This window comes from Microplitis mediator, chromosome 6 (genome assembly GCF_029852145.1).
Source record: "Microplitis mediator isolate UGA2020A chromosome 6, iyMicMedi2.1, whole genome shotgun sequence".
Lineage (NCBI taxonomy): Eukaryota > Metazoa > Arthropoda > Insecta > Hymenoptera > Braconidae > Microplitis > Microplitis mediator.
The window spans coordinates 527,529-782,612 of NC_079974.1; the positions used below are offsets into that span (position 1 = coordinate 527,529).

The 255,084-nt window shown below is 29.6% G+C and overlaps 12 protein-coding genes and 3 long non-coding RNA genes across 37 annotated transcripts; 9 read left to right on the forward strand and 6 right to left on the reverse strand.

The window, feature by feature from the left end:
- Window positions 1–1,813: 1,813 nt before the first annotated feature.
- Window positions 1,814–23,897, forward strand: LOC130670620 (uncharacterized). Its single transcript, XM_057474049.1, has 19 exons — window positions 1,814–2,145; window positions 6,666–6,827; window positions 6,932–7,242; window positions 9,294–9,501; window positions 9,588–9,947; window positions 10,036–10,182; window positions 10,263–10,415; window positions 12,362–12,508; window positions 12,604–12,722; window positions 12,825–13,032; window positions 15,133–15,197; window positions 15,285–15,495; window positions 15,570–15,688; window positions 17,773–17,989; window positions 18,064–18,372; window positions 20,630–20,950; window positions 21,021–21,562; window positions 23,104–23,366; window positions 23,437–23,897. The coding sequence occupies exons 1-19, from the start codon at window positions 1,911–1,913 to the stop codon at window positions 23,654–23,656; spliced, it is 4,317 nt and encodes a 1,438-aa protein (XP_057330032.1). The 5' UTR covers window positions 1,814–1,910; the 3' UTR covers window positions 23,657–23,897.
- Window positions 23,898–27,994: 4,097 nt separating this feature from the next.
- On the forward strand, window positions 27,995–32,677 carry LOC130670623 (uncharacterized). The gene is made up of 5 exons (XM_057474055.1): window positions 27,995–28,159; window positions 28,222–28,365; window positions 31,809–31,967; window positions 32,296–32,442; window positions 32,507–32,677. The coding sequence occupies exons 1-4, from the start codon at window positions 28,109–28,111 to the stop codon at window positions 32,437–32,439; spliced, it is 498 nt and encodes a 165-aa protein (XP_057330038.1). The 5' UTR covers window positions 27,995–28,108; the 3' UTR covers window positions 32,440–32,442; window positions 32,507–32,677.
- Window positions 32,678–35,262: 2,585 nt separating this feature from the next.
- On the forward strand, window positions 35,263–55,528 carry LOC130670621 (uncharacterized). The gene is made up of 5 exons (XM_057474050.1): window positions 35,263–35,400; window positions 37,993–38,136; window positions 49,146–49,289; window positions 50,947–51,105; window positions 55,291–55,528. The coding sequence occupies exons 1-5, from the start codon at window positions 35,350–35,352 to the stop codon at window positions 55,432–55,434; spliced, it is 642 nt and encodes a 213-aa protein (XP_057330033.1). The 5' UTR covers window positions 35,263–35,349; the 3' UTR covers window positions 55,435–55,528.
- Window positions 55,529–58,549: 3,021 nt separating this feature from the next.
- LOC130670622 (uncharacterized) lies at window positions 58,550–62,955 on the forward strand. 4 transcript variants are annotated; one of them, XM_057474054.1, is made up of 5 exons: window positions 58,551–58,728; window positions 58,791–58,934; window positions 61,059–61,217; window positions 61,548–61,657; window positions 61,722–62,955. In XM_057474054.1, exons 1-4 carry the CDS (start codon window positions 58,678–58,680, stop codon window positions 61,620–61,622), a joined length of 429 nt encoding a protein of 142 aa, XP_057330037.1. In that variant the 5' UTR covers window positions 58,551–58,677; the 3' UTR covers window positions 61,623–61,657; window positions 61,722–62,955. The 4 variants fall into 4 exon arrangements, with proteins under 4 accessions (XP_057330036.1, XP_057330037.1, XP_057330034.1 ...); XM_057474052.1 differs by having other exon boundaries at window positions 58,571–58,728; window positions 61,511–61,657; window positions 61,722–62,954; XM_057474053.1 differs by having other exon boundaries at window positions 58,550–58,728; window positions 61,548–62,955.
- Window positions 62,956–63,030: 75 nt separating this feature from the next.
- LOC130670624 (uncharacterized) lies at window positions 63,031–117,000 on the reverse strand. Of its 3 annotated transcripts, XR_008990368.1 has the most exons (5): window positions 116,578–117,000; window positions 64,136–64,240; window positions 63,815–64,049; window positions 63,594–63,702; window positions 63,031–63,234 (listed from the first exon to the last, which is right to left on the reverse strand). XR_008990368.1 is itself a non-coding variant. In XM_057474056.1 (3 exons), the coding sequence occupies exons 1-3, from the start codon at window positions 64,313–64,315 to the stop codon at window positions 63,692–63,694; spliced, it is 426 nt and encodes a 141-aa protein (XP_057330039.1). In that variant the 5' UTR covers window positions 64,316–64,642; the 3' UTR covers window positions 63,272–63,691. The 3 variants fall into 3 exon arrangements, 1 of the variants encoding a protein (XP_057330039.1); XR_008990367.1 differs by lacking the exon at window positions 63,031–63,234 and having other exon boundaries at window positions 63,272–63,702; XM_057474056.1 differs by lacking the exons at window positions 63,031–63,234; window positions 116,578–117,000 and having other exon boundaries at window positions 63,272–63,702; window positions 64,136–64,642.
- Window positions 65,633–83,214, forward strand: LOC130670619 (uncharacterized). 2 transcript variants are annotated; one of them, XM_057474047.1, is made up of 19 exons: window positions 65,633–65,975; window positions 66,041–66,208; window positions 67,558–67,868; window positions 69,095–69,302; window positions 69,507–69,872; window positions 69,933–70,115; window positions 71,508–71,663; window positions 71,729–71,875; window positions 71,948–72,066; window positions 73,750–73,957; window positions 75,550–75,614; window positions 76,355–76,568; window positions 76,628–76,746; window positions 76,820–77,033; window positions 78,678–78,989; window positions 79,805–80,125; window positions 81,983–82,524; window positions 82,600–82,874; window positions 82,932–83,214. In XM_057474047.1, exons 1-19 carry the CDS (start codon window positions 65,735–65,737, stop codon window positions 83,137–83,139), a joined length of 4,377 nt encoding a protein of 1,458 aa, XP_057330030.1. In that variant the 5' UTR covers window positions 65,633–65,734; the 3' UTR covers window positions 83,140–83,214. The 2 variants fall into 2 exon arrangements, with proteins under 2 accessions (XP_057330030.1, XP_057330031.1); XM_057474048.1 differs by having other exon boundaries at window positions 66,044–66,208.
- Window positions 86,762–116,135, forward strand: LOC130670618 (receptor-type tyrosine-protein phosphatase S-like). Of its 4 annotated transcripts, none has more exons than XM_057474043.1 (30): window positions 86,765–87,057; window positions 87,126–87,287; window positions 88,689–88,999; window positions 89,059–89,263; window positions 90,241–90,597; window positions 90,672–90,815; window positions 90,893–91,045; window positions 92,990–93,136; window positions 93,234–93,352; window positions 94,795–94,987; window positions 95,057–95,121; window positions 97,044–97,254; window positions 97,332–97,450; window positions 98,878–99,079; window positions 99,140–99,454; window positions 99,537–99,781; window positions 102,585–102,657; window positions 102,728–103,260; window positions 104,633–104,910; window positions 105,281–105,590; window positions 107,008–107,095; window positions 107,185–107,261; window positions 107,369–107,503; window positions 108,789–108,929; window positions 109,218–109,413; window positions 111,203–111,693; window positions 113,507–113,638; window positions 113,713–113,864; window positions 115,046–115,181; window positions 115,952–116,135. In XM_057474043.1, the coding sequence occupies exons 1-30, from the start codon at window positions 86,820–86,822 to the stop codon at window positions 116,024–116,026; spliced, it is 6,003 nt and encodes a 2,000-aa protein (XP_057330026.1). In that variant the 5' UTR covers window positions 86,765–86,819; the 3' UTR covers window positions 116,027–116,135. The 4 variants fall into 4 exon arrangements, with proteins under 4 accessions (XP_057330028.1, XP_057330029.1, XP_057330026.1 ...); XM_057474042.1 differs by having other exon boundaries at window positions 109,218–109,415; window positions 111,178–111,693; window positions 115,952–116,134; XM_057474045.1 differs by lacking the exons at window positions 113,507–113,638; window positions 113,713–113,864; window positions 115,046–115,181; window positions 115,952–116,135 and having other exon boundaries at window positions 86,762–87,057; window positions 111,178–111,371.
- Window positions 117,001–117,792: 792 nt separating the features above from the next.
- Window positions 117,793–134,998, forward strand: LOC130669370 (probable inactive tRNA-specific adenosine deaminase-like protein 3). 4 transcript variants are annotated; one of them, XR_008990165.1, is made up of 2 exons: window positions 117,793–118,315; window positions 133,818–134,998. XR_008990165.1 is itself a non-coding variant. In XM_057472220.1 (2 exons), the coding sequence occupies exon 2, from the start codon at window positions 124,672–124,674 to the stop codon at window positions 125,827–125,829; it is 1,158 nt and encodes a 385-aa protein (XP_057328203.1). In that variant the 5' UTR covers window positions 117,840–118,315; window positions 124,627–124,671; the 3' UTR covers window positions 125,830–126,430. The 4 variants fall into 4 exon arrangements, 3 of the variants coding, with proteins under 3 accessions (XP_057328203.1, XP_057328202.1, XP_057328204.1); XM_057472220.1 differs by lacking the exon at window positions 133,818–134,998 and adding an exon at window positions 124,627–126,430 and having other exon boundaries at window positions 117,840–118,315; XM_057472219.1 differs by lacking the exon at window positions 133,818–134,998 and adding an exon at window positions 124,638–126,427 and having other exon boundaries at window positions 117,843–118,315.
- A 182-nt stretch (window positions 134,999–135,180) lies between these two features.
- On the forward strand, window positions 135,181–179,204 carry LOC130669369 (transcription factor CP2). Of its 4 annotated transcripts, XM_057472217.1 has the most exons (12): window positions 135,181–135,953; window positions 136,082–136,301; window positions 139,333–139,480; window positions 143,039–143,119; window positions 148,099–148,268; window positions 148,386–148,464; window positions 148,541–148,685; window positions 150,551–150,763; window positions 153,643–153,891; window positions 158,529–158,605; window positions 174,547–175,133; window positions 177,476–179,204. In XM_057472217.1, exons 1-12 carry the CDS (start codon window positions 135,822–135,824, stop codon window positions 177,559–177,561), a joined length of 2,187 nt encoding a protein of 728 aa, XP_057328200.1. In that variant the 5' UTR covers window positions 135,181–135,821; the 3' UTR covers window positions 177,562–179,204. The 4 variants fall into 4 exon arrangements, with proteins under 4 accessions (XP_057328200.1, XP_057328198.1, XP_057328199.1 ...); XM_057472215.1 differs by having other exon boundaries at window positions 148,099–148,464; XM_057472216.1 differs by lacking the exon at window positions 143,039–143,119 and having other exon boundaries at window positions 148,099–148,464.
- A 3,446-nt stretch (window positions 179,205–182,650) lies between these two features.
- Window positions 182,651–201,109, reverse strand: LOC130669636 (pyruvate dehydrogenase (acetyl-transferring) kinase, mitochondrial). Of its 4 annotated transcripts, none has more exons than XM_057472631.1 (8): window positions 200,624–201,109; window positions 195,125–195,332; window positions 191,989–192,173; window positions 188,288–188,449; window positions 188,028–188,206; window positions 187,733–187,957; window positions 183,314–183,427; window positions 182,651–182,989 (listed from the first exon to the last, which is right to left on the reverse strand). In XM_057472631.1, exons 1-8 carry the CDS (start codon window positions 200,724–200,726, stop codon window positions 182,981–182,983), a joined length of 1,185 nt encoding a protein of 394 aa, XP_057328614.1. In that variant the 5' UTR covers window positions 200,727–201,109; the 3' UTR covers window positions 182,651–182,980. The 4 variants fall into 4 exon arrangements, with proteins under 4 accessions (XP_057328614.1, XP_057328613.1, XP_057328612.1 ...); XM_057472630.1 differs by having other exon boundaries at window positions 183,193–183,427; window positions 200,624–201,108; XM_057472629.1 differs by having other exon boundaries at window positions 182,651–183,427; window positions 200,624–201,108.
- A 2,290-nt stretch (window positions 201,110–203,399) lies between these two features.
- On the forward strand, window positions 203,400–228,238 carry LOC130669638 (uncharacterized). Of its 5 annotated transcripts, none has more exons than XM_057472633.1 (5): window positions 203,400–203,564; window positions 220,944–221,021; window positions 222,972–223,926; window positions 225,574–225,664; window positions 225,774–228,237. In XM_057472633.1, exons 2-5 carry the CDS (start codon window positions 220,970–220,972, stop codon window positions 225,882–225,884), a joined length of 1,209 nt encoding a protein of 402 aa, XP_057328616.1. In that variant the 5' UTR covers window positions 203,400–203,564; window positions 220,944–220,969; the 3' UTR covers window positions 225,885–228,237. The 5 variants fall into 5 exon arrangements, with proteins under 5 accessions (XP_057328616.1, XP_057328619.1, XP_057328618.1 ...); XM_057472636.1 differs by lacking the exon at window positions 203,400–203,564 and adding an exon at window positions 212,014–212,082; XM_057472635.1 differs by lacking the exon at window positions 203,400–203,564 and adding an exon at window positions 212,028–212,170.
- LOC130669640 (uncharacterized) lies at window positions 206,749–211,918 on the reverse strand. Its single transcript, XR_008990228.1, has 3 exons — window positions 211,568–211,918; window positions 211,399–211,489; window positions 206,749–206,813 (listed from the first exon to the last, which is right to left on the reverse strand). It is a non-coding gene; the product is annotated as an uncharacterized LOC130669640 (long non-coding RNA).
- On the reverse strand, window positions 213,143–215,244 carry LOC130669639 (uncharacterized). Its single transcript, XM_057472639.1, has 2 exons — window positions 214,408–215,244; window positions 213,143–214,340 (listed from the first exon to the last, which is right to left on the reverse strand). The coding sequence occupies exons 1-2, from the start codon at window positions 214,819–214,821 to the stop codon at window positions 213,603–213,605; spliced, it is 1,152 nt and encodes a 383-aa protein (XP_057328622.1). The 5' UTR covers window positions 214,822–215,244; the 3' UTR covers window positions 213,143–213,602.
- Window positions 228,239–234,867: 6,629 nt separating the features above from the next.
- On the reverse strand, window positions 234,868–235,758 carry LOC130670234 (uncharacterized). The gene is made up of 3 exons (XR_008990332.1): window positions 235,535–235,758; window positions 235,266–235,459; window positions 234,868–235,210 (listed from the first exon to the last, which is right to left on the reverse strand). It is a non-coding gene; the product is annotated as an uncharacterized LOC130670234 (long non-coding RNA).
- A 499-nt stretch (window positions 235,759–236,257) lies between these two features.
- Window positions 236,258–236,884, reverse strand: LOC130670254 (uncharacterized). The gene is made up of 3 exons (XR_008990339.1): window positions 236,719–236,884; window positions 236,450–236,574; window positions 236,258–236,336 (listed from the first exon to the last, which is right to left on the reverse strand). It is a non-coding gene; the product is annotated as an uncharacterized LOC130670254 (long non-coding RNA).
- Window positions 236,885–255,084: the final 18,200 nt, after the last annotated feature.

Consider the following 255,084-nt stretch of genomic DNA (forward strand, 5'->3'; position numbering starts at 1 on the left):
CCTATAATTATAGGAATGGTTCCTATAATTACAAGAATGGTTCCTATAATTATAGGAATGGTTCCTATAATTACAAGAATGGTTCCTATAATTATAGGAATAGTTTCTATAATTATAGGAATGGTTCCTATAATTACAGGAATGGTTCCTATAATTACAAGAATGGTTCCTATATTTACAGGAATGGTTCCTATAATTACAAGAATGGTTCCTATAATTATAGGAATAGTTTCTATAATTATAGGAATGGTTCCTATAATTACAGGAATGGTTCCTATAATTACAAGAATGGTTCCTATATTTACAGGAATGGTTCCTATAATTACAAGAATGGTTCCTATAATTATAGGAATGGTTCCTATAATTACAAGAATGGTTCCCATAATTATAGAAATAGTTTCTATAATTATAGGAATGGTTCCTATCATTACAGGAATGGTTCCTATAATTACAAGAATGGTTCCTATAATTACAGGAATGGTTCCTATAATTACAAGAATGGTTCCTATAATTACAGGAATGGTTCCTATAACTACAAGAATGGTTCCTATAATTACAAGAATGGTTCCTATAATTACAGGAATGGTTCCTATAATTTATAGGAATATTTCCTATAATATTATGGGAATTATTTCCATAATATATAGGAACTATTCCTATAAATTATAGGAACCGTACCCATAAATAATAGGAATGGTTCCTATAATAGTATGAGAACTATTCCCATTATATTATAGGAATGGTTCCCATAATGCTATTGGAATAGTTTCTATACCATTATGGGAACCATTCACATAATATTATGGGAATAGTTCCCATACTATTATAGGAACCGTTCCTATGATATTATGGGAATGGCTCCCATACTATCATGAAAAAATTAATGACAAGAAAAGTGTGATAATCACTTCTACAATACACAGAAATATTACTAAAAATAAAAACAAAAATTCAAACATTGAAAAAAAAATTTTTAATTGGTACAAACAATAAGAATTTTTACAATTTTTTTTTTTAACAAATTTAGCGCCGAAGAGGCTTTATTTGAATTTCTCCATATCATGAAGGAAATTTCTACACTATTTTGCAAAAAAAAAATTTTATGATATTATGGGAATGGTTCCCATAACATTATAGGAATAGTTCCTATACCATTATGGGAAAAATTCCTCTAATAGTATGGGAATGGTTCCCATAATGGTATGGGTACTATTCCCATATTATCATGGAAACTATTCCCATATATTATAGGAACTATCCTTATAATAATATGAGTACAATTTCTATATCATTATGGGAACTATTCCTATAATGCAGAGCAAAACTTCTCATAATTTTCTTACCGTGTATAAATTTAAAGTATGGAAAAATTTAAACATACAGCTTCGATTATTGAAGTAAATCGACTGAAGAAAATTTCATTCAAAAAAATTTTCAAATAAAAAAAAAAACAATTCAAAAATTTATAGAGTTAATTTCGCATTCGCTGGAAGTATATATTCATTTATAATATATCGGAAAAAGTAATCACTACATATTTAATTCAAATTAACTGATAATATATTTACTGATAATTAACACTTGAATACATAATTATACATTGAAGAACTTTGCACTACAGTGTCAAAGGTGTATGTATGAATATATTTTTAAATTTCATTCATAAAAGTTTACTTTTTATATAAAAATATTTATGAATTATTTACTAAACAAAGATGTTATGAAACAGTTTCCTTAGAGAATTTTGAAATATATGTAATATATGAACCATCTTCATTGCTGGTTATCGGTAATTTATTATTTATTATTTAAAAATAGTTCTTTATAAAACAACGTTATCACTGGACACAGAAAATTATTCCGTTAGTTGCAGAACGTTAGAGTACAGTTATATTATAATTATTTATCAAATGAAGTTTTTATTGTTATTTATTGTGGCGAGTTTTTGCATTGGATTTATTAAAACCGGTCATTTAAATATATTTCGTGAAGAGCAACAATTGTTACCACATTATTATGTGCATAGTCCAGGGCGACTGCTTGTCTGCATTAGTGACGATCCGAGAGATGCAGTTATCTGGAATAATGAAATAGAGTGGAATCCATCGACAATTGATGACGATTACATCGATGAAGAGATGGACGGTGCGTATAAAAACAATTTTGTTGAAAAGGTATCCCGGGTCGAAAAATTTGATCTGATTTTAGTCTAACTGGACTGTATTTGGACTACTTGGTCTGTTATCGAACTTGTATAAAAATTTTAATCTGTTTTCGATCTATCCGGACTGAAAAATTTGATCTGATTTTAGTCTAATTGGACTATTTGATCTGTTTTTGATTTTTTATGAAAATTTTAAGCTGTTTTCGACCTGCTGTTTTAAAAAACAATTGCGTTACGGGCAGACTAAATTAGATTAATTCGTGAACTTTGAAAAATTTGAGTTCTGAAAATTTACAAGGACAAAACTAGATTAAATCATGGACTTATAAAATTTTTATTTATGGGCAATATTTATGAAAAAATGTTAAGTTGCAGAATTGATTATGTTTTATTTACTATTTATTTACTATCTTTTGTTTAAAAATGTCGGCAGTTAATGAAAATTTGACAGCTTAATTTTTTAGTTGTCTTCATTGAATATTTATATCATTGAATAAAAGTAATAAAACAACTCTTAAAATCTCAAGAATTTTCTCTTATTTACTGGATAAAATTGAAAATATTTTGGCATAAGAAAACATCAAAATTTTTGTGCTACGGAGAAAAATGCTGGCTCGAAATCTACCAATTTTTATTATGCTGTCGACCAAACTTGAAACAGAAAGTAAAGTATCCAAAAAATTATTATGCTGCATCAAAATTATTATAATGTATGGAAGTAATTGATATTGAAGATCATCGATAAGTTTCTCGCGCGTAATAAGTAATGTGATACAGTATAATCATTTTTTGTAAGAGCACGATAATTTTTTGGATGCTTTACTCCCTGTTTCAAGTTTAGTTGACAGTATTGTAAAGATTGGTAGGTTTCGAGCTAACATTTTCTCTGTGTGACATCTTATTATGGAAGCGCATTAGCATGTTTTAAATACCAAGAAAATTAAAATAAATTAATAAATCTAGATTATTATTATTATTATTATTTATATTTATAAAAAGTCCTGTATTTGTCCTTAAAAACAATTGAACACAGAGCAATAATTATAATAAAAAAGTCTGTTTTTAGTCTAAACGCGATTTAAAACAGACTAAATATCATACAAAAATAAGTCTGATATTAGCCTGGATAAGAAATAGTACGAACAAAAACAGATTAAATTCTTATATAAAATAAATACGATTTATAAACTTGAATTAAAGGAAAAATATTTGAATTTATCATTTATTTTAAAACAGATCTAATTTTTTGACCCGGGTAGTCAAGAAATTTTTCATTCCCCTAAAATTCATATTTATTGTTTTTAGTAGATTTCATAGAAATCTAACTATTGTATTTGCTCTCTAACGCAACTTTACAAAATTTTACCATTTTCTGTCTCAGCTAGTCGAGTAGGTTTCAAAAATACCATTGGTTCAAAAGTTTATATATATATACGATATAACGTGTCGTTCTCCCATGATAGCGACCACAATGCTACTTCGATCTTAATGAAACATAGTATAGTCCTTTAGTTAAAAAGCTCGCTTCAGTTCGAAGATGTACTAACCCGAGTCAAAATTTAAAACGTATCTCAAGCGTCTCAGACGTTGTAAGCGTGATTAAAACGTTTCAGCTCAAAAAACGTAATAAATGCAATTTTGAGCGCTTACACTGTAAAAAAGTCGCGGAGTGAATGCGGGTTAAATCCGGAGTAAATGTGGAGTGAATGAATTTTTAATTATTCACTCCCCTCGGAGTGAAATTCACTTCGCAGGGGAGTTTTCGCGGAGTAGATAATTTTTTATTAAATTAATCCCTCCGGAGTGAAATTCACTCCGGAGCGGAGTTTTGTAAATATTATTAACAAAAAATAACTCCCCTCAATAAAATCGAAGTAAAAACTCGCGTATTACATAATTGATCAGCTAATACGCACACACATATTTAGACACACACGCGCACTCGCACACACACGTACGCACACATTTGCACACACACACACACGTTTGTACACACACGCCCACATTTGCACACCCACACACACACACACACACACACACACACACACACACACATTTGCTCACATGCACACACACACATTTGCACACATGTACACATTTTCACACATGCACACACACACACATTTACACACATGCACACATTTGCACACACGCGGACACACACGCAGATATTTGCTAACATCCGAACACACACAAGCACACATTCGCACACACGCACACAAACACACATATGCACGCAAACACACACTCGCACACACACACATTGTTTAGCAGTTTAATATAAATTAATATAAATTTATTTAAGTATTAAAACTCCGGACCGGAGTGAATTGGGAGTGAAATAAAATCCGCGTCACTCCGCAATCACTCCGCTAAAAAAAAACTCCCAATTCACTCCGCATGCGGAGTGATTTTTTTTAAAACTCCGGAACTCCGAGTGGCGGAGTGAATGGATTTAATTTCAATCCGAATTCACTCCGGATTCAGTCCGGATTTTTTACAGTGTAAGTATAGAATAAGCGGGAGGTTGCAGGGATGGCCTTTAGGGTCAACCGTTTTCCTAATTTTTTTTCAAGTGCTCCATTGTGCCCCATATATCACATATTGGCCCGAAATATCATAAAAACATCATAGAGGTCATAACTTGACGGAAAATGGAAAAAAAAATTTTTACCTATTACCCAGTACATGACCTTTTTAATTTTTATCGGAATTAAAAAATTATTGAAAAGTTTTAAACACGCTCTTAATGCCTGAGACGTCTTAAACGCGCTTTCAACGCCTGAGACGCTTAATTTACGCTTTCAACGCCTGAGACGTTTGAGATACGTTTTAAATTTCGACTCGGGAAATCGGCCAAAAATTTTACAAATTCTGATCTTTTAAAATTTTTTGACTTCGCAAAAATAGACTTGCTGATTAATCGTCAAATAACTTTTAAACTTGGAAGGATAATCTATTTCGGGTGATTGCATCAAGTTTCATTCAATTAGCTCTAATTTGTGCTATATTGTTTATTTTTTTGATTATTTTTTCTAATATTACGATGAATCTCAAAATTTTTTTAAAAATAGGGAAAAGTTTTTTTTTGCTTTAGCGCTTTAACAACTGTAAAGTATTACATAATAGTTAAATTTCGTTAATTGTATGTTGACACTTATCAAACTAGCTTTAATTTCTATTATACTTTTAAAATAGCCGTTTATTTAACAAAAATTACCTAATTATCCATTGAAATTCAGCTGTTACATTTTTTCTCCTAAGCTTCCCTGAATTTGTGGGACTGCTCCAATAAAATTTATTGCCACCTAATACTTTTTAAATTTTAACATCTTAATTCAAGAGGTTGAAAATAATTCCGTTGCGTTTTTTACATCCTTGAAAGTATTTGACCTCGAAATATTTAAAAATATCGAAAAAAAAATTTGTTTCTATTTAATCTTATCTTAAAACTTGAAAGTAAATGAATAAACAAAAAGCAATCTACTCTCTAAACATGAATTAGTGGAAATTTCATTAATTACGTTAGTGAAGCAGTATTCATTTCATAATCAGTGTATTTAAATAACAAATTAGTGAATTCTTACTAATAAATTCAGTACTATAATTTTCACTAGCAAATTGAGATTTTCACTACTAAACTAGCGATATTTTCATAATTTCTGCAAGTCAAACTGTTATTCACTTCTTAATTTATGAATTTCACAATTTCACTAGTAACTTTAACTAGCGAATAATTAAATATTTTACTAGATATAAATATAATTAATGATTATGGTGCTATTTTTAAAAATTTTAATAAAAAACTTTCAAAATAAAAAAAAATAGAAGTACAGAACAATAATATATTTATATGAAGAGTACTTCAATCATAACATCACGGATTTTTTATTTCTTCATCAGTTATTGTTTGGTATCATAATGAATATACTATTTACACTCACGCGATCACATGCGTAGGTCAGCGCAGTGGATAGCATCAAAGACTTTGAATCTGAAGGATGCAGGTTCGAGCCCAGCAGTCACCGGGATTTTTCCATCAATCAAAATCATGTATACTTCCTCTAAGTAATGATTCTAATACATTAATCACATTTCGGATCTAATTACAAGTGTCTTATATTTTTTTTCGCAATGTAATATTTTTTTTCACCAATGAAATCAGTGGATTCCTGGATTCACTTTTCAATTTAGTGGATTCTCATATTCACTTATCAAATCAGTGAATTCCAATATTCACATATTTATTTAGTGAATATTCACTTATTCTGCGTAGTACGATTGTAGCATTGACAATTATTGAATATTCATTTGAAATTAGCGAAAAATTACTAATTCATATTTAGAGAGTACTTTCATTGCGCATGCCAAATACTCGATTAAAAATTATATTATTTGCATGGTATCATATTTCATGATACATAAAATTTTTTTCGTTTCATTGTATGATAAACATTTAGGAAATTATAAGCTTACGTTTACTTCAATAAAAAATTTTTAGATTATGACTATTCAATGAATTCAAGTAGTGAAGAAAAACAATGCGATATTGACATTGATTCTTGGGAATGTTTCACTGAATGGAATCATCATAATTCTCAATGGAATAGAACATCGTCTCTAGATGTTCCTATGGGTCCTGTTTATGATAACCGATGGGAACGTAAGATTATTTTAATTAATATTTATCAATCACTACAATAATGTTGTAGATGAATTAAAAATGTAATAATTAATATAATGATCAAAATAAAATTTTTTTTATAGATTTCAAAGAACTTAGTAAGTTCGATGAAAACGATACAGAATTTTATCCGGTGACAGATAATAGACATAAGAATTCAACTCACTTCACATTTCACGAAAGTGGTGCTTTAGTAGTTTCAATTCGCGGATTAGCTAATGCACAGATTTTGTTATGCAGAGGTCAAAATTATACTCATGATTTTTGCTATTGGCTTATTATTGGTGGTTGGCATAATACTATAACGGCAATTCGAAAATGCGAGAACGGAATACCGTCAGGGATTCCAGCTCCTGGATCTAATTGTAGTATTCTACGGGCTTCTGTAACACAAGTAAATATCAAATTTACATAAAGTAATATTATTTAAAAATTATATATTTTCGTGCACGGGATGAAATGAGACGATTTCAGATAAGGGTGAGGTATAAGGAAGACGTTAATCGGAGGTAAGTTCAAAAGACTCGCCCCATTAATGCGTGGGGTCTAACCATGATCACCACGATTCCAAACTTTTTGGGCCTAACAATCCTTCCATCTCAGGCAATAAAGAGACTTTGAACGAACTGAGCTTGGGAAGGCCTGCCTGTGGTACTCGTTTCCGGTAATTATCAAAATATCGCTTCGAGACAAAATGATAAGAAGCAGCTTTGCCTTATTACCCTTAAAAGGGACCTCCATTTATAATCAGTTAAGTTGCGAACAAGCTATTATTCATTTGTTCCGTTTTTTGTGATGTTCTCTCGAAGAGCTCGATAATGAATTAATGTATCGGGACTTAAGTCCACTTCCGCCGACCGGAAGCCGATTCCTCGCCCTGTTGGGCATACTCGCGTTGCGTTAAACCCTATCTTCTACCATAATATTATAAAAGCGAAATGTGAGCATAAGCTCACATTAGCTTACCCTTTAGGCATGCAATGCATGTGGGTGCCTCGTCATCAGCCACCACAAGTCCAACCCTTGGGTCCATCACTCCTCCCATCTCGGGAAATAGAGAGACTCTGGTCGAAGTGGGGCTTGGAATGGGCCCCCCATGGTACCAATTCCCTGTATTGGTCTTCAGGTTGCAGACTAGTGGTGAGATGCAACTTCTTCTCAATACCCTAAAAAGGATTTCTTCTACTTATTCTCACTTGCATCTAAGACAGCAATTATAAAAGATTGCCCTCAGTCATCAACTCCAAGCGATTATCATTATATGCTAGTGATAGTATTATGTACGGGCTAGTATCCATTAGATTTTTTAGACAGTCTGAAGAGTTGGCAACATCCGCGCAGCGGTGCTTATTGGCTTTCTGCAACCACAGAATTGTCACATTTACAATAATGCTAAGCATTATAAAGTGGGTACTGCTAACGGTTGGAGTAATAGTCCCAAAACCCACGAAGAGGGTGGCATGTACTTGGTCTCGCGCCACCTAGAGGGCGCCAAATCCCCTTTTGGGCGAAGAGCTCGATAGCAGAGGGAAGTTTTAGGGCTGGCCCGCAGGTTCAACCGCATTTCAGATGCTTTTTCTGTTGACTCGGCACCGAATAACGAGATCGCCATTACCCGATAAATGCCTTAAGTGCTTTAACTCAAAATAAGGGTCTGAAATTGATATTTACATTGTTCTGTAAGTAACAGAAGATCAATGTCCGAGCTGAAGGTGAGGGCTACAGTTTTTTATCTGGTCGTATCTTTTATCCCGTGCTATACACTATATTTTCTTTGAACACCTGAATTAAAACTCAAAGCTCTAATATCTGGATTCATTCGAAATAAGACAATTTAAGACCGTTAACGTATTGTACGAATTTAACTATTGATTTGGATGAATTGAATGGCACATGATTATTTTAAGGGTTACAACAAACCGATGTGATTCTGACCACGGCTGAATAAAGTCAAACTGACTTTTACTATATCTGTGCAGAAAGTTCAAATTACTGTCCTATTTATGGTAAAACGAGTTACATTTTCTTTTGATCGGAAAAGAAGTGAAACAAAGATGTGCATCTGCCAAACTCCCTTCAAACAGTGACAGAGATTTGAACGTTACCGTTGCAGATGTAATGAAAAGTAGTCTGTATACATCACGGTAAAATATTATGTAGAATATTCTACTCCATGTGTTTTTTATTTCTCTTTAGTAGGGAATTAACCACGTGGATTTGAATGTCACTTTACTCCTTAGGTGTCTAAACTACTATAGAGGGTAAAAACTCATTCAGAAAAGTTTTCTGTCTTAAGGAAGAAAACGCCATTTTTCAATACAGTAAATCGTATCGGCCTTAAATTGGCTTATTCCGATGGAAATTTACGGACATTAGAACTTTTGGTTTCTATGCAAGTAATATAAAACAAAAATGTGATTTCCACAAAGAATTTTCTTTTTGAAGCACTTTCCATTAAACGAATTCGAGTGGAGAACATTTATAATTGAATGGGAAGCTGAAAATCAAACAATCAAATTATTTAATCCAAATGAATTAATTTTAACTTATTCCGATCCTGATTATACATCTTCTAATACTGTCGATAAAATTCATTACGTCTTTTATGGAAATCCCGATTCTAACATCAAAATGCTTTACCGTTTTCATGAATGTAAGTATAGGAAGTAAAAGTATGAGTATATAGTTTCCAATCTGTGTACATTAATTCAACACATTTTTTTTTTTTTTAAATAATAGATCACTATATTTTGACACATCAACCTAATGCCAAATTAACTAGCCCACCAGTTAATGCTGACTATTTTCACACAATTTGCGTTGACATGTTGGTCGGTTTATGTCCAGAATGTGAATTACTTATAAATTTAGTCGATGGAAACGGGACAAAGCAGATAACAGAAATAATTTCAAGACCACTCGCTTATCAATATATCAAACATGGCTTACCCATGTGGCAATATGTTCGAATAAATGCTTCCAATGTTGATAAGTATCAAAGTCCAATCACACTGGAATTAACAACAAAACTTTCAGCCACTGGAAACGATAAAAAGTACCATTGGGCTTTAGCTCGATTTGAAAAATGCTTACCAGATAGTAATTTAATCTCCTTACCAGATACTAATTTAACTATTATTTCATAACTTTTTCGATGCTTTAACAAGTGAATTTTTGTAAAATGTAGAAGCTGTCAAAACAATTTCAACAAATGTAGTTAGTCTCAATAGTTATCCATTTCCGTCATGGCCAAACGTGACTTGCCAAAGACTTTCTTACATCGAAGAAAACACAGAAATAGTTAGTTCGATTTCGAATTTCTATTATCCACCAGGTTTGAAATAATTATTAAACTAATTTCCCATTTATAAAAATGACTGTTTTTAATAATAACAATAATAATAATGTGTAAAGAGGATTTCCCTCTTTGTCCGAACTTTAGTTTTGGGCCACACTGCTCTACTCCTTGCAGTAAGTACTTCAGTTTTTATTGTAATCACATAACAATGTGTACGCAAAATGGTTGCTTTTGCACACAAGGATATTCTGGCTTCAGATGTCAAAAACGTAAGTGAAGTATTTAATTTTTCATCTCTTGACTTTGAAATCCCACTCTATGTTCACGGGGTTCGTAGTAAAATAGGAGTGAGCCCTTAACATCTACAGCAGGGGTGTGTTATAGAAAATAAGAATCTATTTTTTTCAATACGCAAGTTGGCCATGTAAGCAATCCCAATTACGGTACTGTTACTGTACACAAAGTAGGGTTAAAATGAGTGGAAATGAACACACGGTAACACACTACTTTTACAGTGCACGCACACGTATCCAAGACGATTTTTGATTCGCGCTCTCCCAAACGCTGAAGGGTTACAGTCTAAGCTCTTTAAAGTTGCCCCCCCTAAAGTTGCTATTATTGTCCTGATGAAAACTTGGGATTTTTTTCCCACCAGTTTCTTCCCCCACCACTACAATATTAGAATGGGCGCATGCGTCATTAAATGTGCGCATGTGCCAAACCGAAGGGTGGGGGAAGAAATCGTGGTGGGAAAAAATCCCAAGCTTTCATCGGGACGACTATAGCTCCCTAAAGTTGACAGGACATGCTCTCTAAAGTTGCTCGGATTTTCTCCCACTCTTCTTTTTACTAAACGAATTAGAATTTAAGATTCTGGCGCGCGATTTAAACTTCTATAATTGATTATATTCATATTCTGTTATGCGAGATAGTTAACCTAGAAATACAATTTTTTTTATCATTAATAAAACTATCCGAGCAACTTATAATTAATGAACAAAAGTATTTTCGAGATGTAATAAATTTTATTAGTTTATTTTTTCAAATTTCCGGTCGGCAAATAATAGTTCAGTCAATGTTTCAATTTAGTGATTATTTTATACTCTCTAAAACTAAATTAGTGAAAAACCACTAATTACTTGTGAATATTCACTAATCTAAATTGTCCAAAGTATACGACTATGAATTAGTGACTATTCACTTTTTGAATTAGTGAAAAAAACAACATATAGAATTAGTGAAAATTTCACTGATTGAATTAGTCAAAAATGTACTAATTCACTTGTTGACGAGGATTTATTTGGAAAAATATTGTATCGTTGCTAATAATATTGTATCAAAATATTATTATTATTATTATTATTATTATTATTTGTAATTGATTATAAAATTTTTTTAGCAACTTGATCGACTAAATTAACAATTAAAATTATTTTCGTATGGTAAATATTTATATCATAATTATACTCATAACCTGATTCTATTGTCAATGATGGTTTTGATTAAGGTTCGGTAAAAAAAGTTGGAGTAAAAATATAAAGCTATTAAAAAATAACAAGATGTATTATTTAGCAACTAAATTAGGTTTTATTTAATTAACTTACCTTAATTACTACTGTTCAGTTGTATTTAAAAATTATCGTAATTAATTTTGCCCTGAATTTGATAATTCTATGACAGAATAAAAAGTCCTTAAGCGAGGCGCCACTAGTAATCATTGTAGAATCCGGGGAATCACTAATGAATTAGTGAATCTAATTCAAAATCACTAATTTTGTAGTGAATTTTAAGATCACTATTTCAATTAGTGAAATTTTCACTTATTTAGTTTTAGAGAGTAAACTCTAAGTGTTTTTCATTTTATTTCTTTATTATTTATTTATTAATATTAAAATATTAAAAATAATTTAAAAATCACGATTTGAGGTTAGCCTCAACGCATATGTATCACACTGTTTGTTTTGATTTTGTGGCGCATCGAAACGCGCATAGGGGAATCAATTATCCTAGCGAGAATGCAGAGTGGGGAGAAGGGGAAAAAGCAATTTTAGAGAATGGTCCTGTACGAAGAGAGCAACTTTAGAGAGCTTCGACTGTAATCAGTTTCACAACGACTTGCCTGAACATGGAGTGGGAATTTAAGGCCGTGCTAAAAAATTAATATAATGATCAAAATTCGAAATGATTTGCTTTCAAAAATTATTTTATTGACTAGCATGTGAGCGTGGATCCTACGGCTTCGAGTGCCGGAAAACTTGTGATAATTGTCTCAATGAACGGTGCGACGGATATGATGGTAAATGTAACTCTGGATGTGTTCAATCCACAGATCGTTTTCATATCCCACCTTACTGTGATATTGGTAAAATATATTAATCATTAAATTCGAACTAAGAACAAAGAATTGATTTCTTACAACTTAACGATTCAAACATTAATTTTTTTTATTTTCTCAAGTCATCGAGTCTCCACCGGCTCCTAGTATCGATCATATTAATGAAACCACTGTGAGAATATTTTTACCGGAATTGAATGAATATAAACATGTTATAATCTTATTCATATTTGAAATTGAGGTAATTATTTTTTTATGATTCATTAATATGATTATGAAAACATATATATATTTAATATAAATTATTTTTTATTACAAAAAAAAAAAAAAAATTATTTAATAGTCAGATTCAGAAAAAAGTCAAAGTAAACTTGCAACAGATGAAGTAATTGACATCAATAATATTAAAAAAAAAATTTACTCCACAATTTTTACTAACTTGACTATTGGTACAAAGTATTCGGTAAGATCATTAGCAACTATTCATTATGATGAGAATCAATATAAACATATGGAAGGAGCATGGAAAACATTTTCGACTTTATGTGATTGTAAGTTTTTCAATTTCATTTCTTAATTTCGTTTAATAGTATCTTATACATCTTGTGGAATCAGTATTATACTTGAGTATGGGTTTGGTGGCATGTGAAGCGAGTGTTGTCATCCCAAGTAACACGTACTTACGTAAGTGCTCTTGTATACGAGTCTGGTGCAAGGCCTATCCCGCATGAAAAAAATGTATATTTTTATATTATAAACGAAAATATATAATTATATAAAACGGCAAAAATTTATGTATGTTTGAATATAATGTGCATATAACGTGAAAGTATATTTTTTTCCTATAACATAAACTATAAAAGAAAATATATATTTTATTATAGAGCATTGCAAATTTTCAAAATATAATTTGCCGGTTATAAATTCCAATATAACTAAATATAATCGAGACACATATTTTAATGTATAGTAACTGTTATAAAATGAAAAAATAATTTTCATTATATTTTTCCACTATATCGTATTATATATTGGATAATATACTTAAAAATATATAATATAAATATTTTTTTAATCGCCAAAATGAACATTCAATTTATCAGTTTAACTCAGGAAAGAAAATAAAGGTACAGATTAATGAAGAAAGAACAGATATCTCAGTACATATTAAGTAGATCTGACCATAGATGTTTATATGTAAGTGTGCGTTTCAATCAGGGGATGTCAACCTACGACTCTGACTATAAAAAACCGAATTAAACTTTTTTAGGTTTAAAACATGATATAGGCTTGGAATAAACCTTTTAGACTTAAAATTTTATAAGTCGATAATATATATTAGCTTATATATTCACATTATAAAATTACTTATGTGTTTATTATATAATTTTCAATATATGGAGTTCATATAGCTTGAATATATGCCAACATATAATATTATATATCATATTTGTATATTTTAAAAATATATAATTATATAATTAAAACGGCAAAAAAATAGTTATTTTAATATACATGACTTCTTATATTAATAATTATATTGTAATATAAACTGTGTTATATAATTCAGTATAATTTTAGGATATAAATTATTTTCATGCGGGATAGTTACTATAGTGTCTCCTTCTACGTATGTGTCTTTCGCAAGATTGTGTAGCAGGGCACTGACTAGAAAATTTGCATGATTTGCTCATGGTATTGTAGGCATCAATATTGAAGATATCTCCAACACGGTGCAGCTAATAGTTTCTGACGCATTTCTTGCCCTAAAAACTTGCAACAGATACTTGCGCATGGCTTGCTCAAGATCTGCTTAAGACGTGCGATACTCCCCATACTATTCCTTCCCCCACCAGTTTTCACTTGAGCAGATCTTGAGCAAGCCATGGCCAAAGTAGATTTAACATTCTTCCGGAGCCGATTTCCCCCTAAAATTGAATAGTATCTTCACCAAAATGCATGTGTAAGACTAGCATAAGACTTGCAATTTATATCTGCCCCAATTATCTAGAGCAAACCTCATAGGCAAATGGTGACGCTAGCAACTATCAAACATTCACTTATCAACAGTTGATTCAATAAAAAAAACCTTAACTTTGGTGTTATGCCGTATCAATTAATAGAGATATGTAAGGTTATAACATTCAGGTGACGTTGCATAAAGTCGTCCCGATAAAAGCTTGGGATTTTTTTCCCACCAGTTCTTTCCCCTACTACCATGATATTATAATGAGCGCATGCGCCATTTGAATGTGCGCATGTGCAAAGCCACCAAAACCAACATTTAAAAGGTGGGGGAAGAAACCGTGGTGGGAAAAAAATCCCAAGCTTTCGTTGGGATGACTATAGATCTACACATGTGTAGTCTGCGCAGACTACAGATTTTGGTCACGTTTATAAGGCAGCTAAATTCAAAGTGACGTCATGAAAGAGGGAGGTAATAGACTCGTTAGTGGTTTGAACCATTAAGAAGGAATGTACTCCATCTTTTTCACTAAAAATTCATGATTTAATGTATATTAAATAACACTTCTGACCAATCAGAAAGAATTGTACTTCAATATAAAATTTTATCAGCCTGACTTTAGCCAATCAGCGGCGTATTCTTCGGACATGAATTACAAAAATTATTTATTTATTTATTTTTTTAGGGGACTCAAAGTTTGAAATTAAATCTAGCGAAAGAAGTATATCACTCGAAAGAATGTCTCAGAAGGTAAACAATGAATCTAAAAAGTTGTTCAAATCAATTATATATGTGATATAAACTTTTAATATTAATTATCTTAATTATTTCTTAAAGCAAGCTTCTTCATGTTCTGATAGTTGGTACAATGTTGAACTGAAAATGATATCCAATTCTAACAAATCCTATCCCATAAATATAAATCATGTTCCTCACAAATTTCCCATGTTATTTACAAATTTAGCTCCATTTACACACTATAGAATTTGTGTAAATAATGCAGATGTAAAATTTAATTTCTGCCAGGAAATTCATACACTTGAAGCTGGTAACGTATAATTATGCATTTATGAAACACCTAATATCGAAATAATTAAAACTTTAAAATTTTGAATCATATAGAACCATCAGAAGTTGAGTTGATAAAACATGATTCAGTATATGCGACAGGAGCAGAAATTGGGTGGTTTCCTCCAATATTTCCCAATGGAAAAATCCTGGGTTATAATTTGACAATTCGAGTAATTAATTATTCATAATAATTATTGAAAGTAGGAGACTGGGTACGGTTATCTCACGGATTGATTGGCACAGCGGTCATTGATCGGTGTCGAAGAATCACGAGGGCATCACCTCCCTTTCGACGCCGATCAATGTTCGTATTTCATTCGTTAAGTTTTCTGTTATGCTCCGGGTCCTCCCCCCCCCTTGAGTTAAACTACACTTTGATTTGGCTTAAATAATCAAAGCGCCTAAAAGCTCATAAAGTAAGAAATTTATCAGGAAATAAACAAGTGGGTAATAGCTTGTTCGAAACTGAATAGTAACAAGTAGTCTACTTGCCCTACTACGAAACTTTGTGGCGAAAAATTGCCGTAGTCAAATAAAAAGTTGAATAAAATAGAGAAAAATCTCGTAAATCTCCCGGTACAAAAACCCGGAAAAAAAAGGTGTAATTTTTTTTGTTATTAACAAAAACGTTTTGCAAGTAAAGCCTCAGTCTACTTTGACGGAATACTGGATAAAGATTTTTCTCATGCAGTTAATGAAATGTACAAAATAAAATAATTCAATCTTTTATGAATCGTTTGGTCACAAAGTTTATACGAAAATGTTAATTATTAATTATGAAAATAATTATTTAATTTAATCAATACAAAAAAATACTAACCTAACAGCTGCTGTTTGTACCGACGTGGTCTGCGCATATTTATAGTGGGGAGAAGTTGCGCGCGTCGCTATGACTTATTTAAAATTCCAAGTGCGTGAATTATTTTATTTCAGGCAATTATTTATTTTAATATTATAAATTCAATTAATAAATGAAAAATTTTTATAACAATTGATAAAATTTTTAAAATTATTAATATATACTGTGCTTGGAATTTTAAATAAGTCTCTTTATTTCCTGAGATGGTAGTAGTGTTTGGCCCAAAAGAGGTATGGACTCGTGGTAGCTGTGGTTAGATACCAAGCGCAGTAATGAATTTTGATTATACCTCCGGTTAATGTCCATCTTAGCCCGCATGAAAAAACTTTATATGTGAAAACATATATGATAGAATATATGAATATTATAATGTGATATATTGTACAATATATAAAATAATATTTATATTTTTGCCGTATTAATATATGATAATATATTGAAAAATAATATATTGCTAGAATATATTATCAATATATTTATCAATATATGACTTTTTATGTATGTTTTACATATATATTTTAATATATCTTTTTTATATTGATATATTATATTGAAAGTAGTATATTAATTAATATACAGTATTTTTTATATTTTTTATATATGTTTTCCAATATATTGCAAAATATATGGTTTCCAATATATTGTATAATATATGGCACTTTTTTTACTTTTCTTAGGTTATTGCCAGTAAATATAAGGTCAATAAAAAGAAAGAGAAAAAATAATAAGTTTGACTTTTTTTTGTGGAATTGTGTAGAAATTGAAAAAGTATATTAAAAAATAAAATTTTCAATATATTGCGAAAAATATAAGTTTTGATATACTGGAAAAATATAATTCCAATATACCGCGAACCATATATTTAATCATATAAATTCTTTCATATATAATCAATTATATAGAGACCATATACCACTAATTATATGAGTCAAAATATATGGATATATATATCAAGTTTATTATATTACACTTATAAATTATATATATACTATCCATATACGATAAGAATATATTGAGCATTATATGAGATAATATATATAGAAAAATACCAAACATTATATACAAGTAAATATATTATGATAAATATATAATCCAATATATGTAAAAAACATACAATTTTCAATATAGATATTTTTGCCGCTATATATTTATCACATATTCACCATATATTTTGTTATATACTTTTAACAATATATAGCTTTTCCATGCGGGAGTCGTCAATTGATTATAATTTTTGACTAAGAGTGTAATCTGGGGCGGAGATAGGGATGGGCTTTGGTCCTGTTACATTAATTAATTGTGATAACCAACCCGCGAGACAATTATACCCGGTCTCCTATAACGTAAGATTTATTCTGTCTTCAACGAATATTTTTTTTTAAAATTAATTATTAGGTAATTCAACATGCAGGTTGTGAAGATAATTATTTAGAAACTCCTAAAAGTCTAATGACTCCCCGAACTGTACTATTGAATGATTCGGACAGTTTTAGAATGTCATACAAATTTACAGGTTTAATTCCATATGTTATTTATGAAGTTACGATTCTAGCTTATAATTCTAAGAGCCATGGAGTTGAAAGTAAAATACGGATTGATACGGATCAATTAGGTAAGAAGTTTAAAATAATCAGTTTACGTTACAATGAATAAAAACAGCCATGTAAGTAAATTATATTGACACAGAAATACCAACGGAAATATTTGAAGGCTTAAAATTTGAAAAAAATATAATAACGTGGAAAAAACCATCTAATTGTTCATTAATCACGGGGCCGATTGTCGACGCACGATTTGTATTAGTTGGACTGAGTGAATATGTCAGAAATTTCAGCTTTCAAAGTTTGAACGGAGAATTCAAAGTATATTTGACAGATATACAAGGAATTTATGGTAATGAACAATATCGAGCTCGAGTTTATGTACTGCATTATCCCAAACGAATACACAATGAAACAGCTTATGCTGAAATTACTTTCAAGACAGATCCAAGTCGTAAGTTTTATCATACTGATTAAAAAGTATTTTATCTCTTGACTCAAGAATTACCTTAAATAATTCCGATTATAAACGTAAAAAAATTTGAACACTTATGTTAATAATAAGAATGAAAAATTTTTGAATATCCAAAAGTGCACGTCTGATACGCGGTTGATCTCATTTTTACAATAGTTTATTTAATTAATTTACTATAGGTTTATTGATATTCTTTTTTTCCACATAAAAAGAATATTTTTGAGGGTGACCGGCCAAAATCACTCACACACAAACAACTCCGACAATAATAACTCAACAAAATTGACTCGTGACCACAATAACTCGAACAAAAATAACTAAAAACTTTAATAACTTAATCAAAAATAACTTGTGACCATAATCCCTAAAATTCATAAAATATTAAGATTTCCATTAAAATTTAATTTATGTACTGAGTATACACAAATTTCTACAGAGTATTATAAATACTGGTATTATTGAGAGGGTTTAATTTAAAAATAGTGGAAACCTAAACATGCAAACATGCAAATAACCTTCTCAATAAGACAATTTATAGATAAATTGAGAAAAATATAGATAGCCCGAACTGGGAATCGAACCCAGACCAATTCGGTATCGCGCCGAGTGCTCTACCAGTTGAGCTATCCGGCCCTATACTATATTCCATTCAATTTAAAAACATAAAATAATAAATTATAATTTGAATACCTTCCACATAATAGATTTATTTAATCATTAATCCATACCTTCTAGTCATTAATGTCTCGAGTTATCATTGTCAAAAGTTATAATTGTTTGAGTTATTAGTGTCAAAAGTTATTATTGTTCGAGTTATTATATTCCGAGTTATTTTTGTTCGAGTTATTATTACCGAGTTATTTTGACCTATAACCATTTTTGAGCTAAAAAAAAAAAAATAAAGCGCGCAATAACTACACAAAAAGACATTTTGAATTTCGCGCTCCCGGTGCGACCGCTAAAATGACTGCAGTGCACGTTGTACATTAAACGTACAGTAGATGATACCTTCACGTCAATTAGATAAAGATAGCTAGTGATAGTAAATCCCGTGAGAAGAAAGAGAACACAAACTGAACAGAGTTTTATGTTGTAAAATTGTAGGTTTTAAGTTTTTGTTAATTATAACCAATCAACAAAAGATTAGACAGTGAATTTCAATAAGGTTCTTCTTATTAAAAAAATCAAGATATTAAAAAAAGAAATGTTTTAATTAATGGTGTTTTTTAAAAATTATCGTGTTTACAAAGTTTTATACAAGATAACTGACCTCAAATATTTTTGGGACTGGAATATTTATTTTTAAAAAATTTTTTCGTTAAATTGAGTTGAAACTAAGACCGAATTGAAGATTAATGAATTGTCTACATGCCCTCTCGAGTCATAACACAAATTCTAGTTTGTCCTCAAAAGCCTCAATTCCTTTGATGTTTCATTTGCCACCCAGAAAGTAACTCTACTTTAGTACTCAAAATCCTCAATGAGAACTATCACGTCTAAATGCGAATAATTCATCGATTTTGAAGTATAACTAAGACCTCAAAATCCTCAACGAATGAAAAGTTATAGTTCGGACTTTTAAAAATTTTAGATAGAAAAAGGGAAGGGAGAGAAAACGTCGAATGAGACTTTTTAGGTTCAAATGCGGATAAAATTATTCCTGTACGTTTTGAGTATTTTGAGGCTCTAATCCAGATTATGTTATTCCAGTTTAGTCCTCAAAGTGGTCAAATTGGTCGTAACTACTACTTTGAGGACTAAACTAGAATAACTTTCTGTACTGTTGTCAATCTTTAAATTCTAAATTGATCCTCAAAAACTTAATTGAGAACTTTGAAACATAAATCCGAATTTTTTATTTGACTCGGGCTGATTAAAAAAAAAAAAAGATTCAAAATGATTCAATTTTAATATTATATAGATAACACTCATCATTGAGTAAACCGTTTTGTTCAATCAGAGTGATAGTATGTGATCTATCGCATTTCTATGTACTTGAGGGTGTAAGAGAGAGTTAAATTGAGTGAATTGGACGAAAATTTTTTAGCGGTTATAGCGCACACCTTACGTCGCGCGTTATGAAGCGTGCAATTAAAATAATCATCAATAAATTATATTCTTGAATTAAGGATTTTTTTTTTATTAAAAGTATTTTTTCGCTCAGTGCCTACTAAAATGAAAATATATATTTTTATTTTTTTTTTCGATAAATTATTGAAATTATATTATTCAATAGCACCACCGAAAGTTGAAAAATTAGAAATTGTGGAAGTCAATCAGCAAGAAGAAACGATGACATTGCGATGGGAAAAACCACTGCCACCGACAAATGGAGAAATTATTTATTATGCAATCAGATTTTCGGGAATAAATATTGAAACTACTGATGTTGCTCATGTATATCCCAATGAAACATGTAAATTGTGGAAAGATTTACTGTGTACGACTATCAAACAACCATTTGGAACTAGGGAATATATTGAAGTGAGAGCTTTCAATAAAGGTGTAAATAAAGGTGGAGATGTTAATACAGTTGAATATCAGCAACATGAAGGAGGTAAAATACAAACATAAGTAATTTTTAAATATCGATAATAATTGTTTGTTTATTGATACATTATATTTAGCTCCAAGCGCACCTGACATAACATCAGTTAAAGAAATAGATAAAGGAGTAATTGAGGTACAATGGAAACATCCTTCAATAACAGGAGGACCGTTGAAAAGTTTTATGATTAGTATCGAAATAATTTCATCACGATTAGAAAAGCTAAGAGAAGATTATAACAAAATTTTTAAAAAAATTGACTTCCCAATAGCCGAATATAATATAGATTACAGTACTCATATAAATCTGTTACCATCTACTCTATATAAACTATCAATAAAAGGCGTCACAAAATTGCAGCATGGTTTAGAATCAATTACAGAAGTTGAAACACGTAATACGTTGGCTTTTGAATTTGAACCACATCTTATTGCAAGTGGAGATGATTCAACAATGAAAGTTGTTATACCACCTATAGTTAATAACACGTTTAATAGTATTTTAAATATCGTAGTTAAAGGAGAATCATCGTGCGAGGAAGGTACAACTTTAGATTCTACTCTTGAAAACGACATTGGATTGGAATATCATGAATCAGCTTGGCTTGCCGCTTCTTTTATGGTATAGACCATCACACACTAAGAGGGGGAAGTAGGATATTCCAACCCGAGTGTGTAATTGCGTACCCGGGCCGAAGGTGAGAGTCGCAAGCACGAGGGTTGGGACGTCCTACCTTCCTCCTGGGTGTGGATCATATTCTTCACCAAATCTGTGTCTGAAAGCTGAACTTTTTGCCTGTTTGTGGGAAGACTAGCGTATCCTAATCAAGAAATTTTATGTGGGACTGTTTGGGAATCCAAAGAAATCCACGTAGGAAGGTATGGGTACCTGGATGCTTGCATTAGAAATTCATCTAGGAAACTATGGATACCTGGATTCCCATATTAGGATTTTACTTAGGAAACTGTGAGTACTTAGATTCTGGTTGGGCGCGTTTTCATTCCCAGACAAAACGTCCCCCGACAAAATATCCCCAAGAACTCCCACTCGGTTATTTTAGTCGTAATCTTATTCAGAGTAACAATTCTAAACAAGAATTGATGTTGTGAGTATATGTAAAGATGATGTCACATAAACCGCCATTTTGATGTTAAACTGACACGTGTACACTTAAATATCTACTTGAAAACTGGTCGATAATTTGTAGATATCGCGAATTAAAATGTGTAATTTGCCGCGTTAACTCGCCAAACTTATAATCTTTATCAAACTTAAAGTTTAATAGACACCGAACAATATTAGGTTTCATCCCAGATGTGTTGGTGGAATCGTCAGTGAGGCACCTCCAACACATCCTGCCTCATACCTAACACTGAAGTTACCAAAAAATTATAAATGAGTTGGACCTATTACGCCACCGTCCATCGTACGGTTTTAAATAAAATTAATTATTAAACATTTTAATTTTTATTTAATCTATTACAAGATGGTAAGTAACCGGCTACACGTATGTAATTAAACGCCATCTGTGTGTACACGGCTGACTTTTCTATTGTTTATGTGCCACATCACCATACAAACTCATTTCAAAACCGTTTCGAATAGAAGTCCCCAGGGTCAACCATCGGGGGATATTTTGTCCGGGGGATATTCTGTCCGGGGATCAAAACGCGCCGAACTCTAGATTCCCATGTAAGAGTCTGCGTAGAAAACTGTAGGTATCTGAATTCTCATGCAGGAAACCTACCAGAGAATCTAAACTGGGTTTCCAAATGAATTTTCACATGGTGTAGATTCATATGGTCATCATTGTAAACCCTATATAGTGATCCACAATAGATTCCGATATAGCTTAAGATGTCGTAGATTTCCATGGGATACGACATAAGAATCTATATATTGGATCCCTATAGGGAACCATATGGGAATTCATCTGAAAACGCCTTGTGGGATCCATCTGAAAATCTAAGCTGGATTTCCACTAAATTGTTTTGATAGGGATGCGCTAATTTTTATAATTTGTTCTCTCATAAAAAGTCGAATGACTTTCTCCTCTCTTAACAGGGCAATAATTTCAACTTTCAGCGCGGGTATGGTGAAAAACTTTTATCATGAAATTTCCATAATAGCTTCGCTTATTATTTATGGACGTTTAATTTTAGACCAGAAAAAAAATGAATCGTGTTTTCACTATTGGAGATGGTGATAGCTACAATGGAAATATAAATTGTCCGCTCCATGTAGACATATCCTATGCCGTTGTACTTGTAGTTCATGACAGTCAACCAGTAAGCTCAATAATCTGGAAGTCACCAACATTTACAGTTGGAACTACTGTCAAAGTTTCTTATGTTTACTGGCTAGTTCCGTTGTTGTTACTTCTAATTCTTGGTAGTGGATTTATATATTTTTACTTGAAAAAGAGGTATGACTTTTTATCAATTTTTTTTCGGTTACTGAAGGTGGGAATTTATTTATAATTTATTCTGTTATAGAAACAAAAAAAGTACTGGCTTAAAACCTGATCGTCTTTCAGTCCATCACACTACGAAAAAAGTCAATGAATATGTAAATCGAAAACAAACTGTTTCTCCTAGGAGATCAGCTGATCATCAAGAGTTGATATCATTAAATCCTGCGAGTTCTATTGAAGAGTTAAGTCCATTTTCACCTTTCTCTTCATCAAATAATAATTTGTACAATGTAAATTTATAAAAAACTATGAAATCCAAGTGTTACACAAATGTTAAGTTATTACAGTAATGTAAATGTAAATAATTGATACATAAATTATTAACAGAAAAATGAGAGTGAAAATTTATTCGTTCTCAAAAATTTGTAGAGTGACTGAAATAGTAAATGAACCCTTAACCAGTATATGAACGATCGTATTTTTTAATCTTTTAATCTACAACACGGAAAGAAAATTATGGGAAGTTTTGCTATGCATTATGGGAATGGTTCCCATAATGGTATAGGAATAGTACCTATACTATTATAGGGGTCGTTCCTATAATTTATGGGAATAGTTCCCATAATAGTATGAGAATAGTTCCCTTACCATTATGGGAACCATTCCCATAATGGTATGGGAATAGATCCTATACCAATATGGGAACCATTCCCATAATATTATGGGAACTATTCCCGTATCATTATGGGGACCATTCCCATAATGGTATGGGAATCGTTCCCATAAGATTATTGGAACTATTCCCATAATGGTGTGGGAACTATTCCTATAATATTATGGGAACTATTCCCATTATGTTATGGGAACCACTCCAATAATATCATAAAAATTTTTTTTTTCAAAACAGTGTAGAAATTTCCCGAATAATATGGAAAGAACCAAATGAAGCTTCTTCGACGCTAAATTTGTTGAAAAAATTTTTTTGTTAAAAATTTTAATATTTTTGCTAAATATGGATTTTTTTCTCAATGTTTGAATTTTTGTTTCTATACTTAATCAAATTTCTGTGTATTGTCAAAGTGATTGCCACACTTTTCTTTGAATTAATTTTTTCATGATAGTATTGGAACCATTCCCATAATATTATAGGAATGGTTTCTATAATGGTATGGGAACTATTCCCATAATATTATGGGAATGATTCCCATAATGGTATAGGAACTATTCCTATACCATTATGGAAACTATTCCTATAATATTATGGGAATAGTTCCCATAATGGTATAGGAATAGTTCCTATAATGTTATGGGAATGGTTCCTATAATTTATGGGAATGATTCCTATAATTTATAGGAATAGTTCCTATTATAGAAAGTATTCCTATAAATTATAGGAACCATTCCTATAATTAGAGGAACCGTTCCTATAACGTTATAAGTATCATTTCCATAATTATAGGAACTATTTCTATAATTATGGGAAACATTCCTATGATGATATAGGAAAAAATTTCACAAAATTATGGGAACAGATTCCATAATTTTCTTTCCGTGAAGAACTCAGCAAAATTAGAGTAGAAGTTATAAAAGTAGTCAATGGAACAGCTGTGAAATACTTTCCTCAGTTAATTGTGATTAAAATCTAAATGATATAAATAAAAATTAAATAATTTTCATTTACTGGTCATGTTTGTTCAATAGACCGGTCACCCTATATTAGAAAAGGCCAAGATGAAGAAGTATGTACATGGAAAAATAATATAATTTGAATCGATAATTTTTTTCCTTCAAAATTAAATTCTTGTTTCAAGTCATTCTTTTTTTTTGTCGAAAAAATGTTTGCTTGTATCAAAAATTTTAAGGAAATTATTTTATTCTGCGGCCAATAGCGCGATATTTTTGTCTCAAGTATTTTATTCTCTCGGGTTGAGACACTAGCGACTTGATTCAAGATTGCACTTTATCGTAAACTAACATGGACTTTCTATTTTCAATTAAAATTATGATTATTATTTTTTTTTGCACACCTCAAGTTTGAAAGCGACTTCCGATAAAGTGAGGTGATAGATAAGTTTTGAATTTCGTGACAATATTGGGCGGTAGTATATAATTATGGCTGCACAGAGATCTTAATAAAAGATTTATTTATTGGTTATCTATCTTATATCCTTTTTATATAATAATTTTACATTGTTGTTAATTGATTTCGTGATAATAGTCATATTTGATTGAGTATGATTTTGTATGAATTAGGCATGGTCATGTATGCTCATGGAAAGTCATACTCAGTCCTGCAATCCAATGTATGATCATTAATTTTGCGTTATACATAGTCATGCATGATTAGACATAACTTAACATGACTCATGCCTGATCAAGCATGACTTGACAGGCATCATGCATGATCATTCATGGTTAAGCTTGGTCATACATGAGCATGCATGAGTATTCTACGAATCATGTGTGACTATTATTTCCTCGCCATGCATGATCATGCATGCCTTTGCATGAATCATGCGAAGTCATTCTGGAACATGCACAACTGTGCCTGAATCATGCTTTACTGCTCTTGGATCATGCACGATAATGAATGAATTATGCACGATCAAGCATGATCGTGCATGACGATGTTTTCCTGGATTAAAAAAAATTTTTTTTCATTTTTAATATCTATTAGAAGTAAGTACAGAAAAATAACTTTTTTTAGTGTTTTAGTAAATCAATCACTACTATGGAAATAACGATGGAAAGAATAATGTTGCCAGGTGATTTTTTAACTTAATGTACTCCCAAAAACCTTTAAAATTTTTAAATCGATCTATCGAATCGTTTTTCGGGGTTCCATGCGTTTTGAACCCCGGACAAAATATCACCACGCAACAATCAACATTTTTTTCAATTCATATTCTGATAATAAAATATCAAATACTTAAATATTCTCATGTATTAAGAACTATATGTAGCATTTAGTGTTGAATGGAAGTTTGATTTATATCTGTCAATTGTCTAAGTATTGTAAAATACCTACGTAGCGACCTGTAACAGGTCAAATGACCTAATGATGATATTTAAATAAAATAAATAAGTAAATGATTTTTAATTTTCAATGCCAGATCGTCTTGACATGTAAAATTGGTCTATTACTTATCGTTTAAACTAAATATTATCGTTTATTTATAAATTATATTTTTAACAATACTTTGTTTTACCGCGTAACTCTGTTTAAAATAAATAAAATTGTATAATAAAGAAAGGCAGTTTGTAATTATAAATTTTTTGTTTACAAATCGTTATTTCCTTTTCAAACTATCCCCGCACTTTCCCTAAAAAATCCTTGGACTTCGGCGAGCTAATCCATCAGGAAAAAGTCCAATCTAATAACACCTTACACTTATTAAAGGAACTTAGAATACTTGCTATAACCATGATAAAAAAAATTCACCGCCATTGTCTTTACCATCTTTCTAACGGTCTAAAGTAGAATGTACCTGCATCAACTTTACTGATAAGCTCAGTAAGTATATTCGGGTTGAAACCATTTTTTAAAATTTTGCATCTTTAGGTCTCTAATTCTTTCCTAATAATGTATGGGATTACAGTGAGCATTATCGTAAGGATATCCATATGTAATCAAACATAGTTTATTTAAAATTTGGAAAATCCAAAAGTGCACCCCTCGAACGCTCATGTTATGTTTTTTTTTAAAAGCTAAATTTCGAATAAAATTGAATATCCCGATCTTTTCTCATAGAAATTACCATGGTAAATATACGGTAATAAAAGTAAAAAAAAAAAATAAATAAGGAGAACATTCCTAATGAAAAATGGCGGCAGTATGTGTTTGTTTACATGTAAGATTGCCGGTTTTAACCGTAATGATTTATTTTTAAAAAAACGAGAAGGCCTACAGTAGTGATTTTCGAAAGGAACCTTCTTTGCTTATTTCTGAAAATTTTGAAAAAAAAATTAAGTAGTTTCGTCAAGTCGTTCTCGAGATATTCGTACCACGCCGTTTTTTTGAACCACAGACTAATGGACGTCCACGATAAATTTTTTTTAATGAACTTTTTTTTATATTAATACATATTAGACAAATTAAAAAAAGTATCAGGATTATTCATTAGTGTTTCAGCTTTATATTGATGTGTTTTTCATAATGTGTAAGAGTAATAGAAAAAAAATATATGCACTTTAATGAGTGGAAATCGTGTGACCTTGACAGGTCGGTTATAAAGCACAACCTCTCCGCTTCGCTTCCGAGGCGTGCAAATGAAGTTTACAATTGAATAAAACCGTCAATCAAGCCGATCAGTAAAGCAGTATTTCTATTAATAACGAATTGTTATTATTATTTTTTAATTTTTTAATACTATTCTTATTACTTTTATACTTTTAATTGTATATTATTATTGTTTTATTTATTGTGTTGTATTATTTGCATTCTGATTAAGTGAGATATTAGATATGTTTTGGATTTCGTGACAATTTTTGGCCTTACTATATAATTATAGGTCCACACGGACTTCAAGGCAAAATTGATTCACTGATTATTTGCACTGCATTGTTTTTGTATCACAATTTTACATTGTTGTTGATTGATTTTGTGACGATAGCTTAGTGTATACTCACGTCACCGGTGGCCTGACATTTTTACTCTAATCAAATCTCTCATTCGATGTAATATAAAGCTGATTACGATTATATGGCTCATAGATGCCGTAATATTTCGAAGGTATAACAACTTACATGAAAATATGATATTACCAATCGCTATAGTTGTTATTACTCAATCGTTTGGCACACAGGTAATACATTTAATTATAATGTCAGTTATACAGAATATATTGTCTTTAATATAATTTTTTAGGGAACCCTGCATCTAGTTCTTGAGGATGCCATGTGTACGGCTTACGATGAGGAATATTTCTTAGAACCTGAAACTTATGTAAATGATGAGAATGCATGGGTCGTAAACATGACGCTAATTAAACCACTTTCGATAGAAACTCAAGTAATTATTGTTTCTCATTTTTACTGTTGTTATTACTCATATTTTGCACACCTCTAGTGCGAAAGCACCAAGGATGCTTCATGATCAATCTACGCCCGAGTAAAAATGAATTTATTATTTTTACGAAAAAATTATAAATTTTTATCGACCGCCGCACCACCGCTGCACCACCACCGTTTGGCGGAATATTCCGCCGCACGCTTAAAATATATTCTGCCAGCACCGCCGCACCACCGCTGCACGACCGCCGCACCAATGCTTAAGCATAACCCCGATTTCACAAAAAAATGGCATTTATATGCCAAAATATCTTATGATTAATTAATTAATTTACCCGGTTTATGGTGAGAGAAATTCAATTGTCCGGTAGGAGTAAATTATATATGGCCATATATTAAAATTTTCAATATATACATAGCCATGTATAGAAATTTCAACTAAATTAAAAAAAAAGACTTACTCAATTTTAGTAGTTTTGTACACCTCAAGCGCGAAAGCGCAGGTGTGCTTTATGGACGGTTTTTTTTATTCGACTATTTTACTCACATAAAAATCTTTCTACACTATTTTTATTCCACTAAGATAGGTAAAATTGTATTCTAGCATATAGAGAATTTATTCAGGAACAATTTGAACCCAATTTTAAGTCGATTCATTATTTTATTCGTTTAAAATAAATTAGTTTAACTCAAGAAATCAGTGCTGTCAATTGTTACGTATGAAACTTCGTAAACACGATAACTCTCGATGGATACCGTTAATCGGCCTTACTTTTTTTTTATTGTCTTTGTATTTTTTATCACAAGAACCCTTATGAAAATTACTATCTGAATCCTTTTAGTTTAATTGTAAGTAATTAACGACGTAAAACTGATTATTCGTGAAAAATCTAGCTGCTATTTTTACTGTTGTTATTATTTTTTCATTTTTCTCTCTATCAACTACTGGTGGCAGCATTAGCGTTTAATATGTTTGAAAAAAAGGCGACATCTAAGACAAAAGGCGGGATATTTAAAAAAAAATGTTAGTAAAAAAATATTAAACTGAAAATAAGAAATAAAAAAATCAAATTGATAATTTGTAAGTTGAATAAAAGTTCATAATAAAAAAAACACATTAATATTATATAATAAAAGTAGTGATTAAAAATAAAATGAGCGATTGAGGTGTGCACTTTTGGATTTTCCAACATTTTTTTTTTTCTTTGATGATGCGGAAATCAATCAGATTTGTGATAAAATTAATTTCTAACCGAGTAGAAATTTTTAATTTAAGGAAAAAACGCTATAAATATCAACCAAACGCACACGATTTAGTAGGATTCGAACCCGGGACCTTACGCACGAAAGACCGACGCTTTAACGACTAGGCTACGCTACCGACATTGACTACTAAGTTTACTTGTGCTATATGAGATTGAAAAGAATATACCACTTTTAAATCACTTATCAAAAATAATTTACAACAAAATATCACAGCTATGGTGCGGCGGTGGTGCAGCGGTGGTGCAGCGGTCAATAAAAATTTATAATTTTTTCGTAAAAATAATGATTTCATTTTTACTCGGGTTGTCACGGCGGTGGTGCGGCATTTATGAAATAATCGGAATTGTCACGGCTGTAGTGCAGCGGTGGTGCGGCGCTTAAAAAGCCGTGCAGCGGTATTGCGGCGGTGGTGCGGCGGAATTCTGTTTTTACTCGGGCGTTTTTTGACTCGTTCACTCACATTAAATCATTTCCACTCTTTTGAATACACTAAAATGAATAAAATAGTATACTCATACAAAGACAATTTATTAACGAATAATTTAAGCCCAACATTAAGTCGATTAAATATTCTATTAGTTAAATATAAAATATTTTGATCCCAGAGACACGAGTTATCAATTGTCGTGTATGAAAATTAGTAAACACGATAAGTCCCGATAAACATAATTAATCGGCCTAACTATTTTTATACTATCTTCGTTTTTTTTTAGTACGAGAACCTTTTTAAAAATCACTATCTAAATCCTTTTAGTTTAATTGCAATTGATTAAAAATGTAAAACTGGTTTTTCACGAAAAATCGAACTACCATTTTCATTTTTACTATTGTAATTATTACAAAAGTAAATAGACTTTGAGAAGGATGGGCTAAATCGTTCGAATAGTTTTGAATTGATGGCTGTTTGAAATTTCCATGATTTTTCGTAAAAATCAGTTTTTAATCACTGCTAAAGTTTATATAACTTGAAAACTAATATTCATAGACAATTTCCGTAAAAAGTATCTGAAAGTATGTCTAATAATCTTTAATTTATGACCCTAAGCTTTATGTTTTGTTTATTTCTTCCAATAATTTGATAGCCTTGAAATTTTTAATAAAACTAATGATGTTTCAATCGTACCTATACGTCCTATAATTATAAGTGGTCCTTCCATCGTAATAGCGATTACAATTATGATCTCATACTAATTAAATTTTCTTTACTTTGTTTACGTGAAGGTTCGTTTGGTACATTACCCTAGCGGATTCGAATTACGGTTAATACAGTGATTTACCGTAATTTACGGTGCCTAGCAGAATTACCGTAAATTACGGTAATCTACGGCAAATTACGGTGAATTGCCGTAACTTACCGTAATTTTTCGGCGCCTGGCATAATTACCGTAAATTACGGCAATTTACCGTAATTTGCCTAGATTACCGTAATTTACCGTAGATTACCGTACTTTACGGAAATTCTGCTAGGCACCGTAAATTACCGTAAATTACGGCAATTTACCGTAATTCGCCTAGATTACCATAATTTACGGTAATTCTGCTAGGCACCGTAAATTACGGCGATTTACCGCAATTTACCTGATTTACCGTAGATTACCGTAATTTACGGTAATTCTGCTAGGCACCGTAAATTACGGCAATTTACCGTAATTTACCGTAGATTACCGTAATTTACCGTAGATTACTGTAATTTACCGTAGATTACCGTAATTTATAGTAATTCTGCTAGGCACCGTAAATTACGGCAATGTACCGTAATTTGCCTAGATTACCGTAATTTACCTTAGATTACCGTAATTTACCGTAGATTACCGTAATTTACGGTAATTCTGCTAGGCGCCGTAAATTACCGTAAATTACGGCAATTTATCGTAATTTGCCTAGATTACCGTAATTTACCGTAGATTACCGTAATTTACGGTAATTCTGCTAGGTACCGTAAATTACGGTAAATTACGGTAAATCACTGTATTTACCGTAATTCGGATTCGCTAGGGTACCTACGTAATGTTTTGTCAAATCAACCATCTGAAGTTCTCTATCGAAAATAGTCGTTGTCTTTTTTTACCTAGATTAATTGGAAAATCTACCTTCCATTACAGCTGCCAAATGACCTTTTCTTTATATTTATATGGTTATAGCTCATAAACCAAAAAATAATCAACTCGTAATTTTTAGGGATATTTCTCATTAACAGGAGCATCAATGGGTGAATATGTGGTGAATACTGGAATTGATGTACAGATGAGCTTGTGTGATTTCATTGAGGAACCTATTATAATGGGTCGTGTTCTTCAAGCATTTGGAATGTCTGTAGACCATTGTCCACCTGACATTGTAAGTGATAATTGACTATGAGATATGAAGGAATTCAGAAGTACCATAAAGATTTAATATATTATGTTATCTTTTGAAATAACGGTTTAATGAACGATATTCCATGCCATAATGAGACTAATGGTTAAGTTTGTTTTGCCCTAATAGTTTAGTGTCATTAGTCCATTTAAAACCATCAGTGCTTAGAGTTATCTTAGTACGTTTAATTTCATTAGTACAACACTTAATTCAACACTAGTAACTTTTAATAGTGTTTCCTTGCAATATAATCATATCTATGGATCTCATTGTTACCTAATGTTTTAATCTTAATTCTAACACTTTTCAGGGTCTTTATGGAACTGAAGGTTATATAATTCCAACAGACACATTACCAGATGAATTCCCACCTAATAAACACATGGTGGAATTTGGTCTATTGTACGAGGAGAAGCCATTATTAATATACCAAGTATTCGTCATCTCCCAATAAAAGGTGAAGTGATTTTTTAGAGCGACACTATAATGATAATTACTCATTTTTCTTAATTTGTTTTCAGTTTCTGGCATCCCTGGAAAAATAATTTATAGCTAATTATGTAAATGGTTATAGAAAATAAGATATGAATTTTGGTTTCGTCTAATTTTATATAGTTACATATCATTTTATATAATTATATTTACTTTTATAGAGTTATATTTACAATAACTGTCATAAAAAAATTTTTCATTGTCAGAAAATATGGTTTTCATTCCTGATAACTAATGCTTTTCCCATAATAATCCAATTCTGTCAGTTATATTTTATCGTAATCTTCTAATTATAAAGGTTCATATAACTTTGAAACTTTGGTGATGAGAAAGACCCGTGAGGTTTCTGACGTGACGTGCAAGTCTAGACCCTGGTATAGGTCCGAGAAACTCGAGTGTATTTTTTTTTTTTATTAAAAATTAATCAAGTTCATATTGTACGACCATGCATCAAGTTACCTTACATTTGGAGCCTCGAGGACCAAGTAAAACAGTAGTTAAAACTATCATTTGGCTTTAAATCAATGCCAACACACGTCAGAAAGACCCACTGTACTTGGTCTGATAATAGAATCCTACTGGAGTATTTTTAACTTCCCACTAAGAAAATTGAAAATTTTCAAAAATTCGGCGTTATTGGTTTCGGTCCGGTTTTCCTAAATCGAATTTCTATCAGATTTTGACGTTTTGAAGTTCTAGGAAACTATTCTGATTAATTTCAAGATGATGTCCGAGTGTATGTATGTGTGTACGTAAATTCGTATGTAAATATCTGTAACTCTTAAACGGATGGACCGATTTTGATCGGTGAGGTGTCATTCGTCGCGGCTTGTTAATATCTAGCTGTAAAAATTTGCGCTTAATCACTCCGGCGCGTTCGGAGATATTTCAAAAATAAAATTTTTTCAAAAATGGTTTTTTTGGATAACTTTTAATTCGCTCGATGGATTGATTCCAAAATCTAATCAGCGCTCAAACTTTATAAGCCGCGTCGAATGCCACCTCAACCATCAAAATCGGTTCATTCGTTCAAGAGAAACCGTTGACGAAAGAATTAAAAAAAAATTTTAACTTCCCGCTAAGAAAATCGATGATTTTAAAAATTTCGGGAAGTATTGTTTTCACCCCGATTTGCGAAAATCGAAATTTCATCAGATGTCGACATTCTGAGGTCCTAGTAAGCTATTCTGACTATTTTTAGAATGATGTCCGAGTGTCTGTACGTGTGTGTATATGTGTGTGTTTGTGTGTGTGTATGTGTGTGACCGGTCTATAACTTATTGACTAATGAACCGATTGGGATGGTTACGGTAGCAATCGAAAGAGTTTATTGGCCATCAACTTTTCTGAAAATTTCAGATCATTCGATCAAGTAGACTCGAAAATATTGGCGAATTACGAAAAAAAAAATTATTTTTTTAGTTTTTTATTAGGTTCTTAGAAACGAGTTGAACGATCAACTCCAAAATCCAATCAGCCCTAGAATTTCATAAAACGCGCCGATTGCTACCTTAACCGTCTCAATCGGTCAATTCGATTGAGAGATATCGTTGGAGAAGAAATGGTTGACAATGTTTTGGATCTCCTTGAGCTCGATAACAGCGAGAAGTTTTGGGGCTGACTCGCAGGGTCAACCGATATACTGTTTTTTTTCTATATATAGAAACTCTCTTTACAACAGCCGAAAGAAAAAAAAATGTCGATTTTTTTAGAACACCCTAATGTATATGTATGTGTATTACCGCTAAGTACGCTCAAACCTGTTGATTCGTTCTAACGATTTCGTCAAACAAAAATTATTTTTTTTAGTAAAATTTATGCCTGTCGGTCTAACAGTTTTTTAAGCCTAAAGAGCTCAAAAATTCAGAATTATAACTGTTTTTGAGCTGAGAGAGCTTAAAAACAGTGGGACATTTTGGGATTGTCTCGTTGGGTCAACCGTTTTTCAGATTTTTTCATATGATGTACTGAAACATTGCGAGATTTGAGCAAGTGTTACATGATATTCAGACATGTAACCGTATATATGTGTAGAAATCTTTGCCATTGATATTTACACGACCATTATGAGGTATTTCATAGTTCAAAGTTAATAAACTAATGATTCTACTAACGTAAGTATTTAACATTTGCACCGTTGGCGGTGTGAACTTTCTAATTCACACAGCCAAAAATTTAACCCGTCACGTAACTTTCACACCGGTGGTGTGGAAAATTTTCACACACTTTCATTCACACCACACGGCGGACTCAAAATATTTTAGTGTAAGTAGAATATATATAATTAAGATTAGTATAAAATATATAACCTGTGTACCAAATGATTGTGTGATGACAACTATAGCGATAAGCAGTATCATATTTTCGTGTGTTATTATACCTACGAAATATTTCAGTAACTACGAACCATATGAGAGTAACCTGCTTTATATTGCATTGAGTAAGAGATCTTATATAATTAAATCGGAAATTTGCAACCACCGGTCACGTAAGAATACACTAAGCTATCATCACAAAATCAATCAACAACAATGTAAAATTATTATATAAAAAGAATACAAGATACGTAATCGATGAATCAAAGTTTTGAATTTCGTGACAATATTTGGCCGTAATATATAATTATGGCTGCACACAGATCTTAATGAAAGATTGATTCATTGATTATGTACCTTGTATTCTTTGTATATAATGATTTTACATTGTTATTGATTGATTTTGTGATGATAGCTTAGTGTATTCTCACGTGACCGGTGGTTGCAAATTTTCCATTTAATCAAGACCTCTTACTCAATGCAATATAAGGCAGGTTACTATTATATGGTTCGTAGTTATACTGTAATATTTCGTAGGTATAATAACAGACGAAAGGATGATACTGCTAATCGCTATAGTTGTCATCACTCAATCATTTGGCACACAGGTAATATATTTTATAATAATCTCATTTATATATATTCTACTTACACTAAAATATTTTGAGTCCGCCGTGTGGTGTGAATGGAAGTGTGTGAAAATTTTCCACACCACCGGTGTGAAAGTTACTTAACGTGTGAAATTTTTGGCTGTGTGAATAAGAAAATGCACACCGCCATCATTAGTTTATCAACTTTGAACTATGAAATACCCGATAACGGTCGTATACGGAAAAAACAGTTCTGTCAAAGTTGCAGAAAAAAATCTGTAAAATTTATTGATGACATTATTTGTAAAATTTACAGATAAAATATGTTATTTTGACAAAGTCATAAATGTTATTTTTATAAATAACATAATATAATATTAACAGATAATATTCTGCAAAAATTACATATTTTTTCTGTAGATTATACAATATTACTTTATGTAATATTTACTTATAGTTTATGTAAAATCTACATGAGTACACTGTAAAAAATCCGGAGTGAATCTGGAGTGAATTCGGATTGAAATTAAATCCGAATTCACTCCGCCATTCACTCCGCCACTCGGAGTTCCGGAGTTTTGTGTGCAAGTGTGTGTTTGCGTGCGTTTGTGCAAATGCGTGTCTGTGTGTGTGTGTGCACACGCGCACACATATGCACACATTTGCACACACGCACACATTTGCACACACTCACACATTTGCACACACTCACACATTTGCACACACACACACACACACACACACACACACACACACACACACACACACACACACACACACACACACACACACACACACATGCACACATTTGTACACACGCACACGCACACACACACACACACACACACACACACACACACACACACACACACGCGCGCGCGCGCGCGCGCGCAAACAAGCACCTGCACACACCTAAACACACACATGCACGCAAACACACACTCGCACACAAAACTCTGGATTTTTTACAGTGTATTTGCATAACTTGCTTTGTATTTTTTACATAAATACTTCTGTGAATTCCACAACTTCACTATGTAACTTTTACAGCCTCAAAATGTAAAAATTACAGATTTAGGTTCACAGAACTCACAATGTAAAAATTACATTTTTGGTTCTGTAAAAATTACATAATTCAATTGACAGATAAACATCTGTAAATTTTACAGACTTTTCTGTCATTTTTACAGAACTGTTTTTTCCGTGTATAAATATCAATGGCAAAGATTTCTAGACATATATATACGGTTACATGTCTAAATATCACAGTTATTATACAACACAACAAAACGTCACAGGCAAAATATCACATGCCAAAATATCATATACTAAATTATCGCATGTCTAACTATCACTTGCTCAAATCTCGCAATGTTTCAGTATATCGTATGAAAAAATCTGAAAATCGACCCAACAGGACAACCCCAAAATTTCTCACTGTTTTTGAGCTCTCTTAGCTCGAGTAGCAGTGCGGCAGTGGTTGTGCTTCATATTCGTAAGGTCGTGGTTTCGAATCCCGGCGGCAACAGATTATTTTTCAGCAGTTTTTTTCAAATTCTTCGGCAGTTTCCGTTTTCCAATACTTTGTTTGTATTTATTGTTCACATAAAATAATTAATTAATCATATACTAATAAGTCAAAGGCTTTAATTATTCAATTCGAATTTCGAATGACATAGTACTATTCTATTCGAACGCCTTCTCGTATAAGTTTAGCTATTATTCCCGTGTAAAAAAAATTATTAAGAATTGTCAAAAAAGTGTTGACTATTCTAAACTTCAAAACGTGACACAACGACGAACTTCTTTTGAACATTTTTTAAACTTTTGAAAATTCAAGAGTGAAATCAATAAATGTCTTAATATTATTCAAATATGCTAAAACGAAAAATGGCCAGAAATAGTTCGTAATCCGTTTTTTCTGAACGTATTTTGCATTAAAAAATGTTAATTTGTAGTATTAAGTCAATTGTTTTCTTCTGTGCATTTTTAGAAGTTTGAAAATCGTTTAAAAAAAGTTCGTCATTGTGTCAAGTTTTGAAGTTTAGAATAGTCAACACTTTTTTAACCTTTTTTCAACAATTTTTTTTTTACACGGGTTATTAATATTTTAAATTTTGTTATTTTTTAACTCACAACAAAACATTTATTACTAAGAAATTATTTTTGGAATTTTTAAATTTCAAATTTTTTTCGATCATGGCAGCCATTTCTAATTAGTGGCCCCCTTTTCCCTTCTGTTTCTTTACCAATTGTACGCGATCCGATGAGAGTCTTTCTCGATCTATAAATTTAGGCTCTGGAGGCTTATTTTACCTTTTTAAAAAGATGTTTTGAACCTAATCTTGGTAAAAGCGGACAAAGTTACAACGTTTAGGTTCAAATTACCGTTTTAATGCTTGGATCTTCATATTCTAAAAAGATGATTTGAACCTCCTTATCCTCATGTAGGATTTGGAGGCTCAAATCATCTTTTTAATTTTGACGGGAATGCATAAGGAGGACACCGTGTAATGCCCTCTAGGACCACTTTCACACCAAAAATTTTTTACAGTGTACTCTTGTTCTTTTTTTCCCAGTAAATATATTGTTGTTGTTATAATTTTTTAGGGAGTTATCGATATAGTTCAAGAGGATGTCATTTGTACTGTTTACAGTGAGGAGTATTTTACAGAACCCGATGCTTTTGTTGATGAACAGAATGGAATGTTTGTCAACTTCACGATGATTAAACAACTTCCGATAGAAGCTCAAGTAATTATCGTTTCGCATTATCATTATAGTTATTACTGATTTTATTGTTTTTTTTTTTTTTTTTTTTTTTTTTTTTCAATAGTAGTCAAGGTTCTCCACTTCTCTTTTTTGAGACATATTGATTGTGATGTTGAACATTTTGTTCCGTTTCACTACAGACATATTATTTTTAGAACATCAACTCTACAAGACACATTTTCGTATTGTATTGAAAAACTTTAATAAAATACAATCCTAAGTACTTAACACCTGTTTCAAAACTAAAACCAATTTTTCGTTTGTATGTCGTCTTTGGTACGTTCACCCGAGAAAATCCGTTCATATTTGATCATGTATAAAGGCACTATACAAATGGCTATACATTAGGGTGTTTTGAAGAAACAATAGTATATTACACACCGAGGGAACCCGCATGGAAAAGCTATATACTGTTAAAAGTATATAAAAGAATATATATGGTGAATATGTGATAAATACAGGGTGATTCAGAATTACCTTCACAGCGGGAAAATTTGAATAGAGGAGACGATTCTAAGCATAAAGTTCCTTAGCCATTTTTCAAAATTCTCAATAGTTTTTGAATTATTTAAAATCTAAATTGACCAATCAAAGACATGCTTTAAGATTTGAAAAAAATTAAAAAGAATAATAAATAAGTTTGGCAACGCCGCAACAGTAAACTTCAAGTTATACACTATTTATTTAATTTAAAAAGTTCGATTTGTCACAGAAGAGAAACAAAACACACAATTACAACATAGAATATATTCGTATATTTTGTTTTATCTTTTCTCTTTTTATAGAAAGAATTATTAATGCAAAATAATGCTTTTATAAAAAATAAAACTTTTGGAAATTCGACAAAACAAAAATTACAGATTTTCAATAATATGATGAGCAACCCAGATTAAAAAAAGAAATTTGAAAACTAATTGAATTATGTTTTACCCGAATAAAAGCAATTTCAAATAGACAAATATATAGATATACACATTATTTTAAAATCTTTTATTCCGCTTGCTCTGTCTCGCTCAAGACTTTGCTAAGCGCTGATTGTACGTCATACTAAACATATTTGTAAAAATCTCGCGGATTGTCTTGTTAAACATCTTCCAAGTGATCTTTCTCGGCGATTAGCTATCTGACTATCTCGCTAATGGTCTTGCTGGTGATCTTTCTTCAAATTTTGCTGGTGATCTTGCTGACCATCTGGCTGATGGTCTTGCTGGTGATCTTGCTGACGGTCTTGCTGATGGTCTCGCTGGTGATCTTGCTGGTGGTCTTGCTGGTGGTCTTGCTGGTGGTCTTGCTGATGGTCTTGCTGTTGACCTTTCTTGTGGTCTTGCTGTTGACCTGTGGACCACCAGCAAGACCTTCAGCAAGACCACCAGCAAGACCACCAGCAAGACCACCAGCAAGACCACCAGCAAGACCACCAGCAAGACCTTCAGCAAGACCACCAGCAAGACCACAAGAAAGATCAACAGCAAGACCACCAGCAAGACCACCAGCAAGACCACTAGCAAGACCACCAGCAAGACGACCAGCAAGACCACCAGCAAGACCACAAGAAAGATCACCAAAAAGATCACCGGCGAGACCACTAGCAAGACCACCAGCAAGACCACCAGCAAGACCACCAGCAAGACCACCAGCAAGACCACAAGAAAGGTCAACAGCAAGACCATCAGCAAGACCACCAGCAAGACCACCAGCAAGACCACCAGCAAGATCACCAGCGAGACCATCAGCAAGACCGTCAGCAAGATCACCAGCAAGACCATCAGCCAGATGGTCAGCAAGATCACCAGCAAAATTTGAAGAAAGATCACCAGCAAGACCATTAGCGAGATAGTCAGATAGCTAATCGCCGAGAAAGATCACTTGGAAGATGTTTAACAAGACAATCCGCGAGATTTTTACAAATATGTTTAGTATGACGTACAATCAGCGCTTAGCAAAGTCTTGAGCGAGACAGAGCAAGCGGAATAAAAGATTTTAAAATAATGTGTATATCTATATATTTGTCTATTTGAAATTGCTTTTATTCGGGTAAAACATAATTCAATTAGTTTTCAAATTTCTTTTTTTAATCTGGGTTGCTCATCATATTATTGAAAATCTGTAATTTTTGTTTTGTCGAATTTCCAAAAGTTTTATTTTTTATAAAAGCATTATTTTGCATTAATAATTCTTTCTATAAAAAGAGAAAAGATAAAACAAAATATACGAATATATTCTATGTTGTAATTGTGTGTTTTGTTTCTCTTCTGTGACAAATCGAACTTTTTAAATTAAATAAATAGTGTATAACTTGAAGTTTACTGTTGCGGCGTTGCCAAACTTATTTATTATTCTTTTTAATTTTTTTCAAATCTTAAAGCATGTCTTTGATTGGTCAATTTAGATTTTAAATAATTCAAAAACTATTGAGAATTTTGAAAAATGGCTAAGGAACTTTATGCTTAGAATCGTCTCCTCTATTCAAATTTTCCCGCTGTGAAGGTAATTCTGAATCACCCTGTATATAGCGGCAAAAATATCTATATTGAAAAGTATATGTTTTTTACATATATTGGATTATATATTTATCATAATATATTTACTTGTATATAATGTTTTGTATTTTTCTATATATATTATCTCATATAATGCTCAATATATTCTTATCATATATGGATAGTATATATATAATTTATAAGTATAATATAATAAACGATATATATATATCCATATATTTTGACTCATATAATTAGTGGTATATGGTCTCTATATAATTGATTATATATGAAAGAATTTATATGATTAAATATATGGTTCGCGGTATATTGGAATTATATTTTTCCAGTATATCAAAACTTATATTTTTCGCAATATATTGAAAATTTTATTTTTTAATATACTTTTTCAATTTCTACACAATCCCACAAAAAAAGTCAAATTTATTATTTTTTCTCCTTCTTTTCATTGACCTTATATTTACTGGCAATAACCTAAGAAAAGTAAAAAAAGTGCCATATATTTTACAATATATTGGAAACCATATATTTTGCAATATATTGGAAAACATATATAAAAAATATAAAAAATACTATATATTAATTGATATACTACTTTCAATATAATATATCAATATAAAAAAAATGTATTAAAATATATATGTAAAACATACATAAAAAGTCATATATTGATAAATATATTGATAATATATTCTAGCAATATATTTTTTTTCAATATATTATCATATATTAATATGGCAAATATATAAATATTATTTTATATATTTTACAATATATCACATTATAATATTCATATATTCTATCATATATATTTTCACATATAAAGTTTTTTCATGCGGGAAGTAAAGTAAGAAATGTCTCAGATCACATGTAATGTTGGCCGAGGCGAAGCCGAGCTGAGGCTTTCTTATTTACTTCCCTAGGTGTGTAATATACTAATTTCTTCATGCTCGGACGAAAGTCCGTTCTTTCGGCCTCGAGTTTACGGCAGAAAGTCTAATATTTCTGCCGTGCTGGAATTACTCTCGCGCCATCTATAACAGCGGGCGGAAAGGAAGTAACAGCGGGACGGAATAGTTTTTTTGTTCGCACTGTTCCCAGTTATACCTATACTACTGTCACTTTGACAAGATTTGGTGACACTCTCGCTCGTATTCATAACCTCAAAACTTGTTGACAATTAATTGGAAATATTATATGTCTGTATTTTTGATAAAAGTAAAATTTACTAAGATTAAGAAAAACTAAAAAATTATTTTTAATAAATTTAGTAATTTGAAAAAAATTAGTTATTATTTATGATACTGAAGTTAGCCGATGTCTAATAATTTTGTGATTTTTTTATTTTAAGCGATAAATTATAGATAAAGAAATCTGTCTATCGGTTGACCTTGCGGGCCAGACCTTAAACTTCCCGCTATTTTCGAGCTCCTTGAGCTCCTGAAGCTACTAGCACGTCGTTGATGTATGGGAAGACAAACTGCAGGTCTCGTGTGGTCTCATCGATGAAACTTTAGAAAGTTTGCGCGGCATTTCGAAGTCCAAACGTCATGCATAAGAATTCGAACAAGCCAAAGGTGTGGTGATGGCTGTCTTCTCGATGGCTTTTTCGGCGACGGGAATTTGGTCGAAGGCTCTAACCAAATCTAGCTCTAGAAATATATTTTTACCGTGCAGGGTTGCGATAAAATCATCGAGTCATCAGACCGGGTACAGTCGACTCTGTCTAAAGGTTCCACGTCGGGACAGGACCATTGCCTAAAGGTTCCCTCCCCACCATCAGCACTACCCCTACAATATATTCCCCTCGAGCGCCGAGGCGCACGCTGAAACGAACACATTGCGCAGTAAACATAACCTCAAAAAAACGTGCATTTAAAGTTAGCGCTCGAAAACTGAATTGTGATTCGTCACTCGACAAAGCGGGTGGGGGAATATCCGGGAACCTTTAAGCAATGTATCCTGGAACCTATAGACAGCGGGAACCTTTAGGCAGAGAACCTTTAGACAGAGTCGACTGTAGTTATTGTGTATCGTGCGTGCATTGAGTGGTCGATAGTCGCAACATGGTCGCCAATTTCCAGATTTCTCTGGTACAAGATGGAGTGGAGACGCCCAAAGACTGGTTGATGGACATGCGATTCCAAGTTGAACCATCTTGCGAAATTCTTCTTGCGCGATTTTTAATTTATTTGGCGCAAGACGTCGCGCTTTACATGATACTGGAGGTCCAGGTGTCGTCTTGATATGATGCAAGCTATCAACTCTAGATGTTAGACTGTAAAGCCTTCTTTTGAAGAGAACCAAATTCCCTACACTGATAAGTTTATACTTCACAAATCAAAAAATAATCTATTGAAATTTTCAGGGACATTTAGTAATACTAGGAGCATCAATGGGTGAATATATTGTGAACACTGGACTCGATTTTCAGCTTCCCTTGTGTGATTTACTTGAGGAACCTATTATATTGGGTCCTCTCTTTAAAGTATTTGGATTCTCTACAGACAATTGTCCACCTGGAGTTGTAAGTTATTATTGACATTGAAATATAGAGAAATTTAAAAGTGCTACAACGATTTAATGAATCTTCTTACTACTTTTGAAATAACGGTTTAACAAGCGATATACAATGTTATAATGAAACTAATGGTTTAGATTTTCGTGCACTAATCGTTTAGTGTCATTACCCGTATGAAAAAACCATATACTGTCGATAATATATAAAAAAATGTATGGTAAATAACTGAACATATATGGCGGCAAAATTATTAATATTGATTAATATATGATTCATCATATATAATAATTTATACGTTTAATATTATAATAATCCATATCATTTACAATATATGTGATTATATGCATGTGATATTGTATCAAAAATTATATGTCATGTATAATCAGGCCTGAAATTAGACCTGATCATGCCTGTTCATGTATGATTAGGCCTGAAATTAGACATGATCAGGCCTGATCATACCTGTCCATGCCTGTTCATGTTTGAAGCGTTAAATACAGTCAGGTCTGATCATGCCTGTTCAAACCTGTCCATGCCTGTTCATGCCTGGTCATGTCTGAAGCGTTAAATACGCTCATGCCTGATCATACCTGTCCATGCCTGGTCATGTCTGTTCATGCCTGTTCATGTCTGAAGCGTTAAATACGCTCAAGCCTGATCATACCTGTCCATGCCTGTTCATGCCTGGTCATATATGTTCATGTCTGTTCATGGCTGTTCATGTCTGCTCATAGATCTAAAATTTTGTTGACCAAGAATCTATCACGTATAAGATTTTTATTACTTGAAGTTCATACGAAACTTACTTTTCAATTGAATCTCTTAGGTCAGTGGGTAGCGAGTTACACTTTCGAGCGCAAGGTCCACGGTTCAAATCCTGCACACGCCCGAATTTTTTATTTTTTTTATTTTTATAGCAATAATTATATACATGTATAATTGAATATAGTTATACATAATTATATGTAATTATATAGGGCCATTTTTTATATATAATTTTTTTACCCGGATGGGCATGAACATACCTGATCAGACCTGAACATGCCTGATCAGGCCTGGTCAGACATGGCCATTTTTCATGTCTGATCAGGCCTGAAGACTCATGCCTGTTCATGTCTGATCAGGTCTGATCATTTTTTCCCGGGATGTGTCAGTTTGAGATTCTGCCACTTTGAATCAAGTTGCTAGTATCGCAAACCAAGAGAAGGAAATACTCGGGACAAGAATACCACGCTATTGGTGATAGAATACAATAGTTTTGTTCAAATCATTATAGTTTTCGATTAGATATTTAATTTTCTTAAACAGAGAACGAAATGGTTAAATGAAGAATTTTTCCAATTTTTGATACAGGCAAACATTTATCGAATGAAAAAACAAAATGACTTTAAACAAGAATTTATCTTTAAAGAAATAAAAATTATCGATTGAAATTAGATTTCTATCTGTGTAGAAACTGAATACATTTCCGAATAAATCGTTATTCTCCCGGGTCGAAAAATTTGATCTGATTTTAGTTTAACTGGACTGTATTTGGACTACTTGGTCTGTTATTGAACTTCGATAAAAATTTTAATCTGTTTTTGATCTACCCGGACTGAAAAATTTGACCTGATTTTAGTCTGATTGGACTATTTGATCTGATTTTGATCTTTCATGAAAATTTAAAGCTGTTTTCGACCTGCTACTTTAAAAAACAAACGCGTTACGAGCAGACTAAATTAGATTAATTCGTGAACTTTAAAAAATTTTAGTTCTGAAAATTTACAAGGACAAAACTAGATCAAATCATGGACTTATAAAATTTTTATTTATGGGCAATATTTATGAAAAAATAATAAGTTGCAGAATTGATTATGTTTTATTTACTATTTATTTAATATCTTTTGTTTAAAAATGTCGGCAGTTAATGAAAATTTGACAGCTTAATTTTTTAGTTGTCTTCATTGAATATTTATATCATTGAATAAAAGTGATAAAACAACTCTTAAAATGTCAAGAATTTTCTCTTATTTACTGGATAAAATTGAAAATATTTTGGCATAAGAAAACATCAAAATTCTTGTGCTACGGAAAAAAATGTTGGCTCGAAATCTACCACTTCTTATTATGCTGTCGACCAAACTTGAAACAGAAAGTAAAGTATCCAAAAAATTACTATATAGCATATGCTCTTATAAAAAATTATTATGCTGCATCAAAATTATTATAATGTATGGAAGTAATTGATATTGAAGCTTCAAGTTTAGTCGACAGCATTGTAAAAATTGGTAGGTTTCGAGCCAACATTTTCTCTGTGTGACATCTTATTATGGAAGCGCATGAGCATGTTTTAAATACCGAGAAAATTAAAATAAATTAATAAATCTAGATTATTATTATTATTATTATTATTTATATTTATAAAAAGTCCTGTATTTGTCCTTAAAAACAATTGAACACAGACTAAATATTATAGAAAATAAAGTCTGTTTTTGTCCTTAAAAACAATTGAACACAGAGCAATAATTATAATAAAAAAGTCTGTTTTTAGTCTAAACGCGATTTAAAACAGACTAAATATCATACGAAAATAAGTCTGATATTAGCCTGGATAAGGAATAGTACGGGCAAAAACAGATTAAATTCTTATATAAAATAAATACGATTTATAAACTTGAATTAAAGGAAAAATATTTGAATTTATCATTTATTTTAAAACAGATCTAATTTTTTGACCCGGGCTTAGTTCAGTATGGATTTTTCATACTAATATCTATGCATCTCATTGTTACCTAATGTTTTAACTTTAATCCCAACACTTTTCAGGGTGTTTATGGAAGTGAAGGTTATGTAATACGAACAGATACACTTCCAGATGATTTCCCAGCTAATAAATACGTGGCGGAGTTTAATATTTTATACGAAGAAAAGTCATTAATGGCATGGGAAATATATATCTCCGTTCACTAAAACGTTAAAATATTTTTTAGATCGATATTACTATTACTATATAACTTATTTTTCATTATGTAATCATGGATCCTAATAAAAGATAACCACTCTAATGGCACTCTTCAACTTTATTAATTCTGAAGCGAGATATTTCCATAAGATATTCTCAATAAATTGGATGTCATATTTCGCAAAGATACTTGCGTAAACTTTACCGATTAGGTCAAACTTTCTACAGGATTGCTTATTGGCTTAATGGGTGATGCGAGTTCTCAGCATGAGTATAGTCATTTTATTGGTGTTTTTTTCAAGTTGTTCAGAGGATAATATGACTTAATGACAGGTTTTTTCAAGTTGAAATGTGATCCTATTCTTTGTAATGGGTATACTGGTCCGCTTGGTCACTTTATTTTACCATCACATGTTATACTACAAAATACATTAACTTGATCACTACGAGTGAAGGAAGTATGTAAATGCAGCATGAGAATCTTAGCTCAGCTAAAAATGAAAAGCAAAGTATATAGTTTCCCAATAAGAAAAAAGTTAGTTACTACGCTGATTTTTCCTATTTTCGATTATTGAGCAGTGGTACACACTGACATTACAAGTCAGCAGCAGATAAGACTTCAGCGAAAACTAAATGCTTGCATGCGTTTTATTTATAAGACATCTAGATATGAGCATGTCACACCATATTATAAAGAACTAAATTGGCTGACTCTGAAAGTTAGACCTGAGTTTTTCCTATCATGTCTCGTTTATAAGGCACTACATTAAAATCAAAAGCCATTAATTAGTCAAAAATTGCGTATACTTGAGCCTCGCTTTCGTAGAGGTGAGGTTCGCAGAGATTATCTAGTATTACCAAGCTATCATAGAGTCAAGTACGAGAAATCGTTCTTAGTATCAGCGATAAAAACTTGGAATCATTTGCCCAATTATTGTATGTCTAAACCTACACTACATGAATTCCGTATGTCTTGTTATGAGTATTTTCTCAACTCAAATGCATCTTAGGATAAAGATAATGCTTATACATTGAGTACTGTTATGATGATCGCGCTATATACTATACTTTGTAATTATTGTATCTTTTTGGATAGCCACAAGTAGTTTCGACTACATGCCCGCATGGAAAAGCTATATATTGTTAAAAGTATATAAAAAAATATATGGTGAATATGTGATAAATATATAGCGGCAAAAATATCTATATTAAAAAATATATGTTTTTTACATATATTGGATTATATATTTATCATAATATATTTACTTGTATATAATGGTTTGTATTTTTCTATATATATTATCTCATATAATGCTCAATATATTCTTATCATATATGGATAGTATATATATAATTTATAAGTATAATATAATAAACTTGATATATATATCCATATATTTTGACTCATATAATTAGTGGTATATGGTCTCTATATAATTGATTATATATGAAAGAATTTATATGATTAAATATATGGTTCGCGGTATATTGGAATTATATTTTTCCAGTATATTAAAACTTATATTTTTCACAATATATTGAAAATTTTATTTTTTCAATATACTTTTTCAATTTCTACACAGTTCCACAAAAAAAAGTCAAATTTATTATTTTTTCTCCTTCTTTTTATTGACCTTATATTTACTGGCAATAACCTAAGAAAAGTAAAAAAAGTGCCATATATTTTACAATATATTGGAAACCATATATTTTGCAATATATTGGGAAACATATATAAAAAATATAAAAAATACTATATATTAATTAATATACTACTTTCAATATAATATATCAATATAAAAAAAATGTATTAAAATATATATGTAAAACATACATAAAAAGTCATATATTGATAAATATATTGATAATATATTCTAGCAATGTATTTTTTTTCAATATATTATCATATATTAATACGGCAAAAATATAAATATTATTTTATATATTGCACAATATATCACATTATAATATTCATATATTCTATCATATATGTTTTCACATATAAAGTTTTTTCATGCGGGTGGTCAATAAAATAAATAAATAATAATATTACAGTATATCTACGAGCCATATAATAGGAATCCTTATTAGGAGCAAAAATTCCAAGCCACCGTTGACGTAAGCATGCACTAAGTTAATGTCACAAAAACATGCAACAACAATGTAATATTGTGATATAAAAACAATACAAAGTCAATAATCAGTAAATCAACATTGCCACGAAGTCCTGTAGATTATTAATATTATTATAAACATTATTATTTGCATTCCGATTAAGTAAGGTATTAGATAAGCTTTGAATTTCCTGACAATGTTTTTCCTTAAAATATAATTATGGCTGCACAGGAACTTCGAGGAAAAATTGATTCACTGATTACTAACTTTGTATTGTTTTTATATCACAGTTTTACATTGTTGTCGATTGATTTTGTGACGATAGCTTAGTGTATACTTACATCACCTGTGGGCTGACATTTTTTTTGCTCTAAGTAAAGTCTCTCACTCATTTGTATATATAAGTGGCGGATTACGACTACATGGCTCATAGATACCGTAATCTTCGAAGGTATAACAGTTGACACGAAAATATGATATTACTAATTACTATAGTTGTCATCACTCAATCGTTTGGCGTACAGGTAATTTATTTAATTATAATGTCAACTTTATATTCTACACGGAAAGAAAATTTCATTTAAATTTATGATATTAACTTAATCTTCGACTACACGGAAAAAAATAAACATAACATGCCACTATGTCAGATAGTAGTCAGTGCCATCTGTAGAAAAAAAATTGAAAGAGCTTAATACTCTGTGTTATCAGTAGGTAGTATCATTTCTATTAAAGTTTACAATCTTACATCGTAAAAATTATGATTTTAAAGGTATAGTCCATTACTACAATGATCAATAGGAAAAATTACGATATTAGCATCATCAATTAACTGAAATTTTTTTCTGTGTACTCACATTTGTTCAGTTTTTTCGCAGTAAACATATTGTTCTTAATATAATTTTTTTAGGGAGGCTTAGATATCGTTGTCGAGGACGCCAATTGTCCCTTCTACGATAAGGAATATTTCACAGAACCTGAAACGTTCATAACTGATCAGAATTCATTGGTTGTAAACATCACGATAATTAAATCACTTCCGATAGAAGCTCAAGTAATTATAGTTTCTCATTGTTATTATTATTATTATTACTCATGTCATCGTTTTTTTATTCAATAACACTCAAGATTTTCCTGACGTCAGTAAATATTCAACAGATATTAGCCCATAGAACAATCTTTTTCAATTCTTGAGCAAATCTGCTCTCCCCTGATTAAAAAAGTGAATTGAAAAGTATTGAAAAAGATGAGAAATGAATCCTTTCGAATACTTTCTATACCCCAAGGTTTTCATTTTGACATAAAATGAATACTTTTCAATCCCAAAATAATAAAAGAATTTCTGAACTTCCGAGGAATTGAAAAAGATGCAAATGAATTGATATTTTTAATCTTTCTGAATCCTTCTCAATACCTAAATAATCCGATATTTCGGATCAAGTGTGGGATTGAAAAAGATTGAAATGAATTGAAATTTTTGAATCTTTCCGAATCCTTTTCAATACCTAAATAATCCGACATTTCGGATCAAGTGTGGGATTGAAAAAGATTGAAATGAATTGAAATTTTTGAATCTTTCCGAATCCTTCTCAATACCTAAATAATCCGACATTTCGGATCAAGTGTGGGATTGAAAAAGATTGAAATGAATTGAAATTTTTGAATCTTTCTGAATCCTTCTCAATACCTAAATGATCCGATATTTCGGATCAAGTGTGGGATTGAAAAAGATTAAAATGAATTGAAATTTTTGAATCTTTCCGAATCCTTCTCAATACCTAAATAATCCGATATTTCGGATCAAGTGTGGGATTGAAAAAGATTGAAATGAATTGAAATTTTTGAATCTTTCCGAATCCTTCTCAATACCTAAATAATCCGACATTTCGGATCAAGTGTGGGATTGAAAAAGATTGAAATGAATTGAAATTTTTGAATCTTTCCGAATCCTTCTCAATACCTAAATAATCCGATATTTCGGATCAAGTGTGGGATTGAAAAAGATTAAAATGAATTGAAATTTTTGAATCTTTCTGAATCCTTCTCAATTCCTAAATAATTTCACATTTCGGGTCATGTGTGGGATTGAAAAAGATTGAAATGAATTGAAATTTTTGAATCTTTCCATTTGATATTTCGGATCACTTTTGAATTCCACTTTGGAATTGGAAGGTATTGAAATGATGAAAGATTGAATTCTTTTCAATACTTTCGAATTCCACTTTGGAATTGGAAAGTATTCAAACGATCGAAATTTCAATTCCATTCAATACTTTCCAAAACCGCCGAGGGATTGAAAAGAATTGAAATAATTTTCAATACTTTTCAATTCACTTTTTTAATCAGGGTCAACATCGATAGGTGTTAGTGTCTTTTTCTACGTATGTGTCTTGCTGCAGATACTTGTGACCAGATTTAAATTACAAGCCTAGTGCAAGCCTTACACAAGAAATTCGTGCCCGATTATAACTCTGGAGAAAGACTATAGTTGAAAATAGTTGCGCATGGCTTGCTCAAGATCTGCTCAATGCTCGAAATTGACCTTGAGCCTTGAGCAGATCTTGAGCAAGCCATGCGTAAGTACCTACTGTAAGTTACTGGTGCAAGGAATGCGTCAGACACTATTTCAATATATCTTTGATACTCTTGCGTATGATCACATGAGTTTTATAGCTCATGAATCAAAAAAATAATCGATTCATAATTTTTAGGGACATCTCGCATTAATAGGAGCATCAATGGGCGAATATGTTGTGAGTACTGGAATTGATCAAGAGATGGACATGTGTGATATACTCCAGGAACCTATTATGACGGGTCCTCTTTTTAAAGTATTAGGATTTTCTGAAGACGATTGTCCACCTGAAGTTGTAAGTTATAATTGAGCATGAGAGATAATAGAGAAATTAGAAAAACGGTTTAGCGAGCGCTATGTAATACTATGACGGTATCTGACAACTTGTGTAGTCATTATCTTACTCCATCACATCGTGAAAAACGAATTGGGCAGGATACGGACAGAACCTCAATGAAAAATTTATAAATAAATTGAGAAAAAGATGGACAGCATTATATTCGGGCGTCCGAACAGGGAGTTGAACCGAGACTATGTCGGTTACGCGCCGAGTGCCTTTCCAGATGAACTATCCGAGCCTATGCTATATTCCATTCAATTTATCTGTATCCAAAACATTAAAATAATTGAGCGCGAAAAATCATAACCAAAGTTCAGTAGATTTCTTAGAGGGCCTATTTTGCGCCAACTTTAAAGATTTTTAATTTTCAATAGACACGGCATATTGAGATAAAATACATCGTAGGGGGGCTGAGAAGTAATAAAACCAATAAGAACACCTGAGAGATGAGCCCTTTTTTTAAGGAATCCATTTTACCCCTTCCTTCTCTATATCCGTACACTTCCGAAATTTTTTTTGATCGATTCGAAAAATCAAAATTTACTTGCACGAAGTAAGCAATTATCTTGAATCAAAATTTTTTTCTCACGTCAACATATTTATACGCTTGAATAAAAAAATTTTCTTTTGTTTCAAAAATTTATATTTTTTAAAGTAAGAGACATTTTTTATTAAGCAAGACGCATTATTTTTTTTGTAGCAATATTGCATTTTTTGGTTTGATTTGTATGAATACATTTTCAACCCGGGGAAAATGATTTAGATCTGACCAGATATAATAATATCTTATCCAATAAAATTATATCTTGGCAGATCTATTTATGTCTGATAAGATATAATATTTAGACATGATCAAATCTCATTACATCTGGCCAACCATCGTTTATATCCGGTCAGATCTAATCAGATATAATTAGGTCTAGGCTAAATACAATATCAGACATGATTATATCTAGTCAGATCGGCGTATATCTCGTAAGATCTGATCAGATAACTTTATCTGAACTAAATACAGCAATTAACATAGTCAGATCTTGTTATATCTGCTCAGATATAATCATTTATGCATTGTATTTTTTTTTTAAATTGTTCATTTCTGGTTATTTACACTCACGCGATCGCATACTGTTACGTCGAGATCGAGCGGGAAAATATTTAATATAAAATTTATTTTATACGGAATAAAAATTTTTATTTCTCGCGCGAAGCAACTTCGTTCGGTAGTCTTTTTTTTCTGTTGCTTCTTATCTTCGACAGCTGTACAGAAGGCTCACAAAGAAATTTCTTATCAGACCACCCAAATGCAGTTGTGTGAGCCGATCACTACGACATTAAAATCATAACAGAGGTACGACTTAAACGGTGACTAAGAGTCTAGCACAAAGAGTCTCCAACCGCGAGTCTTTACCTCCCGCAGAGTGCCACCAAATTTAACTAGCCTCTGTTCGATGAGACATCCGGTCTTTTGTTCAATTAAAAGTCGATCCATATTCTAGTATCTTTTTTATACACGACAGTACATTTATTCCTCTTTAATAAAAGAATTTAAAATCGCAGTAACGTCTTCGATATGAGTTTTTTGGACAGCTGTGTCAATATCAAGACGAATGACTTATTTTTTAGCGGGGATATATAAAAAACGCATCCGGTATAACTGCTAGACAATAGAATTTGAATTCATTAAATTGCCGATCAGCCAATAAAAATTAATTATCGAAGTCTTCGTTAAGCTGGTGGCCAACCAACAGTGACGTGATCTTGATAAGACCCTACCCTTCACGTTTCGCCTTAATTACCTTACCTGTCCACCAAATCTGCAGTTGCCGGGCTCAAATGTTCCCCTACTCTCATACCAAGTTCCGAGTCCCAAGACGGAATACTTCCCCTCAAAATGACACCACTCAGCCACTTCCCCTATGGTATTCTCCCTACGATCCGTCACTCGCCTTATCACCATATGGACGGCCATATTGGTTCGTTTTCCTCTAACGATCCCTCCCTGAGCACCCGGGTAGAAACAAAGACCGCGAAGATATATAAGGTACAAAAATCGTCTTCATCGTGGGTCTTGGAGTCTTCAAGTCTTTTCCACTGTATCGCTCACCTTTTATCAACCGTCTTGATACTTCTTATCCGAACATATCGTCTAACTATTCAGAAGCGATCAGATCTATTTGAATTTTACTTTTGGTTCAAGACCCCAGTCTAGCTTTTCGATACATCTCTACTGATATACGGTTCAATTTCCCATTGCTATTTGTTACAACTTTTCAATTATCAAATCCGAAGTATAATTATTGCCTATTTTCGGAAAACGGAGCGTAACTTAACATTATTATAAGATATTCATTTTTATTCACGATAAGTAGAAAATTATCTAGCCTTCTATGCGGGTATGAATTTGGGCTTTCAAATTCAGCGAAGTGATTGTGAATAAACCCGGCGCCACCTGAAATGGGCCAACCTCGACGTGATCGCCTCTATTCAACGCTACTCGAGAGGGTCCAACTTGCCACGGGGTGTCCCAGCAATTGTCCAGCCAACACCAAGCTACAGCAGCCAGCACTTGTTGTATTGTAACAACAACCATCTTGAAACTAAATAAAAACTGCGTGTATCTGTAAGTCCTGACATTTTCATTTTAACATTACGAAAAATATACATACCCGCATGGAAAAGCTATATATTGTTAAAAGTATATAAAAAAATATATGGTGAATATGTGATAAATATATAGCGGCAAAAATATCTATATTGAAAAATATATGTTTTTTACATATATTGGATTATATATTTATAATAATATATTTACTTGTATATAATGTTTTGTATTTTTCTATATATATTATCTCATATAATGCTCAATATATTCTTATCATATATGGATAGTATATATATAATTTATAAGTATAATATAATAAACTTGATATATATATCCATATATTTTGACTCATATAATTAGTGGTATATGGTCTCTATATAATTGATTATGTATGGAAGAATTTATATGATTAAATATATTGTTCGCGGTATATTGGAATTATGTTTTTCCAGTATATCAAAACTTGTATTTTTCGCAATATATTGAAAATTTTATTTTTTAATATTCTTTTTCAATTTCTACACAATTCCACAAAAAAAAGTCAAATTTATTATTTTTTCTTCTTCTTTTCATTGACCTTATATTTACAGGCAATAACCTAAGAAAAGTAAAAAAAGTGCCATATATTTTACAATATATTGGAAACCATATATTTTGCAATATATTGGAAAACATGTATAAAAAATATAAAAAATACTATATATTAATTAATATACTACTTTCAATATAATATATCAATATAAAAAAAATGTATTAAAATATATATGTAAAACATACATAAAAAGTCATAGATTGATAAATATATTGATAATATATTCTAGCAATATATTTTTTTTCAATATATTATCATATATTAATACGGCAAAAATATAAATATTATTTTATATATTGTACAATATATCACATTATAATATTCATATATTCTATCATATATGTTTTCACATATAAAGTTTTTTCATGCGGGTATTCCTGACCTATATCCATGCTCGGCACCGAATAACGTGGTCCCCGTTACCCGAGTAAAGGACTTAAGTGTCTTGACTCGAAATTAAGGGACTGTCATATGTTATGTCTGTCTCGACGTAACAATACGTGGGTCAGCGCAGTGGACATTATCAAAAACTTTGATTGGGAAGGATGCAGGTTCGAGCCCAACAGTCACTGAAGTATTTTTATTAATCATAATCATGTATAATTCCATTATGTCACGTTTCTAATACATTAGATTACATTTCGGATCGTATTAAGCTATCTTATTATTTTTTGCAATTTAACATTTTTTTCATGGGGATCCCCGGAAAAAAAGGTTTAGATCTGACCACATATAATTACATATGATCAGATCTGTCCAGAGCTCGTCAAATAGAGACAATTTGAAGATCTGGCCAGATCTGATCAGATATAATTATATGGTCAGATCTAAGCCTTTTTCCCTGGGAACTAAATCGTTTTTTTAAATTCAGTATTGATTTTCGTTACTGATATCTATGAATCTCATTGTTATATAATGTTTTAATCTTAATTCTAACACTTTCTAGGGTGTTTATGGAACTGAAGGTTATGTTATACCAACAGATACATTACCAGATGGTTTCCCACCTAATAAATACATGGTAAATACAACTTTATCATACGACGAGAAACCATTATTAGTATGCCAAATGTTTGCCAACGTTCAATAAAACGTGAAGTTATTTTTTGGACCGACACTATTATGATAATTACTTATTTTTTATTGTGTAATCATGGATCCTAATAAAAGTAATTACTCTAATAGCATTGTTAATCTTTATAAATTGTGGGGCGAGATACTTCCACAAGATTACCTGAATATATTTGATGTAATATTTCGCGAAGATACTTCCGTAAGGAGTATCAGGTCAAACTTTCTACAGAATGGCTCATTAGCAGACAGTTAGCCTTCTTTAGTGGTGCGTGTTATCAGCATCAGCATTAGTTATTTTACTGATGTTCTCTTCAAGTTGTTCAGAAGAAAATTTTACTTAATGACGTGTTTCGAAATTTGACATTTTATAATTCAAATAATAAATTGAGTCCTTTGAAAATTAAAAGGCAATCCTGTTCTTGATTTTTGAGAATAAAAAGCTAAGTGACAGTTTCTCGATAGATTTGACATTACATTACTCGCTGCAATCGCCCGTATAGCAACATCCTCGATTTGTTGAGAATGCGCCACAATGTCAGAGGCATGACGTCACTTCTAGCCTGTCGGAACCCCTACCTTTGCACATGAGTATCGAAAATAACTATTTATTTATTCGCTATAATAATATGAATAAATGTATTTACTTTATGAACTGTAGAGTGACAGCTGACCTGATTCTAATAGTTCCCTGGCGGTTTTGAATCACCCTGGAAATACGGTGAAATCAGGGTGGTTACACGGTGGGCTTTTTTTCATTTTATCACCGTGGAATCAGGGTGGGTACACCGTGTAACCACTTTGATTCCACGGTGGTAACACGATGTACCCACCCCAATTCCACGGTGGTTACACGGTGATAACATGGCACAAACCCACCGTGTAACCACCCTGGATCCACCGTGATTCCACTCCCAGAATGTTTCCAGGCTGTTTCTAGGGTGATTCAAAACCGCCAGGGTGATATTATTGTCCGTCAGACTGCGTTGCCCCATGAACCACTTACTAATGGTGGCAGGTCGATTCAAACCCGTGGATTACAACCCCGGTCAAATCACCCCGGAATCTCATCCTCGGTCATTTCCCTTCAAATAAATTCACCTTTTGCAATATCATCCTAAAAAATTAAACATTTGATATTTTTGTCGAAAATTTAAACTTTGTTCAATTCAACTCAGCGATAATGTCGTAATCTGAGTTATCGATATATGTTATTGATACGTAATGTACACAATGTAAGTTGCATGCTTATATAGTCGTTAGATGGTGTAGAAAAACTAGTACATATAGAAGCTATGGCTGATGCTACACCAAAAATTAACTTATTGTGATATATTACTAAATACTATTTGGAGTGTTTGCTATAAAAAATGGTGCTTAAAATTATAAAAACTCAACGTGGCAACCCGCAATTAACCACCAAAGGTTATATGGATTATTTTAAACAAACCAGTAATACGAAAGTGATATGGCGATGCGTGAATTATCAAAAACTTGGTTGCAAAAGAAATATGGTGAACTACCTCGAGTAAAAGTGATGGTAAGTGAAATAATGAAGGTTAGGTTTATTATTCGTTATCGTGTATTAATGTGTAATTTGTCTTTTGTATCGCAGGACATATTGTCAAAGAAACCGAGCATAGTCATTTACCTGATCCTGCACCATATCGCCGAATCACCACCATTTGGTGGAAAATTCCGCCGCACGCTTCGAAAAAAATCTCCCAGCACCGCCGCACCTCAGGGGCCTTTGAGGGCGTCTTTCTAGGAAAAATTTAGGCTTAAAAAAAATATGACTGATTACCTTGCTCCTATGAATATTTTCGACCTTTTTGTCTAGACACTTTTGTTGGTTACCATCCCTATTTTTTTCAGGCACAAATTTCTTCTAGAAAGACTCCTACAAAGGCCCCTAACACAGTTTTGGAACTTTTTTTGAAGGCACCCTCGCAAGTTACTACTCCTATACTTTTCAGGCCCAAATTTTTGTGACGAAGACTTTAATGATGGTCTTCCCGGTCATTTTGGAGTTTTCCTCTCAGAAACCTCGGCTGCTGACTTCGCTTATTTCTTTCAGGTTAAATTTCTCCTAAAAAAAAACTCCTACAAAAGCCCGTGTGACAAATTTTGACCGGTTTTTCTAGGCACTCCTGCAGGTTACCTCCCCTAACTTTTCAGGCCCAAATTTTCCAAAAAAAAACTCCATTATAGGTCTCCCTAGTCATTTTGGAATCATTTTTCTCGAAATATATTCTTTATACATTGCAATCATATGTTCGGCTTATATTTTGTATATATTTTCAATATACTTAGTTTACATATAATTCTTTACATTATATATATACGCCTACTATTATATAATCCAAATATAATTCTATTTATATTTTTTTTATATGTAGCATATATTCGTTTATATTTTCAGTATATTGGACGTATATTTTTGTTATATTACGTTTATATATGATTTATATGTAGAAATATATTTTTAATATATTCAACATATAAATTTTTTCCATGGAGGTGTGCACGTGTGTACGCATGTGTTTTCTTTTGTACGCGTGTATGTGTATCTGTGTACATGTGTGTGCGCTAGTGCGTGTGCTCGTGTGTGTGTGCGTAACTGATACCAAAAAAATCAGTAGTAGCTACCGAAACAACCGGTAATAGCCACCGAAATAATTGGTTACAGCAACCGTCTCTAATTCATTCCTTATAATGTATGGGATTACAGTGAGCATTATCGTGAGGACATCCATATGCAATCAAACATATGAAGTTTACAATAGAATAAACCCATCAATCAAGCCAATCAGTAAAGCAGTGATTCCTTTAATAATGAAATATTATTTTTATTATTTTTTTTCTATTTTGAAATATGATAATTATAACTATTATAATTTTAATTGTATATTATCATTATTTTTTTTATTCTATAGTATTATTTGCTATCTGATTAGGTGAGATATTAGATAAGTTTTGGATTTCGTGACGATTTTTAGCCTTGCTATATAATTATAGGTCCACACGGACATCAAGGCAAAATTGATTTACTGATTATTTGCACTGCATTGTTTTCATATCACAATTTTATATTGTTGTTAATTGATTTTGTGACGATAGCTTAGTGTATACTTACGTCACCGGTGGATTGAAATTTTTGCTCTTATTGAAATCTCTTATTCGATGTAATATAAGGCTGATTACGATTATATGGCTCATAGATGCCGTAATATTTCGAAGGTATAACAACTTACATGAAAATATGATATTACCAATTGCTATAGTTGTTATTACTCAATCGTTTGGCACACAGGTAATACATTTAATTATAATGTCAATTATACAGAATATATTGTCGTTAATATAATTTTTTAGGGAACCCTGCATCTAGTTCTTGAGGATGCCATGTGTACGGCTTACGATGAGGAATATTTCTTAGAGCCTGAAACTTATGTAAATGATGAGAATGCATGGGTCGTAAACATGACGCTAATTAAACCACTTTCGATAGAAACTCAAGTAATTATTGTTTCTCATTTTTACTGTTGTTATTACTCATATTTTGCACACCTCAAGTGCGAAAGCGCCAAGGATGCTTTATGGTCGATCTATGCCCGCATGGAAAAGCTATACATTGTTAATAGTATATTACTACCCTAGGCCAGAAAGTTGGATTTCCTGGCGCATGGAATATAGATGCCGAGGCGAAGCCGAGGCATCTATATTCCTTGCGTCAGAGCATCCAACTTTTTGGCCGTGGGTTGTATACTATTTTTCTTGATCTCCAACCGAAAGTACGGAAATTTGGACAAAGGTGGGGGGAGGGGGCGGCCCGCCCGACTTTTGCAAAGCCGAGGCGAAGCCGAGGTTTTGCTGGTCGGGGCGGGCTAAAAAAAAAAAACTGAAAAATAGTTGACCCTGCAGGCCATCCTGGAGCTCAGATAGTGTCCCCCAATTTTTACAAATTTTCAATTGTCATAACCGTATCAAAATTATATTAATTAATTAAAAAAAAAATTAGAACCTTAAGTAAAAAAGGGAATACGTAGTCGTAATTTCGCTAAGATATAGATTTAAAAAAATATTATTTACAGTTGATTTCAATTGGAAGCTGAACGAAATTTGTAAAATAAATTTCAGTATAATCTTCATGTCAATTTTATAATTCCAATTTTCAAATTTTATAGGCTAAAATTTATTCAACAAATTTTGTTTAACTTCTGATTGATAACAATTGCAAGTAATTTTTTTAAAATTATATACCTCGGTGAAATTACAACTACGTTCTCCTCTTTTCAATTGAAGTTTTAATTTTTTTTAATTAATTAATAAAATTTTCATACGGTTATAATCGTTGAAAGCCATTAACTCTTAAAAATTATAATAATTATCACGATTTAAAATGATCAGCGTTGGTTATGTTGTTGAGTATGTTGAGCTGTCAGTACGCCAGCACTGTATACTATACACTTTATAGTGTATAACTCATAGTGTGAGTATACTGACATAAGCGCGCTTATGAATATAGTTACAGGACTGAGCCAGAAAATAAACGTAGTCCACTAGAGCGCGCTGTAATTTGTGTAAGCCACAAAAGTCGTTCTTTCTGGAGCAAGAAGCAGCCAGAAAGTCCGTACTTTCGGGTCGGGGATCAAGAAAAAGTATATAACAAAATATATGGTGAATATGTGATAAATATATAGCGGCAAAAATATCTATATTGAAAAATGTATGTTTTTTACATATATTGGATTATATATTTATCATAATATATTTACTTGTATATAATGTTTTGTATTTTTCTATATATATTATCTCATATAATGCTCAATATATTCTTATCATATATGGATAGTATATATATAATTCATAAGTATAATATAATAAATTTGATATATATAGCCATATATTTTGACTCATATAATTAGTGGTATATGGTCTCTATATAATTGATTATATATGAAAGAATTTATATGATTAAATATATGGTTCGCGGTATATTGGGATTATATTTTTCCAGTATATCAAAACTTATATTTTTCGCAATATATTGAAAATTTTATTTTTTAATATACTTTTTCAATTTCTACACAATCCCACAAAAAAAAGTCAAATTTATTATTTTTTCTCCTTCTTTTCATTGACCTTATATTTACTGGCAATAACCTAAGAAAAGTAAAAAAAGTGCCATATATTTTACAATATATTGGAAACCATATATTTTGCAATATATTGGAAAACATATATAAAAAATATAAAAAATACTATATATTAATTAATATACTACTTTCAATATAATATATCAATATAAAAAAGATATATTAAAATATATATGTAAAACATACATAAAAAGTCATATATTGATAAATATATTGATAATATATTCTAGCAATATATTTTTTTTCAATATATTATCATATATTAATACGGCAAAAATATAAATATTATTTCATATATTGTACAATATATCACATTATAATATTCATATATTCTATCATATATGTTTTCACATATAAAGTTTTTTCATGCGGGTGTTCTTTGACTCTTGACCTACGCAAAGCGTTCTCTTGAAAAGAATCATACTTTTTATATATATAAGGTTATAGCTCGTAAGCTAAAAAATAATCAATTCGTGATTTTTAGGGATATTTCTCATTAACAGGAGCATCAATGGGTGAATATGTGGTGAATACTGGAATAGAAGTACAAATGAGCTTGTGTGATTTCATTGAGGAACCTATTATAATGGGTCGTGTTCTTCAAGCATTTGGATTGTCTGTAGACGATTGTCCACCTAAAATTGTAAGTGATAATTGACTATGAGATATAAAGGAATTCAGAAGTACCATAAAGATTTAATGAACGATATTCTATGCCATAATGAGACTAATGGTTTAGTTTTTTTTGCACTAATAGTTTAGTGTCATTAACCCATTTAAAACCATCAGTGCTTAGAGTTATCTTAGTGCATTTAGTTTTATTAGTACAACACTTAATTCAACACTAGTAACCTCCAATAGTGTTGCATGCAATATAATAATATCTATGGATCTCATTGTTACCTAATGTTTTTATCTTGATTCAACACTTTTTAGGGTCCTTATGGAACTGAAGGTTATATATTTCCAACAGATACATTACCAGATGAATTCCCACCTAATAAATACATGGTGGAATTTGGTTTATCGTACGAGGAGAAGCCATTAATAGTATACCAAGTATTCTACAACTCCCAATAGAAGGTGAATTTATTTTTTAGACCAACACTATAATGACAATTACTCATTTTTCTTAATTCGTTATTAGCTCCTGACATCCCGGGAAAAATAATTTGTATCTAATTCTATAAATGGTTACATAAACTTAGATATGAGTTTTGGTTTTATCTAATTTTATATATTATTTTATATAATTATATATTAGGGTGGCCCAAAAAAACCGACGATTTTTTTTTTTCGAGTCTCTAATGAAAATTTGTTAGTTCAAGATGTTTTAAGAAGCCTCTCCAAAAATCAGCTCGATAAAAAATTTTCAAGAGGTCGCTCACGAATTTTGAAAATATCAAAAATGATTGGAATTCGGATTTTTTGTTTCTGAATATTTTCTCCCTCGTGGCAGCAATATTTTATATCTGTAAAATTATAACTATGCTGAAAATTTCAGCCCAATATTTGAATATACAAAAGGCGCTCAAGAATTTTGAATATTAACTGATAATATGTAACTAATACTTTGAATTAGTTTTTGTATTTTTTTATAACTCAATTACTGTCATTTTACTTAAATATAACTTTTGCATAACCGAAAATATACAGGACAGTCTTAAACAATAAAATTGGGTGTTTTGAATACGCAAAAAAACCTAAAAATTGAATTAAAAAATGAAAAAGTATGTAAATACCATATTGTTTCTATTTCTCGGGTTGTATTTTCATTCATTATGATACAAATTGATGGTAAAAAAATTGATAAGGTTTATTATTAATATTCAAGGGTCGCTCGAAAATATCCAAGAGACAGTACTCGGAAACATTCAAAATTCTTGAGCAACGTTTAAATATTTTAATTTTGAGCTGAAATTTTCAGGGTAGTCATGATTTCATAAATATAAACTATAGCTGTCACGAGAAAGAAGAAATTTAGAACAAAAAAATCCTAATTTCGATCATTTTTAATATTTTCAAAATTCGTGAGCGACCTCTTAAAAATTTTTTATCGAGCTGATTTTTGGAGAGGCGTCTTGGAACATCTTAAACCAACAAATTTTCATTAAAGACTTGAAAAAAAAAATAGTCGGTTTTTTTGGGCCACCCTACTATATATACTTCAATAAAGTTATATTTACAATAATTGTCATAAAAAAAAATTTTTTCAAATCACGCCGACTTATGAGCTCGATCTCAAGTCCTACCGATTGAAAGTTTGTTAACCACGGTGCGGAATCACATACTTTGTAAGGGGACATTAATTGTATTTATTTGAATATAAATAAACTTAAGAGAATTGAAGACATCAATAAATGAATGAATCTGTTTTTTCTATTGTATTTAATTATATTATAGTTTATAGGGTAACAGAACCAATGGCAGTATACCCACTAATAGCGGGGCGACAATTACTTTTTTTAGTAAATTAAAATAAAACAGTAGTTTAAATTTTTTGAACTTAACTAAAATATTTTAAATTTAATATCTCAGTTTTTTATAACTTAATTCATTGTTGAAACTTCAAAATTCCCTTAGCTATTCCACTTATGATCTCGTTAGTCTATTTCTAAGGACTTGAAAAAAATTTGCATACTTCATAACATTCATGAATGCTGTAAATTAAAAAATTTTAGATGTAATCATTATGTGTATTCAAATCATAATTTTAAAATATGGTTTTCTTTCTTGATAAGTTATGCATTTCCTATTATAATCTAATTCCGTCAGTTATATTTTGATGTGAACAAAAAATTCTACAGGCGTCTTAATTTCTATCGACAAATCAATCTCATATTTAGATTGATCTTAGGACTAATTCATATTTGTGTCAAAATATGAATTTAAATCTAAACTTAAGATTAAAATTCATTATAAATTAGAATTTTTTTTTGCACGAATATTCGCGTGAAGTAGATGGTCTCGATGATATGGCACGTGCAATTTGCTTACCAATTCGTTTTTTATTACCTACCGACTCTTCCACGTGACCTTCAACAACGGAATTGGATTTCCATCTTCTGTGCCTTTTTATTGTAAGAAGATCAGCACCAGAATCCGCTAACAGAGTAGCTAATGGTTTTCTAAAAGTATGGCCTGTGTAAGACTCCAGTTTTGCTAATTTCAAATATTTAGCTACTAATTTTGGCATGCTACCGAACGTATTCATGCCAATATTTTGCCTCGTATACCTACCGTTTCGATAACCCACGAAGAATCTTTTGGTAGCTAAGTTTGTTTGGCGTGAAGAGGAGTATTTTTTAGAAATTTGATAAAATTCATCTGACACGACAAAAGATTTCGCTTTGCCAGTTTTTGTTTTCGGAATTTTTACCAACAACATGTCACCTTTGTCGATTATATTGTCCACCGTTAAATCACAAAGTTCTTGACGCCTGCACGCACCTTGAAACACAAAAATCAAAGCCACCTAAAAAATAAAATAAGTATAAAATATGTTTATGTATTTATTTATTCAATAATAAAGAGTATTCAGAAATATTAAAAATTACTAACCTTAATTGCCAAGACCTGATTATCAGGAGCTTGGTGCGAAAATTGATTGATTTGCTCAGCGTCTAACGTTTCAACTTTTTTCGATTTGAAACCTTTATTTTTTTGCTTTAAAAAAGCAATCAAACCCGAATAATTAAATATATTAATTTTGTGTTTGATGTCAATCATACTCCGCAACATTGAGTAAGTGGACCACTAAGTTGACGGTAATTTAATTTCGGCAAGTTGACTAAAGTATGTCAGAAGAATGGGTTTAGAAAAACTCTTGACATTTTTAATTCTTCGCCATTTCATAAACTTATTGTAAGCCGCTTTATATTTTAGTCTCGATAATTGAGGAACTAAATTATTTATTACTTCATTGGCTTTTTTCAGGATTTCAGGTGGTGTGGATTCGTCGCTAGAGCTTTCTTCAGTTTTCGGTATTATTTCCAGCTCCATATTATTTTTTAAACTTTTTTAACTTAAATTATAATTTTATTTATTAAATTAAACTGTCCGACGACTCAACCTCAATTCAGTTTTAATATTTCGATTGTGTTTTTAACTTCCCGGTAAGAAAATTGTAAATTTTCGAAAATTTGAGAAGTTATTGTTTTCACTCCGATTTTCAAAAATTGAGTTTTCATCAGATGTCGACGTTTTGAGGTCCTAGGAAGCTATTCTGACTATTTTCAGAATGATATCCGAGTGTATGTATGTATGTATATGTGTGTGTGTATGTGTGTATGTGTGTGTGTATGTGTGTGTGGATGTAAACTCTTATTATCTTTTTAATGAACTGACCGATTAAGATGTTTGAGGTGGCAATCAAAAGAGTTTGTTGGCCGTCAACTTTTCTGAAAATTTCGAATCGATCGATCAAATGGACTCTAAGATATAGAAGAAATACAAGAAAAAAAAAACTATTTTTTTTTTCAGTTTTTTTCAAATTTTTCAGAAATGGCTCGATCGATCAATTCCAAAATCTAATCAGCACTAGAATTCAATAAAACGCCTCGATTGCCGTCTCAATCATCTCAATCGGTTTATTCGTTCAAGAGAAATCAATCGAGAAAGAAATGGTGAAAAACGGTTTTCGTCGAAAACAATGACATACAAAAAATGACACTCAAATAACAGTTCAATTTACGAAAAAACTCACGCGTAATTTTAAAATGGGCAAACAGCTCTTTTTCAACCGCAACAGCGAATGCCAAGATACTACTTTTCCTGCATAAGTTATAAAAAATAAATATATTATTTTTGTATCTAGAATACATCAAGAATATGTCTTAATTACATTATTTTATATTCTGAATATATTCTATTTCCATGGGAAATATAGTATAAATGTTTAGTAATACAAACATATATTAATAAGTTATACAATGTAAAGTTAGTAAGTAATGTCATAGTTATCCAAACGAAGTTGATAATTGAATTATCTATGCATAATTAATAGTATCCTTATTTATCACAATATTATCATCGGCAACAGGAAGACAAGTTGTTCAATTGCAACAGTATCATTCAGTACAACCGAGAGATTTTACTCGTTGGAGAATGTCAGAGTACAGTTTAGATATTACTTTATAAAAATATAACTAAAATATCCAAATGAATAAAATACTGCTTTTAACAACTTTTCTTTCTTTATGTATTGAAATTATTTGGAGTGAGCATTTGACAGTTTTTCGCGAAGAGTTACGTTATACTTACTTTCGATATAATTTAAGAAAACCTCCTAGTCATCAAATTCTTTGTATTAGCGATAATCCTCGAGATGCAGTTATTTGGAATAATCATTTAGAATGGAGTTTTGAATCAGATACCAATAATTATAAAGAATCATCATCTGGTAATTATTGATAAATATTTTGATCTATATTTCTCGATAGTTTAATACAATTATTATATTTTAAGTAGCAGAGTTGTCAAATTACGCAGTAGCGAATGGTGACAATGAACAATGTGAATTCAATATTGATTCTCCGGAATGTTTATCTGCTTGGACTCAAAATGATTCTCATTGGAATTCAATTTCTTCATTTGATGTACCCATGGGACCAGTTTATGATACACGCTGGGAACGTAAGTCCCCTTTATTACTCGAATTTCTTTTTGTGCTACCCGGGTCGAAAAATTTGATCTGATTTTAGTCTAACTGGACTGTATTTGGACTACTTGGTCTGTTATTGAACTTCGATAAAAATTTTAATCTGTTTTTGATCTACCCGGACTGAAAAATTTGACCTGATTTTAGTCTGATTGGACTATTTGATCTGAGTTTGATCTTTTATGAAAATTTTAAGCTGTTTTCGACCTGCTACTTTAAAAAACAAACGCGTTACGAGCAGACTAAATTAGATTAATTCGTGAACTTTAAAAAATTTTAGTTCTGAAAATTTACAAGGACAAAACTAGATTAAATCATGGACTTATAAAATTTTTTTTTATTGGCAATATTTATGAAAAAACATTAAGTTGCAGAATTGATTATGTTTTATTTACTATTTATTTACTATTTTTTGTTTAAAAATGTCGGCAGTTAATGAAAATTTGACAGCTTAATTTTTTAGTTGCCTTCATTGAATATTTATATCATTGAATAAAAGTGATAAAACAACTCTTAAAATGTCAAGAATTTTCTCTTATTTACTGGATAAAATTGAAAATATTTTGGCATAAGAAAACATCGAAATTCTTGTGCTACGGAGAAAAATGTTGGCTCGAAATCTACCAATTTTTATTCTGCTGTCGACCAAACTTGAAACAGAAAGTAAAGTATCCAAAAAATTACTATGCTCTTATAAAAAATTATTATGCTGCATCAAAATTATTATAATGTATGGAAGTAATTGATATTGAAGCTCATCGATAAGTTTCTCGCGCGTAATAAGTAATGTGATATAGTATAATAATTTTTTGTAAGAGCACGATAATTTTTTGGATGCTTTACTCCCTGTTTCAAGTTTAGTCGACAGCATTGTAAAAATTGGTAGGTTTCGAGCCAACATTTTCTCTCTGTGACATCTTATTATGGAAGCGCATTAGCATGTTTTAAATACCAAAAAAATTAAAATAAATTAATAAATCTAGATTATTATTATTATTTATATTTATAAAAAGTCCTGTATTTGTCCTTAAAAACAATTGAACACAGACCAATAATTATAATAAAAAAGTCTGTTTTTAGTCTAAACCCGATTTAAAACAGACTAAATATCATACGAAAATAAGTCTGATATTAGCCTGGATAAGGAATAGTACGGGCAAAAACAGATTAAATTCTTATATAAAATAAATACGATTTATAAACTTGAATTAAAGGAAAAATATTTGAATTTATTATTTATTTGAAAACAGATCTAATTTTTTGACCCGGGTACAGTGCGTAGATTTTATTTGGCTACAAAAAAATGTATTTTATGGCTCTTCAGAATTTAAAGAATATTTCAAACTTGACCCAAGCCATACAGGATATTCTCCAATTAAATCAACTGGAGAGGATAATTCTTCGTACTTTGTATTTCATAAAAATGACGCTTTGGTAGTTTCGATTCGCGGATCAGCAAATGCACAATTTTTAATTTGCAAAAGTCGTGACATCTACAGAGATTTTTGCTATTGGCTCATTATTGGTGGTTGGCACAATACTATAACGGCAATAAGAAAATGCGAGAACGGAATACCACTAGGAGTTCCAAGTCCTGGATCTAATTGTAGTATATTGAGAGCATCTGTAGCTAAAGTGAATATATAATTTATACACCTTGTTTATATTTGATACACGGAAAGAAAATTATGGCAGCGGTTCCCATAATTTTGTGAAATTTTTTCCTATACCATCATAGGAATTACGACCATAAATTATGGGAGCGGTTCCTATAATTATAGGAATGTTTCCCATAATTATAGGGATAGTTCCTATATTTATGGGAATGATACCCATAACACTATAGGAATGGTTCCTATAATTATAGGAATGGTTCCTATAATTTATAGGAATACTTTCTATAATATTATGGGAATCATTCCTATAATTTATGGGAACTATTCCCATAATATTATGGGAATGATTCCCAGAATGCAATTGGAATGGTTCCTATACCATTATGGGAATCATTCCTATAATATTATGGGAATGATTCCCAGAATGCAATTGGAATGGTTCCTATACCATTATGGGAATCATTCCTATAATATTATGGGAATGGTTCCCATATTATCATGAAAAAATTAATTTAAAGAAAAGTGTGGTAATCACTTCTACAATATACCGAAATATTACTAAACATAAAAACAAAAATTTAAACATTGAAAAAAAAAATCGTATTTGGCAAAAAAACATTAAAATTTTTAACAAGAATTTTTTGTCAGCACAATACATTCAAGAAAATTCAAATTGTGGGAAATTTCTACACTATTGTGCAAAAAAAAATTTTATGATATTATAGGGATGGTTCCCATAACACTATGGGAATAGTTCCCATAATATTATAGGAATAGTTTCTATCTCAATATGGGAACCATTCCCATAATAGTATGGGAATGATTCCCATAACATTATGGGAATGGTTCCCATATTGGTATAGAAGTATTCCTATAATATTATGGTAACCATTCCCATAATGGTATGGGAACCATTCCCATAATGGTATGGGAACCATTCCCATAATGGTATGGGAACTATTCTCATACTATTATGGGAATGGTTCCCATAATATATGGGAACCATCCCTATAGTAGTATAGGTACTATTTCCATACCATTATGGGAACCATTCCCATAATGGTATGGGAACTATTCTCATACTATTATGGGAATGGTTCCCATATATTATGGGAACCATCCCTATAGTAGTATAGGTACTATTCCCATACTATTATGGGAACCATTCCCATAATGCATAGCAAAACTTCCCATAATTTTCTTTCCGTGTAATTAATTTTGATAATTGAATTTATGTTTTTTAAGCATTTTCCGCTCAGTGCCTTCGAATGGAAGACATTTATTATTACATGGGAAGCCGAATCACAAACTATCAAATTATTTGATCCAGATAAAATGATTTTATCATACACTGATTCGGATTATTCGTTATCGACTAGTAAGAATCCCATCTATCATGTTTTTTATGGTAATCCCGACAGAACAATTCCGATGTTATTTCGTTTTCATGAATGTAAGTACATTAAATTGGAGCTAAATTCCGTTCGGTCTATGGTATAGAGACACGGTAGGCTCGCGCCATGACACTTCACATATATACATGTGTTTGATTTGAACTTGTACTTGGCGCGAGACACTACCGTGTCTCCTGATCAAAAATAAAATACAATTTCCGAAGCATTAATCATAAAATTATTTTGTAATAACTTTTTTCAAGACAATTACATTTTGACGACTCAAATAGAGGCTAAATTAACAAGTCTTCCTCTGACTCCTGATCATTTTCATGAAATTTGTATTGATATGTTAGTTGGTCTGTGCACAGATTGTGAATTAATTATAAATTTGATCGATGGAAACGCTACAAAACAGGTTACTAAAACAATTTCAAGTTCGCCCAATTATCAACATTTTGAGCACGGTTTGCCAATGTGGAATTATGCTAGATTCAACGCCTCCAATGTTGATCGGTATTCGACTCCAATTACTTTAGAAATAATTACAAAATCAAATAAAAATGGAAATAATTCTATTCAAGTCGGTCATTGGGCTTTATCGCATTTTAAAAAATGTTTACCACAAGGTAATTTATCATATATTATTGGGTGTTACTTGTGGTTAATATACTTATTTATTACAATAGGCACGGTTAAAAGATTATCAATGACTAGCGTAAGCCGCAAACGTTATCGGGATTCAGTTTATAACAGAGATCCGTATTACTGGTGGCCAAATGTGACTTGCCAAAAATTTTCTTATAATCAACAAGAAGCAGGCGTTGTCAGCTCTATTTCAAGTGCATTGGATTCACGCAATAATTTTACTGGTTAATTATTCATTACTAATCGAAATTTGAAAGCCCCGGGTCGAAAAATTTGATCTGATTTTAGTCTAACTGGACTGTATTTGGACTACTTGGTCTGTTATTGAACTTCGATAAAAATTTTAATCTGTTTTTGATCCACCCGGACTGAAAAGTTTGCCCTGATTTTAGTCTGATTGGACTATTTGATCTGATTTTGATCTTTTATGAAAATTTTAAGCTGTTTTCGACCTGCTACTTTAAAAAACAAACGCGGTACGAGCAGACTAAATTAGATTAATTCGTGAACTTTAAAAAATTTTAGTTCTGAAAATTTACAAGGACAAAACTAGATTAAATCATGGACTTATAAAATTTTTATTTATGGGCAATATTTATGAAAAAATATTAAGTTGCAGAATTGATTATGTTTTATTTACTATTTATTTACTATCATTTGTTTAAAAATGTCGGCAGTTAATGAAAATTTGACAGCTTAATTTTTTAGTTGTCTTCATTGAATATTTATATCATTGAATAAAAGTGATAAAACGACTCTTAAAATGTCAAGAATTTTCTCTTATTTACTGGATAAAATTGAAAATATTTAGCATAAGAAAACATCAAAATTCTTGTGCTACGGAGAAAAGTGTTGGCTCGAAATCTACCAATTTTTATTATGCTGTCGACCAAACTTGAAACAGAAAGTAAAGTATCCAAAAAATTACTATGCTCTTATAAAAAATTATTATGCTGCATCAAAATTATTATAATGTATGGAAGTAATTGATATTGAAGCTCATCGATAAGTTTCTCGCGCGTAATAAGTAATGTGATACAGTATAATCATTTTTTGTAAAAGCACGATAATTTTTTGGATGCTTTACTCCCTGTTTCAAGTTTAGTCGACAGCATTGTAAAAATTGGTAGGTTTCGAGCCAACATTTTCTCTGTGTGACATCTTATTATGGAAGCGCATTAGCATGTTTTAAATACCAAGAAAATTAAAATAAATTAATAAATCTAGATTATTATTATTATTATTATTTATATTTATAAAAAGTCCTGTATTTATCCTTAAAAAAAATTGAACACAGACTAAATATTATAGAAAATAAAGTCTGTTTTTGTCCTTAAAAACAATTGAACACAGAGGAATAATTATAATAAAAAAGTCTGTTTTTAGTCTAAACGCGATTTAAAACAGACTAAATATTATACGAAAATAAGTCTGATATTAGCCTGGATAAGGAATAGTACGGGCAAAAACAGATTAAATTCTTATATAAAATAAATACGATTTATAAACTTGAATTAAAGGAAAAATATTTGAATTTATCATTTATTTTAAAACAGATCTAATTTTTTGACCCGGGAGCAATAGCTGTATAATTAATATTTTAAATAAATTATTAGATAGTGATTTTAATCTCTGCCCGGCATTGAAAATTGGGCCATATTGCGCTACTTTTTGCAATCAATATTTTAGTGACAGCTGTGAATTCGTATCGATGTGTAATCAACATGGTTGTTTTTGTACTCAAGGGCATACTGGTCCCAGATGTGGAAATCGTAAATATAACATAATCTATTTATATGAAGTAATACGTTAATAATTGTTTGTTACTTTTGGCCAGCATGTGAACGCGGGTGGTATGGTTTCGGATGCTTGAAAAGCTGCAGTAATTGTATATTTAATAGCTGTGACTCGTATGATGGCAAGTGTGAAGGTGAATGTATTCAAGTGCCAGATCGTTTCTATATTCCCCCCTACTGCAACATCGGTAAATATAGTGACAATTTTTTTTTAAATAATAAGTTTACTGTTTCAATTGATTTTAGTTTTTATTTTTCAGTTATTGAATCTCCGTTAGCTCCAATCATCAGCAGTTTAAATGAAACTAGTGTTGAATTATTTGTCCCAGAAACAAATAAATATGAAAATGTCTTCTTACTCTATATTTTTGAAATAAAGGTATATTGCTAACAAAAGATGTACTACCCATATAACAATATTGTAGCAATCTTGCCCAAGTCTGGTCACCAATACACTAGTTGTCTTCGTCTTTATATTACTATGGATCTTGCTGCAGAAACTGGTGCTCAAAATTCAATTGCAAGTCTTGTGCGAGACTTGAAAAAAAAATTTGAATTATATTGTATTTCAAAAATCGTGCAAAAATACTGAAGATATCTTTCTCACGGTGCATTGGCAGAGTACTTGAGCTACAGTAGAATCTCCGTAATGTGACTCTCCGTAGTTACTCTCTCTCTTTTTCTAAATCTAACAAGATTTTCTCCCTAATGTTAATAATCCTGTCTTCAACTATGGTTTTTTGCGCGAACAATAAAAATAAAGCTTAGTGGCGGGCAATTCAAATCTTCCCACGTGCACTTATATCATTATATATGAATGAATCCCAACCTAAAAATATGATCCATTTTTTTTGTTTTCGTCCATTACGCATTTTACCGCGCAGATCTGCGCACTAAGACGTGAGTATTGGTATGATGCTGAAGACTAGATTTGTTAACATTACGGAATGGTCCTGGACAAGAGTGTTAACATTACAAAGATTTTACTGTAATCTTGCACCAAAAATTACTAACGAACATTAACGCATATCTTGCGGCAAATCTACTTAAGAAGTATCATACCACACTATCTATCTCACTTTTGTATCTGCCACTTCAACCCCTCTATTGGCATACGATACAGGGTCTTGGCATAAAGTGACATAGAAGTGAGATACAAAAATAGTGTAATATGACACTTCTTGTGCAGATCTGGCGCAAGATTGCATTAGTGTCTGCAAGCAATTTCTGGTACAAGACTCATTCAAAATACGCGTAAGTAACCTTAACAAATCTTGAGCAAGATATCTTCAATGTTCTTCTGTAGAATATCACGTGCAAGTCCTACAACAATCTTGTCTTAGAATCTTGTGACAGATTGATAGCTATATAAAGACGTAGACACTAAGAAGTCTTTCACAAGATACTATTGTAAAAATAATACAAGACTATGACAAGATTGTCTTGTGTAGGTCGTCTTGCAAGAATAGGTTATATATCCCTGATTAAAAAAGTAAATTGAAAAGTATTGAAAAAGATGAGAAATGAATCCTTTCGAATACTTTCTATACCCCAAGGTTTTCATTTTGACATAAAATGAATACTTTTCAATCCCAAAATAATAAAAGAATTTCTGAACTTCCGAGGAATTGAAAAAGATTCAAATGAATTGATATTTTTAATCTTTCTGAATCCTTCTCAATACCTAAATAATCCGACATTTCGGATCAAGTGTGGGATTGAAAAAGATTGAAATGAATTGAAATTTTTAAATCTTTCTGAATCCTTCTCAATTTTCAATTCTTTTCAATACTTTCGAATTCCACTTTGGAATTGGAAAGTATTCAAACGATCGAAATTTCAATTCCATTCAATACTTTCCAAAACCGCCGAGGGATTGAAAAGAAATGAAATAATTTTCAATACTTTTCAATTCACTTTTTTAATCAGGGATATCAAAAGATTCTTGTGATCAGTGCCTTGATGCAACTTGTGATTGAAATTGTTACATGGGCATTTGATGATTGCCGACTAAATATTTAATTTAATAACACTTTTGGTTTAAATTAAAATATTATTGTAGTCATGGATGGGGAAAAGTCAAATTAAAATTTCGATAGAAAATGTTATGGATATCGATAACACAAAAACGAAAGTTTACAGTGAAGTTTTTTCAAATTTAACTGCAGGAACGGAATATTCTATGCAGACATTAGTAACTATACATTATTCCGAAACTAAATACAAACATATGGAAAGTGGATGGAAAAATTTCACAACTTTATGTAACTGTAGGTATTCAAATATATAATTTTATTCAACGCATGCCTGATTATCGCGACTTATCATATCTGCAAAGCAAACCCTAAATGACCGTTTACTGATCGGTGATTAATAATTCGCCAAAAAGCAAATGACGTCCCATGTTCCTCATTAGCGTGTGTTTATGGGATCATAAACAACTGCATTTGAATCCATAAACACATTCCTCAGAAAACATTATCGACCGTTCTCAAAAACAAACTCTACTATTATCATTAAAGCAAATAATCTCGACACTAAATATATTCAGAACGAGTAGTACAATCAATCTCACAACTTTGATGTCAGCGTCTACATACGAATACGTTGGTTATTTTTTATTAATTAAAATAAATAAGAAATGAATGGTGAGAGAAGTCAAGAACTAGTATCATATAGATACCCCACCAGATTTAGGGTCTACTTTGCTGACATAATAATTCGCAAAAATCAGACAATTGTTGAATAAAGTATAGTGCATAACACGTGGGTTCCCGCATGAAAAAACTTTATATGTGAAAACATATATGATAGAATATATGAATATTATAATGTAATATATTCTACAATATATAAAATAATATTTATATTTTTGCCGTATTAATATATGATAATGTATTGAAAAAAAATATATTGCTAGAATATATTATCAATATATTTATCAATATATGACTTTTTATGTATGTTTTACATATATATTTTAATATATCTTTTTTATATTGATATATTATATTGAAAGTAGTATATTAATTGATATATAGTATTTTTTATAATTTTTATACATGTTTTCCAATATATTGCAAAATATATGGTTTCCAATATATCGTAAAATATATGGCACTTTTTTTTACTTTTCTTAGGTTATTGCCAGTAAATATAAGGTCAATAAAAAGAAAGAGAAAAAATAATAAGTTTGACTTTTTTTTGTGGAACTGTGTAGAAATTGAAAAAGTATATTGAAAAAATAAAATTTTCAATATATTGCGAAAAATATAAGTTTTGATATACTGGAAAAATATAATTCAAATATACCGCGAACCATATATTTAATCATATAAATTCTTTCATATATAATCAATTATATAGAGACCATATACCACTAATTATATGAGTCAAAATATATGGATATATATATCAAGTTTATTATATTATACTCATAAATTATATATATACTATCCATATATGATAAGAATATATTGAGCATTATATGAGATAATATATATAGAAAAATACAAAACATTATATACAAGTAAATATATTATGATAAATATATAATCCAATATATGTAAAAAACATATATTTTTCAATATAGATATTTTTGCCGCTATATATTTATCACATATTCACCATATATTTTTCTATATACTTTTAACAATATATAGCTTTTCCATGCGGGTTAGTCTTTATCCATCAAACCCAATATTCTTAGCACTCGCTGGCGCTCGTGCGTGGGCACCTACGACCTACGACTCGTGTTAAAAACATTGTGCTTCCCGAATAAAGACTCACCTAACCCACTCGCTATGCAATGTACTATTATAATCGCTCACTATAATCATATAATTTGCTTTTAAAAATATAGGGGACAAAAATTTTGAAATCGAATTTTCAGAAAGAAGTATATTAGTTAATAGGATAGTGGAAGAGGTACATGAAAAAAAATGAATATTTGTGAAATTCTTACAATTTTGTTACAGCCGACTACTTGTCGTAAGCCTGGTCTAGGGAATGTAGGGCAAAGTTGTTTTCCCACTACCATGCGTTTAATGAGGGAAGCTGTTTAGAATCAGTAACTGTTAACCCTTTAGAGTCTGACCTTGAAACCCCACTCTTCGGTCTGGCGGAGCCCGATAGAATTAGAAAGAGCGCGAAGCAAATGTGACAGGGCCGTATTATAAGAGAAAAAATTTCACCTAAGCGGGAATTAAAAATTATTTTATTGTTTATTTTTAATTTATTAAATAATAAATATCAAAGGACTTAAATTCAAAGTAAGAACAACATTTGGTTTCATTATAAACATAGTTAAGTAATATTGCAATTACATAGCAATGTATAAAATTTTTTTAATTTTTCTAACCTTACTTTCGGAGACTATTTCCTCACGTCAACAATACTAACTACGGCACTGTCGATGAATGCAGCGCGAGATTCAAACGAGTGGAAGGGTACTCACAGACACACTACTACTCTCACATGTCACTCATACATGCTCACGGGACTCTACGATTCTCGCTCTCCCCACTAGTCTCACACGGAGACGTTTCGAGATCCTCTGACTCTAAAGGGTTAATTGAGTGAAACAGGCTCATTATGGGCAGGCTTATGATGAGTCGTCGACGATATAATGAAATAAATAATTCTAATTTTAATCATTTTTTAACTAGAAATTTTATCCATGTCCTGATCAATGGTATTTAGTGAATCTATCGATGATTTATCCTACGTCAAATAAGTCTTTTCCAGTAGACACGAAAAATGTTGCGCCGCAATTTCCAATGTTGTTTTCAAATTTAAAACCGTCTACAAATTATAGCATTAGTATATACAGTAAAGATAGACAGTTTTATTTTCATCAGAATATTTCGACGTACGAAGCAGGTATTTTATCAAAATACATAAATTATTATCTAGATAACAGCTTCAATTATTTATTATAGAACCATCAGAAGTTGGATTTCTACGGGCAGAGTCTGTAAGCTCAAGACAAGCAGTTATCAAATGGTATCCACCATACGATAAAAACGGAGTTTTACGCGGTTACAATTTGACAATACGAGTAAATATGATAATTATAAATAGTATAATTTGGAAGTTTATACTTAAATTAATTTTATATGACACATTAATAGGTTTTACGCTATAAAAATTGTTGGTACAGACATATCGATACTCCGTTAAATTTGATGACTTCCAGGAGTTTTTATGCAAATCATACTGAAGGTTACAAAATAGAGTTTGCAATGAGTAATTTAGTTCCTTATGTTATGTATGAAGTTACAGTACGAGCATATAATTCGAAACTAGGTCTTGAGAGTAAAATAAATTTCACAACTGATGAATTAGGTAAGCAATATATTTCTGATTAAAAGAAACGATTCGAAACGATTCAATTTCACTACTGTATAGATGTATAGTAAGGGGATTCCCCCGTGTGAAGCTCTGTTTTTTTGGGAATTTGTTTTTGACCAATGAAAAGATAAAACTTTGAGTTTTTCATCATTTATTTATTAATATTTCAAGAATATGTAAAACAAATTTCAAATAAAAATCTTCATTACAACGTAAGTTGTACCGCTCTGAAGACACCCACCTCGAAAAAAAGTACGCTCACGTCCTCCACGATTCCGGCTCATAGGCTTATCTGAAAAAAAAAATCGGTCTATTGGTTAACCCTACGGGCCAGCCCCAAAACTTCCCGCTGTTTTCGAGCTCGTTGAGCTCGATAATACTTTTGTATGCCATTGTTTTAAAAAAAAACATTTTTCAGCATTTCTTTCTCCCACGATATCTCGCGAACGAATTAACCGATTTTGACGGTTGAGGCGGCAATCGACGTGTTTTATCAAGTTCTAAAGCTGATCAAATTTTGAAATTGATTTATCGAGTCGTTTTTGAGAAATTTCAAAAAAACCAAAAAAAAAAAATTTTTTTTATTTCTTTCGTCAACGGTTTCTTTTGAACGAATAAACCGATTTCGATGGTTGAGGTGGCATTCGACGCGGCTTATAAAGTTTTAGAGCTGATTAGATTTTGGAATCAATCCATCGAGCAAATTGAAAGTTATCCAAATAAAACATTTTTGAAAAAATTTTATTTTTGAAATATCTCTGAACGCGCCCTACCGATTAAGTTCAAATTTTTACGGCTTCAAGATATTAATAAGCCGCGTTGAATGACATCTCAAAGATCAAAATCGGTTCATTCGTTCAAGAGTTATGAATATTTACATACATACGTACGTACGTACACACATACATACACTCGGACATCATCGTGAAATTAGTCAGGATAGCTTCCTAGAACCTCAAAACGTCAAAATCTGATAGAAATTCGGTTTTTGCAAATCGGACCGAAACCAATAACTTCCCGAATTTTTGAAAATTTTCAATTTTCTTAGCGGGAAGTTAAAAATAAAAAACGGTGTTTTAATCTGTACTCATAAATGCATCAAGTGAACTAGAATCATCCAAAAATTCTAAGGATTTCTATTTTTTTCGTAACGGAAAAATAAAAAAAAATCACGAAATTGGAAACTTTTTTCAGAAGTCTGCTAAAAATCCAATTTTTAATATTTACAAATGATTATAGTTCACTCGATGCATTTAGGCTTACAGATTGTAACGCTGTTTTTTTTTTTTTTTTTTTTTTTTTTTTTTTTTTTTTTTCAAATAAGCCGATGAGCCGGAATCGTGGAGGAAGTGAGTGTACTTTTTTTTCGAAGCTGGTGTCTTCAGAGCGGTACAACTTACGTTGTAATGAAGATTTTCATTTGAAATTTGTTTTACATACTCGTGAAATATTAATAAATAAATGATAAAAAGCTCAAAGTTCTATCTTTTCATTGGTCGTCAAAAAAAATTTCCAAAAAACGCTTATAAGACAGACCCTCACACGGAGGAACTCCCTTAATAATTGAGTGAATCGTTTTGTTTAATCCGGGATACAGATATATTTACTTGTGCATCGTATAATTTTAATTATAATTAGAGATACCGACTGAAGTCTTCAGTGACCTAAAATTCGAAAAAAATATAATATCGTGGCAAAAACCAGCAGACTGTACGACGGTCACGGGAGCTATTCTTAGCGCAAGATTATTTTTGATTGGTTTGAGTGAAAATGTTAAGAATTTCAGCTATCAAGTGGATACTACAAGTTCTTTTAAGATTGATTTAACAGATATAAAAGAAATTCATGGTGATGAACAATATCGTGTTCGAATTCATGTACTACATTATCCCAAGCGCATCCATAATGAAACGGCTTATACTGAGTTATCTTTCAAGACGGATCCACGTCGTAAGTAATATCATATTTATGATATCATATAAGGTACGGCGCGTTTTGATCCCCAGACAAAACATCCCCGACAAAATATCCCCAAGAGCTCCCACTCGGTTATTTTAGTCGTAATCTTGTTCAGAGTAACAATTCCAAACAAGAATTGATGTTGTGAGTATATGCAAAGATGATGTCACATAAACCGCCATTTTGATGTTAAACTGACACGTGTACACTTAAATATCTACTTGAAAACTGGTCGATAATTTGTAGATATCGCGAATTAAAATGTGTAATTTGCCGCGTTAACTCGCCAAACTTATAATCTTTATCAAACTTAAAGTTTAATAGACACCGAACAATATTAGGTTTCATCCCAGATGTGTTGGTGGAATCGTCAGTGAGGCACCTCCAACACATCCTGCCTCATACCTAACACTGAAGTTACCAAAAAATTATAAATGGGTTGGACCTATAACGCCACCGTCCATCGTACGGTTTTAAATAAAATTAATTATTAAATATTTTTAATTTTTATTTAATCTATTACAAGGTGGTAAGTAACCGGCTACACGTATGTAATTAAACGCCATCTGTGTGTACACGGCTGACTTTTCTATTGTTTATGTGCCACATCACCGTACAAACGCATTTCAAAACCGTTTCGAATAGAAGTCCCCAGGGTCAACCATCGGGGGATATTTCGCCCGGGGGATATTCTGTCCGGGGATCAAAACGCGCCGAACCATCATATAATATCATAATCAATAGAGATCATTGTCGTGATCCGATACATCATTGAAATTATTCATTGGATGATTATCATTTAATAGCTCCACCACGAGTTGAAAAGATAGAGATTGTTGAAATCAATCAGCAAGAACAAATGATGATGTTGCGATGGCAGAAACCACTACCACCGACGAATGGCGAAATTTCTTACTACGCCATTAGATTTTCTGGCAAGAATATCGAAACTACTGACATTGCTTATGTATACCCTAATGAAACATGTCGATTGTGGAATGATTCGTTATGTACAATTATTGAACAACCATTTGGAGCCAGAGAATATATTGAAGTAAGAGCTTACAATAAAGGTGTAATTGAAGGTGGAGATGTTAATACTGTTGAATATCAACACCATGAAGGAGGTAAAGTGCAAACATACTTTATTTTATGTAACTCATGGCCGAAGAAAATCCCGCTAACCAGCTTAAGTCAGACTCGTAAAGTTTTATATTACAATACAAAGCTTTCTGATTGGTCAAAAGTGTGATATATTGTATATTAACTCATATATATTTAGTATAATAACTCATAAAATTTTAGCGAAATGCGCGGAGTTTATCTTTACTCAATGATTCAAACTACTAACGAATCCATGACCTCTTCTTTTTATGACGTCACTTTGATAGAACTATCTTATTACCATGACCAAAATCTCTAGGCTGTACATGCGCATTTAATTAATCAGCATACGCATGTGTGGATCAACGCAACGTCACCTGAATTTTATAACCTTACATGTTTCTACTAATTAACACGAAATAACACCGAAGTTTCTTTTATTAAGTTAAGTTTTGTTTAGTGAATAGTACTAATCAAATTATTCGCTCGGCATGGATGTCAGAGAAATATCTTTTTGATATCAGGATGATTATATAATTTATTTAATAAATAATAGAATTAGAGGATGAAGGGATCGTTAAATCAAAAATGCTAATCACCAAAGTCCCTAGCGGATCCGAATTACGGTAATTACCGCAATTTACGGTATCCAGCAGAATTGCCGTAATTTACGGTAGTTTACCGCGATTTACCTTATTTTGCGGTAAATTACGGAAAACAACGGTAAATTGCCGTATTTTTACCATAAATTACGGTAATTCTGCTGGATACCGTAAATTTAGGTAATTACCATAATTTACAGTAATTCGAATCCATCAGGGACTTTGCTGATTAGCATTTTTATTCAACGATCCCTTCATCCTCTCATTTTATTATTTATTATTCGATATCTCGATCTTAAACGATAGAAAATAATTTATTTAGATAACTTTATGATACCACCCTAGCGGATCCGAATTACGGTAAATACAGTGATTTACCGTAATTTACGGTGCCTAGCAGAATTACCGTAAATTACGGTAATTTATCGTAAATTACGGTAATTTATCGTAAATTACGGTAATTTATCGTAAATTACGGTAATCTACGGGAAATTACGGTAAATTGCCGTAATTTACGGTAATTCTGCTAGGCGTCGTAAAATTACGGGAAATTACGGCAATTTACCGTAATTTGCCGTAGGTTGTCGTAATTTGCGGTAAATTACCGTAATTTACGGTAATTCTGCTAGGCACCGTAAATTACGGTAAATCACTGTATTTACCGTAATTCGGATCCGCTAGGGCAATAAGATCCCTATGGCAAATTTGCCGCAATTTACAGTAATTTACGGGATTTTACAGTGAATTGCGGTCAAATACGGCAATTTACCGTAATGTGTGACTTTTTTAGCGTAAGCACCGTATGTTTATTATTTTTACAGTTTTGACAGTGCAATACTTCACTTTACGGTAAAATATCGCAGGCTTACCGCAATTTTACGGTAAATTACCGTTCTTTCGCTGCAAATTTACGGTAAAAACACCGCGTTCTTGTTGTGAAATGCCGTATTTTTGCCGTTAAATACCGTAAAACATCGTGATTCCTCCGAATACCGTATAAATTTTCTTTCCAGTGATAATAAAAAAACTAATTTTATAAGTCTGGCTGCATTACGCTGACTTGAGCTGTTCAACGGCGTTTTTCTTTGTGCATTCATTACATAAACTATTGAATACATCTAGTGACATCGAGTGTTATACTCTCCTGTGTTGGCAACACTTGATTCGCTCGTACCGAACTACCCGCACTCTAGTATAAAACTAATTTCACAAGATGTATAAGATAGTATTTAATTATCAGTGATCGTTGTTTGTTTATTAATGATACATTATACTTAGCACCGAGCGCACCTAAGATAATATCCATTGAAGAAATAAGTAAAGGAGTTGTTGATCTACGGTGGAAGCATCCTTCAATAACAGGAGGACCACTGAAAAGATTTGTAATCATTATCAAGATACTTTCATCGCGATTAGAAAAGCTAAAGAATAATCTCAATAAAACCTATCAAGAAATTGAGTTTCCGATTTCCGAATATAAAACTGACTACAGTACCCATCTAAATCTATTACCTTCCACAGAGTTCATAGTATCAATTCACGGGGTGACAAAGTTACAATCTGGTTCAAAATCAAACATACAGATCGAAACAAGTAGTATGTTTGCTTTTGAATCTGAACCACGTATTGTTGCCAGTAAAGAACTTTCAACAATCGACGTTGCTATTCCACTAATTATTAACAACACAATCGACAGTGTACTATATGTAGTCGTCAAAGGGGCTTCAAGATGTAATCAATCAACAATTTTAGATTCTGATGCTAGTAATGATTTTGGAATCGATGATCAAGAATCAGCCTGGCTTGCAGCGTCGTTTCTGGTTAAATTTTAATTCACACCATCGTTTTCAAATAAATTCTATATCTTAATCACACGTTCTTCATAACAATTTCAGGCTCAAAAGAAAGAAAATCGTATATTTACTGTTGGTGATGGTCAGAGTTATAACGGTAATATAAATTGTCCACTTTATAGGGGTGTTTCGTACGCGGTTGTGCTCATAATACGCGACAATGTAACAAATGCGAAGTCAATTTATACAATTATTTGGGAATCACAAATATTTAAACTAGAAGAAGATATTAAGTACTTACATATAATTTGGATTATTCCTTTAACAATACTCTTAATTATTGTCATCGGGGGAATCTGCTGCTTCATCAAAAAGAGGTAACATTATATCTATTTTTTTTTTTTATGACCATTTTAAAAAAATAATTATTTTAGAAAAGCGAGACTTTTGGCAAACAAGTCTGAACCTTTTACTATACATCGTAATACCAAAAAATTAAACGAATATGTCGTACAAAAAGATGTATTATCTTCTGAAATGATGGACCATCAAGAATTAATTTCTCTAAGCTCTGTTAATTCTATTGAGGAGATTAATCAATTATATGGATTTGAAGTACCAAATGAAAATACGTTTAATTAGTCTGTAAAATTTATGTAAATTATGTAGTTATCTTAATACACAAACTGATTCAATTTGAACCTGAAGTGTTCAGCTTTAAGTGTCCTTAATCCTAATTCAAAATTTTTAAACTTCTCGCTAACAAAATTGAATATGTTCAAAAAAAAAGAGGGAGTTATTGATTTCGGATTTCGAGTTTTAAATAGATCTCGATGTTGAGAACCTAAGAAGCTATTCTAACTGATTCCAAGTTGATGTTCAAGTATATGTATGTGTGCATGTACGCACGCACGTATGTAAATATTCTATAAGTTTTGAACGAATTAACCGATTAATTTTTTATTCATTAGTTTGTTTATTTAAATTATTGATCAGGAAGCTGCTGATTCGTATGATCATAAGTCTACATTAAGATGCATAATAAATAACAACCCGGAAAAAAAAATTTGGATCTGTTCTGATCAAATGAGATTAAATTAGATCAGCTTAGATCAAATTTGATCATAATTTATACTGAACCCAGATCAGAGTAGATCTGATTTGATCTGTTCAGATCAAACTAGATCTGATCAGATATGACATTTTTCTTTGGGGATAAATAGTCCAGATCTACCCTGATCAAATCTAATCAAGTCAGATCAACCTAGATCAACCTAGATCTAGTCAGATCAAAATAGATCAACATTGATTAAACGATAAATTTATGAAGTAAATATAAATAGATCTAATTGGATCTGTACGGATAAAACCAGATCTGAGCTGATATAACTTTTTCTCGGGAAAAATAGTCCAGATCTACCCTGATCAAATCTAATCAAATCAGATCAACCTAGATCAACCTAGATCTATCGGGAAAAAAAATTATGAGAAATTTATTATTTTATTATTTTCATTGGGTAAATAAGTATAAAGTACTTTAAGAAAAAATTCTTTATGTATCTTAGAATGAGATTACTTTCAATATAGTTTATAAAAAAGTGATCCTTTATATTTATGCAAAATGTTTCATAGTGAATATAATCAATTTTATTTAACAAAAAATCAGTCTAATTTATGACAATATTTAATTACTTATTCTCATTTCTTATTACTGTCGAGATCAATAACTATTGGATATTTTGTTTTATGTAAATTGGTATATCTTCTTAATTATATGTTAAGTTGTATTGATTGGAGAAGAGTGATCTTGAATATGAATCTTTATTAGGTTAAATTTCAATTGTATCATTCAAAGGAGAAGATAAAACTGATCTCATATGGAACATGAAACGTTTACTTTTAATTTTAATGGCTTCAATCCTATATATTTCATATTATTGTGATATATTTAATATATTCTTAATCAGACATATCAATTTTTATTAGGATAGAGATAAAAAAACAGATCTATTCAGATCTAGCTAATTAGATCAAATTTGATCTGAGCAGATCTAAGAGTGTTTTTTATTTACCTTGATCTGATTAGATCCGAGCAGATCTATTCTGATTAAAGTAGATCTAATTTGATCTAAATAGATCTGGCCAAAATGCAGATCTGTTCAGATCTGAAACATCAGATCTAATTTGATCTGAATAGATCTAAATTTTTTTCCCGGGTATATAATAATGGAATCATAATAATAATTAGTTATCATCTCACAGACATCAACTCTAATTATTCAAGATCACTTAATATATTTAGCCTATTTTCCTTTCTTTCTAACAAATATAAATAACATTTTTCTTAGAATTCAATTAAGTTTCTGATAACGTTATACCCGGTGATAACGCATCGCAAAGTCGACAACCTGTTGCAATAAAAGAATTAAAATATACATTTGTTCATGCGAATTGAATTTGCAACGTATCAGTTCTGTTTGGGTTTCGTCGCGACGCAATATTAAGCCTTAATTTTAAATCAAAGCCAAAATTTTATAGAACTCGCTCATTATTAATTGCGCTCTTCGATTATCGGGTCTTAACCATCCTAAATGCCTTCTATGTCTTGAAATATGAAATATTTAGATCTTTGAACGAGAGCCCTTATTGGTCGGTACGAGGTAACTAGGGGCAACCGTTATAATACATCACAATAATCTTGATGTCTTTTTAATAAATATTTTGTACTATTTGTCAATCAAACTCTATGATTCTTAAAAAAAATTCATTGTTTTAATCAAAATAATTATACCACGATAATATTTCCGGGAAAAAATGTTTTTATAAAATTATATAAAACTTTATACAATTTTATAAAATTTTGCAAGATTTTATAAAATTTCACAGCAAAATTTTATTAAAATTCATACAATTTTATAGAAATTTATAAAATCTTATAAGATTTTATAAAATTTTATAAAGGCAGATCTGAGTAAAGAACGTAATAAATAAATGCAATTTTATAAAATTGTATAACATTTTATAAAATTGTATAAAATATTATAAAATTTTATAAAGTTTTACACAATTTTATACAATTTTATAAGACTGTACAGCAAAATTTTATATAATTTTATCAAATTTCATAGAATATTATAAAATTTTATAATATTTTATATATCAAGATCTTAAAAGGGAAGTAATAATTAGATAAAATTTTATATAATTGTATGAAATTTTATAAAATAGGATAAAATTTTATAACATTTCATAAAACTTTAGAGAATTTTATATCACTATTGCACCTAGTGTGGGGTAGCATTTTGTATAATTTGATAAAATTTGACACCATTTTATAAAGTTTATAACAAATTATTATAAAAATTGTTAGAAATTCAAAGTAAATAGACAAAATTTTCAATGGCCATAAAAAAAAAAAAATTCACTTTTGCGGGCAAAATGTAGGGTACCCCCTGAAAAATGTAAAAAAAAAAAAATTCTGAATATTGAATAAATTTATAAAATTTTATGTCCATTAAACAATCGATCGTTGAGTTATTCAAATCGTTTTTTTTATATTTAATTATAAATAACGTTATATTCAATTTAACCTGATCGTGTTTGAGAAACAAGTTATATCTGCAATAATGTGCGAATTATTATATTATTATAAATTAATACTATGAAATATGGCGGATAAGAATTCGTGTGTAATCATAAATCCGACCACGAATTTCTCATAACTACAAGTGGCCAATGGACGAGCGGAGCAGACTACAATCCATCGATCACAAAAATTGAGCAGCATCGAGGAGGGACATGAATTGGGTGGGTGACCCATCCCGAAAAAAAAAAATGATTTTACAAAATTTTACAAAATGTTATACTAAAATTTTGTAAAATTTTATGAAATTTTATAAAAACATTTTTTCCCGGGTTTATAGTTTATCCCGACTGAATTAAATTTTAACTAAATCCGTTTTGTTGTAAGGTTCAAATTTTTTTCTTATTATACAGTACGTTTCGAGTTGTTTTAACAATAAAATTTTGTTTTACTCTATTTTATAAAAAATAACACTTATCATTTAAAATTATTATTAATAATTAATTTGTTTTTTATTATTTATTTTTTGCAAAGAAATATTTTCATTACTTATAATAATTTAGTCATAGCAAGTAGTGTGGTCGTTTTACTTTTTCCTAGTAGTTCTGTGGATTTGCTTATCTATAGTGATTCACACAATCTGCGGCAGGAAAACAAGTTCCTCGAAAGCGACATTATCGTATATTCAAAGCGAGATGCTGACAGTAACTCACAATCAGAGTTCAGTACAATTACAAATATGACACAAATAAAATTTCTGTTATTTATCGTTTGTTTTAATTTAAATAGTGAAAAAGTTGTTACCGAAGAATTAATAATTTATCGTGGAGAAGCATCTCACTCTTATAGTTATTATTATAAAAAGCGCCCACTACTTTGCATCAGCGACAATCCAAGAGACGCAATTACTTGGAATACTCATTTGATGGAATGGAATTATCCCGAACAAGCACTCAAAGAAAAACAAAGTTTACAAGGTACAAAAAACTTTATTTTATGATCTTAGCGATAGCTAAAATCTGAGGATAATTGTGAATTTTTTCAGCGTCAAAGTTATCAAATAATCCTAAATATGATCCGGGACAATGTTACCTCAACGTCGACTCTTCAGAGTGTTTATCTGCATGGAGACAATACAATGCTAATTGGAGTCTAACATCTTCATTTATGAAGCCCATGGGCCCAGTTTTTGATAGTCGATGGGAACGTTAGTCTATTCCAATATTTTTGAAAACCACTTTTACAAATAATATTCCCGGGTCGAAAAATTTGATCTGATTTTAGTCTAACTGGACTGTATTTGGACTACTTGGTCTGTTATTGAACTTCGATAAAAATTTTAATCTGTTTTTGATCCACCCGGACTGAAAAATTTGACCTGATTTTAGTCTGATTGGACTATTTGATCTGATTTTGATCTTTTATGAAAATTTTAAGCTGTTTTCGACCTGCTACTTTAAAAAACAAACGCGTTACGAGCAGACTAAATTAGATTAATTTGTGAACTTTAAAAAACTTTAGTTCTGAAAATTTACAAGGACAAAACTAGATTAAATCATGGACTTATAAAATTTTTATTTATGGGCAATATTGATGAAAAAATGTTAAGTTGCAGAATTGATTATGTTTTATTTACTATTTATTTACTATCTTTTGTTTAAAAATGTCGGCAGTTAATGAAAATTTGACAGCTTAATTTTTTAGTTGTCTTCATTGAATATTTATATCATTGAATAAAAGTGATAAAACAACTCGTAAAGTGTCAAGAATTTTCTCTTATTTACTGGATAAAATTGAAAATATTTAGCATAAGAAAACATCAAAATTCTTGTGCTACGGAGAAAAATGTTGGCTCGAAATCTACCAATTTTTATTATGCTGTCGACCAAACTTGAAACAGAAAGTAAAGTATCCAAAAAATTACTATGCTCTTATAAAAAATTATTATGCTGCATCAAAATTATTATAATGTATGGAAGTAATTGATCGACAACTCATCGATAAGTTTCTCGCGCGTAATAAGTAATGTGATACAGTATAATCATTTTTTGTAAGAGCACGATAATTTTTTGGATGCTTTACTCCCTGTTTCAAGTTTAGTCAACAGCATTGTAAAAATTGGTAGGTTTCGAGCCAACATTTTCTCTGTGTGACATCTTATTGTGGAAGCGCATTAGCATGTTTTAAATACCAAGAAAATTAAAATAAATTAATAAATCTAGATTATTATTATTATTATTATTATTATTATTATTATTATTATTATTATTTTTAAAAAATCCTGTATTTGTCCTTAAAAACAATTGAACACAGACTAAATATTATAGAAAATAAAGTCTGTTTTTGTCCTTAAAAACAATTGAACACAGAACAATAATTATAATAAAAAAGTCTGTTTTTAGTCTAAACGCGATTTAAAACAGACTAAATATCATACAAAAATAAGTCTGATATTAGCCTGGATAAGAAATAGTACGAACAAAAACAGATTAAATTCTTATATAAAATAAATACGATTTATAAACTTGAATTAAAGGAAAAATATTTGAATTTATTATTTATTTAAAACAGATCTAATTTTCTGACCCGGGATTAATATATATTCCAGATTTTCCCGAGTATAAAACATTTGATCCAGTTAATACCGACTTCCGTCCAATTCTAAAATCAAGAAATGGTTCCTATTCTGCTTTACTATTCGGTGAAACCGGTAGTTTAACAGTTTCAATTCGCGGAGCATCTAATGCCCACTTCGCACTTTGTGACAGTGACCAACATAACAAAGATTTTTGTTACTGGCTCATAATCGGTGGTTGGAATAACAATAGCACAGCAATTCGAAAATGTCCGTTCGGCATACCATCAGGTATTCCAGCTGAAGGATCTGAATGTCGGGTTTTAAGAGCATCATTCACTAATGTAAGTATCCGTTGTAATCAAATGCAATGTGATGAATAAATACATTGTTTCTGAACCAGCACTTTCCATTATCCAATCGAGAATGGAAGACTTTTGTGATTACTTGGGAAGCTTCGAGCCGAACTATTGCTTTATATGATCCGAATAAAAGAGTCCTATCTTACACCGACTCTGACTATGAATCTTCACGGACGAATCGAAAATATCACATTTTTTACCGCGGTTCTGATGAAAGGAGTCCACTGTTATTTCGTTATCATGAATGTAAGTACTTTTTAAGCCAATAAGCGCAAAGTAATTTATCCCGCATGAAAAAACTTTACATGTGAAAACATATATGATAGAATATATGAATATTATAATGTGATATATTGTACAATATATAAAATAATATTTATATTTTTGCCGTATTAATATATGATAATATATTGAAAAAAAATATATTGCTAAAATATATTATCAATATATTTATCAATATATGACTTTTTATGTATGTTTTACATATATATTTTAATAAATTTTTTTTATATTGATATATTATATTGAAAGTAGTATATTCATTAATATATAGTATTTTTTATATTTTTTATATATGTTTTCCAATATATTGCAAAATATATGGTTTCCAATATATTGTAAAATATATGGCACTTTTTTTACTTTTCTTAGGTTATTGCCAGTAAATATAAGGTCAATGAAAAGAAGGAGAAAAAATAATAAATTTGACTTTTTTTTGTGGAATTGTGTAGAAATTGAAAAAGTATATTGAAAAAATAAAATTTTCAATATATTGCGAAAAATATAAGTTTTAATATACTGGAAAAATATAATTCCAATATACCGCGAACCATATATTTAATCATATAAATTCTTTCATATATAATCAATTATATTGAGACCTTATACCACTAATTATATGAGTCAAAATATATGGATATATATATCAAGTTTATTATATTATACTTATAAATTATATATATACTATCCATATATGATAAGAATATATTGAGCATTATATGAGATAATATATATAGAAAAATACAAAACATTGTATACAAGTAAATATATTATGATAAATATATAATCCAATATATGTAAAAAACATATATTTTTCAATATAGATATTTTTGCCGCTATATATATATCACATATTCACCATATATTTTTTTATATACTTTTAACAATATATAGCTTTTCCATGCGGGATAATTAACTAAATAACTGTTTGTTTTGGTACTAAGATACTTACACTCTGGTAAGTCAGCCAGAAGCCAAATTAGTTAGTCCAACATTAGTGATTGATGATGCACAAGACTTCTGTGTTGAGATGCTGATCGGGTTGTGTCGAGAGTGCGAGTTATTTATAAGCTTGCTGGATGGAAATGGCGATTATCTTCTCAGAAAAAGATTTTCTGGTTCAATTTCTGACCGTGTTGATCATGTCTTAGCAATGTGGCAGTACGGTCAATTTAATGTTTCCAGTATCCATCTATATAAAGCTCCTTTAAGATTAGAAATATCAACAAAATTGATAACTAGTTCGGATGGAAAAAATAATCATTGGGCGATCAGTAATCTTCAAGAATGCTTACCAGAAAGTAATTTAAATTCGTAATTTGGTTATGTGTCTTTAACATTTTTTATATTAATTGACATTCTATTCATAAATTAGAAACAGTTAAGACATTAATGATGACAGCAAATCAAGACTATGCCAGCGATTACTTTTGGCCCGAAGTAATATGTCAAAGATTGTCTTATAATTCAAAACATTCAAAAACTATCAGTGCAATCCAACCAGTTTCCGCTGCACCAAGTTTGAAAATTTGTCTTATAGTGTAGTTTATAGTAAATGCCGTAATATAAAATATTTTAATTTTATTTAATTTATAGGAAATACAACTCTATGCCCTGCGTACTATATCGGGCCATATTGTGAAACTGACTGTTCTAAATTTTTCAAAAGTAACTGCGCTTATGTATCTGTATGCAACGAAAAAGGATGCTACTGTTCACAAGGATATACAAATTCTGACTGTATGACTGGTAAGTAGGGATTCTATTATTTTAAGCACTCCAGCGAATTTGTTTAAACTGGTAATTTAAGTGTCTTTTGGGTACATTTTCGATATAGTAGAAAATGAGTAATATTTTGGTATAATTCAAAAATTTATACCCAAATCATCTCATATTTTGGGTATATTTTTTAACCCTGATTAAAAAAAATGATTAAAAAGTATTTAAAATGATTTGTTTTTTAATCATTTTAAATACTTTTTAATCCTTCAAATCATTTCTAATCCTGTCTCTTATGGACATTTAACGTGTGAAATCATTTTTAATCATTGTTTTTAATCAGGGAATTTTTACAATTGAATAATAGAGAGAAAATATCCATTCCAATCTCGATTTATACTCAAATTATACTAAAATCAGAGCGGCTGAGAACAACATCTTTTTATGTAAGTCTTCATCCGTGGAAAAAGAAATGGTTCGAAGTTTCAAGGCTACTTCACGAAACTCACAAGCGATAGGTAACAAATTTAAAACCTCAGAAATGCAGAACATTTTTTTTCGTTTATTAAGGTAGTTCCAGCATGAAACCACTTTACGACAGATTCGGCTGAAATTTTTTTCACAGGTTTAGAATAGCTTTATTTATGAATTCCTAAAATTTCATAATTTTTGACCGTTTAGATCGCGAGATATTTAAAGACAAAGTTCGCGATTTTGAGGGTCATGTCCCATTTAAAGCATGTAAAATGTCCGGTCTCTCCAAATATTTTTTATTATATTAAAAAATTCTCTCGACAGAATTGGAAAAAAAAGTAGGAGAGTGTTGAAAAATGTTTTTAGAATAAGTTAAAACAATAAAAGTAGAACCTCACCATTTTGTTATCGAGATATAATAATTAAAAATAATAATTTTCGATCCATTTCCAACCTGCTTCCTTTACAAATAATAGTGATCTGGCAACGCTGTGCGCAACGCTCTCTGATATAGCGTAGAATAAAAAGCGGGAAATTCAAATTTTTCACGATTTTAGTAAAATTTAGCTGCGTAACTAAAATATTTAAATCACTATTTAAATTAGTTATAAATAAAGAAACGATTAAATAAATAAATAAATATAACACTTTTTTTCTTTTAAGCTTATATATTTTATAAAAAAATTAACATAAAGTAAAAACATAAATTTTTAATGACGGTATAAATATTTAAATAAGAATTTAACACAAGTAACATAACGTTAAAATAAACTTTGGGTAATTTATAAATAAATGACTTATTTCACTCAATGTTTGGTTTTAAAAAATTAATAAGTTTGTTAATTATTCTCTTATTTTTGGTTACTCTAGGTTTTCCATTTTCTGATTTACTTGACATTAACTCAAAAATGCCATTTGCTCCAAGATTATTGAACGTAGTTAAGTAACTCGTACGTTATTTTTGCAATTGCCACCTTTGTGCCGTAATTGCTTGGGCATTTTTTTAATTAAATAATATTATTAGAAAGCGCAATACTATTTGAATATACTGAGACCGTAAACAAAAATATATAAACACTCAAAGCAACGTTGCCAGATCACTGAAACTAGCAATATGTAATTGTATGTGTGAATGTCTGTGTGCCGAGGCTTCTAAATTTTTGTCTATAGTAAATACCCTGACTATACTATACCACGCTGGAACTACCTTAAAACAAAGAACACATAAATTTTTTAATTAATATGCTTGAATACATTAAATTAATCGATATCTGAGAAATTTATTTAATCTAAGTATAATTTCGGTATGAATGGTTCAAAACCCCGCTCAAATTATTAGTATGGTTGAGTAAATTTGAGTATATTTTTTTTAATTATACTGAAAACATACTGAAATCTTACTTAAATACTAAAGTTTTAGATATTTTTTCGGAATAACCGAATTCGCTAAAGAATTAGTTATATTCAAATATGTAATTTATGTATCTATAATTTGATTAGAATGCTATATTGGATCATATGGTTATGGATGTTCAAAAGCTTGCAATAATTGTTTGAAAAATTATTGCCATTCTTATACGGGCTCATGTTTCTCTGGATGTAAAGATATAGTAGATCACTTTTATGTTCCTCCATACTGTGAATTAGGTATACATAACTCAATCGTTAACAGATAAATAAAAATAGCAAATATAATAACACAAGCAAATGTTTATTTATTTGTTTTTCTACATTTTTTTGAAAGTTATTGAACCTCCACAAGCACCTGAGTTTGATCAACTTACGGAAACAAGTGTTCGAGTATATTTTGAAGAAATTGATGATTACAGAAAAGTCAACTCGACATTTAGTTTTGAGTTGTCGGTGAGTATTTTTGACATTTTAAGCATTTTTGAATACTTTTTATTTTCCTTTTTAATAAGAGGAGATATAATTAGGTTAAGTATTGAATAGCGTTTTGTTAGTAATCATTAGTAGTCTGATTAGTGAATCTTACGATATTATTGAAGTGATAAGTGCTAACCAGATTTCAATAGTGTTCATTGGTAATCCAAATAGTTGGTAGTAACCTACTGTGAAATTCAAATTAATGACACTAAACGCACTAATGGCACTAAATCATTAGTACGCAAAAGAACTAAAGCATTAGTGTTTCTCATTAGTGCTGATTATTGTTTTTCTATAAGGATATAGGGACCACCCGCATGAAAAAACTTTGTATGTGAAAACATATATGATAGAATATATGAATATTATAATGTGATATATTGTACAATATATAAAATAATATTTATATTTTTGCCGTATTAATATATGATAATATATTGAAAAAAAATATATTGCTAGAATATATTTTCAATATATTTATCAATATATGACTATTTATGTATGTTTTACATATATATTTTAATATATCTTTTTTATATTGACATATTATATTGAAAGTAGTAGTATTAATTAATATATAGAATTTTTTATATTTTTTATAAATGTTTTCCACTATTTTGCAAAATATATGGTTTCCAATATATTGTAAAATATATGGCACTTTTTTCACTTTTCTTAGGTTATTGCCAGTAAATATAAGGTCAATGAAAAGAAGGAGAACAAAGAATATATGTGACTTTTTTTTGTGGAATTGTGTAGAAATTGAAAAAGTATATTGAAAAAATAAAATTTTCAATATATTGCGAAAAATATAAGTTTTAATATACTGGAAAAATATAATTCCAATATACCGCGAACCATATATTTAATCATATAAATTCTTTCATATATAATCAATTATATAGAGACCATATACCACTAATTATATGAGTCGAAATATATGGATATATATATCAAGTTTATTATATTATACTTATAAATTATATATATACTATCCATATATGATAAGAATATATTGAGCATTATATGAGATAATATATATAGAACAATACAAAACATTATATACAAGTAAATATATTATGATAAATATATAATCCAATATATGTAAAAAACATATATTTTTCAATATAGATATTTTTGCCGCTATATATTTATCACATATTCACCATATATTTTTTTATATACTTTTAACAATATATAGCTTTTCCATGCGGGCACTCTCATCCATCTATAGCTAGTATGGGATTCATTTCCATTAATGCACATAGAAACTGTTTCCATAATTTTCATTCCATGTAGGGGAGGGGAGGAATTGGCCCTTAAGAAAAAAAGGCTTGCATGTAATATAAATGTAGGCTCCCTCCCCCCTTCCCTATAATGCATCTATCTTTTCAATTTTGAATAATGTGATTACATAGTCATCTCTTGGAACCACTGAAACGAAACCTGCTGACGAAACAGATACTACAATTCCTAAAACTTATTATGCAATTTTCATCAATTTACGCCCGGGAATTAGATATAGAGCACGAGTATTGGTAAATATACAATTCGAAGAAAAATATAAAAATATTGCTGGCATCTGGAGAAATCTTACAACTTTGTGCAATGGCAAGTTATTGAATATTTTATTTATTCTGGAAATAACAACTGTTTATCTTTGAATTTTTTTTTATTTAGCGGATGGGAACTTTGAAACAGATCGTAATGAAACAAGTCTGCTACTTAAAAAAAATCAGGGACAGGTAAAAACAAAAAAGAAGTTATTCGAGACATATGGCTGCTTTAGATTTTTGACAAAAATTTTTAATAATAAATAATTACTTTGTAAAAGTTGCTATTTTGTAAACGTATCAAAATAGCCATTGGTAATTTTTTAATGTTTCAACAGTTTTTTAACCGCATAATCTAAAGTAGCTGTTCGATCCACTTAATTTTTACAAATGTCTGTATAATTAAAATTTTTTTCCTATCAAAAAAATTTACGTGAGAACCCTGCATAAAATCCCATGAAGATTCCCGCATGGCACTTTCGCATGGATTTCCATATGGTTTCCTATGAGAATCTGCACGATGCAGAAATCGAAATGGGAACCTTATCTACACGGAGAAAATTGTCAAATAAATATTCTTATGGAGCATAGTAATGATTACATTACTCTATAGTTTCCCTGGCGGTTTTGAATCACCCTGGAATCACCCTGATTCCACGGTGGTTACACGATGTACCCACTCTGATTCCGGGGTGGTTACTCGGTGTACCCACTGCGATTCCACGTACATCGCGTATTCACTGTGGATACACCGTGGAATCAGGGTGGGTACACCATGTAACCACCGTGGATCAACCGTGATTCCAACGTGTTTTCACTCCCAGGGTGTTTCCAGGGTAATTCAAAACCGCCAGAGATTGTATAAGCAGTCACATAAGAGCGGCATGACACAAACTAGAGAGTAATGTAATTACTATGGTGCATAGGAATATTTACTTGACATTTTTCTCCGTGTACATTTCCATGTAAATTATTACAATGATTTCTCATGGCAATCCAAACCATGCAGAAATACATATGGGAACCTATCATAGATTGCTATGTGGACACATACATGATTTTCCATGTGTATGGAATTTGTACATAGGAATTCAGATAGCCAAGTTCCTATATGTATGATTTTCTAACATGAGAATCCCGGTATCGAAGTTCTTATATGTGTTTTCTGTATGAGAATTCAGGTATAACAACAGTTTGCCATCTTATGTGGAAATCTATCTATACATAGTTTTCCATATAGATTTCCTATATGCGAATCCAGGTACCCAGTTTCCTATATGGAGTTCCGATATGGGAATCCAGGTATCCAGTTTCCTATGTGGAATTCTTATATGGGAATCCAGACATCAATAGTTTCCCATACACGGAAAAAAAATTCTTGTGACCAACACGATACTCATTTACAAATTTAAAGGTTAGTTAGATTAGTGTTACGTATAGTGGTGGCAATGATCGTATTGTGAATAGGAGTAGAATGGATCGTAACGGTAACTATCCAGATTGCTTCTATAACTATAATTTTTTTTCCGTGTATGGATTTCTTATATGGGAATTCAGGTACCCGATGAAAAAAGATTTTATACAATTGTATAAAATTATATACAAAAAATGGCCCGATCTAATTGTATACAACTGTATAAAAATTGTATACAATTCTATACAAAATGTATACAAGTCTACATAATTATATACAATTTTATACAAATTATATACAATTTTATATAATTATATACAATTTTATATAATTTCAATATATAGAATTCTATATAATTATATAAAATTGTATACAATTTCTATACAAATTGTATACAATTGGATCGGGTCATTTTTTCTATCCAATTATATATAGTCTATATATAATCATATATAGTCTATATATAATTATATATAGTCTACATATAATTGTATAAAATCTTTTTTCATCGGGTATCCACATTTTCCTACATAAATTTTAATATAAATACTTGCCTATGTCAATCTTCATGGATCTGTACGAAATCTCATAGTTTTCTATATGGATTCCTACAAATTCCTCTATAATCCTCCATGGATTTTGCTGATAGGGTTGATATAATATAATAGACTACAACAATTATATGTATTTCGTTTGACAGGCAGAGAAACCATGTCCTGATAGTTGGTATTCTGCTACACTTTCATCCATTTTTTCAAGTCCGAATAAATCTCACACCAACCAAAAATACGATACAGTACCGTCATTTCCACTACTATTTTCGGATTTACTTCCGTTTACAAAATATCGGATTCAGGTAAATGGGAACGATAAAAACTATTATGATGAAGTGTTATCAACTCTAGAAGCAAGTAAATATTCGATCACTTAAAGAAAAAAAAAATCTAAAGAGAGTTTTCAACAATTTCTAATACTTCTTTTATTATAGAACCATCTCAAGTTGTTGGATTGAATTATAATCTACAGAAAAATAACGATGTTGTAGTTCAATGGTCCCCACCAATGGAACCTAATGGTGTTTTGCAAGGATACAATCTAACCATTCAGGTGAATAATGGTTTGAAAATCTTATTTAAATCTGAATTCCCGGGAAAAAATGATTTTGCCTAATTATATATAATTATATATGGAATATATATAATTATATATGGTATTATATATAATTATATATGGTTATATATAGACCTATATATAAGTATACATAGCCTTATGTATAATTATACCTAATTATACCGGGAAAAAAATGATTTTGCCTAATTATATATGATTATATATAGAATATATATGGTTATATATAGACCTATATATAAGTATATATAGCCATATATATAATTAGACCTAATTATACCGGGAAAAAAATGATTTTGCCTAATTATATATGATTATATATAGAATATATATGGTTATATATAAACCTATATATAATTATATATAGCCTTATATATAATTAGATCTGCTTATATCCCGGGACAAAATGATTTTGCCTAATTATATATGATTGTATATGGAATATATATAATAGTATATACCCATATATAGTTATACATGGGTCTATATATGATTAGATCTGATTAGACCTGACCTATATAGACCCATATATAGTAATTTTTATTATATTTCAGATCTTTAGATCTATATATAATCAAATATAAATTAATTATTTATATATATATATATATATATATATATATATATATATATATATAAGTTAATATTTTATTTATAGAATATATTTAATATTTAGTTTTTCTTATTTAATATATTAGATGCTCTATAGTCTTTATTGATATTTAATAATCAATACTCGTTAAATGCATTATAGTTTTAGGTGTATATTTACAGAAATAATGATCACAATTTTACTATAAATTATAATTTTAAAATATTTACGAAGCGTTACATTATATTTTTCAGTCTGTTAAAAAAGTAATAAACTTATGTATAGTTAATAATACCCTGTTACCAAACAGTTTTCAAAGTGTTTGGTTTTTTGCATACATAATTTTCAACTCTTATGAGTTGTGTTAATATTTTAACATTGGAATAATTAATCAGCATTCTCCTATCACTTTCTTTTATAAGAATTACATGCTCAATAATAGATTTGGTTTTGATGCGATATGATATATATGTATTATACACAATCATATCTAATTATATATGAGTATATATAACTTATATATAATTATATATAATTAGACCTGGCCAATTTTCAGATCTAATTATATATAACGTATTGTATATAATCATATATAACCTATATATAATCATATATAACCTATATATAATCATATATAACCTATATATAATTATATATAATCATATGTAACCTATATATAATTATATATAAATTATATATAATTAGACCTGGCCAATTTTTAGATCTAATTATATATAAGGTCTTATATATAATTATATATAATTAGGCAAAATCATTTTTTCCCGGGTTAATAGTATAATTCGATTCAATTTAGATTATTCATTATGAGGGTTGTTTAAATGGGGATCCACTAAACTCGATGACTTCTAGAACTTTGTTAATAAGTGGCTTTGATGATATAATTACACAAACAATTGATGATTTGATTCCTTACGTCGTTTACAAAATTACAGTATGTGCATATAATTCGAAATTAGGATTTGAAAGCGAAATAGTTTTCCGGACCAATGAAGCAGGTAAAAATTTTAAAATAATTTTTTTGTAATTTCCTAGTCTCAAAATCGCCTTTATCTTAGAAATACCAACGGCTGTGTACAGTAATATCAGTATTGCCAACTCAAAAATCACTTGGGACAACCCAACCGATTGTCGGACAATTACTGGGCCAATTGGTGGCGCCCGATTATTTTTTTCAGGTTTAAGTGAAAACGTCAGAAGTTTTAGCGATAGCTATGATACAAAATATCACTCTTTTGAACTTGATGTCACAAAAAAACAAACAATTTATGGAGCGGAAAAGTATATGGTTCATGTTCATACCCTTCGTCAGTTGCATGGAATTCACAATGAAACTGCTTATATTGAATTATCATTTATCACTGATCCAAAGCGTAAGCTAATTAATAAAAATTAAATAATATTTTTTAATTAAAATAGAAATTGCTATTATGAACTTAAAAATTAATTTGGCAGCACCTCCGAAAGTTAATGAATTAGAAATTGTTGAAGTGAATGTACAAAATAAGACAACAACATTGCGATGGGAAAAACCATCACCGCCAATTAATGGAGAAATATCCAAATATTGCATACAATTTTTTAAAGGAAACAAAAAATTAACATCTGTTTGCGTTCCTGCAGAAAGTGTCTGTCATTTATGGGAAAATTTACTGTGCGCTACTGTTGAGCAACCTAACGAACAAGGAAAATTTATTGAAGTAAAACGTTTAATTATACTTTCGAATCTAATCTCCAATCATTAATTTCACGGAAAACTTACAGATTGTTATACAATAGGGTGCGCCAAAAAAAAGAACTAATTTTTTTTTCTTTAGTTACCGTGAAAATATCGTTAAGGATGATAAAAAAAAAATTCTAGTAAAGTTTGAGCTCTTAAGGGGGGGTAGGGTTTTAAAGGCGAAAAAAAAGCATATTTTTGTGATTTTTTCCCGGCGAGATGAGTAATATAATTTCATTAAACTTAATCACATATTATTGTACAACTTTTAAAGAATATCAGAAAAAATTTTCAACGAAAAATATTGATTAATAAGCTGGTGACGTTGAATCTCCGGAGGCACCTCGAAAAAAAGTCGTTTTGCGGTGAACATCATAACTCGTTACCGGATCATCGGAAAAAAAAAAATTGATATGCATTTTAAAGTTGATGTATTTCTCGAGGTAACCACGAAGAGTTTTTTTTTTTTTTTTTTTCGATTTTTTGCAGCACTTGGAAGTGAAAAACGCGATTTTAGCTCAAAAAATCGCGGTTAATTTGTTATTAAAAAATAGAAAAAAATGAAAAACAAAAAAAAACTCTTCGTAGTTACCTGTTGATTTATGTGAAGAAGTAATGTTCAAATTTTCAAAGGGATCGGTTCAGTACATTTTGAGTTATGATGTTCACGGACTTTAAAAATAACGTTTTCGGGAAAATCCATTTAAAGTTTTTTATTCGTGAAAATTTGAAATAAACTATCAATCAAAGAATATGAATTTTTATACTTATATTGAGTCATCAGTTTACATCCTTTGAAAGACACACAGCCGGAGAAAGGGATTCGGAAGAACAAAGAAAATTGCAGCTGATTTCTACTAGGGGTATGTAGGGGCAGGTCGGGCAGGTATAAGAATCAGATATATCGGCCGGTCATTTGAAACACTGTAACTCCGTTAGTTTTACTCGGATTGATTTAAAATTTGTACACAATATTCTTGACATATTGTTCATTCAGAAAAAAAATTAAAAAAAAAATTTTTTTTAAATAATTTAAAAACCCTACCCCCCCCCCCCTTAATATTAATGTTAAGAAGTGGCGCTTCGTGATTTTTGATTTCCTATTCAAATAACATAGAAAAAAAATTTTTTTTTAGTTTGGAATTTTCTACCTCGGCAATGTCTCGTTGTACGAATAATCCCAGTGTACATTTTTGTAGAAAATTTAACGCTCTACAACAAAAGTTTCCTATCATTTTTCGATAAATCCATCTGTTCAAAAGTTATTGGAGCTCGAAGTCAAGTTAGAATAAATTTCGAGATCTTTTTACTTTTTCGGCGAAACTATCAGACTAATCATAAAATGTCATAAGAACTTTTTTGTAGATAATTTTATTTCCTACAAATTATTGTTGATAAATTTTTTTCAAATTCTGCATTGTTTTCTAGTTATTTCTATTTTAATGCCAAGCTCTTAAAATTGATCAGAACACTATTTTTATAGGATATACACGGAAAGAAAATTATGGCAGCGGTTCCCATAATTTTGTGAAATTTTTTCCTATACCATCATAGGAATTACGACCATAAATTATGAGAGCGGTTCCTATAATTATAGGAATGTTTCCCATAATTATAGGAATAGTTCCTATAATTATGGGAATGATACCCATAACACTATAGGAATGGTTCCTATAATTATAGGAATGGTTCCTATAATTTATAGGAATACTTTCTATAATATTATGGGAATCATTCCTATAATTTATGGGAATGGTTCCTATAATTTATAGGAACCATTCCCATAAATTGTAGGAACCATTCCCATAATATTATGGGAATGGTTCCTATAATAGTATGGGAACTATTCCCATAATATTATGGGAATGATTCCCATAATACAATTGGAATGGTTCCTATACCATTATGGGAATCATTCCCATAATATTATGGGAATAGTTCCCATACTATTATAGGAACCATTCCTATAATATTATGGGAATGGTTCCCATATTATCATGAAAAAATTAATTTGAAGAAGTGTGGTAATCACTTCTACAATACACAGAAATATTATTAAACATAAAAACAAAAATTCAAACATTGAAAAAAAAAAATCGCATTTGGCAAAAAATTATTAAAATTTTTAACAAGAATTTTTTTTCAGCACAAAACATTCAAGAAAATTCAAATTTTAGGAAATTTCTACACTATTGTGCAAAAAAAAAATTTTATGATATTATAGGGATGGTTCCCATAACATTATGGGAATAGTTCCCACAATATTATAGGAATAGTTCCTATACCAATATAGGAACCATTCCCATAATAGTATGGGAATGATTCCCATACCATTATGGGAATGGTTCCCATAATGATATGGAAATGGTTCCCATAATATTATGGGAAAGGTTCCCATAATGGTATGGGAACCATTCTCATACTATTATGGGGATGGTTCCCATAATATATGGGAACCATTCCTATAGTAGTATAGGTACTATTCCCATACCATTATGAGAACCATTCCCATAATGCATAGCAAAACTTCCCATAATTTTCTTTCCGTGTAGTATATTAAATGACACTTTTGAACAATTAGAAAGTATTGTACTTAAATATAAAATTTTATGAAGCTGACTTCAGTCACGTCGCGACGTATTATTTGGGCATGTGTTACAAAAAATATTTACGACTGTCAGCGAAATTAATGTTTCCAAAAGGGGAGAGATTCGAAAGTATGGCAAAAAGTATATCTGAATATTTAATTTTTATTATAATTTCTAAATTAAAAAATTTATTAGGTAAGAGCTTATAATAAAGGAATTGACGACCCCGGAGAAGAGAATAAAGTGCCCGATATACGCAATGAAACAAGTAATCAAAAATATATATATTAAAAATGTATTTAAAAAAATTACTAACATAAATTGATTATTAAATGTAGAACCAAGCGCACCAAAAATACTTGATATCAAAGAAATGGACAAAGGCGTAGTTTATATCAAATGGCAGCATCCCTTGAAAACCGGAGGACCCATGAAAAAATTCGTAATATATTATAGAATAATATCAACTCAGTTAGAAAAAGTACCAAACTCGAATGGCTCTAGTTCAATTCAATTTTTAATTTCTTCATATAAAATATATTATGATACTACATTGAATCTATTACCATCTACACATTACAAAATATCAATTCAAGGAATGAATACACTACGAGGTGAAGTATCAAGTACAGATATCGAAACGGCTTCATCATTAGCTTTCGATTTCGAACCACAGCCAATCGTAGATAATGAAGAATCACAAATTAAAATTGTTATACCGCCTATTGTTAATAATACGAAGGGAAGTTTGCTTCATATTATTGTTAAAGGTCCATCGATTTGTAAACAAGGTACAATGTTAAGTTCTGCTCTGGAAAAAGACATTGGAGTTAAATACCATGAAGTTGCTTGGCGCGTAGCTACTCTGCCGGTAAACCTTTTTCAATTCTTGAGCAAGTTTGCTCTCAAGATCGATAGATGCTAGTGTCTTTTTCTACGTATGTGTCTTGCCAAAGATACTTGTGACCAGATTTAAATTGCAAGCCTACCCGCATGGAAAAGCTATATATTGTTAAAAGTATATAACAAAATATATGGTGAATATGTGATAAATATATAGCGGCAAAAATATCTATATTGAAAAATATATGTTTTTTACATATATTGGATTATATATTTATCATAATATATTTACTTGTATATAATGTTTTGTATTTTTCTATATATATTATCTCATATAATGCTCAATATATTCTTATCATATATGGATAGTATATATATATAATTTATAAGTATAATATAATAAACTTGATATATATATCCATATATTTTGACTCATATAATTAGTGGTATATGGTCTCTATATAATTGATTATATATGAAAGAATTTATATGATTAAATATATGGTTCGCGCTATATTAGAATTATATTTTTCCAGTATATCAAAACTTATATTTTTCGCAATATATTGAAAATTTTATTTTTTCAATATACTTTGTCAATTTCTACACAATTCCACAAAAAAAAGTCAAATTTATTATTTTTTCTCCTTCTTTTCATTGACCTAATATTTACTGGCAATAACCTAAGAAAAGTAAAAAAAGTGCCATATATTTTACAATATATTGGAAACCATATATTTTGCAATATATTGGAAAACATAATAAAAAATATAAAAAATACTATATATTAATTAATATACTACTTTCAATATAATATATCAATATAAAAAAGATAAATTAAAATATATATGTAAAACATACATAAAAAGTCATATATTGATAAATATATTGATAATATATTCTAGCAATGTATTTTTTTTCAATATATTATCATATATTAATACGGCAAAAATATAAATATTATTTTATAGATTGCACAATATATCACATTATAATATTCATATATTCTATCATATATGTTTTCACATATAAAGTTTTTTCATGCGGGTAGTTGCGCATGGCTTGATCAAGATCTGCTCAAGGCTCAAAATTGATCTTGAGCTTTGAGCAGATCTTGAGCAAGCCATCCGTAACTACCTACTGTAAGTTACTGGAGCAAGAAATGCATCGGACACTGTTTCATTGTATGTGTTTAAGGTATCTTTAATATTCCTACGTACGATACCATGAACAAGACATATACAAATGTTGACATAGGTTTTTTGATACACGATCTTGCGAAAGACACATACGTAGAAGAAGACAATAGCAGCTAGGGCTCTTGCTCAAGATACTTACTCCAGAATCTTGCTCAAACACCAGGTACTAGGGCACTGTGTTACCGCCATTTTTAATTTTAGGCTAACAAACTATCAAACTCTTCATTTACCATCGGTGATGATGAAGTTTATGATGGTATTGTAAACTGCCCACTTCACATTGGCGCCTCATATGGAGTAGTTTTAGTAGTTCATGAAAAAGATGATGGTTATCTTAAAAAAGCAACAACGATTACTTGGAAATCAGAGTTACTTCATATAGGTCCTACACCGAACAAAAATCACGAAGTTTGGGCGATACCACTAGTGTTGACTTTAATAATTATTGGAGGAGCAATTCATTACTACATCAAAAAAAGGTTAGTTTCTTATTCATCTTTAGCCTAAAAAATTAATTAACTATTTAACGGCGAAGTTGGACATAATCGTACCCGTGGCGCCAAAGTGGTTGCCTACAACCTGCGCCCACTACCTCAACTTACGAAACTCAGGCTCGGTTATTACCGAGATTCACTCATCTGATGGGTTCCTTTAATGCCCCTTCAATTTCTTATAATTTCGTTTCTTTTTATAAACTTATCTTTAATTGTGAGAACATCATCATACCTACGGTATTGCTCGCCAGAGCTTACAGATACACACTAACGCAGACACGCGACTCCCGCTTGATAGGCCGCAAAATGGGGAAAACGCCCAGAAACGTTAAAGAGTTAACATATTTTATTACAGAAATGGAATATGCTTAAAAGATAAAGAAGATAGTATTGATTCTGAAGTGATTGTACCCATGCCGATAATTCCTCCTAAGGAACGAAAAACGCAAGAACCTATTGATAAAGAGAAGTTACTGCCTCCGAAAGTTGAACAACGAGAATCACTTTTATTAACACCCGCTCATTCAGTTGAGCAATTAAAATCTTACCCTGTCGATGATACAATATACGAAAATTTGAAAAGTACTTCATTAGTTAAGCTTAATGAGTTCCAGGATTATGTTAAACAAGCAATTGCATCTGGAAAGTTAGATGAACAGTACGCTGTAAGTAAACCATAAATAGAAAATAAGTTCACTGCTTAAAATCATGTGAATTTATTTTATCTAACTGATGCCCGAAGAATACGCCGTTAACGGGTCAAAAGTAGCCTCATAAAATTTTATATCAAAATACACTCTGGCGGACCTAATATTATTATTATTTATTATTCATTGGCCATGGAGTCTAAGCTCCTTGCGGCCATCCAAGTACAAAATACAAAATTATAATACAGTATTCAGTATAAGATACAATACAATCAAATAGCAAAAATATTAAACATTAACATTAACATAAACATAAATGTCATCACACATCCATCAATATAGCTCACGAAACCGAAGAATTTAGCAAGTAAGTATAACATGATTTCCTGAATTCTATGAAAGTCGATTGTGAGGTACAATACTCTGGTAAACTATTCCACACTCTAATGGCACTAATTATGAACGACTTATCATATTTGGCACTATGACAATACGGCACTAGGACAATATTACGGTATAATTACGAAGAATTGCCGCTGATTTCGGTACTTGGGTAATATACCGTAATTCTACCGTAGTCTTATCATCCATTCATGCAACGGTAGGATTACGGTAGGACTACCGTAAGTTATGGTACATTTACCGTAAGCTACGGTAGACCTACTGTAATACTACCATAAACCTGTCATAATATTAGATCTGCACGGGCAATCCCCTCTGATTGGTCGAAAGTATAGTTTAATATACAGTAGAGCCTTGTCTTATAAGACTACACGTTATAAGAATCTTCCCTTCAATTTGTTAAATCTCACTCGGAACGTTTCTCTTATCAACAACTCAATCAAAGTTTTGCGCCGAAACCTCGCTATAAGACTAACGACTAGTACGACTAAAATTGAGACAAAATGTACATACATAAAGACTGTAGATTGAATAATTTATTTTCATAAAGAATACTTGAAATTTTGTGGTATCACATAATTAATTAATTTAAAAGAACGACAAAATTCTGTTGATTTATGATTGTATATAAAATAGATTCTCTGTATGAGAGAGTAGAGTTGAACAGAATACATAAATAAAACGCAGAACGGCAATATATAGCGAAGTTTGGGCGCAAACGCTGTTTAGCACAATAGTGGGGGTACCTCAATACTAAGAATTTTTTTCCCAACAGCCCCGAGCTAGTCTTATAACGAGATCTTACTCAGCTGCCTTATTAACGTGACCAAAATCTCTGAACTGTACATGCGTCTTTAATTAATCAGCGCACCCATGTGTAGAAAGTAAACTATTTTTATAACTCCGACTGCATAACGCTGACTTTAGGCATTTAACGGCATTTTTCTTCGTGCATCCATTAGATAAACTGTAGTATACTTCTAGTGGTATTGAATATTATATTTTTAAGATGCTATACTTCTCATAATACTAGATATTTCCACGGGGTCAAACAAAATCATGGGAATACGGAAAATTACCGCAAAATAAATCAAAAAATAGATATGGTAACTTAATAGCGTGTAAGTAATTAAAAATGATATCTATCACTTTTTTATACTTTTTCGTTCTATTAAATCATTAATAACTTGCTCAAATATTTTTTATATAGATGATGAAACTCGTGTAATACTTGAAAAATTTCCGGATGACCCATACTCTGATTACATAAATGCGAACTATATCAAAGTATACGAATATTTTTATTTTGTCTATAAATGGAAATTAAAAGTTTTACTTTGTATATTCATGTTAAAAAGTAGTTATAAAATAAAAAGCCGAAAATTTTTTTGTAGGGTTACAAAAAAAATAAAGCTTATATCGCAACCCAAGGACCTAAGCCAAATACGTTGAATGATTTTTGGCGCATGGTTTGGCATGAACGTGTACAAATAATTTGTATGCTAGCTAACGTTATCGAAGGTGGAAAAGTATGACATTAATTAATATAACTATATAAATTTACACGCAGAGAATTTTATAGTAAAAATTACCCAGAAATTTTAGGTAACTACCCAAGTTGAAATATTAGACGTTAATTGAACGTTTTTAACGCTGTAAACGTAAATTGAATGCTTTGGACATTAAAAACTCAAATTGACCGTTTTTAACTTATGCGAAACGTAGATTGGACTATCACGAAACCAAAACGTAATTAGAACCTATTTAGACTTACAATAAGTAAATATAAGCGTACCAAAATATTTGTAGTAAGTAAATGATGTATTTGTAGAAAAGATGGTAATTGTTGGCAATAGCGACTCCACACATTTTCCAAAGTTTTAAGTGCTTACACCTTAAAGATCTATAATTAAACTTTTTCCACGTGTTCTGCTACACGGCGGAAAGAATTTTCTGTATGTATTCATGTCTCTAACACAAGATATCTATCCGAACCTTGTAACTAGAGTGTACAAAATTGATAAAAAAATGACACAAATTATGCTAATTTTCCAAAATAAATTTAATAAATACAAATAATTAATTTTATTAATACCGTAAGATGGACGGTAGCGATAGAAAGGTCCAACTAAGAGTTACAAATATTTTTTGAGCTCTTGTATAGTGAAAATTGGCATATTTCTGTTATTTCAATATACTAACGGTGTACAACAGCTCACCTATTACTTTGTTGCAAGTAGTTTGGACGGTATCCGCCTTCCTTTGCCAGTATAGTGTCTGGCTGAAGCCCGCAACACAGTTTTACGCCGGCTCGTACTAGTAAGAGATGTAGTCTAAGGCAAGAGTCCGTTAACGTACTTAGGACGAAACTACAGAAATTATGGCAAATAGGCATATATCTTAAGTTTTGGTGGTTGACTTAAGAGTCAATACATAGAATAAAAAGAAAAATATGTCAAATGGTGCAGTGTAGCACGGAACAGAAAAAAATTTCAAACTAAATCTTGAAATCAAGCTAATTTATACCTTTGGTATACAAGTACAATTTATTAATGCTTAAATAACACCTAAATAAGCAAACGCATCTTTAATCCGCCGACAAATGCCAGAGAATGAAACAAGTCTCTTGGCAATTTGTATACTTTTGGATTTTTGCTTGATATAAACAGGTGGAGGAGTGATTGTAAACAACTACCGAAAAGATATTAAATTTGTGACGAATCAAGGAAAATCTAGCGATACTTAACATACCGTAAAATTCTCTGAGTGTACTTTACTTCTTTCATCAGTTGATAAATGATGTATTTTTAATAGACGAAATGCGAACAATATTGGCCTGAAATCGGTCAAGTACTTAAGTTTGGAAGAGTATCTGTGACAAATATTAGTCACACAGACTTCGCGGATTATACAACTAGAGTACTTCATGTAACATGTGATCAGGAGACTCGCAAAGTATGTATAGTATGTCAATATACAGTCAAAATCCATTAAGTCGGATTCCATTAACTCGGAACTTTCCCTTAATCTTGACCCCCACTACGACCTACGCTCTCTCCCACCCGATGCTATACATTTGTATGTGCCTTTATATGTTTATATATGCACCATGCATGATAACGTGAGAGATTTTTAAAGGCGAAGTGGCATTCGATACAAAATTTCCCCTTCTCCGTAGCCTAACTGTCCGAGTTAATGGAATTCGACTGTAGTAGAATTAAAGTTTCATAAAACATTTTTTAGATCGACCATTTTCACTATACATCGTGGCCAGACCACGGAATACCATTATATACTCAATCTGTTGTAACTTACTTGAAAAAATTACTTGCTACTCCTGCGGGAAATGGTCCAGTATTAGTTCACTGTAGTGCTGGGGTTGGAAGGACTGGAACAATCATTCTATGTGATATATGTCTTCGCCGTGCCGCTGCCGAAGGTGTAAGCATTTATTTATTTTCGTTTTTCAAACTTTAACCCTGATCAAAAACTCTGATTAAATCCGATTGAAACTAATTGAGACTCAATTGGATTTCTATCCGATTCAATTGAAATTTGTCAATCAGAATGATTTGGATTGAATCGAAAAACAATATGTTTATTTTCCGATTGAAGTCAATAAATCCAATTGAAATTTTTCATCAGATTCCATCAGAAAATAAATAATTTTTTCTGGTTAACTTTCTAATTTACCCGGGTCGAAAAATTTGATCTGATTTTAGTCTAACTGGACTATATTTGGACTACTTGGTCTGTTATTGAACTTCGATAAAAATTTTAATCTGTTTTTGATCCACCCGGACTGAAAAATTTGACCTGATTTTAGTCTGATTGGACTATTTGATCTGATTTTGATCTTTTATGAAAATTTTAAGCTGTTTTCGACCTGCTACTTTAAAAAACAAACGCGTTACGAGCAGACTAAATTAGATTAATTCGTGAACTTTAAAAAATTTTAGTTCTGAAAATTTACAAGGACAAAACTAGATTAAATCATGGACTTATAAAATTTTTATTTATGGGCAATATTTATGAAAAAACATTAAGTTGCAGAATTGATTATGTTTCATTTACTATTTATTTACTATCTTTTGTTTAAAAATGTCGGCAGTTAATGAAAATTTGACAGCTTAATTTTTAGTTGTCTTCATTGAATATTTATATCATTGAATAAAAGTGATAAAACAACTCTTAAAATGTCAAGAATTTTCTTTTATTTACTGGATAAAATTGAAAATATTTTGGCATAAGAAAACATCAAAATTCTTGTGCTACGGAGAAAAATGTTGGCTCGAAATCTACCAATTTTTATTATGCTGTCGACCAAACTTGAAACAGAAAGTAACGTATCCAAAAAATTACTATGCTCTTATAAAAAATTATTATGCTGCATCAAAATTATTATAATGTATGGAAGTAATTGATATTGAAGCTCATCGATAAGTTTCTCGCGCGTAATAAGTAATGTCATACAGTATAATCATTTTTTGTAAAAGCACGATAATTTTTTGGATGCTTTACTCCCTGTTTCAAGTTTAGTCAACAGCATTGTAAAAATTGGTAGGTTTCGAGCCAACATTTTCTCTGTGTGACATCTAATTATGGAAGCGCATTAGCATGTTTTAAATACCAAGAAAATTAAAATAAATTAATAAATCTAGATTATTATTATTATCATTATTATTATTTATATTTATAAAAAGTCCTGTATTTGTCCTTAAAAACAATTGAACACAGACCAATAATTATAATAAAAAAGTCTGTTTTTAGTCTAAACGCGATTTAAAACAGACTAAATATCATACAAAAATAAGTCTGATATTAGCCTGGATAAGGAATAGTACGAACAAAAACAGATTAAATTCTTATATAAAATAAATACGATTTATAAACTTGAATTAAAGGAAAAATATTTAAATTTATCATTTATTTCAAAACAGATCTAATTTTTTGACCCGGGAATATGTTTATTTTCCGATTGAAGTCAATCAATCCAATCGAAATTTTTCATCAGATTCCATCAGAAAATAAGTAATTTTTTCTGGTTAACTTTCTAATTTCCGATTAACTTTTAATCAGATTTATTTGGAACTTTCCAATTAAATGCGATTAGAATTTTCCAACCGAATTCAATCGAGTTTTTAATCAGGGAAAATACTTCAAATAATCTTTAAATAAATGAAATTAAATAATAATAAAAAAGGTGGTGGATGTTTTTGGAGAAACAGAATTAATACGAAGACAAAGAGCTAATATGGTTGATAATAAACAACAATATCTGCTTGCGCACGTAGTTCTAGTGGAATGTCTTCTCACCTTACCGACGACAATAGCTTGCAATGATTTATTGTCGACTAGAATTCAAGAGTTCAAGCAGCAGCTTAATTTACAACAACAGAGATTAGAAGAGTCTGCATGGCAAGACGAAGCTCTTCAACCAAACTCATTATTGTCATTTAAATTGTCAGATAAAAATATTTCGAAAAATCGATTTCCCGATTTAGCACCGCCTTCAAATTTCTATATCGCGAGATATCCGAGTACTGATGAAGACAGCAATTACATTAGTGGCGTTTACGTCGATAGTGCACGACGTCGCAATAATTATATTGCTTCGCAAATTCCAATGCCAACGACTGTTGGTGATTTTTGGCGAATGATTGCTGAATTTAAAGTTAAACTTATTATTATGTTACAACCAATTGATCCTAGTGATCCTGTAAGTCGTAAATTTACTTTTGTTTACACATTCATTTATAGCCCGTGTAACAATCTTGTTCAAGGCTTGAGCAAGCCTGGTCTCAAGTTGAACAAACGTTAGTGTCTTTTCCTACATATGTGTCTTGCTGCAGATACTTGTGGCCAGATTTCAATTGCAAGTCTACACGGAAAAAAAAAATAGATAGGAATGATTACTGTGCTACACAATAATGATCGTAAAGTATTTGAAAATTAATCTTAGCACATTACTAGTTCTCGTTATAATAGGAAAGGGTCGTTTTTACATACGACTGAGTACGATCCAACATAGCAACCATTACTATGTTACACATTATGTCAAAAACATGACCAGTTATCGTGTTCACATTCACCATTTGCTTTCCAGGTAATACGGACGGTAAGGAATATTTTGCGGATATCAATATGCCAGTATGGGCGTCAACGCCGTACTGTATGGTATCGAAGATTTTTATAGGTTATAAAATTGTATGCATAGATGATTCAACCATTGCAGGAAATAACATTGGCAATAGTTGTTGCGGACGCCGCAATATCAGTATGGCCGTCAGGCCCATACTGCATTGCCGTATCCACATTGTTTCTGGCTGATAAACCTAGTCTAACGACATCTATATAGTTTTGGTGGTAATACGATAGTATACATTGATTGACACGCCAGAAATTATGGCGGGAAAAACTAGTAGCATTGTGCTCTCGGCATTGTAGTATGGGTCTCAGGGCCATGCTGTTTCGCCGTGCCTGCTATGCATACGTGTGAGCAATACGATAGCTCCAGCACTAGACAGTGTAGTAAATAACGCCATACTTCTGGGACTCGTTACAATACTGTCTTGGAATACTTCACATACTATTTTAGTATCTGTCTTGAGACCATACCAGCATGGTGTTGAACGCCATGCATTTCTTACCGTGCAGGTTCCTTTCAGCAGTCGATTTATAACTATATAAAATAGTTATAGGCTCTGCGTGGAGACCTGTTTATAACATTAGTTCCTGCTAAACAGTAATCAGAAATGTGACTAAAAGCAACAGTTCCTGTCCAGCACAGGAATGGTTACTATGCTGAACGACAATGGAACGCATTTGTCCGGGGAGTCTTTCGCATCTCCACACAGGACCTATACTTATTTTATATAGTAACACATCGAATGCTGAAAGGAACCTGTATTATCTGGCAGGCGAATAGTAATTGTGAACACGATAACCAGTCATGTTTTCGACATATATGTAACATAGTAATGGTTGCCATGTTGGATCGTACTCAGTCGTATGTAAAAACGACCCATTCCTATTATAACGAGAACTAGTAATGTGCTAAGATTAATTTTCACATACTTTACGATCATTCTTATGTAGCACAGTAACCACTCCTATCCATTTTTTTTCGTGTAGTGATGTAGGAAATAGTTGCGCATGGCTTGCTCAAGATCTGCTCAAGGTTAAAAATTGACCTTGAGCCTTGAGCAGATCTTGAGCAAGCCATGCGTAAGTACCTGCCGTAAGTTACTGATGCAAGAAATTCGCCAAAAACTTTTCAACTGCACCTTATCTAAGATATCTTCAATATTCTTGTGTACAATGCCTTGAGCAAGTTATGCTCAAGTCTTGATGGCGATTTTTTACTGCATGATCTTGCGCAAGACCCATTCGTAGAAAAAGACACTAGTGACTAGGAGTTTCACTCAAGGCACTGGCATCAGAATCTTGCTCAAGCATCTGTTACTTGGGAAATTCCAATGTTTTTATTTTAAGTTGAGTTCTATATATAATAATTAGTTATAACATTGTAGACTTGCTGTAAATTTTTTCCTGAACCTGATGAAGAATTAAAACCAGTGCCATTTATAAATTTGAAAGGACGAGATATTGTAAATTCTGATATTTTTTCTCAACGAAAAATAGTTTTAACTGATAAGTCAGATGTAATTATTTTAATAGTTTGACTTTTGTTTATTAAAGTGAAAAATTATAATTATAATTTAAATAACTTTTTTAGAAAATAGTGCGAGAACAAATAACTACTATTCTCATTTGTAACGAATCCGAACCTGGTAAAAGTAAACCACCGAAACCTTCTATTTTAGTAGATTTTTGGCAAACCGCCGAACGCATTTCGAGAAATAATGAAGCTACTGTAGTTCTTTGCTAGTGAGTTTTTTTTATTTCTTACTAATCAAACTATTTTTCATCAGACCTGTACCTGAAAATTCAAATTTTCACTTCTCTTTGTGGAAAGAGTGACGCATGCGCTAATTTTATCATTTGTTTCCATGAAAGAAAACAACGACTTTCTACCCTGTTTAGAGGAAATGAAGTCGCTCTTTTCTTAAGAAAAGTCTTTTCATGAGAAAAAAAATGATAAAAATTAGAGCGTGCGCCATTCTTGTCACAAACAGGGACAGAAATTTAAATTTTCAAGTACACTGATAGAAAAACTATCTTGATTCAAGAAAAATTTTTTCTTCAAAATGTGGTTCTTGTTTCAAAATTTTTAATTGTTTTAATTCAAGAAATAAGTCCTTGAACCAAAAAATTGAAATTCTCGGATAGAGAAAAAAAATTCTTTGTTTGAGAATTTGATTTTTCGATGAAGACTTTTTTGTTTTGAAACAAAATTCTGACATATTTCGTTCAAAAATTTCTTGCTCTTGGATTAAGATAGGCAAAATCTAGGTTTAAGACATTACCGACTCGTTTCGAGAATGGCGCGGTTTTTAAATCAAGATATCAATTTACTCAGCTTGAAAAAAAACTTTTTTTTTTTATTTTAAAAATAAAAAGTTTTAAAGTGATTTTTTAGGACTACATTCATTTACTTCAGATATGTTAAAGTAGAAATTTATGTAAAAAAAATTTTTTTTTTTCATTACTTTAAAAACATCTTCTATCAAGGAATTATTACTTGAACCAAAAATTTAAAGTTCTTAAAATAATAATACGACATTTTTAGTTGAAGACAAGTGGTCTTGCTTGAAGAATTCGATAGTATCGATTGAAGATAATATAGTTTCGGATCAAGACACGAGAGTTATCCATCGAAGATACAAATTTATAGAGCCAAGAAAATCTAAATCAAGACAAGAATTTCTTGAAGCAAGACAATTGGTTTTCGTCAGAAATAAATTCTTGGCTCAAGAAAATATTTCTTGAGTCATTATAATTTTTCTATCAGTGTACAGCTCTAGTAAAAAATTGTATATACAGGAAAGTAGGACATCCCAATTCGCGTGTTTGCTACAGCCTACGGCTCGGGTAGGCAAATACACACGCGGGTTGGAATGTCCTACTTTCCTTCCTTGTTGTGTAATATACTACTTAATTTTTTTTAGTGATGGCGTAACGTACTGTGGATTGTATTTAGCCATGAGCTTTTTGCTCGAAAGAATGGGATTAGAACACGAATGTGATGTTTGTTTGGCAGTACGTGCTATTCGAAGATCACGAAAAGACTTTTGCAAAACATTGGTACCTACTTATATTAATATAATTATTATTTCCCTGACGGACCCAATTTACAGTAAATTACGATAAGCCACCATATATTACAGTAGAATCTCCCTAATGTGACTCTCCGTAATGTTACACACTCTCTAAATTTAACAAGATTCTCTCCCTAATGTTAACAATCCTGTCTACCACTACGTTTTTTCGCGCAACCAATCAAAAAAAACCTCAGTGGCGGAAAATTCAAATCTTCCAACTTGCACCTATACGATTAAATCCTAACCTAAAATGATTTTTTTTCGTACATCACGCATTTTGACCACGCAGACCTGCGCACTTAAGACTCGAGAATTGGTATGGTGGGGACGACTTGATTTGTTAACATTACGGAATGGTCCTGGACGGGAGTGTTAACATTAGGGAGATTTTACTGTACAATTTTATACTGATTAACCGGAGGTTTTCAGTGAATGCCTGCCGTCAAATGTGATATTGTCATCCCAACAAGAGATTGAACTTCGGGTTATGTCGGTTTTTACTCCCACTCTGGATGTTTTATGTGCTACATGTTCTCCCACTTTTCTGTACGCATGCGCAGTTCATAAATGTTCAGTAGTGGGGGCAATTTCCGAGGTCTATTCTCTTACTGGGACCACAATACATCCACCGTAAATTATGGCGCATTTACCGAATTAGTCGGTTGGTTTACTGTAAATTACGGTAAATTGTATACGCCAGGGTTATTTTAAAATTTATTTTTCAATAAGAATACGAATATTTTTTTTTTTTAGGATCAATTAGACTATTTGTACAACACTGCTTTGATTTATGCCGATTATTTTGAAACTTATGCAAACTTCAGTTGAAATTATCATCATTATGTGCAATATATTTTTTTCATTTGTTACTTCATTAATTGTATTTTTTATTATTATTATTATTAACTCTTAATATAAACTAAACTTATTATTAAAATTTCGAAAAATATCATTGGATGAATCCGATTGGAATCTAAAACACCATTTTTTTCCACTGTGGTACACTAAAAAGAGACGAAATGAGCGTCAACTTATACCCTCGTCAACTTATTGCAGTCAACTTGTCATCAAGTTGCGATAGTAAATTGGCCTCAACTTACAAATCAATTTTCATCACAAGTTGACGGAAATCTACAACCAAAATAAGATGTCAAGTTGACTGCAAAAAATTAAAGGTTCAAATAATTTATAGTAACTTGCAGTCAATTTAGAAGTAATACTTTGCTCATTTAAAGTTTTTCTCGCCACTTTCTCTCAAATTGACATCATCTTTAGCTTTTCAAGTTTTTTTTCGCGACTTGAAGTCAACTTTCTGATTGAACTTGCATTCCTATTACGGCTGTAGATTTACGTCAACTTATAGTTCATGTTGTACTCACATTGCAGTCAAAACTTGAATCACCAGAACTTGACGTTCCTCAACCGAAAACAATCAGCATCAAGTGTTTGAAGGAAAAGTATAGCTATCGAAGTCTAGTGCCATTGACGTCAACGTTCTCGCAACTCGTTAGGGTGCGCGACAATTGACGGCAACTTTTCTCCAAGCTGAATGCAATAGTTAGGTAAAAAAAAGTAGCCAACAACGCGAAGGAAAATTTCCTCGAGTAGTCTTCATATCGCGGCTGCAGATTGTCGCCAAATTTCTGAGGAAGTTGTAGTCAATTTGTAGCCAATAATTTAATACTCAAATGTTACCCTCAACTTAACAGCACATTGACAGTGTTTCCCAGTGAGCTATAATTACAATATTATCCCTGATAACGAAACTCCAGTCAGAAAGTTGGCATCAATTAGTTGCGAACAAGTTGATGACAACTTTACCCTTTGTAAGTTTTGACTGTTGCCGCAACCTCCCACCAACTTTTTAGGAAAATTGATGGCAACTTTCCGTCAACTTATGGAGATGCTAACTTTTGGATTCAACTTAGCGATGAGTTATAGCAGTAAGTTGTTGATAACTTGCTGTCAACTTTACTATCAGAGTTTGCTTGCGGCGAAACTGTCCTGATAGCCAAGTTGGCCGCAACTTGTCGACAACCTACTGCCGCAACCTGTCACCAAGTTGGCCGCAAAAGTTGGCATTTCTGCCGACAAGTTGACTACAAATTGCTCAGAAACTTGGTGACAGGTTGCAACAGTAGATTGTCGTCAAGTTTCTGAGCAACTTGTAGACAACAGTTAATACACGAGTTGAAAGTTGTCGACAACTTGTCGTCAAGTTGGTCGCAACTCATGTACACTAACTTTCTGATCAGAAACTCTGGCTATCAGGGAATGTCCAGAACTATCTATACAACTGTGGATAAACCTGATGCTGCCGTTTTCCCCGATAGTAAAACAGTCTGATCAGAAAGTTGACGTCAATTAGTTGCGATCAAATTGATGACAACTTTCAGATTTTGTAACTATTGACTACAAGTTGTTATTTTCCTTTCAGTTGACTTCAAAATACTGCCGCAGCTTAAAGTTAACTTGCAGTTAAGGTGGCTATCAGAGCAGAATTTTTACCAAATGTTGATAAATAAGAATGACGTAAATTGCTACCATAAGAGACATACCCTTCTCTTGTCTTATCTTTTATGTGTGTGTTGACAATCATATGCAATTCCCTCATTAAAATAATTATACAGTTAAACTTATATGCATACATGTTTAATTGACACATGTATTTAAATATACAAACAAATGTATCAACTAATGCAAGAACATCTTTCTCTTTCAGCCCCCACTTCACCAGCCTCTTTACCTTAGCAACTACATACTTCCACCGTTATCTCACTCGATACGATAAAACTTCAGTTACAAAAGCTCTAAGTACACATTACACATTCTGTCTGTTATTACAACTATTTCTTAACAGTAATCAACATTAAATTCAAAAAAATAAAATTCACTTTCTTACCTATCGACGTCTACTTCGTACCAGACTATACTTTTTAAAAAATATATTTCGGCTCGTAATTACCGGAGGGTTATTAAAAATTTTTTTAGTGTTTATCAGTGTAGTGTACGTGTATGACTACGTATCGTCCTCAGAAAGTGTCATACATTTTAATTATATATTTTTAAAATTAATAAATAAATCCGGGAATTTTAAATTGGCGACAACTTCGTCAGGTAAATTATTTATTTTGAACTAATATTTATAATTTATGTAAGAATTGTAGAAATAATAATTACTAGGGACCGAAATAAATTTTTGCACGGGTTGATATCTATTACAAACATGATAGAATTGGTTATTACTTATTATTATTATTATTATTATTATTATTATTATTATTATTATTATTATTATTATTATTATTACGATTACAATGTGCATATAACGAACAAAGTGCCATCTGACGTCGACGCCTTGTCATGTTGAAACTTAATAAATAATAAATTTTTTTATCAACTTTTTTTATCTCAACGTAAATTCACTTGATCATTTTTAGTCATAATAATTTTGAATTTTTTAAAAATTAATCGTAAAAAAAAAGTCGAGTTTTTGTCTATTAATTTTAAATTATACGATCCTGAAGTTAGCAGACAGTAAAAAATTTTTGGATTTTTTTTTTTCGACAAAATAAATTACAAAAAAAAAAAACTAAAAAAATGCACATGTAGAAAATTTAATAAACTATAGCCGCAATTTTTCAAAATATTTTTTTTTTATAGTTAATCGTTTTTTAAAAAATTCAAAAACTGTCAGACGTCTGCTAACTTCAGTATCATTAAATAATTGAGGTTATTAGTAATTATGAGGGCTTATGTTCGATGACATGAGTAATTAATATTTTTAAACACGTGGAAAAATTATGAGATCATTTGAGGTGATTGCACATTGGTTATGTTATTATATTTAAAGATAAGAGTAAATATGTAATTACTCGGGTTCAAATTTAACCGGACTGTAATAATATTTGATTATTGTTATAATAATTAACGTTCATACGAATTGTATGTGCGGATTTAAATCAAAGTTGCAAAACGTTAAATAAACAAACTATTATTATTATTATTATTATTATTATTATTATTATTATTATTATTAAATGATAATGAAAATAACATGAGTGTGAATGTAGCAGACATACGACAATCGAATCTTCAACAATCGATATCCCTGCGAAAAAACGACTTAAGAAATTAAAAAAAGCGGGAAAATATTCGTATTTTAATTATCTTTACACGCATTTCATTCTTTTTTTCGTATTTATTCTTGTTTTGGAGCTATAATTTTTAAGATAAAACTTTACTGAACATTTTTAGAAATATATATCAATAAAAAATTATCAACCCATTCATATTCTTTTTAAATGAACTACAGATGAATTTTCTTTTTTTTGTTTTCCAATAAAATTTCCTGGATTCATATTAAGCTGTACTACTAAAATATTGATTAGAATAAAAAAAATCGGTCTATCGGTTGACCCTGGGGACAGCCCCAGAACTTCTTGCTATTTTCGAGTTCTTTGAGCTCGAAAATAATGTTATGAATACATTGTAGAGCTCGAAAATACTTTTGTAGGCCATTGTTTTCGGAAAAAAGTTTTTTACAATTTCTTTCATCAACAATATCTTTCTAACAAATTAACCGATTAAGACGGTTGAGGTGGCAATCGACGCGTTTTATCAAGTTCTAAAGCTGATCAAATTTTCAAATTGATTTATCAAGTCGTTTTTAAGAAATTTCAAAAAAACTAAAAAAAAAAAATATTGTCTTTAATTCTTTCGACAACCCAGATAGCAAAATGACGTCTTGATGAGTTCTGAATGAGTTCCTATTTATGATTTGGACGTCTTAAAAACATGTTAAAGAAGTCTTTAAGAAGTTCTCAAGATGTCGAATGCGCCACCTAGCGAACTCAGTAAGACGTCTTTAAAAAGAGTTCTCAAAGAGTTCTTTTTTCTGACTCCGCAAATAAGACTTCAGAATGAACTTACCATGACGTCTTAAAGAGTTCCTAATTGTGACTTCATTTTGACTTCAAAAAAGTTAAAAAAAGAATACATTAAGACGTCACAAAACTGACGTCTTATTTATGGAGTCTTCAAGAACTCTTAATTAAGAGTTCTTAAAAATGACACCTTTAAGAAGTCATTGTAAGACTTCTTGAAGACTCCTTCAAAAATACGTCGTAAAGCAGTCATTCTGACTTTAATTCTGTCTGGGAACGGTTTCTTTTGACCGAATAAATCGATTTTTATGGTTGAGGTGGCATTCGATTCGGCTTGTAAAGTTTTAGAGTCCAGTCGATTTTGGAATCAATCCATCGAGCACATTAGAAGTTATCGAAAAAAAATATTTTTGAAAAAATTTTATTTTTCGAATATCTCCAAACGCACCCTACCAATCAAGCTCAAATTTCCACGGCTTATAGCATTTAACAAGCCGCGTCGAATGACACCTTAAAGTTCAAAATCGGTTAATTCGTTCAAAAGCTACAAATATTTACATACATACATACACTCGGACATCATCTTGAAATTAGTCAGAATAGCTTCCTAGAACCTCAAAACGTCAAATCAATATCTCTTAAAAATTCGATTTTAAAAAATCGGATCGAAACCAATAACTTCCGAATTTTTTAAAATTTTCAATTTTCTTAGCGGGAACTTAAAAAGGAAAAAGACTAAAAATACACACTCGTAGAAAATTAAAAAAGCTATAGGCGTATTTTTTTTGTATAGTTTGTTTTGAAAAAAATTAAAAATGACTGAATGACGGCTTACTTCAATATTTATATTGATGTAATGCTATTAAAGAATATATTATTAAAAAATGAATAATATATAAGCATGTGTAACCATGCGATATTAATGTGTTCATCAACATGTGAATTTATTAATGCTAAATAGTATATGACACATTGTTTATAATTGTTATGATTATTATTTATGGATATAATTTTAAAGAGTTAATTATTTTAAAGAATAAAAAAAATTATTCTTGTTATACACGTTGACTCGTGATTGATTACTTAGATGTAGTTTACATTACATTCAGTTACATAACATTAATACTATCATGATCATGAAACTTGTTTGATCAGAATAGTGTCATATCTGCCTATACGAATTAACGTTCATCTTTGCTTGTCTCGATCGTTACTGTTACTGAGACGCTGTTTGAATCACGTGTGTAATGTGTGATTACTGTATAGTACAATATTGAGGGGAAAATTAACCGAGTCAATTTCATCAGTGTTAAGAATTATTAAATTATTGCTAGGAATTCTTCACTTTATTCCAAGCTACGTTTGAATACATAACGGATACGGAAATTTATTTTAATAATATAATCATCTTATCTATATCTGCTATTATATTTTTATTTATATACTTTTACTCATGAGTATTATTATTGTTATTTTTATTTTTATTATAGTTAATTTTTTTGATAATTTTCATGGAATCATATATAAAATTATTTGTAAGCTGTTGAAGCGCATTCTCAAGATTGCCGCTTAACAATTGCGGCTAACTCTGACAAATGATTTGGCCGTGGCCCAACTTAACAATATGTCTCAAAGTTTATCCATATGATATACTCTTTGTCGTTGGTTGAATTAAATGATCAACAAATTAAATGTATTATAAGTCTTTATTATCAAATTCTACATTATTATTTTATTTTATACACGGAAAAAAAATTCTACCAAAATTTACGATGGTAACATCGTAATCTCGGACTAGACTTTTATTAATGTCAATTTTTAAATGTTTTATTTCAAAATTTATTATGTGGGTTATATTTTTTACTATTTAACATCGTAATTTTAACAAAGACTTTTAGGATTAAAAATTACTGCAAAAATTACAATTTAACATCGTAAAAAAAAATAAATAAAAATGACACTTTAAAAACTATATTTATTCGTACATTTAATATTTCTATTTACTTTTTAACAAAATAAATATTACAGTGCTGCCTCTGTTATAATACGATGGAAGCTATAAAAAGTACGATGTTACATCGTACTTTTTAAATAGTAACTGGGTCCTCCGCAAGTCGTTTATATGGATCTTAAAAACAACATATAGTGTAGGCCCTTCAGTGGCCGAGTGGTCCAAGGCGTCGGACACTTCGCACTCGAAAGGACTCGGGTTCGAATCCAACTGCCGAACGATTATTATTTTAATCTTTTATTTAAAATTTCTCTTCAAATTTTACGATGTTACATCGTAATTTATATTAAAGAGCTTAAGACTTCGTGTTGTTTGTCTGAAGTATTATTTCTTAAATGAAATTTCCAACCCTACATCGTAAAAATTACGATGTGAAAAGTCTAGTCCACCAATACAATAATTAATAGGACAAATTACGATGTTAGCATTGTAAATTTAACTAGAATTTTTTTCCGTGTACTTAACAAGATATTTAATAAAATCATTGTCTTTTACTATGTCCGTAATGGATCATTTTTGAGATCACTGAGATCTTCCTTTTTTAAACATTTAATCGGGTAACAAGAAATTAAGCAACGATATAAAATTAATATCCCCGATTCGTAAGAGATTCTAATTTTTTTTTTATAATTCCAATATACACTTATTCAAAAAATAAAAGGATCAAGAAAATTTTATAAATTTTTTAGTGATTTTTGGAAGGCTGTATTTTCATGAAAAATGATCGTATCGAAAAAGAAGATAAGCAAATTGAAGCTTGAAATCTCGAGTTTAAAGATCTTCCAGCAAAATAATTTTTTGAGCCACGGTTTTTACGGAATCATAAGAAATAGGTTGAGACAAAATTTTTCTTAATTTTTGGTTTGGTTTTTTAGGTCTACGGGGCCAGGAAATTTTTTTTCAAAAAAGTGTAAATTCTATTAAAAATTACTAAAACAAATAGTATAATTCTCATAAGTATCGAGTTGTATCACCGTTACCTAAAACTTTTGGGTTACTTTTACTATAAAATTCTCTATGTGTAAAACACCCTTTCTACACGGAAAGAAATTTTCTTTAAAAATTACCGTTAAATTCACTGTAATCGTGGGACATAATGCGGCGATTTTAATTATTACCATTTTTGAAATAAAAATTACGAAAAAATTTATTTATTTTTTGTGATAGACTTCATAAAATTGACCGAAAACCGAATAAAATTTACAGTAGACTACAATAAAATTTGTTGAAAAAAAGTTGAAAATTATCTCACTTACCGACAAATGATTCGGTCGTGTCATTCGTCCCACGTTTACCGTGAATATAACGGTAATTTTTCAAGAAATTTTCTTTCCGTGTAAGCACTTCTAAGATCGTTTAGGTGAGATGCTAAAATAGGCGTTTAATACTGCATGTTAACTGTTCAGTTACTGTAACTATTCATATTTCTCAGAGTGTGATTACTCTGAAGATTATAATAAACTGACAATATTCTAAAAGTACTGGAATAAAGTCGATGATTAATTTAGCCGTTAGTAATTGGGCATTTTCTGCCCTAGGAAGGAAATTGATAATTTTATTAATTAACTAGATGTCATTGGTCTGAAATTTGCTTGTGTCGCCTGGTACAATAGATAATGAAACTCATAGTTTATACCAAAGTATAATCAACAATTAATACATGCGCACTTGGATTGTGAAAACCTACTCTCAGTTTACAACCTTTTCAAATATTTTTTGTAATTTACTAAACGTGTGAGCTTACCCTAGCAGATCCGAATTACGGTACCCAGCAGGCTTACCGTAATTTACGGTAATCTACCTAATTTGCCGTAAATTACAGTAAAATCCCACAAATTACGGTAAAATACCGTATTTTACCGCAGTTTACCGTATATTACCGTAAATTACGGCAATTCTGGTAGATACCGTAAATTACGATAATTACCGTAATTTACCGTAATTCGGATCTGCTAGGATATAATTTAACATCATTTGATAGATATATTGATAGTGATATTCATAGTGATGTTTTATTCGTACCTCTGGCGGATACGAATTACGGTAAATTATGATCATTACCGTAATTTGATGTAATTTACGGTAAAACACGGTGTTTGTGGTCAAATACGGCATTTTACGATAAACGCGCGGTATTTTTACCGTAAATTTTAACCAAGAGTGCGGTAAATTACCGCAAAGTCAAGTATTCCACTGTGAAAACTGTAAAAATAAAAAAAAACTTACGGTAAAAATGCCGCAAATTACTGGAAATTTCCGTATTTTACCGTAATTCACTGTGAAATACTGCAACTACCGTAAATTGCGGTAAATTTGCCGTAAAAATGTCGTATGTTACGGTAAATTACAGGAAATTACCTTAATTCAGATCTGCCAGGGACATAATTGAAAATAGATAAGAGTCGTCGGGAATTTAAAAATTATTTGATATTTATTTTTATTAAATCATTTTTTCATTCCCTACGATCTCCATATTTAATTCATAGTATTTTTTCTAATACTTAAATAAAAAATGAGACAAATGAATGCAGCATATTTTCAGGATACTATTGAGGAGTCGTGATAACAACAGAGGGATGACATCAAATGAACCAACAAAGAAAGCGCGATTAGCGGATCAAAAAAATACCACTTCAACTGAATGTAGGATGAAACTGAAACCGATCGTTCCGGTTGAATTTACAGAAGATATTCCACTTCATGATGCTTACGTTGGAATTTTAATAAATAAGAAAGACATTGCCATTGCAATTAAACAAATTTCCACTTTTTTGCCTGGTTTTGGACATTTGAAGCGATGCTCTAACAATAGATTATTATTGTCGTTTAAAAAAGAAAAATCCCAGTTAATAAAAAATCTTGAACCCTCGTTCGAAACTGAAGATGAATTAAAACAATTTTTAACTGATAAAAAATTCAATCTAAATTTATTCGAAAACAACTTCGTGATTGTTCCAGTATGTAGAACAGCGCCAAGAAGCTCAGCTCAGGCACAAAAGGCTGCCAAAAGTTGGCCAGTTAGTTTTCATCCTGACATCGAATTAGAGTCTATTCTTAACGGAACTTTTTTCACACCTGATCAGCAAGATGTTATTCGAGCTTGCATGCAAGTTTGTATCGAAGCAACTAAAAAAGAAGATATTGACAATGAAATTTGCAGTGGTGGTGTTGTAATTTTGAATCCTAATGATCACGGGACTAGTAAAATACTCGCAATTTCGACAGCTAGGGTAAATGAACATCCTATGTGGCATGGATCCATGCTGGCTATAGATCTAATAGCCGCAATGAGAGGCAAAGGAGCTTGGAATTTAGTACCGAGTGAAAACCCTTTAAAGAACATTGACAATAAAAAAAGAAAACCAGAATCCAACCTTCCACTTTGTTATCCATCAACTTTGAGTACTATTAATATTCCAAAATTTGAATATCCCGCTGACGTCAAATCCAAATCCAAAACCGACGATGCACGAGAGGATTGTAAATATCTGTGTACAAAATATTGGGTATTTCTTGATCAAGAGCCTTGTGCGATGTGTGCTATGGCACTACTCCATTCGAGAGTTGGAATGGTGTTTTATAATGCCGCTAATAAAACCCATGGTGTTTTGGGCAGTAAAACATCGTTGCACACATTGCCTGGTTTAAATCATCGTTATAAAGTATGGTCTAGTGCCCTTGAGCGTGATTCTTCAGAGACCATTATCAATCTACCACTTAAATGCAAGCAATAAAATTATTTAGGCAACTCTTACATGCGGTCCAAAATGAATAAACGCTTAGGAATTGTTCATATACATTAGTATCCACATGAATGCTGTCAATGTCAACTGGAATTGCCGTTAATTCGTCTGAATGTCAAGTAGTCAGTGTATTCTCATATGTATATAATTCATACATATATATATATTCAAACAAATATGAACAATCATTATTTTATGAAGTATAATTAATTTTAATAGCATATTTCTATAACTCTACAGTGATTAAATTAAGTATATTTTTATAAAATTTTGAACAATGGTTAAATACAAAAACAGCCAAGCCCAGATTAGTTTAATTTTCTGCAATAGTTATCCTAGCTTTCCGTTTCCTTTTCCTGTACAATCGCTTTATATACTAGATTGATTTACGACCTAATGACATTGTCACTTAATGTATTTGGTAAATTGAACAACTAAGCGTGTTCGTATCTCCGGGATCTTTTAATTTATTATTGGTATTTGAACGAATGGCGTAGTCGACCTAAGCGATTGACATCAATTGCTCTATATCCAGTACAACTTCATACGATGAGTACTATGTAAGAGGGTTTATCCCATAATAATTATAACTGCCATTCAATGGATAAGTGGTTTTTTATTTTTTTATTCTGTATAATGTAACATCACTTTGCATAATTTTATCATTAATTTATTAGGTTCGTTTATTATACAAGTTTATTTCATTTTATAAATTTTACAATAAAAGTGAATCATAAAATTAACATTCATTCTTTAGAAATGTAATATAGAAATAGCGGGAAATTGGATTTTACGAAACACATTATTATTAACTCAGTGATCCTGCATGGGAAAGCTATATATTGTTAAAAGTATATAAAAAATATATGGTGAATATGTGATAAATATATAGCGGCAAAAATATCTATATTGAAAAATATATGTTTTTTACATACATTGGATTATATATTTATCATAATATATTTACTTGTATACAATGTTTTGTATTTTTCTATATATATTATCTCATATAATGCTCAATATATTCTTATCATATATGGATAGTATATATATAATTTATAAGTATAATATAATAAACTTGATATATATATCCATATATTTTGACTCATATAATTAGTGGTATATGGTCTCTATATAATTGATTATATATGAAAGAATTTATATGATTAAATATATGGTTCGCGGTATATTGGAATTATATTTTTCCAGTATATAAAAACTTATATTTTTCGCAATATATTGAAAATTTTATTTTTTTATATACTTTTTCAATTTCTACACAATTCCACAAAAAAAAGTCAAATTTATTATTTTTTCTCCTTCTTTTCATTGACCTTATATTTACTGGCAATAACCTAAGAAAAGTAAAAAAAGTGCCATATATTTTACAATATATTGGAAACCATATATTTTGCAATATATTGGAAAACATATATAAAAAATATAAAAAATACTATATATTAATGAATATACTACTTTCAATATAATATATCAATATAAAAAAGATATATTAAAATATATATGTAAAACATACATAAAAAGTCATATATTGATAAATATATTGATAATATATTCTAGCAATATATTTTTTTTTCAATATATTATCATATATTAATACGGCAAAAATATAAATATTATTTTATATATTGTACAATATATCACATTATAATATTCATATATTCTATCATATATGTTTTCACATATAAAGTTTTTTCATGCGGGATGTTTCATTCGCATAGTAAGCAATATTGTTTATTTGTGTCAAAAACATGTTTTAATTTTAAACTGATCTACTATTTAACACTGAAAGTCTTACGTAATACGAAAATTCAAATTATTGTTTATTAAGTGTTACTTTGAAATTAACACAAGCTTGTTGTTGAAAATTAAATTGATCGTCACAGAAGAATTATTAAAAAAATTAAAGTCAAATCGACATTTTATGGACATAAATTTAAATTAACTTAAAAATTTTAATTATGTTTTTGTGTAACTGTTGCGCGATTTATATTTTTTTAGCTCAAAAAAACTTTTTTCGATGAGGAAAAAATGATATCAATAAACCTTGTATAGAAAATTAATTAAATAAACTATTGTAAACATGAGGTAAACGCGTATAGGACGTGCACTTTTGGATTTTCAAAAATTTTTATGTACCTGAAAATCGAAACGTTTCTCGCGCAACAAAAATTAAAAAAATTCATGAAATTTGTCTTCAAAGGTGACTTGAGGAACAGTTGGGGGTGGCCTGCAATTTTCGGCTGACGTGCGAAACTTTTCAGAAGTGGAGATCCAGTAGATTTTTTAATTTTCATTTCGTTTTTTTATTTCCGTTCCGATCTTCAGATACATACATTTTTTAATAACTTTAAAGAGTAAAAATATTTTATGGTCGTAAAAATGAATAGAAATATATTGAGGAACTATATTTTTTTATTATGTAATTTTCATATATCTATATACACGGAAAAAATAAGTCTCGAAAATATTATACATACAAAAAAATGAATTATAAAAATTAACAATTGATTACTAAAAATTTAGAATGTGGTCACAATTTAATATCATTTCAAACAGTAATTTCGTGGTTTTATAGAATAAATTATAATAATCTTAATTTAATTATTGAAATTTAAAGTATATGGGTGATTTCGTTCTAACTGTGATTTTTTAGATTAAAAATTTTAAGATTTTGAAATCAAAAACTTTTTCAATTTTTTTATGCATATTATTTATTTATTTAACTGTAAAAAACTTCAAAGCGTCAAAAACGAGAAGCAAATTTCAAATTTTGCGTTCCACGGTACTGACTCATTTATCCACGGTACTGGCATAAAATAAATTCGGTAGAAATTGTTTGAGAAAATTATTAAATTAATTTATAAATTCTGTTGTAACACTTTTAAACTCTTTTTTTATAATTATTTAACACATTAATGATGATAAATCTCAAGGTAGATCGCGCTCGAGTCACACAAATTCAAATTCAAAAATTTGTTAAAATTTAAAGACAAAAGTTATTGAACCGGAATTCAATGTTAACTTAATACATTGAACAAAAAGTGTGTCAATTTTTTTCAGTTTGATCATAAACATTAGAATTTATAAAGTAATTAGTTTAAATCATTTATTGCGACAAAAAAAATTAACAATTTATAGGTAAATTCTAGAAATGGACGACGGAACTGACATTTAAGTGATAAATTGTAAGTTTTCTGTAAGTGGCAAGTTATATAATAGAAAAATAATGTTGAAATATGTATATAATTATCCAATTAACACAAACATTTGATTAATTAACGATTTCTGAAAACAACCAATACAGGAAATTGAATATCACAGTTAGAACGGAATCACCCATATGTGAATAAATCATGTTACAAGTAATAGAAATAACTGTTTGGTAGATAAAAAATTGAAATTATAATAATTTAACGTTTCAGCTTCAACATTCGATATTTGGAACATTAAAATTTACAGTAAAAAAGTAAAAAAACAATCAGTCAAATAAAATTTTCAATGTCGAACAATTGGTTTTATATACAACGTTCTGTAATTATTAGTGTCTTAAAATTGTAGACAGTATATCTTAAGCGCATCAGTTTTTATAGTTTGAAACAATAAAATTTTACTTGTGTTCGTGGACTTCCAATGTATGTGAAAGAATTAACTTAAAGTATTACTGATGCGACTATATCTACATGACAAGATGACGTATTTTATCATTTCAAACAATAAAATTTAAAGACCAAGAGTGGCTATTTTTTTTTTCATATCAATATATTTTAGAGAATCATTCTTATACTTTTTCGCTTTCAATATTATATTATTTATGAATTAATTTTTTTCCCATGTTATTTACTTGGGAAATGGAGAATTGCAAATGGGCACCTCTTAATGTCAATATTGAGAGCTCAAATTTTAATAGAATTTTTTTTTCATCATCTCAAACAATATTTTCACTGTAACTAAAGAAAAAAAATCGGTCTGTCAGTTGACCCTGCGGGCCAGCCCCAAAACTTCCCGCTGTTTCCGAGCTCGCTGAGCTCGAAAACATTATTGTGAATATATTTTCGAGCTCGCAATTACTTGTGTATGCCATTGTTTTGTAAAAAACCATTTTTTAGCATTTCTTTCTTCCACGATATCTCGCGAACGAATTAACCGATTTTGATGGTTGAGGTGGCAATCGACGCGTTTTATCAAGTTCTAAAGCTGGTCGAATTTTGAAATTGATTTATTCAGCCGTTTTTGAGAAATTTCAAAAAAACCAAGGAAAAAATTTTTTTTGAATTCTTTCGTCAACGGTTTCTCTTGAACGAATGAACCGATTTTGATGGTTGAGGTGGCATTCGACGCGGCTTATAGAGTTTTAGAGCTGATTAGATTTTGGAATAAATCCATCGAGCAAATTAAAAGTTATCCAAATAAAACATTTTCGAAAAAATTTTATTTTTGAAATATCTCTGAACGCACCCTACCGATTAAGTTCAAATTTATACGGCCTCAAGACATTAACAAGCCGCGTCGAATGACACCTCAACGATCAAAATCGGTTCATCCGTTCAAGAGTTATGAATATTTACATACATACATACGTACGTACGTACGTACACACATACATACACTCGGACATCATCGTGAAATTAGTCAGGATAGCTTCCTAGGACCTCGAAACGTCGACATCTGATGGAAATTCGATTTTCGTAAATCGGACCGAAACCAATAACTTCCCGAATTTTTGAAAATTTACAATTTTCTTAGCGGGAAGTTAAAAATAGTCACTTTTTTTGGCCCACCCTAATACTCAAATAATAAAAATTACTAAATATAAAGAAAAAAATAAGTTCTCAGGATAGTAAAAATTACACATTAGCAATGTAGCGTTTCAAATTAATAATATGACTTTAGTAGTTTCAACTTATATTTTTTAGTAAAGTTTCCTGTATTTCTTTCTCTGTGTATATGTATACAATACATGTTAAAAAGTTTTGTAACGAAATTAAGGTTGTTGACACAATCGCCCTTATAATCTTAATCACATTTTTGATAAATATCTCAAAAAGTTGCTTAATCACATGATAACACTGATTACTGTTTTCCACTGAATGTAAGTAACGAATCACTTTTCAATTAACTTATCTCGAAATATAAATGAAGAGGGGAATGATAAATAAAGTCAACAATTTTCGAAGTCAAAAAAACTAAACTATGTACTACAAACTAAAGTAACAAGTATACTAGTAAAGACTGAATGTTTTTAGTAGTTTTATTTTCTATCAACAGCCATTACAATCATAAAGCGAGAAGAAATAGTGCACAAATAGTTTAGAAAAGTTTTGATATCAATAGACAAAGTAATAAATCATAATTCAGTTGATTGCGGTACACATCTTATTATATTCGATAACTCGAAATACACTTATATCAATATAAATTCAACCGATTCCACGATAGGGGTCAGAGGTGGACAAAATCGGGCACTCTCAAATTTTATAAAATAATTTTGTTTTTTGAAATGTTTTTTAAACAATTCAAAATCACTTTTGTAAATATTTGAATTTTTTTTATTAAACTTTTTCAAAATCGAAAGTGTCAATCAAAAAACGTCAGGGACTTTTGTTTTATGTTAAAAACTATTTAAGTTTTTTTTTCTTTCCTTGTATCCAATAATTATGTGAAATATAATTTTTCATTATGTAAATTACTTATCAGAAAATTTAATTTACAAAAAAAAAAAAAAAAAAAAAACTAAAAAATGCACTTATAGAAAATTAAAAAAACTGTATGTGCAATTTTTTAAAAGATTTTTTTTTTTACAAAAAAATCTAAAAATTATTGGATGTCGATTAACTTCAGTGCCATTGTTTTCACATTTTTTAAAGGGTAATCCTGATTAAACAACTGAATTCGACCGGATTAAAAATTTTAATTCTGTTATATTCTGTCGAATTTCGCAAAACAGCATTTAACTGAATTGAAAATTTGAATTTGAATTAAACAGAATAAAACTGATTTAAAAATTTCAAATTCGTTTTATTTCACTTCAATTTGGATTCAGAACCAGAAATTGGAGAATTATTTTCGAATTATTCAGAATTAAACCGAATAGAATTATTTAAATTCGTTTTAATTTGGAAAAATTCTGGTTTTCCTGCCGAATTAGACAGAATTAATTTTTAAGTTAGGTACAGAATTTACAGAATTTATCTAAATTAAATAGAATTAAAATTTCAATTCGATCAGATTCAGTTCTTTAATCAGGGAATCTATTTTGCCCCACTTTGAATATCATAAAAAAAAAGTATTAAACGTAATTGAGTCCCCGAAAACTTAGTATTTCTTTAAGTACTCTGTTTTGTTCCTCCCCTCTCCTATAATTTAGAATTACACGTTATCTACTTTTATCAATTCCGAAAAAAAACCTTTACAATAATAATAGAATTGACGTAAGCAAAATTCACAGGAATGTTAATTTAATACTAATTAGTCTCAAAGGATTAATTTTAGTATTTGATGTTCGTACCCGGGTCAAAAAAAAATCTTAAATTTGACTTAATTTAACTTAATTTTCTTTGAAGTCGTCGATATGCCGACAACTGTATTCTACATTTTAACTTTTTTTGACTTAATATTGACTTTTTTTAACTTTTTTGACTTAGATTAGACTTTTTTTGACTTAAATTGTTTAGTTTCCTTTAATTTAACTTTTTTTGGCTTATATTATTTTATTGACTTAAATTTGACTTATTTTGTCTTAAAAAAACAACTTGTTATCGATTCGAAATCTAGTTCTATATTTGACTTAATTTTAACTTAAAAATTAAGTCAAATCGCATGTGGCTTTTATACTTATTTATTAATTGAACTAATCTAAAATTAAAACTCAATTTTAACTATAGCAAATTTTTTAAAAATTATTTTTGATTAAATTAAAATTACTATAAAAAAAATTTTTATTGCAATGATTTTTTTATATTCTGTTCCTGAAGAATTTGTATAAGCTCTTGTTTACAATATCATTCATTTTCATATTGATTAACCAATTCTGCAATAAACGTTTTATTACCTGTATTAATATAAAAACATACCGATAGTAAATTTTCGACAGGAATCGCAAATACATTTTCAGTTACAATGAATTCATATAAGTGTGATAGTTGGAGAAGTCTGACAGGCTCTTTGAAAGGTTTTGTTTGCAGAAGAGTTATTATTGCAAAATGATGGCCAACGCACTTACAATTACTAATTTTTTGACAATCGCATATTTTATCAATAATTTTTATAAAAGAATGAAGAAGACCAAAACGTTTTTCATTCAAGTATTTAAATGCTACATAAGAAGAATTATTTTTTAATGTTTCTTTATAATTTTTTGATATAAACAATATACCATTTAATAATAATCGAAAATATTCTAAACCATAAACACCTCGAATAATTATTACTGTCATTAATTATATGTTACTAATTGTAAGCATTTTTTAAAATTGCGTTGTAACTGTCTAATTTTGTTTTATTCTGACTTTAATGTAACTTTTTTTAACTTAAATCTAAGTAAAATGTATTAAAATCGACGCAATTCTGACTTGAATGTGACTTTTTTTGTCTTAAATCTAAAAGAAATAGAGTCAAACTGAACCAGTTTTGACTTAAACGTGACTTATTTTGTCTTAAATCGATCCTAACTAAGCCAGAAAAAGTTAAATCTAAGTCAAGTGTTATGGAAATTTTACACTGACTAAAAAAATAAACGTAGGTGAAATTTGAAGGATTTTGACTTAAATTTTAAGTCATAATTAAGATTTTTTTTCGACCCGGGTAAACATCAAAAATTGATATCAACAGATTGATAAATGAAAAGAATATTAAAACGAGTCAGTAATAATTCTAAAATTTTCACAGAGACTAGTAATTTTTCTATAACGAATTATAGCAATAAAGTGATCGTAAATAAACCTTAAGTCTTTCTTTTTTAGTTACAGAGGATTTTTCGAATAGAAGAAGAAGAAAATTGAATAAACGTCTTGTGGAAAAGAGGGAGAGATTTAATAAAAGGGAAGATACCTCAGTAAAATACAGAACGGGCATATAAGTTTCGTTCGGGCGTCGGGCCCTGAGTGGTTCCAATTGACTACAGACCAAGTTGGCTCTTATTGGCCAGACGGTTGATCCCCTGACTCCTGAGACACAAACGCTACGCCATTACAGCAACGGTTTCCGTCATCTTTGTCGTTGCTTAAATGATCGTCTTCATCAACTCTACAGCATTATAAATACATATATATATATATTCTCGTCTCTGTAAACCTTCATCGTCATCACCGCTATTGTTAATCCTCCACTGTCAACGCTACTGCTGACATTACTTGTGTTATTCAGTTTAAAACAGTTGATCGGATAACCTCGAGGGATAAAGTATCTCAGCTCTGATCTAGTACAACAAGTTTTTACGTTTTATTATAGAACGTGACGAAGAATATCAGAAATTAGACGTAGTCTAACGGCTCTTCCTGTCTTAAAATTGAATCTTCCGGTCACTTTTGTATGTCGTATTTTTGTTCTGTTTTGGTTAACGAGCTTAAACTCTTAAAAACTCTCTACTGACTTATTGTTTTTGGTGAAGAAATAAAAAGTATTGTGTTGGGGTTAAAATATTATCTTGGATTAAGAAGAAGATGACGTATTAGTGAAATAGAAGGGGTTAAAATATTATTTTGAAGTTGGCACGAGTCTGTGGATTTTTGAAATATATTAGGACTTATTATTTTATCATAATGGAAAAAAGAATTTTGAAAATGTTGTGACTAAGTATCAAGTTGCGAGGCCTTCGTCGCCATCCAAGACACTAATAAGTGTGTGATCAGTAGTATATAGAAAAAAAAAAAATTTACTTAGCAGTACGTTAAAGTAGGAAGATAAGTAAAGTAGCCACCGAAGAGGAATTAATTGTTAATGTGGAGGATGTGAAAATACTTGAAGTTATATTGAAACGTGTGTCCATTAAAGTTATTCAGAAGATCGAGTTGAAGAAGCAGCGACGTTGATTTAAAATAAATTTAAAATAGTGAGAAGATAAATGAAAAAAGTTTGACATAAAAAGAAGGAAAATATTGAATTGAAAATAAAAATTTGGATTTTTTGAAAAAGAAGATTATTTGTTGTAACAAAATGCGATTCGGTAGAGGCTCTGCAATGTTGTTCGATGCATTTGTTGTTTTTTCACGTGTTCTTTCGCTAAAATCCCGGGGCTGCGCACTACTGGAAACACACCGACAGCGCGAGACCACCGGTATCAAGAAATTGTACAATAGTTTCTTCGTAATGTTTTAAAGACTATTTTTAAAAAAAGTCTCGTACTTTTAACACTTGACTTTTTATTATTTTTACTGTTTATCGTCAGAATAAATTGGATAAATTTTTAGCGGAAGACTATTTAAATAGCAACTCAAAGATATTAGCAAGTGATGTCTTTATCTCTAATTAAGATATTTGAGTTTAGAGAGATAATTTTTTTAAACTGCATTCTGACTCAAGTTAACTCTAGAAGAAGCCTTTTTGCATTTTTATTAACAATCTTTAGATGCTTGATTGAGTTATAAACAGAAAGTTTATCACTTAGACTAGAAAAAATATTAATTTATAAAATTAAGTTGTTAAATTATGAGTTTAAATGGCCGACTTGTAAACTTTTTAAATTCAAGTTATTTAACAATAAATACATTGAGAAAATAAAAGTGCACCAAGCGCACAAACGACGCTCATGGGAGTATGGACTTTGGATTCTGCCCGATACTGATATTTTTTAATGCATTTTTTTTTAAATTTACTTTTTTAAAGTAACCATTTTTTAACACACAAATTTTCATTGCATCTTAAATAAATTAACTGTAAAAAATAAATTTAATTGAAATAAAAACGAAGTCAAGCTGAAAAAAACTAGGATTGTCGTAGAGGAGTGTCACTGTCCTAAATTTATTAAAATGGAGTTACAAGAGACGAGCTCAGATGCGCTGAATGAGTCGATGTGGCTGGACCAGCCGCCATCGCCATCCTACCAACAATTATCACCGACTGTGCAACAAAACGGACGCAACGTCATCGCTAATCAACAAGTACGTTCAATATCACAACCCACGCATTACATGATTGTTCCGATCCATTAATTTATAGTTAATTCTTAAAGGGAAACCCAAACAACACACAATTTATCTTAATAACTATCCTTGATATTATCCCGCAGATTTCCGTAGGTTATCAGGTACCGGATCCCAGCATTTTGTGGAACGAAAAACATGAATCGCCCCGAAATTCCCCTGATACGAATGAACATTCACATCACGATGAGACACGAGGCAACTCACAGGCCTCAACCTCTGGTTATCATTTTACGTCATCCCGAAAGCGACCTTGTGAACTCAATCAAATTCACGATTTGGATCGCAAGTACATTCGAAGAGATGGTAAATCACTTTTATCTTTCAGCTTTTTAAATATTTAAGACCTCACTGCATTATTTGATAATCAAGGTCGTAATTTACTGAAATGTAGTACAGTATTGTAGTTTAAGCTTTAGATTATAATGCTGGTATGGGTCAATTGGTTATTTCCTCAAGATGATCACGTGTTTTCAACATCCGAGCTCGTGCACAAACGTAAATTTATACGAGGGATAAATTATTTGCTTTCATACTAATAAAAATCCTTGTAATTCGTTCATTGTGTGTCGCTGCAATCTGCAGTAACTAAAATAATAATAATAATTGAAAAAATTTTTTTTTGCCGGTAATTCGTAGTAAGTTTATAAATGAGAGATTAATAATATTTGGAGTTTATAATTTTAATCGTGCACTTGTAATAATAACAATGATAATAATATTTAATAGTATATTACACATCTAGGGCAGTAAAGTAAGAAATGTCTCAGATCACATGTAATGGCCGAGGCGAAGCCGAGGTCAACAAACATGTGATTAATTAATGTAACGGGAGCTAAGTCTACCTCCGCGGACCGGAAGCCGATACCTCACCCTTTTGGACATACTCGCGAAAAACAAACATGTGATCTGAAGCTTTCTTATTTACTGTCCAAGGAATGCATACTATTTTTCTCCTCGACGGAGGCGGAAAGCGGCAACTCCATTTTGCACAGCGGGACGAAAGTTGACGCTTCCGCCCGAAGGGGAAAAAAAGTAATAGTACTCGTATATGTAGCAATTAATCAGTATACATTAGGGTGTCCGTTATTTACCAAATTAGATTTTTTTACTTGGGTATGATATAAATCATATATTTGTGATCCAAAAATAATAAAAAAAAAAATAATAAAGTTTATTCTAATGCCGTTTAACCCTGCCTAAGTAATGATACATTCTCATTTCAGAACAATGAGAAAAATGTAATTACTTGCTTAAAAATCAATGCACAGTAATTACTAATACATATTCTTGTAGGAAATTTCCCGTTCTTCAAAAAAGGTCTCTTATGTTTTTTTCGTAAATCCAACTGTTTAAGAGATATTGAAGGTCAAAGTTAGATTTGTTTAAAAAAATTTGCGTTTTTGTTTGAAATTTTATAACTCTCTAACACCTAGGCATAAAATTAAGCGCTGTAAACTTTCTTGTAGGAAATTTATTGCTCTTCAAAAAAGGTATCCAACACTTTTTCCCTAAATCCAACCATTTGAGTGATATCGAAGCTCAAAGTTGATAGATTCAAAAATGAATGTTTTTCGATTAAAATTCTATAACTCTCCAACAAACAAATATTTACGTAGGCTTTTAACAGCTTTTCGACGGAAATTTACCGCTCTATAAAAAAGGATTCTTTAATTAAAATATTTAAGCTTTAAGTTGAAAGAAAAGTTTCACAAACCAACACAAAATTTTGCTCTGATGATATAAAAATTTTCTTTTTTTTCGAGCTTAAATATCTCTTAAATGGTTGAGTTTATCGAAAAAATTAGAGAATCCTTTTTTGTAGAGCGGTAAATTTCCGTCGGAAAACTGTTAAAAGCCTACGTAAATATTTGTTTGCTGGAGAGTTATAGAATTTTAATCGAAAAACATTCATTTTTGAATCTATCAACTTTGAGCTTCGATATCACTCAAATGGTTGGATTTAGGGAAAAACTGTTGGATACCTTTTTTGAAGAGCAATAAATTTCCTACAAGAAAGTTTACAGCGCTTAATTTTATGCCTAGGTGTTAGAGAGTTATAAAATTTCAAACAAAAACGCAAATTTTTTTAAACAAATCTAACTTTGACCTTCAATATCTCTTAAACAGTTGGATTTACGAAAAAAACATAAGAGACCTTTTTTGAAGAGCGGGAAATTTCCTACAAGATTATGTATTAGTAATTACTGTGCACTCATTTTTAAGCAAGTAATTACATTTTTCTCATTGTATTGAAATGAGAATGTATCATTACTGAGGCAGGGTTAAACGGCATTAGAATAAACTTTATTATTTTTTTTTTTATTATTTTTGGATCACAAATATATGATTTATATCATACCCAAGTAAAAAAATCTAATTTGGTAAATAACGGACACCCTAGTATACATACGCTGAGAAAAAAAAATGTTATTTTGTCGAAAAAATATTATTACCCGGCCTAAGATTCGAACCTAGACCAATTACGCGAGACTTATGACCTACGCATGCTCACCCGCGGTGGCTTATTGGGAATCATGTTTTTAATAAACTAAAGTTATTTATCGATATTTGTCATCTTAAATATTAATTTGAACAACTAAATAATAAAATTTAAACATTTTATAGTTTATAGAAGTAGCTCTCGAAAAAATTAACATATTTTATATTTTTATCGATACCAATGAGAAATTTCATTTTGTTATAAAAACAAATTTTTTTCTTAGTGCAATAATTTTTTTCCAATTTTAAATTACGTCCTTCTTCAATTCTTTTTTTTTATTGAACCGAATAACCGCTTTATTGAAGTTTTTAATTGCAATAAATTTGAGGTGTCAACTAAATATTTGCTCCCAAGTAATTAATGCTTCTATAAATTTATTACTAAAGTGAAGAAATAGTTTTCTTAAAATCATTACTATCAATGTAATTTTTTAAAAAATGACTTATTTTGAGTATTTACGGAAACAAAAAAAAAAAATTCAATTTAATTTTTTTCTCTCAGTGTAGCAACTAACTAGTATACGTATCAATCACGCAACTGTGGTCTCGTTTCACTTAATGAATATTGTTGCTTTTATTACATATGATACGAGACAGCGCACTCTGTTAATTCTTACAGAGTAGTTTGTGCTTTACTCATGCGGGGATAAAACACCAGACGACCTTGTTGATACACTTGCTCTTGATTTCTCACACTGCGATTAATTCTCTTGTATCATCAACAAATAAATTCACTAGTTATTCAATTCATTAAAAATATGTTTCTAAATTAAAATTTAACAAAGCCTAGACTTTTATTGTTATTATCATTAGTATTATTTTTGTAAATCTCCAGGTTCTACTGGTAGTAATGTTTCGTTACACGCATGGTCTTCCCGGCAAGTGGACGAACTCGCCCAGCATTTGGTTGCTGATCTGGATGGTCCGCTATCTGCTATCACTACCAATGAACTTGTTAATGCTGTTGCGTCTTATAATATGAGGTGAGCTAAATTTACATTTTAAAAACTACTTTAAAAAAAGACACTAATAATTTATGAATTTTTATTATTAATTCTAAATAGTAGCAGTCGTAGACAAAAAACTAAAATTGCATAACGATAGCCGTGAATGCTAGTTAATACATAATATATGATAATAAATTAACCATAATAATAGATAGACTACTTGCGACATAAAAGTTCTGTATAAATCTGGTTTGCGTCGGTTATCCCGCTTCCTATACTATATCATATACTGACCGATTTTAGCATGTAGGCTGACATCGTGTTCTTCTTGTGAAAAGCGAGAGCTGTTGAATAATATATACAGTAAAAAATATTGTGTATCTGTGTTAAATTTTCTGTGTTAAATCAAGACTTTCCACTGTTAAAAGTTTTAAATCGATCTACTATTTGACACTTTGAAAGTGTCGCCCACGCTAAGAGAAAAAAAATTAAATTCCAGTGATTATTTTTCTTGTTGCCATAAATACTCAAAATCATTTTTTAAAAAATTAAATTGATAGTTCTGATTTCAAGAAAACTATTTCTTCAGTTTAGTAATAAATTTATAGAAGCGTTAATTACTTGGCAAGCAAATATTACGAAAATTTAGTTGATTCCTTCTCAAAGGCCATGGGACAATAAAAATACCCGGGTCAAAAATAAAATTTGATTTAGACTTGGTTTACCAAGTCGAAATTTTGAGCCGTTTTTCACAAGACAAACTCGACTTTTTTTACGGAGGTATGAAATATATTAAGTTTTCGCCTTGGTTTAGACTTAACTGGCTTACTTAGTCACGATTTAAGACGAAAAAGTTGAAATCAAGTCGAAATTCACTTGGTTTAGACTTATTCGACTTAAATTATGAGTCGAAAAAGTCAGAACTAAGGTGAAATAATTTTTATATATTAAGGCGAAAGTAAGGCGAATAAATGACTTTTTTTCGACTTGGTTTAGCAAGTCAAAAGTAATGTGAATGACTATCGTGCTCAAAGTAAAGACGAATAAGTTGAAACTAAGATGAAAAAAGTTCACAAAGTTGAAAAAAATTAAATTTAAGTCGAAAAAGTCGAGATCTTATCAAAAAATCGTCGGCAAATCGATAACTTCAAAAGAAAACAAGGCGAAGCAAGCCTGAATCAAGTTTTATTTTTGACCCGGGTACCGAATCGGCCCCAGAAAGGTATCGGGCTCATAATTTCAGGAAATTTCACTAGTACAGTAATCGCAAAAGTTCTGTATTTTATCATTTCGAGAGTTAAATCATAAAAAGAAATCGGTTTTTGAGCAATAAATCGGTTTAAAATTTTTTTCAATATGAAGTACGGTTTTAAAAAATTCCCAAAGCTCATAATTTCATCAACAATTGAATGAGGATTTAAAAAAAATAGTTTTATATTTTTATCATTAACATGGTTAAAAATTAAAATTAAGAAAATAACCTCGTTTTTTAAGGTAAGAACGAGGAACAGATATTGCTCATATTTTTTTTCTTAGAAGCTACTATCATGCCTCAAAACATATCCAGTATTTAGATCAATCGATTCACAAGGTGCTGAGAATAACAATTTTTACTGATTTTCAGTATTTTTCGATTTATTCAGAAACGGTAATAGATAAAGATCTGAAACTTGCAGCATCGAAGTATCTTATGAGTACCAACATTTCCTAAAATTATGAGCACGATACCTTTCTGAGGCCGATTCGGTATTCTTATCGTCCCATGGCCTTTATTGCAATTAAAAACTTCAATAAAGCAAATATTTGGTTAAATAAAAAAAAAGAATCGGAGAAAGTTGTAATTAAAAATTAGAAAAAAATTCTTGCACTAAGAAAACATTTGTTTTTAGAATAAAATGAAATTTCTCATTGTTATTGATAATAATATAAAATATGTTAATTTTTTTGAAAGCTACTTCTACAAACTATTAAATATTTAAATTTTATTATTTAGTTGTTCAAATTAATATTTAAGATGACAATCATCGATAAATTACTTCAGTTCATTAAAAATGTGACTTTCAATAAGCCACCGTGGCTGAGCATGCGTAGGTCATAAGTCTCGCGGAATTGGTCTGGGTTCGAATCTTAGGTCGGGTAAAATTATTTATTTATAAAAAAAATGTTTGTTAAGGTATAAAACTAATCTGAACATGAGATAAAACAGAGACATATGTAATAATATTTTTTGACAAAATAAAATTTTTTTTTTATTATGAAGCAAGTAAATAAAATACTTGAATAAATTAATAATTTTACTTGATTGACGAAAATAATTGCTTGGCTATTAAAGTAACTAAAATACTTAAATCTACTATTTTTTATTGAAAATATAAATTTTTTTCTCTCGCCATTGACATTTATTTATTAGGGTGTTACCCTAATTTTGTGTTAAAATTCCACCTCAAATAGTCTGTGTCCACCTTAAAAAATAACACAAATTTTGTGTGGACCGTTTTTAACACTGATTGCGTTAACTTTAACACAATATTTTTTAATGTGTACACACCTATATAAATGTATATGATACTGAAGTTAGCTAATGAGTGCTAATGTAGCTGGCAATTAGTGATTTTTGAAATTTTTGAATAAGTTATGATACTGAAAGTAGCTGGCAACTGAAGCTATTAGTTTTTTTAATTACCAAATTAATTGGCATCAAAAAAATAAACACAAGAAAATTTTTTTATATTTTTCACCTGCATTTTTGAAATTTTTGTCTTTCAATATTTATTTTGTTCAATTAAATGTTTAAATGTCTGCTACTTCCAGCATCATAATAAATAAATAAAATCCAAGTAAAATAAAACTCAAAATGGGTATTTATTTAATTTATTTTTTTGAAAATTTATCAATTGTCTCATATCCGCTATATTGACACTCATTTATAGTTAGCCGACGTCTAATAATTCTTGGATTTTTAAAAAAGTTAAATTATTAAAAAAAAAAGAACGTTTTTAAAAATTGTACCTATAGTTTTTTTAATTTTCTATATGTGCATATTTTTAGTTTCGGGGATTCTACGGTTTCCGTGGCACCGCTAAATGACCATGAATTATTAAAATTTTTCGATATCTCGCTTAGTTTTTGAGAAAAATGCAATTTTTTCAAAAAGACGAAATATTTCTTAGATTTTAATATTTTCATTTTTTTTCCGAAAAGTGCATTTGAAGAAGAAAATTTTGAAAAAAAAACGTCTGAATTAGTCCATTTTTGAAGAAGTTAAAGCTATTTGAAAAAAAGTCTTATTTCGTCGAGTTCTGTAAGAATCCGCGATCATTTGGTGGCGCCACAGAAACTGTATTCCCTTAGTTTCTTTTTTTTTGTGATTGATTTGATAATAAAAAAATCAGAATATTGTTAATTATCTATTAACTTCGTGATCATACACGTGATATAATTTTTAACTAATTACCACATAAATTTCGTTAATTATTATTATTATTATTAAAAGAACTATACAAAGAGATGTATGTTAAATCAAGGTAACTAAAAATGGCCGAAAGTTTAGCATTTAGCTTGTGCGTTTGCGCTATAAATACAGGGTTGTTTCAGCGAAGCTTTGTTGGGACTACCGTCACTGACAGTTTTCAAACAAGAAGCTCCTTCCCCGGAAAATCAGATCAACAACTCAAAGTGAGTGCATATTATTACTGCATCACTAAAGCTCTTCGCGCACTATCATATAGATTTCTTACTTATAAAATCTATCTATATTTAGTGACACATTCACCGATAAATTATTCTCGTTTGAAATGCTATCGCGTCATAGTAAAGCCGGACCTTGTTGGCCACCTGACGGAAGTTAAAATAAACACATGCAAAAATTACTATGGCCATATTTTGAGGTAACTCGTCTCTCCCCACTACCATTGGTTAGTTTTTCAATATTTGTATATGAAAATTTAGCAGAATATTCTTGGAATGATGTTTAATGATGTCACAAATTTTAAGAATTTTAATATAGACGGTACTCTAAAAAAAAAAAAAAGAAAATTGCATAAATATCCTCTTTTTTTTGTATCTCAGACTATTTTCCCCCTTTAATTAAAAAGTCAACGCCAATTCAAATTTTCCATTTAAAAAAAAAAATCATCTTCCGCCTCTTTATCTGTAAATGACTTTTAAATCAAACATCATAGTTCATTTTTTTGTCATAGTTTGATAACCTTTAAATCTTTGAAAACTACCGAAAAAAAATTTCTGTGCCTTTAACCTCAGATAACTTTTATATGATACGTCATAACGAAATTCCGTTATATGTATGTTGTCACTAGTTGAATAAGGTTTAAATAAAACTATTATGACTTCATCGACGAATGTGTCTTTTGTTTTGTATGAGGTTCCATAAGCACACGGAAAAAAAAATATTGCGCTCATCGCTCACCACCCTATCCAAAAATTCCCATAGAATCCACTCAACTGCGACAAAAACCGCATAGAAACCAATACAGTCTATAGGATTCTAGGGGAATTTTTGAATAGGGCACCCTGATTAAACAACTGAATTTGACCGAATTAAAAATTTTAATTCTGTTATATTCTGTCGAATTCTGCAAAACAGAATTCAACTGAATTAAAAATTTCAATTCTGTTATATTCTGTTAAATTCGGTAAGACCAAATTTAAAAGAATTAAAATTTTAATTCAGCCCAATTCTGTCGAATTCTGCAAAACAGAGTTCAACTGAATTAAAAATTTCAATTCGGTTATATTCTGTTAAATTCGGTAAGGCAGAATTTAAAAGAATTCAAGGATTATTTTTGAATTAAACAGAATTAAAACGATTTAAAAATTTTGAATTCGTTTTAATTCAGTTTAATTCGGAGTCAGAACCAGAAATTCGACGATTATTTTCAAAGTGAACAGAATTAAACCGATTTAAAAAGTTCCAATTCGTTCAAATTCAGTTTAATTCGGAGTCACAACAAAAAATTCGACGATTATTTTCAAATTAAACAGAATTAAACCGAATAAAATTATTTAAATTCGTTTAAATTTGGATAAATTCTGGTTTTCCTGCCGAATTAGACAGAATTTATTTTTTAGTTAGGTATCGAATTATGATTAAACAACTGAATTCGATCGAATTAAACAGAATTAAATTTTTAATTCTATTTAATTCACATAAATTCTGTTGATTCGGTACCTAACTTAAAAATTAATTCTGTCTAATTCAGCAGGAAAACCAGAATTTGTCCAAATTAAAACAAATTTAAATAATTCTATTCGGTTTAATTCTGATTAATTCGAAAATAATTCTCCTAGTTCTGGTTCTGAATCCGAATTATAACGAATTTGAAATTTTTAAATCGGTTTTATTCTGTTTAATTCAAATTAAAATTTTCAATTCAGTTGAATTCTGTTTTGCAGAATTCGACAGAATATAACAGAATTAAAATTTTTAATTCGGTCGAATTCAGTTGTTTAATCAGGGTGCCTACCAACTTCAGGATCATTAATTTTCACATGAGTTTATTTAAATATCCGTCAGATGGCCAACATGATCCGGCTTTACTATAACGCAATAGCGTTTCGAACAAGAATAATTTATCCGTGTGAATTATTGCAAGTAATAGCATGACTTTCCGATACTTGAGCAATTTGCGTTAACAAAACATTCTTTCAACTAAATACTTCTTCCTAAGCACTTAAATTACTGCAACAATTATTTTATTTGCATAAAAAGTATTCTGTGCGGTGTTGAACCAGTTCAAACTCAACATTACAGTGACGTTTATCGTAATATTGAAAGAAAAAAAATATCAAACGTTATCTCAATACTCTTGCTACAGACTCTTGCGTGTCATGATTCTTTAATTGTGTTAGCTTCCGAATAAATAACAGTGGTAATTAATTGCGTGAATTTATCTGTGATAACTATTCAATTGTATAAAATTTATAATGAAAAATTCAAACTTCAGCGATTCTTCATCTTCTTCTTCATTTTCATCATTTTACAATCTACTGTACTATAAATTAATATGCATACTTTATTTATAAATTAATGATTTTTCATTTAAGGTAAAAGACCCTAAACCCGATCAGCGCAATTAGTCGCTTTCTTTAAATGATTAATGCGTTTTTTTAATTTATGTTAAAAAAATGATCAGTGATAAGTAATTATTTGTGAATCTGAATATATTATGAGAATATGACGCATCAAAGTGTTTCATAATTTATAATAAATTTAAATTGAGTGAATGTTTACAAAATCGCGCTCAGCCGGCCATTTTTTTGCTTCAACGTTCGTTCGTTAAATTCAATTTAGGTTACGTTCAATTGTTTAATAATTGTTATAATTACTATAGTGACTGTGGGTGCATTCAACAACTTTTTTAGAAAATTGGTAACAATTAATTATCAAGATTATTTTTGAAATTAAAATTTTAATCAACACTGAGAAAAAAAAAATTTCAAGTAATTGTTTTTCTTATTTTCATAAATATTCAAAATAAGTAATTTTTTCTAAAATTGAATTAATAATTCTTATTTTAAGAAAATTATTTCTTCAGTTTAGTATTAAATTTCTAGAAGCATTAATTACTTAAGCCAAGCAAATATTTCGACAATTTAGTTGATACCTTCTAAAATTTATTACAATTAAAACCGTCAATAAAGCGAATATTTGGTTAAATAAAAATAAAAAATTGAAGAAAGATATAGAAAAAATTAGAAAAAAATTCTTGCACTAATAAAAACATTTATATTTATAACAAAATGAAATTTCTCATCGGTTTTGATAAAAATATAAATTATATTAATTTTTTCGAGAGCTACTTCTATAAACTATTAAATATTCAAATTTTATTATTTAGTTGTTCAAATTAATATTTAAGATGACAATTATCGATAAATAACTTCAGTTTATTAAAAACGTGACTTCCAATAAGCCACCGTGGCTGAGCTACAGCGCAGGTCATTAGTCGCGTGACCGGTCTAGGTTCGAATCTTAGGCACGGTAAAATTATTTATTTATAAAAAAATGTTTGTTAAGGTACAAAACTATAATCTGAAGAACATTAGATAAAAAAAGAACACGCCTAATAATATTTTCTTGACAAAATCAAATTTTTTATGTTAGTATTCAACGAATAAGTAAAATACTTGAATAAAGTAATAATTTTACTTGATTGAAGAAAATAATTGCTTGGCTATCAAAGTAACTAAAATACTTAAATCTACTATTTTTTATTGAAAATATAAATTTTTTCTCTCAGTGTTAAAACTAAACCCATATAAAAATTTTTTTCAATTTTTGCGCAAGTCTGCTCTGAAGACCGATAGGTCCTAGGGTCTTTTTATACGTATGTGTCTTGCTGCAGATACTTGTGGCCAGATTTCAATAGCAAGTCTAGCGCAAGCATTACACAAGAAATTCGTGCCAGATTATAACTCAATTCTGGAGAAAGACTCTAGTTGAAATTAGTTGCGCATGGCTTGCTCAAGATTTGTTCAAGGCTTATAATTGACCTTGAGCCTTGAGTAAGTCTTGAATAAGCCATGCGTAAGTGCCTACACGGAAAAAAAATTCTACCAAAATTTACGATGTTAACATCGTAATCTCGGACTAGACTTTTATTAACGTCAATTTTTAAATGTTTTATTTCAAAATTTATTATGTGGGTTATATTTTTTACTATTTAACATCGTAATTTTAACAAAGACTTTTAGGATTAAAAATTACTGCAAAAATTACAATTTAACATCGTAAAAAAAAATAAATAAAAATTACACTTTAAAAACTATATTTATTCGTACATTTACTATTTCTATTTACTTTTTAACAAAATAAATATTACAGTGCTGCCTCTGTTAAAATACGATGGAAGCAATAAAAAATACGATGTTACATCGTACTTTTTAAATAGTAACTGGGTCCTCCGCATGTCGTTTATATGGATCTTAAAAATAACTTATAGTGTAGGCCCTTCAGTGGCCGAGTGGTCCAAGGCGTCGGACACTTCGCACTCGAAAGGACTCGGGTTCGAATCCAACTGCCGAACGATTATTATTTTAATCTTTTATTTAAAATTTCTCTTCAAATTTTACGATGTTACATCGTAATTTATATTAAAGAGCTTAAGACTTCGTATTATTTGTCTAAAGGAATATTTCTTAAATGAAATTTCCAACCCTACATCGTAAAAATTACGATGTGAAAAGTCTAGTCCACCAATACAATAATTAATAGGACAAATTACGATGTTAGCATTGTAAATTTAACTAGAATTTTTTTTCCGTGTACTGTAAGTAACTGTTGCAAGAAATGCGTCAGAAACTTTTAAACTGCACCGTATCTAAGATATCTTCAATGTTCTTATGTACAATGCCTTGAGCAAGTCATGCACAAGTCTTGATGACGATTTCTTGTTACATAATCTTGCGCAAGATCCATACGTAGAAAAAGACACTAGCAGCTAGAGGTCTTTCTCAAGATACTTACTGCAGAATTTGCTCAATAACGTGTTACTAGGGAAAAAAAATGGTTTTTCATTTCATTGAGTTTATATTCAGTGGTTTAATTTTACCCCAATGAAAAGTAAGCGGGTAATGGATCTTTTACCTTAAACTGTACTATAATTTGTTAACAATTAAAATTTTTACAATTATAGTTTGAATCATGTATCGCAGAGAAATATTAATGGTCCCTATCAAAGCAACGGGAATATTGGTCTTCTAGTTGAGCCGGATAGTAATAACAGCGGGAACAATATTGCAAACAATAATGTTTCTACTACAACAACAACAATAACAACAACGACGATAACACCGAATAATACTGGTAATAGAAACAATAATAATCATAATAATAATATTGCGCCAGGGTATAATCATTGTAATGGCAACAATGGAAGAGAGCAAGTCACTAATTTTCATTCTTTATTGTATTCAAATAAAGAAGATTTTTCAAATAGTCCGTCCGCGGGAAATCATGTATCGTCATCACAGCAAGAATATGAATTTAATGGAGATAATCGGTAATTTTAATAAATTAATGAACTTATTTATTTGTTTATTTATTTATCTACACATAAAAAAAAATTATTTGTAAAGATTTCAATATGTGTTGGGCGCAGCAACGAGTATGGCAATTAAATTAACTGAAGAAACATTGACTTATCTTAATCAAGGACAACCTTATGAATTGAAACTGAAAAAACTTGGCGATTTATCAGCATACCGTGGAAGAACACTCAAGGTAACGTTTAAATTTTAATTTGTTTGCTTTGCTCTCTAAACATGAATTAGTGGAAATTTCATTAATTACGTTAGTGAAGCAGTATTCACTTCATAATAAGTGTATTTAAATAACAAATTAGTGAATTGTCACCAATAAATTTAGTACTATAATTTTCACTAGCAAATTAGTGATTTTCACTACTGAACTAGCGATATTTTCATAATTTCTACAAGTGAAACTGTTATTCACTTCTTAATTTATGAATTTCGGAATTTCACTAGTAACGTTAACTATCAAATAAATAAATATTTTACTAGATATAAATATAATTAATAATTACCCGCATGGAAAAGCTATATATTGTTAGTAGTATATAAAAAAATATATGGTGAATATGTGATAAATATATAGCGGCAAAAATATCTATATTGAAAAATATATGTTTTTTACATATATTGGATTATATATTTATCATAATATATTTACTTGTATATAATGTTTTGTATTTTTCTATATATATAATCTCATATAATGCTCAATATATTCTTATCATATATGGATAGTATATATATAATTTATAAGTATAATATAATAAACTTGATATATATATCCATATATTTTGACTCATATAATTAGTGGTATATGGTCTCTATATAATTGATTATATATGAAAGAATTTATATAATTAAATATATGGTTCGCGGTATATTGGAATTATATTTTTCCAGTATATGAAAACTTATATTTTTCGCAATATATTGAAAATTTTATTTTTTAATATACTTTTTCAATTTCTACACAATTCCACAAAAAAAAGTCAAATTTATTATTTTTTCTCCTTTTTTTCATTGACCTTATATTTACTGGCAATAACCTAAGAAAAGTAAAAAAAGTGCCATATATTTTACAATATATTGGAAACCATATATTTTGCAATATATTGGAAAACATATATAAAAAATATAAAAAATACTATATATTAATTAATATACTACTTTCAATATAATATATCAATATAAAAAAAATATTTTAAAATATATATGTAAAACATACATAAAAAGTCATATATTGATAAATATATTGATAATATATTCTAGCAATATATTTTTTTTCAATATATTATCATATATTAATACGGCAAAAATATAAATATTATTTTATATATTGTACAATATATCACATTATAATATTCATATATTCTATCATATATGTTTTCACATGTAAAGTTTTTTCATGCGGGTATGGTGCTATTTTTAAAAATTTTAATAAAAAACTTTCAAAATAAAAAAAAATATAAGTACAGAACAATAATATATTTATATGAAGAGTACGTCAATCATAACATCACGGATTTTTTATTTCTTCATCAGTTATTGTTTGGTATCATAACGAATATACTATTTACACTCACGCGATCACATACGTAGGCCAGCGCAGTGGATAGCATCAAAGACTTTGAATCGGAAGGATGCAGGTTCGAGCCCAGCAGTCACCGGGATTTTTTCATCAATCAAAATCATGTATACTTCCTCTAAGTAATGATTCTAATACATTAATCACATTTCGGATCTAATTACAAGTGTCTTACATTTTTTTTCGCAATATAATATTTTTTTTCATCGATGAAATCAGTGGATTCCCATATTCACTTTTCAATTTAGTGGATTCTCATATTCACTTATCAAATCAGTGAATTCCAATATTCACATATTCATTTAGTGAATATTCACTAATTCTGCGTGGTACGATTGTAGCATTGACAATTAGTGAATATTCACTTAAAATTAGTGAAAAATCACTAATTCATATTTAGAGAGTGGAAATTTTATTTAAATAAATAGCTTGAGTTAATTGGTAACCGTATTCATTGTTTTTTTGTTTAGTCAACAATAAAAATATGCTTTCACGAACGAAGATTGCAATACACCGAACGGGAACGAATGTTAGCTTGGCAAGATGCTAGACCTGGTGAGCGTTTGCTAGAAGTTGATGAACCTTTGAGTTATGGTATGATAGCAGTCACACAAAGTTCTTTGCCAATAAATACTGTCGAAATCACATGGGATCCAACTAAAGAAGCTAATGTTTATATTAAGGTAAATTAATATTCATAAATGATTCTTTATTTATTCAATGCGACCTTTTCTTATCAAAAAAATCCATGTGGAATTTCATGGGAACCCATAAGAATCCATACAGAAAAATATGGATTTACGGGAGAATCGATAGGAATTAATGTAGGAGTAGAAAACTCATAGGAAACTTTCGGTACCTGAATTCCCGTATAGGAACTTGGATTTATGGATTTCTTTGTGGGAAATTCATACAAGGCTCTGGGTTTCTATATAAGTAATTTCTATAGAATTGTATTTAATATAAAATTAAAGTCGATTAAGCGCATAGTAATAACAAGCAACCTGTAGTCACTACGTGACTGCCCAAATATCACTACTAAATTTATAAAATTCGCAGAAATAAAGGATTTCTTGCCGCAAAAAAATTTTAATTTGCACTAATAAATTTTATGCATTATCAATTAAATACAAAAATTGTCTTGGGGCGAGAAAAGATTTTTTTGGTCAAGAAATAATTCCTTGCACCAAGTAATTTTTTCTAGTTCTAAATAAATTTTTGTTTTCAATTCACAATGCAAAAAATTTATTGGGGTAAGTAAAAATTTTCTTTAGGCGAGTAAAGATTTTTTGTGTCAATGAATCCTTTTTTTTCTATGCGCACTTTTTTGGCTTTGAGAATTTTCCTAAAACCAAAAGGGAGCATAAAAATCTGTCATTTTGGAATAAGTAACGCGATATAAATAATATAGGTATATATTCAGTGACATTCAGTCATATTTAGTGACGGAATAATTAAAGTATTAATTTATTTAAAGAAAATAAATACGATCGTCTTTTTTCCCGCGTAATTTAAATGTAATTTGAATGATATAGATAAATCTATTTATCTCAATACTTGGCAATTAAAAAGAGTTTAAAGTATGAAAAGGCATAAATTCAAGTCAATACCTATCTAATGATACCGATTTCAATAACATTGACTAATTCTATCATATAGATATGGCGGGAACAAAATTTTCCTTATTCTCTTAATAATATAGATAAGACTAAGAATACGTATGGATATATTACTTTATTTACTTAGATTTTTAATGCCAAGACATAAGCCGAATGGCAACAATGTTACATAAGATAAGGTAAAAGCCCCTGTACCTGCTCAGTACCATTAGTCGCTCACTTTAACTGTTCAAGGCGTTTTTTTATAATTTTTATAAAAAAAAATCCCAACTAAAAATATTATTATTGATAAATAATTATTTGTGAATCTAAATATATTAAAAGATGATGTATCAAATTATTTTATAACAGATTATAAATTTAAATTAAATGACTGTTTTCAAAATCGCGCTCAGTCGGGCATTTTTTACTTTAACGTTCATTCGTTAGATTGAATTTAGATTACGTCAAATTTTTTAAGAATTGTTATAACTATATCTTATTAAATACATTTTTAAAATTCATGAAATTTTATATTATGAAAGAATAAAGTAGTATAATTTATAAATTATTTGTCCAAATCAATAAATTTATCATAGTTTAATTGATATTGTCTTTGAACGACTATAAGGCCATGTATTGGTCGAGTAATGGGACATCACAACTTTTAGTGAGCGACTATGGGTACACTCAAGGACCTTTTTTAAAAAATTAATGATAATTAATTATCAACATTATTCTTCAAACTTAAATTTTATTCTAATACTCGAAACTTCAAAAATAACTATAAAAAAAATATGGTTTTTCATTTTATTTATTAATTTATACTGAGTGATTTAATCTCACTCCAATGAAAAGTGAGCGGGTATAGCTTTTACCTTATATATAACATAAGTGCTACATAATCGTTATCAAATCGAATAATTGAAGTACACTACCCGTGTAAAAAAAATTCGTCCCAAAATGATTCCAAAAAAGTTCCGCATGTGGAACTTCTAAACATAAGACAGATTAGAACTTTGAATAGAACTTTTTTGGAACATTAGTAATTTGGATGGAAAAATAAAAAAGTCTTTATGAGCGAATTTAGAGTAAAAAAAATACGTTCTTGGAAATTTTTTGGAATTTTATATGGATATTTTAAAAAAGTTCCATAATCACCACTTTTGACTTTTTTGGAAGCTAAAAAAAGACGTTCCAAAAACATTCAAAAATGGTCTAAAACTCGTTACTTTACAACCTATTATAGAACTAAAATAGACGTTCCAAAAACATTCCAAACAAGTTCCGAATCACCACTTTTTACTTTTTTATGAACTAAAAAAGGCCTTCCAAAAACTTTTCGAAATCACTTCTTTTGCATCTTTTGTAGAATAACGATGTTCTAGAAACATGCCAAAATAGTTCAAAAATCACTACTTATAAATTTTTTATAGAACTAAAAAAAACGTCCATAAAAAATTCCAAAAAAGTTCCACGAACGTCCTTTTTTGACTCTAAATTTGCTCATAAAAACTTTTTTTTTACCATCAAAATTACTAACGTTTCAAAAAAGTTCCATTCGAAGTTCTATTCTGTCTCATGTTTAGAAGTTCCACTTGCGGAACTTTTTTGGAATCTTTTTGGGACGAATTTTTTTTACATGGGTAATTTATAGCTAATTTATTACTATCGTCTAGCTCAAGTTTTAATAGAAAATCAAAAATATTATTTTTAAAAACTTCTAAACTGCTCGAATTTGAAATATCAACCGGTAGGTCTCTCCAAAGTCGTATCGAAGAAACAACAAATGAGCGCTCATAAAAAATAGTAGCGAAGTTTGGTAGTTTAAAGTTTTGACTGTTATTTTTCATGGCTAGCCTATCAGATCTTCTGATTTCAGAATCCTCTTCGCGTTCGCACTTATGTGCAATAATTCAATTGAATATAATTATTTAATTTAAAAATGATTGTTTTATCAACAGATAAACTGTATCAGCACTGAATTTACGGCTAAAAAACACGGAGGTGAGAAAGGTGTACCCTTTCGAATCCAAGTAGAAACAACTTTATGCAATGATTTCCGACTGCATGCAGCCTCCTGCCAAATTAAGGTTTTCAAATTAAAAGGAGCTGATCGTAAGCACAAACAAGATCATGAAAAAATACGACGGAAATCCCCGGAAAAACAAGACTTATACCAGCCAAGCTGTGAATGTACTGTTCTTAGTGAAGTAAGTGAACCATTAAATATATATAGTTTTAGTTTTTTATTTATTTACTGTATAAGTATGAAATGTTCGATTGCCTGCTCTGGGCTACCCATACGAAAATATTTATAACCGAAAATGTAGTCAAATATGTATCCATGATTATAACTTGGATATATCCTAGATTATATGACATTTTGCCGCAAGATTATAACCGTGAGATATAATTTAGAATTATAATCAAGATTACAATAATCATATTCTAATTTCAAAATTGTAATTATAACTCTAAATTATAATTTAAATTCTAAATTTTCAAATACAATTTTAAAGTCTAATCGAGGTATAAATATATAATTATATATAACTTTATTAAGTTACATATACAATAACAGCCATGAAAAAAATAAAAAAAAAAAATCTCGCCGAGTCATGGGCTCGAACCCAAACTCTTCTGATTCGAAGTCGGATATATTAACAACTGTGCTGAATGAACCACTTGAAAGTAGAAGTTAATTGTATTTATTTGGATACAAATCAACTTTAGAAAATTGAAGACATCTATAAATGATTGATTCTATTATTTGTATTGTATTCAATTATGTTATTGTTTATAGGGTAAAGAGACCAATAGTGGTATACCCACTAATAGCGGGGCAATAATTCCTTCTTTTGGCAAATTAAAAAAAAAAATGAGAAGTTAAAATCTTTTAAACTTCACTAAAACTTTTTTAATTTTATATCTGAGTTTTTTATAACATAATTAATCGTTGGAACTTCAAAATTTTTTAGCTGTCATCCCGCTTTGGGTTTTGTTAGTCTATTTCCAAGAATTAAAAAAAAAGTTTTTCTTTATAACATTTATGAATGCGGTAATGAATCAAAAAATTTTATAGACTTTGTTTTCTAAATCATTTTGCAGTTTTTATGAATAGGCTTACGTTGTTTGGTTGTATCTAAATTATTTCACAAAATATTGTGATTCAAACACCCGCACAGCTTGATATTCACTCAGAAATTGCGATTCGATAAAATTTTTTAGAACTGAGTTGTATAAAATTTTATATAATTATATAAAATTTTTTCGAGCGAATGTAAAAATATGTATGATTATATTTAAAATAACAGAATTATGTATATTTATATAAAAATATATGATTATATACAGTTATATAAGACTATATATAAATTTAAATAATTATGTATATTTATATATAATTAAAGATAAAAAGTTTAAAATAATGAGATATAATCATGTATAATTATACAAAATTATATAATTATATATGATTATATATTATTATATATAATTTTTTCTTCCCGGGAACTTCAAAGATATATTTTAGGGTGTAATTTATTATAATTTTGGTTATAACTTCGGATGTATCTAAGGATATAACTTAAAAGATATATTTTAGGATATAGTTTACTATAATTTCGGTTAGAATTTGCGGATATATCTGGGAATATAACCCTAAAAATATATTTTAAGGTATAATCTATTATAATTCTCGTTATAATTTGCGGATATATGTAAGGATGTAACTCTGACGATACATTTTGGGGTATAATTTATTATAATTCTCGTTAGAATTTTGGATATATCTAAGGATATAACTCAAAAGATATATTTCGGGATATAGTTTATTATAATTCCAGTTATAATTTGCGGATATATCTGAGAATATAACTCTAGAAATATATTTTTGGATATAGCTTATTATAATTTCGGTTATAATTTCGTATATATCTAAGGGTACACCTTTAAAGATATATTTTAGGGTGTAATTTATTATAATTTTGGTTATAACTTCGGATGCATCTAAGGATATAACTTAAAACATATATTTTAGGATATAGTTGACTATAATTTCGGTTAGAATTTGCGGATATATATAAGGATGTAACTCTGAAGATACATTTTGGGGTATAATTTATTATAATTCTCGCTAGAATTTTGGATATATCTAAGGATATAACTCAAAAGATATATTTTGGGATATAGTTTATTATAATTCCAGTTATAATTTGCGGATATATCTGAGAATATAACTTTAGAAATATATTTTTGGATATAGTTTATTATAATTTCGGTTATAATTTCGTATATATCTAAGGGTACACCTTTAAAGATATATTTTAGGGTATAATTTATTATAATTCCGGTTATAATTTGCGAATATATCAGCGAATGTAACCTTAAAAATATATTTTGGATTATAATGTATTATAAAGTTGCTTATAAGTTGTGGATATAATTTTGTGGATATATTCCGACAATATATTTCAAATTATAATAATTATAACCGATTATATTTTAGGTTATAAATTTTTTCGTATGGGTACTCAGAGCCAACCCGAAAAAATTTCTAAAATTAAAGAGATTTTCCTAACACTACATATTTACCGTAAAATGTCGTATCTTACCGTAATTTACGGTAAAAATGTCGCATTTTACGGTAATTCTTCTGAACACCGTAAATTGCGGTAAATTACGGTAGATTACCGTAGATTCCCTAGTAGAAACGTAATCAAGTATCTGGCCAGTAACTGGCTAGTTTAACTAGACTTAAGCTAGGAACTGGCTAGTATAATATCCAGTAATTGTCTAGTAACTGGCCAGTTTTACTAGATAGCAAATAAAACATGGCGACTCTTGTTGATCTTGTGGTTATCGAGTATTAAATATTGATTTTATTACAATTAAAAATTATCATAATAACAACAACAACATCTGGAATTTTTTCTATTTCAAATGATACACTGCATTTATTTAGAAATGTTTTTGCACACATTGGCAAATCTGGGATAACTCCTCGTAAAATTTTTAATAATTCGTCTAGATGACAATCTGGAGTATTTGTTTTGATTGCCCACAACCGTAATTCGTTTATTGTGTCGATTTTTTTAACTTCATCCATTTTTTAAAATATATTACCGATTATTTTTATTTTGAAAGACACAATTTTTATTTTTTGTTCCCTCGCGGTTTTGGAAATACCGAAATAATACCGGAATTATACGGTATAAATACTGCATAAATATGGTATTATTCAAGTTATTTTGGCCAGTTTTTTTGCCGCATTACTACCAAAAATTTACGAAAAAAATTCAGAATATTTACGGTAATAAAACAGAAAAAATACGGTATTTTAACAGCATTAAAACCGTAATTATACAGCATATTTTCGGCATTTTTGCAGCATTAAAACGTTCTACCCGGAACAAAAATTATATATAATTATATAAAATTTTATTTAATTATATATAATTATATATAACATTATAAAGTTATATGTACAATAACTGTCATGAAAAAAAAAAAAAAACCCGCCAACCCGTGGGCTCGATCCCGAGTCCTAATGATTCAAAGCCTGATCTGTTAAGCATTATGCCAAATCGCTTATTCGAAAGTTGATACTAATTGTATTCACATCTTTACAAACAAACTTAAGAAAATTGAAAACCTCAATTTTCCCGGATTCTCATTTTCACTTACATTCTTTTGTTTCAATAAGAAATGTGTGAACTAATAGAATAAAATATAAAATTTTACACTTTGCACATTTTCGATGATTTTAACCGCAGAAGCAAATATAAAATAAAACCAAATTTTTTACAATTTTTCATTATATCAGGATAAATCTGGCAAAATTGCAGGATATCTACGGTATAATTACCGAAAAAATACGATTTTATTATTATAAAATTATCGCATTATTGCGGTATTTATATAGCATTTTTTCGGTAAAAATTCGGCATTTTTATAGTTTTTTTACGGCATTTTTTTGGTAAAAGTTCGGCATTTTTATAGTAATTTTACTATAATAATCTGGTAACTCTACAGTATAAGTGCAGCAAAAAAACTGGCCAATATAACCATATTATTACCAAATTATTACGGTAAATTTACGGCATGTGTATAAATGCCGAAAATTTACGGCATTTTTACGGCATTCGCAAAACCGCGAGGGTTAATTATTTGTATTGTTTCTTGATGTTTACTAAATATTATTCAACTTACAGGTTAAAGTGAAAAAATAAACATACACATACACTAGTATAAGTAGAACATCAGTGTGACCAATGTTTACGATTCAGTTATAGGTGGCGCAACTTCCAGTTTTTACCTAGTTTCACTAGCCAGTTACTGGATAAGATTGCTGGCCAGTTACTAGATATGAACGCTAGCCAGATACTAGACTTAATCGAGTAAAAAATTGAACATTTCTACTAGGGTTGCGGTAACTTACCGTAAATTAGCGTGCTTTACGGCAACTGCCACGATTGTACCGTAAATTTGCTGTAAAATATGGTATTTTACAGTAATTTACGACAATCTACCGTAATTTGCTGTAAATTACGGTAATTCTTCCGAATGCCGTAAATTGCGGTAATTTACCGCAATTCAGATCTGCTAGGGCGCTTAGGTTAAAAAAATTTTTTTTAGATAACGACGACCTGATCATTGTGACAAATTATGATATTTTCGACCATTAAAAAAAAAGGGAACAAAACCTTATTCGTCACTAAATTTACCGAGTAAAATAAACAATAATTTTTAAATTGACGTTGGATTCTTTCGGTATTAATTGGCTCTGCTCCAAGCAGCCTAGGGCAAGCAGCCGAACGCGCCTTTACATACTTTTTTCAAATTTCAGATACCACTCAATTTATTACCGCCAACAAATTCTGGATTAAACAATCAACTGAATTCCACTGACCCAAACAATACAACGTAAGTAATTTCATTTAAAATTTTTTTTTTAAATGATGATCAATATTTGCTAATATGCTCACCCTAGCGAATTTGATGATATCAAAAACCCAAGTCACACATGCTTAAATTCAACATGATGATTTAACAGGGTGACTACAAAGAAATGATTTCAAAGTTTCCTAATACTTCCCAGTTTTCCAGTAAAATTTTTTACATTTTTCCGATTCAAAAATTTTATTCGTATCAATGATATTCAAAAATTTTATTATATTTTTATTGTCAATAATTAAATTTGACGATTAATTCATGCGAGAAACCAAAAAAAAGTCAATAAAATAAATTAATATAGCTTACTTTTGATTATTCGATGTTAAATATATGTAAGTTACTTCATTAAATAAGAAATTTTATGGTTCAAATAAATTCAAAATACACTAGTTACTAAAATTAAGGGATATTAAAAAAACTACGCCGACGAACGCAAAACAAGCCACCATAGATGGTGAAGACCTCTCTACGCAATTAAATATTCCGGCAATAGATTTTAAAAGAGCTGTAAAAAAACACATTCTAGCAAAATGAAACTTAATTTGGACAGCAGTAGACACGAAACTCAGCAAAATCCGGAAAGATATTTGGGAAATTGCCCCACAATTCAAACTGAGAACTGACCAATGTCTGTTTACAAGACTGCGAATAAGTCATACAGCACTCTCCCACGGACATACACTGATAGAAAATTTATATTGACTCAAGAAATATTTTCTTGAGCCAAGAATTTATTTCTGAAGAAAACCAATTGTCTTGCTTCAAGAAATTCTTGTCTTGATTTAGATTTTCTTGGCTCTATAGATTTTGTATCTTCGATGGATAACTCTCGTGTCTTGATCCGAAACTATATTATCTTCAATCGATACTATCGAATTCTTCAAGCAAGACCACTTGTCTTCAACTAAAAATGTCGTATTATTATTTTAAGAACTTTAAATTTTTGGTTCAAGTAATAATTCCTTGATAGAAGATGTTTTTTAAGTAATGAAAAAAAAAATTTTTTCAAAAATAAATTTCTACTTTAACATATCTGAAGTAAATGAATGTAGTCCTAAAAAATCACTTTAAAACTTTTTATTTTTAAAATAAAAAAAAAAGTTTTTCTTCAAGCTGAGTAAATTGATATCTTGATTTAAAAACCGCGCCATTCTCGAAATGAGTCGGTAATGTCTTAAACCTAGATTTTGCCTATCTTAATCCAAGAGCAAGAAATTCTTGAACGAAATATGTCAGAATTTTGTTTCAAAACAAAAAAGGCTTCATCGAAAAATCAAATTCTCAAACAAAGAATTTTTTTTCTCTATCCGAGAATTTCAATTTTTTGGTTCAAGGACTTATTTCTTGAATTAAAACAATTAAAAATTTTGAAACAAGAACCACATTTTGAAGAAAAAATTTTTCTTGAATCAAGATAGTTTTTTTATCAGTATATCATCAGTAAATCTGATCCTCAAAAATGTCCAGACTGTAACGAGATCCTAACCGTTGAAAATGTAATCAAGTGCCCCAAACTGCGAACTATAAAGGTAAACTTAAAACTACCAACCAATTTACTAGAAATCTTCGACAACGTAAAACACCTGGACGCAATCGAGGAGATACTCATTAACTTCAATCTACAAAATTCTGTATAACAACCTTTGTAATTACCCTGATTCAAATATCGCAGCCATTTATGTTGTTGTTCTTTCCGTTCTGTTTTATATTATAGTTTTAACCCATGTATTGATTGTAACTGTTAATGTAGTCGCTAAGGATCAAAGGTTAATGCGACTCTAAATAAATATTCAAAAAAAAAAACTACGAATTTTTAAGTGATTTTCAACAGGCTGTAACTCGCAGGAAAATGGTCGCGTACGACAAAAACAAAAAAGGCAAATTATAGCTTTAAGTGTCTAGTTTTCTGATCTGGTCTTGGAATTTTTTTTATTATCCACGGTTCCGAAGTAATAAAAAAATCAATGATAATTATCGAAAAACAATTAATGAAGCCCGTCGACCGTTTTTAAGACGAGCAAAAATTTGAAAATTTGTTTTGCGATGGTTTTCTTAGGAGCGCTTGAAGCTAAAATTTTCTTTTTTTGTTATCTTTGTACGAACATTTTCCTTGGAGTTACAGCCTATTGGCAATCACTTCAAAATTTTGGGTTTTTTTAATATCCCTCAATTTTTGTGACTAGTGAATTAGTGAAAAAATTTTTAAATTTTGAACTGTTGCAATTAAATTCCCGGATTCTTTTCGAAACTCTCCGACATGTCCATGATATTTCACGATTGCATCAAATTCCCTGATAATTCCCGATATTCCCGGTTTTCCCGATTTATGGCCGCCCTATTTGTGTATGAATTTGAAAGAGATGTCGAAATCTTATTCATTTTCCACTATACCGAAAATTTACCCAAAAGAAACTTAAACTGCTAAAAAAAAAAAATTCGCTAGGGCAGCAAAAGTTTCCTTCAATTTGGTAACAAACTGTTGCTAAAAATGAAATATTCCATTTTTTGACTACACTATGGATCAATTTTCAACTACAAGTCGTAAATCTGCACCCGTGTTTTGAAGTTAAATTGACAGAAATTGTTGCTGAAAGTTGGCGTCGACTAATTAAACATCAACTCTGTGTAGTCAAGTTGACGTTGAATTCTGGCCGTAGGTTTTTGTCAATTTGCAGTCAAGATCGCTTAGGGTAGTGACGTAAATAAATCTGTTATTGATATCACTACTTCAAGATAACTGTTTGTTTGCTTGTTTTGTTTTTACAGAATATTTATTTAAATTAATACTAATTTTTTAAATTAAATTATTATGTTTACAAATTCTTCAAGTAGACTTTTAACGAAAGAAAAATTATTTATGATCACTAATTCTTTAATTTAAAATTTCATGATGCTAAAAGTAGCAGACATTAAAAAATTTATTTTAAACTTTTAAGAAAATATTTTAAAAAATGCATTTCAAAAACTTAAAAAAATCTTACTGTGTGTAATTTTTGCCTTAATTTCGAATGATTGGTTAGAATGTTTGGTATTAGGGCGAAAATATTGGTCTTATAAAAAAATTTTTGAAACAAAAGTTGTAAGAAATTTAATTTTCGAAACAAAATGTCTCTTATGATTTTTTCATACGACCAATACTTTCACCATAATTCCAAAATTAAGATTCATAATGAATGATTCAAATTTTTGATCATTATGAAAATCTTAATTTTGAAATTACGGTGAAAATATTGGTCCTAAGAAAAAATTATAAGAGACGTTTTTTTTACAAAACTAAATTTTGAACAACTTTTATCTAAAAAATTTTTTTATACGACCAATATTTTCACCGCAATTTCAAAATTAAGATTCATAATGAATGATTCAAATTTTTGATGATTATGAAAATCTCAATTTTGAAATTACGGTGAAAATATTGGTCCAAAGAAAAAATTATAAGAGACGTTTTTTTTTACAAAACTAAATTTTGAACAACTTTTATCTGAAAAATTTTTTTATACGACCAATATTTTCACCGCAATTCCAAAATTAAGATTCATAATGAATGATTCAAATTTTTGATAATTATGAAAATCTTAATTTTGACATTACGGTGAAAATATTGGTCCTAAGAAAAAATTATAAGAGACATTTTTTTCATAAAATTAAATTTTCTACAACTCTTGTTTAAAAAATTTTTTTATACGACCAATACTTCCGCCGCAATATCAAAAATTTGACGTCAATTATTAATTTTTATTTTTGAATCAAAGCAAAAATTCCCGCTCTAATTATGATAAATGACTTGGTAATTAAATAAACTGCAATCCTCACATGTTATTTACTTTTAACGTCTAGTAATACAATTTCAACAACAAATATTAAATTACAAATTTAAACATTGAAACAGTATTGCACTAAAAGCGTAACGGTAACCCATTTTCCCCGGGATAAATATTCGAAGCCTAAAATGAAAAGTTTAGCGTTTTTTAAAACATTAACAGAAGGCAGAAAATTTCGTATTCTCAGAAGTTCTAATTTGTCTCCGAGAAAACTCGTTTTGAAATTCCCCTTTACTGTACGAGTCCAGCAAAAATAGATCCATTTATTTCTCATGAGTGTGAGAAAGAGGTCCGGGTCTGTTCGGAAAGATAATTCTCTTGTAAGTAAAAAATAAGTATTAATTACAAAAAGAGAGAGAATGAAAAAAACTAGACATCGCTTTGTCAGGACAGGACTATGCCACGGGTCCTTTTTTTAAAACATCTTATCGGGATGCTCTTTAGTCTAATGGGGGTCGGTTGCATGGGGGTGGTATTACACCCCGCATGAAAAAACTTTATATGTGAAAACATATATGATAGAATATATGAATATTATAATGTGATATATTGTACAATATATAAAATAATATTTATATTTTTGCCGTATTAATATATGATAATATATTGAAAAAAAATATATTGCTAGAATATATTATCAATATATTTATCAATATATGACTTTTTATGTATGTTTTATATATATATTTAAATATATCTTTTTTATATTGACATATTATATTGAAAGTAGTATATTAATTAATATATAGTATTTTTTATATTTTTTATATATGTTTTCCAATATATTGCGAAATATATGGTTTCCAATATATTGTAAAATATATCGCACTTTTTTTACTTTTCTTAGGTTATTGCCAGTAAATGTAAGGTCAATGAAAAGAAGGAGAAAAAATAATAAATTTGACTTTTTTTTGTGGAATTGTGTAGAAATTGCAAAAGTAAATTAAAAAATAAAATTTTAAATATATTGCGAAAAATCTAAGTTTTGATATACTGGAAAAATATAATTCCAATATACCGCGAACCATATATTTAATCATATAAATTCTTTCATATATAATCAATTATATAGAGACCATATACCACTAATTATATGAGTCAAAATATATGGATATATATATCAAGTTTATTATATTATACTTATAAATTATATATATACTATCCATATATGATAAGAATATATTGAGCATTATATGAGATAATATCTATAGAAAAATACAAAACATTATATACAAGTAAATATATTATGATAAATATATAATCCAATATATGTAAAAAACATATATTTTTCAATATAGATATTTTTGCCGCCATATATTTATCACATATTCACCATATATTTTTTATATACTTTTAACAATATATAGCTTTTCCATGCGGGACCAGAGTCCTCTAACCCAAGTCTACACTTAGGGGCCTTAGTTGAATTTAAATCTTTAAATTTACTGCAAGATCACCCGCATAAATATAAAGTCGTGATCGAATAGAAAAAATAATATTTTATTCAATGGAAAAAAAGCCGATTTAAAGACTCAACTGTCGTTTAAATTAATAAATTAAAAGTATTTCGTGACAATATTAATTTAAGTAAAGAACTAGATGAAATATTAGACTAAAAAATAACTTTGTCATGTCAACTTATATGAGGATGTTAGAAGTGTTTTAAGTCGAGTGTTTAAATTAATGACGTAAACACACGAGCAGACTCACACACATGTGTAGAGTTTTAAAGGGCTATAAGTGAATCCGCGTTGCATCAGTGTTGTAAAGTTTCCTCTGCTGCTAATTCGTGTTTCGCACATGTAGATTCTGCGATATCCGCATGTAGGAATAGAATTGGAGCAGCGGAGAGAAGAGAAGAGGAATGAAAAGAGATGAGATGAGATGAGAAGGGATGAGTTACTTTTTAAAATATATTAGAGAGAGGGTTCCTCGGTCGTATAATGGACATTATGTTAGAGAGAGGGAATATAAGCATTCATTCGCGAATCAGTTTAATACTGTGTTAGATAAGACCGGTATTTGCTGGTGAGTTATAATGTACATAAATACATCCACGACACAGGCATGCTTTGACTCAAACTGGCTTGAACCGGTTAAACCCAGGAATATTCTAGTACACAACTAAACCGAGAACCGACATCAGTGTAATGTGTTTTACATCAGTGTCGTAAACGCTGTATTGCGTTCCGTTGACAAACTTCGCTGGCCAACGCCCGGTAGTATTGTGATTTCCGATTAATAACTTTAATTTCGTGATCAATAAATTTGAATTTAACTTAAACTCGACTTTACTTGAGCTCTGTTCAGTTGTAATATATTTTGATCTGCGCAAGAATCGACTACGTAGCGTTGGCAGTGTCGGTAGTTAAGTGTCATACCATTGATTCAAACTGCCCATCGAGCACAGGACAGTCAACGTTCATTGTTGCCTATACCCAGCTTGAGACAGAGACAGAGGCTCAATAATAAAGAACGATATTCGGTGTCACCAGAAAAAGTCTACCAGCTTTAAAGAGGTCGTTAACGCGGTCCATTTTTACTAATATCGCAGTTTACTTTTTTATTTCGTAATTTTGAGCCGTTTTGAAATAAGTTATCTTTAATTGTTATCAAGTTTCATTGATAACCAAAACCTTTAAACGGCGCAGTCATGATTTACCGTTAGTGTTTCATTTTATGATTCACGTGAATCGATACTCGAAGCGGTTAATTTAAACTATTGCTGATAATTTTTTGTGGTACTTTTTGTTGCCGACTTTTCAGTTCAAATTCAAAAGATCGTATCGGTCGTATTTAAATCGATTTTACAATAAATATATGTGGGAATGATCACTTTGGTTGGACCGGTCTTTTACCTCGTGGTGCAACAACGTTTGCTCTTTAAGCTAATAAACGATATTGCAATAAATAAATTGTGTATTGTTAAATATTTTATTGGACTGTCTGATTCATCGATGGAAATGTTCTTCATAAATTATTGCCGCAGTAAATTATTTGATATTAACTTCGATTGCGAACCGGTAAAAATGTTCCTCGGTAAGGCAGAACGATTTCTAAGATGACGAGCAGCTTGATCATCGGTATCCCGATGCCAAATAAAAGACTTTTGTCTTTGTAATTGAAAAAAAAATATTATTTTAATAATACGTTTCTCCGATAAAACGTCATATATTTTTTTGACTTGCATGGAAATAAAGTTTGTTAACATGTCTGATAATTTACCAATTTTGGTTTTTGTGGGTAGAAATTCACTTGCTATGTTACTAGTGTATGCACTTGAGCGCGAAATAAGAGTCGGCCAGAATGGTGGAGTAAAAGTTAAAATAATTGCAAGATTATTACATGCGCATGTTGCCAATGCTATTGTCGACAGAACGTACAATACTTCCCGACGTGATAACTTTAAACCTGTCAATTCAATTAGTAGAAAACGACACGGTGTTAAAAGAATTAATGACGATAGAAGAAATCGCGATAACATACATCGCAGAAGTGCGTTTACAAGAGTTATTCCATGGGAGCAAACTTTTGAGTAAGAAACTTTCTTTAGTTTATTTTTAATTCATAAATTTTACACGGAACGAAAATTATAGCAGCGGTTCCCATAATTTTGTGAAATTTTTTCCTGTACCATCATAGCAATTACGACCATAAATTATAGAAGCGGTTCCTATAATTATAGGAATGTTTCCCATAATTATAGGAATAGTTCCTATAATTATGGGAATGATACCCATAACACTATAGGAATGGTTCCTATAATTTATAGAAATACTTTCTATAATATTATAAGAACCATTCCCATAATATTATGGGAATGGTTCCTAGAATAGTATGGGAACTATTCCCATAATATTATGGGAATGATTCCCATAATGAAATTGGAATGGTTCGTATACCATTATGGGAATCATTCCCATAATATTATGGGAATAGTTCCCATACTATTATAGGAACCATTCCTATAATATTATGGGAATGGTTCCCATATTATCATGAAAAAATTAATTTAAAGAAGTGTGGTAATCACTTCTACAATACACAGAAATATTATTAAACATAAAAACAAAAATTCAAACATTGAAAAAAAAAATCGTATTTGGCAAAAAAACATTAAAATTTTTAACAAGAATTTTTGTCAGCACAAAACATTCAAGAAAATTCAAATTTTGGGAAATTTCTACACTATTGTGCAAAAAAAAATTTTATGATATTATAGGGATGGTTCCGATAACATTATGGGAATAGTTCCCATAATATTATGGGAATAGTTCCCATAATATTATAGGAATAGTTCCTATACCAATATGGGAACTATTCCCATACCATTATGGGAATGGTTCCCATAATGATATGGAAATGGTTCCCATAATATTATGGGAACTATTCCCATAATGGTATGGGAACGATTCCCATATCATTATGGGAACAATTCCCATATAATTATGGGAACAATTCCCATATAATTATGGGAACCATTCTCATACTATTATGGGGATGGTTCCTATAATATATGGGAACCATCCCTATAGTAGTATAGGCACTATTCCAATACCATTATGGGAACCATTCCCATAATGCATAGCAAAACTTCCCATAATTTTCTTTCCGTGTAGTATTTAATTTAAATTTACAGTCGACTACCCGCCATAAGGTTGTAGAGGAAATTTTTTGAAATTTCAGTCTCCCCCCCCCCTAACGTGAGTTTTGTTCTTGAGAACCCGTTATAAGCCTGTTTTATTTTATATGATTACAAACGTTATATTTACGTTTTGTTACGTACACGGAGAAAAGTTTATGGTAACAATTACAATATATTATGAAAATGGTTCCATATACACTAATCGAAAAAATTAAAGGATCAAAAAAAAATTCCAAATTTTTGGGCGATTTTCAACAGGCCCTAACTTTGAGATAAATAGTCGTACACGAAATAAAAAAAAAGGAAATTGTAGCTCCAAGTGTCTACTTTTTGAATTGAACCTTCAAATTTTTTAGCGTCAGCGGTTTTAGAGTAATCTTAGAAAAACCAGCGACAAAAAAATTTTCAAATTTAACAAATTTTTTTTTTTTGGTCTTCGGGTGTGAAAAAAATTTTTTTTGCTTAACAACTATGAGGATCGGATACCTTTATTATTCAGCTTTAATTTCTTTTTTTATGGACCTTGATACGTCCACTTCTCGCCGAGATATCGGTCTTCAAATGGAAAAGGATCCTTTTGTCTTTGATTATCTGTATCTCCGAAACCAATGATCGCACAAAAAGTTAATGGTGGATTTTAAAAACTTGAATAAATTCCCTTCAACGATTAGCCATTGCTTTTTCGAAAAAAAAATTTTTTCCTATCGTCACATGAATTTAAAAATGCAACAAAAAAGGGGCTTTTTGTGGTTTATTGGAAAATCAAGCGCTGAAACGAAAATATTGTGGAAATCGATAATGTTAACTGTGCATTTTACAGTTCAATATGTCCACAAAAATCCTACAAAGAGCTAGATCAAACCAACCAGCCGTTTATTTGTTTCACTCGATCAAATTTTTGAAAAAATAGAAGGATCACGTTTTTTGCTCTGAAAAGCTCATAATCTTTAACAAGATGAAAACAAACATTTTTTCTGAGCTTTGTCCACAATTTTATTGCAGACAGTGCTTAAATTTCCAAAAAAAAAAAAAGTTTTTTTTTCAAAACAAAATTTTCAAAAAAAAAAAATTTTTCAAAAAATTTTTTTTTGGAATAACTTTAGGAAATTTACAAAACCAACCGTCATTTGGAATTTTTTTTTGATCCTTTAATTTTTTCCATTAGTGTATTATGGAAATTGTTTTTTTTAAATATCGATTATAGGAACGGCCCCCATACAAATTATGGTAATTACCCGGGAAAAAATGATTTTGCCTAATTATATATAATTATATATGGTATTATATATACTTATATATGGTTATATATAGGCCTATATATAAGTATATATAGCCTTATATATAATTAGACCTAATTATACCGGGAAAAAAATGATTTTGCCTAATTATATATAGAATATATATGGTTATATATAGACCTATGTATAAGTATATATAGTCTTATATATAATTAGACCTAATTATACCGGGAAAAAAATGATTTTGCCTAATTATATATGATTATATATAGAATATATATGGTTATATATAGACCTATATATAAGTATATATAGCCTTATATATAATTAGACCTAATTATACCGGAAAAAAAATGATTTTGCCTAATTATATATGATTATATATAGAATATATATGGTTATATATAGACCTATATATAAGTATATATAGCCTTATATATAATTAGATCTAATTATATCCCGGGACAAAATGATTTTGCCTAATTATATATGATTGTATATGGAATATATATAATAGTATATACCCATATATAGTTGTACATGGGTCTATATATGATTAGATCTGATTAGACCTGACCTATATAGACCCATATATAGTAATTTTTATTATATTTTAGATCTTTAAATCTATATATAATCAAATATAAATTAATTATTTATATATATATATATATATATATATATATATATATATATATATATATATATATATATATATATAAGTTAATATTTTATTTATAGAATATATTTAATATTTAGTTTTTCTTATTTAATATATTAGATGCTCTATGGTCTTTATTGATATTTCATAATCAGTACTCGTTAAATGCATTATAGTTTTAGGTGTATATTTACAGAAATAATGATTACAATTTTACTATAAATTATAATTTTAAAATATTTACGAAGCGTTACATTATATTTTTCAGTCTGTTAAAAAAGTAATAAACTTATGTATAATTAAACGTATAATTAAAAAAAAAACTTCCCTCTGAATACTTCAATATTAATCGTACATGAACATACGTAATTGTATATAAATTACACATAATCATATATATGATGAAACCCGCCTAATTTTCGGATCTAATTATATATAAAATATGATATATATGTATTATACATAATCATATCTAATTATATATGAGTATATATAACTTATATATGATTATATATAATTAGACCTGGCCAATTTTCAGATCTAATTATATATAACGTATTATATATAATCATATATAACCTATATATAATTATATATAAATTATATATAATTAGACCTGGCCAATTTTTAGATCTAATTATATATAAGGTCTTATATATAATTATATATAATTAGGCAAAATCATTTTTTCCCGGGTAACCATTCCCATGTATACAGTTTTCATTCCTCTACGATATGGAAGTAGTTCCTATATATGGAGAAAATATTTTTGTTTGAAATGCTATGGTGTCATAGTGAAGCCAAACGTTGTTAGCCACCTGTTGGCGATTTAAATAAACACATGAAAAAATTACTATGGCCATAATAAATGCTAGGATAGGCCATGGAAATTTATTGAAAATAAAATAAATTTAATTTTTTTTGTTAAAAGTTTTGCGACTAGAAAAGTGTATTTACTCAAGAATAATATCTTTAAGACTAACTCATTTTTAAAAACTATTTTACAGTGAAGCCTAACAACCTCTTCTTCTTAAAAACAAACAAAAAATATATATATTTTTATTTTATTGCAAAACACATTGCCTTACAATTATACAGCACTTGGGCCTCATGATGACCAAGATGTCCTTTGACCGACCCAAGTACTTACTCTCTAAAACTAAATTAGTGAAAAACCACTAATTACTTGTGAATATTCACTAATCTAAATTGTCCAAAGTATACGACTATGAATTAGTGACTATTCACTTTTTGAATTAGTAAAAAAAACAACATATAGAATTAGTGAAAATTTCACTGATTGAATTAGTCAAAAATGTACTAATTCACTTGTTGACGAGGATTTATTTGGAAAAATATTGTATCGTTGCTAATAATATTGTATCAAAATATTATTATTATTATTTGTAATTGATTATAAAATTTTTTTAGCAACTTGATCGACTAAATTAACAATTAAAATTACTTTCATACGGTAAATATTTATATCATAATTATAACTCATAACCTGATTCTATTGTCAATGATGGTTTTGATTCAGGTTCGGTAAAAAAAGTTGGAGTAAAAATATAAAGCTATTAAAAAATAACAAGATGTATTATTTAGCAACTAAATTAGGTTTTATTTAATTAACTTACTTGAATTAATACTGTTCAGTTGTATTTAAAAATTATCGTAATTAATTTTGCCCTGAATTTGATAATTCAACGATAGAATAAAAAGTCCTTAAGCGAGGCGCCACTAGTAATCATTGTAGAATCCGGGGAATCACTAATGAATTAGTGAATCTAATTCAAAATCACTAATTTTGTAGTGAATTTTAAGATCACTATTTCAATTAGTGAAATTTTCACTTATTTAGTTTTAGAGAGTAAGATCATAAAAATCCAGTTCAAACTGGTTTACTTTTCCTCCAAGTGAAAATATACATTTAATATTATTTTTAAAGAGAATAATACATTCACTGAAAATAAGAAGAAAATATTAGATTAATTTTTGTACTTAATTATTCAGGGAACACGGAAAAAGGTTGCTCAAAATTTGAATAGTTTGTAGGTTATTTAGGACTTAAAATTAGTATGTTCGATACTAATATCAAACCAGGATCATTATATATATTACAGAATGGCTATTATTTATATTAAAATTTGAAAATTTGTAATTTCATATATTAAAATTAATATGAAAAAGAATCGATAAATTGTTATCTACAGTTATTACTATTCAAATAAACATAGAAAAATTTAAAAAATGAGAAACCGAAAAATTAGTTAACGTACATATTATTATACACGGAGAAAAAAATATAGTAAATTTTACTAAAAAATATGAGAATAATTACTAAATTTGGATAGTTATCTTGAAACGCTTATCATTTATATGAAAAATTCATAGAGAGATTAGCATATTTTACAAGTCGTTTAGTAAATTTTACTATCCCGTTTAGTAAATTTTACTATATTAGAATGGAAAAAAATTAAATTAAAGTTTTAATAGTTTTTCAACTTTTTATTATTATTGATTATTATTATTATTATTGATTATTATTATTATTATTTCTGTCATCTGTATTGGTGTTGGTGTGGATTTTTGTTTTTTAAAAAATCACTTGAGACAACCGAGATTCGAACCCTGATCTCCCGCGCGCGAGTCCTTTCCTATGTCTGACGGCCCGATCTCTCCTTTGAACAAAAGTTTCAGGACTTGTAATACATCTTTGTATATGCTATCCCCACCAACTTTTAATTTTATCTATACATAGTAGAATTTACTATACAGATAGTAAAAAAATATAATCGTCTTAGCAAAAAATACATTGCGTATAGTAATTTTTAATATTTTGTATAGTAACAAATCCTATATTGTATTAGAAAATTTACTTTCTTAAATTTGTATTTATTAATAATAATATTTATAGTAAAATTTACTATACAAATAGTAAAAAATATATTCGTCTTAGCAAAAAATACATTACGTATAGTAATTTTTAATATCTTATTATGTGATTATTACTAACTAGTAAATTTTACGAAACGTTTAGTAATAATTACAATACAGAATGTATTTTTTCATATCTGTTAGTAAATTTTACTATAGGATTGTAATTTTTACTATACTTTTTTCTCCGTGTATAAAGATCTAGTATACTAATTTTTAATTTTATTATTTACCACACAGAAAAAAAAAAATTCTCGACTGAAGGTAAATATTCTTGATTCAAAAATATTTTTTTGGAGACCTAAATTTTCTCAGATAAATTAGAAATTTTCTCCGACCAAGACGAATTTTTTTTAACCAAGACAAATTCTCTTGGCTCAAGAAAATCTTGACTTGGTTCCCGAAAACGTTTGTCTTCAAAAATATTTTCTTGATTCAAGATAACTTTTTTTTCTGTGCACTTATTCGATTTATGTATATACGAAATTAATTTATAATAACGAATAAATAACATTTTATATTAATTATTAGTCGATGGGATAGAATTTATAATATAAGAGTTAAAAATTTTCGGTATTTTTATGAGCAAAAAATCAGTATCTAGTATACTAATTTCTCATTTTATTATTTACCATTTCGATTTGTGTATATTGTAAATTAATTAATAATGATGAATAAATGATATTTTAAGCTAATAATTGATCAGTGATATCGAATTTATAAAATAAAAATTAGTAACTTTCGCAATTTTCGACTGGAAAAATCAGTATCTAAGATAGCAATTCTTAATTTAACCAATGATTACCCGAGTCAAAATATTAGACGTAAGTTGAACGTTCTTAACGTTTTAAACGTAAATTGAACATTCTTAACGTTTTAAACGTGAATTGAACGTTTTTAACGTTTTGAAAGTAAATTGAATAATTTTTTTGTATTTTGGTTCGTAAAAAATTGGTAATTTCATGAGTTATGATTTTAGTTTTTTGGAATGCTTATATTTTCTTATTGTAAGTCTAAATAGGTTTTAGTTACGTTTTCGATTTATGATACTGCAATCTACGTTTTGAATGAGTTGAAAGCTGTCAAATTTAGTTTTTAATGTCCAAAACGTTCAATTTACACGTAAAAAAAATTCCAGTTAAATTTACAATGCTAACATCGTAATTTGTCCTATTAATTATTGTATTAGTGGACTAGACTTTTCACATCGTAATTTTTACGATGTAGGGTTGGAATTTTTATTTAGGAAATAATACTTCAGACAAATAATACGAAGTCTTAAGCTCTTTAATATAAATTACGATGTAACATCGTAAAATTTGAAGAGAAATTTTAAATAAAAGATTAAAATAATTATTGTTCGGCAGTTGGATTCGAACCCGAGTCCCTTCGAGTGCAAAGTGTCCGACGCCTTAGACCACTCGGCTACTGAAGGGCCTACACTATATGATGTTTTTAAGATCCATATAAACGACTTGCGGAGGACCCAGTTAATATTTAAAAAGTACGATGTAACATCGTACTTTTTATAGCTTCCATCGTATTATAACAGAGGCAGCACTGTAATATTTATTTTGTTAAAAAGTAAATAGAAATATTAAATGTACGATTAAATATAGTTTTTAAAGTGTAATTTTTATTTATTTTTTTTTACGATGTTAAATTGTAATTTTTGCAGTAATTTTTAATCCTAAAAGTCTTTGTTAAAATTAAGAAGTTAAATAGTAAAAAATATAACCCACATAATAAATTTTGAAATAAAACATTTAAAAATTGACATTAATAAAAGTCTAGTCCAAGATTACGATGTTAACATCGTAAATTTTGGTAGAATTTTCTTTCCGTGTACGATCAAAACGTTAAAAACGTTGAATTTACGTTTAAAACTTTAAGAACGTTCAATTTACGTCTAATATTTCGACTCGGGTACTTTTTAATAGATGTATGCCATAAATTAATTAACTTTCACTAATAAGTCACGTATTTATATACCTAAAAGTAATAATAATTACTTACTTTTCGAAATAATTGATAGTAGTTTTCAGGAATCTACAAAAGTTAGTAAACTACTTTGCATTAAGTACATAATAGTACCAATTATTAATAACAGATTCCACTTTTTACTATTATTTATTAATTTTTAATATTCTCGTTTTTCCGTGAAATCAACAGTAAAATTTACAACGATTACATCACAAATTACTGTAACCATTGTAAATTTCACTATGGCCGTAGTAATTTTTTGGTTTTTATTTTAATTTCCGTCAGGTGGTCAACAGGATCCGGTTTCACTATGACACCATAACATTTCAAACAAGAATAAGTTCTCTTAACCCTGATTAAAAACTCCGATTGAAACCGCTGATTTCCGATTGAATCCGATTGGTTCCGATTAAAATCCGATAGACTTTCAATCGGAATTAATTGGTTTCAATCGGAGTTTTTAATCAGGGAAGAGTTCATTTGTGAGGAAAACTTAAACAAAATTATCTACAAGCCTCCATAATTAAAAAATTATCGTTTTTATTATTAAATAAATAAAAACTGTCAATCGTTCATGATATTAAATTATATGGGATAATAATAATTGTATTCCATTATATGTTTAGTTTAACCCGAAGTTTAAGAAGTGCCGGCGGTGCATCGCCTTCAGACTCTGGACAAGATGATATCAGTGAAGGATCACCACAAAATATGCCAACAGCACCATCGCCAGCACTCATTCTTCCAGATCTAACACCAATCAATGATACGACAGTCGGTGGAGTGTTTGAGCTTCCGGAAAATGCAAACCCGATGCAAACAGCAGCCTGGTTGCGTGCCAATGGTTTGCAAAAACTTGAGGCCACGTTCAAAACACGTTCAGCCCGTGATTTGCGATCGCTAACTCGAAGAGATCTAATCGAAATATGCGGCTTAGTTGATGGCATCCTCCTTTACAACCGAGTTCAATTACCTCAACGGAAGCTATACTTTTCAATGGATAGTGATGGCATGGACGATTGGAAAATTATTTATTTGCGCAATTTGACGAGTGAAGCTCTCACTCTTGAAATTATTAAGAAATTTAATATTTCCTATGAACGTTTACATTCCGTTTGGGTTCAAGGACCACATAATATAAGGATTGTGATGTCTAATGAAGATGTGGAACATATGGAAGATAGAGAGTTATACTTGATCGAAATTATAAAAGGTTAAGGTTTTTTTTATTTTATTTAATATCCGGAGAAGTTATTCTCGTTTGTAATCTTATGGTGTCATAGTAAAACCCGAGCATGTTTGCCACTTGACGAAAATTTGAATAAAAACACGAAAAAATTCATATGGCCATAGCAAAATTTCCATGTGTTGGTTTCAATTTCTACGGGTGGCCAACATGGTCCCTCTTTACTATGATACCACAATTACAATATATTATGGGGATTAGGGTGGCGCAAAAAAACCAACTATTTTTTTTTTTTTTCGATCTCGCATGAAAATTTGTTGGTTTACGATGTTTTGAGAAGCCTCTCCAAAAATCAGCTTGATAAAAAATTTTCAAGAGGTCGCTCACGAATTTTGAAAATATCAAAAATGATTGGAATTCGAATTTTTATTTCTAAATTTTTTTCTTTCTCGTGGCAGCAATAGTTTATATTTGTGAAATCATGACTACGCTGAGAATTTGAGCCCAAAATTTAAATATTTAAACCTCGCTCAAGAATTTTGAATGTTTCCGAGTGCTGTCTTTTGGACATTTTTGAGCGACCCTTAAATATTAATAATAAAGCTTCTCGATTTTTTCACCATCAATTTGTATCATAATGAATAAAAATACAACCCGAGAAATAGAAATAATAAGTTATTTACATACTTTTTTATTTTTTAATTCAATTTGTAGGTTTTTTCGCTTATTCAAAACTTACAAAATTTTATTGTTTGAGACTGTCCTATATATTTTTGGTTATGCAAAAGTTATATTTAAGTGAAATGACAATAATTGAGTTATAAAAAAATATAAAAACTAATTCAAACTATTAGTTACATATTATTAGTTAATATTCAAAATTCTTGAGCTTCGTTCAAATATTTAAATTTTGGGCTGAAATTTTCAGCATAGTCATGATTTTACAGATATAAAATATTGCTGCCACGAGAAAGAAAAAAATTTAGAAATAAAAAACCGAATTTCGATCATTTTTGATATTTTCAAAATTCGTGAGCGACCTCTTGAAAATTTTTTATCGAGCTGATTTTTGGAGAGGCTTGTTAAAACATCGTAAACCAACAAATGTTCATACGAGATCGAAAAAAAAAATAGTCGGTTTTTTTGCGCCACCCTAATGAGGATGATTCCCATAATGCATGATAACCGGTTTTTTTGAAATGTTGATTATAGGAACGGCACTCATATATATTATAGTTATCATTACCATAACATTATGGTAATGGTAACTATAATACTATGGTAATGGTTACTATAATACTATGGTAATCATTACCATAATTCTTTTACATGCGATATGGGAACTGTTACCATAATGATGGAAATTGTTCCCATACTTATGGGAACTTTTCCCAGAAAGTATGGGCCTATATCCCATAATTCCAAGTAATCATTACCATAACGGTATGAGATGATATTTCATAAACGTACTAGGAACGGTTACCACACTGATAGAAAATTTATATTGACTCAAGAAATATTTTCTTGAGCCAAGAATTTATTTCTGAAGAAAACTAATTGTCTTGCTTCAAGAAATTCTTGTCTTGATTTAGATTTTCTTGGCTCTATAGATTTTGTATCTTCGATGGATAACTCTCGTGTCTTGACCCGAAACTATATTATCTTCAATCGATACTATCGAATTCTTCAAGCAAGACCACTTGTCTTCAACTAAAAATGTCGTATTATTATTTAAAGAACTTTAAATTTTTGGTTCAAGTAATAATTCCTTGATAGAAGATGTTTTTAAAGTAATGAAAAAAAAAATTTTTTTTAAAATAAATTTCTACTTTAATATATCTGAAGTAAATGAATGTAGTCCTAAAAAATCACTTTAAAACTTTTTATTTTTAAAATAAAAAAAAAGTTTTTTTTCAAGCTGAGTAAATTGATATCTTGATTTAAAAACCGCGCCATTCTCGAAACGAGTCGGTAATGTCTTAAACCTAGATTTTGCCTATCTTAATCCAAGAGCAAGAAATTCTTGAACGAAATATGTCAGAATTTTGTTTCAAAACAAAAAAGGCTTCATCGAAAAATCAAATTCTCAAACAAAGAATTTTTTTTCTCTATCCGAGAATTTTAATTTTTTGATTCAAGGACTTATTTCTTGAATTAAAACAATTAAAAATTTCGAAACAAGAACCACATTTTGAAGAAAAAATTTTTCTTGAATCAAGATAGTTTTTCTATCAGTGCATAAATTTCTCTCCATGTGACTCTCAACGGTCACACTTGTGACTCAAATTATATAACTCACAATATGACTCTTGAGGGTTACTATCATCACGAGTACTTATTTCTTATTAATGTTTTTCATTTCATTACAGATTCGCCTAATGACAACAACTATAAACTATTATTGAAGCCCTTCAATCCTGAAGATGACGTTAAAAAAAACGCACGAGTTGTCTGAGCGAAATTTAATAATTTTTTATATCGATATAATATTTGAATATTTTTTATAACACAATTTAATAATAAATTGTGATATGGTTCCGACTAATCTAGTAAATTTGTTAAGATCACTTCAGTTGAAATGACGAAACTCGGAACAAATTTGTTTTCTTCTTTTCGATTGAAAAAAAATTTATTGTATTTTATAAGAAAGTGTCTTAGGAAATCTGAATTACGATATTTGCCGTAAATTACCGCAACGGTATTAGAAAAAATTACAGCACTTTTACCGAAATTTGCGGCATTTTTACCATAAATTTGCAGTATGTCGTAACCGTAAAAAAAAAAAAATGCCGAAAATTCCGATAAAATTTCCGCGTTTTACTGTAATTTTATGGAAAATTTACGGCCAATGACAGTAATTATTGTAATGTACCGTAATTTGGATCTGTCGTGTTTTTTTTCATGTTTATTTCTAATCAGATAATTTCAAGTGGTTCGATTTTATGATAATTTCAATACAAAATAGTAGTTTATCTATCGAGTGCGATCGTGTTTAAGACGCGAGTGTGAAAATTGGTGCCCGAGCCGAAGGCGAGGGTACCAACACACGAGCGTCTTAGACTCGATTGTACTAGATAAATACATTAGTTCTTGTGACAGATATTTGAAATTTACTACATTTAGTGCCTATAAATCGCAGGTTATAAATCCGTGTTAATTTATTTGGTAAGATTGTTTTGAGTATTTGTTGAAAATTAGAGAGAAGTCGGTAAGTGGACGAATTAAAATGATGATAAATTTTGTCACAAGATGGCTCGTTAAGTTACTTCGATATTTTTTGGTCGTTTGCTATCGCACATGTAACCAAAAAATATTTTTTGATCCGATGATGACGTCACTATTAGAACGATTAGGTATCTTTTTTACCAGCTGTATCTTATCTAATATTTTTAGCTGCCGGCTACAGGCGCTAAATGTCGTAGATTTCAAGTGTCTGTCACAAAAACCGTCTTTTAGTCTTCTAATTTTGAAATTGTTACGAATCGGGCGAATTTAATAAATACTGAGCTCGTAAACTTGATAAAAATTGAGACCTAATTTTAATTAACAAACAATTAGGGTTATTTGTACAATTAGATCTCTTACCATGACTTTTTTTTTTCTTTGTATTTTGAATTCTCGTTTTTTTCGGTTCCAATGAATTTTATTTCAATTTCAATTATTTGAAAATTGAATTATACGAAATTGTATCTTGTTAATTGCATGCCAATTCATCTATTATTATAATTTCTGTGGATTTCGTTAATAATGATGTTAGCTAAGTAATTAAGTAAATTTATGTTATGACAATTACTTTTAAATTGTCTATTAAATAAGCTAGTGCTGATAAAAATGAACTGTCAATTTATTTAGCGTTTAAAATACTAACATACATCAAAGTTATATTGACAATATTATGTATTATTGATATGTTATATCTAAAGTTAAATAAATATGAAAAATATCACGTGATGAATGTAATTATGACTCACAATATGATGCTTTAAATTTTCTGCTTAGGTAAACAATAGCGATGATTTTATAATTATTTTCGTATTTATATCTTATATTTTTTCTCAATCACGTGATATTTTTTTAGGAAAATACTATTAAGTGAAAAAAACTGATATATATTTTATAATATCTTTAGATACAACTTTCTGTTTATCTTTAAGTAAAATTCTACTGTAATGTAAAAATAAAATATCATATCTTTCAACTATAATTTGTACTTTTAATTTAAATATTTTTTATTTTGAGAATCATTTAATAATAATAATTAATAATGATAATAATTTTGAAAACAATTGCGATACAGAAGGACAAAACTAGATTAAATCGTGGACTTGTAATAATTTTATTTATATATAGAAAAAACTTACAAAAAATATTTTAAGTTCCAGAATTGATTATGTTCTGTTTACTATTTAATTAGTGTCTTTTGTTTAAAAATTTCCGCAGCTAATAATAATTTGACAGCTGTATTTTTTATTTGTCTTGATAGAATATTTATAATATTTTATTGAAGTATAAAATTGCTATTAAAATCTCAAGAAAGTTTTCTTGAAGGGGGGGGGGGGGGGGTTTAAATTATTTAAAAAAAAAATTTTTTTTTATTTTTTTTTCTGAATGAGCAATATGTCAAGAATATTGTGTACAAATTTTAAATCAATCCGAGTAAAACTAACGGAGTTACGGCGTTTCAAATGACCGGCCGGTATACCTGATTTTTATACCTGCCCGACCTGCCCCTACATACCCCTAGTAGAAATCAGCTGCAATTTTCTTTGTTCTTCCGAATCCCTTTCTCCGGCTGTGTGTCTTTCAAAGGATGTAAACTGATGACTCAATATAAGTATAAAAATTCATATTCTTTTATTGATAGTTTATTTCAAATTTTCACGAATAAAAAACTTTAAATGGATTTTCCCGAAAACGTTATTTTTAAAGTCCGTGAACATCATAACTCAAAATGTACTGAACCGATCCTTTTAAAAATTTGAACATTACTTCTTCACATAAATCAACAGGTAACTACGAAGAGTTTTTTTTTGTTTTTCATTTTTTTCTATTTTTTAATAACAAATTAACCGCGATTTTTTGAGCTAAAATCGCGATTTTCACTTCCAAGTGCTGCAAAAAATCGAAAAAAAAAAAAAAAAAAAAAAAAACTCTTCGTGGTTACCTCGAGAAATACATCAACTTTAAAATGCATGTCAATTTTTTTTTTTCCGATGATCCGGTAACGAGTTATGATGTTCACCGCAAAACGACTTTTTTTCGAGGCGCCTCCGGAGATTCAACGTCACCAGCTTATTAATCAATATTTTTCGTTGAAAATTTTTTTCTGATATTCTTTAAAAGTTGTACAATAATATGTGATTAAGTCTAATGAAATTATATTACTCATCTCGCCGGAAAAAAATCACAAAAATATGCTTTTTTTTCGCCTTTAAAACCCTACCCCCCCCCCCCCTTAAGTAACTGGACAGAGTCGAAAAATATTCTGGTGTTAAAAACCATCAACACATTCCTCTGTGACATTGCATTCCGAAATAGCAACAGCACGTTACAAATATCATAAAAATTTAAATAAACCTGTACATCTTGATGCCCTCGTATCACTTTCCATGAGCAGTAATTTTAATTGAACTTGATTGATTCTTATTATTTTCAGTAAATTATGTAGCGATTAATAGAATAGTGATTGATTTTCTCCATAAATGGAAGTATTAATATTTTTTTTTAATTATTGTGTGAATTTAAATTAATAGCTTATATATAACGCTTTCAATACAGCAAATGACTCATTTTCGCAGAATCTTTGAGTTGCTCAGGATAACTTATTTTTTAGTGCCAAGTTTTTCAGCAATTATTCTTTAAATTGAAATTTTCTTTTATACTGAATGTAAACTTATTATAGTGAATTTTTTGATTTATAAAAATATCAAACAGATGATGATAAGGAACTGAATGAGTTGGAGGTAGAAGAATCAAGAGGGAAAATAGTTGATATTTCTCAGAATCGATGCTCCAAGAAAATCTCAGTTACTAGAACAGCACTATCAAAAGAAAAGGAAGAAGATACTGATAAACTCTTTTTAAATAATGTCTGTTGAGCCAATTTATTAAATAAAATGATCATTAGTTGCCCCGGGTCAAAAAATTAGATCTGTTTTAAAATAAATGATAAATTCAAATATTTTTCCTTTAATTCAAGTTTATAAATCGTATTTATTTTATATAAGAATTTAATCTGTTTTTGCCCGTACTATTCCTTATCCAGGCTAATATCAGACTTATTTTCGTATGATATTTAGTCTGTTTTAAATCGGGTTTAGACTAAAAACAGACTTTATTTTCTATAATATTTAGTCTGTGTTCAATTGTTTTTAAGGACAAATACAGGACTTTTTATAAATATAAATAATAATAATAATAATAATCTAGATTTATTAATGTATTTTAATTTTCTTGGTATTTAAAACATGCTAATGCGCTTCTATAATAAGATGTCACAGAGAGAAAATGTTGGCTCGAAACCTACCAATTTTTACAATGCTGTCGACTAAACTTGAAACAGGGAGTAAAGCATCCAAAAAATTATCGTGCTCTTACAAAAAATGATTATACTGTATCACATTACTTATTACGCGCAAGAAACTCATCGATGAGCTTCAATATCAATTACTTCCATACATTATAATAATTTTGATGCAGCATAATAATTTTTTATAAGAGCATAGTAATTTTTTGGATACTTTACTTTCTGTTTCAAGTTTGGTCAACAGCATCATAAAAATTGGTAGATTTCGAGCCAACATTTTTCTCCGTGGCACAAGAATTTTGATGTTTTCTTATGCCAAAATATTTTCAATTTTATCCAGTTAATAAGAGAAAATTCTTGACATTTTAAGAGTTGTTTTATCACTTTTATTCAATGATATAAATATTCAATGAAGACAACTAAAAAATTAAGCTGTCAAATTTTCATTAACTGCCGACATTTTTAAACAAAAGATAGTAAATAAATAGTAAATAAAACATAATCAATTCTGCAACTTAATATTTTTTCATAAATATTGCCCATAAATAAAAATTTTATAAGTCCATGATTTAATCTAGTTTTGTCCTTGTAAATTTTCAGAACTAAAATTTTTTAAAGTTCACGAATTAATCTTATTTAGTCTGCTCGTAACGCGTTTGTTTTTTAAAGTAGCAGGTCGAAAACAGCTTAAAATTTTCATAAAAGATCAAAATCAGATCAAATAGTCCAATCAGACTAAAATCCGGTCAAATTTTTCAGTCCGGGTAGATCAAAAACAGATTAAAATTTTTATCGAAGTTCAATAACAGACCAAGTAGTCCAAATACAGTCCAGTTAGACTAAAATCAGATCAAATTTTTCGACCCGGGCATTTAGTGAATATTCACTAATTCTGCGTAGTACGATTGTAGCATTGACAATTAGTGAATATTCACTTGAAATTAGTGAAAAATCACTAATTCATATTTAGAGAGCATACAGATTTTTTGACAGGGACAAATTAATAATTATTTTAGACTTTTATAATAGTTTATTATTTTTATTTACATAATCATGATCAGCATACAAATTGTGCCATACAAACTAATCTCTAAGTGTCAGAATTTGTTGACCGTGATAACAATAGCCAGTGTTCAACTCTCTAAATGTTGATCCTTTTAGGAGGTGAACATTCACTGGCGTAGGGACTGGCTGGACCTGCCAGACCATCTCATAGAGCCTTCAGTACATACAGTATTTATGTTATCTACGTATACTCTAGGGGATGTGCGGGGTCTGACGAGGGCTAATGGCGAGAAGACATTCGCCAGTACAAATCGTGGGTGGAAACCGGTCGTGATCACAGGCCTTAGGTCCACTGCCGTAATTAGAAATAATTAATTTATTACTTTACGCGTCGAGTAATTGACGGACAAGTAATTTTATAAATGCTTAAATAAAAATGAATCGAGAAACAAGTGCAATTTTATAGCATTTTACCATCACATTGTGACTCGCAGAATGTATAAAGATAAAAAGTTTTACTTAAAATATATAAAGAGTTTTTTAGTTTGAATTTACCACTTAAATTAATTTTTATTTTAATTAATGTTGTACATTTTTTTTTTCACTATGTCCCGATTCCTAATCCATTAGGTAGCCTATGGCCGTTATTATTACTGACATTCAATTGCCTACTTGCCATGCCACCTCCACATGAGCTACTCCAGTCAGCAGTAGGCAACGGGGTTCGATAAAATTTCGATGATGTCTTGTTGAATATAGGCAACAGCTCGTTCGCTTCATTCGATAATGCCTAAAAAATAAACAAACAAAAAGAAAGAACAAAATTTGTCAAATCAATTTAGGACCATTATTACAAATGGATCGTCCGCCAAATTTGAAATTTAAAAAAATTCTAGTTGAATTCAACTAAATACAATCTAAGGGCGTTCCCAAAAAAAATAACATCTCTTCCAATACTGAAAATTAAAAAAAGTTGGGAAATTCTAACGTGCGTAGCTCAATCGCTAATTTTGTTTTTAATCATTACTTTAATTTTTTTTTTTTTAATTATGAATTTTTATTCAACTTTTATTGATAACTTTTTAAATTAGGAAATGAGTTGTACACTAGGGTGTTTCAGAAAAAAAAAATTTTTTTTTGGTATTCAAAAATTGAAAGTATAACTAAAAATTAAAATTTTGGTACCATTCCGAGCTCTTAATAATGATATTGAGGTTTGCCTCAATCCATTTTTCTATTTTCCATTTAAATAACACGGGAAAAGAAAATTTTTATTTTTAGAATTTTCTAGCTCATGAACCAATCAACGGATTTTTATGCACAACAAATGTTTTTGTAGGAAATTGAACGCTGTACAAAAAAAGTCTGTTATCATTTTTTGATAAATCCCACTGTTCAAAAGTTATTTAAATTTCAAGTCAAATTTATAGTAAATTTTGAGATTTTTTAAATTTTCCGGCGAAACTATCAGTCTTATCAAAAAATATCATAGGAACTTTTTTGTAGATAATTTTATTCTTTACAAATTATTACGAATAAAATTTTTCGAAATTCTGCGTTGTTTTCTAGTTATATCCATTTCAATGTCAAGCTCTTAAAAATAAAAAATTTCTCATTAATTTTAAGAGCTTGACATTGAAATGAAAATAAATTGAAAACAATGCGGAATTTCGAAAAATTTTATTCGTAATAATTTGTAAGGAATGAAATTACCTACAAAAAAGTTTCTATGACATTTTGTAATAAGACTGATAGTTTCGCTGGAAAAGTGAAAAGATCTCAAAATTTACTATAAATTTGACTTGAGGCTAAATAATTTTTGAACAGTGGGATTTATCAAAAAATGATAAGAGACTTTTTTTGTAGAGCGTTCAATTTCCTACAAAAACATTTGTCGTGCATAAAAATCTGTTGATTGGTTTATGAGCTGGAAAATTCTAAAAAAAAAAATTTTTTTTTCCCGTGTTATTTAAATGGAAAATAGAAAAATGGATTGAGGCAAAGCTTAATATCATTATTAAGAGCTCGGAATGGTACCAAAATTTTAATTTTTAGTTATACTTTCAATTTTTGGATACCATAAAAAAAAAATGTTTTTTTTTTTAAACACCCTATTGTACACATTTGGATTTTCTAACTTTTTATTTGATACCGTCTAAGAAAATTTATAGAAAATCAGAACTTAGCGCCGTCTTAGAAAATCTATAGAAAATCTTAAATTCAACATTTTCTTTTTGATTCAAGATCTACGGTCGGTAAGTAAGAAAATTTATCTGTGTCATCAGGATCTGGGTGCCCGGGAAAAAATGTTCAGACATGATCATGCCTGTTCATTAGGGCGTTGAAAAAAAAACAAAAATTTTTTTTTTTCTCGGAACCAGACTCAAAAGTTTCGTTTAGATGCCAAAATAGGCCTCTGGAAATATGAGTCCTTAATATTAATATTAAGGTTCTCCACATCGCACTTTTCGATTTCCTATAACACAGGAAAAAAATTTTTTTTTCTTCTGATTTTTGAAACTAATGAACCGTAAATTACATTGTAATGTCTATTAACTATTTTTGTAGAGAATTGAACGCTCTACAAAAAAAGTCTCTTATCATTTTTTGATAAATCCATCTGTTCGAAAGTTATTGGAGCTGGAAGTCAAATCTATAATAAATTTCAAGATCTTTTTACTTTTCCAGCAAAACTATCAGACTTATCAAAAAATGTCATAGGACCTTTTTTGTTGACAATTTTATTCGCAACAAATTATTTTCAATAAAGTTCATTCGAATTCCGCATCGTTTTCTAGTTATTTTCATTTTAACGTTAAGTTCTCGAAATCGATTAGAAAACTATTATTTTTATGATCTTGGCATTAAAATGAAAATAACTAGAAAACAATGCGGAATTCGAATGAACTTTATTGAAAATAATTTGTAGGGAATAAAATTGTCTACAAAAAAGATGCTATGACATTCTTTGATAAGTCTGATAGTTTTGCTGGAAAAGTAAAAAGATCTTGAAATTTATTATAGATTTGACTTCCAGCTCCAATAACTTTCGAACAGATGGATTTATCAAAAAATGATAAGAGACTTTTTTTGTAGAGCGTTCAATTCTCTACAAAAATAGTTAATGAACATTACAATGTAATTTACCGTTCATTAGTTTCAAAAATCAGAAGAAAAAAAAATTTTTCTCTTGTGTTATTCTTATGGGAAATCAAAAAGTTCGATGCGGACAACTTTGATATTAATATTAAGGGTTCATATTCTCAGAGGCTTATTTTGGCATCTAAACGAAACTTTTGAGACTGGTTCCGAGAAAAAAAAAATTTTTGTTTTTTTTTAAACGCCCTACTGTTCATGTATGATCAGGCCTGAAATTGAACATGATCATGTCTGTTCATGTCTGAAGCATGAAATACATTCAGGCCTGATGATTCATGCCTGTTCATTAGGGTGAGCCAAAAAAAACAACCTATCGAATTTACGTCTTAAAAAGGACCTATATATCGAGAAAAAAATTCTCCCATTGGGCAAAATTTTTAGCTCAATTTTAAAAGGTGTCGGTGGCCATTTGAAATTTCCCATTTAAATAACATGCAAAAAAATTTCTATTGATTAAAAATATTATAACTTTTGAACCGTGTGAGACAAAAATTCGGCTCTAGAATATTCTTGTATGGCATTAAATTTCTTTAAAAAAAGTCCTGGGAGTCGAATTTGTAAACTTGATATTTCGTATACTAACAGGCGATCAAAGTCTAGAGTAAACAGAATCATACAAATTTAAGGCTTTATTTAAATTTTCCAATAACTTTTCTTTTATTGTGATCGATAACAAAATATTATTTGTTACAACGTGGATATTGTTGGTGATTTCATTGCACTACATGTAGAACAAATTTTCTCGTAGTATTGATATTTTTAATAATAAAGCCTTAAATTTGTATGATTCTGTTTACTCTAGACTTTGATAGCCTGTTAGTATACGAAATATCAAGTTTACAAATTCGACTCCCAGGACTTTTTTTAAAGAAATTTAATGCCGTACAAGAATATTCTACACTGATAGAAAATTTATATTGACTCAAGAAATATTTTCTTGAGCCAAGAATTTATTTCTGAAGAAAACCAATTGTCTTGCTTCAAGAAATTCTTGTCTTGATTTAGATTTTCTTGGCTCTATAGATTTTGTATCTTCGATGGATAACTCTCGTGTCTTGACCCGAAACTATATTATCTTCAATCGATACTATCGAATTCTTCAAGCAAGACCACTTGTCTTCAACTAAAAATGTCGTATTATTATTTTAAGAACTTTAAATTTTTGGTTCAAGTAATAATTCCTTGATAGAAGATATTTTTAAAGTAATGAAAAAAAAAATTTTTTTTAAAATAAATTTCTACTTTAACATATCTAAAGTAAATGAATGTAGTCCTAAAAAATCACTTTAAAACTTTTTATTTTTAAAATAAAAAAAAAAGTTTTTTTTCAAGCTGAGTAAATTGATATCTTGATTTAAAAACCGCGCCATTCTCGAAACGAGTCGGTAATGTCTTAAACCTACATTTGGCCTATCTTAATCCATGAGCAAGAAATTCTTGAACGAAATATGTCAGAATTTTGTTTCAAAACAAAAAAGGCTTCATCGAAAAATCAAATTCTCAAACAAAGAATTTTTATTCTCTATCCGAGAATTTCAATTTTTTGGTTCAAGGACTTATTTCTTGAATTAAAACAATTAAAAATTTTGAAACTAGAACCACATTTTGAATAAAAAATTTTTCTTGAATCAAGATAGTTTTTCTATCAGTGTAGAGCCGAATTTTTATCTCACACGATTCAAAAGTTATAATATTTTTAATCAAAAAAAATTTTTTTGCATGTTATTTAAATAGGAAATTTCAAATGGCTACCGACACCTTTTAAAATTGAGCGAAAAATTTTACCCAATGGGAGAATTTTCTTTCTCCATATATAGGTCCTTTTTAAGACATAAATTCGATAGCTTGGTTTTTTTGGCTCACCCTACTGTTCATGTCTGATCAGGTCTGAACATTTTTTCCCGGGTGATTGATTATCTGTATAATCGGGAAATACCTTAAGATAAATTACTGCATCAGTTCCATATCCCTCACAGCTGAGAAGTATAAGATCACCATGAAAATATCTGGCATATAATCGTGATAATGGAAGACCGTAGCCATATCCAGCTAATGGAACCGTATGCGCATCAGATTTGCTTGGCTGTGGAGCTGTACTGTACATGTATTTAAAGAGCTGATCCATCTGCGAACGTGGTATTCCACCACCACGATCTGACATCTTAAATAATTTAAGAGACGTGATTGTTAAAGTAGACGTGTTAATATATAACAAACAACGTCGTTCACACCTTCACGCAAATATCCTCTTTTCCACGCACAATATTAACTTCTATTGGTGGATAGTTATCCGCGCGACCATCGTAATATTCCATTATTGCTCTCATACTGTTTTTGAAAAGTTCAAATAGCATATGGTACAAATGACTGGGAACGTAAATTATTTTAATTATTTCACCATTTTCGAGATCTGGAAAAAAAATATAATATCGGAATAAACTTAATAACTAATTAGCGATAGTAAAAAATAAAAGTCATTTAAATAACTTGCCATTATGCTGTTTAAGAATCAGCTCTGGACTCGCTAAATAATATTGATCACAAAGAAATCGTGCATTTTCATACGCGTCTTTGATAACACTTACTACGTCACAAGAAGGATCGATGCAACCGACTCGTCGATGATCATTCAATACTCCACCAAAAAGCAACGCTAAAATTTACAAGGATAAATAAAATTCAATATTCATACGACTGTTGTTTTATTACTTAAGGGGGGGTAGGGTTTTAAAATTATTTTTTTTTTTATTTTTTTTCTGAATGAACAATATGTCGAGAATATTGTGTACAAATTTTAAATGAATCCGAGTAAAACTAACGGAGTTACAGCGTTTCAAATGACCGGCCGATATACCTGATTTTTATACCTGCCCGACCTGCCCTTACATACCCCTAGTAGAAATCAGCTGCAATTTTCTTTGTTCTTCCGAATCCCTTTCTCCGGCTGTGTGTCTTTCAAAGGATGTAAACTGATAACTCAATATAAGTATAAAAATTCATATTCTTTGATTGATAGTTTATTTCAAATTTTCACGAATAAAAAACTTTAAATGGATTTTCCCGAAAACGTTATTTTTAAAGTCCGTGAACATCATAACTCAAAATGTACTGAACCGATCTTTTTGAAAATTTGAACATTACTTCTTCACATAAATCAATAGGTAACTACGAAGAGTTTTTTTTTGTTTTTCATTTTTTTCTATTTTTTAATAACAAATTAACCGCGAGTTTTTGAGCTAAAATCGCGTTTTTCACTTCCAAGTGCTGCAAAAAATCGAAAAAAAAAAAAAAAAAAAACTTTTCGTGGTTACCTCGAGAAATACATCAACTTTAAAATGCATATCAATTTTTTTTTTCCGATGATCCGGTAACGAGTTATGATGTTCACCGCAAAACGACTTTTTTTCGAGGTGCCTCCGGAGATTCAACGTCACCAGCTTATTAATTAATATTTTTCGTTGAAAACTTTTTCTGATATTCTTTAAAAGTTGTACAATAATATGTGATTAAGTTTAATGAAATTAAATTACTCATCTCGCCGGGAAAAAATCATAAAAATATGCTTTTTTTTCGCCCTCAAAACCCTACCCCCCCCCCCCCCTCCTTAAGCATCGTTCCAAGAATATTCTGCTAAATTTTCATAAAAAAATATTGAAAAATAAGCCAGTGGTAGAGGGGAGAGACGAGTCACCTCAAAAAAAGGCTCCATGCCGTAGGCAGGATACTCATGACTACCCTTGATTAAAAATATTAATTGAAAAGTATTGAAAAAGATGAGAATTGAATTCTTTTGAATAATTTCTATACCCAAAGGTTTTCATTTGGATATAAAATTAATACTTTTCAATCCCAAAATAATATATGATCCTGAAGTTAGCAGACAATTAAAAATTTTTGAATTTTTTTTTTCAACAGATCAATTACAAAAAAAAAAAAACTAAAAATATGCACATGTAGAAAATTTAAAAAACTGCAAGTGCAATTTTTTTTTCATAATTTATCGTTTTGAAAATAATCAAAAAATTATTAGACGTCGGCTAACTTCAGTATTATAATAATATAAGAATTTCTAAACTTCTGAGGAATTGGAAAAGATTCAAATGAATTGATATTTTTAATTTTTCTGAATACTTTTCAATACCAAAAAAGTTTCGAATTTTAGAGTCACGTATGGGATTGAAAAGAATTGAAATTTTTGAATTTTTTTGAATCCTTCTCAACACCAAAATAGTCCGATATTTCGGATCGAGTGTAGGATTGAAAAAAATTCAAATGAATTATAATTTTTGAATCTTTTTGAATCCTTCTCAATACCAAAATAATTCCATATTAGAAGGTATTGAAATGATGAAAGATTGAATTCTTTTCAATACTTTTGAATTTCATTTTAAGAATTACAAAGTATTCAAATGATCAAAATTTCAATTCCATTCAATATTTTCCGAAACCTCCGTGGGATTGAAAAGAATTGAAATAATTTTTAATCTTTTTCAATCAATATTTTTAATCAGAGATACTTCATCTGAAATCAAAAAACCGAAAGATTTCTTTAGTACATAAGTTTATTTTAGATTTGAACAAAGGATTTTTTTTTCACTAACTACATTTTTTAATTAAATGAAAGGAGCAATTTTTGGAAAAAATCAGAGTTTTTTTATTGCATCTTTACCCAAAATTCAAAAATGAATATTTTGTTTATTCCTTCGTTCAAATCCAAGATAAACTTATGTACTAAAGAAATTTTTTTGGTTTTTTGAATCCAAATTTAGCAGTGATCCTGCCTACGGCATGAGCCTTTTTTTGAGGTGACTCGTCTCTCCCCACTACCACTGACTTACTTTTCAATATTTTTTCATGAAAATTTAACAGAATATTCTTGACATGATGCTTAATAATGGCACAAATATTAATGATTTTAATTAACAAGGTACTCTGAAAAAAAAATAACAAATCACAAAAATATGCTCATTTTTTGTGTCAGACCCTTTTTCCTCCTTAACGTTACAGTCGAAATCCATTAACTCCGACAGTTAGTCTACGAAGGAGCGGAAATTTCGACTTATCGAATGCCCCTTCTCCTTTAAAGATTAAACCACGCGCATGCGCTCTAACATCTACAAGTATAATAGATATATAAATATTAGGGTGGCCCAAAAAAACCGACTATTTTTTTTTTTCGAGTCTCTAATGAAAATTTGTTAGTTTAAGATGTTTTAAGAAGCCTCTCCAAAAATCAGCTCGATTAAAAATTTTCAAGAGGTCGCTCACGAATTTTGAAAATATCAAAAATTATTGGAATTCGGATTTTTTGTATCTGAATTTTTTCTTCCTCGTGGCAGCAATATTTTATATCTGTAAAATTATGACTATGCTGAAAATTTCAGCCCAATATTTAAATATTTAAACGGCGCTCAAGAATTTTGAATATTAACTGATAATATGTAACTAATACTTTGAATTAGTTTTTGTATTTTTTTATAACTCAATTACTGTCATTTCACTTAAATATAACTTTTGCATAACCGAAAATATACAGGACAGTCTTAAACAATAAAATTGGGTAAGTTTTGAATAAGCAAAAAAACCTAAAAATTGAATTAAAAAATAAAAAAGTATGTAAATAACTTATTATTTATATTTCTCGGGTTGTATTTTTATTCATTATGATACAAATTGATGGTAAAAAAATTGAGAAGGTTTATTATCAATATTTAAGGGTCGCTCGAAAACGTCCAAGGGACAGTACTCGGAAACATTCAAAATTCTTGAGCGACGTTTAAATATTTTTATTTTGAGCTGAAATTTTCAGAGTAGTCATGATTTCATAAATATAAACTATCAAAAATATAAAATATAGCTGTCACGAGAAAGAAGAAATTAAGAACAAAAAAATCCAAATTTCGATCATTTTTGATATTTTCAAAATTCGTGAGCGACTTCTTGAAAATTTTTAATCGAGCTTATTTTTGGAGTGGCCTCTTAAAACATCTTAAACCAACAAATTTTCATTAGAGACTCGAAAAAAAAAAATAGTCGGTTTTTTTGGGCCACCCTTATAAATATACACAGACACATAGAAATGTATCACAGGTGGGAAACAGCGTAGCTCGTAGTGGGGGTCAAGACTGAGAGGACACTCCGGGTTAATGGACTTCGACTGTGTATAAAATATTTAAAATAAATAATACTCACTATGTTGATTTATAAGCATTCTTATTGAAACTCTTGACATGAAAAATCTGTCTAAGAAGTATTGAATATTGCTTTCCATTTGCACATCGACATCATGAGACTCTTTCAGCTCAAGAATACCTTTTGCCATTACTTCTACCGTATCTGAATGACGATTTCGTATTTTGATAAGTGCTTGACAAAATCTATTGAAATTATGTATTTACATATACATACATTTTAGGGTAGGCCAAAAAATCAATTATTTTTATTTTTTTTTTTAAGACTGTGGAAGTATTGTTGTAATGACGAGAAAAAATCCTGTCAAATTTTGGCTCTTAATATTAATTTTAACAACTGCCTTATCGCAATTTTATATTTTTCATTCAAATAATATGGGAATTGTGTAACTAGGAAATTGAACGTTTTATAAAAAAATGAATCTTAACATTTTGATAAATTTAATTCTTCAAAGCTATGAAGGGTTCAAGTTTAATTCATAGTAAATGTCAATATTATGTAGCTTTTCCGACGATACGATCAATTTTTTGACAAAATATCATAAGAATTTTTTGTAGATAATTTTATTTTCCTTAAATTATCTCTTACGAAGTTTTCGAAATTTTGAGATATTCTATAGTTATTTGCGTTTAAACGCCGAATTACTTAAGAAATCGTGTTGCGACTGATTTTGGTTGATTAGAAAATTAAAAATGACAGATTTTTTAACTAGAAGCGATTTCTTCATCAATCTTGAGTAAAATAAAATCCCATTCTTATTTAAGAAAAAATTGACAATTAATCGTATTTACTTTCCCTGATTAAAAATACTCATTGAAAGTTTTGAAAATTATTTCAATTCTTTTTAATCCATACGGAGATTTTGAAAAATATCAAATGGAATTGAAATTTTGATCATTTGGATATTTTCTATTTTTTGTAATGGAATTCAAAAGTATTGAAAAGAATTCAATCTTTTATCATTTCAATACCTTCCAATTCCAAACTATTTTGCTATTGGAAAAGATTTAGAAAGATTTGAAAATGTCAATTCATTTTAATTTATTTCAATTCAAGTCATAACTCGAAATATGGAACTATTTTAGTATTGAGAAAGATTCAGAAAAATTGGAAAATTCTCAATTTCTTTTAATTCTTTTCGATCCTACACTCGACCCAAAATATGGAAGTATTTTGATATTGAGAAGGATTCAGAAAGATTGGAAAATGTCAATTCATTTTAATTTATTTGATCTCAAGTCATAATTGGAAATATGGAACTATTTTGGTATTGAGGAAAGTTTAGAAAGATTGAAAACTGTCAATTTATTCGAATTTTTTTCCATGCTACTCGTAACCCTAAAATTCGAAATTATTTTGTTATTGACGAGGATTCAGAAAGATTAAAAATATCAATTTATTCGAATCTTTGTCAATTCTTTGACAGTTTAGAAATTCTATATTATTTTTAGATTCAATACAATTGAAAAGTATTAATTTTATGTCCAGATGAAAACCTCGTGGAATAGGATTTATTCAAAAGATGTCAATTCTCATCTTTTTCAATACTTTTCGATAAGTATTTTTAATCAGGGTTTGCTCAGAAAACTATGTCAAAAATTTTGTTAAATATTCCGGCGAAAAAATAAAATTAATTGTCAATTTTCTTTTAAAGAACAGGGTTTCATTTTACTCAAAATTGATGAAGAAATCGCTTCTAGTTAAAAAATCTGTCATTTTTAATTTTCTAATCAACCAAAATCAGTCGGAACACGACTTCTTAAGTAATTCTGCGTTTAAATGCAAATAACTATAGAACATCTCAAAATTTCGAAAACTTCGTGAGAGATAATTTAAGGGAAATAAAATTATCTACAAAAAAAAGTCCTATTACAATTTGTCAAAAAATTGATAATATCGTCGGAAAAGCTAAATAATATTGAAATTTACTATGAATTAAATTTGAACCCTTCATAGCTTTGAAGAATCAAATTTACCAAAATGTTAAGAGACTTTTTTTATAGAACGTTTTATTTCCCGCATGAAAAAACTTTATATGTGAAAACATATATGATAGAATATATGAATATTATAATGTGATATATTGTACGATATATAAAATAATATTTATATTTTTGCCGTATTAATATATGATAATATATTGAAAAAATATATTGCTAGAATATATTATCAATATATTTATCAATATATGACTTTTTATGTATGCTTTACATATATATTTTAATATATTTTGTTTATATTGATATATTATATTGAAAGTAGTATATAAATTAATATATAGTATTTTTTATATTTTTTATATATGTTTTCAAATATATTGCAAAATATATGGTTTCCAATATATTGTAAAATATATGGCACTTTTTTTACTTTTTTTAGGTTATTGCCAGTAAATATAAGGTCAATGAAAAGAATGAGAAAAAATAATAAATTTGACTTTTTTTTGTGGAATTGTGTAGAAATTGAAAAAGTATATTAAATAATAAAATTTTCAATATATTGCGAAAAATATAAGTTTTGATATACTGGAAAAATATAATTCCAATATACCGCGAAGCATATATTTAATCATATAAATTCTTTCATATATAATCAATTATATAGAGACCATATACCACTAATTATATGAGTCGAAATATATGGATATATATATATATCAAGTTTATTATATTATACTTATAAATTATATATATACTATCCATATATGATAAGAATATATTGAGCATTATATGAGATAATATATATAGAAAAATATAAAACATTATATACAAGTAAATATATTATGATAAATATATAATCCAATATATGTAAAAAACATATATTTTTCAATATAGATATTTTTGCCGCTATATATTTATCACATATTCACCATATATTTTTTACATACTTTTAACAATATATAGCTTTTCCATGCGGGTTCCTACAATAAAAAGCTTGGTAATTTTAATCCATCGATTCGTTAACGAGTTACAAAATTCTAAAGTTAAAAATTTACTATGATTTTTTCTCGTCATTTTCAACAATACTTCCATAGTAATTTAAAAAAATAAAAATAGTTATTTTTGTGGCCCGCCCTAAAATATATCTGTACATATAGTGATTTATTATTAAAAAAAAAAAAAAAAAACATCCATACTTATCCAACGTTGTTTCATTAACTTCAGCTTTTTCAAAATGAAGTATTTCTTCAAATGACGTAACATACAAATTATTAACAATCCCAAGGCTTGGCATTCTCAATAAATGCTCAGGTAGTAAATGAATTTCTTTCATAATATTTGCGAGTCGTACTGGAAGTTCTTTTCTTAAAAATATAAAAGATTTTCTCTCGCAAGCACTTAAGCCTAAAAGAAAAGATTAAAAATTATTTAAAAATTGATTAGACAGTTTACATTATGATAAAAAATAATTATAATAATTATCAGAATTAGCGATAAGATTATTTTTATTTAGGTTGTTTTTGTTTTAATTTTATTAACATGCACACTAATGTGCTCATAAATATGACCGTTTAAAACAATAACAGCTATAGATATTTTTACTGTTGCATAATTTTCCCTTGGATAAAAATTATGCAAACAAAGACCGGATGCATAACTTTTCTCACATAATTACTTAATTAAACTATTTTTGTTTAATTGATACTAAATATCAAATATCATAAGTCATTTTTTAAATATGTACATATGTATATTTGTTTCAACAATTTAAAGAAGAAATTCTATATGATGTGTACACAGCAGATAAAGCCGTCAATCTACAGTATGTGTAATTACTCATATCATTGGATATAGTCTCTTTTATTACTCTTCAGTGACCTCGATTTAGTAAATTAAAGTAAATGCGTCAATGAAAACTTTTTAAACGTCAAAGAAAAAAATATGAGACAATAAATCACCTTGTTTTGAAAGTGAATAATCTTTCTAAAGTACGGATAATAATAAATTTTTTTTTTTAAATTTAAAAATACTTGGATATTTTGTAAACTTCTACATTACTATTTTTTTAAAAATCTACTAATTTCAAAAATCTATTGCGTGTTATTTTTTATAGATACAAAAAAAATGTTCTGTACTTTTTTATGTGAATTTTTTTTCTCTAAAAGTTTTGTTTGAAAGTTTTTTACGAATTTTTTTTTGTTCATGAAATATTTGCGAAAAATCTATTTTTGGGAGTTTTTATTTTTTTTATCAACCCCGGGGATGACTTTAACCGAATTTGCACCAACTTTCGAGAATGTTTCCTATTTTGACTGGACTACATAAATTTTTTTCCAAATTTGATTTCGGTGGAAGAATAATTTAATTATAGACTAAGACCGACTTTTTTTTCAAATGATTTTTAAACTTCTGAAAGTACAAAGAAGAAAACAATTGACTTTTGTGCACAGAAAAAATAGTATATTACACACCTAGGGAGGAAAGTTGGACATTTTAACTCGCGTGTGTAATTGCCTACACGCGGATTAGGACATCTTACCTTCTTCCGTGGTGTGTTTAGAGTCATGTGGGACAAGTGTGCGCTAACCTATGCATTTCAGTCCGGAATGAATGGGTTTGCGCACACTTGCCCCATATGACTCTACGATTTTTCACCAGACCTGCACATGAAAGTTAAAATTTTTGCTTCTGTGGGAAAAATGGCGCATACTCTCACTTTTGTGATATGTTTTTTCACGTAAAAAAAGACTTTCTTCCCTCTAAACAGGGCAGGAATTTACTTTCAGCGCAGGTATGGTGAAAAGTTATCTTGAGTCGAGAAAATATTTTGGAAGATAAACGTTTTCGGGAACCAAGTCAAAATTTTCTTGAGCCAAGAGAATTCGTCTTGTTCAGAGAAGATTTCTATATTATCCGAGAAAATTGAGGTTGTCAAAAAAATTTTCTTGAATCAAAAATATTTACGTTCAGTCGAAAATTTTTCGCACACCTCGAACGCAAAGCGAAGAGGTAGTGCTCTACTGTCGCAAAACGTCAAAGCAGGGTTATCGTTAAAACGCGTTTTCATTTGTTTCTCTATTCGCACTCAAGTGGATAAACGGTACTATCTTTGTTGCACTTGTACAGTAAATGGAAACTTTGTCCAAGCTTTTCTCGTAAACAAATGGAAGTTGTTAAAAAATTGAAGTGCACTTCGCTAGTTCATAGAGTAAAGCATCGGGTTTGTGTCTTCATTTAGCGTTTAGGGTTTTTATTTCAGAGAAAAGCTTGGACAAAATTATCTGAAAACGGTTCTTAACTTAATTTTTTTTTCTGTGTAGTCGATATTGTTTTATATAAAAGTTTATAGTATTATATTATATTTTAATAATAGACTTAAACAAGAAATTATAATGAGTAATTATTGTTGTAAATAGATAGTAAATAGTTTCAACATATATTGGTTGTATTTTTTTTTTCTTTTTTTTTTTTTTTTTTTTCATTCAGAATTGAAACATTCGTTTTTAAATTACATAAGAGAATGCGTAGACTTAAGAGTCTACTGTTGTTGACGAGCAAGACGAGAATTTTATATCCCGTAGTCGATGACGATCTTCTGGGCTCATGATCGCTTTAGTCACTCGAATTGTTTATCAAACAATTCGGGTGGTCCATCTCGATAGGTCGCAGGGATTGCGCAATCGTTCTTTGTTTCGGTGTTGGGTTCCACGAAAATTAATTCATAATTATTTTTATTTAATTTCTCTCGAAAAAATGTCACTTGACTTAATGCTATAACTGTATGTTTTTATATCTCAGAATCGTTATATCTCAGAAACGGTGGCTCGTAAGAAAAAAAGTATTGATACATTTTTTATAGATAATTTTATGATCTACAATTTTTGTCTGAGGTACTTTTATGATAAAACTTACCGTTTTGTTGAAAATCGCGAAAAACTCATTTTTTTTACCTTTGACCTTGAATAAAATTTTTTTCCTTACAGGGGAATGATGGGGAACTTCTAGACATTGTTTATAATTATATTTTGAACAATTTCACTGAAATTCAGCTTGTTGGAACTTTATGTAACTTCACTCTCATTTTTTGGTCTAAATTGACCGGACTATTTAGACTTATTTTTGTAAATTCTTTTTGACTCCATTAAAAGTGATAAATTTACTGTTTTTTTTTTTTTAGTGCAAAATACGATCAGAAAAATTTGATTTTGAACTATTTCTCAATTTTTTAGTGACAATATTTTTAAGTATGAAGTCGATTACTGATTTTTTCTTTGAATTTTCAAAAGTTTAAAAAAATGTTGATAAAAAGTTAATCGTTGTGACACGTTTTGAAGTTTAGACTAGCCAACGCTTTTTCAAGGACTTTTTTTCTTACACGGGAAGTTAAGACATTTTAGTCATTATCAACAATATGTGAAATGTCACGATTCAACGATATAAATATTGATAGATCAGTTCAAAGTATGCGATTATTCATTGTTATTAATCAGAGTAGACATTAATCTAGACTGAAATAAAAAAAATTATATTCAAGTCTTAGTTATTTTTCTTGCTTCCATAAATACTCAAAATAAGTCATTTTTTTCTAAAATTAAATTGATAGGGTTCCATGACAACTGATCCCCGACAAGTGATCACATGACAATTGATCCAGCGGACAACTGATCCCACAGACAACTTGGGATCAATATAAGATATTTGTTTAATTATAAGATATTTCATATCATATTAATTATAGATCTTCAAATAAATTATTTTTTATTATTATTGTGAAAATAAAAAATCAACTGTCGATGGGATCAGATGTCGGTGGGATCATTTTGTAGGGATCACTTGTCGTAGTATAAAATTGTTGGGATCAGTTGACGGCACACCATTTCTTAATCGCCCTTCTGATGGAAGTTTAACATTGCAAATCGTTTCGAATCGTTTTTTTTTAATCAGGCCTCATAAAGCAAGCAAATATTTATTTAATTTAATTGACTCCATTTAAAACTCATTACAATTAAAAACTTCAAAAAAATTAAAGCAAATATTTGGTTAAATAAAAAAATAGAATTGAAGAAAGATATAGAAAAAAATTCTTGCACTAATAAAAAAATTTGTTTTTATAACAAAATGAAATTTCTCATTAGAATTGATAAAAATATAAAATATATTAATTTTTTCGAGAGCTACTTCTATAAGCTATTAAATATTTAAATTTTATTATTTAGTTGTTTAAATTAATATTTAAGATGACAAACATCGATGAATAACTCAACAGTTTATAAAAAACATGATTCCCGATAAGCCACCGCGGCTGAGCATGCGTAGGTCATAAGTCGCGCGGAATTGGTCTAGGTTCGAATCTTAAGTCGGGTAAAATTATTTATTTATAAAAAAAATGTTTGTTGAGGTATAAAACTGATCTGAACAACATCAGATAAAAAAGAGACATATGCAATTATATTTTTTTGCCAAAATCAAAATTTCTTTTTTAGTTATTAGTATTAAGCAAATAAATAAAATACTTGAATACAGTAATTATTTAAGTAAAATTTAATTTTTATAATTGAACAAAAATATTTTTGAAAGATTTTGGTGTGCAAATTTCGAACGTTTTTCTATAAGAATTTTATTACTTTATTTAATAGAAATAAATTTTTTTAGTGTCTGCTACTTTCAGTATCATATACAGGAAAAAAAGAATTCTTGACTGGAAGTAAATATTCTTGATTCAAGAAATTTTTTTTGAAAACCTCAATTTTTTGGATAAAGTAGAAATCTTCTTTGACTAAAACGAATTTTCTCTAACTAAGAAAAATTCTCTAGGCTCAAGAAAATCTTGACTTGGTTTCCAAAAACGATTGTCTTTCAAAATATTTTCTTGACTCAGGGGAACTTTTTTTTCTGTGTATTAATTTACTTCATTGAAGAAAATAATTGCTTAGCAACTGTATTTAAGTACTCAGAAAAAAGGAATTTTTTATTCCAAGAAATATTTTGCATTATCAATTGAATATAAAAATTTTCTTGGGACTAGAAAAAATTTCTTTGTGCAAGAATTTTTTTCTTGCCCCAAAAAATTTTTCTTTTCAATTTATAATGCAAAAATTTTCTTAAGGCGAGTAAAAATTTTTTCTGCCAAGAAATTACTTTTTTCCGTGTAACTAAACCCTGGTGGAAACTTTTCGGAATTTTCTCTGAAAAATTCAGCTCTAAAGTTCTGCGGACTTTTTCAAAGTTCTAAAGACTTTTTCAGAGTTTTTCAGAGACAAGTCCGAAAAATTTCCACCAGGGAAATACTTAAATCAATCATTTTTTCTTGAAAATATATATGTTTTTTTCTCAATAATGGTTGTATCGAAAACTACTCAAAATACTGTTGATAAATAAAACATATGCAAGTGATGTAGACAGAACAGAAAAAGATTTCGACAAATCAATTCTTCTGAGGCCTACGTGACAACTGAAACATCTGTGGCTTAATGACTTTTTTTTTACCGTTCATTGAAACTAGTCTGCGTCATTTACTATTTTGTATTTTTCAATTTAACAGCAAACTTTTTTTTTTAAACTAATTCAATTTTTTTTTAACATTTTATTAAAAATAAAATATTATTTTTTTAACGTAAGCAAAAAAAAATTTTCCGCAGTAAAATATTTTTAAAAATTATTTAACATTTAAAAATTTTTAGTATTTAAAAACTTACCAAAGTCAATAAATTGTTTTATTGAAAGCGGTGATGGATTGAATTGAGAATAAAAGTCTAACATTTTTGTAATATTTCCTAAGCACCGACGAGTGAGCTTCATTGTAATAATTATTGTTCATAAACAACGACAATAATATTTTTAAATAAATTTAATAAGAATATTTTATTTATATTTTATCTTTATGTTGCAATTTATTCACATCAAAATTCCCTACGTCTTTTATCGTATTATCAACTGAACGTTCTAAATCGAAGGATTAAATCTACACGTACATTCAACTTTTCATATATTTGTTTATTTATTTATTTATTTATTTTAAAACCACGCGAAAGTAAATACTCCGATGACTTTTCATAGAATATCGATCACGAGAATTAAATTTATTATATACATTAATATATGATGTAAATATATATAACTGGACATAACAAACTCAGCTATTGAGTCCTGTTATACACACGAACACGATATGGGACACGGGACTATACTTTATACTATCGAGTGATTTCGATTATTTCCGACTCGATTCGTTTTTTTTTTGTCACAAGAATAAAAAAAAAATGGGGACTCGAAACTAGTCTCTACTGTCTTGTAAGCCACCTACTGCGGTTTGAGTAGCGCGCTCTGTTGACAGATGACTGTAGTAACAACGAAATGAATGATACTGAAGTTAGCAGACGTCTAATAATTTTTTGATTTTATTTTAGACGATAAATTATAAAAAAAAAAGGAATTTTTAAAAATTGCACCTGTAGTTTCTCAAATTTTCTACATGTGCATATTTTTATTTTTTATTTTTTTGTGATTGATTTGTAGAAAAAAAACCCAAAAATTTTTAATTGTCTGCTAACTTTATTGTCATACGAAATGATCTTGGAGTTATCAGGCAATTAAAAATTTTTGAATTTTTTTTTGACAAATCGATTAGAACAAAAAAAAAAAATAAAAATATGCACATGTAAAAAATTTGAAAAACTATAGGTGCAATTTTTTCAAATATTTTTTTTTTTATAATTTATTGTTTAAAAAAAATTTTTAAATTATTAGACGTCGGCTAACTTCAGTATCAAAAAACGAACGAGTATGAATGTAGCAGATATGAGACAATTTATAAATTTTGAAAATAAACAAACTGTTTTTTTTTAATGTAATGAAATTTTTAAAAAAGCGCGGGATATTTTAATTATTTGAATTGTTATCGTATTTACATTTTATTTATTTATTTAAAAATTGAAAAACTGCCAATTTTCAGATACGGAACTCAAAAACGAGCAAGTGTGACTGTTGCAGATATGAGACAATTTATAAATTTCAAATAAACAAACTGTTTTTTAATGTAATGAAATTTTTAAAAAAGCGCGGGATATTTTAATTGTTTGAATACGCGTTTTTGAATTATTATCTTATTTACATTTTATTTATTTATTTATTTAAAAATTTGAAAACTGCCAATTTTCAGTTACGGAACTCAAAAACGCTAATGAACAAATTAATTTATCACAATAATAAAATTTAAAAAAACGCGCGTACTAATTTTTCAATTATCTGGATTTAAATTTTTAAATTTTTATTCAATAAATATTTATAACAATTCCTTTCTAAACAAATGAATGAAAATTGCTTTTTTTTCACCGTCTAAACCAGAATGATCTCTTAAATAATAATTGTTGTAACTTTTGATAAATTCAAAATAATATTTAAATTATATTTGATCAATATTCGTAGCGCGGAAATAAAATTTAAAAGTTAAAATTTTTTTTGAGTCGCCACTGGCATTTAAAAAATGTTGAATTTGCTTCTAGTATCATCCAAATTTTGTTTTTAAATTTGAATACAAATTAGTGTTGAACACTGGGAGACAAAATAACTTTTAGTAAATACTGTTTTTTTTTTTCTTGAATTAAATTTTGTATTGTGCGGACCGTTTATAACACGTGAGTGTGAATGTAGCAGACATCAGACAAATTTAAAATTATTAATAAATCAAGTAAATAATTAAGAAAATATTTTTAAAAAATGCGCATTTAAAACATTTTTAAACTAATAAGTGAATTTTTTACAAATACTATTTTTTAAATTATTTACTCGATTTATTCATAATTTTAAATTTGTCTGATGTCTGCTGCATTCACCCTCGTTTATAATGAATGATCCTGAAGTTAGCAGACAATGCAAAATTTTTGGATTTTTTTTTTAACAATTAAATTTGAAGAAAAAAAAAAACTAAAAATATGCACATGTAGAAAATTTAAAAAACTATAGGTGCAATTTTTTCATATATTTTTTTTCTTCTGGTTTATCGTCTAAAAAAGAAATCAAAAAATGATTAGACGTCTGCTAACTTCAGTATCATTATAATGATCCTGAAGTTAGCAGACAATTAAAATTTTTTGGTTTTTTTTGTCAACAAGTCCATTACAAAAATACAAAAACGAAAAATATGCACATGTAGAAAATTTTAAAAATTACAGGTGCAAATTTTTCAAATATTTTTTTTTTCATAATTTATTGCTTAAAAAAATCAAAAAATTATTAGACGTCGGCTAACTTCAGTATCATCGTTTGTACCATACAGATTATGTTGATTTAAACGCAATATTTTTTACTATGAGCGCTTATATAATTAAATATAAATGATCAAACTCTACATTCATGATTAATTTTCGTATTGACCGCCATTTTTAAACCTTTGAAAAGTCTGTTACTTAACCGGTTAAAGTGGTAACCTAAAAAATAAAGAGTGGTCATTTTACTTTACTGATTCGCCAATGAAAGCAACGTCAGGTGAGCCTGAGAAAATGGCTCATGTTGTGAACTAGTACTACGCACGACGTCTGCTCTATATAAAAGATATTAATTTCCCAAGGAATTATTAATTTTTTTTAATTTTATAATGAGACATTGTTGTTTTATGTCGTGATTTATTTAACTCGCTCGGTAAGTCTATATATATAATTCTATCAAAATATGCTTTGCTGTATAGATATATTTTTTTTTTTATTATAAGTATAAATGGACAACGTGTATAAAAAAATTTGTTTCAATTTTAAAAAAGGGAATTCAAAAATTTTTTTTAAAAATCGTAATTTAAATTGCAGTATAGAATATAAATATTTTTCTGTTAAAATTTAAATTTTTCGATCTGTTAAATTATTTTGAAAAGTCGACGGCTAAAAAATTGTTTTTAGAAAGAGAAAGTGAATTTACATTGAGCAATAAATTCAAATAGTGAAGAAATTTTAAAATAGTGCAGTAAACAAAAACACAGTTGTCATATTAAATGCATGACCTCTATTGATAAATAATAAGGATTTGTAGCATTGAATTGTTTATATTCTGTATATATATTTATTGTATACAATGAAGTTGTCTTAAACTTATGAATTAAACTAATTAATATTAATTAGTTATTGATCTAATAACAACTGAGTATTTTTGTTATAAATCTTGATATATTTTTTATTACGTTCTTAAAAAATTGATAATTTTTGAAAAAATTCTGGCCGGACGTAAAAATTTTCTACTTTCTATTTATCATGTGGTAATTAAATGTTATGCATTTGTGTAAAAAATAAAAACATATGCCCGAGAATGACAGATGGCTCTTGCCACGTGTTTGGTTTAAAGAATTTTTACTTGTTCGGTTTTCCGTAAAAATATAAACATTCTAGCGATTAAGGATCGAACGCATATTTTTTAGTTATTTTTCATTTCTTATTTCCCGCTTGAAAAAATTTATGATGCTGAAATTGGCCGACGTCAAATAAATTTTGGATTTTTTTAAAAATTATCAACTTGAATAAAAAAAAAATTTTTTAAAATTGCACTTATAGTTTTTTTAATTTTCTACATGTGCATATTTTTAGTTTTTTTTTTCTTCAAATTTAGTTGTTCAAAAAAAAAAATTCAAAAATTTTTAATTGTCTGCTAACTTCAGGATCGTAAAAATTTTATATATCAAAAAATATATGAATATTATAATGTGATATATTGCACAATATATAAAGTAATATTTTTGCGGTATTAATATATGATAATATATTGAAAAAAAATATATTGCTACAATATATTAATTATATATGTATCAATATAACTTTGTTTATGTATGTTTAGCATATATATCTCGGTATATTTTATTATATACTGATATATTGTATTGAAAGTAGTATATTTATTAATATACAGCATGATTTATATTTTTTATATAAGTTTTCTAGTATATTGCAAAATATATGGAACTCCATATATTTTTCGTACTATGGTATGTTACATAATAAAAACCATACATTTTAGTTTGTAATTTTACAGTAACATACAGACAATATATCACTAATTATATAGGTCAAAATATATATAAATTTTATTATATTATACTTTATAAATTACATATATACCATCCATATATGACAAAAATATATTGAGCATTAAATGATATAATATATATAGAGAAATATAAAACATTATATAAATAGAAATATATTATTAAAAATATATAATCCAATATATGTAAAAAACATATATTCATAAATGTATATATTTTTGCCGCCATATATTTATCACATATTCACCATATATATTCTTATATATTTTTAACAATATATAGCTTTTCCATGCGGGTTTATACACAGAAAAGAGGATTTTTTGCTCAAAAAATATTTTGCACTATGAAATAAAAAAATTTTTAAGACTAGACTTGGCGCGAGAAATTTTTTCTTGGCTCAGGAAATTTCTGTCTCATCCCAAGAAAATTTTTTGTGTTTAATTCACGATGCAAAACATTTTTTGGAGCAAGTAACAATTTTTTGCGTAAGAACTCATTTTTTTCTGTGTATATTTTCAATTTTTTACAGTAATAGATCTTGAGAATAAAGTATTTAAAATTTTAGCTATCAGATGTTAAAATAAAATATTTCGTATATGCAGAGAATTTTATATTAGTAACAATTACCCGAAAGTTTTAGGCATCGGTGTGACAACTCGATATTCTTGAAAATTATACTAAGGTAAGGGACCCAGTTTCTGACCTATTTAGAGTGCCGGTTGAAGTTATACTATAATAATTAATGTAAGATTTAACTTAATGTGAAAAACGAGCCACCTGTAGTCACTGAGTGACTGCCCGAATATTACTACTAAATTTATAAAATACGCAGAAAAAAAGGATTTCTTGCCGTAATAAAATTTTAATTTGCACCAAGAAATTTTATGCATTATCAATTAAATACAAAAATTGTCTTGGGGCGAGAAAAGATTTTTTTGGTCAAGAAATAATTCCTTGCGCCAAGTAATTTTTTCTAGTTCTAAATAAATTTTTGTTTTCAATTCTCAATGCAAAAAATTTCTTGGAGTAAGTAAAAATTTTCTTTAGGGGGGTAAAGATTTTTTGTGTCAATGAATCCTTTTTTTTTCTATGCACACTTTTTTGGCTTTGAGCAGCTTCCAAAAACCAAAAGGGAGCATAAAAATCTGTGATTTTGGAATAAGTAACACGAAATAAATAATATAGCTATATTTTCAGTGACATTCAGTCATATTTAGTGACGGAATAATTAAAGTATTAATTTATTTAAAGAAAATAAATACGATCGTCTTTTTTCTCGCGTAATTTAAATGTAATTCGAATGATATAGATAAATCTATTTATCTCAATACTTGACAATTAAAAAGAGTTTAAACTATGGAAAGGCACAAATTCAAGTCAAGACCTATCTAATGATAGCAATTTAAATAACATTAACCAATTCTATCATATAGACATGCCGGGAACAAAATTTTCCTTATTCTCTTAATAATATAAATAATAATTTTATCGACTAGTTTAGGGATTTTCAAATAAAGACATGCGCGTAAAATGATTATTTGAATTTAATTAATAATCTAAATTAACGTTTTAAAAATTGACATTCAGAAACCCAGTTTCTGACCCTCAGAATTCTTCAGGTCGTAGTTTCTGACCCTTACAGTGGCCTAGTTTCTGATCCTCAAATTACATAAACCATGATTAGGTTATGAAGTATTGACTAGGTTTTAGTAAACTAAAATTCTTATTTAGATAAATAAATTAAATATTTATTATAACAAAAACATAATTTTTCAATATTTACAATATAAATAATTAAAGTCCCTTTAGCTAGCGCCTGTTCTCATTATTTTTCATCGTAGCTCGTTGTCTTTTTTCATAAACTCCTAAATAAAAAAACAGAAAAAAATTAATTTTGTCATAATAAAAATATTATTCAACTAAAAGAGCCATAACAATTTAATTACTATCGAAATTGACATTATTTTTACGATAATTGTAGCACTCCAAGAATATGTACTTTCAAGATCTAATTATGATCTTTTATTTATGAAAATGGATATTAAATGTTAATTTATCACTGTATTGTGAATTATAGTAGCAAATAATTTAAGAAAATTATAAGATTGCTATTTTTACATTTTATAGACATGTAATTAAACAGATAACTTCGCTCGCAGTAAGTTATAATTTTAGGGTCAATGACTCCACCATACCTTTAAAATTGAGCCTAGTTATTGGGCCTCAAATTTCAACGACAAAACTCATTTTAATATGTTTTATAAATGTATTAAAATAAATTTCAATTAAATTTTGATCTATCCATCTATTTTTAGTTGAATTTTTTTACTTACGTGATAACTAGTGTACAGATTCAATCGTCGTACCTCCTAATGTAAACTGTTTAGACTCTACTTAAAAAATGACTTCCTCAGCCGCTTATGGTTAAAATATTTGTTTTTATTCAGTTAATATTTTGTATGTTTTTTAAATTGCCATTAATTAGGCTCAGAATAAATTACTATTAATTAAGAAAAAATTGATTTTCTTTTTAAAGTTATAGTTTTTTAAGTAAGTATGAAAAAAGTTGAAAAAGTCAGAAACTGGGTCAGGGTCAACAACTGGGTCTTTTACCTTATTTTTTCCAGTGATTTTTAATAAAATATTATCGAAATGTACGCGGCGAAATTATTCTCGATTGAAATGCTATCGCGTCATAGTAAAGCCGGAACATGTTGGCCACCTGACGGAAGTTAAAATAAACACATGCAAAAATTACTATTGCCATAGTAAGACGGCTGAGGCAGCCGTTCGGCACGCGCGTGGCTCGGGCGATCACCGAAGTTAAGTAGCATCGAGCATGATCACTACTTGGCTGGGTGACCGTTTAGCCACGCGTCGGGTTCGAACGAAGGTCTCTGATCGTTAGGCGCGGGATGAAGATCCAGTGGTCGGTAAAATGGGAATTTTATCGATCACTGGAGCTTCACCCAAACTAAATCTGTATTGGCTAGGTTTTCTCTGTGGTTTTCCTAGCCACTGCACCTCCATTGCACAAGGGAGCTTGTAGGGCATCACCGTAATGATGCAGTACAGTATAAGCACAAGTCGGGCCACATCCGCACAATAAGGAAGCAGTTTGCGATTTGAAGGCAAAAATGTAAAAAGATACTCCTGTATTCTATACATTGAAATAAAGAAAAATAAAATAAATATTATTGCCATAGTAAAGTTTAAAATGGTTACAGTAATTTGGGATGAATTCCGTATCAGTTTGACTTTGGCCATAGTAATTTATGCCATAGGCCATAGTTGTTTATTTAAAATTCCGTCAGATGGCAAACATGGTCCGGCTTTACTATACTATTACAGTATTTTAAACAAGAATAATTTCTCCATGGACTTTAAAGAATGACTATTTTTTGTAGAACACAGTAATATTTCTGACTTATCAAAAAATTTATTACTTAATTTTAATATTTACAATAAAAAATAACTGGATCCAATAGAAAATTTATTAATTTAAATTCAAAAATTCCATCTCTGGAACTTTGTACTACGCATCATAGTAATTTTATAAAAAATTGTATAAATTCGAGTTTGTTCGGAAATATTTGGCTCTTTTCGTTCATTCTAGTACTTATAGGTTAGATTGAATTACGTGGCGTGATGAAGCGTAAGCGATATGTATTTCAATGCTTATAAAATTTTTGATAAATTGAGTAGACTGTTTTTATTATTGCTACTGCTGATTTATTTGACTAAATAAATTATAATGGGAGGGGGAGGGAGGTATCGCTTACTGTGACAAAATGTGATAAGGAAGGTCGGGGTCGATAAAAAATCGTCTTATTCGAAGCTCATCAGACAATTTTTCAAACTTTTCTCTCGGTTTTTTAAAATTTTATTTTTTTGTTACGATAGAAAGTCATTTGTTTCATATTTGTAAATATATAAATTTATTATAAAATATGGAAATTTGTGTACTATTAAATACCATATATCATCTACAGAGTGGGGGGATTATCTTTTACCTCCCAATATTGATAGCGGGGGTCGCAGAAAATGTGACATTACGTGACGGAGTGGAGGGGGGGGGGATTCTGTTCTATGTATTCCAAAAATTTCTAGGGAATCGGTAATTTTTACCATAATTTCATAGTGCCTTCATGCTACTATTACTATAGTAATTTTTCTATAAATCTTTGACGTAAAAAATATCGTATAATTCTCTGAGTGTTTAATAACTTTGATGACTATTATTCCCTATTCAAAAGTTCCCGTTTGAATAGATTCTATGGGAACTTGCAGAAATGTTTTATTGAAAACTCTCTTTGATCTCATGAAAACAGTCGAATTCCTCATCGAATTCAATTGTTTTTCACCATACCCGCAGCGAAAGTTTAAATTCCTGCCTTGTTTAGAAGGAAGAAAGTTATTCTTTTCTCTCAGAGTCCAATTTATTACAATTGGAGACATCTAAACTATACATACTAGTAATTATTTTACATCCAATGTAGTAAAATCTACCTCACTGAGTGGTTGAAGTGACCACACGAATAGTAATCATTACATATAGAGTAGTTGATAGGACCCCAAGTGTGGACGGAGAAATTATTCTTGTTTTAAATGCTATGGTGTCACTTTTTTTTAAGGTGTGTATATATTATTAGGCCTCGGGTAATCCCATATCCGGCCACTTAGTCAAATACAGTTTTCATATCAAATTCAAATTCATTTTTTAACCAGTCAAATTCCTAAGTCGACGACAGGATGAATCCCAGGTTCGAAAGACCTCACAACTTTTTTGTGAAAAATTTTTTCGGCAATTGTTGGGATTCGAACCCACGCCTGGCCAGTGAACAAGTTCGAGAGATCTAGGTCTTACGCCTTAGAGCGCTCGGTCATGATCACCGGTTCTAGGGTGTCATAATAATACTGGACCATGTTGGCCACCTAGCGGAAATTGAAATAAATTCATGCAAAAATTACTATGGTCATAGTAGTTTTTCCATGCGTTGATTTCAATTTCTTTTAGGTGGCCGACATGGTCCGGCATTACTATGACACCATCGCATTTTGAACAAAAATAATTTCTCCGTGTGGTTGTCGATACTAAAGATTTTTTTACTCTAGTCGATTAGTAAATATAACTATAGCCCTGCTGTTGTAAATACGATATATTGTCATTCAGTTTATCACAAACGGAAGTCAAACGAACACACAATATAGTTAAATTCATACTAGTTCATTGGAATAACTGTTACTCCATCATTTTTTTTCGTGGACGTCCCAATTCGCGTGTTTGCCACCCTCGCCTTTAATTCGGGTAGGCAATTATACACGCGACTTGGAATGTCCTACTTTTCCCCCCTAGGTGTGTAATTTACTATTATTAAAAAACAACCGTAGTTTTGAATCTAAATTATAGTGCAACAAATGAGGCATTGGATCATAGATCAAAACATTATATTTTCTAATCCTGATGAAATCATTGTTCGTTTTGGGTTTTATGAAAATAATTTAAGTTATTTAGTAAACTAAATACAGTGCAACCTTGATATAACGAAACTAAAGGGAAATAGAAATTATTCGTTATATCGAGTTATTCGTAATAGTAAGGTTTGTTATATATAGGTTATATTAAACTCGATTCGTTATAACAAGGTAAACAAATTTCCACTAATAAATAACAACTCATTTAAATCAAAACACAGAATTATTTATTTGAAAACGTTTAAATCAGTTTCTGGTCAAAATAGAAATCGTTATCAATATATAAGCATAGAATATTAACATAGAATGTAATAAGGAATAATGATAGCTTAATCTTCATTTTTCGTTTCTTTACTCGAAAAAAAGTCATAAATTGTTGTCTGCTTGCCAATGTTAGTTATCATATCATTTTCCGTTTTTCTGCAACACTCAAAGAACACCTTTTCCGTTTTTCAGCCATTGCTACGTTGAAACTACTAACAATTACTAACAGCAGTGTTTACATTAAATTTCATCAAACAGCAATGACTATCTTATGAAGAATTAAACGTGTCAGCACTCATTAAGACATTAGTTATTGTGGAATTAAGTGGGGATAATTTGTAAGATACCTTATGTAGAGGTTATAGGCTAGAAAATTCGTTATATAAAGGTCAATAATAGTTTCTATCTATATTCTGCAATGATTGAACTTTCGTTATAGTGAGGTTGTTTGAAAAATTTATTCGTAATGTAAAGGTATATTTTACATAGACCCTTATGGGCAGTTCTGGGGGATTTTTAAAAATTCGTTAAATCGAGGAATTCGTTATATTGAGGCTCGTTATATTAAGGTTACACTGTAGTCGATAAACTTTATAGAACGTGTGTAGTTCTTAAGGATTGGAAAATAGTTTTACTTTGAATATTAAATGGAAGCGAACTTTACTAATTACGTTTATTACATTTAAGTAGTTTAGCTGATAATGTCATTACCTACTTATGATCCAGGACACAAAACCACCTCTACCTTACAACTTTAGTATGTCCGAATAGCGGAAAACATTCTGCTTATATATTACGTGCTCTGAAAACAGAATAAGTGTTTTATAAACCAACAAATAAAATAAACATTCCATTGATACATCAGAGCATAATAATATACCGAGTTCTAGTTTTATTCCAGAGATCATTAAACTCGAAGAGTATTTAATTTTTTTTTCCACATTAAAGTTCGGACTAGATGATGAACAAAAAAAAGAAAAAGGGAATCTAAAAGCGTGGATTAAAAAATTATTAATAAATCTTTCACTCACAGATTCGTTTCGCGCAGTGAACCTGCTATTATTTTTTGCATCAATGTACATTGAGATATAATGAAAGTATTTAGAAAAGTATGTACTGTCTACAATTAACAAAAGTGAAAATAATCAGAGATACATCGATCATTTTAATTGATAAATAAAAACACATACGATTTATATATACTTTTTATATTTTTATCTTACGGAAGAGGAGTGGCTTGGACACGCGGACGCACCTCTGACGAGTATAATCACACACATACTTAGTTTAACTATAAACAAGAGTTTCTTTAGGATGGAGAGGGATATGAGATGACACTGAAGCGCATAGATGCGAAAAGAGAATAGTCCTTGATACAGCTAGTTAGTAGTAACGGTAATCTTTGATTATTTGCTTCGATAAATTCCTATGTTAGTCATAGTTTTTGTACTTGAAAAAGTAGTTAAGGTGTTGTGCTAATAAGGTATGAAATTTGGTGTTAAAAAGTGCCAATGAAAAAACGCGATTATTAAACTATTTTCGAGATGTTTACTGCATGTTTAAGATATTATTTAAGCATGAGAATAAATCATCATTCGATACTTTGGTGACGTTTCTGAAGGAATTATTGTCACACTAAATTAAGAGACGTGTTTATTTTTAAACATTAAAAGTACGCAGTAAAAAATATTGAGTATCTGTGTTAAATTTTTTGTGTTAAATCAACACATTTCACTGTCTGACTCGGAAATTTTAAATCGATCTACTATTCAACACTTTAGAGTGTTAACGAGTACAAATATTCAAATTATTATTTATTAGGTGTTACTTTAAAATTAACACTAAATTTATGTTGAAAACTCAATCGAATAAATTTAATTTCAAAATTTTGATTATTAATATATTAAATTTAGCATTTTTCTAAAACTGGAATGTTTATCATATTTTCAAAAAAATTAAGTTATAATTTTGAGTTCTTTTATGTAATGCAAAAATTATTTTTTCGCTGAATAAAAATGTGTTTTTGATTTTTTAAAAGCAATTAATTGATTTACATTCCATAACTGGTATGAAATATCACGCGATTTTTTTTTTAAATCTTGATTAATAAAAACATTGTTTATTATCGAAAAATAGGTGAATGTTGAATTAGTAGTTTATCTATCGAGATTATCTATCGTCTTAGACTCGATTGTACTAGATAAATACATTAGTTTTTGTGACAGATATTTGAAATTTACTACATTTAGTGCCTATAAATGGCAGGTTATAAATCCGCGTTTATTTATTTGGTAAGATTGTTTTTAGTATTTGTTGAAAATTAGAGAGAAGTCGGTAAGTGAACGAATTAAAATGATGATAAATTTTGTCACAAGATGGCTCGTTAAGTTACTTCGATATTTTTTGGTCGTTTGCTATCGCACATGTAACCAAAATAGCTATTTTCGATACGTAGGATTAAAAAGAGGGTTTGCGGCATGCTTGGATTGGCGACACAAGTCTTGGGTTATGCCGCATTCTCAACGAGAACGAGTACATACATCTTTCTCGCACGAGCGAAGCGAGTGCGAGAGAGATGTAGGTACGAGTTCTCGTTGTGAATGTAACATATCCCTAGACGAGTGTTGACAATACATGCATACCGTATCCCTCTTTTTAATTTTATGTATCGAACAATATTTTTTATAATGACTGCCTTTAAAGTTTAATTGAGAGGAATTCAATCATTCAAAAAATAAAAAATTACCTCCTGAATATAAATAATTGTACAGGTGTAAATAATAACAATCTATTAATGTTTTATTTTGTAATTGAACTCTTAATTTCTGTTTTAATTTTAATTTTCTTTTGAATTACATTAATCTAAAAATTTTTTAGTATTATTTTTCCGTAAGAATAATTAGTACATATAATATTTATTTATTATCAAAGTTGAAATTGACGGTACAATTGTGGAACGAGAAATTCATATTTTTAGAAGGCATGGTAATTGTTGATGAAATATCAAGATTCTTATGTACAGTAGTATTTTGTACTTGAGACACTACAGCAGATAAATTATCTTTAACTAATTCATTTTGGTTAATATCTTCAGTAATTTCAATATTAGCTTCACTCGTTTCAATAGTCTGATTTTCTTTATTCAAAATTATATTTTTTTTTATTTTACTGGCGATTTCTTTTTTGTTTCCTACCGAATCATCGATGTATCCTTCAGCAACATTACTAGATTTCCATCCTCCGTGACGTTTTAACGTTAGCAAATCAGCGCCTGCATCAGCTAGTAATGTTGCTGAAGTACGTCGTAATGAGTGACCTGTATATAATTCCGGTTCAGGTAGTTTTAAATACTCAGCAATTATTTTCGGAATAGAACCAATTTTGTTTATTCCCATCGGCTGTTGTTGGCATTTACCATTGGCGTATTTTAAAAAAAAACGATCAATCTTTGTTTCTTTTGGGCGTGTTGACATATATTTTTTTACCACTTCATTAAATGTATCGATAATAGTAAATGACCTGGCAACGTTAGTTTTAGTTTTAGGTAATTGGACAAGTATAGTAGATTCGTCAACAATTTTTATATTATTAGTAGTCATACTCGATAATTCACCGCGCCTGCACGCCCCACTTACGCCAAAAATTAAAATAGCCTAAAAATAATAGTTAATTTTTTAATTCACAGATTATAAGTGAGAATTTAAATTATTATAAACTTACTTTTAAAGCAAGATATATTTCATCAGGAGCTTCATTTAAGAATTTTTCTACTTCATTTGATGTTAGAGTTTTAGCTTTCTTAGGTTTATATCCAATCGATTTGTTTTTTAAAAAAGCTGTGACTTTCCCATAATTTTTTATGTCCACATTATGATTTAATAAAATTGTCGTTTTTATCATCGAAAACTGTGACCATAATGTCGATGGTGATAATGTTTCAGACAGGTGATTTAAATAGGCTAATATTACAGTCTCGGAGAACGATTCTGTCTTATTTAATTTACGCCAATCTAAAAACTTATCATAAGCTTTGTTGTATAACGCTTTTGATTTTTTGGGTAAAAGATTTAGCGTCGCTTTTTGTGCCGCAGCAACCAAATTTGGTGGAGTACACTGTCGCGTTAAATCGGCCATAGTTTATTAAAATCTATGTTTTTAATAATGTGGCAATTTTTTATGAACAATAAATAATATAATATTATAATTTTCACAATCAAACACACAGGTTATGATTTTCAATAAGAATAAGACACATATGATCACAATGCTGGTTTCCAATTGTCGTCTTTCTATTTGCGCATGTGCGGATTTCAGGATAAACGCGACAGTAGGAGTATATGGAGAAAAAAGTATCGCTATCTCTTTTTAACTCGAGTGAACGACGGTCGCTAGGTAATTTGAATACATTTCCTATAGCCAATTACTTTTCAGCACAGTAAAATCATGCTGAAAAGTCCAACAGCTGATTTTTCGACATCGTTGTATAGTTTCGTCGAGTTATCGAGAGAAAGACCTATTTTACTCGCGCTACACGACGCTCGAATATTGAACTTTAAAGGCAGGAGTTATAAAAAATATTTTTTGATCCGATGATGACGTCACTATTAGAACGATTAGGTATCTTTTTTACCAGCTGCATCTTATCTAATATTTTTAGCTGCCGGCTATAGGCGCTAAATGTCGTAGATTACAAGGGTCTGTCACAAAAAATAATTGTTGTCACTTTTAATAATTTCAAAATAATGTATAAATTATATTTAACCAATCATCGTAGTACAAAAATGAAATGTAACGTAATAATTGTTGCGTGGATTAATTTAATGTAGGATTTTTATAAGACTCCACGTGATTGTTCTTTGATTGACTACAAATCATATGAGACTAATCCGAGTAACATTGGCCACCCCAATTTTATGGAAAACGATTTCAAAATATTGAAATTTTAACACGGGCTCTTATGGAGAATTGAGATTTACGGGTGATTTTTTTTAATAAAATCAAAACGCTATGTAGGATCTTTCTAAAAATTTAATATGTTATCAAAACTGAAATTACAAACCACATAAAAAAATGATAATTATTGACCACGTCGTTTCTGAATTATAATTTATCAAAGCTTGAAACTTTTTAAAAATTTTAAAGATGTACCAAAACAGTAGTGTGATGTGGCAACAGCGCTTATATTATATATAGCCAGATAAGCGCGCGAAAATACAAATAGGCACATAATATAAAAATATAACCAATAAATAAAATTAACGATCATTACTAATTCGAATTATTCTATTATTAATAAAAAAATTAATTGATTAATAAAATTAAATTTTTGTAAATTTATGAAAGGGAAACGTTTTATGAATTTGTTTTCAAACAAAATGAAGATAATTTAACATTTATTTTTTATTTATCCTAAAAATAAATACATTGTTCAAACGTTTCGTTTGATAACTTTTTAGTGTTTATTATGAATAAAATAGAAAAATAATAAAATTTATAGATTAAATAACGTGTATATAAAACATGTGTATGCGCAGTAACAGTGAACAGTGTTGCCTCGATCACTTCTTGAATATTATGGATGTATGTGTATTAGACTGGGCCAAAAAAATCGACTATTTTTTTTTTAACGATACTGTAAAAATATTATTTGAAATGACAAAAAAAATTATTGTGAAAATTTGAGCCCTTAATATTGATATTAAGAGGTGTGTCATCGCAACTTTTGATTTTTTTAATGAGAGGGTTTTTGTCTCATAACTCTCAAACCATCGAGATTAACGAAATCGACTTGGATACATTTTTTGAAGGAAATTTGATGTTCTACAAAAAAAGTCTGATTGAAATTTTTTGTCAGATGAACCGTTTTCTTATAATCATGCTTTGAACATTGGTATGATTTCAAAATTTGATTGTTCAACTTTTGGAATTTTGTAATTCATGTAAAAATAAGTTTCCGGAAAAAGCTAATGAATATTCTTGCAGGAAATTGAATGTCCTAAAAAAAAAGTCTCTTAACAATTTTCGATAAATTCACTCCTTTAAAAGTTATTCAAGATTATTGAAGTCGTTTTACTTAACTTCAACCTTGAATAACTTTTGAAGGAGTGAATTTAGCGAAAATTGTTAAGAGACTTTTTTTGTAGAGCATTCAATTTCCTTCAAGAATATTTATTGACTTTTTCCAGAAACTTTTTTTTACATGAATTACAAAATTTCAAGTTTGAACAATCAAATTTAATAATCATACCAATGTTCAAATCATGATTATAAGGAAACGGTTCATCTGATGAAAAATTTTAATCAAACCTTTTTTGTAGAACATCAAATTTCCTTTAAAAAATGTATCCAAGTCGATTTCGTTAATCTCGATGGTTTGAGAGTGATGAGACAAAAACCCGCTCATTAAAAAAATCAAAAATTGCGATGATACACCTCTTAATATCAATATTAAAGGCTCAAATTTTCACAATAATTTTTTTTTGTCATCTCAAATAATATTTTCACAGTATCGTTAAAAAAAAAATAGTTGATTTTTTTGGCCCAGTTAATGTGTATATAAACCCATTGACACTACTTGGGTCTATGTGATAGCAATGTGACTGTAATTTTACAAAAGTTTCCGATGAGCCGCGTTCAACTAACCCCTTCAGTTATACTGTTTTTTAAATTTGGTATGCTATACTTTTGAACGTGACTACTTCGAAACAACTACCTTAAAAAGTGTTGAATTTACTGCTGGTATTACCCGAATTTCGAGTTTAAATTTAGTGTTGAACACTGAGAGAAAAAATAACTTCTAGTAAATATTGTATTTTCTTCTTACAAAAAATTATGATATTGTAAATTTTCAATCCACTATATTTTTAGTGCAAAAATTTGAAAACTTCATTAAAAATAATTTTCTTAATCGAAAAAATTTGAGTTCAGCTCGAAAATTGCTGATCGTCTTTTTTTGGAATAGTGTAAATAAATTTGCATTTTCTACTGTCAAGAAAATATTTTACTTTCATTATAAAATTAATAATATAATTTTTATTGACTTATCAGAAAAAATATTATTTTTACAAAAGCTATTCTTTTTGTTAGTTAAATTCCACCCCAAGTAGTCTGTGTTAAAATAAAAAAAACACAAATATTGTGCGCACCGTTTCTATCACCCAGAATATGTCATTTTTAATACAACACTTTTTACTATGCACGTATTTTCGTTGAAAAAATTTTTCGCTTAGATTATGCTGCAATTGTTTTACTTAAGTAAGCTCTTTTTTTTTTGCATTTTTATTTTTATAATAAAATAAAACTCTCATTCATGTTTTTTCAACAAATCTGTGTAACAAGGCCGTTTGTTATGTCTTTAAATAGTTTATTATTAAAAAAAAAGAACTTGTTGTTTTGTCGTAAGAAGAAAGTTTCCATTAGTTTGTTATTACAATACATAGGATATATACGTCAAGTACTAAAGTATGTTTCATAACGTATCATTTGAAAAAACAAATATTTGAACTTTTTTTGTACTCTCTAAAACTAAATTAGTGAAAAACCACTAATTACTTGTGAATATTCACTAATATAAATTGTCCAAAGTATACGACTATGAATTAGTGACTATTCACTTTTTGAATTAGTAAAAAAAACAACATATAGAATTAGTGAAAATTTCACTGATTGAATTAGTCAAAAATGTACTAATTCACTTGTTGACGAGGATTTATTTGGAAAAATATTGTATCGTTGCTAATAATATTGTATCAAAATATTATTATTATTATTTGTAATTGATTATAAAATTTTTTTAGCAACTTGATCGACTAAATTAACAATTAAAATTACTTTCATACGGTAAATATTTATATCATAATTATAACTCATAACCTGATTCTATTGTCAATGATGGTTTTGATTCAGGTTCGGTAAAAAAAGTTGGAGTAAAAATATAAAGCTATTAAAAAATAACAAGATGTATTATTTAGCAACTAAATTAGGTTTTATTTAATTAACTTACTTGAATTAATACTGTTCAGTTGTATTTAAAAATTATCGTAATTAATTTTGCCCTGAATTTGATAATTCAACGATAGAATAAAAAGTCCTTAAGCGAGGCGCCACTAGTAATCATTGTAGAATCCGGGGAATCACTAATGAATTAGTGAATCTAATTCAAAATCACTAATTTTGTAGTGAATTTTAAGATCACTATTTCAATTAGTGAAATTTTCCTTATTTAGTTTTAGAGAGTAGAATTTCGGGCACGTCCTTTAGAAATAAGACTTTAAATTTATGAATAGATTACTGTCATTTCCCCTTTTTCTATATATTAATTTAAAAAAATAAAATGTTTAATATAAATAATATGATTAGTAAAAACTAAATATTAGATGATTATTTATATTTAAAATTTTGTTGATGATAAAGTGAAAAATAAACAAAGTATGCCGGCATGCAATAATTTGAACTACATATGAAAATAATGTTCGTTTTGAAAAAAAAATAAGTAGTTCTTATTTTATTACTTTTTATGAAGTTTATTTACAAATAAATAATTCAATTACAGAATAAATAAAATATATACAAGCAATACTTTTTTTCTTAAATTATTAAGCTTATAATTACATAGGAGGAGCGCATGATCCATCGGGCAGAACATCTTCTCCTGGTCCACATGTTTTATCTTTAGGATCAGGAATATCATCAATATAGCCGACGGACGTCGGTGCAACAACTTTTTGTATAAAGACATCGTTTTCTTTAGCTTTTGATTCATTTTTATATTCCTCGATGAGCTTAGCGAAAATTTCATCGTGAAGAAAGTCATTTTTTTCACTTTTCTTCGATTCATTATCATTATTTTTTTTAATCACATATGAATTTACAGGCAAGATAATAAAACTAATATATATAAATGTCGAACATAAAATCAATAATTTCATATCCATATTTTTTAAATGAAATATTTCGAATCTTATAACTGGAATAACAATAAAAATTATTATATATAATCAGAATTATTTAGATTAAAAATTAGTTACTTTTTTTTTTTAAAATAATTATTTATATAAATAAAATACATACTCACTTTTAGTATTGTTTATAAAATCGAATAATTTTCGAAGTTTTTGGTTTTTTTAGTTGTATCAAACTGTAAGACAGAGTTTGGAGTTATGATTTGAATTTCATTTTACTTACCGTTAAATACTATTTTTTTTGTTTACTTCATCCCTGAATAACGTCATCATAACATTGTTTTGACGTACAAAAGTTGAGTATGAGCTAAAAAAAACAATAATATAAAATTTGTATCGAAGCTATCAGCGATGATTCACAAATAAAAGTGGGTGTGTTACCGTAAAATTAAATAATAATAGCCGTAGGCAAGAAGATAAAACGTGGACGTTATCAACAGCCAACAGGTCAAATGACCTGTCGTCAATTTTTAGTCTAAAAACAATATTGTTTACTATTAGTTCTTACTAGTATCCTATTTTTATCTACGTCAATTTTTCTATATTTTGGTTTTGTTATTTTATAGAGATTTAATGATACTATTTTTTTTATGCGTAATCTATAATCATTTCTATTTATAACTTTTTTTATAAAAACAAAATATTTTCTAAAAAAAATATTACTGTTCGATCATTAGTATGACGTCAAATTATATAGGAATTCCTGCGTAAAAGAAGTCGTTGAAAAAGTCAAATGAAAACATTGTTTACTATCGAAAAATTGGTGAATGTTGAACAATATCTGTTGTCACTTTTAATAATTTTAAAATAATAAATAAATTATATTCAACTTTTGTTTTCGTTTCGTAATGAAATATTTTTATTAGGCCCAAAAATCCTTTTCTATGTTTGTCTAAAATTTTGTTTATCCACGTAAAGAAATTTTCTTTAAAAATTACCGTTAAATTCACTACAATCGTGGGACGAATGGCACGACCTAATCATTTGTCGGTAAGTGAGATAATTTTTAACTTTTTTTCAACAAATTTTACCGTAGTCTACTGTAAATTTTAATCGGTTTTCGGTAAATTTTATGAAGTTTACCACAAAATAGATATATTTTTTCGTAATTTTTATTTAAAAAATGGTAATAATTGAAAGCGCCGCATTATGTCCCACAATTACAGTGAATTTAACCGTAATTTTTATAGAAAATTTCTTTCCATGTCGATATACCGGTCCAGTTTATTAGTATACAGTTGAATAAATTTAAAATTATGATTTTCCGCAAAATCTAATCATAATTTTTGGTTTCAGAAGGTAAATTTCTTTCGGATGACGCGATGACGCTCCACTGGTGGATGCATTGGTTCTGGGTGACCTCGCAAATCGTTGGTGAGTCATTTGTAAATGTTGTTAATCAATGAATATAGTTATACTGTTCTTTAGTTGAATTTTTATATGGAGAATTTTATGCCAATGCGGTCATTTTAAAAAATTTTGATTTTTGATTTGCTCGACTTTGTTTTTTTTTTTTGTATTTTCCGGGCTTTTCGCAAATAATTTCTTAAAAATAAACTGCATGAGATCTTTTATCATTATTATTGTTTATATTTGTTGTGCTTAGAAAAATCAAATCTAAACAATTTTAAAAGTTTTTTTATACTCGATTTTAGAATTTAAATTTAAAAATAATTTATTTTTCAAACTGAGTGTATTCCCGTGTTTTTTTTTTTCTTACCCAAGAAAATTTTTGTTTTCAATTCATAATACAAAAAAATTGTTAAGGACAAGTAAAACTTTTCTTGGGACGAGCAAAAATATTTTTTTCTGTGTACGCTTCTAACTATTTCAATATTTCTAACAACAGTTTGACCCTACACTCAGATAATTAAGTAATTGTGTTTATTATGCTAAATTTTTAGTTCCAATCATCTAGAATGATTGGAACGTTTTTCAATACAAAAATCGTTTGTGTTATAATTTGTTTTAATAGAATTAATAATTATTGGATGATAACTTCTGCAATAAATTTCGTAACAGTTACTATCAGGATGTTAACAATTACCATCAGGATGATAACAGTTACTATCAAGGGTGGTAATTAATATTATTGATTGCAATGAAAAAATTAATCGAAAATTCAATAATTTTCAAGTACTGCTGCAAAATTGTAAATTTTTCATTCCAAATATACTTAAGTTTTATTTATAAAATTTTTACAAGAAAATGACCAATCTTCAAAAGTTAGAATACAAGTATTAAATTTATTTTTGTGACAGACACTTGAAATCTTCGACATTTAGCGCCTATAGCCGGCAGCTAAAAATATTAGATAAGATACAGCTGGTAAAAAAGATACCTAATCGTTCTAATAGTGACGTCATCATCGGATCAAAAAATATTTTTTGGTTACATGTGCGATAGCAAACGACCAAAAAATATTGAAGTAACTTAACGAGCCATCTTGTGACAAAATTTATCATCATTTTAATTCGTCCACTTACCGACTTCTCTCTAATTTTCAACAAATACTCAAAACAATCTTACCAAATAAATAAACGCGGATTTATAACCTGCCATTTATAGGCACTAAATGTAGTAAATTTCAAATATCTGTCACAAAAACTAATGTATTTATCTAGTACAATCGAGTCTAAGACGCTCGTGTGTTGGTACCCTTGCCTTCGGCTCGGGCACCAATCTTCACACTCACGTCTTAAACACGATAGCACTCGATAGATAAACTACTATTATATTATAAACTCTTCATCGGCGTACTAGCCCTATTTTTAATTTTACTTTCAAATTGTAAATAAATATTTTCTATTTAAATTCATAATTTAGTAAAGTACATTTTATTGTTTAAAATTTTGAAATAAGTTATTGTACAGTCGTCTAGATCAGTGTAAAATAAAAACTTCCAAGCGAGAGAGCTTCTGTCAATATCTTTTAATGATTGAGTATGCGATTCAAAATAAGAACCATCCAAGTACTGAGTAATAAATAAAATTTGGTCATTATTAACATTTAGTATTTTTTGAACCCTGTAACTATTATAATTTCTGATGGTTACTGTGAGCATCTGGATTGTAAATATAACTATTTAGAATAATAATAATAATTATAACTCTAGTTAACATACAGGATTGTAACAATTATCATAAATATGGTGAATATTACAATCTAGATGATTTATCCAATCATCTAGATAATATTCACTACTATCGGATTGATGGTAGAAATTTTAACATAACCAGATAGTAGTTTTTATTACTTAATTTTCTGTGTAGAATATTTTCGTTTGTTTAACAAAAATGTTTAATTAAATTTTTTATTGGACAGTTATTTTGGGAATTCCTATTTCATTGGAAACGAGAGATCCATCTATAAAATATGAGTCGACTACTGCATGGCAAAGTGTCACTGATAAAATGACAACAAATTCTGATCAAGTTTCAACCGAACCAGAACCTATAATAGCAAACATGAGAAAAGCTAAAGCAATTAATTTTTATCAACCGTCCATTAAAGGAAATTTAGCTACTAATCCTTCGATAAGTAGGCCGTCCACAAATGCTTCCATAGCTTTAAACAACCCCCAAGAAAATCCCGAGTATCGTAATAACGGTATCATAAACCCGTATACATTTAATCCTAATGAACGTACTGCTAATTTCTGGAGTGGTCAAACCGAAATACAAAGAGAGGAACTGATCGATAATTTTCGTACTAAAAATGATAAAGTTTACGAGAAACGAAAAGACACAAGAATTACATGGATTCTCACTACTGTTAGACCGCCAACAAGACGGAAAAGTGATGACGAAGAACCCGAGAGCAAATTTCAAAACTTTAGTACTACCGAGGAAAAAGATCTCACTGTTCTGCCCTTGAGACTTGAAGAGAGAATAAAATTAGTAGTAAATAGAACCCAAGTCACGACTGGTGATGACAATGGAACGATATTTAGTACTGGGATTTTCAACAGTTCCGAAGATATTGAAATAGATCAAGAACTAGCGGAACCTCGGGTTTCTTCAGCTACTAGAGTACCAATTTTTCATACTGACTCTACGCGGCTTAGTCGGGCTAGGAATGCTTTTGTCAGTGACTTCCAATTAGATCGGGCGCAGGATCGTTCTTCCCAAGATGATGATGAGGAAATTGACAGTGGAAATATTATTAACAGTATTAATGTTCGACCTACGGCTTTCGATATTGCTCTCATTACCGGAAGCTGTTTGGCTATGGTTGTTTTTCTTAGTGCGATGATCAGTTTTGGATTTATTATGTACAGGTTCGTAAAAACTCTTTATTGAAATACAGTCGAATTCCATTAACTCGGAACTTTCCCTTAATCTTGACCCCTACTACAAGCTACGATGTCTTCCACTTGCTGCTATACATTTGTATATCTTTGTATATTTATATTGGACTGGGCCAAAAAAATCGACTATTTATTTTATTTTTAAAGTATATCGAAAATATTGTTTGGGATGACAAAAAGAGAATTATTGTGGAAATTAGAGCCCTTTATATTAATATTGAGAGGTCAATCATCGTAATTTTTGATTTTTTTTTTACTGAGCGAGTTTTTGTCTCATAACTCCCAAACCATTGAGATAAACGAAATTGACTTTGATACATTTTTTGAAGGAAATTAAATGTTCTACAAAAAAAGTCTCTTAATATTTTTTGCTAAATTCACTCCTTCACAAGTTATTCAAGGTTAAAGTTGAAGTCAAAACAAAATTCTTTTTTTTTCTGCTGTAGATGTAATTTTTTGGGTAAATTGAAAAATTGGTTCTTTTTATCGATGATAATTTTTATTTTATTCACAAAATTACTAAACATTTGAGAAAATTATAATATACTCGCATAAAAGAGCTGTCTTTTTTAAAAAATGGCATTTTCACTATTTTTAAATCGTTTAATTAATAAAAATCGTGTTGTATTCGCATTGGAAATTTTGGCCCAGTCTAATTTATACTACACGGAAAAAAATGAACTATATAAATTAAGAATGACAAGTAATATAATGATAAAGTGATCAGTAAATACCATCATTCTAAATAGTAATTTTTTTATTTATGATCAAAACGTGAATAATTACAGGATAAGTATGAAAGTTTATTGTTTATGTAAGAAAAATTACTATTTGAACTTTAAAAATCGTAACTGATACTTAGAAAATAGACGAAACGTATTATAAAATTTACTATTTGAATGTTAAAATTCCCCATATTGACAACCGGGTTCCGGGTTATAATTTCAAATAGTAATTTTTAAAGTTCATTTTTTTCCGTGTAGAGGTGTGCGAATATTCGAATTACCGAATTATTCATATGTAACTGAAGATCGGAACGTTTTTCGCGCAACGAAAATGAAAAAAAGTTATGTAATTTAACTGCTTAAGAAGAAGTTCCGGAGATTGAAGGTGGTCTGATTTTTGGCTGACATACCAGCATTCATATGCGAAACATTTCAGAAAGCTAGTCATCCAGCCGATTTTTTGCTTTCGAATTTTTTATTTTCGTTGAGCAAAGAACGTTTCGATCTTCAGGTACATATTATTCATCTCGAATCGAATCGAATTATTCGAATAGTTCGAATTATTCGAATAATCCAAATGTTCCAAGTCATTTGGATAGTTTGAATAACATAAATGTTTACGAATAATGGAATACTTGCCTTTTAAAGTACCAAAAAAATTTAATTTAAAATTATTTTTCATACAATAAAGACAATGGTTTGGAAAATAACTAATAATTCAATTATTTAATTTTACTATGTGTCGTAATTTACTTTTTAAAGGCGAAGGGGCATTCGATAAGTCGGAATCTCTAGTAAATTTCCGCTCCTCCGTAGACTAACTGTCCGAGTTAATAGAAATTAGCTACAAATATGAGTTCATTGTTGATATTATTATTTTTATTATTTATAGGCGGAAATATTTAAATCCACCGCAGACTTTGAACAGTGATAAATGCAGTAATCCTGATAGTTCTGGTTACATCGATGATTCTACGATTCGAGTAAGTTATTTTCTGTTTCATTGTTTCGTATTCTCTCATTGATTATTATATTTATAATGAATAATGACCATAGTTGATAGTTATTTATATACATATCTTTTGTTTCAAGGATAATTCCGAAGAAATGTATAGTTTGGACAATGATTCCTTTTTAAACTCTCTTGAAGCAATGACAATACAAAATTATTGGACAGACAGTGTGAAGCATACTAAGCTATGACATTAAACCATGATGCTTTTAGTCTTAGAAAATAAATGATAAGAATAAGAGCAGTAAAAAATATTGTGTTGAAATCCAGATGATCTATGTGTTATAAATGATCCACATAATTTTTGTGTTATTTTTTAACACAGACTACTTGTGTTGGAATTTCACAGAAAAAAAAATAGCTTTTGTAATAATTTCTTGTAAGAAGAAAAAACAATATTTACTGTAAGTTATTTTTTCTTGCAGTATTCAAAACTAAATTTGTGTTAAAATTTAAATACGAAATTTTGGTTAAACCAGAAGTAAATGCAACACTTTTTAAATGCCAGAGGCGACACAAAAAATGTTAACTTTTGCATTTTATTTTTGTACTACGAATATTGATTAAATATAATGTATATATTATTTTAAAGTTATTAAAAGTGACAACAAGTATTATTCAACATTCAACTATTATTTGATAGTAGTCAATGTTTTTCAGTCAAAATTTGAAAACAAAACACGTGATAATTCATACCAGTTGTAAATAGTAAATTACTTAGGGAAGGAAAGGGGGGCAAAACGAAGTACTTGAAGAAATATTAAGTTTTCGGGGACTCAAATACGTTGAATCTTTTATTTTTTAATGATTTGAAGTGAATAGAACAAATGTTCAGCTACCATTAAAAAAAAATTTATTTTGTACGGGCAAAGTGGGGTACCCCCTTAAAAAGGTCGAAAGAAAAAAATTTCGGTGCCGCTACCTGTTACTCTCGAATAAAATAACCTTGACAAAATAACCTAAAAAATAACTTTGTTATAAAATAACCTAAAAAAATTCACATAAATCTACAACGATAAATGTCGTACTTGCAGGTTATTGTTGTTCAGATTATTTTATAACAAAGTTATTTTGTTACGAGGTTATTTTGTTCGAGGGCAATTTGTGACGAAACCAAAATTTCTGGAATTGGACACTCGATTTTTGAGAAAATTTAACAAAAAAAAATCAAAACAAAGCTCAATTATATTTAGAGAATATGGAATGTCTAAGAAACATTTTCAAAACTAAGCTTTTTTTCCAATTTTGAAGGTAATTTCATTTAAAAAACCAAAAACACATTTTTTTTAATGAAATCAAATTTTTACATCACCGATAAAATAATTCAAAATTATAACTAAATTTTTTTTGCAAATATAATAAAAATTTCAGACTTTGGTAAATCGTAAATTTGATATATTAATAATCATAAATTTGAAAGTCAAATTGACATTCATAAATTGTCGATTTGACTCTAATTTTTAAAATAATTATTTCGTGACTATCGAGTGAGATTCCAACATAAATTTAGTGTTGATTGTAAAGTAGCACTAAAATAATAATCCGAATTATTGTACCAGTTAACACTTTAAAGTGTTAAATAGTAAATCAATCGGAATTTTAAAGTACCCCAGTGAAATGTGATGACTTGACACAAAATCATCACTCAAAATAATTTAACACACACACAATATTTTTTACTGTGAATGAAAATATAAAGAATAAAAAAAATAAAATATTAAAATTAACATCACAAAAGCGCAATATTAATTTTCAATATTGTCTCTTTGTTTGTGAAATAAATAGTGCAATAAACTTATGTACTTAACTATAAGTTGTAAAATAGGCGAGTCGAAAAAAAAAGAGTGAAAGGTAAACACGAAAAAGAAAGTTGTAGTCTGAGTACAAATAAGAATTTATTTTAGTTTTAGAAAATAACATACAACACATAAGATGGAAACAAATGTATTCATATATATGTAAATAATTTAAATGGACGAGGTTTAAGTATTTGATAAATATTAAAAATTTCTATGCATTATATAAGATTTGACATCACATACGTATCGTTAAAATTATTAAACAAATCTATTTGTATTTTAATTGTATTATTTTATTTTTTTATTTAACTTATAAAAGTAATTGGTTTTTTAAAAATATTTTTTTAGAATTAGTATTAATTACGACAATTGGACCAATGTAATGTAGTTTGTAGTTAATTGCCTTTGTATGACATATCCATTAATCGTTAATGCTATTCGTTTTTTAATTCAATTCACAACAGATTAACAGTATAGCGAAAATTATGTAGTATTAATACCGGAAGTACATATAAATAATTGTTTTGTCTACTATTTCTTTGTCAATATTCTCTATTATCATTTTCGTGTTAAAAATTATATGTAATTCTTTGAAATTAGATGTGTAAAAAAATTTATGTTCGTTAAGAAAGAGTGCGTTCATTGTGATAAGAATTCAGAAAGTTTTATTTTAATTGTAAAATTATTATTAATCCATTTTATTAATTATTAATATACATGAATAAAAGATATATATTATTATCAATGCATAAATTTTATTTTTATTTATTTATTTAAAGATAAACGTGGGTTTTTTTTCATTGACCCGCTCAATTGTGCTGATAAGTACACTAGGGTGAGCCATTTTAGGGCACTTTTTTTTTCTTCAACGTACTAACAGCTTCTACAGTTGTAGGAAGATAAAATAATATGCCTGTTGAAATTGGAGCCATTAATATTAATATTAAAAGGTGTCTCATCGCGATTTTCTATGTCCCGTTCAAATAATATGGAGAAAAATAATAAGTTTTGAATTTTATACCTCGGCAATGGCATTGTACAGACAATAAGAAAGTATTATTTAATTTTATCGCGTACGAGTTGAAATATAATAAATTAATTATCAAATCGTTTTTGTATTGGGACATTTACCTCAGCTCAATTGAAAAGTTACGGTGGTAATATTATTAATTTATTTAATGTTGTTTGATATATTTTCCTTCACACTTTTCCCAGGCTTAGGACTGGCAGTAAAAAGTAATTTTTACTGGCGTGTTTAAAAATATTAAGAACCCAATGTTCTTGTTAGATATTAATATAAAATATATCTCGAAAAAAAAAATCTTTTTAGTGGCCAAGCCGGCCAGTTGTCATTATTTCTTAAAACTACCATGCAATAAACTGACAAAGTTAGATTAATATATAAAAAAATGAGTTACATAAAGAACATGCAAAAAAAAAAAAATAATAAATATGAGTGATGTAAACTTTTACTTTGATTACTTACGAACTCTTGGTTTTTTACTCTGGGATGTATCGACTTCTTGTACCGAGCACCTTTTCCGTTTTGGATCCCGTTTTAGTTCTTCATTTTTTACCTCACTATTGATGGTGCCGCTGGTAGAATATAGTTCCTCCAGCCATTGACTTCTATTCTGGTTTGGAAACTTCCGGACCGTGACCTTTTTCTTCCCTCTGGTATCTAAAACACTAAAATTATATTTTTGATTAACCTGCTGTACAGGCTGATGGTTTACCTCTGTCGATTTCGATTCCGTTAGATATATCGGCTGGCCGTATTGTCTGCAGATATATTTATATATATCAGGAGAATTTCTTTGAATTGATTTCCCAGGAGTTGGTGGTGGTTTTGACGTATCAATATCGTTATCATTGATAAGTCCAGAAACAAACGAATGCGCCGAGTCAACCATATTAACGGAAATTCTTTGAATGAAATAACTACACAATATCAACAAATATTTAAGATTATTGTTTAACACTGCGATGTGCACGCTAACAAGTTTCACGAAGAAATAATAAAAGTGGCCGCATGGTTATACTATAGACCAGTTTCTTTCCCCACCACCATCATTTCAGAATGAGCGCATGCGCCACTAAATGTGCGCATGTGGCAGAGCCACCAAAACCATCATTTAGAGGGTGGGAGAGAAAACGTAGTGGGGACAAAATCTCAAGCTTTCGTCGAGACGACTACGTCAATGCGCGCCCTCATGTAGGTGAACGATGAATTAAAAACCTAAAAGTACGTCAATGCTGATCAAATAAATTAAATTTTTCTTTATTAACTTTGTATTTTACCATAATTTTACTAATTTTAATAAAGGTCTAATATTTTGAAAAAGAGCGATATATAATCGCTTTCGCGCTTGAGGTGTGCTATCGATAATTGAAACTTTTCTTCCTCGTAATTTTGGAAAAGATATAAAGGTTAAATATTAATTGAATTATTATATGACTCGAAAAGATACGCGAGTGCAGGCACACCGTAGTAGCAATGGATAGAGCCAAGCTGTGAAAACCAATTGAGCTCGAGCAGCTAGTGTGAGTCGAACAATAAAGTCGCGCGAAAAAAAGATAAAAAATAAATAGTTATTTAGAAAATATGATATTTGTAAGTTTAAAACGTTAATATTTGATTTTTTCTGAGTTTTCTCCGGTTTTTTATTTAGTATCTAATATAATTTAAAGTCACGAAAAACATTTTTAAAGAATTAAAAAAAAAATTTCGATATACTTGGTGTGCGTGACCAAATTCATTCGAGCAAAATTAATTTTTAAAAAGGATTTTTAAAATTGACTTTTTACATACAAATTAATTTCTAATAAAATTGAAAAATGATTTTTTTTAACTTCCCGCTAAGAAAATCAAAAATTTTCAATAAAAAGGGAAGTTATTGGTTTCGGTCCGATTTTCGAAACCGAGTTTAGACCAGATCTCGACGTTGGGACGTTCTAGGAAGTTATTCTGACTATTTTCAAGATAATGTCCGAGTGTAAGTATGTGTGTACGTACGTATGTATGTATGTGAATATTCTGTAACTTTTGAAGGGATGAACCGATTTAGATCTCCAAGGTAGCATTCGGCGCGGCTGTTAATTCCTACAAGCTATAAAAATTAAGCTCAATCGGTAGGCTGCATTCGGAGATATTAAAAAAATAAGTTTATTTTCATTTTTTTTTTAAATTTCTCAAAAACGGCTCGATAAATCAATTCCAAAACTTCCGTCGATCGCCACGTTCATTGTCTCAATCGGTCAATTCATTTAAGAGATATCGTTAGAGAAAAATGGTAAAAATCGTTTTTTTTTTTTTTCGAAAACAGCCGCATAAAAGTTTTTTCGAGCTCGAAGAGGTCCACAGCAGCAGAAAATTTAGGGGCTGGCTCGCAGAGTCAACCGATAGACAGATTTTTTTAAATGTAGACACAGATACTTACACATTCAAAAAAAACCTGAAAAATATTTTTAAGTTCCCCAGTTGATAAATACTTAAATTCGTGTAAATTTTTTCAAAACTCATCAACTAAATTAAAATTTTTCGATTATCTAATCAAAAACTCTTAAAACCAGTGTACATAAAAGTTTGATAATGAATATCTTTTAAACGCTTTATTTAATCGCCAAAACATAGGATACCATTTTTATAGAGTAGTTAAATTCCTACAAAATGTTTTAACAAAATTTTTCTGTACAATCAATTGATGATAAGGTATGAATTTTTTTCTATTGGACTGAGAAAGAAATAAAAAAACAGCGATGTGGAGGATCTTCCGATTAAAATTAAGAGCTCATATTTGGTAAAAAATTTTTTGAGGTGTCTAGCAACCCATTTTTGACGGTACCTGTAAAAAAAAAAAATTTAATTTCTTTGACCCACCCTAGTATACATGATTATAGATGTGGACATATAACCATACACAACCATGTCACAAATTTATATGTTCATTTGGATTTCTTATATTTCATTAATTTGATTATCAAGCAATCAAATTTATAGATATTTTCACTTAATTACACTTGTCGATAAAATAATGACTGCTTTACGACGTCTTTTTGGAGGCGTCTTTAAAAAGTCTTATAATGACTTCTTAAATGTGTCATTTTTAAGAAATCTTAATTGAGAGTTCTTGAAGAGTCCATAAAAAAGACGTCAGTTTTTTGACGACGAAATGTATTCTGCTTCAAATTTCTTTATGAAGTCAAAATTAAGAGCTCCTTAAAGACGTCATGGTAAATTCATGCTAAAGTCTTATTCGCGAAGTCAGAAATAAAAACTCTTTTTAAAGACGTCTTATTGTTGGCTAGGTGGCTCATTTGACATCTTGAGAGCTTCTTAAAGACTTCTTTAAGATGTTGATGAGACGTCTTAATCATAAATAGGAATTCATTCAGAATTCATCAAAACGTCATTTTGCTATCTGGAGAATTTCAAAAGATTGTTCTAGAAGGATTATCTTATTAGGTATATTGTCTAAATACACCTAGACATCGGGATAGTGAAGTTTACATATTGTCTATACAAATCAGGTTATTCCGAGTTGAGCGCGACACCCAAAATTTACCTGAGCCATGTCTGACGTGAGCGCCGGATCATAATCCCCTTGCCCGACTTGAGCACAGGGTCGTAATCTACTCGCCCGACTTTAGCGCAATCAGTAAATCTATATCCGATTGATATTGTTTCACAAAGTCACAAACCGTCGGATGACAGACATCAACTATACCATGAAAGAGCATTTTATATTATGTCGAAATATTCCCATCTTAAAAATTTGTTATAAATTCAAAACATAAGATTTGATGTTTAATTCTTAATACCCGAATCGATTATTTGTTAAATTGTTATAATTTTATGAGAAGTGATTTCTAGTAACTATAAATTTATTTCAATATTAAAGCTCTGGACCAAACTGAATGGTAAATGAATTGAAACCCGCGTTACTCTAAACGCACCCGCTCAAAAAAAGAAAAAGGAAAAGCTAATGTTAAATTCGATTGAAGTTTATAGTTATAGAGTATCCATATCTTTAAATTTCAAATTGAATGCAACATTTTTTATATAAAATAAAAACAAATTTTCTAATTTTTTACCCAACTATGGTAAATGGCCCCATACCGGAATGACGAAGGATATACGACTGATTATTGACTTTTTATAAATAATCAAATAGATTATAAACCAAAATAATTTATCACATAAGATAAAACAGGCTTTTACCTATTCAAAAATAATCAAATTAGTTCAATTTTCCTAAACTTAATATAGAAAAAAATTTTTTTTTTATGACATCTCAAAGACCTAATAGTGGAACGCTGAAATAGCTTTGTCCCAATTACCGGAATAGTGTATAAAATGAGTTGGTTTTTGCACAGACATGCATTTATTCATAGTGAAAATATTAAAAATTAATGATTGAGCAAAGCGAGGTAACGGTTACCATATATCATGGTAATGGTTACCATAATATTATGGTTACGATTACTATAATAAATGGTAACCATTAGCATAATATTATGGTAACATTAACCATATTATAATGGGAACGATTACCATAATATTATCATAATTCTTTCACATGTGATATGGGAACTGTTACCATAACCCGAGTAAAAATGAAATTATTATTTTTACGAAAAAATTATAAATTTTTATAAATTTTTGTCACCACCGCCGTTTAGCGGACTATTCCGCCGCACGCTAAAAATATATTCTGCCAGCACCGCCGCACCGCCGCTGCACGACCGTCGCACCAATGCCTAAGCATAACCCCGATTTCACAAAAAAATGGCATTTATATGCCAAAATATCTTATGATTAATTAATTAATTTACCCGGTTTATGGTGAGAGAAATTTAATTGTCCGGTAAAAGTGAATTATATAAGGCCATATATTAAAATTTTCAATATATACATAACCATGTATAGAAATTTCAATTAAATTAAAAAAAAAGACTTACTCAATTTTAGTAGTTTTTTTTTTCTTTGATAATGCGGAAATCAATCAGATTTGTGATGAAATGAATTTCTAACCCAGTAGAAATTTTTAATTTAGGGAAAAAACGCTATAAATATCAACCAAACGCACACGATTTAGTAGGATTCGAACCCGGGACCTTACGCACGAAAGACCGACGCTTTAACGACTAGGCTACGCTACCGACAGTGACCACTAAGTTTACTTGTGCTATATGAGATTGAAAAGAATATACTACTTTTAAATCACTAATCAAAAATAATTTACAACAAAATATCACAGCTAGTGGTGCAGCGGTGGTGCGGCGGTCGATTAAAATTTATAATTTTTTCGTAAAAATAATAATTTTATTTTTACTCGGGTTGTCACGGCGGTGGTGCGGCGGTAGTGCAGCGGAATTCTGTTTTTACTCGAGAATGATGGGGATTGTTCCCATACTTATGGGAACTTTTACCAGATAGTATGGGCCTATATCCTACACGGAAAATGAATTAAAATGCAAATAACTACCAAGTTATGCGAAAATTGAAAAAACTTTATCAGTGATAATTTATAGAAAGAAAAATTACCTACAACAAAAGTCATGACATTTTCTGATAAGTCCGAAAGTTTTGCTGAATTGCCAAAAAACTCCAGAAAATTTACTGTAATTTTGACTTCAAACTCCAATCACTTTTGAACAGATCGATTTATCGAAAAATGATAAGAGACTTTTTTTGTAAAGCGTTTGATTCCCTATACGAATATCCATCATGAACTTATCTATATAATGAGCCATTGCCGAGGTATAAAATTCCAAACTGCAAATTTATTTTTGCCCCATGTTATTTGAATGGGAACTAGAAAATTGCGATGAGACACCTGTTAATATTAATATTTAAGCTCTAATTTTAACAGGCAGCTTATTGTATTTTCCTGCAAGTATAGAAGCTGTTACTGCGTTAAAAAAAAAGTTGCCCTGAAATGCCACACCCAAATGTATACGCCATCTGGAGGTAAGTTTTTGTAGAATTTCGTGCATATCTTTTAGGAAGAAGATTTTAAATTTATTAATAGATTACTGTCACTTTCTCCTTTTTTTTATATATTAATTGAAAAAAAATTAAATTTTTAATATAAATAATATAATTAGTAAATACTAAATATTAGATGATTATTTATATTTAAAATTTTGTTGACGATACAGTGAAAAAACAAACAAAGTATGGCGGCATGCAATAATTTAAACTACATACGAAAATAATGTTCGTTTTGAAAAAAAAATAAGTAGTTCTTATTTTATTACTTTTTTATAAAGTTTATTTACAAATAAATAAATCAATTACAGAATAAATAAAATATATACAAGCAATACTTTTTTTCTTAATTATTAAGCTTATAATTACATAGGAGGAGCGCATGATCCATCGGGCAGAACATCTTCTCCTGGTCCACATGTATTATCTTTAGGATCAGGAATATCATCAATATGACCGACGGACATCAGTGCAACAACTTTTTGCTCAGAGAAATCGTTTTCTTTAGCTTTTGATTCATTTGTATATTCCTCGATAAGCTTAGCGAAAATTTCATCGTGAAGCAAGTCATTTTCTTCACTTTTCTTCGATTCATTATCATTATTCTTTTCAATCACATATGAATTTCCGGGCAAGATAATAAAACTAATATACATGAATGTCGAACATAAAATCAATAATTTCATATCCATATTTTTTAAATAAAATTTTTCGAATCTTATGACTGGAATGAAAATAAAAATTATTATATATAATCAGAATTATTTAGATTTACTCACTTTTAGTATTGTATATAAAACCGAATAATTTTCGAAGTTTTTGGTTTTTTCAGTTGTATCAAACTGTAAGACAGAGTTTGGAGTTATGATTTGAATTTCATTTTACTGACCGTTAAATACTATTTTTTTTGTTTACTTCATCCCTAAATTACGTCATCATAACATTGTTTTGACGTACAAAAGTTGATTGTGAGCTAAAAAAAAACAATAATATAAAATTTGTATCGAAGCTATCAGCGATGATTCACAAATAAAAGTGGGTGTGTTACCGTAAAATTGAATAATAATACCCGTAGGCAAGAAGATAAAACGTGGACGTTATCAACAGCCAACAGGTCAAATGACCTGTCGTCAATTTTTAGTCTAAAAACAATATTGTTTACTATTAGTTCTTACTAGTATCCTATTTTTATCTACGTCAATTTTGTTATATTTTGGTTTTGTTATTTAATAGAGATTTAATGATACTATTTTTTATGCGTAATTGATAATCATTTCTAATTATAACTTCTTTTATAAAAACAAAATATTTACTAAAAAAAATATTATTCTTAGATCATTAGTATGACGTCAAATTATATAGGAATTTCTGCGTAAAAAAAATCATTAAAAAAGTCAAATGAAAACATTGTTTACTATCGAAAAATCGGTGAATGTTGAATAATAATTGTCACTTTTAATAATTTCAAAATAATATATAAATTATATTCAACTTTTGTTTTCATTTCGTAATGAAAAATTTTTATTGGGCCCAAAAATCTTTTTCTGCACTGATGGAAGGATTTTTTTGTATTTAAAAAGATTTGTTAATATTTAATAAATAATTTATTAGAGGATAGGTCCTTAACAAATGTTTATTAACAGTTAATAAATCATTTATTAGCAGCGATTTTTTTGTGCTAACCAAATATTTATTACTATTTAACAAATGATTTATTAACATATAAAAAATGATTTATTAATATTTAATAAATCATTTATTAGTATTTACACACTGGATTATTAATATTTAAAAAATTCCTCTTATTATTTTTAGAAAAGTTTTACATTAATCTTCTCGTGATGGGAAATCTGTAAATAAAATAAAATTATTTATCAATAATAAAATTATTTGAAATAATTTTTTGAGAATAATGAATTGAATTTAAAAAAATTAATAGTTGTAAAATAAAAAAGAAACCTACATATTCATTATATTTTTTATTTAAACGAAGTCGTAAACAAACACTAGGGATTATTTCTTTTTGGGTCTCTTCTCGAGTTTTAGTAAGGAATTCACCAAGGATTTCAAAGTCAGTTATATGGTTTACTAGAGTGGGAATACAAAAGTAAATTCATAAATTTAGTGTTAATTTTAGAAACGGAATATAAAAAATAAAATAGGATGACAAGACAATGAATAGGTTAAGTACTGATGCTACTGAATATACCTTATATATAACTGTCAACTTACCACAAAAAATCGAGTGTAACTCACTTAAATCCCACGATTGTAGCAAAGCTTCCATTTTATTAATTGTTTTCCACAAAGTATAAAATAATAAGCAACTTATCGTATGAAAATCATGTATTTGCATATATATTTTTTTACAACTACGCGTTAAGTATAGCCATCTATCAACACCGACCACCAACAAAATATTTTTTAACTATTAACAAATCTTATTTGGTGGAAATAAATATTTTTTTCAATATATTAAAGCTTCTTAATAGTTATAAAAATTTTGTTCTCATAAAAAATAGATTTTTTTATTACTAACGACTATTGTTAATAGTAAAAAAATATTTTTTCCACCCAAAAAAATATCTGAAAAAGATTTTAATAAATTGATTTATTAAATACAAACAAATCCTTCTATCAGTGTGTGTTTGTCTAAAATTTTGTTTATCGATATACCGGTCCAATTTATTAGTAGGGGAGGGTGGGGCATAGCGGCCCCCCTGGGGCAGAGCGGCCCCCTGAAATTTTGATCAAAAAAAAAATTTTTTTTTTTTCGTCTAATTACTATAAATCCGATATGTTTGCGCATTTTTAGCCCTACGCATGACATTTGGGGCAAAATGGACAAGCTCAAAATTTTGAAAAAGTGATTTTTTCATATTTTTATCGTCAAATTAAAAAAAAAATTGTATAATTCCACATTTCTAGCCCTACGCATAACACCTGGGGCAAAACGGACCAGCCGAAACTTTCGAAAAAATTATTTTTTCATATTTTTCAGCCGTTTCTCTATGTAAGAGGCAAATTTGGTCACTAAAAATTTATAAAAATTAAATTTTTTTTTTTAGTTGATAAATTTTTGAAATAAAGTAAAACTATAGAATTGATTTTTTTTTTTATTAAATAACAATTAGTAATTAAGGTAATCGAGAGTGAACGATTTATTACACTTTAAAAAATTTTTTTCGAGTAATATAAAACAAAAAATAGTTGTCAAGAGAAAGAAATACATTCTCAATGATGAAAACAATTTAAAAAAAAAAAAAAAGAAAAAAAAAATTTTTTTATCACTTTTTGGAGGGGGGGCGCTCTGCCCCACAAAAAAAAAATTTTTTTTTCAGAATTTTGGCAAAGTGTCCATAAATTTGTTCGAAATAGGACAAAAGTAAAGTGATCTTATGGTTGAAAGCCACAAAAAATAATAATTGGCTTAGGGGGGCCGCTCTGCCCCACCCTCCCCTATACAGTTAAATCAATTTGAAATTATGATTTTCCGCGAAATCCAATCATAATTTTTTGGTTTCAAAAGGTAAATTTCTTTCGGATGACGCGATGACGAGCAGTTAAATCCCTACAAAATTTTTTCGAAACATTTTTCTGTACAATCAATTAATGATGAGGTATGAATTTTTTTCTATTGGACAGAGATCGAAGGATCATCCGATCAAAATTAAGAGCTCATATTTAGTGAGAATTTTTTTTCAAGTGACCAGCAACCCATTTTTTCGTGGCACGTGTGAAAAACAATATATTCGATTTTTTTGACCCACCCTAGTATACATGATTATAGATGTGGACATATACCCATACACGAACATGTCAAAAATTCATATGTTCTTTTGGATTTCTTACATTTCATTAATTTGATTAGTAAGCAATCAAATTTATAGATATTTTCACTTAATTACACTTGTCGATAAAATAATGACTGCTTTACGACGTCTTTTTGGAGGCGTCTTTAAAAAGTCTTATAATGACTTTTTAAATGTGTCATTCTTAAGAAATCGTAATTGAGAGTTCTTGAAAAGTCCATAAAAAAGACGTCAGTTTTTTGACGACGAAATGTATTCTGCTTCAAATTTCTTTATGAAGTCAAAATTAAGAGCTCCTTAAAGACGACAAGGTTAATTCATACTAAAGTCTTATTTGCGAAGTCAGAAAAAAAAACTCTTTTTAAAGACGTCTTATTGTTCGCTAGGTGGCTTATTTGACATCTTGAGAGCTTCTTTAAAACTTCTTTAAGATGTTGATGAGACGTATTAATCATAAATAGGCATTCATTCAGAACTCATCAAGACGTCATTTTGCTATTTGGGGAATTTCAACAGATTGTTCGAGAATAATTATCTTATTAGGTATTTACTCGAAATATTATCTGTTTTTTTATCTACTATATTGTCTTAATGCACCTAGACATCGGGATAGTAAAGTTTACATATTGTCTATACAAATCAGGTTATTCCATCAAGTTGAGTGCAAGACCCAAAATTTACCTGAGCTATGTCCGACGTAAGCGCCGGATCATAATCCCCTTGCCCGACTTGAGCACAGGGTCGTAATCTCCTCGCCCGACTTTAGCGCAATCAGTAAATCTATATCTGATTGATATTGTTTCACAAAATCACAAACCGTCGGATGACAGACATCAACTATACCATGAAACAGCATTTTATATAATGTCGAAATATTCCCATCTTAAAAACATGTTATAAATTCAAAACATAAGATTTGATGTTTAATTCTCAATACCTAAATCGATTATTTGTTAGATAGTTATGATTTTTATGAGAAGTCATACATAGTAGCTATAAATTTATTTGAATATTAAAGCTCTGGAACAAACTGAATGTTAAATGAATTGAAATCCGCGTTACTCTGAAAGCACCCGCTCAAAAAAAAAAAAAAGAAAAAGCTAATGCTGAATTCGATTAAAGTTTGTAGTTATGTAATATCCATGTCTTTAAATTTCAAATTGAATACAGAATTTTTTATATAAAATAAAAACAAAGTTTCTAATTTTTTACACAACTAAGGTAAATGTTCCCATATCCCTAGTAGCAATGGAATTGGGCAAGATTCTTTGGCAAGACACTTGGAGAAGCACTTTGTAAAGAATTGTACAATTCTCGATCAAGACACTTGATCAAGAATCTTTATCCAGACTGGCTGCAGACTTGGGCCAGTCTGTGACCAGATTCTTGACCCAGAGTTTTGACATAGACTTGCGCGAGAAACGCAAAAGACGACGAGCGCGCACCTATTTCCCTCCTTTCTACTTGAATGTAAAAAGTATAGTATTGCAGTGGTTCTCATTTATAGTTGAGTCAACAAGTTTAAAAATGTTATTTTTCTAAATTACGCATTGAGTTTGTAGTAATGCCTAGAAAAATGGATTTTCAGAATTTTCTAGCACTTAAAAAATTTCGGAAGTTTTTGAATAGATTAAGATGAATAATTAAAATTATAAAAAATGGGAATAGAATTCCGAAAGTTGTGACAAATAGAAAATTGCTTCTTCTTTAATAATCGTTTTTTAATTTTACGCTTCCTCTATTAATTTTTGAGTTATTGCTAATAATCAGAGTCTCTCGTTTTTTCTATTTGATTTTGACTTATAAAAATTGCTATTTTTATTTGTAAAAAAAAATGTCTTGTCAAATTTAATGACGAATTCAATAAGCTGTCACTCGCATTTTTAAAAAAACTAGATTCATTTTCTACAGAGAACTCATTTCTCGACCACAGTATTAAAAATGAAACTAATGTAGAATGAGAACCTCTATATAGGATAGTCCCAAAGTTTAGCAATAGACAGCTCCAGATTTTTGGTCAAATTCTTGACAAATTCTGACTACAGTCTGGCTCAAGTCTTGACCAATAATCTTGGTCAAGAATCTGGACCAATTCTTCTACAATTCTTGATCGAAAATCTTTTTAAAGTATCTTGATCCAGGCTGGTACAAGGCTTTGACAAAATTGTTACTAGGGTACTGGAACGACGAAGGGTATACGACTGTTTTTGACGTTTCATGAATAGTCAAATCGATTATAAACCAAAATAATTTATTACATAAGATAAAACAGGCTTTTACCTATTCAAAAAGAATCAAATCAGTTTAATTTTCCTAAACTTAATATAAAAAATATTTTTTTTCTATGACATCCCAAAGACCTAATACCGGAACGCTGAATTAGCCTTGTCCCAACACCGGAATAGTATACAAAATGAGTTGGTTTTTGCATTTAAAATGCATTTAAAATTTGTAAATGATTAAATATATAATTAAAAATAAATATTTTTTGAACTGAAGAATAGAAACAAAATAACTCATTTGAGGTAATACCATAAAAATGATAAAAAATATAATAAATTAAACACAAAAATTTGTTTTTCATGATTTAAATCAGAGTTCATCTATATTCAATGCTTTTTTTTATCACAATCATATTTACTGCATTAAATATTAGGTCTCCAGTAATAATTAATATTGCACTTGATTTAGCCAGTCAATAAAACTCACCGTTAAAGTCTACCGATAACATTATTATGATTGACTGTTCCAGTACTGGGCTCGGGTTCATTTTGGTGTACCAATAGACGAACAGTAAAACTAATGTAATAATACTATTTATATCATATTGCTGATATGTTTACTTATATTTTATGTCATTCACAATGCATATACAAAAAAAAAAATTATTGAAAAGTAATTTCATGCATTTTCTATAAGCTTAAGATCATTAATTGCTTTTTTAGCAAATCCATTAAAAGACAAGGAAAAGTCATCCGACATTTAACATTTCTTTTTTTCATATTTCGGTTATATTCTGAAATCTATTTTGAATCCTATTCTGTAATTAAAAGATTAACGTTTTGCATAAAGTAAGTTTTATTTAATTTTATCGCGTACGAGTTAAAATATAATAAAATAATTAACAAATCGTTGGGACGTTTACTGCAGTTCAATTGAAGAGTTACGGTGGTAATATTATTAATTTGTTTGATGTTGTTTGATATATTTTCCTTCACACTTCTTCCAGGCTTAGGACTGGCAGTAAAAAGTAATTTTTACTGGCGTGTTTAAAAATATTAAGAACCCAATGTTCTTGCTAGATGTTAATATAAAATATATCTCGATAAACAAGATATTTTTAGTGGCCAAGCCGGCCAGTTGTCATTATTTCTTAAACCTAACATGCAATAAACTGAAAAAGTTACATTAATGAATAAAAATTAAATTAGTTATAGAACATGCAAAAAAAAACTAATAAATATGAATGATGTAAATTTTTACTTTGATAAATTATGGATTTTTTGTTTCTTACTCTGGGATGTATCGACTTCTTGTACCGAGCACCTTTTCCGTTTTGGATCCCGTTTGAGTTCTTCATTTTTTACCTCACTATTGATGGTGCCGCTGGTAGAATATAGTTCCTCCAGCCATTGACTTCTATTCTGGTTTGGAAACTTCCGGACCGTGACCTTTTTCTTCCCTCTTGTATCTAAAACACTAAAATTATATTTTTGATTAACCTGCTGTACCGGCTGATGGTTTACCTTTGTCGATTTCGATTCCGTTAGATATATCGGCTGGCCGTATTTTCTGCAGATATATTTATATATATCAGGAGAATTCCGTTGAATTGATTTCCCAGGAGTTGGTGGTGGTTTTGACGTATCAATATCTTTATCATTGATAAGTCCAGAAACAAACGAATGCGCCGAGTCAACCATATTAACGGAAATTCTTTGAATGAAATAACTACACAATATCAACAAATATTCAAGGAAATTGTTTAACACTGCGATGTGCACGTTCACAAGTTTCACGAAGAAATAATAAAAATGGCCGCATGGCTGGACACCCAAAATTTAACTGCAACATTTAATTGCAACATTTTTTATATAAAATAAAAACAAATTTTCTAATTTTTTACACAACTATGGTAAATGTCCCCATACCGGAATGACGAAGGATATACGACTGTTTTTGAAGTTTCATGAATAGTCAAATCGATTATACACCGAAATAATTTATTACATAAGATAAAACAGGCTTTTACCTATTCAAAAAGAATCAAATCAGTTTAATTTTCCTAAACTTAATATAGAAAAGAATTTTTTTTTTATGACATCTCAAAGACCTAATAGTGGATCGCTGAAATAGCTTTGTCCCAATTACCGGAATAGTGTATAAAATGAGTTGGTTTTTGCACAGACATGCATTTATTCATAGTGAAAATATTAAAAATTAATGATTAAGCAAAGCGAGGTAACGGTTACCATATATCATGGTAATGGTTACCATAATATTATGGTTACGATTACTATAATAAATGGTAACCATTAGCATAATATTATGGCAACATTAACCATATTATAATGGGAACGATTACCATAATATTATCATAATTCTTTCACATGTGATATGGGAACTGTTACCATAACCCGAGTAAAAATGAAATTATTATTTTTACGAAAAAATTATAAATTTTTATAAATTTTTGTCACCACCGCCGTTTAGCGGACTATTCCGCCGCACGCTAAAAATATATTCTGCCAGCACTGCCGCACCGCCGCTGCACGACCGCCGCACCAATGCCTAAGCATAACCCCGATTTCACAAAAAAATGGCATTTATATGCCAAAATATCTTATGATTAATTAATTAATTTACCCGGTTTATGGTGAGAGAAATTCAATTGTCCGGTAAAAGTAAATTATATATGGCCATATATTAAAATTTTCAATATATACATAACCATGTATAGAAATTTCAACTAAATTAAAAAAAAGACTTACTCAATTTTAGTATTTTTTTTTTTTCTCTGATAATGCGGAAATCAATCAGATTTGTGATGAAATGAATTTCTAACCCAGTAGAAATTATTAATTTAGGGAAAAAATGCTATAAATATCATTCAAACGCACACGATTTAGTAGGATTCGAACCCGGGACCTTACGCACGAAAGACCGACGCTTTAACGACTAGGCTACGCTACCGACAGTGACCACTAAGTTTACTTGTGCTATATGAGATTGAAAAGAATATACTACTTTTAAATCACTAATCAAAAATAATTTACAACAAAATATCACAGCTAGTGGTGCAGCGGTGGTGCGGCGGTCGATTAAAATTTATAATTTTTTCGTAAAAATAATAATTTTATTTTTACTCGGGTTGTCACGGCGGTGGTGCGGCGGTAGTGCAGCGGAATTCTGTTTTTACTCGAGAATGATGGGGATTGTTCCCATACTTATGGGAACTTTTACCAGATAGTATGGGCCTATATCCTACACGGAAAATGAATTAAAATGCAAATAACTACCAAGTTATGCGAAAATTGAAAAAACTTTATCAGTGATAATTTATAGAAAGAAAAATTACCTACAACAAAAGTCATGACATTTTCTGATAAGTCCGAAAGTTTTGCTGAATTGCCAAAAAACTCCAGAAAATTTACTGTAATTTTGACTTCAAACTCCAATCACTTTTGGACAGATCGATTTATCGAAAAATGATAAGAGACTTTTCTTGTAAAGCGTTTGATTCCCTATACGAATATCCATCATGAACTTATCTGTATAATGAGCCATTGCCGAGGTATAAAATTCCAAACTTCAAATTTATTTTTGCCCCATGTTATTTGAATGGGAACTAGAAAATTGCGATGAGACACCTGTTAATATTAATATTAGAGCTCTAATTTTAACAGGCACCTTATTGTATCTTCCTGCAAGTATAGAAGCTGTTACTGCGTTAAAAAAAAAGTTGCCCTAAAATGGCACACCCAAATGTATACGCCATCTGGAGGTAAGTTTTTGTAGAATTTCGTGCACATCTTTTAGGAAGAAGATTTTAAATTTATTAATAGATTACTGTCAATTTATCCTTTTTTTTATATATTAATTGAAAAAAAATTAAATTTTTAATATAAATAATATAATTAGTAAATACTAAATATTAGATGATTATTTATATTTAAAATTTTGTTGACGATACAGTGAAAAAACAAACAAAGTATGGCGGCATGCAATAATTTAAACTACATACGAAAATAATGTTCGTTTTGAAAAAAAAATAAGTAGTTCTTGTTTTATTACTTTTTTATAAAGTTTATTTACAAATAAATAAATCAATTAGAGAATAAATAAAATATATACAAGCAATACTTTTTTTCTTAATTATTAAGCTTATAATTACATAGGAGGAGCGCATGATCCATCGGGCAGAACATCTTCTCCTGGTCCACATGTATTATCTTTAGGATCAGGAATATCATCAATATGACCGACGGACATCAGTGCAACAACTTTTTGCTCAGAGAAATCGTTTTCTTTAGCTTTTGATTCATTTGTATATTCCTCGATAAGCTTAGCGAAAATTTCATCGTGAAGCAAGTCATTTTCTTCACTTTTCTTCGATTCATTATCATTATTCTTTTCAATCACATATGAATTTCCGGGCAAGATAATAAAACTAATATACATGAATGTCGAACATAAAATCAATAATTTCATATCCATATTTTTTAAATAAAATTTTTCGAATCTTATGACTGGAATGAAAATAAAAATTATTATATATAATCAGAATTATTTAGATTTACTCACTTTTAGTATTGTTTATAAAACCGAATAATTTTCGAAGTTTTTGGTTTTTTCAGTTGTATTAAACTGTAAGACAGAGTTTGGAGTTATGATTTGAATTTCATTTTACTGACCGTTAAATACTATTTTTTTTGTTTACTTCATCCCTAAATAACGTCATCATAACATTGTTTTGACGTACAAAAGTTGATTGTGAGCTAAAAAAAAACAATAATATAAAATTTACATCGAAGCTATCAGCGATGATTCACAAATAAAAGTGGGTGTGTTACCGTAAAATTAAATAATAATACCCGTAGGCAAGAAGATAAAACGTGGACGTTATCAACAGCCAACAGGTCAAATGACCTGTTGTCAATTTTTAGTCTAAAAACAATTTTGTTTACTATTAGTTCTTACTTGTACCCTATTTTTATCTACGTCAATTTTGTTCTATTTTGGTTTTGTTATTTTATAGAGATTTAATGATACTATTTTTTTTAAGCGTAATTTATAATCATTTCTATTTATAACTTCTTTTGTAAAAACAAAATATTTACAAAAACAAATATTATTCTTAGATCATTAGTATGACGTCAAATTATATAGGAATTCCTGCGCAGAAAAAATTGTTGAAAAAGTCAAATGAAAACATTGTTCACTATCGAAAAATAGGTGAATGTTGAATAATAATTGTCACTTTTAATAATTTCAAAATAATATATAAATTATATTCAACTTTTGTTTTCATTTCGTAATGAAAAATTTTTATTGGGCCCAAAAATATTTTTCTGTGTTTGTCTAAAATTTCGTTTATCGATATACCGGTCTAATTTATTAGTATACAGTTAAATCAATTTGAAATTATGATTTTCCGCGAAATCCAATCATAATTTTTTGGTTTCAGAAGGTAAATTTCTTTCGGATGACGCGATGACGAGCAGTTAAATCCCTACAAAATTTTTTCGAAACATTTTTCTGTACAATCAATTAATGATGAGGTATGAATTTTTTTTATTGGACAGAGATCGGAGGATTATCCGATCAAAATTAAGAGCTAATATTTAGTGAGAATTTTTTTTCAAGTGTCCAGCAACCCATTTTTTCGTGGCACGTGTGAAAAACAATATATTCAATTCTTTCGACCCACCCTAGTATACATGATCATAGATGTGGACATATACCCATACACGAACATGTCAAAAATTCATATGTTCTTTTGGATTTCTTACATTTCATTAATTTGATTATCAAGCAATCAAATTTATATATATTTTCACTTAATTACACTTGTCGATAAAATAATGACTGCTTTACGACGTCTTTTTGGAGGCGTCTTTAAAAAGTCTTATAATGACTTCTTAAATGTGTCATTTTTAAGAAATCTTAATTGAGAGTTCTTGAAGAGTCCATAAAAAAGACGTCAGTTTTTTGACGACGAAATGTATTCTGCTTTAAATTTCTTTATGAAGTCAAAATTAAGAGCTCCTGAAAGACGACAAGGTTAATTCATACTAAAGTCTTATTTGCGAAGTCAGAAAAAAGAACTCTTTTTAAAGACGTCTTATTGTTCGCTAGGTGGCTTATTTGACATCTTGGAAACTTCTTAAAGACTTCTTTAAGATGTTGATGAGACGTCTTAATCATAAATAGGAATTCATTCAGAACTCATCAAGACGTCATTTTGCTATTTGGGGAATTTCAACAGATTGTTCGAGAATAATTATCTTATTAGGTATTTACTCGAAATATTATCTGTTTTAATCTACTATATTGTCTAAATATACCTAGACATCAGAATAGTAAGGTTTACATATTGTCTATACAAATTAGATTATTTAAAGTTGAGCGCGAGACCCAAAATTTACCTTCGCAATCTCCGACGTAAGCGCCGGATCATAATCCCCTTGCCCGACTTGAGCACAGGGTCGTAATCTACTTACCCGACTCAAGGGCAATCAGTAAATCTATATCTGATTGATATTGTTTCACAAAGTCACAAACCGTCGGATGACAGACATCAACTATACCATGAAACAACATTTTATATTATCTCGAAATATTCCCATCTTATAAACATTTTATAAATTCAAAACATGATATTTTGTGTTTAATTTTTAATACCTGAATCGATTATTTGTTAGATAGTTATGATTTTTATGAGAAGTTATACCTTGTAGCTATAAATTTATTTGATTATTAAAGCTCTGGAACAAACTGAATGTTAAATGAATTGAAATCCGCGTTACTCTGAAAGCACCCGCTCAAAAAAAAAAAGAAAAAGCTAATGCTGAATTCGATTAAAGTTTGTAGTTATGTAATATCCATATCTTTAAATTTCAAATTGAATGCAACATTTTTTATATAAAATAAAAACAAAGATTCTAATTTTTTACGCAACTACAGTAAATGTTCCCATACTGGAACGACGAAGGGTATACGACTGGTTTTGACGTTTCATGAATAGTCCAATCGATTATAAACCAAAATAATTTATTACATAAGATAAAACAGGCTTTTACCTATTCAAAAAGAATCAAATCAGTTTAATTTTCCTAAACTTAATATAAAAAAAAATTTTTTTCTATGACATCTCAAAGACCTAATACCGGAACGCTGAAAAAGCCTTGTCCCAACACCGGAATAGTATACAAAATGAGTTGGTTTTTGCATTTAAAATGCATTTAAAATTTGTAAATGATTAAATATATAATTAAAAATAAATATTTTTTGAACTGAAGAATAGAAACAAAATAACTCATTTGAGGTAATACCATAAAAATGATAAAAAATATAATAAATTAAACACAAAAATTTGTTTTTCATGATTTAAATCAGAGTTCATCTATATTCAATGCTTTTTTTTATCACAATCATATTTACTGCATTAAATATTAGGTCTCCAGTAATAATTAATATTGCACTTGATTTAGCCAGTCAATAAAACTCACCGTTAAAGTCTACCGATAACATTATTATGATTGACTGTTCCAGTACTGGTTTCGGGTTCATTTTGGTGTACCAATAGACGAACAGTAAAACTAATGTAATAATACTATTTACACCATATTGCTGATATGTTTACTTATATTTTATGTCATTCACAATGCATATACAAAAGAAAAATTATTGAAAAGTAATTTCATGCATTTTCTATAAGCCTAAGATCATTGATCGCTTTTATAGCAAATCCATTAAAAGGCAAGGAAAAGTCATCCTAAAATTAACAGTTCTTTTTTTCATATTTCGGATATATTCTTAAATCTATTTTGAATCCTATTCTGTAATTAAAAGATTAACGTTTTGCATGAAGTAAGTTTTATTTAATTTTATCGCGTACGAGGTAAAATATAATAAAATAATTATCAAATCGTTGGGACGTTTACTGCAGCTCAATTGAAGAGTTACGGTGGTAATATTATTAATTTGTTTGATGTTGTTTGATATATTTTCCTTCACACTTCTTCCAGGCTTAGGACTGGCAGTAAAAAGTAATTTCTACTGGCGTGTTTAAAAATATTAAGAACCCGATGTTCTTGCTAGATGTTAATATAAAATATATCTCGATAAACAAGATATTTTTAGTGGCCAAGCCGGCCAGTTGTCATTATTTCTTAAACCTAACATGCAATAAACTGAAAAAGTTAAATTAATGAATAAAAATTAAATTAGTTATAGAACATGCAAAAAAAAACTAATAAATATGAAAGATGTAAATTTTTACTTTGATAAATTATGGATTTTTTGTTTCTTACTCTGGGATGTATCGACTTCTTGTACCGAGCACCTTTTCCGTTTTGGATCCCGTTTGAGTTCTTCATTTTTTACCTCACTATTGATGGTGCCGCTGGTAGAATATAGTTCCTCCAGCCATTGACTTCTATTCTGGTTTGGAAACTTCCGGACCGTGACCTTTTTCTTCCCTCTTGTATCTAAAACACTAAAATTATATTTTTGATTAACCTGCTGTACCGGCTGATGGTTTACCTTGGTCGATTTCGATTCCGTTAGATATATCGGCTGGCCGTATTGTCTGCAGATATATTTATATATATCAGGAGAATTCCGTTGAATTGATTTCCCAGGAGTTGGTGGTGGTTTTGACGTATCAATATCTTTATCATTGATAAGTCCAGAAACAAACGAATGCGCCGAGTCAACCATATTAACGGAAATTCTTTGAATGAAATAACTACACAATATCAACAAATATTCAAGGAAATTGTTTAACACTGCGATGTGCACGTTCACAAGTTTCACGAAGAAATAATAAAAATGGCCGCATGGCTATACTATAGACCAGTTTCTTTCCCCACCACCATAATATTAGAATGAGCGCATGTGCCGTTAAATGTGCGCATGTGCCAAAGCCACCAAAACCATCATTTAGGGGGTGGGAGAGAAAACGTGGTGGGGAGAAAATCTCAAGCTTTCGTCGAGACGACTACGTCAATGCGCGCCCTCATGTAGGTGAACGATAAATTAAAAACCTAAAAGAACGTTAATGCTGATTAAATAAATTGAATTTTTCTTTATTAACTTTGTATTTTACCATAATTTTACTAATTTTACTAAAGGTCTAATATTTTGAAAAAGAGCGATATATAATCGCTTTCGTGCTTGAGGTGTGCTATCGATAATTGAAACTTTTCGTCCTCGTAATTTTGGAAAAGATATAAAGGTTAAATATTAATTGAATTATTATATGCCTCGAAAAGATACGCGAGTGCAGGCACACCGTAGTAGCAATGGATAGAGCCAAGCTGTGAGAACCACTTGAGCTCGAGCGGCTAGTGTGAGTCAAACAATAAAGTCGCGCGAGAAAAAGATAAAAAAAGAATCGTTATTTAGAATATATGATATTTGTAAGTTTAAAACGTTAAAATTTGATTTTTTCTGAGTTTTCTCCGGTTTTTTATTTAGTATCTAATATAATTCAAAATCACGAAAAACATTTTTAAAGAATTAAAAAAAAAATTTCGATATACTTGGTGTGCGTGACCAAATTCATTCGAGCAAAATTAATTTTTAAAAAGGATTTTTAAAATTGACTTTTTACATACAAATTAATTTCTAATGAAAGTGAAAAATGATTTTTTTTAACTTCCCGCTAAGAAAATCAAAAATTTTCAATAAAAAGGGAAGTTATTGGTTTCGGTCCGATTTTCGAAACCGAGTTTAGACCAGATCTCGACGTTGGGACGTTCTAGGGAGTTATTCTGACTATTTTCAAGATAATGTCCGAGTGTAAGTATGTGTGTACGTACGTATGTATGTATGTGAATATTCTGTAACTTTTGAAGGGATGAACCGATTTAGATCTCCAAGGTAGCATTCGTCGCGGCTGTTAATTCCTACAAGCTATGAAAATTAAGCTCAATCGGTAGGCTGCATTCGGAGATATTAAAAAAATAAGTTTATTTTCATTTTTTTTTTGAATTTCTCAAAAACGACTCGATAAATCAATTCCAAAACTTAATCAGTTTTATAACTCAATAAAACGCGTCGATCGCCACGTTCATTGTCTCAATCGGTCAATTCATTTAAGAGATATCGTTAGAGAAAAATGGTAAAAATCGTTTTTTTTTTTTTCGAATACAGCCGCATAGAAGGTTTTTCGAGCTCGAAGAAGTCCAAAAAACTGCGATGTGGAGGATCTTCAGATTAAAATTAAGAGCTTGAATTTGGTGAAAAATTTTTTAAGGTGTCTAGCAACCCATTTTTGACGGTACCTGTAAAAAAAAAATATTTAATTTCTTTGACCCACCCTAGTATACATGATTATAGATGTGGACATATAACCATACACAACCATGTCACAAATTCATATGTTCATTTGGATTTCTTATATTTCATTAATTTGATTCTAAAGCAATCAAATTTATAGATATTTTCGCTTAATTACACTTGTCGATGAAATAATGACTGCTTTACGACGTCTTTTTGGAGGCGTCTTTAAAAAGTCTTATAATGACTTCTTAAATGTGTCATTGTTAAGAAATCTTAATTGAGAGTTCTTGAAGAGTCCATCAAAAAGACGTCAGTTTTGTGACGACTAAATGTATTCTGCTTTAAATTTCTTTATGAAGTCAAAATTAAGAGCTCCCTAAAGACGTCATGGTAAATTCATGCTAAAGTCTTATTTGCGAAGTCAGAAATAAGAACTCTTTTTAAAGACGTCTTATTGTTGGCTAGATGGCTCATTTGACATCTTGAGAGCTTCTTAAAGACTTCTTTAAGATGTTGGTGAGACGTCTTAATCATAAATAGGAATTCATTCAGAATTCATCAAAACGTCATTTTGCTATCTGGAGAATTTCAAAAGATTGTTCTAGAAGGATTATCTTATTAGGTTTATTGTCTAAATACACCTAGACATCGGGATAGTGAAGTTTACATATTGTCTATACAAATCAGGTTATTCCGAGTTGAGCGCGACACCCAAAATTTACCTGAGCCATGTCTGACGTGAGCGCCGGATCATAATCCCCTTGCCCGACTTGAGCACAGGGTCGTAATCTACTCGCCCGACTTTAGCGCAATCAGTAAATCTATATCCGATTGATATTGTTTCACAAAGTCACAAACCGTCGGATGACAGACATCAACTATACCATGAAAGAGCATTTTATATTATGTCGAAATATTCCCATCTTAAAAATTTGTTATAAATTCAAAACATAAGATTTGATGTTTAATTCTTAATACCCGAATCGATTATTTGTTAAATTGTTATAATTTTATGAGATGTGATTTCTAGTAACTATAAATTTATTTCAATATTAAAGCTCTGGACCAAACTGAATGGTAAATGAATTGAAACCCGCGTTACTCTAAACGCACCCGCTCAAAACAAGAAAAAGGAAAAGCTAATGTTAAATTCGATTGAAGTTTATAGTTATATAGTATCCATATCTTTAAATTTCAAATTGAATGCAACATTTTTTATATAAAATAAAAACAAATTTTCTAATTTTTTACCCAACTATGGTAAATGTCCCCATACCGGAATGACGAAGGATATACGACTGATTATTGACTTTTTATAAATAATCAAATAGATTATAAACCAAAATAATTTATCACATAAGATAAAACAGGCTTTTACCTATTCAAAAATAATCAAATTAGTTCAATTTTCCTAAACTTAATATAGAAAAAAATTTTTTTTTTATGACATCTCAAAGACCTAATAGTGGAACGCTGAAATAGCTTTGTCCCAATTACCGGAATAGTGTATAAAATGAGTTGGTTTTTGCACAGACATGCATTTATTCATAGTGAAAATATTAAAAATTAATGATTAAGCAAAGCGAGGTAACGGTTACCATATATCATGGTAATGGTTACCATAATATTATGGTTACGATTACTATAATAAATGGTAACCATTAGCATAATATTATGGTAACATTGACCATAGTATAATGGGAACGATTACCATAATATTATCATAATTCTTTCACATGTGATATGGGATACTGTTACCATAACCCGAGTAAAAATGAAATTATTATTTTTACGAAAAAATTATAAATTTTTATAAATTTTTGTCACCACCGCCGTTTAGCGGACTATTCCGCCGCACGTTAAAAATATATTCTGCCAGCACCGCCGCACCGCCGCTGCACGACCGCCGCACCAATGCCTAAGCATAACCCCGATTTCACAAAAAAATGGCATTTATATGCCAAAATATCTTATGATTAATTAATTAATTTACCCGGTTTATGGTGAGAGAAATTTCATTGTCCGGTAAAAGTGAATTATATAAGGCCATATATTAAAATTTTCAATATATACATAACCATGTATAGAAATTTCAACTAAATTAAAAAAAAGACTTACTCAATTTTAGTAGTTTTTTTTTTTTCTTAGATGATGCGGAAATCAATCAGATTTGTGATGAAATTAATTTCTAACCGAGTAGAATCTTCTAATTTAGGGAAAAAACGCTATAAATATCAACCAAACGCACACGATTTAGTAGGATTCGAACCCGGGACCTTACGCACGAAAGACCGACGCTTTAACGACTAGGCTACGCTACCGACAGTGACTACAAAGTTTACTTGTGCTATATGAGATTGAAAAGAATATATCACTTTTAAATCACTAATAGAAAATAATTTACAACAAAATATCACAGCTATGGTGCGGCGGTGGTGCAGCGGTGGTGCGGCGGTCGATAAAAATTTATAATTTTTTCGTAAAAATAATAATTTCATTTTTACTCGGGTTGTCACGGCGGTGGTGCGGCGGTAGTGCAGCGAATAGATAAATTCTTTAGTTGTCACGGCGGTGGTGCGGCATTTATAAAATAATCGGAATTGTCACGGCTGTAGAGCAGCGGTGGTGCGGCGGTGGTGCGGCGGAATTCTGTTTTTACTCGGGAATGATGGGGATTGTTCCCATAGTTATGGGAACTTTTACCAGATAGTATGGGCCTATATCCTACACGGAAAATAAATTAAAATGCAAATTACTACCAAGTTATGCGAAAATTGAAAAAACTTTATCAGTGATAATTTATAGAAAGAAAAATTACCTACAACAAAAGTCATGACATTTTCTGATAAGTCCGAAAGTTTTGCTGAATTGCCAAAAAACTCCAGAAAATTTACTGTTATTTTGACTTCAAACTCCAATCACTTTTGAACAGATCGATTTATCGAAAAATGATAAGAGACTTTTTTTGTAAAGCGTTTGATTCCCTATACGAATATCCATCATGAACTTATCTGTATAATGAGCCATTGCCGAGGTATAAAATTCCAAACTTAAAATTTATTTTTGCCCCATGTTATTTGAATGGGAACTAGAAAATTGCGATGAGACACCTGTTAATATTAATATTAAAGCTCTAATGTTAACAGGCATCTTATTGTGTCTTCCTGCAAGTATAGAAGCTGTTACTGCGTTAAAAAAAAAGTTGCCCTGTAATGCCACACCCAAATGTATACGCCATCTGGAGGTAAGTTTTTGTAGAATTTCGTGCACATCTTTTAGGAAGAAGACTTTAAATTTATTAATAGATTACTGTCACTTCCCCCTTTTTTTATATATTAATCGAAAAAAAATTAAATTTTTAATATAAATAATATAATTAGTAAATACTAAATGTTAGATGATTATTTATAACTAAAATTTTGGTGATGATACAGTAAAAAAATGAACAAAGTATGTCGGTATGCAATAATTTAAACTACATACGAAAATAATGTTCGTTTTAAAAAAAAAATAAGTAGTTCTTGTTTCATTACTTTTTTATAAAGTTTATTTACAAATAAATAAATCAATTACAGAATAAATAGAATATATACAAGCAATACTTTTTTTCTTAATTATTAAGCTTATAATTACATAGGAGGAGCGCATGATCCATCGGGCAGAACATCTTCTCCTGGTCCACATGTATTATCTTTAGGATCAGGAATATCATCAATATGACCGACGGACATCAGTGCAACAACTTTTTGCTCAGAGAAATCGTTTTCTTTAGCTTTTGATTCATTTGTATATTCCTCGATAAGCTTAGCGAAAATTTCATCGTGAAGCAAGTCATTTTTTTCACTTTTCTTCGATTCAATATCATTATTTTTTTTAATCACATATGAATTTCCGGGCAAGATAATAAAACTAATATACATGAATGTCGAACATAAAATCAATAATTTCATATCCATATTTTTTAAATAAAATTTTTCGAATCTTATGACTGGAATGAAAATAAAAATTATTATATATAATCAGAATTATTTAGATTTACTCACTTTTTTACTCACTTTTAGTATTGTTTATAAAACCGCATAATTTTCGTTTTTGGTTTTTTCAGTTGTATCAAACTGTAAGACAGAGTTTGGTGTTATGATTTGAATTTCATTTTACTGACCGTTAAATACTATTTTTTTTGTTTACTTCATCCCTAAATAACGTCATCATAACATTGTTTTGACGTACAAAAGTTGATTGTGAGCTAAAAAAAAACAATAATATAAAATTTACA

Excerpts from the sequence above, each read along its gene's own strand:
- LOC130670620 (XM_057474049.1), top strand. The coding sequence starts at position 1,911 with ATGAAGTTTTTATTGTTATTTATTGTGGCGAGTTTTTGCATTGGATTT. Across the intron at positions 10,416-12,361 it reads TGGCTTCAGATGTCAAAAAC|CATGTGAGCGTGGATCCTAC; the intron begins GTAAGTGAAGTA and ends TTTATTGACTAG. Across the intron at positions 18,373-20,629 it reads TTTCAAGACAGATCCAAGTC|CACCACCGAAAGTTGAAAAA; the intron begins GTAAGTTTTATC and ends ATTATTCAATAG.
- LOC130670623 (XM_057474055.1), top strand. The coding sequence starts at position 28,109 with ATGATATTACCAATCGCTATAGTTGTTATTACTCAATCGTTTGGCACA. Across the intron at positions 28,160-28,221 it reads CTCAATCGTTTGGCACACAG|GGAACCCTGCATCTAGTTCT; the intron begins GTAATACATTTA and ends ATAATTTTTTAG. Across the intron at positions 31,968-32,295 it reads ACCATTGTCCACCTGACATT|GGTCTTTATGGAACTGAAGG; the intron begins GTAAGTGATAAT and ends AACACTTTTCAG.
- LOC130670621 (XM_057474050.1), top strand. The coding sequence starts at position 35,350 with ATGATACTGCTAATCGCTATAGTTGTCATCACTCAATCATTTGGCACA. Across the intron at positions 35,401-37,992 it reads CTCAATCATTTGGCACACAG|GGAGTTATCGATATAGTTCA; the intron begins GTAATATATTTT and ends ATAATTTTTTAG. Across the intron at positions 49,290-50,946 it reads CACTTCCGATAGAAGCTCAA|GGACATCTCGCATTAATAGG; the intron begins GTAATTATAGTT and ends CATAATTTTTAG.
- LOC130670622 (XM_057474051.1), top strand. The coding sequence starts at position 58,678 with ATGATATTACCAATTGCTATAGTTGTTATTACTCAATCGTTTGGCACA. Across the intron at positions 58,729-58,790 it reads CTCAATCGTTTGGCACACAG|GGAACCCTGCATCTAGTTCT; the intron begins GTAATACATTTA and ends ATAATTTTTTAG. Across the intron at positions 61,218-61,510 it reads ACGATTGTCCACCTAAAATT|GGTCCTTATGGAACTGAAGG; the intron begins GTAAGTGATAAT and ends AACACTTTTTAG.
- LOC130670624 (XM_057474056.1), bottom strand. The coding sequence starts at position 64,315 with ATGTTGCGGAGTATGATTGACATCAAACACAAAATTAATATATTTAAT. Across the intron at positions 64,050-64,135 it reads ATCAGGTCTTGGCAATTAAG|GTGGCTTTGATTTTTGTGTT; the intron begins GTTAGTAATTTT and ends TTTATTTTTTAG.
- LOC130670619 (XM_057474047.1), top strand. The coding sequence starts at position 65,735 with ATGAATAAAATACTGCTTTTAACAACTTTTCTTTCTTTATGTATTGAA. Across the intron at positions 82,525-82,599 it reads GGCTTGCAGCGTCGTTTCTG|GCTCAAAAGAAAGAAAATCG; the intron begins GTTAAATTTTAA and ends TAACAATTTCAG. Across the intron at positions 82,875-82,931 it reads TGCTGCTTCATCAAAAAGAG|AAAAGCGAGACTTTTGGCAA; the intron begins GTAACATTATAT and ends TAATTATTTTAG.
- LOC130670618 (XM_057474042.1), top strand. The coding sequence starts at position 86,820 with ATGACACAAATAAAATTTCTGTTATTTATCGTTTGTTTTAATTTAAAT. Across the intron at positions 103,261-104,632 it reads GGCGCGTAGCTACTCTGCCG|GCTAACAAACTATCAAACTC; the intron begins GTAAACCTTTTT and ends TTTTAATTTTAG. Across the intron at positions 115,182-115,951 it reads AAGACTTTTGCAAAACATTG|GATCAATTAGACTATTTGTA; the intron begins GTACCTACTTAT and ends TTTTTTTTTTAG.
- LOC130669370 (XM_057472220.1), top strand. The coding sequence starts at position 124,672 with ATGACATCAAATGAACCAACAAAGAAAGCGCGATTAGCGGATCAAAAA.
- LOC130669369 (XM_057472215.1), top strand. The coding sequence starts at position 135,822 with ATGGAGTTACAAGAGACGAGCTCAGATGCGCTGAATGAGTCGATGTGG. Across the intron at positions 136,302-139,332 it reads CAAGTACATTCGAAGAGATG|GTTCTACTGGTAGTAATGTT; the intron begins GTAAATCACTTT and ends GTAAATCTCCAG. Across the intron at positions 143,120-148,098 it reads AATCAGATCAACAACTCAAA|TTTGAATCATGTATCGCAGA; the intron begins GTGAGTGCATAT and ends TTACAATTATAG.
- LOC130669636 (XM_057472630.1), bottom strand. The coding sequence starts at position 200,726 with ATGAAGCTCACTCGTCGGTGCTTAGGAAATATTACAAAAATGTTAGAC. Across the intron at positions 187,958-188,027 it reads AAGAGGATATTTGCGTGAAG|ATGTCAGATCGTGGTGGTGG; the intron begins GTGTGAACGACG and ends AAATTATTTAAG. Across the intron at positions 183,428-187,732 it reads ATGCAGTAATTTATCTTAAG|GCATTATCGAATGAAGCGAA; the intron begins GTATTTCCCGAT and ends TTTATTTTTTAG.
- LOC130669639 (XM_057472639.1), bottom strand. The coding sequence starts at position 214,821 with ATGGCCGATTTAACGCGACAGTGTACTCCACCAAATTTGGTTGCTGCG. Across the intron at positions 214,341-214,407 it reads AAATATATCTTGCTTTAAAA|GCTATTTTAATTTTTGGCGT; the intron begins GTAAGTTTATAA and ends TATTATTTTTAG.
- LOC130669638 (XM_057472633.1), top strand. The coding sequence starts at position 220,970 with ATGACGCTCCACTGGTGGATGCATTGGTTCTGGGTGACCTCGCAAATC. Across the intron at positions 221,022-222,971 it reads GGTGACCTCGCAAATCGTTG|TTATTTTGGGAATTCCTATT; the intron begins GTGAGTCATTTG and ends TTTATTGGACAG. Across the intron at positions 223,927-225,573 it reads TTTGGATTTATTATGTACAG|GCGGAAATATTTAAATCCAC; the intron begins GTTCGTAAAAAC and ends TATTATTTATAG.